The 284,426-nt window shown below is 45.7% G+C and overlaps 18 protein-coding genes across 21 annotated transcripts; 8 read left to right on the top strand and 10 right to left on the bottom strand.

The window, feature by feature from the left end:
* Positions 1-4,967: 4,967 nt before the first annotated feature.
* On the top strand, positions 4,968-25,328 carry SLC25A43 (solute carrier family 25 member 43; the record flags this gene model as incomplete). The annotated part of the gene is made up of 5 exons (XM_082004090.1): positions 4,968-5,239; positions 8,378-8,619; positions 9,618-9,790; positions 23,620-23,754; positions 24,842-25,328. 5 exons carry the CDS (start codon positions 4,968-4,970, stop codon positions 25,043-25,045), a joined length of 1,026 nt encoding a protein of 341 aa, XP_081860216.1. The 3' UTR covers positions 25,046-25,328.
* Positions 25,329-28,225: 2,897 nt separating this feature from the next.
* On the top strand, positions 28,226-29,954 carry SLC25A5 (solute carrier family 25 member 5; the record flags this gene model as incomplete). The annotated part of the gene is made up of 4 exons (XM_082004038.1): positions 28,226-28,336; positions 28,450-28,936; positions 29,053-29,193; positions 29,797-29,954. The coding sequence occupies 4 exons, from the start codon at positions 28,226-28,228 to the stop codon at positions 29,952-29,954; spliced, it is 897 nt and encodes a 298-aa protein (XP_081860164.1).
* A 7,147-nt stretch (positions 29,955-37,101) lies between these two features.
* STEEP1 (STING1 ER exit protein 1) lies at positions 37,102-39,675 on the bottom strand (the record flags this gene model as incomplete). 2 transcript variants are annotated; one of them, XM_082004311.1, is made up of 7 exons in its annotated part: positions 37,102-37,164; positions 37,917-38,009; positions 38,157-38,246; positions 38,801-38,939; positions 39,044-39,085; positions 39,252-39,369; positions 39,552-39,675. In XM_082004311.1, 7 exons carry the CDS (start codon positions 39,673-39,675, stop codon positions 37,102-37,104), a joined length of 669 nt encoding a protein of 222 aa, XP_081860437.1. The 2 variants fall into 2 exon arrangements, with proteins under 2 accessions (XP_081860437.1, XP_081860438.1); XM_082004312.1 differs by lacking the exon at positions 39,044-39,085.
* A 1,863-nt stretch (positions 39,676-41,538) lies between these two features.
* UBE2A (ubiquitin conjugating enzyme E2 A) lies at positions 41,539-49,189 on the top strand (the record flags this gene model as incomplete). 3 transcript variants are annotated; one of them, XM_082004290.1, is made up of 6 exons in its annotated part: positions 41,539-41,582; positions 41,844-41,924; positions 42,043-42,068; positions 47,437-47,526; positions 48,567-48,655; positions 49,061-49,189. In XM_082004290.1, 6 exons carry the CDS (start codon positions 41,539-41,541, stop codon positions 49,187-49,189), a joined length of 459 nt encoding a protein of 152 aa, XP_081860416.1. The 3 variants fall into 3 exon arrangements, with proteins under 3 accessions (XP_081860416.1, XP_081860417.1, XP_081860415.1); XM_082004291.1 differs by lacking the exon at positions 47,437-47,526; XM_082004289.1 differs by having other exon boundaries at positions 41,554-41,924.
* A 4,594-nt stretch (positions 49,190-53,783) lies between these two features.
* NKRF (NFKB repressing factor) lies at positions 53,784-61,680 on the bottom strand (the record flags this gene model as incomplete). Its single annotated transcript, XM_082004119.1, has 3 exons — positions 53,784-55,771; positions 57,916-58,037; positions 61,487-61,680. The coding sequence occupies 3 exons, from the start codon at positions 61,678-61,680 to the stop codon at positions 53,784-53,786; spliced, it is 2,304 nt and encodes a 767-aa protein (XP_081860245.1).
* A 3,362-nt stretch (positions 61,681-65,042) lies between these two features.
* On the bottom strand, positions 65,043-94,636 carry SEPTIN6 (septin 6; the record flags this gene model as incomplete). The annotated part of the gene is made up of 10 exons (XM_082004037.1): positions 65,043-65,067; positions 70,741-70,931; positions 71,610-71,742; positions 72,244-72,412; positions 72,679-72,775; positions 78,534-78,695; positions 78,934-79,120; positions 80,286-80,481; positions 87,746-87,860; positions 94,610-94,636. 10 exons carry the CDS (start codon positions 94,634-94,636, stop codon positions 65,043-65,045), a joined length of 1,302 nt encoding a protein of 433 aa, XP_081860163.1.
* Positions 94,637-97,468: 2,832 nt separating this feature from the next.
* Positions 97,469-98,485, top strand: SOWAHD (sosondowah ankyrin repeat domain family member D; the record flags this gene model as incomplete). Its single annotated transcript, XM_082004226.1, has 1 exon — positions 97,469-98,485. The coding sequence occupies one exon, from the start codon at positions 97,469-97,471 to the stop codon at positions 98,483-98,485; it is 1,017 nt and encodes a 338-aa protein (XP_081860352.1).
* Positions 98,486-104,221: 5,736 nt separating this feature from the next.
* On the bottom strand, positions 104,222-106,699 carry RPL39 (ribosomal protein L39). Its single transcript, XM_082004070.1, has 3 exons — positions 106,674-106,699; positions 106,225-106,328; positions 104,222-104,560 (listed from the first exon to the last, which is right to left on the bottom strand). Exons 1-3 carry the CDS (start codon positions 106,674-106,676, stop codon positions 104,512-104,514), a joined length of 156 nt encoding a protein of 51 aa, XP_081860196.1. The 5' UTR covers positions 106,677-106,699; the 3' UTR covers positions 104,222-104,511.
* Positions 106,700-107,779: 1,080 nt separating this feature from the next.
* Positions 107,780-114,772, bottom strand: UPF3B (UPF3B regulator of nonsense mediated mRNA decay; the record flags this gene model as incomplete). The annotated part of the gene is made up of 10 exons (XM_082004015.1): positions 107,780-107,926; positions 108,786-109,098; positions 109,812-109,963; positions 110,453-110,641; positions 111,279-111,322; positions 112,015-112,125; positions 112,487-112,585; positions 114,075-114,181; positions 114,299-114,405; positions 114,599-114,772. 10 exons carry the CDS (start codon positions 114,770-114,772, stop codon positions 107,780-107,782), a joined length of 1,443 nt encoding a protein of 480 aa, XP_081860141.1.
* Positions 114,773-115,201: 429 nt separating this feature from the next.
* Positions 115,202-115,979, top strand: NDUFA1 (NADH:ubiquinone oxidoreductase subunit A1; the record flags this gene model as incomplete). The annotated part of the gene is made up of 3 exons (XM_082004174.1): positions 115,202-115,335; positions 115,557-115,670; positions 115,959-115,979. The coding sequence occupies exons 1-3, from the start codon at positions 115,234-115,236 to the stop codon at positions 115,977-115,979; spliced, it is 237 nt and encodes a 78-aa protein (XP_081860300.1). The 5' UTR covers positions 115,202-115,233.
* A 5,829-nt stretch (positions 115,980-121,808) lies between these two features.
* NKAP (NFKB activating protein) lies at positions 121,809-126,154 on the bottom strand. Its single transcript, XM_082004225.1, has 9 exons — positions 125,843-126,154; positions 125,395-125,475; positions 124,926-124,999; positions 124,588-124,707; positions 124,083-124,128; positions 123,552-123,667; positions 123,327-123,402; positions 122,681-122,830; positions 121,809-122,048 (listed from the first exon to the last, which is right to left on the bottom strand). Exons 1-9 carry the CDS (start codon positions 126,094-126,096, stop codon positions 121,874-121,876), a joined length of 1,092 nt encoding a protein of 363 aa, XP_081860351.1. The 5' UTR covers positions 126,097-126,154; the 3' UTR covers positions 121,809-121,873.
* A 196-nt stretch (positions 126,155-126,350) lies between these two features.
* Positions 126,351-134,752, top strand: ZBTB33 (zinc finger and BTB domain containing 33; the record flags this gene model as incomplete). Its single annotated transcript, XM_082004326.1, has 2 exons — positions 126,351-126,378; positions 132,711-134,752. The coding sequence occupies 2 exons, from the start codon at positions 126,351-126,353 to the stop codon at positions 134,750-134,752; spliced, it is 2,070 nt and encodes a 689-aa protein (XP_081860452.1).
* Positions 134,753-141,252: 6,500 nt separating this feature from the next.
* TMEM255A (transmembrane protein 255A) lies at positions 141,253-168,372 on the bottom strand (the record flags this gene model as incomplete). The annotated part of the gene is made up of 9 exons (XM_082003995.1): positions 168,185-168,372; positions 163,683-163,825; positions 159,088-159,150; positions 152,893-152,982; positions 150,932-150,994; positions 149,909-149,997; positions 146,968-147,130; positions 145,496-145,639; positions 141,253-141,411 (listed from the first exon to the last, which is right to left on the bottom strand). The coding sequence occupies exons 1-9, from the start codon at positions 168,240-168,242 to the stop codon at positions 141,253-141,255; spliced, it is 972 nt and encodes a 323-aa protein (XP_081860121.1). The 5' UTR covers positions 168,243-168,372.
* A 5,361-nt stretch (positions 168,373-173,733) lies between these two features.
* ATP1B4 (ATPase Na+/K+ transporting family member beta 4) lies at positions 173,734-181,575 on the top strand (the record flags this gene model as incomplete). Its single annotated transcript, XM_082004347.1, has 7 exons — positions 173,734-173,949; positions 177,314-177,442; positions 178,420-178,524; positions 178,797-178,993; positions 179,619-179,675; positions 180,402-180,497; positions 181,414-181,575. Exons 1-7 carry the CDS (start codon positions 173,850-173,852, stop codon positions 181,573-181,575), a joined length of 846 nt encoding a protein of 281 aa, XP_081860473.1. The 5' UTR covers positions 173,734-173,849.
* Positions 181,576-185,776: 4,201 nt separating this feature from the next.
* Positions 185,777-199,511, bottom strand: LAMP2 (lysosomal associated membrane protein 2; the record flags this gene model as incomplete). The annotated part of the gene is made up of 9 exons (XM_082004089.1): positions 185,777-186,179; positions 193,717-193,884; positions 194,689-194,767; positions 195,038-195,157; positions 195,686-195,903; positions 196,661-196,822; positions 197,413-197,626; positions 198,157-198,275; positions 199,373-199,511. 9 exons carry the CDS (start codon positions 199,509-199,511, stop codon positions 186,037-186,039), a joined length of 1,362 nt encoding a protein of 453 aa, XP_081860215.1. The 3' UTR covers positions 185,777-186,036.
* Positions 199,512-212,586: 13,075 nt separating this feature from the next.
* On the bottom strand, positions 212,587-234,748 carry CUL4B (cullin 4B; the record flags this gene model as incomplete). The annotated part of the gene is made up of 20 exons (XM_082004288.1): positions 212,587-212,791; positions 213,994-214,146; positions 214,684-214,856; positions 214,936-215,041; positions 216,006-216,119; positions 216,382-216,489; positions 217,337-217,422; positions 218,155-218,265; positions 218,574-218,678; positions 219,786-219,978; positions 220,815-220,933; positions 222,063-222,130; positions 223,252-223,334; positions 223,610-223,699; positions 223,800-223,962; positions 224,991-225,064; positions 225,553-225,622; positions 226,565-226,668; positions 231,384-231,499; positions 234,217-234,748. The coding sequence occupies 20 exons, from the start codon at positions 234,746-234,748 to the stop codon at positions 212,696-212,698; spliced, it is 2,664 nt and encodes an 887-aa protein (XP_081860414.1). The 3' UTR covers positions 212,587-212,695.
* Positions 234,749-239,118: 4,370 nt separating this feature from the next.
* Positions 239,119-245,952, top strand: MCTS1 (MCTS1 re-initiation and release factor; the record flags this gene model as incomplete). The annotated part of the gene is made up of 6 exons (XM_082004173.1): positions 239,119-239,372; positions 240,357-240,509; positions 241,226-241,323; positions 242,444-242,577; positions 243,629-243,696; positions 245,815-245,952. The coding sequence occupies 6 exons, from the start codon at positions 239,119-239,121 to the stop codon at positions 245,894-245,896; spliced, it is 789 nt and encodes a 262-aa protein (XP_081860299.1). The 3' UTR covers positions 245,897-245,952.
* Positions 245,953-249,322: 3,370 nt separating this feature from the next.
* C1GALT1C1 (C1GALT1 specific chaperone 1) lies at positions 249,323-250,279 on the bottom strand (the record flags this gene model as incomplete). Its single annotated transcript, XM_082004258.1, has 1 exon — positions 249,323-250,279. The coding sequence occupies one exon, from the start codon at positions 250,277-250,279 to the stop codon at positions 249,323-249,325; it is 957 nt and encodes a 318-aa protein (XP_081860384.1).
* Positions 250,280-284,426: the final 34,147 nt, after the last annotated feature.

The raw sequence follows: 284,426 nt of genomic DNA, 5'->3' as shown, positions 1-284,426 counted from the left end.
GCCAGTATTCGCTATCTTCTTTTATGCAAAAGATATAATGTCTGAGATGTTAGAAATCTTGAGTGGTGTAATTATCCCACATCTCCCTCTTGCAGAATAGTTATACTTTTCTCTGCAACCAGCAGTTTTCTTGGTTTTATCCCATCTGTTACCTACCTAGATTGTGCAGACCCTGGGTTTTCTCTACTCTTACAAAAACTTTCTTCTTAAAACTGGACAGGAAGGAAAGGTGAAACCCTGCCTGCACAGGTCATGCGATGTTTTTGAAAATCAGTTTAGGCAAAACTGGTGCAAAGGACTGTGTAGAGCCAGCTCTTTTGTTTATTCTCGGTTTATTCTCATTTAGCTAAAGTGGAGTTGAAGTAAATCAACTTTAATGCACAGGAGTATTTACACAGAGATTGCCGTATCCTAACCTACTACATTTCAAATGGATTTGATTTAAAGCCTGGCAATTAGTGCATGTAGACAAGCTTTCTCTGGGAGCTTCAGGAATAGTCTGGGGAGGAAGATGCTTGGAAGAAGCTTTGGGCATGAAGCATGTTTAAGTACGTGCAAGAAAGAGTCTTGGCTATGGTTTTGCTTGTGGCTTGGTAACGTCATTCCAAGAATTATGTCTGGATGTTGCATACTGCTGAAGTAATTTAAAAGCTAAGATATCTTTCCATGTTGAGACTATATACCTCCCTACCTTTAGGTTGTATGGTCTATGGGAGAAATCAAAACTCTGTCTTGTATTTAATTTTGAAATAGAACATCAAGACCTGTTCCAAAGGACAGTAGGAAACTTAGATAGTTTTGTTTCATAAATAACATGATACAATCTTACTTATGGCAGATGGTTGTCGTTGCAGGTTTGACTCATGAAATTAATTTGTGGATTGCTGAAACATTCTTTCCCTAGATACTGATGTGATCAGTTACTGAGTGAGAAGCAGCTCACCTACACAACCACTTTCTAGCCAGAAACAACCGAATGATGGATTGAAAACTGCCATCCACTGGCTGGCTGCACAGAAAACTTGTTGAACTTAAATTTCTTTAAGGTAATCTTAAAAAGTACCTGGTGGTGTTTTGTTTTGTTTAACACATTTAACTTCCGTGTCAGGACTTTCTAATCAGCCTGTATGATGATGGTCTTAGTCTACAAGAAGTTTACCTCAGAAATATTTTATACAGAAGTGGGTGATTTTGCTTAAAGGCTATTAAAAAAAAAAACAAACCCAGAAAGAAAAAACTTCTTAATCCAACAGATAGCTTTTGGCTGTAAGGTGAATTAGTTTTCCAGAATATAAGCTGTCTAGCCAGAGAAAATACAATAACGTATACAGAAAGTCCAGAATACACAATTCTTCTTAATATAATTCTGTTTTATAACATTTCTGAGCTATGCTTAGAATGCGTGTCAATGGCATTAATTCTAGTGTGAGTTTTTTGTTATAGACACAGAGATTGAAGAAGTTTCTTGTTTGCTTCCTTTTTCTAAAATCTCCTTTACAACCAACAAAGCCAGCTGTCACTCTGAGTCGCTCTTAGTACAGAAAGGCAGGCTTGTTGTGATTAAGTCACAGGAGTGGGAGTGCAAGGTTCTATTTCTGGCTTGTTCACAGACATCCTGGGTTATCATAGACAAATCTACTAATTTTCACTATCGGTCATATGGACAACCCAACCGATGGGGAGGGCTTCTCCTCCCACCACCAATGAAGGAATGGACCGAGAGCATGTTGTGCTCCACGAGTCTCCAGCAAATGTCCTGGAAAGCAGTGGCAACTGAACACCTCAGAGCAGCGCTAAATTTAGAGCTTTTCTAACTCATATATGGGGATGACATGGGAAGAGAAGTGGGTTCTTTGACAGCTTTTTTAATTCTCTCTCCCTGATCTCAGAAGTTTCCTGTGAGACTTTACATATATTCTTGTTAGGTACTGACAGGCCTGAGGAAGACAGTGTCAGAGCAGAATGGAATTTAATTAAGGAAATGACAGCAAGCTCCAACAACACCTTTACTAATAAAACCAGTGTGTGACAGATGTGAGTGTTATGCCTGATTCTGATGTTAGCCACAACTGTATTGTCCTGAAGCAACTCATTGATAGTGACCAAACTATTTGCAGAGTTCAGAGAAGGAAAAAAAAAAAACCAAACACCACCAAAACCAATCCAGAGCTTGATGTTTTCACTGCAAGGATGTCTGAGGCAAATTTCAAAGATGGCATGATTGATTAAGAGGTGTATAGTAATGCAGCATGATGTCAATGTAGGAATGATTAAAGAATTAACTAGTAGCTACTTTAAAGGCAGCATATGTTGTTCTTTATTAACTACAACTATGCAAGACAAAGTATAAAGAAATACACCGCTATCGTCTAGAAAATAAAAGTTATGTTCAGAATAGTTCTTACAAAGGACTCAACTGCATAAAATGTATGTTCAGGAAATTCAGTCTCTGACTGTAATAAAAATGTATTTTTGTATGCATAACAAAAGAGATAAAAGAAAATCAGTTCCCTCAGAGGATTCACTTGCTCTGGTTATTTTTGCAGTGATAGCTTGTGAGATACAGGAAGCTAAGTAGGGCATAAACAATATAAACTTGACTGGGCTGGCAGAAGTAGTGAAAAGAAGGTGCAATTTAAACTGTCAATTTTCAGTAATCTTAGATCCTGCTAGTGACATCCTTTTTTTATTATTATTTATGTGGTTTTTTATGACTGGTTTTATTTTGGCAGGTCCCTTTACACCAGAGAGAAAATAACAGACAAACTCACACCAACAACCATCCTCATAGAATCATAGAATACCAGGTTGGAAGAGACCTCAAGGATCACCTGGTCCAACCTTTCTTGGCAAAAGCACAGTGTAGACAAGACGACCCAGCACCCTGTCCAGCCACATCTTGAAAGTATCCAATATTGAGGAACCCACCACTTCCCTGGGGAGATTATTCCAAGGGCTGATTGTTCTCATTGTGAAAAACTTTCCTCTTGAGTACAGTCGGAATCTCCGCAGGAGTAACTTGTAACCATTACCCCTCATCTGTTCCATGTGACCCCTTGTAAAAAGGGAGTCTCCATCTTCTTTGTAGCCACCCTTCAAATAGTGGAGCATGGTGATAAGGTGTCCCTTAAGCCTTGTTTTCCCAAGGCTGAGCAGACCCCGTTCCCTCAGCCATTCCTCATACAGCTGGCTTCCCAGGCCTCTGATTGTCTTTGTGGCCCTTCTCTGGACCCTCTCCGGCCTGTCCACATCTATTTTGCATAGCGGGGACACAGTATTCCAGGGGTGGCCTGACAAGCGCTGGGTGCGATAATGACTTCTTTATCTCTGCTGATGTCCTTGTTGATGCAACCCAGCACCCAGTTGGCTTGCTTTGCCGCATACTGTTCACTCATATGGAGCTTGTTGTCCGCTGGGACCCCCAGGCCCCTTTCCACAGAGCTGCTCCCCAGCCAGGTAGATCCCAGCCTGTGCTGCTGCACTCCTGGATTGTTGAACTTCTCTGTGGATTAGATTGTGCTGTGGAAGGCTGAGGTCATCTGCTGATTCATTTTATCAGCCAGAACAAGTATGTAAAAACTCATTCAAAAAAGAGTAATGGAAATGGGAAGATTGGATGGAAAAAAACTGTGCCCAGGAAGAATCTTAAGCTGAGGTTTTTCTTGTGCAGATGAGCAAGAAAGGCAAACCTCTAGAAGAAATAACACCCTTTTATGGTTAGAAGTCTTCCATTTCTAAGCAGTGTTAATGTATAGCAAGTTTATATCCATTTATTATTGTTTTGAATTTTTCCATTAAATAGTTGAGTTTTTTCCCCTCCCTGGCGATTAAACACTTCCTTCCCACCAAGGAAGTACGACACCATAAATAGTTGAGTTCCTGGCAACTGGAGAGATGTCTTTTAGCTCTTTTATTGATTTGGGAATACTCTATTGGATCAGCAGCAGAGCATTCTTGCCAAAGGTGGGCTAAGGGGCATCTTACACTCTTTTGTTGAATGCACTGTAAAAAAGGTACTGAATGTAGACTAATTAAGGTTTCAATTTGGGTATTTTTTGGTTTGGGGCTTTTTGTATATTACAAGAAACAGAGCAGACATCCTGTTCTGGAGCAACTCATTGCTACTGCCTGCTTGAGAGCTGTTACCTCCTCACGCCATAGGTCCTGGTCACTACTTCTGTCTCCTTTCCACTTTCTCCTTTCCCCTCCCCATGCCTTTTTCCCCTTTTCTCTGGTCACACAGCAACAAAGCCTGGACTAATTGATCTCGTCAATCTTATTAACGATGTTTACTCAGTTCCTCAGTTTCAGCGTCAACGCCCAGGGCTTCAGAAGCAGAACTCACTATTTAGGCAGCAGCAATTTTGGCTAGTAGTGCAGGAAGTGAACCGTAACCCATGGATGCCTTTGATCACTGTGGAAATATGTTTAAAGACAAAGGGAAGTGTCCTGAATGCACCTAGGTCACTGCTGTGAGGGCTTTTTTTTTTTTTTTTTTAATGTTACATAAATGCAAATAATGTAATACTACGTGAATTTAAGTACAAGGTGGAGCAGCGAGCGCTCTGGGTCCCCCGCCACCCTGGCTGCCCGCGCGTAGGCCCGTCCGGGTCCCAGGCTCGCTGGCCTGCGGCAGTTTGCAGAGGGTGCCGACGGCGGCAGGCGCTCTCCGTGCGCACCAACCCAACGCACACGGGCGGCAGCCGGAGCCGGGCGGCCCAGGTACGCAGCGGCCCGCTCCGCCCGTCCCGCGTTTTCCCTTCCGCCTCATGCAGCGCACCGGGGCCGAGGGCCGGGCCGGGCGGAGCGCCGCCGCACAGCGCCCTCCGGCGGCCGAGGCGGGCGGCACCGCCCCTCGCGCTGGCCGCGCCCCGCCGGGCCGAGCCGGGCCGGGCCGGGCCGGACGGGCCGCCGCGAGCGCCCGCAGTGCCGCCGAGCCGCGCCGCCGGCCGGGGCCGCGCGGGGCCATGGCCACCTGGCGGCGGGACGGCCGGGTGACCGCCCTGCAGCGGCTGGGCTGCGCCGGGCTGGCGGGCGCGCTGAGCCTCAGCCTGACGGCGCCGCTGGAGCTGCTGACGGTGCTGGCGCAGGTGGGCACCTGGCACTGCCGGCGGGGGCTGCGCGGCGCCGGGCAAAGTCTGTGCCGCGCCGAGGGCGTGCGGGCCCTCTGGAAGGGGAACCTCACCGCCTGCCTGCGCCTCTTCCCCTACAGCGCGCTGCAGCTCGCCGCCTCCCGCCGGTAAGCGAGCGGCCCGGGCCGGGGCTCCGCGGGAGGGGCGCGCTCCCTCTACCTTTCGTGTCCGTTACAGAAGAGGAGGCGGTGGAGAGGAGAGCTCCGTCCGCAGGGGCACCTTAACGCCAGCGTCTCAGCTGGGTGGCTGGTCGTGTGTCCCCTTTCCCCAAAGACATGTACCCTGGCTAGCACCTTCACCGCTTCATTTGTTTAGTTTATTTGGCGCGTAGCAGCTCCTGGGGCCCGGTGATGTGCCAGCCACTGCTTAGAAAGTCATCGGGGTTCTTCAAGTGATGAAGGGTTGACAGTCTGTTAAATCTCTTCTGTTCAGCTAGATTCCTTTAGAAATGGAATGCTGCCTACAAATGTGGCTGAGATGTCTGTTCTTTGCAACCAGTTTATTTTATTCATTTATACGCTTCCAAGTATTTATGTTGTTTGTATCAAAGAAAATAACAACAAAATCGTGATTGAAATATTTCTGCGCTCTTTCCTCTCATTCCCTTTTGCTGACAGTTACCTTTCAACCTTTGAAAGGGGTGCCTGACTGTTGGCACGCATCAGTGTTTTGCCACTTCGAGGGTTGAGTGTCTTTTTTTTTTTTTTTTATTAAAGTCAGCTGTTGTGCACAGTATGAACTTGACATTTCTGCCCAGCTGGGTGATGGGTTATTCCAGTTCACGGGCCGTGCTGGGTGGGGAGAAGCATGGGCTCAGCCTGCGCCAGCCAATCCAGCCTGCTGCAGATCTCGCTCGGGCTGACGCTGCACTGGGGCTTGTTACTCATCTGGCTGAGCAAGAGTCATCCTCCCGGCTCTGCCCGCGCCTTTCGGGAAAGGATAGATAAAGCAACGCTGCAACTGGGCAGCTTTGTTGCGTCCTTCGGCTTGTAATGCACATGGTGGTCAAACAAAGGGAGGGATAATGGCAGTGGGAAGGCAGAAACAGTGATGTAAAGGTGATTTAAAGTTCCCGGAAGAGTCACTGTGTTGCATCAGTATAAACTAGTCGATTTTGAGCAAAATGACTAACGTCATTGTTTGTTCATCTTGAAACAGTGTATTCCCTTTGCAAGGCTGTGATTTGTCTCTAGTTTGCACAGGGTGTTTTTTTGAACTACAAGTGGAAGTAGGCTACCATGAAATTAAATAAAAACTGCCTACAGGTATTTCTTGATATGAATTGATTAAAAATCTTTATGGATTTTTAAATGTATTTTCTAGTGGGAGAACAGTGTATATAAAGGCAAGAAACAGAAAAAGAGAAATGTTACACAGTAACTTAAGGAGGTAGTAATGCCAGTTGCAGAAGGACCTGGGCTGAGCAGCGTTGGCAGCCCCAGAACGGGGGGTGCGGGGGAGCTGGCTGGGGAAGGGGGTTTAGCGGACTCTGCACTCCCTCTGCGGTTACTGTGCGCAGACTCTGTCTCTCCGTGGCAGTTTTAAATGTTATCTGGGTAGTGCCTGGGGACACCCCGCCACCCTCCCCACGCATGAGTGCACACACAGGAAAATCAGGCTGTGTTGCTTTAGGGACTGTGCAAGACACATAAGAAAAAAAGTTTATGCCCTTTCGCTGCTGCTTGGCTAGTCCTTCTGCTCTGGGCTCTCTCCAGGGCATGAGACAAGTAGATGCAGGGATCTGTCATGAAGTAGAAAATGCATGCTCACATGAAAAAAACATCAACTGAGCAAGCAGTGACTTGTAAATCTTTGAGAATTTTTGTTCTGGACATGGTAGCACCAAGCACTTTGAATATAAATCTGCTGTTTAGGCAGTTTAGTTATTGCTTCCAAAATAGAATAATAAGTTTCTTTGCCTCCAGCTAAGGTTCTTTCCTCGAGTCTTTTTATTTGTGTCTTGCTGCTTTCACAGCACTTCTCCCTGATGTAGGAGTGCCCTGCGTACATAGAACAGTCCTTCTGTGCATCACAAATGCATGAGCTGTAGGTTAGCCTTTAAAACTCTGTGCTTCAATTTCAAAATTTCAAATTTAGACTTAATCTCCTGAGCATAATAGTGCCTGGACCTAAGTCTTCTCTAGAGAAGTATCCCTGTGGACCTTTCTGTCCCAACATAAGCAACAGAGGATGGTTAAGTTGTTCTCGGAAGGCCTGTGACCATGTTATCTACGTTTTTCTTCTTACATGATAACTTTGACTGGGAGGGATGGACCAATGTCCCTAACTGATGACTAATGATCAGAGAATTTCTTGCAGGCATGTTTTAAGTCATGGTAATTTTCATCCTGTAAGTGGAAATACAAATGAGGATTCGGTGGTCAAAAATTACTTTAAAAGTCTCTTGCAAAGCTAACAAATAAATTGTCCGAACAGTTAGCCTCCATATCTTTGAAGATTTTTTTTGTTGTTGAATTGGTGCTCTGGACCTCCAGCACGGTACCACAACTCAAGCTATGTCAGCTTAGTCTGTGCTGGGAACTGTGGTGCAGGTGGAGCTGTGCAAGCTGCCTTCCAAAAAGCTCTTTCAGGTACTGGAAGTATTTTAGCTCAGTAACACTAAAATCAAAACAAATTGCATTTGCAGAGTTAAATATTCCAGTCCCTGACTTAGTTGTTAACTATAACTTTTGCATTTCTGCACTTCTGTGCAGAGTGGATTTACCCAACATCTCTTTGGGCTCTTAGGCATTTTTTTTTGACTCTGCTCATGTTTGCCCATTCACATGTTCTGATGCTTGGATGGCGTTATACATAGTAATGACGTGGATGAAATACATGATCAAGTTTCAACTCCTGCTGGTGAAGGAGCTCGTGCGCAGAAAAACAATTAAATTGAGAATAATGTGCCTTAATTTTTCATGTGTTTTAGAATTATAGAATCATAGAGTCATAGGACAGTTTGGGTTGGAAGGGACACTTAAAGGTCATCTAGTCCAACCCCCCTGCCATAAGCAGGGACATCTTCAACTAGAGCACATTGCTCAGAGCCCCGTCCAACCTGACCTTGAATGTTTCCAAGGATGGGGCATCTGCCACCTCTCTGGGCAACCTGTGCCGGGGTTTCACAACTCTCATTGTGAAAAATTTCTTCCTTCTATCTAGTCTAAATCTGCCCTCTTTTAGTTTAAAACCATTTTATTCATGCTATCATTAATAGTACCTCTGTTATGTGTTTACTTTAGGCTTGTTATACTTTTCACGGATGAGCTGGGTCATATTTCCCACTGGAGAGCCATCATGGCAGGAAGTCTGGCTGGCATGGTTGCAACCATCGTGACTTACCCCACTGATGTAATTAAAACACGGCTCATTGTGCAGAACCGACTGGAACCATCCTATGAAGGAATTCTTCATGCTTTTTACAAAATTTATCATCAAGAAGGACTCCTTGCACTCTACCGTGGCGTTTCACCAGCTATATTAGGTAAAATAACAATGGGGAAAAACCACCTCATTGCACATTGTTTATTGCAGTGTATTATGCACTATGTAGTGCATTTTCTCACTTGACTTCAAAAGCAAATAGTAATGTTGTTCTGTAGAAGGTACGTAGATTTACAAGGCATGACAATACTGATTACCTCTTCTGCAGCTTTATTGCTTAAAATTATGACCAAGTGCATAGAATTTTATGGATGGTTAAGTGTTCAACAAAATACTCATTTTCCTTCTTTTATAGATGATCCAGTTGTGCTCGGATGCAAGATTTCCACCATTTAACTCTTTAAAAAAATATATATACACGTACACACACAGTGTTCTTAATTCCTACATAGGTGTGAGAGTGTCTCCCTAGCTGTTCAGTGAAGATAGTATGAGCAGTAATGTAAAACTGATGTGAAAAGTGAAGATTAGTGATGTTCTCTCTTTACATGAAATGACTTTCTAATTATTTATTTACTCTCAGTAGCTTTTAAAAATGCCATTTAACTTTCAGTCCACCTTTTTCCAAGATGACATTATAAAAAATGAATAATAATAATAATGTATAATCCCACTATAAAATTGATGAGAACATGAAACAAGCAAAAGAGGACAGAAGTATCCCTCATCAGCTTGACTGAAGAGGCAACTCTGTACAACTGCTAGGGTTGGACTGGAGAAAGAGTTGTCACAGAAGAGAGAACCTGAAGGAAGAGCTGACCTGTCATGGGACTAAAGCAGTTAGCAATTCTGACAATATGCACATTTTAATATGTAAACATATGCCCCTATCAGCGCATCTAGATGCTACAATATGGGTGTTTGGTGGTAAACCAGTGACTAAAAAGTAAAGTTCTTCAAAATATTGATCTGCTTTGAGCAATGTGAAGTGTAAACTGGCAGTGGCTCATCCCATCTTTCTAGGTTATGTGGTGAGCAGCTCTGTTTTCTTAGCGTACAGTGTGTTGATAAAAACCACCTGTCTGGTTTGCTTTCTAGGTGCTGTCCCATTTTCTGCGGGCTCATTTTTTGTTTACATCAATCTGGACAAAATCTGGCAAGAACCCATAGTTCATTTCACTCCCCTTCAGAACTTCATAAATGGCTGTGTAGCAGCTGGTGTGGCACAGACACTTTCCTTCCCCTTTGAGACTGTCAAGAGGAAGATGCAGGTACAGAGCATTCATATTACTAGTAACTTGTTATACGTGCTTGTTGCAGGAGCTTGGGACAAGACTAACCAGATGATCATGAATGCCACTTTGGTTCTCTTACCAGTAAGCTACAGAGGCTTTGTTTTAGGTTGATTGGTTTTGGTGTTTGTTTGATTGGTTGGGTTTTTTGGGTTTTTTTTGTTTAAGTCTGAAAATTATTCTTAGAAGTGTGTTGTTACACTTTTAAGGTGGGTTCAAGTACTATTATGGGATATATGTATACTCTCAGAGTCTGTGTCTTTAGCTTTCTTTCTTTTCTTTTTCATAGGAATTCCATCAGATTCTCACAGTTCAGAATTGGCAAACCTTCTGTCAAATACAGGCATTCAGTCCCTTTGGTGGCAGGCAGGGTGAATGAGATCCATGTCATTTTCAGAGCCTGTGTGTCTGCCATTTATGCCTGACCTATGTACTGGCAACCACAAGAAACTTGCACAGCAGGTATTAAGTCTGAAGGGTCAGGACTATCCTCTTCTTATTTCTGACTCCTCTGGTTAACAAGTGACTTCCCAGTTGCTGGTGCTGCTGCTTTCCTGGAGCATCAGCAACACAAGAGTTGTTATATCAAGTTACTGTATCATTTTGTATTATTTTGCTGATCCTTTCTCCTGAAAGTTTAGTCATAATAATTTTAAAAAACAAAAACCAAAACAAAACAACCATCAACCCACAGCTTCCATCTCACGGACATAATTCATCTGATGATGTCAACTTTTCATTAGAACTTCATCGGTAGAGTGACAGTGAACAGCTGTCGTCATCTGGTGGTTCTCTGGCTGTGGCATATGCGTTTGTTCTTTCAGCCCAGTTCATAGGACAGCAGATTTATGGGAAGCTTTTGTGATCTTACAAAAGCAGCAGTCGTTTGGTGTGGCAGCATTATACAGATCCCCTTCCCCCTCCTCAAGTGATAGTCTGGTTGGTAAGTCACAAGCTAGGAAAAGGTCAGTGAAACTGTGAATTCACCTCTCCTGCTCCCCCGGTTCCCTTTTTCACACAGGGCTCAAATCCAGTGGCACAGAAGCCTTTGTTGCTTCTCTCCATCTTGTAACAGAGAACTTCAGCAGAGGAAGTACTATCTTTTATTAGACCAGCTCATGCATCTGATGTGTCCAGAATTCAAGCTTTAAGCTGAAGCCTTTCATCAAGTATCTTATGTCTCAGGTGGTAAGGAGATTCTGAGCATGAAAACGTGATAATTTTTTCCAGCTGTATCAGTGGGTCTAAGAAAAGCAGTTACTCCTTACAAGTCTTCCTTTTCTTCATATCCTTAGGCTCACAGCAACACTGTTTCCTTAAAGAATAAAGAAAAAAACTCATTTACTCTGCTGTTTCTCCTTTAATATTTTCTATCAATACATCAGTTCCTTGAATGTTCAGTTTTCATAACCTGTTCAGAAGTAACCTTCAGTTGTAACTGGTGCGGTGTTAAGTTCTCTGTCCAGCTTTGTCTTGACGGGCACGTAGAGAAGTGGAACAGGCCGGTCTTTCATTTTCCTGCCACTAGGCTGTACTCTTCCACCAAAGGGATGCTTAGAACATCTGATTGACACTTCTAGAACAAGAGGGGAACTGGATTTATTTGCTAAATACATAGGAAATTGATATGCTAAAACTACTTTGGATGGAAAAAAGGCTCAACAACAGAGAGGGTTTTTTCCTCACAGATGCGTTGCAACACCTGAATAGTGATTTCCCAAGCTTAGAGGGACACCATCTGTTCAGTGATTTATTCTGAAGGCATGGGATAAGGCAAAGGTGTTTCAGAAGTGGCTGCCTAGGTGTGGAAGCCCATAATTTGTTTGGTACTGGAAATGACGTAAGTCACAGTGGCCTGTCCAGAAAAGAGAGCTGTTGAAAATCACACCCAAGCTGATACTAAGAGCTCACTGGAACTCATGTAAGGTCATCCAAGAAGTTTGTTTTTCACAGTTAGCACCAAGGTATGTCCCAGCCTTGCAGGGATTAGGGCTGCTTTGTGCTTACTTGCTGGCCTGTTTGGTTTGCAAGGTGGTTGTCAGAAGAGAGGAATGTCTACGACAGCACCAGAAAAGGCATCATGCAAAGCGACCTAGAAAGGGGGAGAACAAAGAAGGGGAAACCAGAGCTTCAAGACATTTCATTGTTGTGTAGAAAACAGGGGAGCAGATACTGCTGATCACAGTTTTTCTCAGACATCATATTGTGATCAGCCTCCATTCAGTAATTCACCTTTCTAGCTGATAAAAAGAAAAAGAGGGGTTTACCAAAGCCTTCGGCTACCCCAGGGCCTGGTGCGAGTGCTCTGCAGTGCATATAGGAAAATGCTGGCTTTGGTTTGACGCTGTGAACACTGGTAATGCGCACGAAGAGGAACCCAGCACACTGTGGAGGTCAGTATCAAATCCTCTTCTTTTCCTGCCATCCCACTGGTCTGACAGATGGAGGTAGTATATTGCCAAAGACACCTTTTCCAGTGAACCTGTTGGTGATGGGGAACCAGGGACTTGTAAGGCAGTCTCAGGAACTTCAAAAGCTGAGAAGCTAGGACACAAGGCTCTCTTCTCTGATTCTGGGATGGAGTACAAGCCTGAGACCAGAACATCCAGTTCAGGTCTTTTACCTGACACACTAGGCGGTCTTGGAAGAGGTAGCTCCATCCATCTCCTCACCTAGACAATGCTTGAATTGTTTGCACAGACTAGAAAATGAATTCTGCTATGGGAGGAAGGACAAGGTGTTATTTTTAATCTCAGTTGTAACAATTTTGTTTCATCCTTTCTCATTTTACATATCTGAATCCTACACTTTTGACATCGGCAGCTTCTGTCACTGACATCTGTGGGAGTAGGAGCTGACTGTCAGTGAAAAATTCTTCCTCTGTGTTTTGGTGATGATTTATGATGTCAGATTTGCTCTGTAACCATGGCTTCTTCCCCCTCTGCTATTAGAATTATCTTTATCATGTTTACTTTTTTTTTAACAAAGACGCTGTGTTTGCTAAATATACTTGAATGTTTTTTTGAAACCAAATATTAATTAATACGAGTGAGCCTTACTGAACATGTGAGTCGTCTATGTTGTGCTTATCCTAATTTTATTCCTTTGTCTTCCTTTTTTCACTTTGCTCCTGATTGGCATGTTAGAGAATTAAGAGGTACTGTATGCATGTTTCGGCATGGAAATATGGCTTTTGTTGTGCATCTGTAGAAGAGCATTAGTGAAGGAGAGGGTTGTTAAAGGGGTGTTCTATATCAAATGCTTTTCTGACTCACTCTTAATGCTATATCAGTTTCTGAACAAAAACTTACAGATCTTTATATCCTTCCGACTGTTATTCTTGTCTTTCCTTCCTTACCTCACAATATTGTGTTCTTTATTAAATCCAGTGTCTAAGTGATATTCAAGTACTGCACTTTTACCTTGCAGACCTGCATAGAAGAACACTTTTTTTTTTCTATTTTTTTTAACTTAAGCAGGGAAATACCTGCCTATGAATGAGCCTGGGTCTAAAGGAATCGCTGGTAATATGTTTCCACTTCCCCACATCATCTTTTTGCCTATGATGACTTTCATAAGCGCATATTGGACGGAGCTCTGGCATTTCAGTAAGGGAAGATGAATTTAGAGCTGTTATACAGAAGATTATTATTAGAATGACACTGATGCCAGGCTATGTGTAGAACTGAAAATCTACAAACATGCAAATGGTCAGCGTAAACCTAATACCCAAGTCTGGCACTTCCCTCTGTGCACATGACCCTCAGATGTAGGCTCAGATACCCCTGGCTGGCACTTCTCAGCCTTCGTTCCAAATTGACCTGTGACTTCAGTAGTTTTGTTGGGCAAAATGCACAAAGATGACCCTAAGGTTTCACAGATACTCCATCAACTGTACAGTCACTCCTCACCTGTTTATATGGACAAACTTTGCGTAGTTTGCAGAAGCTCAGTCCTGTCCCCATGTTTTTCTGGTATAATTTGTTTTAATTTCTGTGACTAAAACTTGTCTGAAACTCTCCTTTGCCAGTAAATGCTACTTTGGGATAGCTTCACCATCCAACCTTGTAATATAGAATACGCATGCTTGTAGTATACTGCAGGATTCAGCACGTTTTTGGTGTTGACTGCACAGCATCCTCAAGTTTTGAGGACATCTCTCCGGGGAAAGCATTGTTCAGTAGTGATCTTTCTGTTTTAAAATCCAGGCTTTGAATTCCCTCCACTGCCATAAACAAACAGGCTCCCTGTTCTTGGCTAGTGTAGACTGTTGCCATGCACCATCCAAGAAGTGGCCTCTCTTCAGGGACAAAAGTGAATTAGTTAGGCCTGGACTGCCTATAAATCTGCAATGTGTTTTCCTTTTTTTTTTTTGTGGGGGTTTTTTTGATTCTTTGGAACACAAGATGCTCTGCAAGTGTGAAATCTGTTGTAAATGATGTAAATGCTATGAGTTCTTAGTAACCTGGAGAAAACTAAGGAGTCATTCCCTTTGTGAGGTAGCCTGTGTAAAGTAAAGGCAATCTTGTGGCTTGTTGGCACATTTCTAGTCTGAAGTCAGTTAAAGGAGATACTGAAGTCTCTCTTTAAAAGTAGTACTGTTATTTAAGTATTTATGTTAAAATATTACCCTAACTATGTTTCTTGCATGGTAGAAGTCAGTCTACCAAGAACCCAGTGGCTGGGTTATTAACAAAGCTTTTGAAAATAAAATTATACATGTTAGTTAGAAAAGCACCTTCTCCCTGCTGAAGTGAGGAAACAGTGCTCCTGCGTTGCTTAAACATGAGTAACTTGCAAAGACTGCTCTGTCATTGGAGATGGTCACTGGGGCTGGCATGGCAGCTTCTGAAAGCTCTCAAGCTGTGGTCTCCATGCTGTTTGTGAGATCTGTGTTCTTGTCAGCTGGGAATATGAAAGTTATTGGAGTCATGACCCGATTTAAAAATAAGAAATCCTTTTTGGGTCATGTGGTTCACATGACATCTCAAAAGCATACGTGCTCTGAGACTTCGTGCAGGGAGACCCTTTAATAGTGAACGGCATGGGAGCCTGAGCTTTGAAAATTTTCAGAGATGGAGCCATTTGACCACACAGAGTGGCAAACTCCATGCTGTGGAAGCAAATAAGGAAAAATATTACTACTTTTAGTCTAATTTCCTGTGGAAGTAAGACTTAGATGGTTGCTAGTTGTCTGCCCGTGCCCCCAGTAACTTTTGATCCTGCTGTCCAACTTCAGCTAAACTTGACAGAGGGGTGGAGGTTTCACAGGTATTAACTTCTTTCAAGTTTTGTGAAAACAAGTGCACAGATAGAGACGAAACTCCAAAAATATTTCACTTGAGGGGGAGGCTGCAGTGAGAGTTCTTACTTTTCTTACTTCTCTCTATGATCTCACGCTCTCTCCGTCTCCCTGCTGCTGGGGTTCAGGCATCAGCCAGGACCCCATGCCCTGGGTGGTACTTGAGCTTGGGACCAGACTGACTCCTCTGATTATTAGCAAATAGATAATAGATGTCAGATTCTGTTTTTGGTAAGACCCCCTCCTTCCTTCTCTTTTTCCCTAGGTCTAAATGCTTTGAGCTACCAGCATTTTTTGTTGTTTCGTTGATGTTGCTATAGAGATATTTTATACCACTTTCTCTGAGACTGTTGCAGAATACTGCCCTATTGCTTTGGGAAGTACTTGGTCCAGTAAATGGTTGAGACAAGGCGTGAAAAAAGCTTTGGAACGTAACATGGCTTTTGCCTTCTTTAACAGCCTAGATCAGCTTTTGTGCATCTGAACAAACCTCAGAAGCATTTCTCTTTGATCGCCGGACTTCCACAGGAGAGAATCATAAAGACTGCCTGTCTGTGAGGTTGAAACACTGAACAGTACCAGTGGAAAAACTGGATAAAAGGGAAGAATCATAAATCAGGAATCAGAAGCAGGACTTGGCTGATCTAACAGTCAGGTCTGACTTGTGACAGCTCGTGCCAAGTTAAGTGGTCTTTAACCCCGTTCATCCAAGGAGCTGTCGTGTGATGAGTATGTATCACTGGAAGTGTTCAAAAAACGTGTGGACGTGGCACTTCAGGACATGGTTTAGTTGGCATGGTGGTGTTGGGTTGATGGTTGGACTTGATGATCTTAAAGGTCTTTTCCAACCTTAATGATTCTGTGATTCCGTGAATACTCGCTCTGAGGTCGATTAGAGCTGTAGCTTAGCACTGCAGCACGGTGGTCTGCTGAAGAAAAACAGGAAAACTCGCTGTACCCCTTTGAAATGCAGGAAGCCCTGAGGGAGGGCAGAATGCAATTCTCTCCAAATGATTTTCCTAGACGCTGCAGTGGCTGCCACACTCCCAGTCCTAGATCTGGTAGTGCCAGCAGAGCATGGCTGCTGCTCACAGCCTCCACAGTTCTGTGATCAATATGGTATGAGCAGGAGCTCTGTAATCTGCTTCGGACCGAGTCAGATGGGTTAACTCAGCCCACCTGTTTAAACTCAGTAAGGTCACCCAGCTGATGGGGCCTGGCACGGGTTAGGGTATGCTGCTGTGCGCACACAACTATTATAGCCATAATTTTCAGCGGGAAGACAGTAATATCTCCAGCTATCACTGTTACCCCTACATGAGTACTCTTTGTCATTTATACAGGAAAGCCTTGTATCCATTTTTCTGTGCTTAGAATGGTGTGCCTGTGACATGTAAGGTGATTAATTATGCAAAATATGCCATAAACAGGAGCTAAAATATTATGGACACTCTTTTCTTTTATATCTGATTTATTTTTATTTGGTGTAATTCCTGACTTCATCTACGTAAGGCAAATGGAAATATGTCCTCTGTAAAGCCCTAAGCCTGTAAAACCCCAAGCCTGTAAAACATTCATTTTCTCCTCAGTTCCTACACAGACAGCAGGAGATGTGGGAGCTAGCCTTGCTGTTCACTGTGTGAAGTGTGGGACCAGGCTAGTCTTCCTAAGGGTTGGCACCATTAAATAAACTAGTGCTAATGTGCATGAAAATTTATTCCAGGTCAGGCTGGACGATGCTCTGAGCAACCTGATCTAGTGGTAGATGTCCCTGCTCATTGCAGGGGGTTGGACTAGATGACCTTTAAGGGTCCCTTCCAACCCAAAGATTCTATGAAAATGGTGCACAGGATTGAGCTGAACCATCATGAGACATTCGGAAACTACCCAGCGGTGTCCATGCAAGGGTTTGGGCTGCCTTGAGGAAAAAGACCTCTATATTCCATATCAAAGATTTATGCATCCTGCAGGTGTTAAAAGCAGGGAAAGCTTAGGTTCAGTAGCAAAGGAGGGATTCTGCAACAAACCGTGAAGCCCCAGGGTACAAGAGGCCGGGTAGTAATGTATTTAAAGCTAAGAGTCAAACTTTTGAGCAAGCAGTAAACTGTTTTGCTCACTGAGTGCCGTTGATCTCAGAGCGGCGAGATGATTTGGCCCCAGTTCAGGTTACAGAGGAAAGGACAACATGTTCCTAGAGTGCAGGAAGCTGGAGGTCAGCTGCTCTGCTGTGCTGCTCTGGAACCGATTGCCTCCTGATAGCTTGTCACCTTCCTACATGCCTGAGTACCTTTGGTGGACTTTAACCAGGGGTAAGTCAGCATTAACAAACCACTTACGCAGAAAAGACAATGACTACTGAGTAGGGCTGTCCTCCAGGAGCAAGGATTGATTAGCCCAAGAGAATGCATGCTTTTCCCCCCATTATTAATACTTATTTACATTTTAATTCTTTCTTATTTGAATGAGATGAAATACTCTTTCGAGCATGCAGCCTTCTCTTGAGTGAAATTTCTGTTGACTGTAGTGGCATTGGAAAGAAAACTGCAATATTTGTCCTTCAGTCTTCTTTGAACTACAGTTACACTTGCCCATTGCATGTGTCCTTATTAACCCAGACTGCAAAGACTTCTTATTTTAGCTTCCAGATTAACAGCATGAACTCTTGAGCTGTGTTGTAAAGTGCCTGCCTATATTTTTTTTTTAATTGATTAGAAGTGTAGGACACCTGAATCTGTTGAAAATATATAAATAACAAGCAATTTTACTGTGTCTACCATCAAGATAGCATACCACCTATGGCAGCTATTCGCTGTTAGTTGATCTTTCATATTCTGTGCCAACAGTACTACATACTCCAAAAAAACCCCAAAAGAAATAGCAAATCTTTGTACCAACAAACTTTATGAATGGAGGGGAGTGGAGAAGTACATGAATTGAGAGGGAAATATTTCCAAATAGTCTCTGATACATGTAAATTCAGATAGTTGCAAACCAAAATGTCCTAATGTACAAGTGGGAATTTTGTATCTGCACAGGCTCAAGTGGCCAAACCACCACATCTGCCATTTCCTGAACCCGGTGGTCTCTGCTTGCTCTTGGTGTGGCTACTGGGAATCTTGGAAAGATTCAGGTGATTGATCTTTTGATGGGCAGGGTTCCCACTGCAGCTGTGGTGAATTACATCTGTCCCTCAATGCTGAGAGGAGGAGGAGGAGGAGAAGAGGGGCTGCAGAAGGTCATTGAAGGGAAATTCTTTATAAGGGTCTGTGATTTATAAAGAGTCCCCAAAAGGGGACTGTGTTGTTCTCGCAGTCACCTCATGACCCAGACAGTGGGCAAGATGGTGTCTGAAGAGTCTTCAGGTAACAATTAACTTTAACAATTAACTTTAACAATTAACTTGAGTTTTGTCACAACACTTCACCCTTACTTAAATATTTTATTTAAAAAATGTGAGTGCAGGTAGTTGTGTTTTTTTATATATATATATATGTCTGTTTTTTATATATATATATGTCTGTCTCTCTTGGGTTTACACTGTCAAAATAGAACAGAGAGCTAACTTTGGGGATGTATCATGGTGACTTGGTGGCCTCTGGATACTAAAAGATTGTGCTTGTGAGAGAGCAGGTAGAGCCAGTTCTGCATTTGATGTGCTTTAATGATCTAGAGAACCCCTTGTCCGTCAGGGGTAAAAAGATAGCAACTTAGCCCCGCTACTACTACTAACAGCTTGACACTCAATTATCAGCACAGTGGGCTGTACTGTATCTCCAGCCTTGTGCAGCATGAGGCAGCCGTAGCTGGGGGCAAGGAAGTCTTTAAAAACGTTCATAACAAACAGGTTTCCATGCAGCAGCCCGTAGTGCTAAGGGTTATCAAAAGAAAGGAATTTAGGCTGCTTTGAGGTGCATGGTGTGAAACGTCTCTGCCATAAACCTGATCTTTTTGGTATGAGATTAGCTGTTTGGTGTGTATGTCATAGTAGGTTTCTGGAAAAAAAGGAAGAGAAACTAGTTTGATCTGTTTGGTTACTTGCATTTTCTGACTCTGGTGCCATAGGGCGGTTGCGAGGATTGTGGTGTTGTAGATGTGCTTAGATCATGCAGAACCACCCAAAACCCACAGCTATTTTTTTAATTTAAAACAGTGCCAAATGAAATGCCTTCCTAATTTTTTTCTTTTATTAATACGTTTTAACTTTGTTTAGCTGTGTTACAAAATACTGAAGTTTTAGCTACACACTGATCCAATTTTTAGTTTTCCTTTTGCAGTAAGTGATTCTGAGATTCTGTGGACAATTGCTATTTAAATACTGTGTCCCGAGTCCTAGAAACATACTGCTCCTGTAAAGCAGAAAGACTGGCAAAGCATCCCTCACCCTACAGACTGAAATCTTGAAAATGGCTGTAACCGTAGTGAATGTTACTATAAATAATCTTTCAGGAAATCTCTTTAAGAGGTCAATGTCTGTGGGCAAATTAGAAATCTGGGGGTTTGACTTATCTGTTCCTTTTTAACTGTCTTCTGGACGTGTTTACTGCATGCAGAATCTTACTGAAACCTGCAGTGTGCTTATCGATTGTCTTGGTGTTGTAGGCAGGAGTACTGTAATCAAAACCCTTTGATATGTGCCTTTGCAAGGTATACAGTAACCAAGGGGATTAAGTCAATTCTGGCAGGTCATGCCCTGCCTACCACAAAGGGACTTAAAAGGGAAGGGAATCGCATGTTAACAGCATTCCTGCTTTCCTGCAGTGTTTTAGGAAACCTGTCGCTCTTCACTGCTTGGCTGCCTGTAACTTCCTTTACCAAAATAGTTTGTGGAAACTGGCTGACAGTCCAGAAGGCAGAACAGGGTTTTGAATCCAGCTCTCCTTATGACTGCTTTTGCATTTTTAAGGATACTTACATCATTTGGGTGCTCTTCTAAGCATCCCTGGTGGTAATATGCTCACAGGGCATCTGCAGGACAACCAAGGGATCAGGCCCAGCCAGCATGGGTTCATGAAAGGCAGGTCCTGCTTGACCAACCTGATCTCCTTCTATGACCACGTGACCCGCCTAGTGGATGAAGGAAAGGTTGTGGATGTTGTCTACCTGGACTTTAGTAAAGCCTTTGAAGGCATCTCCCACAGCGTTCTCCTGGAGAAACTGGCGGCTTGTGGCTTAGACAGGTTTACTCTTCGCTGGGTGAGGAACTGGCTGGATGGCCAAGCCCAGAGAGTTGTGGTGAATGGCATTAAATCTGGCTGGCAGCCGGTCACAAGCGGTGTTCCCCAGGGCTTGGTCCTGGGGCCGGTCTTGTTCAATATCTTTATAGATGATTGGGATGAGGGAATCAAGTGCTTCCTCATTAAGTTTGCAGATGACACCAAGTTGGGTGGGAGTGTTGATCTGCTGGAGGGTAGGAGGGCTCTGCAGAGGGATCTGGACAGGCTGGATCGATGGGCTGAGGTCAACTGTATGAGGTTTAATAAGGCCAAGTGCAGGGTCCTGCACTTCGGCCACAACAACCCCCATGCAACGCTACAGGCTTGGGGAGGAGTGGCTGGAGAGCTGCCTGGCGGAAAGGGACCTGGGGGTGCTGGTTGACAGCCGGCTGAACATGAGCCGGCAGTGTGCCCAGGTGGCCAAGAAGGCCAACAGCATCCTGGCCTGTATCAGGAATAGTGTGGCCAGCAGAAGTAGGGCAGTGATTGTGCACCTGTACTCGGCACTGGTGAGGCCACACCTTGAATCCTGTGTTCAGTTTTGGGCCCCTCACTACAAGAAGGATGTTGAGGTGCTGGAGTGTGTCCAGAGAAGGGCAACGAAGCTGGTGAGGGGTCTGGAGCACAAGTCTTATGAGGAGTGCCTGAGGGAACTGGGCTTTTTCAGTCTGGAGAAGAGGAGGCTGAGGGGAGACCTTATTGCCCTCTACAACTAACCTGGAAGGGGGTTGTGGCGACGAGGGTGTTGGCCTCTTCTCCCAAGTAACTAGTGATAGGACAAGAGGAAATGGCCTCAAGTTGCGCCAGGGGAGGTTTAGATTGGATATTAGGAAAAATTTCTTCACCGAGAGAGTGGTCAGGCATTGGAACAGGCTGCCCAGGGAGGTGGTGGAGTCGCCATCTCTGGAAGTGTTCAAAAAACGTGTGGATGTGGCACTTCAGGACATGGTATAGGGAACATGGTGGCGCTGGGTTAATGGTTGGTCTTGATGATCTTGAAGGTCCTTTCCAACCTAGTGATTCTGTGAATATCACCATTTTTAGTGGAACTGGTCCCTGAAATCTCAGTTGCAGCACTCAGCATATTCTACAGTACAATTATGAGAGTCTTTGTGCAGGAGTTTAAGTACTGTGGATTAAGGCTTGAAAGGTTATGTCTCTCTTTCTCAGTGTTGGATTTAGCTATTGCTTTTTAAGCCTTACACCCCTCAAGTAACAGAGCCAAGCAGACAGCTGAGCTTCCTTGCAGCAAATGAGTATAAGTGAAGATCTGCATGACCCTTGGCTACCAGACTAGCTCCGTTACCTTGAACTACCTGCAAAGGCAGGGCTGGTAATACTGTAAAATCACAGCAGTTAAATCCCACAATGCCTGCCTCTCTGAGGCCTGAAACAGGAAGATGTGGGAGCTCGCACCACAGTTAAGAATTACAGAAGGAGCTGTAGCCCCGTGGAGTTAGCAAGGCCAATGTGGACACAAAGGGGACAAGCAATGAGAACAGTTGAAATACTTTCTCCCCCACAAATGTGGTCCCTCTCTTACAAATCGGGTACACTGTTGAGAAACTTCAGAGAGAAGGAAATGCTTCTGTTCTCTCCTCCTTAAAGTGTATAAGACCAGGGATTAAATCCTCAGCCCTACTCTTGTCTGGGGCAAAAGAGCCAGGACATGATAAAGGGGATCCAGAAGACAACAAATCAGGATGTGGTGGAAGCCTATTGCCTTCCTTCTCAGTGCAGACAGCTGCTTTCCCAAAACCCCCTCCCAAAGCCCTGTCAAAAGGAAACTGTATGGTTTTACCTGTTACCTGCCATCAGAAGTATTTCACATGCATTTCAATCATGCACAAAAAAAGTGAGGAAAAAAAATCACGATATGTGATTTTTTTTTTTTTTTTTTGGTCGATAAAGAAGACTATGCAGTTAGTGTGTGGGGTGATTAGAGGGTTTTGTTAGCTTCTAAATTTTAGCAGTAGACCTGCCAGTAGCACAAGGGGGTGCAACAGCATTAAAACTATTTGATTAGCAACTTCCCTTATATACCTGGAGCACGAGTTTTGATCTGTTTCCATTTCCAGCATCTAAGTTGCCAAGTATTTGAAATACTATAGCTGAGGCATCTAGAAAATGTCATCACCACTTCTCAGTTTGAGAGGCTTGTCATAGGCTTAGCAGCTCTGAGAAGCTGTAGGTTAGTCTGGCCAATGAGGCAATAAATGCACATGGTGTTTCAAACCAACAAGGGGATAATGATATCCATATTCACCAAGCAGTTAACTGTACAAGTCCCATTTTTATCAAACTTCCGTCCTGTGGTGATCAGCTTGCACGCGCAAGTCATCAACCTGTGTCCTGGGGTCCCCACACGCTCCTGACTGAGAAGCGTCACTTGCCATGTGTTTGAGTGAAACCCTGATTTGCCAATGCAAAATAAACCCATGACTGCATGGGTGCAGATGGATGAGGATGGGATTATTCAAGGTCAGGTTATCCTGTCTGTGCTAACGCAATAGGAGATTAACGAAGGAAGGATTTTGCTGTTAAAAATGACCCACTGCACTTCCTCCATGTGAGCAGACCCTGTCTGTACTGCAGTTGGAAATGTAGCCGCAGTCTGGCAGGATGCTCCCAAGCTAACTTTAACCAACCTGGATCAACTGACCATGTAGCAAAGATACAGGAGTGCAGGCACCAACTGCTGACCTACAGCCCTTGGTGGGCTTGTGCAGCCTGGGCTGAAATCTCTGTTCTTCTGTTTCTGCTGTGCTGGTGCTATTCAACCTGTAGTACTGTCCACCCTTCTCATTGCCATGTGGACACAGCCTCAGCAGCCGGAGCGAAGTCACCACGCTCTTCTTTTTGATCAGAATTACAGGAAGGCAGTGTGGCATCTGGGGCCAGCCCCAAGCTTGCCTCTTGTAGGTGCTCCACTGCCGGTGATGTGAAATACCTCTCCCCAGACCTGAGCAGCTGGCAGACGTGGGGCTGATGCGTTATGTGGCTCTGGTTCGGATGGTGGGATTTATTTCTAGTAGTGACATGACACAAAAGGAAGTGCCGTGTGAAATTACTGCTCTGTTTCGTACCTATGAGAGAGTGAATTCCCTCCCTTTTTAGTTTGTATTTCAAGGCAAAATAGCTGATTCTTTTTGGTTGATGGAAGAATCCAGATCAGTCTGTTGAAACCTGGCATTAAGTGTTCCTCATGTACCAGAATGGAGAAAATAATTGTCTTTAATCACTTTGGTTTTACCTTTGCTTGTTCTAAATCCCCCTGGGTGTCTCTTGAACAGGCTCAGAGTCCTTGGCTTCCCCACTATGGAGCAGTTGATGTCCATTTTACTGGCATGGCTGACTGTTTCCGGCAAACTGTGAAGAACAAAGGTGTGCTTGGACTTTGGAGTGGACTCACACCCAGTCTCCTCAAGGTGAGGTTTTGCTTTCATCCCAATCAAAGACTATTCCGAAGTAATCAAGACACGCTTTTGGACAGTTGGGGTTATAAAGCTTATGGCATGCCTCTGTACTTATAGACAGAGGCTGTGACAGAACAGGTATCACTTCGGGCAGATTATAAACCAGCTTTGGAACTTGGTTTGGTCATACTTCCCAAAATGTAAGTTTGGCTTCTAGATGTCACTACTTTCAAGTTCATTTGAATGTCCTTACAGAAGGGAGTTGCTGCTAACACACAAGCCAGGGTAAGGATGGGGGATTGCAAGTCATCCACTTACGACAGCTAAACAAGTTCTGCTTCTCAGCTGAGCTCCAGGAATTTGACATGTTGTACCCAGCTGTAAAGAAAATTGGGCTTGTATAAGTCACTTCCCCAGAAGTCAAAAGTAGTACTTTTGACCAGCTATTTAACGCATGTGTATCAGTTACTACAGCTCTTGCCAAGTTGAAAGCATGAAATAAAGCACAGTAGTTTAAACAGAGGTAATTAAGTTTACATAAATACGTTTTATAGTGCTGTGGTGGGGACTACCTACATGGATTACTACAGGTCAGCTAATGAGTGGTAATTGAGTGATAACGTGATTGATTGTGATGGCCTGCCTGTGCCTGGCCCTACCTTGGCTGGTATAAAGCCACATGGCACCAGAACTGTTGGTGCTGCATGGGATAAAAGAAGAAAAATTTTCAGTCACTCTGCTGTATGTAGACTAAATCCCACATTTCCTACCAGGATTTGCTGAGGTTGCTTAGGATTTGCTTAGGTATTTGACAAATTGTAATAATCTATAGGCTAGCACAGACCTTGTTTCTCACAATATTGTTATAATTAGTTATGTACCAATAATAAACTCCTGCTTTTAGCATGCTGCAGGTGCTAGCCTAGTTGGAGGTGAGACTCTGGTTTTATATAAATTAGTACAGCTCTATTAGAAGATGAGATCAGATTTGAAGTCCTAGAAGTTTCCTTTTTTAAGAACATCTAAGCTAAGAATGCTAGCAGTGAGTCTACTATTGCTTTTTTATATTGTGTTGCTTTTTTTTTTTTTATTTTGTCAGATTGTCCCATACTTCGGTGTTATGTTTAGCACCTTTGAATTCTGCAAGCGGGTCTGTCTGTACAGAAATGGTTATATCGAATCTCCTTTAAATTACAAGCTAACTCCTGGGGTGGACCAGAGTTTACAGCCACAAGAACTGAGAGAATTAAAACTCCTCCGAAGGGAAAATTTTGAGCCAAGGAAATCAGCTCTTGAAAACTGACATCAGAGTGTCCATTGCACATATACACACTACCTTTTTTAAGGAACTTTGCAAGAAAGACATGCTGAACTACAGGTACCAGCATCTCTGTGTGTTGCGTGGTTTTAGTATTGAGACACCCGTGCCAGGAATGAATAAATCTTGTATCTCGTTTGCTGAATGGATATAAACAATATGAATAGCAAGTGTATACTGAATGGGAGAGGTGCAACTAGTCTGAAAGGACTATGCTATTGGAACTTAAAATTTCATTATTTTAGGTGCTTTTCAATACTGAATAGCCATTTTGAGATAAAACCATTTGCAGAAAGGCAAGAGAACTGAGATGAGAGTTTAAATTGTATCTTCAAAAATATTAAGAAAATTCAAATGCATTTTTTTAAGTAATCTGAGATACTGAGTCAGCCAAAAATGATAAGCAGTCTAGAATACATACAACATGCAAGAATTTCTACTGAAGTATCTTTTTTTTTAGTGATACTGTGTGAATGTGGCATTCTGTGGATGCAGAATTAGTCTCAGTTCAGTCACACTCCAGAATCCAGTCTTCAGTTTTTGAGACTTACTTGAGAATAATAATTTTGTATGAATCTTTGGCGTAAAGATTAAAATATGCTGCTGCAACCGTGCTTTTGCTAAGAGAGAATTGTAATGTGCAAAATGAACTGTAATACACTGGAATGACAATCTTGCAAACTTAAGTGCATACTAGAAAATCTTCCCTCCTTTCTCCTGTGTTGTTACTGCATGTATGTGAATTATTTCAGGCTTTGAAAAATTATTTTCTTGAAGTTCTCTAACTGAAATATTTCTTGAATAATGCAGTTCTTAAATGTGTTAGATATTTCAGAGCCACAAGCCTTGTCATGTTGTTTTGGGTGTTCTTAAAACTATTTTTATATTAAACTACTTTTTAGTTCCTGTGCACAGACCCAGGCCTACTGCGCTGCTCAGAACTTGTCAGCAGAATAGCACTGTGCTCACGACCTGTGAAATTTTTTTATTCCCCCCCCTTTAACTGCTGTGATCCAGGAGCCACAGATAGTTTCTGTAGATAGGAACCTCTCTGCAGACTACTAGGTTATTGCCAGTGCCAATGCAATTTATAGGCCCATGACCAGTCTAGGGAGCTTTTGGACAAAAAAAGATCATCTTGGTATTACACCTGAGGACCTGCAGTATTGCTCTGGTTCCTTTGTAGAAGCACAGCTATGGAACAGCCCCATCCTAGTGCCTTCTAATGGAAAACCTTAAACCCCATGTCTGCGTGGGAAGGCGGCTCTGCCCTCTGCGGCACGTCCCACCAGCCCCGGGCTGTGGCAGTGTGTGAATCGCAGCAGCTCGCTAAGGTGTGTGCACACCAGCTATGCTCCTGCCCCAGCTGCAGCAGCCTGGGCACAGCACAGGATTTGCCTGCTGGTTTACACTGCTTTTTGTGTGTGTTTTCGTACCGTTTATGTCCGTGCTGGGTGGAAATAAGTAAATCTTAGAAACTGCGTGGTTAGGCCAGGTCACAGTGGGATGAGTCAGTGGCAGATCGATGCAGGAACAGTCTGTGACTATGGAGAGAGGTCTGCAGAAAGATTTGGGATAGCTGTAAAGCCTGCCTTGCACCTAGAACTCAGCGTTGATGTACCCTACAGCTGCGGTATCGCTCTTGATCGGGTTGCTCAGCTCTGCTGCAGTGGTGCTTCATACTGGTTTTCTTCTCAGAGAAGAAATGCAAGCGTTGATAGCAAAAGTTAAGATAGTAGAGAGCAGATCCGGTGGCTGGTGCATCACAGTGATGCTGTAAGTGCTTTTGGCTCTCTAATCAACCTGCCTAGTGAACGTTTCTCCGTGCCTCAGTTTCCCCATCTGCACAGTGCAGGTAATAATACTGAGACTTATTTCAGATGTATGTGACCTGTGAGTGTGTTGGGGAGGAACGGATTTCTAAAGAGTGCCCTTACCTTGTCCTGTACACATACCTGTATGGTTTTTACTAATGTTATATTTCTAAATAGATTTTAAAGAGCGAGTGATGGGTGCATATGAATGTCTGATCAGCTTTTCAAACCTGGTAAGAGTCAAGTGAGTCAGAAAGTTACCTCTAACTTGTTTCTGATATGCTAATAACACCTTTGTATTGTAATGTACTCCTACGACCTATAAATCAGTTACTAACCTTTTATCAACCAAGCCTCTACTTTGGGGGATTTCTCATGCATAGACGTGATTACGCAAAAGGTATTTAAGACAGCACTGAAGCAAAGTGGAGCTTTGTGGAGCACTGACGTGGAGAGCGGTGTATGATCAGGGGAACCAGTTAACAGCAAGGATAAATCGCAGAGACAACTCCTCGGTAGGTGAACTGCGCCTGAATGACACTGAGCGATGAGGGTGGGAGGTGGTGGGGTGTACGTCTGTCTGATCTCATCACAGCTGAGTCAGCCGTGTGACTGACGTCGCGAATCCTTACGGTACTTGGAGCTCTGTGACTCCCCGGGCGTCGCGTGGGCGGGGGGATAGGAATGGGAGAGGCCTCTGGGTGGGGTCTCGGCGGAGGCTGGGCGAGGCTGGGCGGTCGGGCTTCAGCCCGGCCACGGCCGGAGGCGAGGCACCAGCTGAGCGTCCCGCGTTCCTGCCCAAGCCAGAGCCGCGCTGTCTGCCCGCTGCCCTCTGCACTGCCCTCATGATGGCACCCGGATGGCGCAGAGGGGCTGGGGGCACGCGGGCACGGGAGGTGCCGTCACCGCCACGCGCGCTGCCGGGAGCCGGACGGGGGGTGGGAAGCGTGTCCGGGCCGGGCAGCTCCGACCCTGTTCCCGACCGCGCGGCGGGGAGCCCCGGATTCCCAGGATGCTGGTTGGATCCCGGGGATGCGGCGGTGTGTGCCCCACGGGGGATGCTTGGCTGCGCGTGATCCCGCGTGTGTGTGTGTGTGTCGTGAGACACCCCCCGCCCCCCCCTCGCCGAGGAACACCGGCCGTGGGCCCCCCGGTGGGTGCCGCGGTGGCCCCGTCCCCCTGCGGCGGCCACGCCCACCTCCCGCAGCCAATGGGCAACCGGGACGCGGCGACGCGCCCCCGCCCACGTGCCCGCCTCCGCCCCTATATAAGGCGGCCATTTCAGGCGCCCACCCCGTTGCCCCCCGCCTCGCCTAAGCCGGCTTCGCGTCGTCCGCCGCCGCCTCCCACCATGACCGATGCGGCCGTGTCCTTCGCCAAGGATTTCCTCGCCGGCGGGGTGGCGGCTGCCATCTCCAAGACCGCCGTCGCCCCAATCGAGCGGGTGAAGCTGCTGCTGCAGGTGAGCGCCGGGGCCGGGGGCCGCCCCAAGGTCGCCGCAAGGAGAGGGGGGGCGGCGGCGGGCCAGGGGGTCGCGGGGTCGCGGCGCTGACGGCGGCGTCTCGGCCCTCGCAGGTTCAGCACGCCAGCAAGCAGATCGCCGCCGACAAGCAGTACAAGGGCATCATCGACTGCGTGGTGCGCATCCCCCGGGAGCAGGGCGTCCTCTCCTTCTGGCGCGGCAACCTGGCCAATGTGATCCGGTACTTCCCCACCCAGGCCCTCAACTTCGCCTTCAAGGATAAATACAAGCAGATCTTCCTGGGCGGCGTGGACAAGCGAACCCAGTTCTGGCGGTACTTTGCCGGTAACCTGGCATCTGGGGGTGCTGCCGGCGCTACCTCCCTGTGCTTCGTCTACCCCCTTGACTTTGCCCGAACCCGCCTGGCAGCAGATGTGGGTAAAGCTGGGGCTGACCGGGAGTTCAGTGGGCTCGGTGACTGCCTGGTCAAAATCTTCCGGTCAGATGGCCTCAGGGGCCTGTACCAGGGCTTCAATGTCTCTGTTCAGGGCATCATCATCTACAGAGCCGCCTACTTTGGCATCTACGACACCGCGAAGGGTAGGTTGACCAAAATGACACTAAAAGGGAGATGCTGGGCTGTGGCAGGCCTGTAGTGCGTTTCAGCAGATGCTGGCAGCTAACCTGCCATTCTCATCAAAACCTCTCTCCTGCAGGCATGCTTCCAGACCCAAAGAACACTCATATCGTTGTCAGCTGGATGATCGCTCAGACCGTCACCGCTGTCGCCGGTTTGACCTCCTATCCTTTTGATACGGTTCGTCGTCGCATGATGATGCAGTCTGGCCGTAAAGGAAGTAAGTTTTTACCTCCTTGTGTAGGAAGTGCCGGGCATCCCTGAACCAGCAGTTGGTGGTGGAGCTGAAGTGAAGGTGGAGTGGCTTGTCTATCACCAAGCCATGTAGCTATCCTCACCTCTTGTAAACAGCAGGGTATGAGAGGGACTGTAGAAGCGGATGTCAGGCAGGGGGCACGGACAGGTCAGTCTCTGCAGCATGCCTGTAAGGTGGCGTGCACGAGTCAGACATGTCAGCAGGTAGGAACTGCAGAACTTGCCGGAGGATGTTGCAAACTAGTGTCTCTGGGCCAAGAAGAGATATCCCTGGTAGCACGCATGGCCTTGGCTCTGTGTGCAATAGCTTTTGGATCCAGAATTGTTGGTGTCAAAGCAAAACAGTAGCTGCCTTCTGCTTGAACCAGTCTTTCTTGTGTGTCCTAATGGTAATGCAGCAGCATGTCTCCTGGGCGGTCTTGTCCTCTGGTGTGCTAATATTGGAGAAAGTCAGTCAAGAACTGGGATGCGCTTGAGGTTGTGAAGCTGGCAGATACATGAGGCCGTTTCTGACCTGGATGTTGGGGATCATGGGCATCCAATTCTTAATGCTGTCTGTCTCCCGCAGCTGACATAATGTACACTGGCACTATTGACTGCTGGCGGAAGATTGCCCGGGACGAGGGCTCCAAGGCGTTTTTCAAAGGTGCATGGTCGAATGTACTCCGAGGAATGGGTGGTGCTTTTGTCTTAGTCCTGTATGATGAAATCAAGAAGTACACATAAGTTGTTTCCTGTTGTGAACTGGCATGTTGTTATATGCAGTCTATGACCGTTCATGGACTTGTTTGAAAACCATCTAGTTACTAAACAGTGACGACTGATGTTTATACAGGTTGGCATGGGGCAGGGACGGCTGCCTGCCCTGCCTTTATCAAGTTATTCCCTCTGATGGGACTCGCCATGGTTTCTATTTCAGTCACTCCTGCTTGAAGAGTACAAAGAAATAAAAATCTGAAACCAACTTTCCTCGTCTCCATGTTTGTTCTTGCAGCAGCTGCAGCATGAGGGGGATGGGGGTGTCTGCAGTGATTGTAGAGAAGGAGGAAGATGAACCACCTTCATCCTGCACACCTTGCTATCTGCTAACTACCCGTGGCCTCTGGCAGGTAAATACAGTGCAGGCTGCCGAGGAAGCTGTGTAGTGTTTCCTCCCCAGTGGAAGCCAGTGGTATAGGCTGGAATGGGGACTAGCAGCTCTGAAGGACTCGCCCAGCTGGTCTCCCCTGAGACCCTGGTCACCAGAGATGATGCACGGGCTGTGTGCCACCAGTCCTGCCTCTGGTCTGTCTTCTCCCTGGAGCTGATGCAACTTTGTTTTGAAAGTGGCAAGTGGCTAAACCTTCTGCAAAGCACAGCCCTCCCCACGGCGCTGAATGCCTGGGCAGCTGGAGAGATGTGTAAGGGGTATTTGCTGCTGTCTGGAGGAGCAGAGCTGGCATCAGATACTCTGGCTTAGAAACTGAGCTACCTGCTTGGGCGTGTTAAAACCCAGCCAGAGAACATAAATGCAGGTAATTGCTGCTCTTCTGTAGAGCCCCTGGGTAGCCTTGCCCTCACATGAGGTGGTGTGCAGTGGGGATGTAGTAGCAGAGCAGAGACAGTTCTTGTGCCAGGGCTGTGCTTGCCAGGCAGGGAGCTGCATCCCCAGGCTCATCCCTTAGCCCTGAAAGTTAAGCTTGTCCCAGCCCCAAATTCTGGGGGAAGGGAGAAATTCCTTCATGCTGCTGGAGGAATTTGGGGAAAACACTGCAAGACTGGGCGATGTGTGTGGCTTGGCCTTTATCCAGATATCTCTGTGGGTCTGTGAGCTGCCTGGTTTCTGCCTGGGGAGCTGGGGTGGTGAATGGATGCACTGCTGGTCCTCTGCCTTTCAGATCAGTGGGTCTTTCCTCATTGCCCCTGTGCCTTTGGTCCTTTCCTGGTTGCCCAGGCCTGCTCGAAGCCGTTGATCTCAATCACTGAAACCAATCTCAACCACTGTCCGAGACAGATAAACAAGGCCTTGTGTTGCACAGGGCGGTAGTTGTTTTTATTGAAATCTAAGTGGGGCAGCTGAGCATGAGAGCGCAGCACCATCCCACCACAGCCAGCATGGGCATGCTTGGGTCCCTGGGAATGGGCATGCTTGGGTCCCTGGGAATGGGCATGTGCGTTTGTGATAGGAGATGGTCTCATGCCATGCTGTTGAGCCAAGAGCCTTTGCTGGTGCTTTTCAGCTGCCCCTGGGCTCCTGTGGTGTGAGATTCCCCCGCTGCCTGCTGTGGAAACAAAATGGGCTGAAAGTTTCCTTGTGAGACAGGGAGCAATGCTGCAAGCAGTGGGCAGCATGGTGGGGCAAGCAGGCAGCAGCCTGGCAGGGGGCTGGGCCTTGGGGCAGCCTTACTGGGGAGCCCTCTCCTCTGCACAAATGCAAGTTAATTAATTAAGGGCTCTTGGCTCTTATTGCCTCCTGCTGCTAAGCTCTCCTGGATTTCAAGGGCTGTTCTGAAATGTTGCCTGTTGCTGAGTGTGGAGCATCCTCTCCTTTCCTCTGCAGGGGATGCGTGGCCAGGCTGTTGGCACAAGGAGGTAAGTGCGTGTATCATTTCTTCCTCTGCATGGTGGTGGGTGATTGAGGTGCCGAGCCGGCTCCAAAGGAGCTGACCTGGGGGACCTGTAAGTCCTTAGACCTACATCATTTTCCACTGGGCTTAGGGTGCAGGGCTGGCAACGAGTGAAAAGCATTGTAGCTATGTGTGCTAGTTACTGCCTTTGGGATTTGGGAAACAAGCATGTGTTTCACAGCTTTTCTTTAACTCTGGTGCATTGGAGATGTGGGGCAGAGCCTGCAGTGGGTTTTCCCTGCACTCTGCCGCTTGGGAGCACAGGCTGGCAGCCCCTGCTGGCCTGGAACCACCTGGGGATTTAACCTCACTCTCCAGGCAGCTCCTTCAGGAGCAGCTTTATCTGGGGAAGCAGGTTGGAGGGTTCAGCTGCTGTTTTTGCCTGCCATGGGAACATGTTCCAGAGGGATTAAGGGCTTTTTTCTTGCAGGGAAACTGAGGCACCAGAAAGGGACTGGGGGCAGGCAGCGGCAAGGCAGTGAGCCGAGTGCGGTCCTTCCGATACAAGCGTTCTGTCCATCAGGCCATCCACAAGGATGGCAGAGGCCGGGGAGGGTTTTCCTTTCAAACACAATTCTTTTGCAGGGAGTACCGAACATCTTGTACATCATAATTTCTTCTGCGGGAGCACTGCCCAACCTGGCGTGTCAGCCCCTTTGCTGGCGGGGAGGGGTGGGCGAGACCTGTAACACCACTTTCATCTTGGCCTCTCGCTCGGCGGCCGTAAATCCCAGGCTTAGGAGCTGTTGACGCAGCCTGGCTGCGCACGGGATCGTATGAAATACTTGTCAGTGGCTGGGTCAGGTGGTGAGCGGTGCTGGATGTTTGGAATGGCTCGGCGCGTGCCAGCCCCCCCAGGCTGGGCTGCCCACAGTGTCGAGGGGCTGCAGGATGGGGCCACTGGCTCTGTGGGTCTGGGACCTTGCTGGCTGGGCTGGAGGTTGCAAGGACCACCCTTTGCCTGGAGGTTTGGGTGCTGGTCAAGGCAAGGCAGGGGCAGCCACCCTCTTCCTAAGGGGATTTGGGAGGTGCTAATGGCTGCAGAGATGGGAGCAGGGCTCTGGGGCTCACCCAGGGTGGCAGGAGGGAGGTGTGATGGCTTCCCTGCTTCTCTCCTCTGCTGAAGATGGGTGCAGGGCCAGGCAGTGACCGGGGAGGACAGCAGTGTCCCCCAGCCCAGAACCAGACCAGGGAATCCGTCAAGTCTTATGAGGAGCAGCTGACGGAACTGGGGGTGTTCAGTCTGGAGAAGAGGAGGCTGAGGGGAGACCTTATCGCTCTCTACAACTACCTGAAAGGGGGTTGTGGCGAGGTGGGTGTTGGTCTCTTCTCCCAAGTAACTAGTGATAGGACGAGAGGAAATGGCCTCAAGTTGCACCAGGGGAGGTTTAGGCTGGATATTAGGAGAAATTTCTTTACTGAGAGAGTGGTCAAACATTGGAACAGGCTGCCCAGGGAGGTGGTGGAGTCACCATCACTGGAAGTGTTCAAAAAACGTGTAGACGTGGCACTTCGGGACATGGTTTAGGGGGCATGGTGGTGTTGGGTTGATGGTTGGACTTGATGATCTTAAAGGTCCTTTCCAACATTAATGATTCTGTGATCTGTATGCCAGTCTAGTGGGTGAAATAGCAGAAACGCAGAGCACAGCCCAAGGAGAGCTGTAATAGCTGACCAGAAACATTTGCCCTCAGGTTTTGAGGCTGAACTCTGTACATGGTCCAGCCACCTGGTCACTGCCGGGCACCATGGTGCCATTGACCCATGGGGCTGCATGTGGAACTGGGGAGCTGAGAGCCTCCCAGCTGGGGCTTGCTGCTGCCATGTCCCGCAGGCAGACCCTCGCTGTGGGGTGGCGGGCGCAGTGCCTCACGTGGTTCCCCACAGCACGTCCCAGGGCACGAGGCACCAGCCGTGGGTGCAAAGCAAGGGAACCATCGGCGCTTGCTCCCTTGAAGGCAGCTTTCTGCCCTGTGCAGCTGTGCTGAGGGGGAACATCTTCCTTGTGCCATGTGCGGGGTTGCGGGGCCAGGACAGCAAGGCTAGGCAGCTCCGCAGGGCCCCCCAAAACACCCTGCAACCCTGCCCTGAGAGACAGCCCTTGCTGGGCTCCCAGGGCCCGGCCCCCTCTGAGCTATTAACCTGCCCAGAGTCCAGGCAGATAAATGCCAATAAAGCTGTATACCGGCTTCTGAACAAGCCTTAGCGTTATCCAGCACCCCAGAGCCTCTTGTGATGGCACCAGCTGTGTGCGGGGAGGACCATGTTGCTCCTCAGGTACAGCTGCGATTAACACCGACAAGGTCAGATTCACCATTACTGCTTCTCTTTGGTGTTTACAAACTGTGTGATTTTTTATGGTTTTTTGGTTTGTTTTTTCTACAGGTTATGAGGAACAAGGCAGCATTGCTACACACAGAGCTATTCTGACATGGTTCTTGCAAAGGTGCTTGGAAACTGGACTGGACTAAGCCATGAAACACACTAAGGTAAGCCTGGCCATGTGTGGCATTATTTTTGGAAAATCCTCTCCTCCATTCTTATTTCACACTCTGCTTTGCTTTGTAATACTTCTGCATCTGGACAAGTTCTTATGTACAACAAAGTGCTCAGTTAAACAAACAAATCTACCACCTACCTATATTTATGGATTTATAAAAAGTAATGCTGACTTTTACATTCACACAAAATCTGACTTTTATTTGGTCTGAACACTGCTGCAGATTACCCAGTTGCTACCAGGGTGTGGGAAACTCTGCAGAATGGCTAGTTTTATCTATTATAATAGGACATTTAATCAAGCATTTGAACTAGGTGCCCCGGCTTCCAGTTCCTAGTCAGCTAACATCTTGTAATTCATTTAGATCTAGAAATGAAAAACCCAACTTGATTTAAATTGTTGTGAACGAGATCTAGCTAGGGTAAGAAATACATACTTAATAATGTATTGGATCAGATTCTCTGTGTTGGACTTGTTTCAGCCATTGACTGTGTAACTAGAGTGTATTAAAAGTATCTCTGGGGACTGCTAGCGCGACAAACTACATACTCCCCTTTCTGACTGGGTCTGTGAGCGAGTCCAGAGCTGAACTAGGCAGATCTCTAATGGCAAGAATGAAAAACACCGACTGAACATGGGCTGGCCTTCTAAAAGCCAGAAAGGGGTGCTTGTGCTAGGAACACTGCCTCAGCGCTCGAGGTGCTCAGCTGAGGCAGTTGATGGTTGTTGGTAACTGATACTTTGGACAACTTGTGCCAAGTTCTGCACTCAAGCAAATGTTCTTTGTGCCTCACCAAACTGCAAAGATGGTCCTAGCCCCACCTGGTAGCCCCTTCACAGCCCCACGTCAGCTGAAGCCCTGTGTTTTGTCACTCCCAACCCAAACCCTAACTGTAAATCACGCTATCCCCGAGTCAGCTTTTGTGCTGGGTGTCATGTGAAGCAGTACCTTACTTCATCCTTTATGACAACTGGACACTAAAAAGTCTGCATCCCATCAGACCTCACCTATTTTCAAATTTCAAAGTCTTTGAGTCCTGCTTGGAAAAAAATTTTTCTAATTTTTATAGAGACCAATCTGCGGTTATTGGGGTCTTGGGTCGCTCCCAGAGGAACCCTTGAGGCCCTTGCCTGGCTGGACTGTGCTACCACACTTGGAAAAGGGGTTTCTGGGGTTTCTGTAACGGAGTTGTACCCACTCATTCCTCCTGCCCTTCACAAGTATTACACACCACCTTACAATTGCCTCTGGACATAAATGTCTGGAAATTGGCTTCAGATTAGCAGTGACCAGCAGCGAACAAGATCAGCACTGCTCGAGTTAACCTGAATACATGCTTACCCAGCCTGGGATTAAACTGTCACACGACTGATGAATACATCCCAGTCTGCCAGCTCGGGGGCAGACTTCACCCCCTCCCTTACACTTATTTTTCCAAAGAAAGGGACGGATACATCCTTAGGTGAAGCACCTGAGTCTTCCCAGTCAGGGTTACATAGCCAGATGGAAAATTTGTAATCTTTATCTTATGATAAAGATAAAATCTTTAAAGATAAAGATGAAATCTTAAGATAAGATAAAATCTTTATCTTCCTATAATCTTTATTGATTATAGGAAGTCTTCCATAATTTTTGGAGCTGAAGCATCTTGTTCGTTCATTGCTCAAGTTATTTTGCAATACTTGGTACAGTAAGAACACCCTAGGAAAAATATTTTAGTTCAAACCTGTAACATTGTATTTAATCTCAAATAGAGCAACAAAGACATGGGCTATAGAGCAATTGCAGGAGACAGAAAATATCATTTCCCGAAGAAGGTACTTTTAACACATCAATTCTTAATGTTGTCTTTATCCAAGTCCTTAGTGGTCAGTGCATTCAAAACAATTTTTCCTTCTCCTTCACATTTTACAACTCCAAATACTGATACTGTTTAGCATAACGGGCTAGTTCAGATGTGCAGTTGCATTCTACTTTAAATGATCACCAATCATATTGGTAGCTTCCAACTACATATTTGTACTCATTAGTGGTATAATATGCAGATAAGTTTATTTTCAGTAGTTTAAAACAGGGCTGGATTTTGTGTTATTGTGTTGGGCAGTATCTGCTGGGATGGTGTAGTTCTGTACAACTGCGGCTTTTCAATGTTCAATAGGAGCTGAGACTCAGACCTGCAGCCAAGCCTGTGCCGGCTACCTTTGACAGCCTGTCTGCTGGTCAGGCTGAGCAGCAGCATGATCCCCAAGCCTTGCATCACAGTCATTCCAGACTGTGTTGGAATGGCATGGGTCTCAGGCTCCCGTATGCTTTGGACACATTTAAAATAACAAAATGAACAACAGGCACAGAGCTTACTTTTGTAACAGTTTTTTTGTTGTGCAGTTAACCTATTGTTCTAATACATTTATGGAAATCTTACACATTTGACAACTAACAAAATAAAAAGACAAGTATCTAAAGGTGCACTGAACTCAGGAAGGCACCCAGGCAGGATTTTCCCAAAAGTAAATATTCTGTCTGGAACAGCTTGCTCATTAACACTGGGTCTGTAGAGCACTGCAGTTTCAGCAAAGTTTCCAGTGCCACTGGAGTTATTAAAATTGGTACCAGAATATCACTTATGACAGAGAGGTACTCGTCCTCCAAGCTGGTTGCAGCACATTGCCCTTGAGCATTGTCTGTTACTTCTGCTTTGCTGACAGATCTGCAATAGCTCCTGGTAGCTTTCTCCTGTCTCCAAATACCCAGCAGATGTGCAGTGTTTCATTTGAACTGGTTATCAATCAGGGTTCCTTTCATCTTGGCTTTCTTGGCTTCCAACTCAGCCTGATTAAGAAAATTAAGACATAGTGAAATGATGTCTGGATATATTTCCTTTCAGTGTTCCAATGAGGTTTGGTCATCTTGTCTGACCACTGCAAGCTTTTCACACCAGGAGCAGGAGTAGCTCAAGTTCTTTGCTGACTCCCTCCTCCCCCGAGGTACAAAACAAGGACCACCTTTAAAATCATAAAAAGTCCAAGACTAACTGCACAGGAGACCATTTCATACTTTCTGTCTTCAGGTGGAAGCTGCACATTTTCCCCTTGTCCCATCTACTACTCTCCTGTCACAGCAGGTAGGATCAGCTGTGATGTTCTTGCTATTAATTCTTCAAGTGACCCTTCTGGTAGTAGCTGCGGTGGCAGGTCCTCCACAAGGGCCTTAGCTTGCCATGAGGCGTCATGGCAAAGGCCTGCTCTGCCAAGCATTAGGGGTGCTCTGGTTGGCAGAGCCATGGCCTGCTTTCCCCTTCCTATGTTCCTTGTCCCACAGGTCATGGAAAGTCTCCCTGCAAAAGCTCTACTGGCTGCTCTTCAGTTAGCTCCATAGGTAACTGCATATAATTTCTAGTTCAGGAGGACTACAAGAACATCTTCTATATAATTGTAAAGGAAAAGTCATCCTCACAAAGCTACAAGTTACCTATGACTGCACCAGGACCTCTCCCTACTTGTAGTCCAATCTGCAAGATAGCTTTTGTGTACAAAGCCAACAGACCTCAGGGACTGGCATTCAACACTGAAGAAAACACTCACCAACTCCTGTAGCCTTCTTTTGCTCATGCCTTTGCGTTCCAGCTGTTTCTCAATCACTTTTGCATTCTGTGCATAGGAGTCCGCAATCTCCCTCTGAAACACATGCAATGTCACTTTGCAACAGCAAACCCTAAACTAACACCACCTCATCCAAATGGTGAGACATCACCAGCTCTGATCAGTGTCAGAGACAGCTGCCCAGTTCACATGTGACTGCCACTAAAGGCAGACAAAACTCACCGCTTCGATCTCCTCCTCCTCTTCATCAATTGTGGAGACTGTGACAGAACTGAACTTGCCCATGTCTTTGGTCCGTTTGGTCATCATCACCTGGGTGAGAAGCAGAGTATTTTGTTAAACCCTGGCAACAGATATGCCACTAGGGATCACCTCCCCCTCCAAAGCTTTTAAGGCTTCTCATGCAAGTCATTAAGATTACCTGAACTCTGTGGGTGGCAAAGGAGAATTATCCCCAGTGATTTCTGGGCTTGGAGCTGTCATTATCAGAACCAAACTCACTGATATATATATATATATATAAAAAAAATAGAGGAGCCAGATTTTGAGAATCACTGTGCAGACTATCAATCTGACCTACTTACAAACTGAAACCTTCTAGTAACTGAGTCTAACTAAACATCAGACACAGCCTAGATTTCAGAGTTTATTTTGCTTTCCTTTAGTGCTAGGACTCCAAGCTGCAGTGACAGCTGTAAAGAAAAACTTAAGGCAGACAGGGAGAAAACACCAAACTGAGTTGCTGTTGTTTAGAGGTCCTTTTCTTTCTTTTTTTTTTCCCCTCTGCCACTGCCATTAAGTGATTTTACTCACCACACCTGTCTGAAAAGCAGAGATAGCTTTTCTACTCCTCCAAAGCTGATTACCTTTTTGGGAGGTTCTTGTTTCTGAGTGTATATGTTTGTTTTCCCAAAACCCTGGCCAAATTTGACCACAGCACCATCAACAATGAATGTCACGGGAGCATTTTTCTGTTGGTGTTGATAAAAGAGCAGCAGTCCACACCTGGAAACAGAAACACACGTAGCTGTGAGGAAACCCAGACTGTGGATCTCTGCAGTTACCTCACAGGTTCTAAAAGTCCCTGCAGAGCCGCTGCGGTCACTCACTTGCCGCACTTCTTCCTGAACTGCCGCTCTATGCCTTCTGGCCTGGGGAGAGAGGGAGAGCTTAAGAGGGGCGGGCACGGCTGCCTGGCTGCTGGGCCCCAGCCGGGTCAGGCGGCAAGGCCGGATCAGGGCAGCCCTCTCCCCGGGCCGCGGAGCGGCTCTCGGAGGGACCGGGGGTGGGCAGAGGCCGAGCCCGGCCGCGTCCCACCTGCGCAGGAAGACGCTCTCCTCCTCCTCCGCGTTGCAAAACTTGTGGGCGTGCTTGGCGGCGTCCATGACCCGGGCGCGGTCCCGCGGCCGCATCGGCAGCTTCTCCAGCTGGCAGTCTGCGGGGCAGCGGCAGGGCTAGGCTGGCGGGGCCTGCCCCCCGCCCGCGGCCTGCCCCCCGCCCGCGGCCTGCCCCCCGCCCGCGGCCTGCCCCCCGCCCGCGGCCTGCCCCCCGCCCGCGGCCTGCCCCCCGCCCGCGGCCTGCCCCCCGCCCGCGGCCTGCCCCCCGCCCGCGGCTCACCCAGAACCAGCACCATCTGCCCGCACAGGCAGTAGTAGACGTGAAGCGGCTTCTCCCCATCGTCGTACTCCTCGCGGTCGCGGGTGTCGGAGCAGACAACGGAGCGAGACACCACCTTCGGCATGGCGGCGCCGGGGCGCGGCCTCGGCAGGCCCGGCCCCCGCCGCAGCGCGGCTCCGCCCGCCCAGCGGCAGCCGCGGTCAGGCTTGCCGAGGAGGAGGGTCTGTCCCCGCTCCCTTCCAGGGTGTTTGGGGGTGGTGGTTTTTTTTCGCACGTTCTCAAGACGCGGTCGTTTCTCCTGAAAGCGGAAGCGGGGGATGTCGGTGGGCACCGGAGAGGCTAAAGGCACCCCGCTTCCAGGCCCAGGGTAGCACTGTATGCATTAAATGCAAATTACAAGGGCAAAATTTAGGCCTGATGTCATTCCTCTTAACAAACGAGCTGGGCAGAACTCTGCGCAGAGGTGCTCGGAACCGTCTCCCTTCACAGGCAGTTTCGGCCAGCTCTGTCGGAGCCTCCCTTGTCGGCTGGCCGGGATTTCTCGTGTTCCTAAAGGCAAGGCACAGGACCAAGTCCCTTCTTGACAAGCACCAGGAACTCATCTGTTTCTTGTTGGCTAGGCCGCGTAAAAGCAGCAAAGGTCAAGAACAGGAGACTTTCAGTGCAGCCATTAAAGCAGCACTTTTATTATTTTCTTTCAGCTTCTGTGAAAAGCAGTGGATTTTCCCCCTGTGCCTTTTTTCTGAAGTCACCTCCACACATGGCTATATTACATGAAGTTACAAGTGAGGATAAGCTAGAAAAATGGGACCTATCCAGTCTAGGCAACAGCGGAGGGGAATTATTTACTCCCAAAGGCTACTAAGAAGGGAGAAAAGAGATTCTTTTCCCTTAGAAAAACTCTCTGTGGAAGCAGAAAGCGCAGCATAGCTGATTGTGCTGGTTTTGACTGAGATACGAGTTAATTTTCCTCACAGTAATTTTCGGCTTGTGCTGAAAACAGTATTGATAACAGGGATGTTTTGTTATTGCTGAGCAGTGCTGACACAAAGTCAAGGCCTTTTCTGCTCCTCACCCCCACTCCACCAGTGAGCAGGCTGGGGGTGCACAAGGAGTTGGGAGGGGACACAGCCGGGACAGCTGACCCCAACTGACCACAGGGATATTCCAGGCCATATGATGTCATGTTCAGCAATACAAAGCTGTGGACGTTTGGCGTGATGGTGTTTGTCTTCCCAAGTCACCATTACACATGATGGAGCTTTCCTGGAGATGGCTGAACGCCTGCCTGCCGATGGGGAGTGGTGAATGAATTCCTTGCTTCGCTTTGCTTGCATGTATGGCTTTGGCTTTACCTATTAAACTCTCTTTGTCTCAGCCCACGAGTTTTATCACTGTTCACGCTTCCGATTCTCTCCCCCGTCCTTCCGAGGGGGAGTGAGCGGCTGCGTGGGGCTTGGTTGCCGGTTGGGGTTAAACCACGACACAGGTGAAGAGGCAAGACGACTCCTGCCGGTACCGAGCGACAGCGACGCCACTGCAGCTGGGCGGCCCCCACATACCGCCATTTCCCCGGAGAGAAACGGGTCCGCCCTCCCGCCGTGACGCCACCGGCCACGTCCCACCCCCGTCCGTCGCAGCCGTTGGTAGAGCCCCCCCTACTTCCCCCGTATTAGGCACCGCCCCTCGCCCCCGCAGCGCAGTGGTAGAGGCTGGGCGGGGGGGGGGAGGGCTCAGCGACATCCGGGCCCGCCCCCCTCTCCCCGCGCTGTTGGTACATCCCGGGATCGCCCGGCAGCCGGCGCAGGAGTCGGTGCAGCCCAGGCTCCCCCCCCCCCCCCCGCGTCCGTCTCAGTGGTAGGGGCCGCGATCGCTCCTGTTCGTCAGCGCTGCCGTTGCCTCAGTCGGAGCTCGCTGCCGCCGCCGTCTTTGGGCGCCCCGTGCTCCCTCTGATAGTGTATGAGTGATCTATAACCCTGAGCCCGCCATGTCCACTCCGGCCCGTAGGCGCCTCATGCGGGACTTCAAGAGGTACCGAGGCCGCCGGCTGAGGGGAGGGGGGAGGGCAGGCGGGAGGAGGACGGTGGGCCCGGCTCTACCGGGGGAGGAGGGGGGCAGCACAACATGGCGGCGGGGTAGGGCGCGCTCCGCTGATTGCGTAGCGCCGGTCGACGCTATCTGCCTGCGGGTTACGCTGTTTGCGCAGGGGCGTGTAGCTACCTGCCTGCCTGGGTTACGCGAAGTGCGCAGGGGCGGCGGGGCCGGCGCCTTAGCCCTCTCTGTGACCCGCAGGCTGCAGGAGGATCCCCCGGCCGGGGTGAGCGGAGCCCCCTCCGAGAACAACATCATGGTGTGGAACGCCGTCATCTTCGGGTGAGTCGGGCGGGGGGCCGGGGGCGGCAGGCCGCGGAGCTGCCGCCGCTCTGCCTCCTGGGGGGCTCAGAGCTGGGCTGCCCGTGGGGTAACGCTGTGCTCTGCTTCTTCCCTCCAGGCCCGAGGGGACCCCTTTCGAGGACGGTAAGTGCGGCTACTTGCGACCCAGGTGTTTGGCTTTCTCGGGGCAAACCGCTGCAGTTTGTCATGGCTGTGGTGTGTCGCTGCCGTGGGCTTGGCAACAGGTGTGGGCTTGGGGATGGAGAAGGGGCATGGGTGCATATTCACATAACCACACATCCGTACGCTGGACTTACGTCTGTGTCTTTTTTTTTTTTTTTTTTTAATGCTACTCTGAGGAAGTGCTGTAGGTTTAGATTATGTTGATTTACAGAAACATACAAATTAGCTTGTAGGGGCTTGCTTGTAATTGCTACATCTGACTATCCTAAGCCTAATTTAACATACCGTTTTAAGGATCTCCAAGCTTTTCTGTTGAACCCTGGATCATGTTTTTAGGGACACTCGGGTTTGGAGAATCGTCAAAAACCTGGTATAGAACAGTTGTAATTTGTTTTGAGTTCTGTTTTTTTTCTGATGCTGGAAGTGTTTTGCAAGTCAGTCCCAACATGCGTCAACTGAATGTTTGAGGAGGTTCAGAACAGATTTTTTGAGTTTTATTCTCAGCATCTACTTCACTCTGCTACAGTCGGTATCATTCAGGGTTAAAGGTTAAAAGGACTTTTTAATTTTAAAGCTGACTAAATAGGCCCTTGTGTCCTAGTAGTTTCAGTCTGGCTTTACTGTCTTTTATAACTTTACTTGATGCTGTGTGAATACTTCAGCATCGTTGTGAAAACTTGTTAGGCATGAAATACTGTCTAACTGAAATCGGTGATGCTTTTTTTTATTTTAATAAGATACTTTCAGTGCAGGCTATAATTAATCCTAGATCTCCATGACTCATGACATAAGCATAGGAAAAATTCCTTAACTCTTATGTTGTTCTTGGCTAACTTCTTTGTCTCTGTTTATCCTCGGAGGTAGCACCTGTGGGTATGCCTGTAAATTGCAGATTGTTTTTTTTTTTCTGTGAAGATTTTAAATATCAGGCCTAAGAAAACTCCAAAGACTCCAGTTACTTTTTAAAATGTATTTGATTAGTTAAGAAACTTGCTATAGTAGCTGCTTCAGGAGTCTAATGTTTAGAACTTGACTATTCTGTAACATAGCATAATACAACAGGTAGATTAAATGTATTCTCTTATCTCATCTTGTAAACCTTAAAGAAGGGCTCCCTTAAACTTCTGTGACGGTTGCTAGAGATCCTTAGGTTCTTGGTGCACTGCCACTAATAGAGGGATTCACTCTTTGGGCCAGAAAGCCGTCTCCTTGCAGTGTTCTGAAATGCAGGTTGTTTCCATGTCCAGGCTCTTATAGCTCAGTGTGGGGTTAGCAGGCTTTTTCCCATATATTTCCATTTAGTTGCAGAAGGTTGGACACTGCTTTTGAGAGCCCTGACATTGATTTTTGTCGGTGCTTTCCACTGTGGCAGCATTGTGTCTTTATCTTAAATACTTAGGACATGTTGCACTCACAGCAGTTTGAAGTTCAAACAGATGCTTGAGTCTGCTACTGCTGTCCTACTGCTTTGGTTGATCTAATAATGCAATCTTGGTTTGTGATGGATTGCTCTTTTCATAGCAAAGTGCGTGTTTTCACAGTATGCGCTCAGGAAAACAGATATGTCCTGTGTTGCAGGATATGCTTATCTCCTTTTCTCTGGGACATATCTTACATTGTGCTAGATAACAAATACTAAGTGGCGCCTAGAGATAAGGGTGTGTTAGTGCCTCAGCTGTGCTTTTCCATTAAGTGAGTAGAGTAGCGCAGTTCAGATAATGGTAGTACAGTTCAGATGCAGTTTAGCTTAATGTGGGTAAAATCAAGGGAATTTTTATTTAACAGTATTGAGCTGTTAGCTTGGGCTTGTTTTGTAACTCTGCAGGCCCTTGTGAGTCAAAGGTACACAGGAGCTCTGTAATCCTTGTCCTGAAGCCTTTGCAGGACAACGTTCTTCAGAAGTTGCTTTGTATTTTCATTTTTTAAGCTCTGTCGCTTCCTAGTGATACTGTAAAACTTCAGGTACCTTAGTTCTTGTGAAAAGTAGCCTGTGAATTTTTGTTGTAGTTGAACTAGAGGTGTAATAATCTCAATATTGTGAGAATTACTGTTCTTTATCCTCATTCTGGTGAAGCCCTTCTCCAGTCTGAGCTTCTGAGGTTTCTTAGCTTTGTCTGAACTGAAAACCTTAAGTTCAAACACGTTTGTTTACTTGCTGTGCAGCATAATAAAGCTAACAACCCTCCCTCCCCTCCGCCCCCAGACTTCAGAGGGTGTTTTCACAACTTGGTGCGCAGGCTGACTTGGCCTAGGAGCAACTACTAATTTAGATCAGCAACATAACTTATGTCTTCTGGTTTAAGAGGATTCGATTGCAGGTGTCTGCAGTAGGACCCGGGGGATATTTATCCTGCCCTTCACCAATATCCCGCCCTTTACCATATTTCTAAGAATCTATACGTGTGCAGCATCTGAAGTGATAGTGCTGTCACAGTGATGGAAACCCAAGCTCTCCCAGTCCTTCAGACCTGTTTCTCTGAAACTGGATGATGATACTGTGGTTGGTGCAGGATTCCTGGCTGGGAGAGGGTTAAAGTAACACAGCTATTGTAGCATCCTGCCTTGCTGTGATTGTGCAGGAGGCTTGAACAGAGAAAGCAAGGCATTTGCCTTCTGTAGGGTTTGTTCCTCGTATATGGAATACGGATTCTGTATCCTCATGCAGGAGAAGAAGAGATCGTCCCTGCTTTATGGATGGTGGAATAGAGGGGGCTGCTCTCACTCCTTACAGCGAGAAGGGCCTGGCAGGAACCTGGGGGTTACTTGGGCCAGCGTACAGGTCGTGGAGAAGCCTCCCTGTTAGCCATGTGAGAGTCTTATGTCCTGAGGTAGAAGCAGATCAGGAAGGTGAGTAAGTACAAGAGAGAAAAGAGCATGTTCTCCTAAGATCAGTGATGATCCTAATATCAATAATGACAGTGAATATGATAATTCATGTTTTGAAATTGGCTGTTCAGGGTAAGTTGCAAGGAACATCACTTGAAAGCTTTTAAATTAGTGACAGAAGAGACTGGACGCTGAAGGCCTCATCCCCAGCAGTGTGTGTTGTGGTACCTGTTTCATTTGTGTGGGCTTTCAGTGTGAGTGGCCCTTCGACTTTGGTTCATCAAATCTCTGGATTTGTCCTTTAATAAACTGCAATAGCAAGGTGTTGCCTCCTGTGGAGCTCTTTCAAAGAGCTGTTGCTGCTCTCAGTCTTGGCTTGGAAATTTGAGTAGGTAGATACTCCAGCTGGAAGCTGTCTAACCACTTGCTCAGATTTGTGTTAAAAGTAATGCTGTTCTGTCCCTGGTGGGACAGATAGCTTCCCTTTCTTTCAGTAGTTTTAAATGGATTCTAAGACCAAACTACCCTTGTTACTGCTTTATTGGCCATCTTCTCTGTCCCCTCTACTCCCACTTCAATCAGTGTTCTGGAATAGCATTCATTTTCTCAAGTATGCTTATTGAACTCTACTGTTTGATGGTTTGTGCTCAGTTTTCAGCCTACTGCTTGCTTAGTCACTCTTCCACAGAAGAACCTACCTCATATGGAGGCTACTGAGACCCAGAACTGGGGCAGGGAGAGGTGGGAGTCTCTTCAGGTTTATAATCAGATCTCTTTTAAGAATTCGATTCTAAAGGTCCAATGTTGCTTGGGATTGTCACCGTGTAGGGAAGGAAAGGTAGTTCTGAGCTGGTGGTTGCAGCTGGTAGAAGTTGTTACTAACTTTCCAGTGCTGGCTTTCAAACTCATCTCCAGTCTGGCTCTGTGCTTCTGGACTAGCAGGAGTAAAGCTTGAAAGCCCCACTGCAGGCTTCTGCTAATTTGAACAATCTTAACTATACTACTGTTGTTCCTCTTGTTTTGCAGTAAGATAGCATGCTGTTGCCTCTCTGCTCTTATGTTGTTAGGCTGCTAATAAAAAACGAACAAGAACAAAATTATTTTTAGGATCTTGAGACTTTCCACTGCTGTACAGAAAGCTCTGAAACATCTGTACTGTGTCTTCATATGCGAACTGGAATGTCAAAGCAATGACCTTTATTTCTTGCAACTCAGTGTTACAGTTTCTCATCTCCTTATAAAGGAAGGAGTCCCTGGGAAATACTGCAGGTCCTTGCTGATCTGAAAAAAAGGAAAAGGGGTTGAAAAATCTGTTCCCTGGCTACCAGTTGTTGGCACATGTTTGCCAGACAAAGGAATACATTAATTATATTGGTGCTGGAAAACTCCCTCACAGTAGGAAGCAAGGATGAGCTTTATATCTGAGCCCCTGAGCTTTAATTTGCACTGAGGTTGGAGGGGAAGAAACCTGGCACTGATATGTAAGAATGTCTTTTCAAAAAAGGTAATATATCTGCCCTGGCAGCTTATTACAGCTGTTACTGTAAGGTACATTCCTTTTACAGGAGAGCTATATATTTATACGAAGGTGCTTTAGATGTTTCTCACCGGGCATACCCAGGGACTCCATAAACTGCCTCCCAGATTGGTTGGTCTGAGGCGATAGCACGGTAAAGAGAAGCTTGCATGTTTTGAAGTGGATGATGTAGAGTTCCTTAGTTAGTGATCTGAATCACTAGCAGTGCTTTGTCCCTTGGACCCATATTTATGCAGTGTAGTTGACAGACTTCTTATTCTTAGATTGTCATAGCCTGAGGAGGAGGGCTAAAATAACTTACGTCAGTGCAGGCTGTCAAAATGATTGGGTTGGGACTTAACTAGAGTTTTTTGGTTTTGCTTAATCAGCCTTTCTCAAAGGAAGAGTAGTTAGTGTGAAATAAATGATCAGACTTTCTGTCCGATTTGGATGCTGCTTTCAATACTACTTTTCTACAATAAGACCAGATTACCTTACAGTTATTGATAAAAATTATTTTTTTGAAATTTAAAGAGGAAAGAAGAGTAAGAAGCTCCTTGTCATGATAGCATATTCTAGTCTTTGTGACTTACTAAATGATAGCCTGTTACACAGATGGTTATACACCCACTTGTGTTGTTTTTACAGTGCACTGGGATCAGGCTTTGTGGAAGAAAAACTCAAGGGCAGATTTATTTCCTTACACAAACCCTTTGACTGGGGTGGTGGTTTTGTCAATAAAAGTAAGTCACAGGAGATACTCTGGTACCAGTACTGTCTAGGACTTCAGGGGTTAATGATTAACTCCAAAGTGAGTAGAAGAAGCATTGTGGGACTGAGCAATCTGTATTCCATAGCCAACATGCATGGATGAGCACGACAGTATCAGTTTGTGCTTGTGGAGGGATGCTGCTTATTCATCCCTTGTGTAAATTCATTCTGAATAAAGGTTACTTCTCTCTCTTTCTCTCTCTCTCTCAACTCCAGGAACTTTCAAACTTACAATAGAATTCACAGAAGAATATCCGAATAAGCCACCTACTGTTAGATTTGTTTCTAAAATGTTTCATCCAAATGGTAAGTACTTACACAATGCTTTTTTTTTTCTTTTTTTAAGTTACAGCTTGCTATAGTGCAGTAGAAAAAGGTCTATTTATTATAAAAGTTTCCACTATCTAATAAGCTAGCAAAATTCCAGTGTGGTTCCATGTAGTTTTGGTAAGGATGAATATGGGAGCAGTGCTCAGACTTGAAATGAAAGGGACAATAAAAGGAGCCTCTTACCTTTAAGGTGTTATGGCGCAGTATTGATGAGACACTCTTCTCTCTCAACTGCCGTTGTAAACCTTACAGAATAATATTTTGTACTTAAATAGCAGTGCCTTGGACTTTTGTCCATACGTATTGCATACATAGTATAATGACACTGCTGAATGTAGTTGTCTTTTATCACTGTTCTTCCCCCAAATGCCTCTAATACCTTGAAATAAAATGATGCACCTTGAAATGTAGTGCTAGTTTCTGACTATAGCCAGTGATAGTAAGATTGTTTAATTAGTCCCCTTCCTTTGTAGTTAAAGGTTAGAGATGTATTCCTTGCCTCCAAACAAATATTAGCTTTGTGAAGAAATACCAGAAACTTTCAAATGTCACAAGTAAGCATGTGTGGGTAAAGTGCACTGAGGGAAGGTTCTTCTAAAGCTGCTGTCAGAAAGGTGACTAGGCACTGACTGTTGTAGATACTTTCTGGGGGAACCTTATGGGTAAACAGCTTGTTGCTTGTGTGCTTTATTTGGTTCGCTTGTGCATAGCTTAGGTTGTTTTTTTGCCTTTAAAATCTATTCATGGTTTTCCATACTGGTAGTTGCAATATCACAGAGAAGCTTGATGTTGAAGAATAAGCAGGGGTCGAGATTAAATACCTCAGGCAGCTGTTGGTGACAAGCTTCACCTCTTCCTACCTACAGGCTTGTTTGCTGGATTTAAGTCTGTCAGACACTATTGACTTTTGTAGTGTTTGTCACTATGTAGGTTTTCAGGATCAGGCAGTGCTGGGGAAAAAAACTGAGTAGCTGTACAACTTCTGTTTTAAGCTGTTCTTCTTGAACCTTTTCTAGTCTATGCAGATGGTAGTATATGTCTGGATATTCTTCAGAATCGTTGGAGTCCTACTTACGATGTCTCCTCCATCTTAACATCCATACAGGTAAAAAGAACTCTGTGTGAAAAAGCAGAATGAAATTAGGATGCTTTGACAAAAATAGCTCAAGGAAGCACATCCCCCCCACCCCCACTAGCCAGCATAGCAGCTATACCTTGATATTGGCTAGACTTCCCAGATGCACATTGACCAGGCAGTGACTGCAGGTGGTCACTGAAGGGACCCATCCAGCGATGGTGCTGCTTGGCTGTCAGCTAAAGAGTCACCTACGCTGTTAAGAGTACGACTGATAGCGAAAGCTTCCAGTAACTTACAACTGGAGTAACGCAATGTAGCTTACCTGTATCTAGATGAACTTCTGTGTTCCTGTTAGTATGGGCAGTTTAAGGAATATGTTGGAAAACTGTGCATACTTTCAAGTGCCTAAGAATCTTTTTTCTCTTTGCACAGTCTCTATTGGATGAGCCAAATCCTAACAGTCCGGCAAACAGCCAGGCAGCTCAGCTATACCAAGAGAATAAGCGGGAATATGAAAAACGGGTCTCTGCAATAGTAGAACAGAGCTGGCGTGACTGTTGACCCAGGATGATGCAAATGAACACTCTGTTGATGAGGAAAATAAACAAAGTGTCTGAGGCATCTTTTTCCTCCTAGCATTTACTTTGAAAGCAGAATAGCTGTTGTGCTGTTGCCACTCTCCCTTGCTGAAGCTTCTTCTCCTTGGACATCAGAAAGCACCCACTTTGAAGTCAAATGTTCTGTACTTGGGTTACTTGCAAAAGAGTTACTGATGCTGAACTCATTTTCTGTTGTCCCTCTCCAGTCTTAGGGCAGTATTGTGCATTTCTGTAGTGTACACTAAGCTTTTAATTGTAATTGTGTTATACACAGTGATGCTTATGTGTAGCTTGATAAAAGGGATGTTTATATACATACACATTTTTTTAACTGATATTAACTAAAGTGCTGATCTGTCCAGGCTGGTCATTTACCTCTACTATTGGTTTAGACCCCACTGCATTTGTGAGTACTGAGTGAAGAACTAACCTCTTCTTTCCCTTTTGTATTGGTTGATCAACCTCTTACTCATGGGGAAAAACCCAACTCTTAAATTGATTCCAATTCAAATATATAGTAAGACTGTGGAATGCTAGTTACTTCTGCACTGCACATGCAAGATTTATGTACAGATATACATAAATCACTACAGTTGTGGTACTTCAATCTTTGCTTAGGGTGAGAAACAACCCCTCCTTTTTTTAAATTATTATTTTAAAGGATGTGCCTACAGAGACTGCTTCAGTAAGTTTCTATAGTCCTGTCACTGAGGCGTTACTGGACAAAACCAGGTAGACCTGTGGTACTCTGAGCAAAAGACCTTCCACATTAAGGGAAGAGGTAAAAGCTGGAGTGTTCCAGTGGTGGAATTACTCTCCTTCAGTGTCTTTCTCCTGCCCCTTATCTTTAGCTGAGAAAGATAAGTTCTTTGGGATCTAACTTTGCCTTGTGGAAAGTTTTAGTAAAGTATGGGGTAGGCACGTGAGACTCTGCAGTTTCTGCTCCTCGTAGATTACTGTGTGGTTTGTGCGAGCTACTGCTGCATGCTTGAGTTAGTTTCCCTTCAGTTTTATGAAAGTAATTTTTCAACACAGAAAAAAAACCCCAAACATTTGTAAGTCCAGACTCACCTTTTTTGTAAGGCTAAGTTTGTACCTTTGGATACAGTACCTTAAGCAGCAGTGTGGGATGAAACCTACAATTGTGTTGTCCACTGTTCCAGTGTCTTTTGTGTGCACATTGGTCTGTTAGTTGAGAAGTTTAACTTTGCACAAGTAACCCATGTAAGAAACTGTACATTTTTCAAAAGTTGTAAATAAAGTGTAACCTTAGTGCTTATTGTATAAATAGGCAAGAGGTGTAGAACTGTGGTTATTTTAACTGTCTGCTGTGGGATCAAGCTCCAGGTAGACTCCTGCAGCAGGACTGGGCAATCCTTCCTGACCTTCCGTGCAGCAGCAGCTGGGCCCATTGTAGCACTGGGATAATAAACCTGGCCCTTCCAGCCAGAAGAAGGAGGAAAGGCAGGCCGGGATCCACTCACTGGTGGAGAAATGGACACAACGCTTTGCAGAAAAAGCATGTGCAGGAAGCTTGGCACCATGTTACACCTGTGAGTGAACTGTTGTTGATGAAAAATGATGATGAGTTAGTTACAGCAACTTAATGAGCTCAGTAATCAATTGATACAGGAATTGTACGTACTTTCCTCCTGTCTTATGAGGGGGGAAAACAGCATTTAAAATGACTGACACATCACAAAAACTGGTGCTGCTGCTCAGCTCTACACAAAAAAGCTACCAGGCTCTTTCAAAAAAATCAATCAGTTGGGATTTTTACCTGCTGTGACAACAGCTCACACCCCCAAACAGGCCCTTTGACATGGAACAGCCTTCTACCACTGAAGTCCTACCCCAAGTATACCTGCTGGTTTTCCTAAAGGAGACAGAGTCTCTTCACTGGGCCCATGTACCAGCTGGGTGCAGCAGCTGCTTAGGTGTGTGTGGAGCAGGCAGAGCAAGCCACTCTGCCTCAGGTAATGGCATTTGTTTCTGAAGCATTCCCTCTGCAAGACTTTCCCAGTTGGAGCCAGTCAAGCAACGAGCGCCTTAGTGGTACCCACTAAGTTACAGACCAGTGCAAAAAAATGCCAACCTCGGCCCTGCATTGAGGGGATGACTGAAGCCAACCACAAGTCTTATCCCTGTACCAGCTGTAACAATTGCTGCCAGCTACTGCAAGCAGAATCTTTCTGAATGGTCCCAGGTCCTCCTTGTGTTGCAGCAGCCCTCATATCAGTCCTTCCATGGTGGTTTGTGTCTTGCTAGTCACTGAAAAAAAAAACCAGGATGGAGTGGGCCCTTAAGGCAGCCAGAAGCAAGAGCAGCACAGAGCTGCACATCATCTTTACACCCCTTAGCTAAGGCCATCATCCACTAACAATTTTAAACCATGTACTGGCTCTCCAGAAAGCTTATGGCTACATAAAGAGAAGGAGATGGAGAGGTTGGCAGCTCTTGAGCTCTCAGGTTAACACCCAAACCTGCAGCCACTAGCAAGACAGGAAGGTGACAGCTGGCAAAGATGGGTGGCCCAGAGCCACAGGTGTTACCCAGGACAGGAACAGCAGCGCCTTGCACAGATGCATGTTGCATGTACCCCTGCCAAGGTACTGTTACGTTTAGCCAGTGCTTCCCCATCCCCAATACTGCAGTGGTGCTCTTGCTGCCTTTCTCAGCATCACCAAGCATTGAAGACCTGGGGCACATCCAAGTTGAGGCTGGAGCTGCACTCCTGCTTGCAGGAATATCTGCCTAGAAAGTACCAGGCTTCTTCCACTCCTACATCACCATCTGCTAGAGCCCAGCGTTCTTGAGAGCAGATTTCAGAAGCAGAGAGAGGAAACTGCACACACAAAGACCAAACAACCAACACACCTTCAGAATTAGATGCCGGATTATTTTTCTACACAGACAGCCGCAGCATGATTTACTTCAGAAGTCCAAGCTAGCAGAAGCTGTACTCCAGCCAGCCAGGCAAAGAGAGGAGGGAATGCTCCTGCTCTTCTTCCTGAGCAGGTCCTACCTGCCAGGGCAGCCTCTTCCTTTGCAGACTGTGGGGATGAAAATGCCTCTTAACTGCGCATCACCAGGATACCCTGCTTCATCAGTAGAGGTCAGCCACCCTCTCCTCAGCACTGAGAGTATTTAAAAAGAAAACAGAACAGGAGGTAGGAAAAACCCTGGAGGATGATGTAAAAAGACGGAAAGGCAAACATAGGCAGCAAAAAACCAAAAGCAATAGGTGAGACACAAGCCAACTGGAGAACACACAAAAAAATACTTCATTAGCACTGGCTTCACACTAAAGAATCATCAGCGGGCCCCACTCGTGACAGAAAAAAAACCCGGCATCTCTAGGGACGTCTCACTCTTGGCTCTTCCAAGGTCAATTCCTAACCTCTACGTTTTCCAGGCAGGAAGCGAGCATTCCTCCCAAGGCTCATAAAGCACTGTCCTGGGGTGCTGCTGGTGGAACGGCACAGGCTGAAGTCCGAGTCCACTTCCTCAGAAAGGAGAGGAGCGCTCCGGCCTCCCGGCAGCATGTGCCAGTCCTGGAGAGACGCCACACTCACACCACACCTCAGAGCAACACTGGAACATTTACTTGTGAATCACCCTTGACATACATAAGCCCAGGTACAGTAATGGAGCAGAGAAACAATTAGGCACAGATTTGATTTCGCTCAGGATTAAAGAACTTATATTCAAAGTAAAAAAATAAGTTATGTAACAGTCCCCCCAAGTGACACAAGCATCTTTGAGCGTGGGCTCTGCATTTACCTCCAGTTTTTACATTTCACACTTTGCTGTGGTACTTGGACACATCACACAGTGCTCCAAGGTAAAAATGCACTGGAGTTACCTCAGTCCGAAACACTGATGATCAAGGTGTATTCAGTAATTCTCAGTATGGGAGATTCAAGGTAGAAATCTATTAATAAAACTGTACTGTTAAACTGGTTAAGGACATCTCTCCACATACATACACAGCAGAGACAAGACCTTGCTATATATACACCTCTCTCTCAAGAATAAATGCAGTTTTCACACTTTTAATACAAAGTGTGACAAATCCTGTTTTTTTCCAGAAATAAAACTTTATTTTTATTGTCATTCATACCAACTTTACATACAGGTTTACTCCCCCAGACTGCATTTCTTTTGCTTTTTATTTTTATTTTTTAAAAAAAAAAAAGCTTTTTTTTTTTTCTCTCCTCCTTCCTTGGTCAAGAATAATAAAGAAACTATGATTTTAAGTGATGTCAAATTCCTTCTCGTTGGACATGTGTTTTTGCTATTACAAAACTATTAAAATGTGGAGGAACAAGTAATATCAAAGACACATACAGTAACAGCACTACTGCTTTTGGGTTGTGCTAATATACTTGAACAGAACTTGGTCGGTTCTAAACGTCTAACAACATTTCAGAAATTATATTAACGAAGTAAAAGACTTTAGCGTTAATATAACCCACAACAAGAAAAATGCAGCATCTCTTTCTTTAATTGAGTATCTAGGAAGCTCAGTCTCTGGTAAAATGGGACACCTGACCTCAGTTTGCTTGAGGCATAATAAGCTCATAATGCCCAACCTGGCCTTCTTGCTTCAGCTGGTCTAACAGATCTTCCTTGCGCCGCTTTCGGCTCACCACCAAGTATCTGTTGTGCCCTTGCCCGTGAGATTTACTTTTAAGACCATATTTTTGGGCGATCTGATGTATCTGTTTCCGCTCATCCATGGTCAGTTCTCTAGAGAAAGTCAAGTCAATGTGACTTTCTGAGCGTGCATAGTTTCGAATGATCTCTTCGATATCTCTTTTAGCTATTTTGTTCACCCTTTCTACATCAAGCCCAAGTCCTTCTCTTTTAAACTGCTCCTTCACTGAAATAGGCTCTCTAATTCCTTCACCATCTTTCCCTAGGCCACCGCCTGTCCAGCCCATCTTTCTTAAAATTTGATTCCCAATGTTGTCTTCTTTGATCTTCTGTTTGAAAGCCTCTTCTGCTGATCGACCCCGAATCTCATTTCTGGAGATGACATCTTCGACGGTGCCTTTCTTCAAGTTATTAACAACAGTCGGCTGAGTCTTTTTGAGGATTTTCACAGCTTCCTCTGCTGCCTCATGTTTGACAGATTTCTTCACTCCGACTGCTTCTGCGATGAATTCATCTTCAAGCAGCACCTTGCATTTCCATCGCATGCCAGTCATCCTTTCAAAGACATACTCCACCGTCATCTTGTTGAACTGGGCAGTGTCGTTCAGCGTACACACTGGATTACTGGAGTTCTCATAAACCACAAGGTCCTTCAGGTCCTTCTTCCTTCCGGAGCCCCGTGACGAGCAGCCCACTTTCTGAACTTGGGTCACTTTGATGGCTGCTATATTTGACTGCATCTTCTGCAGAATTTTCAATGCCTCCTCAGCTGCTGCGTGTTTGCTGGTCTTTTTAGTGCCAAATCCCTCAGCTAGGCAGTGATCTTGTAAATACACTTGACAACGCCACGAGCGGTTGGGCATTAATTCATATTTATATTCAACAGACATTTTGTTATACGAGGCAGAATTGTTAAGTATTCCTATTGCGTCACTAGCATTCTCTGTGAGGACAAAACTAGTCCAGTGTTTGTTGCTGTTAGTGGAACCTTTCACAGATTCAATACCAGGCTGCATCGGGACACAGTCCCTGTTGGCAACTACAAACTCCTCATGAGGTTTGAGAGCAGGAGGGAAATCTGGGCGACTCACGCCTGTCTCGCACACCACCAAGTCTTCGTGATAGGTGTGCCTGAACTTCCGCTGAACAACTCTAACTTCCACAGACTTCTTCAGGAGCTTGACTGCCAGCTCCGCGGCTCGATCCCTGGATCCATTTTTGCTGCCAGCATAACCAGTGGTCAGGTAGACATTCTGACATCGCACTTCACAAGCGAAACCGTCTGTTAGGAGCTTCTTGCTCTTGGGGAGGTCAGCAGGGGCGATTTCTTTCAGAGGAACATAAATATATTCAGGATTTGTCTTGCAGGCCTGAATTGAACGTGTCAGAAGATACGTATAGTTAATTTTATCAGTCCCAGTGTTTGCATCTGGGTTAGCAAGGTTTTTCCAGACAGCTGCTGACAGTTTCTCAATAAAACTCTGCTTCAGCATTATAGCCGATGGAGGGAACGTCTCTGATGCAGACTGGACAGCTGAAGGAGACAGAGAAACCTGCAACATGCTGCTTGTGGTAGAGTCCATACTATTCACAGCCGCCTTGGCTGCTGCTGCCTGGCCTGCAAAGCCAAACCCAGCTGAGTTGGAGAGCTGGGGATCCACCTCCCGTGCACTTGCAAAAGAATCTGTACAACTTTCAGCTGGCTGCACTATGCTGTTTGTGTTTGTCTCCTGGTTCACGTCCTCCATTTGGTTATCCAGGGAATCTTCCTTCTTGTCATCCTTCACAGCACTGGTGACAAAGTGTATGGGTTCAAAACGTGGTCGCAGACGGAACCTGGGGACCATCTTTTTGGGCGGCTCAGGAATCTCTTCCGGCTGCAGACCTATAGGGTGGAAGAAAATGACAAGATTACCAATACGTGCTGTGACAGGGAGACAGTGTTTTCACAGAGGGATCTCCAGGAGGAGCCTGCAGGCTCTGAACACAGGATTCCCACTTCTTAGCCACAAACCAAAAGGTTTCCTTCCAAAGACATTCACAATTGATCAAAGAAGACCATTCGTTCTTGTGCAGGTCACTACAGTGGTATTCCCAGCTCCACAACTACCACACAAAAATCTCTACATATTTAGTTACATGGATTTTAGGTCTGAATCACTTGCTCCGCGCCTCAACATTGCCCACTGAACCCATCCAGTCATTTCTGAAGTTAACCCATTCAGAACTACTAAAATCAGTAAAAACTAGGGCCAGTAAGACAGAACACCAGAGCGGAACTAGAGCCTCAGCTCCGACTCTGCCGCAGGATGATCTCGGATAAACTACTTTATCTTCAGGTCTTCTCACTTGACAGAGAAACACAGCGATACTGAACCCTCCTTTCCAAAACACGCAGGGCTGTTAATGACAGTGTTAATAGAAGCATATTTTCTGTAAATATCACTACCCTTGGCTGAAGGACACCAAACATGGAGAAATCTGCCCGAGCCTCAGGCGACACCTGCAGCCCCATTACACACCACTGGCTGACCTCTTGTTTCTTAAGCAGAAGAAATGCAAATGAGGCAGAATATCCTGATATGCACAGCTACTGCAGAGAATGAGGATCAAATAGCTGATAAGCAAATACATTGTATCTAGAAGATGGTTCTACAAGACTTCTGCTGTGAAAGATTTAGCCCCCACATGCTGAAGTGGTACATGTGTATAATTTCATCAGAGGAGCAAAAGGCCACCTCAGCTCCTTGGAACGAGCTGCCTAATACAATGCGTGCAACTGTAATATAGGTCAGGCAACACATCTGTCTAGACATCACACTACCACAGCGTACTTATCATAGCTTACTTCACTGCAGATGAAAAAAACATTTCGCACACAGCATAAACAGACCTTCATATTAAAATCAGCTGACAAAGCTCTTACACATGCGTTAAATCCTTTGGTTATCAGTTTTAATGAATTATGGCAAGGTTTACATTTCTTGTGCCGTTTGGTATTTTGATGATTGCACTGCAGCAGCATCTAAAGGCTCTCACCAGCAGAACAGCTCTTTATGCTGTCTGTGTAACATGCAATAGAGGAGCCTTCACCTCAGAGCTGCTGCCTGAGAGACAGCCAAAACTTGGCAGAAAAGTAGTATTTTTCTCAGTTTTGCAGCTGGCCCATGGAAGCACAGAAAGATTGCTGGGTGTCAAAGGAAAGAAACTTTGGCAGCGCTAGGGATTATATCCAAGCCTAGGAGTCCTGTGCTGTCTGACCATTTGTGCTTTAAGCAGCCAAACTACTGATTGACGCTGCCTCACAAAGCAGGGGCCTGCCTGCTCACATCCACAACCTCCACCCATGAACAATTCCCCGTCCCTCCCTCCAGAGAGAGGGCAGGGAGCTCTGAAGGCACTGGAGAGGAGCCAGTGGACGGAGCCGCTGAGCTGCCAGCCCTCTCTGCCTGCTGCATTTCCTCCACTGGAAAAGTGACAGCTGGAACATCCATCCCTGAGACCATAGGACTGGGATGACATATGCAAGACTCTTCCAGGCCCAGTAGGGAGGAAAAAAATAAAAGAAATTACACCCCCTCCCCACTCCCCCCGCAATGCTCCAAGCTTGGGTCATAACTCAAAATCAACAGGCTGAACTCCAGATCTCCACGCACATGTACAATCCCTTCTCAGGTCGGAACATCACCCCTCACCACAGTGAAGAAGGGCAGATGATATTTCATTACATAGATTCAATTCCCTAACACTATCACCAGGGAAAACCAATTACCTGGTAATTTCAATGAAAAATGCTATTTTCTTAAGCAAGAGAACTCTGCATGAATTATGTACATCCCACAACACGACAGAAGAGGGGAAACAGCTGCAGTCTAGCAGAGTACATCGTGGTCGCTTCTCTTCAGTTTGCGGTGCTCGCACTCTTGGAGGCAGCTCCGTGGCGCGTTGCTCTCCCCACGCTCCCGGTAATGCCCACCGAACAGCGACAGGGAGGGGTGTCTCCTTTGACACACAGGCAGATGTACTCACTGTCAGATGGAGAGCGGTATCTTTTTAGCTTCCTGCTAGGGACCAACTCGTACGTCCTCACTTCCCCGATATCGATGCCTTCAGCCATCTTGAGAACCTTCTCCATGACCTGCAAGCCATACCTGTGTGGATTCAACAGCAAACCGCTTTAGAACTGGTGCCACAGGGGCAACAGACACACATGCACACACAAGCGTTTATTACGCAAAACAAGAACTAAAGCTGGCTGGGACATAGTAACTCGTGCAAGGGAGACGCTCCTCCCAATTTTGCTGGAGCATTAACACGGGACCTGGATGACCGGCCTCACGCCGTAGCTAGTTCAGTGCTGGCAGGCAGCCTGCACACCAGCTAAGAAGCTACCTGGCTCTAAGTAAGCCCATCTGTGAATAACAAACCATGCATCCACCAAACTGATGGTGTTTTAACCTTAAATTTAAATACATTATCTGTCAAAATATAACATTTGGCAGAGCTGTTAGGAACAAGAAGGAGCACAGGGGTATGGAGAAGAAGGAGTCTCCGTGGGCATCACAGTTTCAGTGAACTAAGCACAGGAGCGACTGACTGGCACTGAAGTCTTGTCTGGGTCAGCAGCCACAGACCGCATGTCATCAATACTGAAATCACGGATGTCAGATGATCAAGGCACTGCTCAGCCTTTATCGACCACTCTTTAAAAAGCCATACTAATTTCTAGCTTAGTAGCTGTAACTGAAACGTTTTAAATCCCTGAGCCACGACAGTGAAGTGAAGTGGCTGTAACTAGCTCTGTGCAAACCCTGACCCTGCTGCAGCACGCTCGCAGTTCCACGCAGGCAGGAAATTAGCCTCTGACAGCTTCGCACTGAGGTTCAGAAAGGAGAAGAAGCAATCTTGCACATGTTCCACGGTGTGCTCACCTTCAAAACTCAAAAAGCATCAGGTCACTGCCCATGGGCAGGAGTCTACAGCTGTCCCAACAGCTAGTGCTGCAATAACTTGCACCAGCTTTTAAATACCACTTTTCCAAGGGCTCTGGAAATGTACTCGCTCTCCACTCAAGAAATGCCCTTCCTGTTCCTGATTTAGAAGGCCAGGCAGAAATTAAATCCATTATATGACCAGGCAAGAGCTCTGAACACACACTACTGCAGTCCCTGCTTCACCTGCAGGTACCCAGCAGAACTCAGCCCCCAGCAGAGGCCGTGGAACCCTGCACGGGAAGAAAATGTCAGAGGGATCAAAGGGAGGCGGACAGTGGTGATACCCTCATCCTCCCGCAGCCAGAAGGGAGAGGGGTGGGACTCTCTATTCCTCTCTCTGGCTTATGGGGAGGAGGGTACATTACCTCTGATGGAAATATGAAGGACGATGCCCTTTTCCAGCAGGGTGCAAGAATAGGCTTAGATTTGACATAAGTGTGTCACTTTTTCACAAAGGATGGAGATGTTTGGGGCTCAGATTTCTGCCCAGAGGAAGATCAACCAGTTGCAACATGTGTTTGTCTAACCTGGCCTTACAAATCTCAAGTTGTAGAGACCGCACATGGAGGCAGAGGAATCCCACGCCTCCAATGCTTGACTAAAGTCTCCCTAGTGTGACTTAAATATGTTACCTCTTATCCTGATCCCAGTAGCTCTGGAGCATAATGCTTTTCTTTCCCTCTCCCCCTGCCATTTTGCAGCCACCTTTAACATATCTGAGAATACATGCATCTTCTCTCATACACCCCTAAACTAAAGAAATCCTATTACTTAACTCCTTCTTCACAAACCACGTTTTCTAAGCCTTCTGGACATTCTCCAGATCATCCCCCTGCAGAACATTCCTTCAGGTTTCATCAGCAAAGACTCTGATTTGTATTTAATCTGACAAACAGGTTGTCTTCAACCTAGAAAGTGAGCAACATTTAAAAAACCACCAACAACAAAACAAACAAAAAAACACCAAACCAAAAACCAACGAACAAACTTAAAGCAACAAAAAACTTTCAAGTTATTCACTTGATACAGCAACAACAGCTCTTCCCAAGCAGCAAAAGGCAGTTCCAGAGAAAGCTGTGGGTCCCCTCCCTTCCCCAGACAGCTCTAAGTAAAGCTGCCAACTGCTCTTTAACAGTGCAGCGTGTTCACTGGGCCCGTGTGGCGTGTTTACGTTTATGCACAACACAATCTTTGGGGAAATATCCTCACTGATAACGGCTCTGCACCGCATCACGCCTAAATCTATTGCTCATGTCTCCCCTGAGAGCTGCAGGTAGAGATGTTCATCATGGAAAGTATGTGCACTTACACGCTTAAGTTGCATCATTTTTTAGGATTTGAGATCTTGCCACATAGTTACTTCTGTTATCAGCACCCTATAACCATATTATTGCATTGAATCCCAAAAGCACTATCACAAAGGCAGCCCTTCATTAAGACAGCACATAAATGCATTAAAGCAAGCGAATGGACCAGAGAGACTATATCTTAAGAGGATATGCTCAATTTTAACATACTATTCAAGCTGTGGAATTTGAAGCTTTTAAAATTTTTAAAATTTTAAAATTTTAAAATTTTAAAACTGTCAATTTTGGTGCTTGCAGAGCAGAATCGTTTAGTACTTGGACAAGAAAGAAATAAGAAAAATGGCTCTGGACAAATGACACAAAATATTCCCAACAGGACTTTGGGATAGTAACATTAATAAAAGTCAAAGGATATGCCCTTCAGTGTTTACAAGCTCCTCTGTCACCGCACAATTTGCTGCAGTTAGTCATTAAGCAGTTGCTTCTGTCTTTAAAGCCTTATGTCCAGTTAAAAATAATCACAACATCAAAAGCGTCACTGAGGACGTAGGTGACGTTCTGCAGATCTCCACAACCTCGCTAGTTACAGTACGGACAGTAATCCTGAAGAAGGGAAACCTTTTCCATTCACCGGGCCTATTTCTCTCAGAAAAACTTAGATTTAAAGGGATTGTCTAAGTTGCTTTACGCTTAGTGGGACACTTTCTTCTCACTTAAATGACAAAGCTCAATACCACACGCTTAACGAGTCCTCAGGGGTGGAACATCAGAACCACTTTCGAAACACATACACTTTTTCAACAGCTTGCTCCCCTCCAGGTACAAATACATGCATATTCGAGCAAAGAAAACTGCCCAGAAACCGAAGTCCTCCTGCACCGGCCCCTTCCCTCCCAGCTGTGCTGCGGCTACTTTTCAGAGGGCAGCTGGGGCCGAGATTCAGCCGAGCAGAGCCGGGCCGGGGCGGCCGAGAGGAGAGGCTGGAGGGAGCCTGAGCCCCCTCTCCTCGCCCGGCGGCGGGGGCTGCGCGGCGCCCCAGCCCTGCCAGCGGGCCGGGCTGCCTCCGCGGCGCCTCGGCCGCCCCGAGACCTCGGCGGGACCCTCCCGAGCCCGGCGGGCACCCGCGCCTGACAGCGAGCGCCAGGCCCGGGCAAGGCAGCGGGGCCGAGCGGCCGGGGCCCGCTACGGCCACCCCAGGCGGCCGCCTCAGGGCCCAGGTCCTCCCCACACCCCCGGGCCCACCTCAAGGGCCCCCCGCTGCCGGCACCTCAGTGCCGGTCATGTCCCGCCGCGTCTCACCGGCAGCCCATGAAGACGTGGTTGGTCCAGAGGACGGAGAGCGAGAGGAGCTGGTCGATAGCGGCACCGGGGTAGCCGTCGAGGTGGCGGAGGATGAAGCGGCGGCGCAGCCCCCATTGCCGCTCGGTCTCGTTGTACTGCCGCCACTGCTCCAGCACCGACTCGGGCACCCGCTCCGGCTCCGGCGGCGGCATGGCGGGCGGCGGCTCGGCGGATGGTCCGGCGTCGCCGGGGGGCCGTCCCGCCGGTGGGCGCCGAGCCGCCGGGCACAGGCGCGCACGGCGGAGGAAGCGGCCCGGGCGTGCTGCGGAGAACCAGGCCCCACGTGCGGACCAGGCCGCGGCTCCCTACGGACCGCCGGGGAGCGCCGGCACGGCACGGCCCGACCTCACCCCGCCGGACCCGGCCTCGGCGTCGGCCCCGGCTCCGGCCCCGCCCCCGCCGGTACCGGTGCCCGTGCCCGTGCCCGTGCCCGTGCCCGTGCCCGTGCCCGTGCCCGTGCGGCGGGAGCTCGCCCCTCCCCTCCCCGACCTCTCCCCTCCCCGATCTCTCCCCTCGCTCGCGCTGAGCGGCCCGGCCGGCGCCGCGTCACGTGGCTGCGCGTCACAAGCGCGCGAGACGTCGCGAGAAACTGCCGCCACTGCCGGCCGGAAGCTTCGGCTCTCTCGCGCCCCCTGGCGGCGGCCGCGGCGGGGCAGGGCGCAGCCCGCCGAGAGTCGGCGGGTGACGGGGCTGCAGCCGAAGCCTCTGGCAAGCCCCAGGGCGGGGAGACCGGCCCGCAGGCACACCCCGCCAGGACGGCCGAGCCCCGGCCTGCCCTGACCAGCGCCGGGCGCCGCCCCCGCAGCTCCTCCCCGCCGGGCACCGGGTTGGAGGATCCCCAGGCCTTTCCCCGCCCTCACCGGGGCCGGGCCCGGCCCCCGCCAAGCCTCCCTCGGGGCGCTTCTGAAAACGGGCAGCGTAGCGCTTGGCGCGGCGCTCCTGTTCCCTGGGTACCGGCTGGCAGGGCGGCGGAGGAAAACCGCCGCCACACCTGCGGCCCCGCCGCGCCTTTTCCTTCCCAGCGACCCCGTCAAGCTCCCGTCACCCTCCGGGCCCCGCCGCGCGCTGAGCGGGCCCGGTGCGCGAGCCCTGCAGCCGCCGCCCCGCGCAGCAAAGACCAGGGCACACACGCCGGCTTTCGGGGTTTTTATTTAAAATGTGCATTAGCGTTAGAAAGGTATCGGGCGGAACGGTGCTGGTTCTCGGACGCTTGTCGTGTAAACGTGTAACTCGGTGCAGTGCTCGCGCCCTTCGCTTTGTAAAAAGGCAACAAAAGCGGGAGCGGGGAAGGAAGATGGCAGCTGGGACAAGCCACGCAGTGAGCGGCCCAGGGCAGGACGAGGACGCCGCACCCTGCTCACGGCGGCGCTGGCTGGAGCACTATTACCGTTACACCAGCCGTCAGCGTCGCCAACTTTTTTCTAACTTCAAAGAACAAGAGAGGTGCGGTTAGTGAACAACAAAAAAGTACCACTCGACCCACCTCCACCAGCCCATGGAGCTTGTTTAATGAGGTGGTGAGACACAGGAGGACGCCAATGAAAACACACAGTTCTTCTCACTTTATTTCTTTGTTAAAATTAAATATTTCATGGCTGCCAATAGAGCAAGTTGCACCATCTTTGTATTTCCTTTGATTCCGAATGCACAGTTTCCAAAACCAATCAAACAACAGCATATTGAAAATATTCCTCAGGCTTCACACCTCATGGAAGCCCAATAACATTTATATTATTAAAGACAAAATTAGAAAAAAAATATGCCCATAACAATGTTTGAAAATGTATTCGCTACATCGTTAGTCCAAACATCACATTTCTGTTGCTCTTCAAAATTCCAGGTAAACAATCGTTTCCCCCGTATTACCCTGTCTTGTCACACGAATTACAAGACACTTCAATTTTAGATACCATGCAAGTCAGTAAAAGAGCTTCTTTCCAAGACACTAACACTGAAGATTTGTTCCCCCCCTCCCCAGACATAAGCCCCTTAAACTCTTCTAGAAGTGGCAGTCTTCTCCCTCAGACCCAGTGCAGCTGGCGAAGACAGATTAAAAAAAGCTAGAGAGAGAAAAGGGGAAAAAAAGAGAAAAAAAACAGAATATTAGCAAAAAAGAGAGAGACATTCAGAAAGCAGGAAAAAAGAGATGCAACATGAAAACAGCTGACAGGAGAGATGGAACCTCCTTGTGGTACCTCAGATACTTGAATGAAATCATACAAGTAAAAGTCTTTTTTCTTTAAAGTCTTTAAAAAGACTTTACATAATTTTAACATTCTAACAAGGCAAAATGGTCAGGAAGAACAGCCAGTGACCTGCAGCATGGTTAAAAAAAGCCACGTTAAATGGTTCTTTTAGCAGATAATCTAGAAATCACTGACAGGCTGATAATGACTGGTTTTGGGAGCAGGCTGACATTCAACAGTAGAAGTAGTAGTAAATACTCAAATTATTTTAACTTGCTTAAAAAAAAAGAAAACAAACCATAAACCACAAACCAGTCGAGGACTTCTATGGGAAATAAAATAGTATTTATGGTGAAACAGAATACCTGAGAAAATACATTGCAATCAAGAATTTTAACTGCCTTGATTGCTGGAAACGGAGGCCAGACCATCATTTCATCTGGGCTACTGCATAAGGTTTGCTGCTGCCGTGCGCAGCTAGCCCGACCAACAGGCTGTATGCAGAAACTCCTCGGGAGGCTTTAGCTTCACCCGCACCACCTTTCTAGTAAAATTCTCAGCAGCGGCTTGCACTAAAACCAGCATTACCTATCGCGGCTAGGTCTGAGGCCTGTTTATCTTCCAAAAACCCAGGATTTGAAGGGTTTTTGTTGAAACTATTTGGCAGCACGCATCCTGATCTTTTAGCAGGGTCAGGACGTGTGGATTTACCCACGTACAGAGAACTTAGCCTGCACACAGTGCGACTGAAGGATCAGGGTCACAATAAGCAAGTCTGAAATGGAAGTGAGGATCATATGCTAGTCTTCAGGTAGCATGAATTAGCAAAACAAAAAATAAAAGCAAATAAAAAGAGATAGATGATGTCATGAAAATGACATCAAGTATGAAGAGAAAAGTGTTTTTTATCTCTAACGATGCGATAATTAAACGAAGGTGGTGGTGTTATTTTAACGTCACCAATAAATACATTTCAACTGCGTTGTTATTTCGCCAGCAAAAATAACTCACAGAACTTATCTCCGCATCCCTTATTTATCTGGGTGGAGAGGGACCAGGAGAAAGGGGAATCCATGAATTGTAGGAGAAAAAAAAATTGCAGGATTTAAATTTGCAGCATCCAAAACCTTGTTAGGACTAATGTTACATTGTTTAATAAAAGCAATAACGACCAGTACATAGTGAAGACAGAATCACAATGAGGATATAGGAGAGAGCAAGGGTAACACCATGGGAAGATCACAGCTGAAATGCTGTCAGGTTTTATTAGACCCTCCGATTTAACAAGTAAATGAAGGTCCATTCCAGCCCATTGTATTCAGGGGTAATTACTCAGTACAGAGCCATGGGTTACTGTAAAAGAAGGGCAAAGAAAACAAAAAACAAAAGTAGTAAATATTAACCAGAATTCACTGTCTGATGAAGTCTTTATTTAATAACAAAACTCATCCAGAAATACACAGAGAAGACATCTGCAACCACACCACAGTTGCACTTGGCCAGATTGAACTCCTGGCCCCAGTGAGCAAAACACCCTCCTTTTTAGTGCAAATCTTGCAGTAAAACAAGGCTTTTGCTGAATAGAAAATATGAGAAGCAACCTGACAGCATCTGTACACTTCTAAACAGATGCCAAATAAAAAAAACATAAAGGTAATACTTTTTGCATTAAAACCAGAAATTGTTGGAATCACTGAGAAGAAAGTCAAAGAAACATCATCATCTTTCTTCACAAACACTGATATGTACAGCAAGGTGACCAGCTTTCCCTGAGATTGGATCCAGGATGTGCATCCAGGCCAGCACACTGAGAGGGAGACAAGGCAAGAGATCCTTCGTGACCCCTGCAGCATTCAGAGAACACTTAGTTGCAAACCGTGGATCCAGGTTTGAGAATCCTCCAAGCCTGGGGACTAGAGGTTTGGACTCAGGCCCATGCCTGTGAGGATGTCAAGTTTTGCAAAAAGTCCTTTAAAATTATTTGAGTCACACATGGGGGGCGGGGGCTAATGAGGGGTTAGATACAGCAACTTAAAAAGGGGAGAGGGCAGCCAGTCTCTTGAGACAGCATGTCTCCCCATGGCAGCATCGGGTTGCCTTCACAACAGTCCCACGACAGGGGCTAAATGCACACCGCCACGCAGCCGTGCTCTCTTACCATGCAGCCCTCGCACAAAATGGAGGGAAGAGACAAAAAGCTGAGCAACTGAAAAGAGGGGACACTAGCTCTACGAGCGCTTGGCAGCCTGCTGCTGGCCAAAGGGGAAGAGGTATCAGCAATGAGCATCTCTTGCCAGTTCCACGCGGGCTATTGCTGAGTTCTTCACAAGAACAATCATAACCCAGAACAGACAAGGGTGCAGACTCTTGCTTAAAACAAAATGATGAGCGCAGGAAGGGAGCAATGAGTAAAGGTGAGCAAACAGGCACAAAATGGCAATAGTTGCATGTTAACCAAATGTGGGGGCATTCGCTTCTGGTGCGAAGGGAAAGGTTCTACAGGAAACCCGAACTGAAAATGAAAGAAAAAGGCAGATTAATGGTTTTATGGATTAATGACAAAAAACAAAATAAGAATATAAATGTTTCCTGACACACACACACACAGAGAAATGTTGCTAAGTGTTAATAAGGTTTAATTTGATTACAAAACATGCTTTATGCAGACGCACATGCATACACGCACACATACTCAGCAGTGGGATGAACCACATTTATCTCCTAAAACAATCCTTTCACAGTTTTGCAAGCTACGCGGCTCATCAACTGTGACTTGTTTGTATCCTTGCAAAACAGTGGAGCCCTGCAATACTTTATGGATCAATATGGAGAGTATTTTTCTGATTTCTGGAAAAGTACCATATATACATATTTCATTTAGAAAGGACAAATGCCCATTCAAAAAGGCACTGTCTGCATTTGTATAGTAGGAACAAAGAACTTCATTTGATACAAAGCCCAGCACACAACAGTGTCCAGTTATGAGGACTGCCAAAAACAATCCAAAACCAACAAAAATCAGTAATGTTCACTCTAGCTGCACTTTAGCCGTGCCTTCGTACTCAGCACCAGAATGAACACTGTTATTCTTTGAGCTTATTTTTCCATAATCAGAGAAGCAGAGAATTGTTCTTTTCATTGTTTTACAGTTACCATTGGCAGCAGAGACATTCATTGAACTGGACTGCTCACGATGACAGCAAACTCCAATTCAAGTCACTGCAAGACCCTTCTGAAGCTCTTCTGTTAAGTGGAACATCCCACTGAAATTAAATTCACATGCCTCTCACTGACAGCGTAATGTTTACTTGCTTTTCCCTTTTCCTTGGTGGAGCTAAGGGGGAAGGAATCCTGGAATCAGCTTTCCCCTATTTTAAGGGCAGACCGTAAGTTTCTTGGGACTGTGTCCCAGAGAGCTTTGTCTGGAGGGAAGGGTGGACTCAAGGCTGAGTTTTTAGGGTGTTTCATAGTTAAGTGCTGCTGTTCCAACAGGTTCCTTCTCCGAGAGACCTGCGCACCTCAGCCTGGGGTGCTGTCACCCTTGCCTTGGATAATAAGTACTGCTGCTCTGTCAAAGCAGCAAGACATTCCTGTGGGAGCTTTCTTCTTCCTCTCACCAGAGAATCAACAGCAAATTAAAAAAGCTCAATTAAACACACTCAACCTAACTATAAGGAGGGCACTGTCATTAGCAGTTTAATAACCCTAATGAGGATGCTGCTCTCCTGGCAGGAGGGTGCGTTTCTTACGCATCTTTGTTTCAATGAGCCTTCATTTTACAATAGATGCTGGCACTTCGCACTGCAGATGCTTGCTTATGGCCGAGTTTGTTAACCCTTTCAGGCAACCATATCTGTTCCACAAGCCTGCCCGTGACTATGTGGCCACCTTATATCCCTGCTCACATGAAGACAGAGACAGTCTGGACTGAGTCACAGCAACCGGAGCAGAGCAGACTCACAGCACACCACCACTGACAGGGCTCTGCTCCAGTGGGAACTCTCCATGCCTTGGCAAAACTCCTCAGAAACTCGGATGCTGGCCTTATTCAGGGGGAAGTTGCTCTGGCAGGCTTTCTGGACACATCCTGAATACAGCCCTCTTCTCCCACTAGCTTTACCCAACCGTGGGCATACTTGGCACGGCTCCCAGGAGTGTGGGTCTGTGTCTGTCTGCTACAACTGAATATCCAATCCATGGGTGACCCATTTGACTATTAAAAATGTCATGAAGTCTCTCAGTCTATCTTCAGAGCTTTCATTATCTACTAAATGCCCAGCCCATCATCTCTTGTGGTTTTGGACAACCAACTATAATAGGTCAGCAGGTGAATATTGGTTTGGTTACTTGGCAGTAACCTCTTTAACACCCCCTCATACATACATACACACACACTCATACACACAGTTTGGTGATTCTCTGGTGCTTTGGGACAAAGGAAAGCTCTAGGTGTGGCAGATTTTACCATCTGTTAGTAAGTGGAGGACAAACTAGTCCCTCCTGGAAAGTAGTTCCAGGTACTTTCACCTGTACTATAACTACAAGTTACCACTACAACTTGGAGGGGTGGGAGGGAAGGAGGAGAAAGGGAAAAGACATTTTCGTGGCTAGCTGGGTTCGATCATCAGCACCACATCTCCATAGCAATTGTTGCCATAGTATCAACATGGCCTACGTGATAATTTATTTCTAAGGAAGACAGAATAAAGAAAATGGAGCCTTTAAACCTTTAAACCTTCCTGCTGGGAAGGTTTAAAACGAAGAAGACCGAATCCTTATTTTTCTAAGTTTCATGTCCTAATACTGAGTCTTTCTGCATTTTGCTTTGCAGAATCTTCGAAGACAATCTTCACTGCATCCTTTTTCTACAGCTGCATACGTAGAGAGGGACTGGTAGAGGAGGTACAGTAAGGGTGACAGAGATAATAGAGGCTCTGGACTTGCACAGGGTCTGCATTTTTAGGAACCGTAACTGATCCCACTGTGAGGTCTATTATTAGTTAATGACGCTTACCAGGACAATGTGCCTCATGCACCATGCAGCCAAACAGCAGCTAACTGTAAAACAGCAGTAAGAGCTGTAAGAGCTAATAATGATGATAATGATGTAACAACAACAATAAAAAAAAAAAAGAAACCAAGTAATGATTAGTGCAAATTACAGAGCTTGGGTTTAAAAGAGTTACCTGTGTAAGAAAAAGGCTAGTGTACTGCCAGCCACGAATAAACAAGATACAATTAAGCTACAGGTTGTGAAGTTCATTCATTGTTAGAGATATTTATGATCTAAATACTGAAATGAATTATTAAGGGCAATTGGAGAAGTTACAGAGTAAAGAAAGCAGCACCATTTCTAACACAACTATTTTACTGGAGGAGAGAGACACTTCCTAGTATCTTCCCAAGCCTTACTCAAGCACTGACCTCTCTCTTTCATGGAGTTTTCCATGCCTTTCTGTCTCCTTATCTGACAGGGACAGTACCAGTGCTTTTCCATATGGATGTGGTTGGTGTCAAGGAGCCCTTCTGAGATCAGAACTGCTTCTAGGAACAAGAGTGTGACTTGGGCCACAGCGACTAATTGCTCGTACTACAGGGCATGTCATCTCCCTTTGCTGCACTCCTGAGCCTGACTGATCTCAGGGCTGAAGTCTGCAGTCCTCAGTGTGCAGATGTCTGAGGGCTCTAAGCATGAAAGAACTCAATTGTGTATTCCTCACACAGTCCAGGCTGGGGAGAGAAGTCTGTCCCCAGTCAGTCTCAGGCTCCTCATTATGAAAAGATATTAAAACCCCCTGAAGGTAATTCAAAAGAGCAAATCAAAATACGCAGTGGAAAAAGGAACGGACAAGAGAGAAAAGGGCAGCACTAATTGCTCATCGCAAAAGAATGTTGACGTTGAAGCAGCTCCAGCTCAAAACTAAAAAGGCTAAACCAGGATCTTACTCTGGTTATTGGGTTTTTCCTCTCCTGTCTCATTTGATTCCAAACTTAACAGTCAAGGGCTATTTTCCCTGACAAACAGTTCTGTCAGCTCTTTGGGCACATGCCATATTGTTCGTATTAACTGCTCTTCTCCACATACTTAAGACTGTGTAGTGCAGGCAAGATTTACTCTGGATTTGCCCCAGGGATGTGCAGAGAGTGGCTTATGGCAGTGGTATAGAAACCAAGCCCTTGTTTATCTGTGCACCACTCTTTGTACACATGCTAAGGAGGCACAGCACTTTGTTTCAGGAAATGTACCACAGTGAGAAGAGCTACTCATTGCTAGGTGAACCGGGAGGACTGTTTCAGCTGTACAACTGGTTGCTCTCGAGCAACTGCAGAGCATTAGGAGCCTGGCATGGGCACTGCAGACGGCCCGGACCACAGGACCCTGACAAGGGGCTGGATCCTGTCACACCAGTCCCTGGCATGGGGAACTCCTGCTAAAGCCATGCAGGATCTCTCACTATTTCTGTGGAGGGCAAAAAGCTGATTTAGAGCTGGAGAAGAGTACTAGCACTAACAAGGAGCTATGACCTGTCCCCTCATTTTGCAGGTTTACATATTGCAGATTCCAGAATCTAAGACTATTAGTCTCCCTGAATAATTTCCACAAGTATAAACTTTTTGCCAGCCTAAACAAAAAAGACCCTGAGACAGGACACACACCTCTCTGGGGGTAACAGGACATCCCTGCTACCGACACCCTAACCTTAACAGCCAATATTGTTCCACTTCATTACAAGCACTGACAGACCGGGGGAGGCGCAGGGAATCTCAAGGAATAAAACCAAGTTCATCCTCTCCCATGCTGTCAGCAAGCAGTGAGGGAGGTTAGTACTGCTCCCTGCTCTTCAAGATGACAGCTAAAGGCAAAATGCTCCCTGCTACTGCTCAGCCTTACTAGGGATTAAACCTGGCTGCAAACTTTCTCCTGATAAGGACTGGCTAGGCTTGGAGAAAGACATGAACATCCAGAAAAATAGTAAAGGAGAACCATTACCAAAAAAATAAAATACCACTCTGTTAGCAACTTACTTTTTTCTTTCCTTATCTCTTTTAAGAGTTTGCGATCCTCCAGCCTGCTGAGCCTGAGATTGGAGCAATTCAGCTGCTGTCTTCCTTTGTTTAAATGCATTTACTTCATCATCCAGTGACTTCTTCTTATCCTCTAGCTTCTTTTTTTCATCCTGATGTAACTTCTTCAGGCGATCAAACTTTTCGTGCAGCTAGAGGGAAAGGAGAGAGGTGAGCAGGACCCAGCACGACCAAATATTCTGTTCACAGGAAAAGAGGAAGATGGAAGGATCCCATGAGATCTAAGCCTGCAAGTCCCCAGTGGTCTCTACATTGTTTCTAGCCCCCTGAGCTGACACTGCATAGACCAAGGGCAGGGAACAGTCTTCTCCCACAACAGCTTACAAACCACGCAGCATCCTAGTGATGCACCATTGCACAGACTAACAACAGACAATGGGGAGGGTACAGTCGTAAAAAAATTTTAGTCCATTTCCAGGGAATTCCTTATTCCAGGTAATGCCTTATTCCTCTTTAAAGGTCAGTAAATTAATGGATTTTTCACAACACTAAGGAAGTTGTATATGTGAATTTTTTATATACAAGCTTGTTTCAGGGGCTGTTTCTCTCCGTGAATTTTGCCACACTGCAACTCTCCATCAGAATCAAGACTATAGCATTTTCATGGTGCAGTAAGTTGTGTACTACAAGCACTGTGATCTAGTTTTGTCCTACAGGGTGAACACCTGAATGACCCCAAGTTAAACTTTAGACTTCTTGATAACAAAGTCTTAAACCACACGCAGCAGAAAGTGCTTAGGCAGCAGCTACCTACTTGGGAGTGGATCTATCACTCACAACCATAAAGAGACAAGTACTGCAGTCTTCACCTCTTTTTCAGCCTCCTTCAGCTCTGCTTCTTTTTCCTTGACCCTCTGGACAAACATTTGCCTCATTGCCTCTTCCTTTTTCTGCAGTTCCCCCAGAAATTCATTTCTTTTGGCTTCATAAGTTTCTTGCAAGCTAAAAAGAAAGGAAAGTCCAGTGATACGACTTGGGACAAACTCTGCTTCCCCCGAGCCTCTGAAATCAGGCCCTTACCATAAATATTGCTTGCCCACAGCACATTTGCTACTCACCCACCCACACGTGCCTAAGGTCTTCTTTATTCAACTGTTTCTGGGGTCTGTAAGCTATTGCACTTTTCTCTATGTTCAATGTTGGGCAATTCAAAGAGACCAGCTGGCAACAAACATTAGTTCAGAGGGACACTGCTGTATCTCTGCAGCACAGACATTTCTACTCCTACACTTCCAGTTTCAGAGTCAATCCTGCGCACACCCTCTGTGTTTTCACCTTCTCTCCTGCAGCCAGCACCTTTGCCGAAGTCTGGATTTATCTGACCTGGCAGGTTTTCTTGCTGCATTGGTTCTTTACGTGCTCTCTCAAGGACACACACACACGTGCACACAGCACATCCAACAATGCCTCTCTCAGTTCTCCTGTCTCCTCCAGGGATCCTACCTGAAGGGTTTGCTGTCTGGATCGGTGTCCTTGAAACCCATCTCTTCCAGTTTACATCGCCGGTACAGCTCATAGTGGCGTGTGTGGGTCTGTTCGCGAAGGTCTTCCATGTTCACACGGATCAGCATCTCCCGCAGCTTCACAAAGTCGCAGTGAGCTTCATTCTCCACTGTAAGAAGACACGATAGGGAGTAAGATGGGGGCAGAAACAAAGGTCTCTTCCCACATTCCCCACCTGTCTACTCCTCCAACAGGCTTAACAGCCCTTCTGAGCAGAGAAAACTGTCTCTATAGGCTTGACAAAAGGATTTTACAAAGGATAATTCCCAGTGAGATATTAAAGTCAAGCAGGCCCTTGCTCCTCTTACGACAGCCCACTGCCTCCTGGCAGAAGTATCACTATTCATGCCATGAAAATCCCAGAGCTCAACTCACCCTGCACTGTGCCCCAGGGGTACTGACGAGCTTTCATCATTTTGTTCCCTATTTTCAGCTCCTCCGTGCTCCCGATCACTGCAAACGGCAAGTGGGCCTGGAACACATTTAATGATAGCCACATTAGTCCCTCTCAACTCTGGCTGACTTGCCAGCACACAGAGATTAGCACAGCCACTGAGCAAGACAGTCGTTATACACACGCTAATCTCAGGGAGTCTAGTCACTGGCCACTAGCCCAAGACAAGGCAGGAGAAGGGAGAGTCCTTTACGGAAACCTTGTTAGTGCTACCACTCTATATCCTCTACCTGGCTGATCCTCCCAGCCACAGGGTCTCAGGTGAGATGAGCCAGTGCAAGACTGGCATCAGAATGACAGCTTGAACAACGTGCTGCGCGTCTCTGACTGCGGTGCTGTCCCGGGGGCTTGCCGTGGCTGAGGAGAACATCTGCACAAGCACAGAAGCAATAAAAGAGGTCTTGGAGCCTTCTTTATTTTATCCCCCCACCACTCCCTCAGCTCACACTAGACCACAAGACAACTTGCTCTATCGGATCATGAGATCGAAGTTCCTCCTTCACCCCCAGAGCTCAGAGCTCTTTCCTCCCCGCTTGCTTCAGCCCTGGTGAGGAAGGGCTGAACACATCCCTGCACTGGGTCAGCCTCTGTGTCCACATGTGCCCCAGGCCAAGCTGGGAAGGACTCTGCATTCCCTGGGGCTGTGCTGAGCTTGCCCCATGCTAAGACTCCATAGTGCCTCATGCTTCCTGCAGCTGTGCTGGGGCTCGCCCTCAGCACCCTCTCTCTCAAATCCAGCAGCACTCCATTAAAACTGGAACTGAGAAACCCAAAGGAGTGCCAATGGCTTTATAAAATCCTCACGATATTGATACTCTGCACAGTCACTGATAGACGGCTGCATAACCAGAGGACAAAGGAGGCCAAATCCAGGGATCACACCCATGAGGAGGGATCCTGGGGACAGCGGAGCAGAGCTGTACCGCTAGCTCAACTGTGCCTTGTTACATTCTTCAAGCGGAGACATACACTCCACAGAGTACAGTTGTTACAAGTACCTGAAGGCTAAGAACAAAAAGGGATTTGCTTTTCAAAAACTCAGAAATAAAAAGGTAGCTTCTTAGTAAAGAAGGTATTTTTTGCCTTCTGCAGAGAGACTAGGAGACTCACCCAGTACAAGCTCAGCAGAGTTGGAACAGAAACACTCCCGACACCTCTCTAGGCTCAGATCTCACCTTACATTCCCCTCATTCCCCAAACTCAGGCAGCCAAGCAAAACCCCCAGACACTGGTATCATACTTTGCTGCATTTCTCTGTTTTGCAATAAGTGAGACCTCTTCCCACCTCTGCTTGCTCCTGGGAACTGTACTGCATTCTGCCAAGCTGCAAAGAAGTCAAGTGCAGGGTTTCAGCACTTAAAAATAAAGTTGCCAGGTCCGTGCATCCACTCCTTCTGCTGAGTTTTGTGCAGTGACATTTGTTAGCTAGAGCTTTCAAAGTGTGCTGAGTTCTGGGCAATTAAAAGGGCCCCAGGAAGCCAACTATATGGAATGCTGGATTGCTCTTAAGAGCAGGTAGTGAAGTTTTAATTCTACAGATTATCTGAAAACTTGGACAAGTTCATGACAGCTGGTACAAGCAAAAGATTATGTTTTCTGCTTTCAGAGTGTGGCTCATACAGTCAAACTGCAAATACAGCAAAAGCGCCTGCAAGCACTCACAGAGATGGGCTCTTCAGCTTTTATTCCTTAGCCTCTCAGCTCTCACATGGGACATGCGCAGAGTAAGCGTGGCTGGCAGTCAGTCTGATGGGGCCGTCCTGGGCCATGCACAGGCTCTGTGCACTGGGGGCTCCTGGGTCACTCTCCATGCCGAGTTACCTTTGCAATCACGCTGACACACCAGCGCCTGGAGGGACACAGGCCAGCACGGAGCTGTGCCTGCTCCACACAGGGTAAGTTCCCTGTGGGAGAGGCCAAGCAGCAGAAAAAGGAAAGCGGTCTGCCAGGTTGAAGGAATCTGATTGTCAGCAGAAGAGTGTCTAATCACAAGGGGCAGGGGATAACAAAACCCTAGAGGGGAAGGAAACAAAGCCGTCTCAACTGAACAGCCTCCATATCGCAACATGAAGGAAACTCCCCTAGCCAGCTTTCAAAGAAATAACTTGCCGCTTCATTTCCACAAGCTGTAGTTTTTCCTGCCTTCAAGACAGACCACACACAAGCAGCAGCACTGTCCACAAACACTTCTGCACATGGGGTCAAGAAGAATCATCAGCGGTCCCTGTGGAGCAGGTCACTGCCTCTCCACCGGCTGCAAACAGGCTTTGCATGTTCCATGGTGTCCTGCTGTGGAGCCACTGTCAGGCAGCCTGACAGGGGAGAGGGCAAGCAGAGACCCCAGGGCCACATGACACCTTCAGCTGCTCTGGGAGGAACCGGAGACATCACACCACAGGGACATGCTAGCTACTGCCAGGCACTGGATGGGCTCTTCACCTACTGCAAGTCAGGCTACTCACTACGGGATGCGCTGGAACTCATCTGTACCTGTGTCCAGCTGCTGGAAACTCTGAAACACCCCAGATACTAAACGCTACAAAGGCTACAGCCTCCACTGCAGGTCTACACAGTGCTATTTCCAGAGGAAAAACCATTGCAGTTCTGTGGTGCCTGAGGTTTCAGGCCAGCCGCTCTCTGCCCAGGATGCGGGATCAGGCAAATATTTGCTAGTGGCAGCGTGCTCCCCATTGGTGACCCTCTTCTCCACAGTCCACCGGAGCTGCCCGCTTCTCTCTTCTTCCCGTCCTGCTGCTTCTGGGTGAGAGCTTCCAGACGTCCCTTCTGGCTTCTTCAGAGTGTCTATCAGGAACATCCCATGGTTGGCTTCTCCCACAGCTGTTAACACTTTTTGTCTGCTTCGTATCCAGGTCTCTGGGAGAGTGAAGTAAGGGGATTTCCAAAGGACAAAGTGACTGATGGAAGCAAAAGGAGCAATCTGAGACAGTGGCAGAAACGCCATGCTATGGCCACACAGGCACAGCCTGAACCTTGGCTGTCCAGGGGACCACCCACCCTCAACAGCAGTCACCTCCTCCACTGGTACCAACTGTTCGGCTGCTGTCTTTGCCAGGGAGAAAGTGTCAGTGATTTCCTTCTTCCATTAGCAAGGCAATTCCAGCTCCCACCATGTGGGACAGCTCATGTAGCTGCATGAGGTTTCATTTAACCTAGCAGGTGCAGGGAGAATATTTTCTTCAGTAATTAGACTAATTCATTCAAAATGGAAAAACCAATAGGGAGTTGAAAGGAGAGCTTGTTTTTATTTGATTTAAGAATAAAATCCAGATAGGAAGAGACCTAAAGAATTTTGGACAATGTTTTCTCTGAACATGTAAATATATGCTTGGTGGGATTATCAAAAAGACCAATCAGTTTCATGGAAAATCAGGCATCTTGTTCTAAAGATTTGTTTAATCTGATTATTTTCTAAATACTTCACTTGATGCCTTTGTTCATGGTTAAATACTTTTGTTTCTGATCATGATGGCACAGATTTTAAATACTTCAATTAATCAACTCCTGCCAGATCAGACAATATTTTCTCTGTTTAGTAAGCCAATTTGGAATGCAAAATACTCTGGAAAAAAATTCCTAATGCATCCAGCACAAGTTGATATAATAAAGTAAAATGCATATGAAACAGTGAGTTTGCATATTTTGAAGCCTAATTTTACTTTTCATGCACAAGACGACTAACACAGGTTACAAGCAAACCATTAAGTAATCAAAAGACCAGCCTCAATTTTCTCTGTAATTAAAAAAGAAAAAAAAAAAAAGTAACTGATCCAGAGAAGTTACTGGTCAGCAAGAAGCACTACTTGAGCATGAAGACTGCATTTACAAACTCTCAGAGATGTTGACCTGTAACAGGCAAAGACAATGAAGCTTTCTGTTGAGAAGTACAAACACAAAGGTTAAGGCAACTGATTTAAATCAAAGTTTCCCATTCCTCAATTTTAAACATGACTAAAATTGGCAATTTAAGTTATAAACCTAAATCAGCCCATCCTGACTACTTTCACTGGTCTCAATCCCTCCACAAGCTTATCTCCTGACCTGAAGCATAAGCAGATGTGTCTTATGTTACTAATAACATCAGTATTGGGATACAAGTTTTGCAGGTCTGCAAAACTGCCTTGATCAGATTCAGATCCTGGCCCGCTTAGTCCCCACAAACCTGCTAATTATGATTTATATCAGTTTAATGGAGAATTTAAAGAGTTGATCTCTGTGCAGCAGCTGACAAGCCAGAACGTCTACAACCCAAGACAGCAATTCCCTCCCAGGAGACATGTAAATGGCTGAAGGACAAGCAGAGGTTTACCTCCACCCTCAGAAGGGCCAAGGGGAGAGGATTTCTCCCTTTGTCATCACACCTCTGGTTCCTTGAGGAGGGAGTGATGTCGCATCTTCATTTCCAGGAGTAACTGTGCTGCACAATGAGAGCACTAAGCACTCAAAGATGCCATCACAAAACTACTCTGACCAGGAAACCACCACTGACAGCTCTTAAGTTAGGACAAACTTTATGTTTCTTTCAGGCCTCTCCGCAAAACTCCACAACTCTTGATATTGATGAAGAGACAACACAAAAGCACATCAGCTAGACCTGTACTTTATCACCAGCAGTTAAGCAGTTAACCCCTACTTGCTTTCCTGTAAAAAGCATTCTGGAAAATGGGAGCATGGTAAGAATGTGCTGCCAGAGGGGCCAAGAGACAGCTTGCTCTGCCTTTAGGGAGCCACAGGCACCCACAATGCTGGGAGCACCAGAGCCAGAACGAGCACTTGTAGGCACCTCAAGACATGTTTAGCCCGAGTTGTGTACTGTTTTTCATATGTTGCTGGTTAAGCTGTGTAACTCCTTGCCACAGGATCCTGGAAGTTCACTGGTGGGGGGCATCAGGTGATGCATGGCACAGAAACCTAGAGAAACGCCTGAGCTAGAAGTTAGATGCTGGGGAAGTTTATGGGAGAAGTGAAGCAACGTACACATTCCCTCTCTTCTTATATACTCCAAAAGTGACCAAAGCAGATCTTTAGGGACGAGAAGGGCCACTGGGCTGGATGGGCCTCTGGTCCCACCGTTGTGTTTTATTTCTCACATGAGCACTTGGATGTAGCTCAAGGGAAGCCACTGCTCTAACCAGCCTTGTTGTATCCCCCTGTCCATCCATTCTGGCCAACAGCACCAGAGCCAAAAGGCCAATCCAAACCAAGAACCCAGCTAAGTAGCTTGATGAATAATAAAACAGAGGAGTCCCAGAGCCAGCTGGCTGAAGGGGCTCTGCTGCAAGGACAGCCACAGGCAAGAGGAGACACCCGTGGAGGCAGGGCTTTCTAGGAAACACCAGCAAAACTGGTGCAAAAAATGCAAGGTGAGGAGCATGTCTGTACACCGCCTGCCCCTCACACCAGACAAATAATACCCACCTGATTAATTCATAACCCAGGACTGTCCTTGCCTTACACAGCCAGGCCTCACCATCTGTCCAGTTTCCTACAAGTCCCCCAACAGATACGCATTAAGGACAAGGAAGGGGTTAAAAGACAGTCTGTTTTCGACTAGAAAAGCCCACCAGAGAGGCAGTAGCCTACCACAAGGCTCTGCTAGCCTAGGGTGACACTACACAGATGAGATCCCTGTGAACTTCTCTGGTTTTAAGACACAAAATAAAAGGGAAAGTGGATTTAAGAAGTACCCCAATATGAGCCACCAACCCCTACAGTGACAGTGCTGTTCTGGGAGAGGAGGAAGAACTGAGTCACTTACATTCATTGTCCCATTTATCTCTGCCACTGATTCATCGTCTGTTGGGAACTGGTAGATCTGAACCCCATTACTGACCAGTTCGCTTGTGATTTTAATTTTAAATTTGGTCAGCTCACTCTTGGAAATGGCATCAGATTTGGCAATGATGGGAATGATGTTCACCTAGAAAAGAACAGAGTGGTAAGAAGTCTTCAGCTTTGTTCCAGGGAGTTTTTCCAAATCTGTAATACAACTTACAAAAACTTAAAAGTGCTCAATAAATCTGCAAGATTTATCTGCCAACCCAATCATCTCCACTAGCACAAGGGCTATTCAAGGTGGGGAGATGTGCCCTGGAAAAGCCGCAGCCTTTCTACCACACGCATGGCAAACCTGCCCAGTAGGAGTTAAAGGTGCCTACCTTGCTGTCAAGCTTCTTCATTGTTACCAAGTCCAAGGATTTCAGCGAGTGGCCTGTCGGAGCAATGAAGTACAAGCAAGCATGGATCCGGGTGTCATGGTAGTTGTGCAAGACCCTTTTTATCTTCAGTTCTTCTTGCAAGTAGGCTTCAAACTGAGCATCAATGAACTCAACGATGGGCTTATAGCTTTGTTAAAAAAAAAAAAAAGTTATACATCTCACAGTCAGGAGAGGTAAACAGTGCTCCTTTGCTTGCTTTTAAGAAACAAGCTGCTTGTCAGATTTCACTTCCCAAGACCAATTCTCTCAATTGCCTTTCCTCCCCACCCGTAAGAAATTTAAAAGTTGCACTACTGACAAGGAGATGTGGTCTTACATCAGAGTCTAGCAGCCTGTTTGACAAACACAGTACCGGAGATTCAGCAGAGGACAGGACACACACCATCCTCTCCAGGCAAAGTGGACTCTCATACTTTGAAGCGTGCGTGTGAGAGACTTTTATAAGGAAGGATAATCATTCAGGATAATGAGTAGACTCATTCGCAGCTGTGCGTAACCCTTGCTTGCACTCAGGGAGTGAATGGTTTGCTGCTCTCACAGCCCCGAGTCCTGCAGGTGGAAGATATGTCTCCATTCAATACTACCTTTGGCCAGTGCTCTGGGGCAGGAAATCTCTGCAACTCCCTTGCAAGGCCATCTGAAATACAGAGCCTGTCAGAGTCACAATGTAAAGGACATCACTGCATCTTAAACAAAACTAAAAAGAAAATCTAACAGACCTGCAGCAAAGCAAATCCCATGTGCAATGCCTCTGTGAAGATGCACCTTGGAGATGGTCTGGTGGAATTGCACGCCCCTTAACCTCCACACTCCAGCCATGCTGGGACACGAGCTGCCAGAGGTACTTCGCTAGCGTATCTCACTGCACGTTTATCATGCTTCCTTTGGCAACACAGAAGAGCCCTGCCAGAAGTGGCTGTTAAGCCAAGCGGTCACTAGACCACACTAAAAGTTTGGTCAGCAGCTTGCGGTCAGAGCAGCACAAGGAAACAAGCACAGATGCCCCGGAGCTCTCTGCTCTCCCCACCAGATGAATTTGGGCAGAAGGCTGCCAGCAGGGCAGCTATTGCTCTGACAGCATGAGAAAAGCTGCTTGGATAGCTGAAGCAGTGCTGACACACCACAGTCTCTGTCCTCTCTTCTACCTGTCCTATCCCAAAGAGATTACAAGGGCAACCCATAAGAAGGAAAGAGGAAAACTTTACAGTGCAGTTTGGCCCAGCCAGGACACAGGGGGAGACGCTGCATAAGAAAACCAGGTCACAAAAGAGCCTCTCTCCCCCTTCACTCACCTGTCCTCTTTGTTGATCTGATCCCCAAAGCCCACCGTGCTCACAATAGTCAGTTTGAGGTTGACATTGCTCTCCTGCAGGTCATATGTATTGGATTTCAGCTGGACCCCAGGCTGTGAGTGAGATGCTGGGTCACCTTCAAACTTGGTGTTGAAAAGTGTGTCCATGAGGGTGGACTTACCGAGGCCAGTTTCCCCTATTGGAGAAAAAGAGTTGAAATGTTCATATGGCTTGGCCTTCCAGCTTCCAAACGTTAACAGGGGTGAAACTGCATCAGATGAAAGCAGATCTCATGCTCCAAAGTGATCGTCTGGCAAGCAGAAACCATGTACAATGGGAGGTCTGTATTCCAGGCAAATTATATTTCACAGTCTAATGGCCATTAATATCATTAGAAAGTAGAGATGAAAAGAAAGAGGTGAAAAGGCAAAGAGAAAAGCATCATTTAGATCCTGCATAAACCCAAAACTACACTACAGAAGATGCTGTTTTCATTAAAAAGTGGGAGGAGGAATGGAGCTCATTGTCATTTAAAAAAAAAAGATGCTCCAGATCAATATGTCTCTAATAAGGAGCCACTGAAACAGCCTCCCGTGCAGAAACACTAAGAGTTGGTTCTAGCCCTACAGCAAGCTGTGCAGTTGGTTTCTTGTACCTACAACAGATTGAGTTGGGGGATCAGCCTTCCAGGCTGGGAGAGGACATGTTCTGTAACGTCTGGTTTCCATACCTTAGGGGCTACACAAGCTCTACAATACTCCAAAACCTACTTCCAAAAGTTCTGCAGCACTAAACTACTATTTGGATTCCATCTATCAACCGGGAACTATTTTCTTGTGTGGAAGGAAGAGACAAATCCAGAACACCAGTCTTAAATTTGCTTTAGATACACCCTAGGAAGAACAAAACAAATCCTTCTGTGCACTCATTCCACAGGGCAGCCTCCCTTACCATGCTCTGACAACCAAGCCAGCTTTCTGAGCTCAAAGGATCTGACTTTGTTTTAAAGGCGTAAGCAGTCTGGTTTGCTGCCCTGTCAGGGCTGTAGCATTTTGGGGAAACAGCAATTTCTGAGTTGCCCAGACGGCTTTTGCTGAAACTTCAGGAGCCAGTTAAACTCCACCCGCTGCAAGGGCTGCTCCTCCAGTGTGCTGCGGGACCACAGGGAGAACGTGTCCGGCTGAAGCGGCCTTCCCCTCCCACCCCAAGCCCTCAGCTCCCAACCAAGAAAAATTCATCACTTTCCTACTTCGTTCAGAAGAAAAGGGCTTCTTATTTTTGTAGGCCGAGAGCTCTGCAACAGATCCAAACTTGCATGAAATACCCAATTCAACAAGGGGAAACTCCTCCCCATCCTCCCCCATCCAAATCTCTGAGCCTCACCCCTGCAAGCAGGCAAATTCCTCGCTCCTGGCCCCAGAAGGGACTTCTCTCACTCAAGGCTGAAGTACATGACAGGCAGGGCAGAGCAAATCTACTGCTCTGGGAACTGAGGAGTCTCTGATTGCCACAATCATGTATGAAGTATCTTTCCAAAAGGCAGCAAGATTCATTAACATTTGAAAGTCAATGTACACCTTGAGCTGCAGAGCTGCCCAGGAGCCAGCTAAGAGCATGTGCTCCATCACCAATTGATGCCAGCTATGGCCAGAACAGCCACAAATCCAGTTGCTCTTTGCACCAATCCTGTTTGCAATCTGAAGGCAGAAGGTTGAGTCAGCACCAGGAGCTGGTGTTGCTGCAATCCCATGATGATGCACCAGCTGTACCTACAACACTGGTGAGCGGCGTGCACTGGCTCAAGGAAGGGAGGGGCACCCAACAAAGCACAAGATTATCTCTGTCGCTGGAGGAACAAGCTGGACCGTCCAGAAGACTCATGGCTGCTCACAGCAAGCCTTTTATTGACTTGGAATCTCATAGTCTGAGCTTTTGGGGTACCATTTGCCCCAAATGGGGAGCAGGTGCACAAAGCACAGCAGACCAGAGCATTGCCATGGTTTGGACAGGGATTTTGAGAGTTAACAGCAGACAGACCACACAACCCCGCCAGGACTTTCTCAAGGATTCCAGGAAAACAGCAGTGTAAAAAAAGAAAAATCTAAACAGCCAGAGAAGGCTGCAGCATTTCCAGAGCCCCTGCCAAGGGACGGGTGGGACAAAGCAGGGAGTCAGCTGCTTGCCTGCGAATGCCAGGATCCCTGATGAGACGTCTCGGGACAGGGGAAGCTCATCCTGCTGGGAAGGCAGCCCTGGGGTGTGGAAGCATCGCCCACACATCAGCCTGCAAACCAAATCCTGTGCTGCTATCCTGCACTCTCTGTCCCACTGCCTGGACAGTCCCGGAGCGAGGTCGGATACAGCAACCCACGCCCCAAGCCTCCAGGGCTGCAGGACAGGGTGACGGGAGCAGCAGTGGTGACCAGAGCAGGGAGCTGCTCCCTGCAGCGGATACACAAGGTCGCGTGTGAATCACGCAGGCTTCCGGGCAGACAAAACACCCTGTAAGCCACCTCTCGTTTCGGCCTCCCTCCTTCTGTAGGGTGAAAGGTATTCACATGAGGCCAAGACTATTGTTTAAACGCATCCTGAACCTGTTAATCATTGCCTACTTTAAATCAATCTAATGTGTTGTTTCCAGCAGGAGTGACTTTAACTGTCAGAGAGGCCAGGAGAAGTGCATAAGAGACGCAGGCAAATTTTTAAGATGGAACATGCTTTTATACTCCACCTCATGCCAGCTACACAGGGCCAGCAAAGGCAACTTTGAATTCACACGTTGAGGTTTTCCTTTTGGAAGGAGACGATCTGAACTGGTAAGGCATATTTCCCCAGGTAGGAGTTGCCCATCCGAACACCTACAACTTCGTGTTTAAAGCACAAAACACCCAGCCACTAACACAGTGTCTCAAACATGAAATCTGCACACCAGAAATGACATTCAGCCAACTGTCCCCGCACTGCGTAACCCCACTGACACAGTATGACATTAAAGCCTGCCAGGGAAGAGGAGGATGGAGGAGAGAGGAATGACTGTCTCAGCTAAAAGAAACACGACCTTAACACTGATGGAGTGACATGAGATGGTAAAAGACTGACGATATTGATAAAGTGCTTTGCTGTGTTAAATATGACGAGAGCTAGGGAGCAGTGCTACTTTGAAGGGAAAAATGACAGAAGAGAGGATTTCTGAATCTCCTGGGAGTTTCTGCCTCACACAAAGGCAACTTTCTGCTGGGTCTAAGACGTAAATGGTGCCAACTGCTTCTTGTAAGGACAGGCGTCCAGATGGAGCAGATGGTCTGATGAAAAGGACAAGTAGTCTGTGCTTGTTCCAGCTGACAGCACTGGAATCTTCTCCAAAAAGCAGAAACGATGAATGGGGATTAAAGGAGGCAGAATTACCGTGGAAAAAGCAGCGGTGTATGCAAACCAAGTGAGAGGCATCCTTGGCAGGGAGATTATTTCCTGATGTCAGGCTTATAGGCACACATGTGATTTGATCTCCAGAACTGTACTTAAGGATTATGCAACTCTGCAGTGGTCTGCTCTCCCAAAGCAGGGCTGACAAAGCGCTGTGGGGAGGACAGGGCAGGGAAGGCGACCTTTACTGTTAGAGTTCTGCACCAGGAAGCTCTTGACAGCTACTGAAAAGCTGTAGCGTTGTGCCTGTCATGGGATGGATGTCTACTGTTAAGTCTGATGATTTTCAGAGATGTGAAAAAAGATGGCAAGAGACACCACACCACTCAGGCTCTGGACACGCAGCAACCCTACACCAGTGCCTGGAAGGCACCATCCACTCAAACCCAACAGCCTGCCAGGCTAGAGACGCTGTGCTGGGCTTCCCACACCTCCCCTCAGGCTCCTGAGACATGCTCCCTGCTCCAACTGCACAAGCACATGGCATCTTCAGTGCTCTACGGAAACGGTTCATCAAATCCCTCACTGACAGAGCAGTGGCACCACCTGCAAAAACACAGCTGGGACAAGTGCCACTCTCCTCCCTTCAGCGAGTCCACAGAGATCCTCTGCTCTGGGAGCAGACCGCCCTCCCTGCGTTGCCTGCGCAGGACATTGCTCAAACTCTCTGGGGCTCTCCAGCTGGTGACCAGGCAGAGCCTGTGCCAAAAGACAGCAAGCACCAGTGCTGCAAGGAGTGATCGTGCCATCGGTATTGCAAAGCGACATGTCACGCTGTGCAGGCAAGCAGCACAAGGGCTACCCAACATCAGTTATGCTGGGCGAGATGGAAATGAGGTGAGGTGAGCAGTGGAGGTGAGGGGCTACCATACCTGTCTCTGACATTGGCCAGCACCTAAGATGAAGAAACAGAAGCAGCTGGGCCCACAGCAAATGCTTCTTCCTTTGGGAAGCTCCCAGCTTCCCAAACCAAAATGGGTTTCTCTGTGCTGAATGCACCTTCATGGCTTCTTCCTTCCACAGAAATTTTGGCATCCTAAGCATCCCGCAGCAGTAAGAAGACTTATACACCACAAAAGCCGCACGTCCTTTTTTGTGCCTGGTAATTTAATTTACTTTTCCCTAGTAGATGTTAAGTGAAAGAACAAACAACTGCTTGCTGGCCCCCTTCTCCACATTACTCAGGATTTAAGAGGTCCCCATTATATCATCCTCAGTCGACTCTGTGGGAGGACAGAGGAGCCCTCGGAGTATTTCCCTGTTCCTTTGAACAGCATGGAGCAGCTTTCACGAGAGCGCCCTTTCATGAGAAAGCAACACCTGTCCTTCACAAGATTAACAACCATGGCTCCATGTATCAAATAATTCAATATTAAATAAAATGTATACGTGTGCACAGCCTTTCATGTGAAGAAATGGGAGCTAATCCAATGTAGCAGGTTTTTGAGAGAAGCCCTGAGGCAGATCAGCCTGATAAGGCCACCTCTCATGGAGAGAGGAGAAAATAGTTCTTTTCATCTGACAGGCGTACGAAGACGCTGCACAATGCACCCCTCGCAAGGCAAAGGCTGGGCTGTGGAGACAAGAGGAGCAACATGGGCTGGCAAAAGATGCTGAAGTGCTTCAGAGGACTACCCAGCCACAAAACAGCCGTTTCTCATTGCACTGAATAGGCTGATTAGAACAAATCCCCTGCAAACCCCGGGAGAGAGGAAGGGAGAAACTCCTGTTTATAATGGGATATTAGTCTAATGCAACTATAATCTACCCTCACCAAAACTGAGGAAGTTTACATGAAAAACTGTAGGCCTATTCTTCCTCTTTCTTTCCCCCATCTCACTGAGAAATGCAGTCAGCACAGAAGGTATCAGCCATTAAATACTTCTCTAGCCTTCGCACTGGACTAAGAGACAAGTAACATTTTATCATGGAAGCTTTAGGAAGAAAATAGTTGTGCTGAGGAATAAAGTATCACAGAAACAAACCGCAAACCCTAACTTCTTATGAGAGGTTTGCTCATTTATTCTATCTTTGGCTCTAGTCTCAAAGGGGAGACAGCTTTCAGCATGAGAAGAGCTAAAAATTGCTCCACTCTGTACATGCTGCTGAGAGTCATTTCTGAAGCTTTCCTTGGCTCCTCCACCAGGAGTTGGAGGAATTGGTGGCTCAGATCCAGTATGGCACAGAGCAAAATTGTCATTGGATTTTTCCTCCAACAGATGCCACACAGAGCTGAAAAATGAGGGGCAATAAAGTGCTTTTCTATCATGCTTAGTGGCCTGACTATAGGATCGTTTCATCTATTTGTTTTTTTGTTGGTTCCAATCCTCATTTGGTCCCTGTTCTTTCAATTTTTCACCCCAAACTCCTGCTGTACAAGTGAGACTCAACAGAATAAATGACAGATGGACTCTGGGACTTTTTGTTTTCTTTCTCCAGGATGTTTAAGAGTTTAACTTTGTTACCACAAGTTAACAAAGGCACCAAACAACTCTTCAAAGACATTTTAAAGCCTGACCTCCTCAACTCAAGATTTGTAGATCTTTTTATAATGAAGCTTCTTAAATTTTTCTATTAAAAAAATTTTATTTAAAATTTTTTTTTTATTTTTTTCTATATTTTTCTTCTTTATTTCAAGATTGAAGTAAAGAATGTATAACTAATTATATTATTAGTTATTAATACTTAATTACTAGTGTGCATTGTTTCTGGTGAGTCCTTGTTACTCAGATCAACAAGCAATTAATGCATTCCATTTCTGTCCTGCAAGAGGAAAGCAGAGGCATTCAACTCCTCTCCACACATCAAAGTGAACATATAACCACAGGAGGCATCCACTGCTACACCTATAACTTGTAGAAAAAATGACAGCAGCTCTGTAAGTGCAAAAGGAAATACTCTAAGACTTCAATCTTTGGGACAAGAGTTTCACTAGGTCATATCACATTCACGCACTGTGGAAATCACCTAGCAACTCAGCCTGACAGTGACCTCCACTTGTCAGCTAAGTTTATCATCTCACAGGAATGCCATTGTCAGGGAGAGTTTTCTTCTCAGCTCCATTTAACAGGGCTAAGCTCCCCTCTCATCTCAGACTTAACTCTGTCCTGGGCAAACACCAGATCCATACTGTGAGCTGGATCTCTCACAGGCAGCGACAGACAACCTTTGTGCAGGCACAGAGCTAACATAAGTCCCCAGGAGGTATCCACAGCTGCAGCTCTCCCCTCTGTCATGCCAGGCACTGCTGGAAGCATCTGCAGACAGGGCTTACTCTGAGCAGCCATGGCCACACAATAACCTCCTGCTCCCAGAGGCAGGGCATCAGTAAACCAAACTAATTGTCCTATCAGACAATTAATTCCCTATTATAAATCTCCTTATCCACCCCACCAAACTACTGTACCAAAGCCATACAAGATTTTACTTCTGTTACCTAGGAGTACTTCTGAGGCAGGCATTTGGGATTCTAACCCTGGGGAAGTCCTGTGAGACAGGCAGACACTGCAGGGACAGACACCAAGTCCTACTGCAGCGCCAGGCCCCAGCTGAGATCCATAACACATGGCAGCTTGGATAATTGTCTGACCAGCTAAGGCTTGGCCAGACACTATTTTAATTCAAGTATGCACAGAAGGGAGGAGAAAAAAAATAGCTTTTAGTGATTTAAGAGGAGCATGACTGGTATTTTGTTAAAAGAATTATAATAATTCAATACCTAACCAAACAAGACCTCAAAACAAAGTTCTCTGGCATGAGTACCTATTGTCTTTTAAAAACATGAAATTCGAACATACTAGGAAAATAAAGACCATAATAAAAGCCTGGGATTTTGGGCATTTCTATGGTTCACCTTGGTAGAAAGCCATACTGCATAACCCAGCAGGGATTTCCCAGGGCACCAGTAAATCTTATGATCGAAAATAGCAACAGTTGGGGAAATTTAAATCAAAGCTACGTTGTTAGTGCTGTCACCTACAAGCTACATCCAGCTGCAGAGAAGCAGCAAGAGAACTTCCCAAAATGGAAATACTCACCCACACACAGGATGTTGAAACAAAACCCATGATTAACTGACTTATTAACCAGCTGGTCAGGCAAACTGTCAAATCCTACGTGTCCGGAAAGTGGGACAGTACGACAGCCTTCACCCTGAAATACAATGAAATAGTTGTGTCATTTTCAAGCAAAATACACTTTTCTATAGAAACCCTTAAGACCTCCCAAGTCGAATCAACTGCACAGTCCAAGCAGAGATTTGCATGTATACAGTAAATTGTGTCAGCATGCTTCCCTCTTCTTCAAAACAAATCCAGACGGCACAGACAGAACATTTCATTTGCCACACATTAGAAGGTAGCCCTGTCAGAAAAATATTAAACTGTGCAAAACACATACCCAAACACAGCTGCTGAAACAAAAAGGCAGCAAAATATTTGTTTCTTGAGGAATTATGTAGACACTCAAGTCTCACCTTATACTGAAAACAAAAAGCATCTCCTGTGCAAACGAATGTATTAATGATGACTCCTCCTATAAGCCTATTACAATTCACTTAATGGGAATTGTAACTCACATGTAATTCACATTCACAGCTGCAATTATAGAAACTAGCTAGAAACGGTTAGGAAAACCGTACCTACACCTAGTAATTGAACAACCCAAACACACTGCCTCTGCAAAGCTCAAGTGCTGCAGTACAGAAACAGCAGAGACTACAGTCTTCAAGCTGTCAAACACAGCAGTATCTTCCACTTTGTTGCGAAGAGGAAAATCCCAGCCTGCAAACAGGAATCTGCCCAAATCTACGAAATGGCCATTAGCACCAGAAAATCAGGGATCACTGAAGGAAGCTGCAGGGAAGATGCCTGCATGAGCAGGTGGCCAGACCATGCAAGGTAGCAGGTCTTCTCCAGTTCCGAGTGTTGCTATCTGAGCTTTGGAGCCTATCTTTCAAAGCTAGCAACTGAACAGGACAAAAAAGCTGAGAAAAAGTGTCCAGAACTGAGCTGCTTATAACCACACAGCCCCGTCAGAAGGAAGCCTGCCCAAGGGCTTGGGAGTGGAGGTACCCAAACCTGTCTGCTGGGGGGCATGGGCCGCTCCCTGCCCAGCCACCCAAATGACTTCACAAGAAGTTGCTCCCGTGCCCTACTCTCTCTTGTGCCCAACACCACAAAACCCAGTCTCCCCGGTCAGGCGTCCTCCTCCTGCCTGGGAAGCTTCAGCTCCTGCTCACGCTGTGCTCCACAGCCAGCACAGCCGCTTGCTTCTGTTCAGAAGTGGTTCAGAAGTTTTCACCTGGCCATTGCACAAACCGGCACAAGCAGACAGTGATAAACTACATGCAGAGGCTCAACCTCAGATATGGCATCATGCAAAATGGAGAGTCAGTGCTAAGCTGGCGTATTTGTGTGTACTAGAAAGTTCCCCTCCGGCCCCCGAGAAAGGAATTTCCTTCTCTGGAGCAAAGGCTTTTCTTAACAATGTATTTTAGTGTCAAATACAGACAATTCCCCTCTGGCCTTTCAGGGACATCATCAGTTTGCAAGAAATACTACAGCCAAAAGGCAAGAGTTTATAGGGCAGAATTTTTAACAACTTCTTTCAGAATCATGTTTTCACATATCTTGAAAGCCTGTTTACAGGGACAGGCATACTGGTTTTCTCTCTTCTGTTAATAGCACTGGTATTTTAGGCTAGTAAAACATCCCCAAGGACTGCAATCACTGCAGTAGCCTGTCAGAGTGTGATTACTTGCCTTGTTACTGTTTGGCTGGTGTGAGTTTTTTTTCCCAAATGTGAGGCTCCAAATACACTTCAGCCATTAACCATATTTACCACTCTGTGATGTGTAAATATGTTTCCCCTTAGCCATATTTTGTGTATTAGTCTGACTCTTCCTGCCAAGATGTTCACCAAATATGGCGCTTCATTAATTCCTGAGCACCTTGCCTCCAAACAACATGTTCATCAGGAAGGCACTCAAGCTCCCCAGCAGATTCTGGTTTTGCCTCGAGGATGCAGCTCTGAGGCCCAATAAGTCACAAACAAACAGCTAAAGCAGAAGACAGGGAGACCATCAGGCACACAGATTTTGTGATGACACACCTAAACTCTCCAAACCTGCTTTCACCAAAACAAAAACCCAGCACTGGGGTATCTCATGGCAGTGTTTGATCTGCAGCGAGAGCACCACGGCCCCAGTGAAGAACAGATAGGTGGACAGAGACCACAAAGGCATGAGGGAAAACCACAGGCAGACTCTTCCTGGGGAAGGAGAAATATCAAGTGGATTTTTAATACTCAGCCTTAAAACTGCACCATTGGAAGACTGTTTGAACACTCCTCTTCCCAGGAAGCGTGGGCGGGAGTGTAGGCTCTCATTAGGAACAAATCTTCTCCTCATCCCTAAATATAAGTGTGATCCAGATGGAACGAAATAAACAGTAGAAGTTAAGCCACTCTCAGCTGAGAGGAGGCATTTACCGTCGCACAGAATTCAGCCTGCAAGTCATTTCCTGTAGCCTCTTTTTCTAGTCACCTGTGGTTTTATAATGCAGTTAAACCACACTTTACATCTGCTGCAGGCCAGGAAACAAGTGCTGCAAAATCTCATTTCCAGTCACAGCAGCTGAGCCTTCACGTGAAGTACACAGCCACGAGGTATACTGTGCTACTCTGGCTAAAAATCCACAGCCTGCTCAGCCAAAGCATCGAGAGACCAGATGTGGTAAAAAAAACTGTAAGTAATAATGTTTTAAGGTCAGACTGGTTTTGACACACATCAGAAAGTTGTCAGCATTTACCAAACCTGCAAAGAGAAAAGAAACATTTTCTATCTGATCCACCAAGAAACCGTGCAAGTCACCAGCCTTCACGCACCAAGTGGTGTCTCTGTATCCAGAACGCTGCTATATATAAACAGCATCATCATAAACAACATATGAACACAGCAATTAGTCACCCTGCCTGTACATTGAACGTAGATTTGGATTACCTTGTTCAAAACTGAAGGAGAGTATGTTAAGCTTATAAGTTTTTTGCTGAAAAAGTGTTCAAGAGCTACCTTCCATTATTTGTCTTCAAAACCAGTATTTCTGGTCAAAGTTAAAATGTATAAAGAGGTACCAACAAGGTAAGCAAGGTTTATTGCCTATTGCCTGTGTGAAGGCTTTTTCCATGAGCATCAGTGCGCACTGGATGGCCGAGAGTCCATCCATACTCTCTATTTTAAAGTCAGCATCTTCTTGGAAGGAAGACAAAGATGGGATCTCTGGGAAGCCAGTGTGAACACTGGCACCACACCAAGATACCAGATGCCTTTTTTTTCCTCGTATACAGAGTGCTGCCTTCTCGCCCCCCCCCGCCCCAGGATAGAATGGTCTGTAGTTGCTTGGGAGGAAGAAAAGTGTGTTTGCCACAAACAAGATTAAAAGAAAAAGAGCAACACACTATCTTGCTGCATTGCCAGGTGGGGCTATTGCAGGGTGAAAATACGGAATAGACACTTGGAGAGGTTATATTTTTTTTTTTTTCCTCTGTCTTTGGAGGATTTACACACCTTTTGTTAGGGCTTCTCCATGCCAAACCAATGTGGGCTATTCTAATTCTTACGGAGAACTATCAGAAATATATGGAAAATACAAAGACGTTATAACAAATGACCCCAAGCCTGAAAGCACTGCACATTAAATATTAGTTTACATAAAATGGGCAAGACTTAGACTCCAGGTGTTTGAATCACTCCAGGGTCCTCGGGATGAAAAAATGATTAGAGGAAAATCTTGCTGAATGTGCATCTCTGCCTTGATCTGCTTTACTTGACAAGTAGGTACAGCGCTGTCAGCTCCCGACGTCCTTGGAGCCCCAACAGGCCATTACTGTGTTGTGGAGATAAAGCAGAGCATCCTCTCCAAGACACGCAATGGTGCTGCTCATTGCAAATGTCAACGCTCCATATTCAAGACAATTTCTGGTGGCCTGGACTAAAAGAACAATGAAAAAGGTCACCATGGCAAAGGAAAAGCCTCCACTTTTTCGATATTCAGGTGATATTCAGGCAGAGCACAGCAAATAAAGAATGCTACAGCTCTTCACCCCAAGGGACCCAGCGTCCAAATGAGGCCCGCACAGCAAGAAAATGCTTCCAAAGACTGCAGTGCTCTTCTGCATCTAATTGAAAAAAGTGTTTCTGTTTAGCACACTGACAGCTGACATTTACTACTTCCGACACAATTTTCCACCTCTCCCCAGATGAGAATCACTTCAAACTCTGAGGCCCCGGAGACTCCCTTCGGAGGATTTCCAAACAGCCACAACAAACACAAGAGCACCATCCCTCAATGAAAACAAATCAAGCAATGCTCACAGAGCTCCACCACCACTGCCGATGCCCACAGCAGCCACTCCCCTGCCCCTCTGCCACCCCATAAAGCCATGACCCAGGGGGTTAACTCCTATACCTGAGACAACTCTTGCAAAGGTCAAATAGCAAAGCAAGGCAGAACGTGAATTCAGGTTTCCACATCCCAATTTTTCAGATCACCTTTAAGCTAGAACAACATCAGATCCCTTGTCATGACCTCAGCGTTATGGCATCCACTTAGCCAGGCTGCGTTTGGCTCTGATTAAACAGCAAATTAGAGCAACACTTGTACCAATTACTTCTCAGTTGTACAAATGTGTAATTCTCTTATGCAATGAGAGAATTATCCAGCAGACAGTATAAACATCCTCCACAAGATAAATGCAAAGCAGGAATGTAAAGTGTAGAAAAAGACTTTGTATTTCTTTTCCTTGCTTGGCTGATAACAAATTGTCAGGACACGTATAAAAGAAAAACAACAGAAAAGAGGGAGAGAAATAGTTCTGAATCAGCCACCACAGAAAGCAAGAAACGTCTCACCAAAGCTCCTGACCACTGACCACCTTCTTCAGGCGCATTGCATCATTCAGCCATTCAACATTCACAAATGGTCAAGTACTTCCGAAATCTCAAATTCTAACAGCTCTTAAGATTACGTTTCTTTATGCCCCTGCCAAACGGCTGCAGAAATGCCATGCTGTTTGGATACGTTCCCAGGAGAAGTCTCCTCCAGCAATTAAAAAATACATATCTGTTTCAGCAGTCTTAATGATTTTTCTGACCTGTCCTGCTGAGACTGAGACCAGCAAGCGGGTCCTCTGCACCCATCCTCCACCCACGGGGAACATGGACACATCCCCTGTGGGTCTCAGTGTTTAAATCCTGCACCCTCCAGCCAGAACAGGAGAGGGGCTTCAGCTCGGTGGTGATGGGGCCGCCCTGTCTGCCCGAGGAGGAGGGGGTTTCACTGACCATCTCCACAATAAATGTGGGTTTAGATCAAAGGTTTGCTGGGACAGAGGCAGGGTGGTGACCCCACATACCCCGCTCCAGCTCTCGCACATGTTTAACCCCATCGGCACACACAGAGCAGCCCTCTGCATCACCAGGACATTACAGCTGACTGCTCCATGAACCATGGTCATGACCGGATGCTCAAGACCTGAGCTGACAAGCTGTCTGTCTGGACAAAGACATTTTCAATTTGCAGCACACTAATTTGATGTTAATTAGACAGGGCTCTGAGCAACCTGAGAGCTTGAAGATGTTAAAAATGTCCCTGCTCGTTGCAGGGGAGTTGGACTAGATGACCTTTAAGGGTCCCTTCCAACCTTCCAATCCAAACTATTCTATGATTCTATGCCCATCTCACAGCTAGCTTCCCCTTTCGCTTCTGAAGAGAGGCTGTGCCATATCATAATTCATTCCAGGCCACTAGCAGATGTATGAAACTCCTGTACATTATCTTAGGAAAGCCCAAAGCTCAATTTTCTTTAACAGAGAGGGGAGCAAGTGAGTCACTTTACATACTTTGGCAGTCACATACAAGGCAATGGGTAGATCCAGGAGGAACTAACATCACAAACTGGCAAGGAACAGCTACATCTACCCGTTCAACAAGACAATGTCCAAGCTAAAACCCACTGCTTTGAAGACGAAAAGGCAAGCGTTCATCTCAAATATTATTTCTGTACTAACGCACAGACACGAAAGTTGGAAGCCCATCCCATCACAGACAAAACGCTTCCTCATGCAAACGCATTACAGATGCCTCCTTAGCACTTCAACAAACGCAGAGGTGGCTCAACTCCCTCTGCTCCTCTTCTGAATAATTCTCCACAGGCACACAGCCAGCTTTGGGCCGCGCCAGGAAGGCAGGCAAGCGGCGGCAGGTGGGCAGCCGGGGACACCGCAGGGGGACCCTCAGGGACAAGGCACAGCGGGGACGTGGGGCCGATGTTTGGCGTGGGCTCCCACGGCTCCTCCACGGCACGCGGTGCCGGACTGATCACCTTCCCCGCATCACACACTCCCGAGCGCGGGATGACAGCGTCTTTGGGAGGAGAATGGCATCCCTGGAGAGAGGGGGATGCCAAGGAGCGCTTCGCCCACCACCCAGGGTAAGGGTGCAGGGTGAGGCCTCCCCACCACGGCAGTCCGGCCAGCCCCGGATTGCACTGCGGGTCCCTCTGCGTTCGCGGCTCAGGGACGGGTAGGGCAGGACCCCCGGGCCCGCCCCGGTGCGGGCAGCCCAAGGTCGTCAGGGAGGGCTGCAGCCCCGTAGCCAGCGCGGGGGACACCCAAACCTTCCCTCCCTCAGGAAACTGCAGCTCCCCTCATAGGGGCTGCCAAACCCCGATGCTCCGGGAGGCCGCCACCGCCCCGGGACGAGCCCCGGAGCCCGCGGGAGGCCCCAGGCCCGTGCCCCCGCAGCCCGTGCCCCATCCGGTGCAACCTGACCCGCCCCGGCCCGCCGCCCCGACCCCACCAGGCGCTCCCGCCCGCCGCCGGCCATGCCCAGCCCCGCACCCACCTGCCGCGCCACTTCGGCCGCCGCCATCGCTGCGAGCCCGCCACAGGGCCCGCCCCACCCGGGCGGGCGGCTCCGGGCGCGCCCACCGCGACGCCGCGCTGGGGAGGGGGGGACGACGCGCCGCGCCCCCAGCCCCGCCCCTCTCCCCCGCGCCTCCGCCCCCTCGCCCCGCCCCGCCGCCACCGCCCTCTCCTCTCACGGGTCGGCCTGGCCGGTCCCGTCACCGCCTCCCCTCCGGGAGGCGCGGAGCTGCCGGTCGCTCTTATGCCCACCCCCCCCGCGGCCGCCTGCGATGGTGCAGCCCGGGCTGCGGGCGGGGCCGCGGCCACAGTGCGGCGGGGCGCGCAGCACGGTGGGCTAAGGGGCCTGGAGTGGCGGGGGCTGGGCGCACGGCTCCCCACCGGCGGCCCCGCAGCCCCCAGGCCCCTACCAGGCGCGGCGGGCCTCTGCCCACCACCGCGGCCTCCCCCGGTCCCGGCCCGCTCCCAGCACGGTGACGGGTTCCCCCGTACTGACTCCCCAGGGCAGGCCCGGTGGCCCCTCCAGTAACACGGGCTGCGCACCTGGCCAAGGCCAGGGCAGAGTAGTGCAGCACTGAGGCTGGACTGGGGTTTATGGTTTGGGTCTAAGGGTCTGAGGGCTCCCAGCCTCATAAATCACTTGCTATTTAAAATAAAATGTCTATGTGCTTTGCGCACTCCTTGAGGTCCGTTGGGACTGTTGGCGCTTGCCTGGAAACCCCAGTGATGGTGGCTGCGCCAGTTTCTCTTCCAGCGGTGGTACAGCCCCTTCACTGGCCCCTCTCAGCCCTTTGGCGCAGCCTCAGCTCCCCAGCCTGGCAGGCAGGGTCTGGGTAAGCCCAGCTGCTGCTTTGAGGGTGTAGCTGGTGCCGCTTGGGCTTCCCTTCATTTGATGCCAGCACATGCATCAAACAAAGGCTGAGAGAAAGGAAGCTCAGTCCTTACCCCAAGCAAATAACTCTCCCAGCCCCTGAAACCCCCAAGTAAAGCCCCCGAGGTTGGTACCCTGTTTTTAGCGTGGTTAGAGCTCACCAGTGCAACCAGTCCGTAATGCAGGCATGACCAGGGCGGCCCTAGATGAGCACTTTGCTTTGCACCACCAGTGCCCTCGTTCCCCCCAAGCGGCACCTTGTTTCCCTCCTTGTTTTCTCCAGCTGCCACTCAACAAGTGTTTTAAACCATCCCCAGGATCCCGTGGCTGTGTGGGCCAAGCCCTCTGCCTCCCTGAGCCCGCAGAAGCCACCAATAGCCAGTGACAAAAACAGGCAGTGCCAGAAAGGGAGCAAGGGGACAATTATGTTTTCACCACCAGTCATTTAGGCTTTATGGGATGACACCGGCTCCCCACGCATCCCAGAAAAACTGGGCCAGGTGGTCGGAGAAAGGCAAAACTTCCCCGAGGGCTGATGAGCTGCACTGGGCAGGTTAGAGCAAGGCTAAAGCTTAGGGAAGGTGAAGAAAAAGCATTGAAAGGGCTGGCATGGCTTTTAGCTGCTGGGCTACCTGCAAAACCACCGAGTGACAGTTCAGCCATGCTATGGGTGTCTGAGGAGTCACAGATAAGAAAGGCCTTGGGAGAAACAGGACTTAGGGCTTTTGGGGCAGAGGAATTTGTCCTGATTACTAACAAATTTAGAGTACAAATTGCTGGTGGCTGCAGCTGCCAACAGTGCAGTCTTGCTGGGAAGTGAAATGCAGCAAGAGGGGAAGGCCAAAATGCCACTGGGCTGAAACTGGATGGCAAAGGATCCAAAACACTGCCCTGGGCTGGGTCTCCCTTACAGCATAGAGACACACTGGCTACCAGGAAAGCAGCCCCGTGGGGCAGTGAGCTCAGCCTTCCTGAGCACAGCACCAAGGAGAAGCATTGCAATGGTGGGGGGCAACTGGGGGTGGGCTGTAAGGCAGATGCCTCAGTGGCACTGGGGAGCCCGGGGGTGCAGCAAGGCACCTGGGGCTTTGGGGTGTCCCCAGGACCACTGTTATGGATTTACGCACACTGGCCACTGTAAGAGGGGCCGACCCTAGGCTCCTGCTGAGAACACCCAGCCCAAGCAAAGGTTTCCAATTAATCTTTTATTAGTTCTTAGGTTACAGCTCGAGCTGGGTGCCTCCAGAGGGGGACCTCTACCCCAATTCACACCTCTCCCTTATACCCGATCCCCAAGTCCGATCCCAAATCCAATCACTTAATTCTGGTCGGCGGCCTCTTGGTTTCTTACCGGGTTTCACTGTCGCTGGGCTGGCCGCCTTCTGAAGTTACTTCATTCTCTTGGAATTGTCTCCTCGGGCCTCCTTCGTTCGGCCCGAACCTGCTGAGTCCAGGGAGTTCGTTGTTAGCGGCGTTAGCTTTATCAAAAGGTTACGCTTGGTCTGCTCCTGCGGCCTAAGGCTGCGGCTGCGAATGCTAGGCCACTAATGCCGAACGAGGCTGTTCAGAGAGAAGAACACCGTCTCTGTAACACCAGCACTGGGATGCCCAGGACCCCTCCGCCTCCACCCGCCCCACGGTGCCGCACGCTCCCTGCAGCCCCAGCACGCGTGCCCGCGCTCCCTCTGTGACGCCGCAGGCGAGCGGGCCCGGGGTGGCAGACAGCCTATGGCTGCGGCTGTGCCTGGAGCCGGCAGCAGCCGCAGCCTGACCAAAGGTCACCTGCACCGCCCCAGCAGTGCGGCAGCGCCACGGATCTGCCGCCATGCCTGGCGTGCCCTCCCGCCGTGCAGAGTTGGTTCCTCCTTTGCCTAACGCCGGGGCAGGAAGCGTGGGGTGAGAGCTGGGGAGTGCGAGCTGCGCCCTGCGGGGAGCAGGCTGCCAGCCAGCCCCGCAGGAGGCACCGCCATGGCCCGTCGGGAGCGGCAGCGGGAGCAGGGCTTGGCGGAGCAGAGGGTAGCTGGCATCACCCAGACGTTTGCCTGCCTGGAAGCCACCCAGCCCCAAGCGGGGAGCCTAGCCCGCAGCTCCCATCTCTGGCCGGCCGCTGCGGGGAGCAGGGAGCGGTTCCACCCGCTGCAGAAGATGGACACCAACAGGAGCATCAGCCGGGGCAGCCAGGGCCTGGGGAGCTGGGGTAGGACTGCGGGCAGGCTCTCCATCGGCCCTGGCAGTACCCGGAGGAAAGAGTTGAAGGAAATCCTCCTGCAGAGCAACAGCCCTGGCAGCACCATGCGGTTTGCCACCGCTCAGAAAACATCCAGCCGCAGCAGTCTCCTTGCAGGGCTGCACCAAGAGCAGAAGCCCGAGCAGAGCCCTGAGGTGCTGTCCCTTGCCCTGGATCCCCTGGAGCACGAGTGGCTGCTGACGGTGGCCCAGGGCGACGCAGACAACATCATCAGGCTGCTGGACCTGGATCCCAGCCTGCTGACCAGGAAAGACTTTGTGACGGGTTTCACCGCTCTCCACTGGCTTGCCAAGCACGGCCACCATGAGAGCTTCATCCAGGTCATCTCCCATGCCCAGAAGAAGGGCTATCCTGTCGATGTGAACATCCCCACGGCCAGTGGTGGGCTCACCCCCTTGCACCTGGCTGCCCTGCAGGGACACGAGCTGCTCATCAAAGTGCTGGTGGGAGCTTACGGGGCGGATGCCAGCTGCAGAGACCACAACGGGCGCAAGGCTTGGCAGTACCTGAGGGCAGACACCTCCAGGGAGCTGAAGGAGCTGGCAGGGGCCTTGGAGGAGGACTTGGTCCAGCTGCGCTCTCACAACACCAACAACAACTGTAAGTCATCCAGAGAGGCCAGGGCAGGGCGGGACTGTGTGGATTCCGGGGCCAAGGGGAAAGCCCAGCACTCCTGGAACCTGTCGACCCTCCGGGACTTTGTCAGACAGGCGTTCACTTTCTTCCAAGAGCGCTGAAGCTCCCCTGGCCCATTTGCCTGCACACACAGGCTGAATAGCAGCCAGACGAGCCTGCAGGGAGCTGGGAAATTGGCAAGGGCCGGCGCTGGAAATTCTGGCCAAGCGGGAATTAACCCCCTCCACAGAGGCACCGCAGGCACCCCGGGTCTCGCGTGGTCTTTTGGGGCTCTGCCGGTGTGAGCTGTGTGGGGCAACGATGGCCATCGGGAGCACTGCCTGGGGACAGCCCTTCCAAAAAACCTCCCATCACCAGTGGGGGTTTTGCTCCCTTGCCCCTGCTGATGGGAACTCCTTGCTGCAGCCCAGCAGAGCCCCACGGTGGGGTCTCACGCGACAGCCCTGCTGTGGGGAGCTGCTTCTCTGACACCCCGTGTGCCTCGGGGGGGATGCTGACCCACCATGGGAGGTGGTATCCCGTGCTAGGTGCTGGGGGTGGATGTTTGGGCTGCCCGTCCTGGGCTGCCAGCAGACTTCGCGTGTGACCGTAGGTTGGTCTCAGTGACTCTGTTCTCCCACCTGTAAAATGAGGCTGTCGGCACTGCCCTGGCTGCCAGCAACGCTGTGAGGTTGGACTAGTCATGGTGCCTCGGCTGCCTGGACAGAGACACTGGCAGAATGTAATTAAATGTTTCACAACCATACTCTGAGATGCCAGAGGCCTGGGACTGGGCTGACAATGGAAAAGCAACTATGGCTTCAGAAACAATCCCCCTCACTTTTTTACATACGCTTCTCTGCCGGCAGGGAGAGCGGGTACAGACAAGCAGACCATGCCACCGAGCTGCAAACGCTTTCCAGCTCCCTGTGAGATCCCTGGATCTCCGCCACATGCGCCTCCTCTGGGTTGCTGTTTGTTCATGTCAGATAAAGCTGTTTCTCAGTAAAGTAAGAGCTGGAGTGCCTGGTTTGCCAGAGGAGGCTGGGTCCAGAGAAGTCTTTCAAAGTGCAGGACAAGTCCCCCTGGCAGCCCTTCCCTGGGGACCCCCATCCAGGCGAGCCTGAGGTGCTCAGCCCCACTGGGGATGGAGGCCAGAGTGGAGGAGGGATGCCCAGCAAGGGCGGCATGCAGTGGCTCCCGCAGGGACTGAAGTCCAGGAGCAGCTCTGGAAAGATGACTCATTGCTCAAAGCCATGGAAAAGGTATGAAGTCTGTGAGATTATCTTTGTTGCTACTGAGGTCACGCTCAAAAATGAAACTCTTGAGAAACATCCCCACAGCAGCATAACCCCACGTGTATGTACTGGTACCTGCATTAAAAGGGCAAAGTTTCTGCTTGCCTGTTTGTGTTTTGTTCACCAAACAGAGCTCCGCCCAGCTGATTTAAATTTGCTTTTCACATCCTCTAAGGCCAGGGCTGCTTCAAAATATCTTCAGAAAAACAACTGCCCCTTCCTCTTTTTCATCAGCACGAAACCATTCCTACCCCTTTAAATAGCAATCCCATTTGAGAAGTGACTCTCAGACAGCAACTGGGGAGTTTCTGTTCCCCATCGCAGAGTGGCAGCCGTCGCTTTGGGGGACAGTCACAGTTTCTTTCCAGCTGCCTTTCTGGAGGTCTGCAGAGGTGACCCAGGGATTCGAGATGATCTCTGGCCTGGCTGTGTGGGTGAATTTGCACCTTACTGCAGAAAAGATACGTGGGTAACTCCCTTGGGGGAAGTTGAGCCTGTGGGTTTCACAGACCCTGAGAAAACCCCATTTATATTCAGATTGTGCTCTGAAATGCTGCTCAGACACTGGAATAACCCAGTCTGCAGTGGATGATACATGGAAGAACAGCCTGCAGATGAGCAGATAGTGATCCAGTGACTGGATAGTACTCAGTTCAGGTGACTGAGTGAACACACAGATGTGTCATCTTTTTAATCACAGACTAATCACACATGTCAGCAGCAGAGACATACAAAACCCACTGGGAATGAATTTTATGCCTGATCTACACTGGTTTTGCAATGCTTTAACTCTAATGGATTAAAGACTATGGCAAGATAGCTCCTTCCAGAGCTTCTCTGGCCACATCCATGCCAAGGGACAGCAGGCTGGCTTCTAACGAGTCTTGTCACACCAGCACAAACTCCATGAACTGATGTCAAAACATCTGCAATCTTTAGTTCTGGTAACCAAAATACTGTTGGTAAGACAGGTGGGTGCATGTCTGACAAAATATTTTTTGACCTTAGTCCTCTGTCACACTTTTGCAGCAGTGTGCTGTTGGGGAGAGGGTGTGGGACCGCTCTTACACCCTCCTCTGAGTAAGGCACAGAGTAAACAGCGGAATTAGTGAGAATTTCCTTGAAGGAGCCGTTTCCTTGGCATTTGTACCTGCAGCTTAGTCACACTCCACCAGGAAACCTGAACTTCAGTGTTCCATTTGAAAGCAAAATTTAACTGCAAATGCTACACTTAATACAACTAAATGATTTTTAGTACTCGCCTCCCCTTGACAGCTAACCAAACTCCCCTAAAGGCAGCTTCCCCCCCCATCTTTTAGTCGTGGGTTTGAAGATGTATTCTGCTCTGAGGCAAATTAGGCAGGCACTTCAGAAGGAGCAAGACCAGAGCCCTGCTTCTCTGGGTGGTTTTACAACACACTCATCAACGCCACCCCCTGCCTTGCCAGCCCTGCAAAGGTTCCTCTCCACAGAGCAAAAAAAGCATCTTCTTCAAATCGCAGCACCCTTTCTGCTGCTGTATGTTGTGTTTGCCCCAAACACCATGCCACCTCCAGTGACCCAGCCCTCTGTCTCACACGGTTTATTTTCATACCTACAGAGGGGCAGTCGGTTTGGAAATACAGACATGTTTAAAAAATATTCCTCAAGTATACAATCAGATCTAACTTTGCTTCTCACTCAGGAAACAAAAGCATATCCACTAAAATTAATGGACTAGAGTATCCAAATTATTTAGATTTTTTCTTTAAAGCTTCTGTTGATGTCTTGGTTATCGTGTGTTAGCCCAGTTCTGCAGAGATCCCTGATCCCCGCTGCAACTCTCACAGGGAAGGAGAGGGCAAAGAGAGCTGCCACAGGGATAACAGAAATCCTTCAAAATCCAGAAGTATTTGCATTGGTTAAGGTTTTGCAGAAGACTGATTTTAATCCAATTTTAATTTGTACTAAATTTACTTTGTGCTATCCCTTAATGTCCAATGTGAAAAGCAGATTGAAATGGGGAAAAATAATAGAAGGAGTTATTTGCCAAAGCAGATCCTTGGTAGAAGCTGCTTCCATCTAATAAAAATAGCATTATGTTCCCACAAATGCCGTGGAGCAAACTGTCTCTTTCTATTCTCAAGTCCATAAAACTACTTTTTTGCTTCTCAGGCAGGTCCTCATAGACAGAATTAAAGAGGAACTCTGCGAGCAGCTTTGCCTGCCAGCAGTGGTGATGGGGAGAGGCAGGGGATGGCTTGCAGGGCTCCAAGGCTGATCTTCGACACTCAGCAGTGCTGTTATTTCCTAAACACTTGCTTCAAAGGGAAGAGCACGTAAGAGATTTAAAAAACATTGGGGTAAAAGCATTTGCAGCACCTGCTGAAACATCTCTGGCAATGCTGTTTGCGGCTTTCCTGTTGCAGTGACTTTACACTTCCCCCTGATAAAGTAGAAACTAGACTCTTACCAGACAGGAAAAGAAGCTAGAAGATACCTCTCAGGTGTCCTGAGGCTGGTAAAAATCCTAGCCTTGCTCTCCTGTGCTCACAGAAACTTCCAGCATACCTTAGGAGGGAGAGACTGTTACGAGCTCTGAGCGAGGCATATATTTGTTATGCATTTACGTGTGCTTGGCATACGCTGCTGCCCAGTACTATTTGCTATAAATTATAATGCGAAGGAGAGAAATCTATTTACGTTCAACATGAAAAACAGCAACAGAGGTGTGGCAGCCTGAAGCTTCCTCAGGAACTGGACCGCAATGGCAGGATGAACCCAGAAAAAAGCACTGGAGCACTTCACAGCCCTCAGCCTCAGGGTGGGCTTTGCTGTGGCCAAATCTGAGAACAGGCTCGCACCTTCAGTTATTTCCTGCTGCCCAGCTAACCTAGCTCTGCACCGCAGAAGGGAAGGGAGCAGCCACCACACAGGACTCAGGGCTGAGCCACAGCCTCCTCCTCCAGTTCCCTGGGGTAAACAGATGATGTTTCACAGACCCCAGCGAATGCCAGCGTTGGGGAGCTGAAGTGCCAACTACTCTGAGTGGTTTAATCCCTTCTTTCCCCCCCCCTTTTTTAAATCGCTGCTAACTCTTCCTTTGAGCAACATCTTGAGTTACTACCCTTCTGCCGAGAATGTTTTAAATTAAGCTGCACCTGTGACTGGCATCAAGACCAATTTCATCAAGCCAACACGCAGCTCCGAACAAAACTCCAAAGGTTATTACATATTCTAGGGAACATGTAGACATTATGTACTACAGTCTGTAACAGAGTACTGCATTTTGTAGGAGATAAATCTATCCACTGCCCTTGCTGTACTCTTCCCTTCCCTCCTCCTTTCCTACCTAAATGAAACTTTCTTTCATCTGATTGTTCCACTGCACCCACTCCCCAGCCAGAATCTTAACACCAGGCTCCAATGGCTGCCCTGCCCCATGTCCTGCTCGAGGGCAGCTCCTGGTGCTGCAGGGGCCAGACCCACACGGGGTAAGGAGCTGCCGTCCTTGGCTGACCGCAGGCATGAATCTCACGAGGAGCCATGTACAGCTAACAAGGGCAGGTTTCAGGGGCAGCCTTGCTGCTACACTGCTCAGGAGCAGGATGGCTAGTCTTGATATTCGAGTACCGCTGATTGTTCTCAGTTCTGCAGTCTCACTCCCTGAGCAAGTATTTGTAAAGTACTTCTGGGCACGTCACATTTCAGCATTTGCCCAGTACCATAGTGCTGTCACTCGCACTGTTCAACACTTGCAGTTCGGACACACTCTACCATTAACTCAAAAATGTTCTCTGACTGACCAACAGGTCTATCTACACTTCACTACATGGTCTCTCCTGGATGTTCAAAAGGATCATGTGGGAGGTAATGGTGGAGTCAGGAAATCTGCAGCTGTGACAGAAGCCAGCCATAGGGATATGCATTCAACGTGAAGCATAATGTAAAAGAAGGTGGTAACTAGAGATTGATGTCTTTTAGCATAAGGTTTTCTTGGTTTGGACCCCCCTCAACTAGCAGAGCACACCTCAAACAGGACGCCACTTTACCCCAGAGGACCATTCTCAGTGCGCTTTGCTTTCCAGGCCCATAAAATGCATCCATTTGCTATACAAGTACATCTTTAGCAAATTCTGACAATGCTACTTTTCTTAGTAAGATTTCATAAATCTACCAGAAATGTAATCCAGAGTCTTCCCCGGGGTTAACTAGTATGAGGCTGACACTCCAGAATTACTGTAGCCATGGTGGCCTATGGATCATAAAGTGAATTCTGCCTTTTTCAAACATGCCTCTGAAAGACTTTTTTTAAAGAACTATTTCAGTTTGCCTAATAAAGTATTTTCTTCAAATTAACTCTTCTAAAATCAGTTCTGATTTTTACCCCTTTTCTTTAAAAAATTTCTTAATGCTTTGCTCCCAAAGGTTTACAGTAAGTGAGAAGGAAGACACAGCCCACTATCGGAAGAAAGCGGTCAAGGTTTCTTACACTAAGTGAGATTATATTCACAGTAATGTTAGTTTTTATTCTCTGTTACTATCCCCCCATGTATATATATGAAATTAATCTCAACCAAGTCATTCAGGTCCACATTTATTAGTAAGCCTGTACACTGTCAATACTCATGATGATGCCTGAAAGAAAGAACGCTAATAGGACAGAGTCTTCATGTTTCAGATGCAAATTAGTTCAAGATTTTCCCAGTTAACATCAATAACCCAAACTAGCTTATAAAAAAAACAAACATTGAGGATTGCAGTCCAACATTACAGAAGGAATCACTTGGGGGTCGCCGAACAGCGTATGGGGCATATCAATCTGACGCAGGAAGACAAGTGTTATTAGAGTTCCCAGGAGACAGTCTCTCTTACAAGCCCAGTTTGGTCCTTCTCCAGTGTCTCCTTTTGGAGTTGTACCTAAGACAAAAGCAGTGTAAATGAGCAAAGTGCAAACACACATTTGAGGATCTAGGAGAACTGAAACCACCTTTAATTAGATCAACAGTAAAGGACAGAAATTATTTTTACGCGCTATAGTGGAAAACTGCCAACAATAACCAGCTGTGTACTTACCTTTTAGAATTTCTATCTCTGTTTACTTTCTTCATTCACTAACCAACTAGCACGTTACTGCAACACAATCTAAACTTCAAAGAAATAGAGACGCCTGCAGAGGTGCATCAGCGCTGGTGTATGAATATCCTACCTCCTCTTTTGGAGACGAGACCCGTGATCTTGTATTGACCGTCCACTGCTAATGAAAACTACCTCTTGAATGTAGTTCACAGTCTAGCACAAAATTTTTGTTCAAAATAAGACAGCAGAGCAGCATATGGAAAAGGCCCTTTTCCAGGAAAGTATATTCATTTATGAGTATGTATTTGTACATGTTAAGAACAAACGGTTTCACCATCACATAGGTGAAACCAAAGACAGCATTAACAGAGTTACTCTCAGCAGGAAAATGGCAGTACTCCCACAGAATGAAGCACTGTAATTGCAGCCTGCTTTAGCACACAGTTTGGATAAAACTGGTGACCAAGGTACTGAAGTGCCACAAAACAAAAAATCATGGTTTTGCCCACAATAAAGTATTCCAAAGTACTGAAATTTAGCTAAAACAGAACCCCTAAGTCAGTATCTGGAAGAATACAGTCTGGGGCACACAACACCCATTTTTCCTAAGAAGAAACAAGTTAGGCGAAGTAACAGGAACAGAACTTGGCAATTCTGTGCCATTACACTGCCTGAGCCAGTGAGTGCTACTGTCACTCTCCTCACTACTTTGGACAAAAAACAACCTGGAAGAAAGAATCCTGTTCTAAATAAGTGAGTGTATGAGATAAAAAGCTAGCTACACAGCATGAGTGACCAAACTATATTGGTTGAAGCTTTTAAACCAGGGGATTCCACTTCTGCTGCGTCACATTTACCTAGTATTCTACAGTACTCTCTCATTGCACTTTCCTAAACAAAATACTTGAAAGCAAACACTACAGGCAAACACAAAGTGTTGCAAATTAATTCTGCAATCATGTGCCAAGAATCTTATACTACCAATTTTATCTCCATACACCAAATGAGCCCTTTGCTCCCTTAAGCACAATCTTCTGTATCTTGGAACACCCACACTCAGTATAGTACTGTTCCTTGAAAATGCAGGAAACCCAGAGGAACAGGTATAAGAGAGGGGAAAAGTGTGGGGAAGGGGAACATCAGAAGTGGAGAAGCTACCAGGATACAGATTCTGGAATAAGTTATCCACATGCACAGTTCACGCTTTCACTTTACACGAGCCATCACTAACACCTGTGGATACTTGCAGACCATTGGAATGAACTGAACTGCTACAGCGGGAAATGGCCTAAAAGCCCTCAAAACACAACGGGCCAACAGTATCCGGTGGAGTTGTCTCTCTGAACTAGCACGCTGGTATGGTACTCACGGCCACAAAACGGCATTTTTGCTTGCACAAACGCTTTTACATAATCAGCTTCTAACTTCAGTCCACACTGAACAGGCAGCCTGATTTAGAGGCTGGAGGCTGCAGTTCCTCACAGGACAACTGCTGGTTTTATTACCTGATCTTATTGCCCGTTTTCATGCGGATCCATTGTGGGATAGGCCGGTTCTGCTTCTGCTTTTTGGCAAGGAAGCGTTTGATCTTGAACGTCTTGTGAGACGACTGGAAGAAAGAGCAGTCGTTAGTGCCACACGACAGCCCCGCGCAGCCCCGGCCTCACAGCCGGCGGAGGGCAGCTCCACCGGGTCGGAGCCGGCCCCACACCACAGGAGCTCAGCCGCGCCAGCACGGGCGGGAGGCCCCGCCGCCCCGCGCGGTGAGGCGGCCGGTGGGCCGCAAGGCCTCGGCTAGCCGGGGACAAAAAAGTCGCACCCGGGGCCCTCCCGCCCCGCCGCCCTGCCCCGCCCCCGCGCGCGGCCTGCCTGCCGGGAATCCCACGCCAGCCCGCGGCGGCAAGCGGGCTCGCGGCGTCGCGGCACAGCGGCGGATGGCGGCCGATGGTCTCACCATGGCGCGGAGCTGTCTGGCGTCCCAGCGATGGCGGCGGCGGAAGAGGAGGAAGGGGCGGGGGGAAGTGACAAAGCGACGACGCCGGCGCAGGCTCCGCCGCCACGGCTCCCCCTTGCGGCCTGGCGGGCCCGCCCCGGCGCAGACGGAGCTCACTGAGGGACGGCAGCAGCACGAGTTTCTGCGAGTTTATTGGTTTTAGTACAAAATCGCTATGGCTAAAATTCGCTAGCTTAGGAGGAGCTGCTACTGGTGAAGTCGCTTTCTGGGCTGTAAAACAATACTTCAAGTTACGAGGGAAGATAAAGCAGTACCAAGAGGCCAGGATTTAGGAAACATTTCAGACTCTGAAGAAGGGAGAATGCTGGAAAAGAACAGGACGCTCAAATCAGCTACATTTGGTGAAAAATAGGCATTTCAAGGTAGGTATAGTTTACATCAGAATGTGTCAAGAAGTATTCCAATATTAAGCCAGCTTATTCATACACTCCAACTTAGTTACTTTATCCAGAGAACCACTGAAGAGGAAGGTCTCTCCCTCCCTCACATCATTACTGCCATGCCAGATGTTCTCCTCTTCACGTGCCAGCAGGCTCCTGTTCACCAGCACCTCAACAACCCCAGCCTGCAGCCCTGTCTCCGTGCTACACTGACGTAATTTAGCTATCACCGCCTCAGGGAGAGGCACCACGCAACACAGCAACACCTGCATTAACTCCGGGCAACCTCAAGCTTGCTCTGCTTAAGCGCATCAAACACTGGCTCTGATTGCTTTAGAGTGAAGTTCTGGCTTTAGATCCAGGTGTCATCTCCTCCTGACCGCATGACTCATTTATTATCATACTTAAGGCCATAAAGTCCTACTTTGCAAAGATTCTCTTCTCTGTTGTAGTTAGATGCTGGGAAAATAAATTCAAATAACTGAAAATACAATGAGAACACATTTCAAATTCCGAATCTACAACTGAGGTTCTTGAACCAGAAACATCCAACAGCACAATGCCCCTTTTCTTCCTTTGTTCCTTCTTCGCGTCGAAGGCACTTCTGGATTGCGTAGTACATGCTCTTTGGCTGCACAGTCAGAACACATAAGGCTTGCATACTAGTCACTCCTCTTCCTTCGTATTACCGGTCTCACTCTCCTGTTTCTTATCCGCTCCCTGATCTGTGGACTTTGCAGCACTGTCTTCATACTGACACAATCTGCTTCGGCTTCGAGCTCCTGGCTGATACAGCTGCATTGCTGGACGATCCTGAAATAAATCAAAACTATTTAGACTCTCATAGCCCCACGCTATCATGGTTATTATGGCATCAATGATATTAGAAATGGCTCAAATTCAAACTTTTCAAGGTGTCCTAAGTTAAATTACTCCACCATGGTGGTAATGTAGCTTCAACTGTCTCAAATCAAGGTTGTCTCTGTTGTAAGGCAACATCCCTGTTCAAGCCATAAAGAACACTGCACATAGCTGAAGTTATTTGTAAGTAGTTTCCTGCTTTGATGAGTTCGGCTCACCCTCTCTCACAACAGAGGCCAACTTCAAAGTTTCTTCAAAACCTCAAGTTTCATTTGTACCCGATAATGCCTTAAGTGACATGGAAAACTTGCATACCGATGCTGCAAAAACAGGTTTGCAGAGTATACAGAACTAAACTCAAGACATTATTTCTTGAGTCTACAGGAGACCTCCTGTCATATTCTGCAAGCAGCAGTCTTGTCCTTGTTTTGGAGGAACCTGTTCAATTACAGTCCCACTTCAAGATGTATTTTCAGGCATGTATAGCAGCAGAGATACAGGCAGGTTACTGATGCTCCACTGACACCTTAAAGATACAGCCTATGGCCTAAGTCAGCAAATGAAAAGGGATCGGTGTCTTTACAATTCAGCCCATGGTATCTTAATTCCTATACAGTGACAAGAAATATCACAGTTTAGCAAAGCTTAGTGGACAAACAGGCAAACTTTCTAGCAATGGCAGAGTTTGTTACCAGAACAGGGAGAAGTTTCAACAGAGAAACCACATGGTTCTTTCCTCAAAGTGCTTTTATCTCAAAAAATACAAACTGTTCCCTATGAATCAACACATGAGTTTAAAGAAATCCAGCACCTTGTTTCTGATACGATCCCTCTTAATTGTATCCTCTTTTTTATCATCTTTGGTTACTTTCTCAGATTTGTCCATGCTGCTGGTAAAGTCTGTAAGATCACTTTTCTTTCCCTTTTCTCTGAGCAAGTCTCTCTCCTTTTTCATCTCTTCCTCTTTTCTTCTAAAAACCTTCTCTTTCTCAAAGCGCTCTTTCTGCCTCCGACGCTCCTCTTCCTGGCGTCTCAGTTTCTCCCTCTGTGCTCTCTCATATTCTCTGTCTCTTTCAAAATCTCTATCTCGGTCCCTGTAGTCCTTTACACACTCATCTTCTGATCTGTATGAAAACAAAACTGAAAATTAAGCTCAAAAGATTCATCAAACAGAGCTGGGAGATCAATGTAATACTGGTGTAAATCTGCAATATGAAGAAGACACACTGGAGGGTTCTAGGGAGCTTCTGGGAAGCTGTAATAAGCTGAGTCATGCATGATAACCAGAGATGACACTGAAAGCTAGTGTTTCCTAGCCTTCTACTCACATAGCTGGCTGAGTCTCCTCTGGCTTTGGACAACACCTGAATTTCTCTGTCTCATCTCTATTTCTCACATGGCAGAGCTGAACCTTGAACAGATCATGGAGCTGTTAAGAATGACAACTTTCCACTTTGACCTTTTACAAGACTTACAGGGACTACTAACTGGAGTACACCTCTCCTCTTGCCATGGTTGTAAGGCGCTCATTGCAAGGACAGTGCTCACAGCCTGTTGCAGGTCACCTACACCTAGGCTTCTTTTGCAGAGTTCCTACTGAGAGTTGCAAAAATATTAAAGTTTGTCCACCAGTGAAGAATTGTCAGGTAATTCAAACAGCTTTCTGTAATCATGGGGATGTGCACTGCTGCAGAGAACACATCCCATGCCTTATAACAGAAAAATAATTTGAAAGGAATTTCAAAACATGGTCACGGCAGAGCAGCCTAAGCCTCAGTACGATCAGGAAACAAGTTATATATACATATATATATATTTATAGCAAGTACTAGAATACTTTTTTGCCTTCTCTTCTTTTGTCTCCCCATCAGATCGTTTGGCAGATGCACTATTCGCATTTTTTTCCTCCCTCAGAGTCTCTTTTTCCAGTTTCTTGGATTTTTCTTTTTTCTCCAAGTCTTTTTCATCTTTTTCAGGCTTCTTAAGTAGCTACAAAGAAAACAGAAGTCTCAACTAAAAAGCTCACTCTATTACATATTGTCTGGCACAACACCGAAATTGCATCAAAGGAACCACAGTCCAGTAAGAAAAACATTAATGTTACTGCAAATCGAGTATTTCTAAAAGCTGGAGTGTATGAGTAAGCATAATCCACACAGCAGACTAGGATTTTTCTCCTAAAACAGGTCATTTTAGAAAGCTTAAAAATAGTCTCCATTCCATAGTGAATTCACAACTCTGTTTACCGCAGCATGTACAACAGTCACATGACAAAAGCTTTAAATACTACTATGAAGCATTACAGCATGTAAACCTTTACAATGCCTAATATTTGAGTATTACAAAAAAAGTGGTCATTTACTAACACCGAACTCATGTGATTCTTCACACAATACTCAAAGCACATTTTGAGAATCTGATATACAAATAATAAGGGAAAGGGAGTATAACAGTTTATAATAAAGAACTGTTCTAGACCTTAATCTTTGGTTCTTCTTTTGATCTGTCTCTTTCTTTTTCTGGGCATCTGTCTACTTTCTTCAGTTTTTCTGCTTCTTTCCTCTTCCTTCTCTCCTCCTCTTTCCATTTTCTTCTTTCTTCTTCTCTTTGTCTTTTTCTTTCCAATTCTCTCCTCCTCCTCTCCTCTCTTTTTTCTTCTCTCAGTCTCTGTGTGTGTAAAAGCAAAGAGAAATAGAAAACATCCTTTTAAGCCTAACAAGATACCCTGCCACAAAGTGATAAAAGTATTTCATCACCAAGTAAGTCACCTCAAAACTGCCCCCATTATAAAAGTCCTGTCATCTCTATTGTTCTGTTGTGAATCTGAACACGTTACAGCAGTGTTTCACTTTCTTGCTCATAAGCCTTGATTTGTACTGTCTTAAAAACCAAACACAACACTAGTCTCAGTCTTTATCATTCTAATTTTAATTAGATCTGCCCCATCTGTGATTTTCTCCATTGCTAAAAGTTAAAATGATCTTATGTGCTGGGAGAAAGATCATCTACAAGGACCTCAGCCATAACTGCATTAAAAATGAAAGCATTAAAATGGAATCTGGTTTGTCAGCACCACAAGAGACATTCAGCTGTGACCAGAATGCACATAAATCACCACCATTCCTCCAAAGTTCTAGTAGTTTAAAATATGTGAACCAGATGTTAACAAGGAAGTTGGGTCAAAAGCTTCCTCAAAAGGAAGGGTAGAAACCTATCAATATACACATTGCAACATAGATACCCATGCTTTAAATGAGCAAATTGTACTTGCAAGCAACAAGAAGATTCCGGAGAGAAGTCTTACCTGTTTATTTTTCAAGAAGTTCAATAAAGGAGTGGTCTTTTTAGCTAGAGAATATATAAAACAAATGTAAACAATTTGCCTTACCCAATACTACAATACTTACAACACCTACAACAAAACTCTATATGAAATACAGAAGCCTTATAGATTATCCAGCCTACTTCCTCTCACATACAGCAGTGAAACAAGTATTCCAATCCTATCCCTGAACAGTGGCAACTATTAGGCTTCTATAAACTTCTTTAGGATACTAATATGACATCCAGTACACCTGTCTAAAAGGATATTCAGTCTGCACTAGGCTTTTCCCAGATTCTCTCACTTTGAAGGAGACACCTGTAACACGCTTAAAAACTGTGGCATTTTACCCAACCACAATCTCTCCTAGCTTATGCCTGCATGGAACATCACTGCTCACAGTATTCTGCATTAAACATCACTGCATCTCACTGAAATGCAGCCACTCCGCAGCCTAGGCTGGCTAACAAACCTCTGACTAGTGGCTTAAAACAGGAAGGAAGGTTATCATATAAAACTTAAACCTAGAGAAGAATTTAGAGCATGGGAGCAAACTAAAATACACTGAACATTATTAGCCTAAAGGCTTAACAAATATCAAGCAAGCACACAAAAGAATTCAGTCTCCTCAAGGTTGAGAAATCACAGCTTCAAATTACACCACACACGTTTCTTTGTGCTCTAGGAAAATGTAACCATAGTACATAGATTTCCATACCTATTAGCTCTTTGTTTCTTGCCTCTATTTCCTCCAACAAAGTTTCAGGAGTAGAGGTTAATTTTTCATCATCTGCACTGTAGCTTTCCAAAAACTTTTTGTACTCTGGATCTACAGGTGAGGGGAAAGGGAAGGGAAGAAAAGAAAAAAGGAAACAAAGATATAACGTAGCATGAAAAGAATTTGTATTGCACACTACTGGAAGTCTGGGTTAGATTTGCATAAGTTGTCCTGTTTATGTGTCACGTTTTCATAAATTGGCAGCTCTCAAATAAGCTGCTGCATTATGTTTGTCCAGGACAAACATATTAATAGATTTGCAGCTGACAAAGCAGTGCTAATAAGCTTCACACATAATTAAGCAAACATTTTATTGATAAAACTACAGGTGCCACAGTAAAAACATTATATTCAAATTACTGCTAGAACTTTCAATTTCACACATGCAAAACAAACTAGCTAGCTGTTATACCATCTTCAATAGTTCCAGTTTTGGCATCCTTTTTCTTACTCTTCTTTTTTGCAGCTTTCTGGAAAGGTGCAAACTCAACTATGGCAGCATATTCCTGACCTGTAAAGAGCAGAGGGAAAAATAGAGATGAAATAGATATAGAGTATATTGTCCATGTCTAAAGCAGGAAGATAAGCCTCACAAGAAATATGCAACACTAAAAGAGACCACTTGGACAGCATAAAAAATTTCTTGTATTTTGAAAGCCATTTAACAACAAAGACATTTTAGAGACAGTAGAATTCATGAACTAAACACCTTCACTATGTTAACAAAACAGTAAATTCACAGACTCACAACAAGAAGGAAACACTAGATGTAAGACTGCCCGTAACTCTCAGTTCAGCCACCTCAGCTACACCACACCACATAATATCCTCATCCTACGAACTACGCATTCATTGTGCAAGTAGAAAAGAATATTTTAAGTTAATGCAACTGAGGCAAATCTCAATTTTTGGCAAAATACAACAGAATGCAACACATTACAGGCAGACTTTAAAGTTTTATCTTCTGACGAGAATGCTACATTTATGGCTGCATAAATCCAATACTGCTGTTGGGTATGGCAAGCATAGTGTACTGCTACACTGCAAACCAGCTTATTTAAGAGAGCTAGGTGTTGTTAGAACCTTGTCATGCAACCCTCCTAAATAAGGAATAATCTTGTGGACAGGGCTTTGTGTCACATAAAACACCTGGCTGGATGAAATGTAAAATACATGTACTTGAAAAAAAGTTCAAGGTGAAATCCTTAGCCTACTAAAGCCTACAGGAAGACTCTTGTTAAAGCTTTTTGCTAAATATGCAAGTTTAAGGTCTATCATTGAGAGACTACAAACTTTTAGTGCTACCCAATGTAACATCTTTAAATGCAAAATTTACACGAGATGTATCGAATACCTAACGTGTGTTGAGAAAAAAGTGGCAACTAAATACCTGCATGTTTAACCAATGAATTAAAATATTTGTTTCCTACAGAGTACTGTCTCCAGAGAGCAGCCACTTTCACAGCTTAAGGCTGCAAGGAAACAAGCTGCTCCTTTTACTGAATCAAGATGACCCAGTTGTAAATTGGGATGAGTACTAAACTGAATTACAAAATGACCAAAAAATAAGTCACTCTCTTAGAAGTATACAGAACAGGTGAGGGGAACAGCAGCAGGTGGCATCATTAACCTCAGCTTTGTTTAGTTTGGACAGCAACACACCTACTCACTTTCACTTTTCAGACTTGATACTCAGGTGTAACAATGCAAGTATTAACCTCAGTAACACAGCAGCTGCTTTTATATTGATACCACTACTGCCTCGACACACGATATACAAAATCGGTTTAGAAATATACAAAATCAATTTAGATTCCTTTCCACAACGCAGAAGGCATTTACTTCGCTCTTTGAAATACTCGTGAAATTCATTTAAGGCAACAAAACCAAACAAATCAGAAGCAGCACGTCTGGCTGCTCACACCCGTCCCTCCAGAACTCAGCCTGCACACCGCGCACACGCCCGCAAGTAAACATACGGCCGAGCGCCGCTCACTTGCCTTTGTGATCGACAAAAACATAGCCGTCAAAGCGATCCCTGAAGAGGACTATGTCTTCCTGGTTTTTAAAGTTGATGTAGGCTCTCGAGAACATGTGAGGGTACAAGCTGCAGAAAAACAAGACCGAGAGAACAAGGCTGACTAGGCGGCGGCGACGCCTCCCTGGCCCGGCCGGCAGCAGCGGCGGCTCTCGGTAGCCGCCCGGGCGGGGCCGGCGGCCGTACCTGGAGTCGTTGGCGAAGAACTCGAAGTAATCGTGCTCGGGCAGGGGCTGGAGGTGCTCCTCCAGCTGCTCCTTCGTCAGGCTGGGCGGCAGCCGGCGGATCACCACCTGCGGTGCGGCGACGGCCGTTAGGGCAGCTTGCAGCAGCGGAGCGCGAGGCGCTGCCGCCCCCTCCCGCCCCCGTTCTTTCGCAGGCGGCCCCAGCTCCCCCCACAGCGGCCGTCACCAACGGCAGCCGCGCGAGGCCCGATACCGCGGGTGGGGGGGGGGGTGCCCACACCGAGCCACGCGCAGGCCCCACCTTGCTGAGCGTCTCCTTCTTATCTTTGGGCCGCTCGAGACGGTCGAGCTCGCCGCCGCCGGCCCTGCCATCCGCACCAGCGGCGGCCGCCGGCCCCGACCCCAGCAGGACCCCCGGCCCGGCGGCGGGCCCGCGCCGCTCCTTGGGCCTGGCGTTCTCCTTGTCCTCCTTCATCCCGGGCCGCGGGTCAGCGCCGCGCGCCGCCACGCGCCCATTGGCCGCCGCACCTCTCGCGCGACTGCGCCTTAAAGGGCCACGAGCCGCGCCCTCGGCCGAGGCCTCCCCGCCGCGGCCCCGCCGGACTACGACTCCCGGCATGCCCCGGGCCCTGCCAGACTGCGGCTCCCGGCATGCCCCCGGAGGGGCCCGCGGATGCCGGTACCGCCAGCAGCCGGCGGAGTCAGCCGCCGGGGCCGGGGTCAGGGCCCCAGTCCGCCCGCGGCGGTCCCGGCCTTATTTCCAGCCCCGGCACTATTGAGGCGCGGCCTCTCAGCAGCGCTGCCGCTACCACCCCTCTTCCGGGCCTGCCTGTGTAGTGACGGAGGCGCGGGGCAGGCCGGGAAGGCGCGCGGGGCAGGGTGGGAGTGTCCGCGGGGAGCCCGGGGCGGCGGTGAGAGCAACGCGGAACCGGCGGGATGTGGTACGAGATCTTGCCCGGCGTGGCCATCATGGGCATCTGCCTCAGCATCCCCGGCTTCTCCACCATCCACATGCACCGCTGGTGCAACGGCGGCAAGGTCAGCGCGGGGCTACCGGGCCGCCTACGCCCCCCCCCCCCCCCCCAGCTCCGGCGGCCCGGGATCCCAGGGCTCCGCTTCCTGCTGGGGCCCCCCTTTCCCCCAGCCCCCTCCCTCCCCCTGGGATTCCTTCCGTCCCGGGACCCTCCTTCCCTCGGGCCCCCTTTCCTCTGAGAGCCCCCGTCCCCGGGGCCGTAACAGGCAGCACTGCATGCTCACAGGAGAAGAGGGTTGCGCGCTATCCCTACCAGTGGACCCTGATGGAAAGAGACAGGCGGCTGTCGGGTGTCAACAAGTACTACGTGTCCAAGGCAGGTGCTCGGGGCATTGGGCAGGTACTGCTGGGAGGGAAGCAGGAGCCGTGCGCTGCTCCCCCCGGGCCCCAGCTCTGGACTGGGGGAAGCCTACGGCCATTGCAGTGGGCACTGGTTGCTCTTGGGGCTTTGGAGTTCGCTCTGTACCTGCAGCTGGCCTGTCTGTGGGGATGTGCATTATAAATTCTTTTTTAATTAGGACATGGGTACTTAAGAAGCATAATTTGGAAAACTGCATTTTCAGCTATGCCCTCTTGCAAGTTGGCGACAAGAATGGTGCAGATACAGCTGTTACTTTTTCTTTTTCAGGGTCTGGAGAACATAGACTAAGGTGGCAGCACTTTGGAGAATCCACATATCTATATAAAATGATTTAGGTCTTTAATAAAGATATACATGTATTCAACCCTTGCATCTGTGTTGCTGTGGTGGGTTGGCCCTGGCTGGACATCAGATGCCCACCAAAGCCGCTCTATCACTCCCCTCCTCAGCTGGACAGGGGAGAGAAGAATATAACAAATATCTTGTGGGTCAAGATAAGGACAGGGAGAGATTGCCCACCAATTACTGTCACTTAGGGAAATTTAACTTATTATCAGTCAAGTCAGAGTAGGATAACGAGAAATAAAACCAAATCATAAAAACACCTTCCCTCCACCCCTCCCTTCTTCCCAGGCTCAACTTCACTCATGATTTCCTCCTCCCCACCAGCAGCACAGGGTGACGGGGAATGGGGGTTATAGTCAGTTCATCACACATCTCTGCTGCTCCTTCCTCCTCAGGGGGAGGATGCCTCACTCTTCCCCTGCTCCAGCGTGGGGTCCCTCCCACTGGTGACAGTCCTCCACAAGCTTCTCCAATGTGGGTCCTTCCCACGGGCTGCAATTCTTCATGAACTGCTCCAGTGTGGGTCCCTCCCACGGGGTGCAGCCCTTCAGGAACAGACTGCTTCAGTGTGGGGTCCCCCATGGGGTCACAAGTCCTGCCAGCAAACCTGCTCCAGCATGGGCTCCTCTTTCCATGGGGCCACAGGTCCTGCCAGGAGCCTGCTCCAGCCTGGGCTTCCCATGGGGTCACGGCCTCCTTCGGGCACCCACTGCTCCGGCATGGGGTCCTCCCCAAGCTGCAGGTGGAGATTTGCTCCAGCGTGGAGCTCCACGGGCTGCAGGGGGACAGCCAGCCTCACCATGGGCTTCAGCAGGGGCTGCAGGGGAATCTCTGCTCCAGCAGCTCCCACCCCTCCTTCTTCACTGACCTTGGTGGCTGCAGAGTTGTTTCTCTCTCATATTCTCACTCCTCTCTCCCAGCTGCTGTTGCACAGGAGTTTTTCCCCTTCTTAACTCTGTTACCCCAGAGGTGCTGCCACTGTCACTGATGGCGAAATGCAGAAAGCCAGCAGGACTGATCTCATTTTTGTGCTCACTTCCGCTGACCTGCAGCCAGGCCAGCAGCAAAACACCTTTTTACTGTTTGGAGCCAGTGAGAGTTGAGGATGCCCAGTTGCACTAGAAGTTGTTTTCTGCTGACTGTAACCAAGTCTCTTTTCCCTACTCTGCACGAGTGTCTCTAATATAATTCCCTCTAGTTGCCTGTAGCCATATTGAAAAAGTAATAATATTGCAGAAAAAGAAAATACACTGACATAAACAGAATTCTTCTGGATTTACATCAGCACGAATAACAGCAAGTTCAGACACAGAAACTTGCATCTGAATTCCTCTGCTGATCAACTGGGTTGGGATGAAGTGTTTCTGATAGTCTCAGCAGTCCTGAACCGTAACTCATAGCCTGTGTGACTGAGCAGGGACGGATAAGTCCGACACTTCTCTGTGGCGCTCTGTGTTCAGGCTCTGAGACAATGTGCTTAAGCTGTCCAGCTGTTTGTGCTTTCTAGATATGGTCAGCTTTGTGTTTGCTTTGTGTTTGGCTCCTGACAAGCTTGCCAAGGTTCCAGTTTTCTGAAGAGCTGAAAAGAGCTTGTGAATCAATGAAATTCCAACCAGCACTGTAGCTGACTAGCTGGTGGTAAGCGCTTTGGGTTGGTGAGACAGAAGAACTAGCAGGAAGGGAAGATCAGGAGGACAAGAAATAAGAGAGGGAAAAAGAGGTGGAGATCAAGACAGGAAGCAGAAGAGGAAACAGGCTTCCAGGGTTCAGACTAGCTTTGAGCACTTCTCCCAAACTACACAGACAGCTGAAAAGCAACCTGGGGCTGCTCGAGGCAGGGTTTGCTGTAATCCTTCCAGATACCAAGGGGCCTTGAACAGCTCTTGCGAGACTTGTCCTGCCTGGGTGAGTGTGTCTCCATGGAGAATTTCTGGGCTCAGAAGAGGCCTTTTCTGTCTGACACCATGCCTTGGGCTGTGCTCACCTTACAGCATGTCCTAAGCTGCAGCTGGAAGAAGCTTCCTTTGTTGCATGAGATGCAATAAATGAGTGGGCCTCATCTGTTACACACACAGAGCTCTTCAGGGGTCTGCATCCCAAGTCTTGCCTCCCCAGCGGTTCCAGCACAAGACCTTCCCATCAGCAGCTAAGCCATTTTCCAACCTGTTGACCAGTTCCCCCTCAGATGCTTCCCCATGTCTTGGCACAACTCCTATGCTAGGGTCCTCAGGGTCCTTTTCTCCCACCTGTCTTTCAAAGCAGACACCTATGCTGCAGTTCTTCCCAATTTTGTTATTGAGGGGATGAAAGCAAATGAGGAAAACTCCCATAAGAAACACAGAACAAAGCGTGCCAATGAGCAAAGGAAAGTTTTGTTTTTAGCAAAAGAAAAGAATGCTCTGTAATATTACCTGTTGATACTCATTCTCCCATCTCGTACAAACCTAAACCAGCTTCCCATTGCTCTCACTACCTCTTTTCACCTTCAAGCAGTAAGCATCTCTATCAGACCGCAAGGATGAGGACCTACACTTTCCTCATTTATTCCTCCAGTAGCTGAATCTTTGTAACAGCCCCTTGTCATCCTGGAAGAGCGGCTGCTGGGAGTTCAGCATGCTGTGTTCTACTAAAACATCTCTGGCCTCTCTCATGTACCGTCTGGGGTCCTTTCCTTCTGAAGGGCTCTGTGTCACAAGTGCTAGTGTTCAGAGCCTACAGCACCTCTGTGCAACAGGCTGGACTGAGTCTTCATTTGGCAGAGCGCAGAGTGGGAGGCTGGTTTAGTTCCCAGATTGTGGACTCTGGCAGAAACAAGACAAACAAAGAATGTGGCAGGATCCCACAACTGCTTTCCTGCTCACACCATCTTCCCCTTCCAAGCAACAGCAATCGCTCTGGGCAGCTTAAGTGAGCGGAGGTGAGTTATGGAATGAGTTATATTCATGCTGTCTCAGAACCCCTTTCCAGGTTGGCCTGAAGTTTGTCATCTGTACAATAATATGTTGCAGCTCAAGAGAAAAAAATAAATAAATTGCTTTGAGTAGAATTTTTAACTCCAGAACCTATGCTTAGTTATACTGAACCTTAGCTCTTCTACTTACTGACTATAGATCCCCAAGTAGCCATCCACAGATGTTGTGGTTTAACCCCAGCTGGCAACTAAGTACCACACAGCTGCTCACTCACTCTCCCCTGCCTTGGTGGGATGGGGGAGAGATTTGGAAGTGTAAAAGTGAGAAAACCCATGGGTTGAGATAAAAACAGCTGAAAAATTAAAAAAAAGAAATAATAATAATAAAGTGTAAGGAAAAAGTAACCATGAGAGAGAAAAATAAAAACTAAGACAAACAAGTGATGCAAATAAAAACAATTTCTCACCACCAACTGACCGATGCCCAGCCCGTCTCTGAGTAGCAGCCCACCCACCCCCTGCCAACCTCCCCCCTAGTTTTATCCCTGAGCATGACATCACATGGTCTGAAATATCCTTTTGGTCAGTTGGGATCAGCTGTCCCAGCTGTGTCCCCTCCCAACTTCTTGTGCACCCCAAGCCTCCTTGCTGGCGGGGTGGGGTGAGGAGCAGAAAAGGCCTTGATTCCATATAAGCACTGCTCAGCCATAACAAAAACACCCCTGTGTTAGGAACTCTGTTTTCAGCACAAATCCAAAACATGGCCCCATACTAGCTACTGTGATGAAAATTAACTCTATCCCCACCAAAACCAGGACAACAGCTCATAGCTACTGTTGAGAAATCCTATATCCTAGCACAAGCTTAAAATTGTAACGAGTCTTGACCTTCACGAGAGAATACTCACAGAGGCTTCAAACTAAAACTATTCTAATCTGTATCAGAAATGTTGTACAAACACACAAGTTATTTCTGATGAAGGAGATGGTAGCTCTCACCTAATGTCTGGTTTTTGAGGTCCTGCATGTGAACTCCATCCTGTCTCTCCTCTTGCAGACTTTGCCTGTGGAGGTACAGCACTTTTTATTTTCAAGAATCTCTGCTGCCAAAACTACCACACAGAGATTTAGGGGAACAAAAAAAGCCCTCTAGAAAACACTTTGTTTTTAAAAACATTTAAGAAGGCTAAGGGGGTGTTGTGGAAAGAGTGGTGCACTTCACTCGCAAGAGAGAAGCAACAACGTATTTTATTGATACGAGACAGAGAGTTAACAAAGTTTGGTAAAAGCAACGGTGATTTAACAAGATTTGATGGCAAGGTACACTTGATTATTTACTGCATAGACGACGGGGTCAGACAAAACTGTCAGGGAGACCCTCCCATTGAGTCGTGAGGTTCAAAGAGGACCCCCTTGTGTTCTAAACTCCTTCTCAGAGAGGAGTCTAGGTGCAGCTGGATCCAGACTTAGTCCCAGACTTGGTCAATGGTTCATGTCTAAAGGATTATATATGGAGAGTCAATCCTTTATATCGCTTAGCTAAGATTACAAAGTTTCAGTGTGCTTACTGCCAATTCACCTACTGAGTATCTGATGCAATAAGGATTCTCTCAACCTTGAGGAGTAACCTTGAAAGGTGTCCCTACTCAAGGGGAGATCCTGGCATGCAGCCCGCTGCCATGCAGGACAGCTCCACAGGCTCTGGGCTGTCCATTATTTATAGAGTAACATGACTAACTTATAGTCATATCTGCATACCAGCTGTATTTTGGTTGGCACATGCTCAAGTAGCCCTCAGCTGTTGAGCATGATTTAGAGCCCTCAGCTATCATGTCATTACCTGTCTCCCCAGAGTCCAACTTAAGCCACATGCAGCCATCACAACCGCCACTGGTGGCTACTGCTTAAGCAGAAGGAGTGGGGTGCACACTGTCACAGGGGGGTATACTTGGAAATGTGTAGTTGAATCGAAAACAACCACCACAGAAGCACTACCTGGAGCAGGCCTCTGAGTACAGTTTAAAGAGAGCCATGTAATACTGCTGAAAACAGACCAAACTAAAATACCAAAGGAGTTAAAACAAGGTTTTAATCTAGAACACTTGCATCGACAAAAAAAATTTCAAATAAATTGAAAGATACAACCTTGTTACCACCTCTGTACATCCAGGGGTTCCAATCACTGCACCCACTGCTCTGATACCTATGTATAACATAGCAGAAAAAGAAGCAAGCAACTTAGTTCTTCACCACAGGCTTTGGTGCTGAAGATCAGACCCTCCTATTACTGTTATTTTATATCCCGGTTGCGATCTGCTTGCCTTAAAAGGAACTGAAGCCCATCTGTATTAAATTAAAAACTCATTTCTATTTACAAGTCTAGTTTGAACCACAAACTAAATGCAACTGTTTTGAGCAAAAAATAAATCTAAAAGACTTATGAAAAAATACCTAAGTGGACAGTCTTGGATCTTAAAGAGGAACTTAGGAGTTCTTTTATTTTTGCTACTGTTACTTGCTTGCTACTGGAAGTAGCTTGCTTCTAATGGCCAGTCTACCCTCATTAATCAAAATAAATGGAAAATTGCACTTATCAGCCTCAGGTAACAAAGCACTCCCATGGACTCCTCCTGCCTGTCCAATTCAAAGTGAGCACAGAACATTGCCACCTCTAATTTTACCTGCCTGTTCCTGCCTTCCCTGCCTTGTAGCCTTTCACTTCACAGGGACTCCTTGTAGGCAGTGAACAAATCATCCAAGAAAACCTGACGAAAGTAACTCTGTTGCCTTGACACAAGCAATCCACTCCTGAGGCTTGGCTCTGTTGGGTGAAAGGCACTGCAGCACTTGCAGCTTTTTTCAAATCATGACTGGAACAGGCTAGCTGCTGCTTGGTAGAATTTATGGTGTACAGTTCAAATAAAGAATTATTTTTCCTCTTTGCCCTTAGTCTTTCTATAGACCATCTCTCGAAAGCTTGCGAGGATCTTATTCTCTCGTTTCCTCCTCTCCTCCTGGTTGAAGGATGCCAGAGCTCTCTTCTCATCTGCGCTGTAAATCTGGTTCTCCTTACGCAGACGCACAGCTTCCATTCGGCGATGTCTGCGGAGGAGAATATTGTGTACATCAGCATGGGCAGAGGGTTGTAATCCCTGTCACAGCTTCCATGAATGTTTTGAGGGGCTTATAAAGATATCTACACTAGAGAATCCAAACTGCACACAAACCTTCCCAGGAAGGAGCATGGCAGAACAAGAAACTGATTTCTGGGGGTGTCAGCTCTTGGGCAGTCATCCAGAAGCCCCATCTACCCCCAGGGTGTCAGCTGCTGGCTCACCAAAATTTAAGTGAAATTCATGTTGGACTCATATAGAAAAAAGTGCAGCCAACCTCTCACACTTTGATTTGTCTCCTCCTGAAGAGCCAGCACATCACCACTGCTGTCCAAACACATCACCTTTGAGCCACCTGACACAAGCATCTCCTCATTTGAAATACAAGATAATTAGAAGTATAATACCTGGAAAGAATTCTTGCTCTTGAGAAGAAAGCGTCCTTAAAAAACTCACCCTCTATCTATAGCAATAGGGAGTTTAGTGTAGATTATTGCAAGCACACGAAGCACCTTCCCTTCCGTGCTTTCAACTAGAGCTTGGAAGCAGTCTTCCAACGGGCCAACAGAGGAAGCAGCTCTTGAAAATTTAACTGAACCATTATCATCATCAAAACTATACCTGCTGCCACTCATGACATAACCAGAGCTCTCAAACGACGCAATCTCTTCACTGGTCAAGCCGATTTCACCTCTCCGGGGTATACGTTTTCCTGCTTTTACATACTCTGCCATTGCTGCACCTTCACCGGGCAAGAGGGCATGTCCGTAGCTTTAAATAACAACAACAACAACAACAAAAAAAAAAGTGTTGATTTCAATCAATCAGTCTCACATAGAGCAAGCCTGAGCTAAACATCCAGCTTCCCTGTTTCCTACTTGCTACTGCTGCATTTTTAAGCACTTTCTTACTCTTTCCCACATATTGGCCTGTTTCTTCCTTATGGCTAACACTAGCGACATCTTAAATTACCAGTTGAATTAAACAGCAATGAAGACACTATAAAGTCAAAATAGTGCAGAGCATTAGAATAAAGGCATTTTACAATTGATTTCCTAGGAGTCAAAGCCAAAAAGCATAAACCACATTTTTCTACCTGAATTCAGGCCAGGGTAAAGGCCTAACACCACTAGCACTTCTGTCTGAGTTTCTGGCACTGAATTTCTCTCCAATGCATGCCATACTGTTATAACAGCCCTTTTGCACAGTAACCTTCAGGCTTAATTTACTTGGTTTGATCAAAGTACCGTTAGAGCTGGCTACTCACTTCAAAGGCCTATCATCCTGCGATGCATGAGTTTTGGGAGCTTCTGGTCCAATCAAGCTATCAGCTTCTGTATTTTCTGCAACAGTCAAATAATGAGGAAGATTAATATTGTGCCCGTTGATCTCTGGTATCAGAAGAGTTACACAGGTCAGCAACATGTAACATGGAATTCACGAAAAGGACACCAAGAAGTTTCAATCCAAGTTTAAAGTCAGGTGAACCTACTTGATCTCTCAATCCAGAGATCTTCCCCTTGAAATGTTTCATCATCAGAATCTTCACTACTTGAATCACTGGATTCCTTCCTGCTCTTCTTATTTTTCTTTTTCTTATACTTCTTCCTGAAAAAAGCCACAGACAGACATACTATTTAACAAAATTTAAGATGAAAGAAAGTGCCTGGAATCATACTCAAGTAATGAGTTTCTCCAGGCAGCTTCCACCCGTGGGAAGACTGGCTGTCTGCATATAGATTGTTGCTGTTTCATAGAAAATGCCTTATAGCAAAACAAAGACAATACATACACTGTTATGCCTTTCATATAGCCTTAGAAAGTGGCTCCCTACATTTGCAGAGAGTCCTCTATGCTGCATGTTTGCGTAGACTTAAAGAAAATCCATCAAATTAAGATTATTTGACAGCATTTATAGCCCCAGTTACAGGAGTGCTCAGCCTTCCTCACTACCTGCAAAGAAAGTGGTGCTGCCCTCTAGTCAAAAGCAGGTAAAATTACGCACAACAACCTGGTAACTCACTTTCTGGTCTTCTTTTTCTTCTTCTTGCTTTTCTTTTTATCTTCATCTGCAAAAAAGAAAGTATATATATTATCAAAAAGAGATGGGTTAGCTATAAGCAAGTAGTTTACTGCACTGTGAACAACTAACTGCCTCCACCAGAATGCCTTAGTACACAGCTGCTCAGACGTGATTTATTTAGGTACTAATACCAAGAAAGTATTAGTAGAAAACTACCTCCAGTATCGTTCGATATGAGACCATATCAAACATATCTCTGGCATGAGATGCCCAATGGATGCTAAATTCAGAAATCCTATTTCCAGAGGCCAGACCGCAAGCACTCAAGGAAAAGGCACTGCCAACCCAGCAAGATGGTGAAAGAAAAGAATACCGGACTAATGCTGCAGCTCTGTCATTTCAGAACACTGCAAGCGTGCAACAAAAGCCAGCAGCATTGCTTCACGTTCAGAGGAGCAGGAGAGCTCTTGTGCCACACATATCAGCTGAAACTCTCTTTTCTTACCACTGGAGTTCTGCTCAGACTCTGACTCACTGTCGCTGTCCTCAGAATGTTTTCTGCGTTTTCTTTTGGATGTCTTCCGCTTTTTCTTCTTTCTTTTCTTCTTCTTTTTCTTTTTTTCCTCTAGAATGTTTTTAAAACATAACATTAGAGGACAGAGATCATCTAGCTCCATATGTATTTCCCAATCTTCCCAAAGCAACACTCTCCTTTGAACTGGGGCCCACCACACTCAATTCCACCTCTCAAAGTCAGTGAATTTCTTGCAAGCAACGACAGCAGATTCTAGACTTCCGAAGCTTCCCATTTTCAAAACAAGCTGTGTAAGCAAAATAAAATACCTTCTGAGCTGGAATCTGAAGAACTGCTCTTAGATTTTGCCTCTTCATCTTCTACTGGTGTATGCTCATCAGAACTGAATAAGAGAGTTTGCTATTTAAAATCTATTTTGTAGTATTCAAGATCAAAGATACACATATGACCAAACACATGCTTGTAGATTTTGAGTCAATACTTGCAACAGAGTAAACTATTAAACAGCTAATTTGCAGCATGGGAACTGCTTTCAGAACCACAACACAAAGGTCACCTGATCTACAATAAATTCTGTCTTGCATAATTGGTGTGTTGGAATTATTTGGGGGGAAAAAAAGAAAAGTAATAATCTCATTATGGTGATTCAGAAATGAACTGACACCACATGAATTGTGGCAAAGGGACTAGCGTAGAGGTAAGACATTTTTGTAAATTAAACTGACATATAACCAACATCATAAATGGGGGAAGGAAAGATGAAAGACTGTGCCTTACTCAGGGTCTGGAACCTTGGGCGACAGTCCCCAGACCTCGGGTGCCCCCAGTTCTCCAATTCTCTCTCTTTCATTGAGTCGCCTGCAACAGAACACACCTTCACCCAGCGTGCCATACCCAGCGCACACACGTTTTGAGCCCAGTACCCGTTATATCGCCTGAAGCGGCGAGAAGGAGAAGAAACAATCTGGGAGGCTCAAAGCAAACCTCCACAGATGGGGAGTGGGCGCCGGCACCCTGACAGCCGCGCCCCGGCCCGCCGCAAGGAACGGCCGGAGGGGCTTAAAGCACCGGGCTGGACGGCAACGCAGCCGCACCAGGCTGCGGACGGGCCGCAGATAAACAGGCCCAGCCACCGTCTCGTCCCCGGGAACTGCGGGCCCGGCACCCCGCCCCCTTGGGCGCCGGTTCCTCTGGGCGGAGGGCACAGCCCGGGGCCGACGCTCGCCTCTGCCGCAGGATCTCCTCCTTCTCCTTCTCGTAGTACTCGGGCCAGGCCTTGCCGTGGTGGTGGCCGTGGTGCGCGGCGGAGCGCGGCCCGCCGGGGGTGCGCTCGCGGGAGCGGGACCAGCTGCGGCTCCGCCGGTGGCTCGGGCGCTTCAGGCCGTTGCGCTCGCGGGAGCGCGACCGGGAGCGAGACCGGCGGCCGCGGCGCTCGGGGCTAGCAGCCGGCGGGCTGCGGGAACGCGACGCCGGCGCCATGGCGGCGGGCGGCCGCTGACGGAGGAGTCACTTCCGGGCGGCGCGCAGCTTCCGGCGCCCTCCCGCTCGGGAGGGGGCGGGCGGCGGGGCGGAAGCGGGGCGGCCCCGCCTGCGGGGCTCACCGCCCCACCCGCCCGTGCGGCAACACGGCGCCGCGGCCGCGGCGTTCCCGGCGGCGGCTCCCTTTGTGCTGCCGGCGGCGGGCCAGCCCCGCGTCGGCCGGGTCGGGTCCTCGCGAGCGGCCGCCCGGCAGCATGGACATGCGGGCAGCGGCGGTGCCAGGTAAGGCGGCGCGGGCGGCGGCGGGGGCCGTGCCCCGGGGGGTAGCGGCCGGCGGCGGCGGCGCAGGCCCGTCCCCGCCCGGCTCCGCGGGCACCGGCGGGCGCGGAGCCGAGCGCGGGGCCGGGAGCTGTCCAGGGCGGCCCGGCAGCAGCACTGCCCGGCGGACAGCTCACGGTCCCCCCCCACCGCCGGCGGGAAGGCGGGGAGCCCCGTTGCTCACCCTGCCCCGGGCCCCGCGGGGCTCTATGCGCCGGGGCTCCCCTTTGCCCGGGCACCGGGGCCCGGCGCCGCCTGGCACCTTCGCGGCCGATTTTTGAAAATTAAAAAAATACGACACCTCCCAGAGTGGCCTGTCGGGGTTCTGGCCGCCGGTCTTGGCGGCAGCATGTGAGGAGCACCTGAAACCGCAGCGGTCTGGGGAGAAAATGGCACAAATTATGTGATATGATAAGACGCTCGCTGTTCTCCTCCTGTGAGCGTCCTTCCCCTTCAGGGTGAGGTTTGAACACCTTGCAGTGGTGCTTTCTTAAAAAAAACCCCAAGTTTCAGCTAAGCCCTGGGAAATGCGGCCTAACCTCGCTAGGCTCCTGTGGGCTCGGCATAAACATGGCCTTCCAGCCAGCTGCTCCATCCTGGAAAGCCTGGGCCAGTTTATGCTGTCTAGTAAAGATGTCTGGGTACATCACTCGCTTTTTCACAAATGAAACACTATTTCAGTTCCCAAACTTATCATAAGCAGCATAAAAAAATCTGTAAGAAGGAGGAAGTTTAATTAAATTGTGTACTGTCTTGCATGCATGTAACCGCATGCAGGATGGGGATGGAAAAGATGTTACCAGAGGTTTGCATAAGTGTATGGTGTTACCGTATCCTGTGTCTGTCCGAGGACAGCCTGGTGTCTCCCTGCTGCTGGGCTTTGTGCATATTTTGAATATCAGGGACTACTGCTTGCCTAATTAAACTAGATAAGGCTGTCTTTTAAAAGGCTGTTGTTTTGACCGGTGGTAGGGTCATTTGAATGAGACAGCTGGAAGTCTGCAGTGGCTGTATTTTTGCCAGCTGAATCCATACTGCATGAATTAAGGCTCAGTGACTTTGTGTCTCTGAGTTTCCAGTCTCAACTTGAAACCTAGAGTCATCCTGGGACTTAGCAGCCCATACCCATGCTCTCCTTGCAGGCTGCCCTGAGTTCATTTACCCCCGTAGTATGTGAAGTCAGATGTCCCCCAGGAAGTCCAGGCCACTGTGTACTCCCAGCACTGGTTACAGGAGGTCATGCCACCAATCCATGAGAGAGATGGAAGCTGCTGGGCCAGACACCTAACGTAGGGACCCATCCACGTAGCAAGTAAATGTACCCCTGAGGCCTTCATAAGGGCACATGGTCCTCCCTAGCTTCCCCCCTGGGATGCCCCATAGCCAGGGCTCAGGGCTGCCCCAGAAAAGGGGTGGAAGGCCCTGAAACGTGGCTGGCGGCAGCTTGCTGCGCACTGGGGCCGGGGTTTACTGCGTGCTGAGGCAGGCTGGCAGGGAGGTGGGCAGCCAGGGGGTTACGGAGGCACTGAGCACCGCAGTGTTCAGCACAGCTGGCTGCCAGCCTTCGGCTGTGCTGAGGCAGCACTCACGACAAGGCCACTCACGTCTGCACCCGAGGGTCTGTCTTGGCAAAATGGTGGCTAAAACATCTACCTCTAGGAGCACTCTGCACCTCTGTTACTTAATATTGTAAAGTGATCTGAAGCATTTTTATACACAGGTTAGATAGCTAAAACAACCACAGAGCTGTTTGTTCACATCCCCTCCTCCCAGTGGGATGGGTGAGAGAATCAGAAGAAAAAGGTAGAATTCGTGGGCTGAGATAAAGACAATTCAGTAGTACAGGAAAAAAGAAGACAATAATAAGAATGATAAAAGAATATACAAAACAAGTGATACACAGCACAAGTGCTCACCACCCTCTGACCGATGCCCAGTTAGTTCCTGAGCCGTGGCGCCTCCCTGGCCAATTCCCCCAGTTTATATACTGGGCACATGACGTCATATGGTCTGGAATATCCCTTTGGCCAGCCTGGGTCAGCTGTCCCGGCTGTGTCCCCTCCCAGCTCCCCGTGCACCCCCAGCCTTCTTGCTGGCAGGCCAGAGCACAGGAAGCTGAACAGTCCTTGACTGCTTAGCAACAACTGAAAACATCAGTATGTTATCAACATTATTTTCATTCCAAATCCGAAACACAGCTATCAGGAAGAAAATTAACTCTATCCCAGCTGAAACCAGAACAACAGTACGTAACAGCATCTACAACTACTAATGTCAGTTATATGAGGCTCTATGTAATGGGATTGACAGGAAAAATACTCTCTGAAAGCTCCTTAAAGCACAAATGGTGGAAATTAGTATTTTAGGGTCGTTCAGAAGCAGTGGTGTTTTATTTGAAATTCCACAATGGAATAATATTTCTGTCCCTAAAAGTAGTCTTAGCTAGGATAACTGTTGAGTTTTTATTTCAGTGAAGGCCCTAAGGGGAAATTCACTGTCCTGTTTATCAAATTTAATTTATTTAATGTAAAATACATTTTCTCATGACAGAGAATGCTTCTTTGTATCTCAGATTTGTCAAATCTTTAAAAGAATTTTCTGTTCCCACAAACTATTTTTAAAAAAGAAGAAAGCTCTTCAAATTACTTAACTGAAAACTTATTACTGAATTGCGTATTTTTTTGTCTTCTCACAAAAGCCTACACATCACTTCTTTAAATTCATATTTTGTATTTTCAGAGCCTTCATCCCAGAGTTTTTCTGGATCACTTCTATGCATCAAAATAAAAGTTGCTATTGTGTCTCTTATCCATTTTTTCAGTTCCAAGAACACCACGTTTAGTTTTATGTCCTAGATGTTTCTTGCTGATATGTTAGATAAAATGGTTCTTTTAATTTGTCACTATATAGGTTTTTTATGTGAGTCAAATCACCAAACACTTTCTAGGCTTATCTAAAAATAAAAGAGGAAAAAGACCCCCCAAAACTAAGAGATGCATCCTAGACACAAAAGTACTCACATTGAAATTCTGCATTCAGGTGCAGGAGGGCTGAGTGGCAGCTTCAGTAAAATTTTTTTAAGCTGGTCTGAGTGTTACCTCTGCCCTGACCATGGCAAGGTGACAGTAGGGTTCAGTTTTTATATCTGGTATAAGAAGTTGCCATAGAGAGAAGCTACTGCAAAAGGGTAAAAGTCATGTGCAACTCTCACAGCTAGACCAGCGTGTTTTAAATTAGCCAGCATTTCTGTGCCTAAGGGTAAGCAGTTCAAACCTGATTTTTGAGAACTGATGATGCTTCAGGAGCAGGGCTCCTTCCAAATCAGTGCTCATCTTTATCTGTAAATTTTTCCTGTTGGTAATTTAGAAATGAGATAGGCAATGAGGAGAAAAAAACTCCTTAAAGCCGAAGGCCGAAAGGCTAAGAAGTGGTTTAATTTGGACCATCAGACATTTTGCAAAGAGACTTATCCATTAAAGATTAAAACAATTATAGTATTATTTTCATTTAATATAACCTCCTGTGTAAAAATTACTAAGAACCTATATCAAAAGAGAAAACTTAATTGAAGGGTTATATGAGGAAGAAAAGCTTACCTTTTCCCCTGATTATTCTTTTCTATTATTTATTCTTCTTCACTCAGCTCTCTGGAAAAACCTATAAATAAACAGAAACTGGCATTGTAACATTTCAGATCTGAAGGCTTGCTTCAAAAAGGCACTTCTGCTACTGGCTATACAAATATAGGGAGCATGGCAGGTGATTTTCTTGCTAGGGCTTATAAATGTAAGCAGGACCGTTTTGTTGCTGATATATGCCGTGAGGAATTGCAGTCATTTGTGCCAGTGACTGTGGTCTGTTAATGTTTTTGGTCAAACTTGATAAAAGGACATTTGCTCTTAGCAAAGTTTTTGAATCTTAAGAGAAATCAAGAACGCCTGTGGTTCAAGTCCACAAAATCCATAGGAAAAAAAAAAAGGAACAGATCAGTAACTGAAGATGAAAAATATCTTTTATGATCTTGGTGCTCTTTCAGCATTCATGAACAGTGACAGTTTCCAAGAGACCGCATTGTGGATATGTCACTTTGATGACCACATGTCGAATGTGCCGAGAACCGCATTTTGTCAAAGGACTTACGTCGGTACAGCTCCTAGCGGAGTCGAACACGTGCCACTGTGGTGCAAAGAATACAAAATAAATGATCCTGCAGCGCGAGCGTGGGTGTTCAGGTTTAGGTTACAGGAGATTTCCTCGCTGTTGGGCGGAGGTGCCCGCTACGTCAGCGGTTGGCAGAGCAGCGCCAGCCTGGGCTCAACCCCCGGGAAGGAAATGAGCTGCCACGGGAAATAACCTGCTGCCATCGCGTCTCCACAGCCTTATCCAACGCGCTCGGGCATAAGGCAGGTGTTGGGGGGCTCACTGCGGGCTTCGCCTGGTGCAAGGCGAGCGGGATAGTTGGAGGCCAGGCAGGAACTGTCAAGGCTGAAGCGACGCCCGTGTGCTCGGCCCTCGGTATCCCAAGGCCTCCGGTGGAGCAGAGCTGGGGACCAGCGAGGTGCGGAGGTCGCCGCCCCCGCCCGTGGCCGACACACCGGGCCTCGGCGCCTGTAACCGGCCTTCGGTGCACCTGAAGGCGCCGGCACGAAGGGACGGGAGACGGCGCGGCGGGGGGGGCGGCGGCCCGGGCGCTGCAGCCCCAGGCGGCCTCCGGGGGCTCCTGGGAGCCGCCAATCACCTCAGCCCGCTACACCGCTTACCAGGCTGGGGGGGGCTCCCGGCGCCACGGGGCGCTCGACAGAGGCCGGGCCGGGGAGCCCCTGGCGGCCCCGCCTGAGGCCCCCGCTTGGGGCGGTGGGAGCACCGCCCCGCCCTGCCCCGCCCTCCGGCCCCGAGCGCGGCCGAAGGTTCCCGAGGCCGTTCGGGTCAGGGAGCCGAAGGGTGACGAGCGCGGTCGGACGGGGAGGGGGGCGGCCCCGCAGGGGAGGGCAGCGCAGTGCCAGCGCCCCCTGGCCGCCGCGCGGCGGGGGCGGCGCCCGGGCCCGAGGAGCGGCGGCGGCTGCCGGTGCCCGTTGTGCGGGAAAGGGCGGTGGGTGCTGGCGGCCGGAGCGCAGGTAACGCGGGCTCTCGCCCCCCCTGCTCCGCGCCGCGGGCTGACTTCCCCCTCCCGCCGCCGGTGGGGGCCGGCTCCGCTCGCCTCGCCTCGAGCAGGAAGCGGCGGCGGGCACGGCCTGGCCGCGCGGAGGCGGCGGAGAGGCCGCCCGTCAGCTCCGACTGCAGTCGCCGGGCCGCTCTTCGGGCCCGCCGCCTGTCAGCGCCGCCGCTCCGTCTCGCTGAGGCGGGGCCGCCCGGCCGCTGTTGCCCCGCCCGAGGAGCCCGCGGCGGGGCCCGGCGCCGTCCGCGAAACACCTCCCGCGACAGTGCCCTCCCCGCGGTGGCGGCGTCTCTGGCTGGAAACGCTCGTTTTCATGGTAAACTTCGCGGGGGCCGCGCGGGGAGCCAAGCGTTTGGCCTTGGAGGGAAGCGGAGATGGAGCGGGGTGGCCGGCACTGGAGGTCTCGGCCTCTTCGGCTCGTCTTGCCCGCCCAGGCGCACGGAAATAAACTTTTCCGAGTAAAATTAAGGACTTTCAGCCTTTAAGTCGCTGTTGGTATATTTTTGATGTTGTTTTTTTGCATCACGTTATGGGGCATCGAATCGGAAGTGCCGATAGATGGACGAGTTCGAGTTTACAAATCTTTTTTGTTACTGTGCTGCCTCAGTAGCTCGGTTTCAAACACAAAGCAACCTGCCCAGTATATGAGGAGGGGTAAAAAAATAAAAAGTTTCTATTTCTGGGCAAGGAAGTGTTTTCATTAACCGCAGTTGACTGGTAATATACAGATGCACAAATTTTGTTGTCTGGCCCATAAATAACCTGGATGTTATTGGGCTTTCTCATAACAATTTATGGAATATTTGCACAATTCAAAAGAAATCTCTAATAACGTTTAAAAGCCCTTTGAGGGACCTGAATCTTGCATCTTCTTGGTTTTCAAATTTACCTTATTTGCATCTCTTCCTCACCTTGTAAGAATAGAGGATATATTGAGCATTGCACATACCTTGTGTAAGAAGGCAAAGGGACAAATAACAATAAGAAACAAACTTGTAGAGTGCTGTAGCATATAAGCTTATGAACACTAGCTCAGATTTGTTTTTTCAAAAGAAGAAATAAATGTGGGAATGTTGTCACACAGTTAAAACCGTAAATCTGTATTTTTACTAATTTGATGCCTTTTACTTTCTCTTTGTAGGAATGGAGGGGAAAAAACTAATTTCTGCAACAGACACACAGTATTCTAGTGTGCTCCTTCAGTCTTTGAATGAACAACGTGGCCACGGACTTTTTTGTGATGTTACTGTCATTGTGGAGGACCGGAAATTTCGAGCTCACAGAAACGTCCTTTCAGCCTCAAGCACATATTTTCACCAGCTTTTCTCAGTGGCTGGGCAAGTGGTTGAACTGAGCTTTGTAAGAGCAGAAATTTTTGCAGAAATTCTTAACTATATTTATAGTTCCAAAATAATCAGCATTCAATCCGATTTACTTGATGAACTGATTAAATCAGGGCAACAGCTGGGTGTTAAATTCATAGCTGATCTGGGCATACCTCCGTCTGAAGGAAAAAACATGCCAAACAATGTCAAAGATGGTGCTTCAGAAACATCAACTTCTAGTCCAGGGCAAAAGGATGCTGAAACACAAGTACCTGTAATAAGGCCAGAGAGTCAAGAGGTAATGGATGGGATGCCAGTTATAACACAGTCATTCTCCTTACATGGCATAGAGTATGAGACTACCAAAATTACAGTGAGTGATTCAGATGATGAGGATGATGATGTAATTTTTTGCTCTGAGATTGTTCCTCCAAAAGAATGTACTAAAGATACAAATGCTGCAACCCAGAACCAGCCTTGCCCAAGTCCAGCTGGAGTGTCTGACCAAAAATCGTGTGGCAGTGGTGGCTCTCCCCATTTGATGAGCACCACAGCAGCTCAAAAACTCACTTCGTCTGCCAGTCAGCTAAGCCTAAACCAAACACAATCAAGTGCCGAATCACTTGTCTCGGCACCACCGCAGCATTTGACTCCTAATATCATTGTGCTAAATAAGCCTCTGCTTAACTCATCACTTGGTGCCAGCTCCTCACATCAAACACATATGACCCCTACAATTAATTTACTTGAGGAGAACCAGCAGCCTTCTAATAATGGCTCCTTAACTGAAGTGGAAACAACTGCTGTTGATGATGAAGAGGCTGTTGAAGATGATGTCGATATCATTAGCTCCTCAAGTCCTGGTTCAGTCAGTAGTAGCTCCTTGGTTCAGCAACCTTCTATACCCAAGGCAGCAATCACTGAAGGATCAGGTGTACAGAAAAAACAGGTTGTTACATTTTCACAAGAGCCATTTTCTAAACCTGGAGAATTTAAAATAAAAATCTCTGATGTCCTTACTGGAAACAACAAGGAATGCAGTTCCGGTGTAGCATCAAAGCATGTGGCAGAAGGGCAGAAAATCATAACGTTAGATACAGCAACTGAAATAGAAGGCTTATCCACAGGCTGTAAGGTTTATGCAAATATCGGTGAGGATACATACGACATAGTCATTCCTGTAAAGGGCGACTCTGAAGAAGGCGAAGCCAAGCTTGATGAAACACCTAGAACATCTGGTGGTGATTCTCCAAACAGGAAACGCATGAAAGTAAAGCATGATGACCATTACGAGCTCATAGTGGATGGAAGAGTCTACTACATTTGTATTGTGTGTAAGAGATCATATGCATGTCTGACGAGTTTACGGAGACATTTTAATGTTCATTCCTGGGAGAAGAAGTATCCATGTCGATACTGTGACAAAGTTTTTCCTCTTGCAGAGTATCGTACAAAGCATGAAATTCACCACACCGGTGAGCGAAGGTACCAGTGCTTGACGTGTGGCAAATCTTTCATCAACTACCAAATTACGGCTTCACACATAAGATCAGTTCATAGCCAAGACCCTTCTGGAGATACCAAGCTTTATCGATTGCATCCTTGCAGGTCTCTGCAGATCAGACAGTACGCGTACATTACTGATCACTCAAGCAGTATACCAGTAATAAATGAGGGTGGAATTGTTTATCGCGTTGGCACAGGGAAGGATGGCACTGAAGGAACAGCGTCTAACCCTCCAGCCAAACAAATCACCTGGGATGACATTTTCATTCCACAGGGAAATGAAGCAATTTTTAAACAAAATCCATCGGAGGGAAGTACTGAATTTGAGTTTGTAATACCAGAATCTTACTGAAGTGCATTAGATGCTGGAAAAAGGATTCAGTGCAGAAATATTTCAGCTGTTTTAAATGAACTGTTAAAATCGCTGTAAAATAAAATGTTAAAGTGAAAACAAGTTAACTTGTTCTACCAAGTCATCAAATGGTAGCACTTGGATCATTAGTAGCTGCAGGTGATTTGTGGAAGTGATTCATCTGAAAGCTTACTTGAATAGAGAATAAGACATTTCCAAGGAGCTGGCAGTGTTTTCTGGTATGTTAATTTGATCAAAACGTGGGGATTTGTAGCTTGAAAAGGTACAATTTCTTCTACAGAGCTGGAGATCTTTCTCCTAAAGTAATTGTGGTATTTCCTGTACCCATACTTACTATGTAAACCTTTCATGTTAGCACTTTAATGCTGAATTCTGTTTAGACGTTAACCAAGAAAACAGTAAGATTTTTCATCGTAGTCTTTTAAATGTGGAACCATTAAAAAAAAAAAAATCCCACAACTCATATTTATTTTTGTGAACAATGCATTACTGCAAGGGTCCAAAATAACTGATCCAGTAGTTTGGAGTAGTGTATTTTTGAACTAGCATCTTAGTTCTGCTTTTATAAGCACCATGAATCATCTGTCTTCATGCAAATAGTCTTGCCAACAAGAGATACTCAGTTAGGGCTGACTTGAACAAACTTCATTTATACTTGGCAGTATGATGAGCAGAGTATTCAGTGTCTGGACCATTGTATTTTACTCTTTTTGCAATGGGGAAAAAAAGAAAAAAAAAAAAAAACACCAAACCAAAACCCACAAAGCTCAATAGTGAAGAAGCTTAGAATGATTTGGAAGGAGGTGATTTCACCTTTTCAAAGATTGAGGAATAATGTTAGGTTTTATTACTACTGGAAAAGATGCCAGTAGTTAGTCTGGAATAAAGTGCTGTTCCTTTTTTTGCTCTTCAAGAAGAAGGGCTTCAGTCTGTTTTTTAAAAAAAGAAGTAATACTTATGATAAAAGTAATACTTTTTTTTTTTTTAGCTGAAGGCTTTGAAATTTACTTCTTAAAACTATGAAATAATGTGAAAGTGCTGTATCAGCTGAGGCTGCTGAGGATCTTGTATGCCTATTTGGCTAGATCTTTAAGTGAAACAGGGATTTGGATCCCCCCCCCCCCCCCCCCCCCTTATCGGGTGTGGTAGCATGAGGACTGAACCAACAATCAAAAAATACCCTCCATCCACCATAATCCAAAGTATAATTTCTCTGCAGTTGTCTAGTTGTCATCTATTTTCAGTTTTGGGTTTATTATATTGTCCTTTTTTAATCCTTGCAATTGGTACATGTTTAGGCACTTAGAAGATAAATTAGATGTTCAACTTGAATAGGGAACAGTAGATCTGAGAAAAACAAACAGCTGTTCCCTCGAGTCATAGTTTAGCATTTCAGATTTAGTGACTTGTTGAATTTTTGTAAATGGTAATATGAAAACTGCTCAAGTTCTAGAGGTGGCTGAGAAAGATTGTCGTGCATAGTGCTAGTTGGTTATCGTAACCTTTCATTGCTTAAATTACAGTTAAAGGTTTTTCTTTTCTTTTTGATGTTTTAAGTAAGCATCCTGATCAAGGTTAAGGTTTTAGACATAAAGTACTGTAGACAGAAAGACATTTAAAAGGTAAATGGTTCAAATACAACTTGAGCTATAAAAAAGGGTACCAGAAATCTGTATGAGTAATGATGGGAGAAAGAGGAGGATTTGTTTACCTTACGCATGTAAGGCTCAGCACTTCTGCTTTGATGTACTTTGTTATTTTCAGATCATATCGCAGACCCCTTTGAATATAATGGGGTATGCTTTCAAATGTTACAGGTTGGATGTTATCTGAGATGGCATTTCAGCAGTCAAACATAATCCTCCCAAGACATAAGTACTGATTGCCTGTATGAGCACAGGTAGCTCTGACGTAGCTGGCTGCGTGCTATATTGAGATTTCCTGAACTTTTTAACAAGAAAAATACAATGTTATTTTTGTTACTGACATGACACATCTGGAATTAAGCATACATTGCAAAGTGTACATTCAGTAATAATTAAACATAATGGCTATCAATATTTGCTGCTGATATATTTAAAACCTTAAATTAAACTGTGCCTACTAAAGGTCTCTTTTTGGAGGAAAACTGGAAAATTAGGGCTTTGTAACTATTTTTGCTAGAAGACTCGTGCTTGCATGTGTCTCAGGGTCTTCAGTTTTCCTTGGAAGTGATTTTTTGATATCCAAAGTCCAGAGGTCATGTAAAGCATTTTTTAATTTCACTTCCAGTATTTATTGGTTTGGAAACATGTTAAATCCATTCTTTTAAAACTTTTTATGGGGCCATGAGCTTTTATATTTAGATTTCTGGCTGTTGCACTTAAATATTTGTTTTTTGTTTGTTTTTGTAAGCACCTAGCTTCCAGTTTAACTTAATGAAAAACCTTATGTAAATATTAAGAAATTGGCTTTGGCGTAATGGAAGAAAAAGATTGAATCTGAAAAAGCATTTATATAAAAATTAAAAATGTCAACAGAGTATGATAGTAAACCTCACAGTCATTTATATGCATATAAAAACATTAACGGATCTGCTGCAAACTATGATAACGGTGGCTGCATCCTCACTGTATGGTTTCTTTGGGGATTCACACCATAGCATTCCAGTATGTGAATCAAACAAATATTGAGGTAACAATGGACTGCTTATTTATTTTGTACTGTTAAGGCATGCAGCTTATAAAAAGGTGCAGAAGCTGATGACTATATACACTGAACATTGAGTTCTACAGCTATCGCCTAGGAACTGTTCCATGTGAAACGTATCATTTTTGCCAGATCTGTAATGTATATAGTTGTACAGTCTTTCCTTAACATCCTTTTTAAAGTTGTGTTCTACTTTTCATTAATCAACCCTTGGTATTAGTTCTTAGAGCTTTCTATGGCAAAAATAAAAAAAGTTTAATTCTAATGATGGGTGTAGCATGTTTCTTTTTAATGACAACTCGGCTACTACAGTCTAACATGTTAGATTACCAACCGTTTGTAGCTTCCTTTCCCAGGTCTTTGGGAATAGCAGGGAACCCCTTGGGGCAGGGGGGAGGTGTTTTTATTTGGGCCCTAGGTTTTTTGATGGGTTTTTTTTGGTTGAGCACTTTCCAAGAAAGTAAATTAGCTGAAAAGCTCCACTGTATATTGTGAGCTGAATGCTGTGATACACACTTAATCTCAGCATAAGCGGAGCTGCTGTGGAAGTCTGTCCAGCTACTACTGTCATTGCAAATGAGCTAGAAATCAAGAACAACATCCACAGTGACCAGTGCAATGCATTTCAGCTAACTCCTGGTCAGGGCTCCTCTTCTCACCAGGTTGCTCACTAGTTAGGATTTGGAAGACTGTTGGTAAACCATGGCCCACATGGAGAAAATTAGTTATTTATGTAAAATTCTTATTACAGGTAAGGAATGCAATTATAAGTAACATATCAAATGGATTTAGATGCCTTTACCTCTTTGGCATAGGGCTTCCACCTGCTTCTACTATTATCAAAGTAGATAAAAGACATCACTTGGACAGAATTGGGCCCAAAGTAATATAGTAAACATGAAAGTAAGTAAAGGAGACACTGACGCTGCACCGGCTCGATTATTTGTCTCTGTGTTAAGCAAAAAATCAGCAGTAATGACTTTACAGTGATGAAGTCAAGGCACCCTGTACGGGGGTAGAACTGCAGAATTATGAAGTGTGGGGGCATCTGGGGCTTATAAAAACAGAACTTAAAAACAGTGTAGAAAAAACAGTTTCCAAAGTAGGAAATACTTTTTTGGGGGTTTTGTTTCGGGTTTTTTGTTTGTGGTTTTTTTTTTGTTTGCTTTCTTTAAATGCACGATGCTATTATACTGGAATTAAAGATGCTTGTAAAACAGGAAAGTTGCTAAAATGTAAAATGCAATTTATAAATGTTTACAAAAGTCACACAATTTTATTTAACTTTGGTAAAGTAATAAAAGGGTACATATGAGTCACAATCTTGACATTCTCATAAGAAATGATGAATACAGTGCTGAATGTTGCATTTACATTAAACGCTTAGTTTTACTCAAGCAGAAGGAAACAGGTAATTCAACAGAAAATCCCACTGGTAATTCTTTAAATGTGAAAATGGACTTGTCCTTTTGTAGTGAATTTAAAGCAGCAATGTAACTTTTGCTTAAATGTTCCTTTTAGTATTTGTCAACTTGAAACCAATGACAGAATCATTTCCTAATCGTTTCTCTGCCACTAAGTTATGTTCCCCTCATGAGTTTCTTAGTCCTGTCCTGTAGTGTCCCCTAGTCCTTCTAGCCCTATTTAGTTGACAGGCACAAATGGTACAGTATGTTTGTTAGAAGTGGGACAGGTCTGTTAGTTTTTATTTCAAAGATGCAGCAATAAAATGCTTTCTGATATTTAATTTATGTCCCCTTCTGATTCTAGTTTTGTGGGGAGTTTTATCAGGGGAAGTACTGTCTATTTTGAAATTGCCCATGGTCTCTTCAGAAAGATTTAATTCAGGAAAAAGTAATATAAAATGCATGACGCCCTAGTACATAAATTTATTTCCAGTACACAAATATATAGGAGTTGCACTTCAACAATCTGTAGTAAAACAAAGTGTCACCAGGATATGTTCTGCATACACTACTGCTTTAAATCCCATAAGTTGTATTCCACTCTCCAGCCATTTATTTTTCTTTGTTACTGGAGAAAAGTTATGCTTGCTTCTGGATAAACAGTGTCATCCTTCAGCTTATTAATATACTGGTTAGTATTTGACAGTGGAAATGATAAGGTTAACACATAGCCTAGCCTAAAGGCTTTGCAAATGCATAGGATTAAAAGCAGCATTATAAAGTGTGGGTGTACTTTGAAAAGTGAGATCAGAGACTTCAGTGTTTGTTTTCCATGTTCACAGTATATTTTTTTTTTTTTTTTAGATTAAAAGTAGAGAGATGCCACAGTTTAAAATGCACCTGGATTGCCCCCTAGCATGTACTCCACTTTTACATTCTGAAATCCAGATTTAGCTTTTAGGTAACTTTTTGTCTGCATCAGTTGAAACTAAAGGTAGACAATTGAGGATTAGGGTCAACAATCTGATGCCAAGGAAATTATATCTTTAGGAAATAAGGAGTAAAATGTCAATACCTTATTTTTTTATCCCTGAAGTAAGAAGTTGAGAATGCTCAGGTTGAGCAGCTCAGATCTGAACGCTGTCATCTGAAATCACTTCCTGGAGTAGAACCACACTTTACAGGACAGTGTGTCACATAACAAAGCTGACCTTCTTTTGTTATGCAGGATGCATGCAAAATCTGTTGGAATCTAGATCAATCAGCAGAGTCATCAGCTGAAGATTAAATGAAAGTCACAACAATAATTGCAAATTCCTATCAGTTTCATCCTATATTACAGGGTGTTGAATTTTATCCGTGTGAGACTTACATCTTGGAGAATTAGTAGTGGATATTCCTTATGTGCAGCCCATAATACAGCTACTAAAGCAGTGCTTATTCAGGGTGCTGATTCAGTCCATTAAAAAAGTTAAAAGTACAAGCTTAAAAAAAAAAAATCCCAATCAAACAGAAGGGAAAAAAATTAGTAACAACGTTTTCACTGCACTGTTTCAGTGACTTGTGGACAGTTCCTGATGCTCTTTATAGGAATACAAGGAAGATTTAGGCAGTGCAACCACCAAAACTGTTTGACTTCAGCATTACTTACAAAGAATTCAGAGAGAGACAACTCCATTTCCCCTTCTATCTTAAGAAGCATCCTGAAATAAAAACAGCTTGCCTGTTAAAGCTTTTTCCCCTCAAAAAAGCAATATTCAGATTGTTTTGCTAGACATACGTCAAAATATCCTATGACCTTATGTATTTCCATTAGCGTTAAAGTGTAAGATACTGTCACAGTTCCCCCTAAGATTCTTCCGGTGCATAGACTGTAACCAACAAGTGATGTGAGCTAAGTTCTGTGGCCCCAAAAAATCCCAGCAACTGGAGCCCCAAGGCCAAACAGAACAAGTGTCAAGTCGAGCTGTCTGCAGGCCTCCTCACCTTAAACAGACTGATACTCTCCAGCAACTATCGATCTTGGCTACCCTTACTTCAGCTTGGCACAAGATGGAGTAAGGCAGACCAGAATCTATCATCTGTGTTGTATCGCTTTATTAAAAACCAAGGACTACATGAACCTTGTGGTAAAACGAGGAGACTGGAATTTAGGTTACTCGCTACTCACCGACACTGCAGAACATCAGCAGTATGTCCCCTTCCTCACACTCCATCGTTAAACCTCTCAAATAAGTCTCGCAAGAAAGAACAGTTCAATCTAATATTGGTATTTACAATTATCTTCTGTATCTATCCTCCTGCTCCCTCCCACAGTGAAATATAAATACAAAATGTTCACAATTATTTCAATGGCAAATATTTTTTTCTTCTTTCTCACATTGTTTACGGTGTATAAGGTGGTGGCTTTTCAAAAGGCGGAAAATACGGTGGTGAGTAACGTGGCGGTGCATTAGAGGACCACATGTAGCTGGGAGATGGCGACACCGACTGAGGGTCATCGGAGAGGCCAGAAGGAGTGGAGGCTGGAAACACGCTGGAATGCTGCAGAGAGACAGCAAGAAGGCTGTAATGTAACCACTTCTTAATGTAAAGGACCCTGGCAAAGCGATACTTCATCACCACACAGTGCAAAATTAACATTTCAAGGCTCACTTCTGCAAAATGTATGTACATACAAATAAATATTCAGATAACTTATTGCATTTGAGGTAAGCACAGCCTGTTAAGTAACAGTTTTGCATAATGAGACTGCTTAGATGTAAAACTGAAGAAGGAATTAAAAAAAACAATAAAAATATTTCTTTCTCATCACTTCTGTGTACCTGCTACATTTCAGAGGCTGGACAACTGAAAACTGATGAGTTTCTCTCAAAACTTGGGTTTCACACATTAGCCAGTAGCAACAATGAACAGGCTGCAGATAATTTCTTTTCACACTACTTCTTCTCTTCATCACAAATACCCCCCTGAAATTAATGATGACAAAGTAATTTATTCCTTCAGTAAGTAAAAAGCTTGAAAAGGCGGAGAGACAAAATTTGTGCATGGCTGAAGATTAATTTCTGCTCTCCAAATACCTATTTTAGCAAAAATACCTTGGGTCTATAGCCTCAAGTCATATGGTGCTGGCGGTGTCAGACCTGCACACAGGCTGTCTTCTATCCAGAAACAGGCCAGACAAATAAGCAATGAAATATGGACACTCGCATGCGCTCCTCTGGCCACTAGTACGCCGTGGGTTTGTCCCCGACAGCCCTGCTGCGCCCTGTGCTGCTGCTGGCCATCTGGCCCACCCGAGCAAGCCACCTGCAGAGCGCGCGGCGTCGGACGGCGTGCGCCGGAGCAGAGCGCCTTTCTGCTCTGGCACTCGGGCACCACGCACCCCTTCACTACCCTTCGGCCGCAGGCATGGGCTGCGAATCCCAGGTGTGCCCGGCCTAAGGCCCCGGCAGAGACGGAGGCATGAGGAGGACCTGCACCGTGCTGCAAGGGAGCGTGTGCCCAGGGACCGGCGTCAGGCGCAGCGAGGCCCAGCTGTACGCAGCGGTGACCATGCACAAGGCTGGAGGCAACCGTGTGATTTTACCTTGGTGAGTGGAGGGACGATGGACTCTGCAGTAATAGCAGGTTGTATTCAAACAGCATCTTTTTTGTGTCCCTCCCCTAACACCACCAACCTGCGACAGTTTATCAAGCGGATATATAGACCACGGAAGCCCAGCCTGCTCATCAAGGACCTCACAGAAAGCCATACAAACCATTCCCGTTTCAAACAACACAACAGCTCCTCCCTCACACCCCAGTTCACCTAAAGCGCAATGGGTGGGAGCCCCCGGACCGCAAAGGCCTTTGGAACGGCGCTGCCGCAGCGCCACGGCGCCGGCACTCGTTAGCAAACACAGCCCTGGCTTTTCACCATTACAAAGCGCCTGCGCCCGGCTGCCTCAGCCACAGCCACGAGTCCTGGAGGAGAGCCGCCGTGGCTGCAAGCAGGCCTGGCTCACACCGCCTGCAGGCAGCAGCCTGGCTTTGTCAACAAAGCCGGACGCTGGGAAGGTGACACTAATTCCTCTTTCAACGGGATGAAAGGCAGAGAAGGCCACCGCTCGCCTGCGCTCTCTCATCAGAGCCAAACGTGGCTCAGGGCCTGCAGAAGTCAAAACGCTGCAGCACTGAGACTTTCTCACCCAATTGCCCCCAACTAAGCACACAGAGCGCGGAGTAAGACACAGGCACTACTTCACCAGGGCCCTTTCCCACCACGACGTACTGCAAAGGGCTGCTGCCTTCCTCACCACGACCAGCTGGGTGGAGTGTCACTAGCCATGGCACAAGCGATGGCCGCTGCAACACCCATCGGCTTGCGCTCCTCCAAAAAACAGAGCGCTGTGTCTGCTGTTTGAGAGTTGTGTGTGAAAGCCAGGCAGGGGCACAGGCTTCCTTAGAAATTCTGGAGTGTTGTGGTTTTGTCCTGTGAAAGATATGTGGGATGAGTGGGAAGCACTGACTTGGCCAATTCTTGCACGAGAGGGAACGCAGTCTTCAAAAGGGATTTGAGAGGTGAGGCTGGGCTTTCTCTGTGTGCTGTGGGATGGCAGGGGAGAAGGTATCAGGGTGGTCCAGACATTGCTCAGGTCAGAGTAGGGCTCAAGGCACGAGAAAGTCTCCACAGCCAGAGGCCTCAGCTAACGCTTTCATGCAGGCCCTCAAGTTCCCTGGAAGATAAGCAAGGCTCAAGCTTGGAACTGCATCTGAAAGAGAGACTTGGCTATTTTAAATTTAGATTACCTCAATTTATGCCCAGCTTTTATGCTCACTCCTAAGCCAACACCTGTGCTCACAGCAGTGAGACACGAGAGAGACTTTCATCCACCAGCTGAGCTGTGGCAGAGCCCCAGCAGTACTTCAAATTGAAAAGCAGGGCAAACCCACCCGTGCTGAGCTCTCTGCTGGTACTGTGGCTGCAGTACAGACGAACCCCGAGTTAAACGGCGCTTGGTACGAGCTGAGCGGCTGAGAAGAGGACTCTGCAGCAGAGCTTGGTTTGGTATGCGCTGAGGTTGGCATTTTTGTAACTGTAAAAAGTTTTGATAGCTGTAAAAAGGTATACAACACTAGTGACTGCCCCAGGTCACGTTAATCTCAAAAATGAGTCACAAATCTGTATAAATAAGTCCTAGAAATTCTGATGTAAGTGTTCAAATATTTCCAGGAAGCCCTGACAACAATGTTGTCTAGTGGCACTAGCGGTAAAACCAGGTTTAGATTCATTTGCCTCTAATGCATGGCTCTGCTGAGGGAAATGGTGGCTATCACAGAGCACGCCTCTTAGCTGATGTCCAAGACCTTACACTCTTGTTAATTGTCCTGGTTTCGGCTAGGATAGAGTTAATTTGCTTCCTGATAGCTGGTATAGTGCTGTGTTTTGGATTTGGGATGAAACTAAAGTTGATAACATACTGATGTTTTCAGTTGTTGCTAAGCAGTCAAGGACTGTTCAGCTTCCTGTGCTCTGGCCTGCCAGCGAGCAGGCTGGGGGTGCGTGAGGAGGGGACACAGCCAGGACAGCTGACCCAGGCTGGGCAAAGGGATGTTCCAGACCATACGATGCCATGTGCCCAGTATATAAACTGGGGGAGTTGGCTGGGGAGGCGCCACGGCTCGGGAACTAACTGGGCATCGGTCAGAGGGTGGTGAGCAATTGTGCTGTGTATCACTTGTTTTACATACTCTTTTATCATTCTTCTTATAATTATTATCATTCTCTTTCCCCCCCGCCCCAGTAAACCACCTTTATCTCAACCCACGAGTTCTACTTTTTTTTCCCTGATTCTGTCCCCCATCCCGCTGGGCAGGGGGTTGTGAGCGAACAGCTGTATGGTTGTTGTAGCTACCTGCCAGGTTAAACCACAACATTAATTAAAAAAAGTCTCCAGCCCTGACGGTTGCAAAGAAAACCTATGATGTGTTACATTAACATCACCACTGTGGTAACAACCACCTGACAGAATAGCTGAGGAGGAAATGTCCTCATCTACTTCAACAACTGAAAGCTGATGTTGACAGCAAGGTTCACGTGAAATCACCGTTTCCAACAGCACAGTTCCATAACTCAGAAGAGGAAGGGAAGCATTACAGCAGAGGTGATGTTTGCAGGGACCATCCTTAGGCCAGTTGAAGCGTGTGGAAAAACACAACACAACAGAAGAGCTTTTCAGTCAGTATGTGTCTTCAGGAGCTTAAAGAGCTTACTTCCAAAAGCTCATCTGCTTCTCTCAGACGCAGCAGTTGGCCTAATAAAAACTAGCACCCGAACACCTTGCTTGGCCTCTATCCTCAGAGCATCACAGGTGCCAGAGGCAATGTCTATTTTTAATATGGCCTCTGCCAGTGAATGACAGGGGAGGCAGGCAGCAGCTTCTGTTGCCTTCTCTTCAAGGACAGCTTTCAGGAAAACACAGCCTTGGTAAAGAGAGCGTTGCCAAGGACCAATGCCTAATAGGAAAGATTTGGTAATCTCTGCAGGAACAGAAAAATTAAACTGTGTGAATGATGGGAAGACAGGCCTTCAGAGTCCTGCGGACCGGCTGGATTTAACCAGAAAACATCCTGTAATTTTCCCTACCTGAAAGTCGTACGCAGAGTAGGGAGGCAGGTGAGGAGTGCTGTGGTAGTAGGTGTTGTAAGATGTCACTTGTGGCCTCGAGTAGTAGGACACCGAAGGGTGTGCGTTTTCAACCGTACAGTTCAGCGTAGGGAGGGAAGGAGTCTGTTAAAACAAAAAGAAGAGAATCTCAGGGTGCTGACCAAATCACAGAAAACTGACAGCTGAATGAAAGCAGAAGTGATTTAAAGGAGCACTGTGTGTATTTAGAGCTCAAGTCTGCCAAATTAGCAACTGGCAATCCGAATTAGCAACTGGCAACCCGGTTCCCTTGTAGGCAGCAGGTAAATCCTAAAGTCATTTCATTCCTCAGCCACTTATTGTTCTGTGGAATCTGAGAGGAAAGCAGCAAGCTAGCAATAGCCCGGTGCATGCCAATACTCAAACAAAACAACTGTTCAGACTGCATCTTCACAAGCAGGAGAAAGAATCCATTAATTTTCATTACTTTATTACTCAGTGCATTATGAGATCAGCATATTTCAACTCCTCTCGTACTGCTGTTCACAGACACTTCTATACATCCTTTTTTGCAGAGGTTCACAGCCTGTCTGGTATGGCTCAAATCTCAAAAGGCCACAATGCACAGCTGGGAACAAGTCTCTTGTCTTATTTGGGAAGATCTCAGTGTCTCCAAAAAGAGTGTAGGAAAGTTCAGAGTTCTGAAATAAGGCACCCTTAGCACAGGACCCAAGATTTGTTTGTAAGAAAAATTTATTGCCAGGACAACAAATGCTCTTTTCTGGGTGTCTCATTTTGTATTATTCCAAATGAGTCACAAAACACTGAAAAAACCACCCAATTTATCTGTTGAATGTTCAGCTCTCCCCATTTATTTGTTCTCTGCAGAACAGAGTGGAAGGTAACAGGCAGCCTGGTTAAGTGAGGGTATTTCAAAGCTCACATCATCAGAACAGCATTTTTTTCATTATGTGACATTTGCAATCTTTCACCTGGTTTTGGTCCCCAGTTTACACTCTCAGATTCTCTCAGATTCTGCACCATGAAGAAACTAGATGGAAAGTTGCAGCCTAACATGGCTGCTTAAAAAGTCTGTAAAGCTCAGAACCCTATTACTACACATTTCCTTGCAGAAGGTCAATGATACGAAAAGGAAGATCAGTTTTTAAGAACGAGCTTATTTTTATTCATCCCAGCATTGCCAACACCTCTGAGAAAGTTCCTTTTGAAAATACTATCTCCCAAGTCTGTTCATCTTTCCTAATTGTGTTCAGGTGGTGACGCCAGATCAGAAAAGTGAATTATTTCCACTTTCTCCTTACAGTTATTTCATGCCCTTCTTCCTAGCCTGACTGCAGTGATGCATAGATCATTTGCATTGAAATACCAATAGCTGTTTTTATTATTATTTTTAAAAGGCAATTTGCCTGATTTGTTTTGCTTAATGCACAGAGAAATTGCTAGCATCTTACCATGTCTTTAAAGCCTCCAAGTATCGCTGCTGTAATGATCCCTAGGAATAGCCCCACTATGTTCAGAATCGTGGCTGACCAAAGCAAGTGGTAAAGGTGGATGATGTCCTGGCAGCTGCTGACATCAATGTATTCATAGTAGCCTCCAGAAATCTCTACTCTGCTAGATTAGGAAAAAAAAACCACAATAATGATTAAGAAATGCACCACACATCATAAAACCTAAGCGCTTCTGCAGGACAGCAAAATGCATTCTGCAATTTAAAGACAGCCTGGACCTAAGTACCGAGGGAGTGGGGATAAGGTCTGCTAGATGCCACGCTTGTGGCATCTGAGATCTCCCTGCGTGACAACGGCGGAAGATGGCTTGATCCGTTGTGAAACAAACAAGTCCTGCAAGGCCCGCAAATACCCAAATGACTTGGAGTCTGAATCCGCCTCTTATTTCTATCATCTGAAATCTCTGCAGAGATCCTGGAGGCTTCCCCAAGGACAAACCGGTCTGGGAATTACCCAGGGAAATCGGTCTGTGCCCCAAGGAGCGGCAGACGCCCCTCAGGGCAGCGCTGGCAGCTCCTCAAGCCACCAGAGCAGCTGGGTGGGATGGGCACAGGACAGCACTGCTGGCCTCCTGGCACCGCAAGGCTTGGCCACAAACCACATCCAACGTGGCCGCCCTGCTCCAGCTGCCTGCCCTTTGCAGCTCTACAGCGGCTCTACAGGGGCCGGCAGGACCCCTGGGACCCTGGCACAGAGACGTCTTTCTGCTCACATTCTTCAGCTTTTCCGCATGCAGAAAAAGAGATGGAGAAAACTCGGTCGAATCCACTTAGGTCATTAGTTTGGAGAGGGGAAGAGCGGCTCCTGCAGCGTGCGGGATGGAGTCTTGCAGGCAGGATTCTTCAGGAACGACTTCTCTCTGACTGCTGCTTGGGGGAACAGGCTGGCCTTTGGTGTTGCGTACCAAATGTAGTGGGCTACAGCTAATTCCCCTTAAGAAAACATATTTATCGGGGACAAACGATACTAAGGGCTTATGAATGACTTCTCTCCCAGCCCACATACGGACTTAGGCTAAAACCGCACAAGGGCTTTGAGGAAATGGGGAAGAACAGGCTCATATTTAAGGCCAAGAAGGAGGAGATCCAGGCTCAGCTCCTCATCAGACTCTGCAAGGCCTGCAGGAACCTGCCCCCTTTCACAAGAGCCACCGTCCTTCCCTCATTACTTCAGTTTGGTTTCTTCTTGTCCTTTTTTCCGTATCTTATCGTAGCAGGCCACTGCAGAAGACACTGCAATGAGGAGACAGGGATTCCAAGCAGAATCGAGGCAGAGCGTATCCACAGGTTGTAAAAACCTATACGTTACCCTGCATGACCTCTATATAACATGAGCACGTACCATGACCGCCTTTAACAATATAACCTGTATGTACTGTTTGCAAGAGCTCGTTCCTATGGAGATGTGTGAGAGCGTAAAGCTCTCAGCGAGCCTCAGGGTGCCACCGAGAACATTCAGCATTGTACAGGTAAGTACAGCATGTACCTATCAACAGGAAGGGGCTCCTTCGATGCTGCCACAGCCGGGGTTCCCAGCATCAGCAGGGATGCAAGATTGTTGTCACTTTTTCTATAATTTCCATCCTTTACATAATATGTGAGCTAACCAGCCTTAAGCGTCCGTGCCTTTCTTCCTGAGATCCCCCAAAAACCAGCACCTCCTCAGTGCAGAACACCTGTGTGGTACTATGCAAGACCGAGATGGTAACAACTGATTATCTTATATCAGAGTGGGGAAAACAGGTCAGGGGCAGGACCCTGAACCAGCCTGACTGGGAAGAAATGAAAAGAAAAAAAAATTCAGAAAAGTTACAAGTTTTTCTATTTCAATCACTTCTCTGTGTATTGCTCTCTTCAGCTAGTGAAGAGGGATCGTGTTCTGTAAACTGTCAAAGGAAAGCATGAGCTTCACCCCTCTGCCGTGGCTTCCACAGAAACAAGAGTCCTACAGAGACCAGGGATTACCCTTCCCAGCACGCGGAACCACCCTCTCCTGACAGCAGCTTTTGGTCTTCCTCCACCACAGTCAGTGATTTAAGTGGGGGCCAGCCCAACTAAGTACTGTGAGAAATGCGAAGCCTGAAACAGCCCTAGGCAAGAGCCAGCACTAAAAAAAAAAAATCAATTTATTAACTGCGTGCTGACACACATTAGGCACTCTAAGTGATATAAGCAGAACATGCTGTAAATTAAGTTGGCTTAGGCACAGTAGCCAGACCTAATGAAGGTGTGAACACTATGTAGTGGTTCTCAATTGGTAACCACCCTTCTGACTCATCTTTGCACAGTGCTGGTACATCTTCCAACCTCTTGTGACCAAGAAAGATATTCACTGGGCAGGGAGCACACTGATTTATGAACACCCAGGTGGCACCAGCCTGCAAACTCTCCTCCCTGTTAGCAGGGTGGGGAATGAACAGTGAGAAGGTGAGGAAGAACAGTGTCCCAGTTTTTACATCTTCTAAAGCAATCTTCTAAAGTTTTTACAATCTTCTAAAACAAAATAAAACCTAGGGAACAAGCAGTGCCAACAGAGAAGGAAGGCATTAGGATAAGGCACACTCAATAGGGTAAAAACTGGGAAAGGCACCAAGAATGGAAGTAATGGCAACTCCCACCCTCTTCATTCTTCCAGCTGGGCCTGGAGCATGCTCACCTGTAGCTGGGATGGCTCCAGTGTATTTCATACACCCTTCTACTTGGTTATCTTTTGCCCGGGAGTCCTTGTAGTTAGCAACCACAGCTTAAGATCCCTTCCCACAACAGCTGTCATTAGCCGATACTTTGCTCCTGCCCTATCCTGGCTCTTCAGACATCTGCAAACCAGCATGACCACTGCTCGCTCTTCCCACGGCCAGGAATGGTATTTTTTGCTTACTCACTTTCCACAGTTGTACAGGTCACAGCAGAAGCAGGTGTTGGTTTTTATTTTCGGCGTGCAGGGTGCACGGCGCTGTGGGTGACAGATTGCCTGCGTGAATACAGAAAAAATACATAAAGTGCATATGGACATAATCACCAAACACGGTTTCTGCTGCTATTTGGCCTGCTCTACATGTAGATTTTGCACTGATCTCCAGATTAGCCCCAGGCAGATTTTTCTTTATCTTGCAGCACAGCCCCTACAAAGTACACAGTTATGCTGGAATGAAGGCGCACTAGACTAGAACAGACCAGCGTTTCCTTTCACCATGGGGAAGTCACAGATAAGCACGTTGCCTGCATAGGAAGGGGGTTGTGCAACTCTTACAAGCAGCCAAGACCTTGCTGAACTAACACTCCTCACCACACAGCAACTCAGAGCAAAGAGTTGTCGATAGGATGGCACAAACTGACAGAGAGATTCTTGTATTGGTGAATAACTGACTAAAGCGGTTAATTGTCTGCCTGTGGGTAGTAACACCCAAGCTCATGTGGATGGTCTTTGGGCTGAAAAGAGAACGGACCCCACCAATGCCACTGGATAGTACTTACTTTGCACCTCAAGCAGGCATTTTAATTTGGAATATAGTGGTTATTCAAAACTACTTGTGAACTTCTGAGGAAATCTCAAGACTGTCGGTATGACAGCAAAGGCAGACAAAGATGTCCACGCACACTATCAATTTGTAGCAGGAACATGTGTCCCCAGTGGGCTTCTCTTTGGAGAAGACAACAGACAGCATTTTGCTAGATTTTGCTATCCTACATCCCACCCTCTCCACCTGCTCCTTCACTAACGTGGCAGTACCAAACATGGAGGAATTCACTCCCGGCACCCCGCTCCTGCCCCAGGCCCAGCCTCCCACCCGCTCCTTGTTTTGCAGACCTCCGGGACATCGGAGCAGCAGCCTGGCAGCAGGTTTCTCCACCTGCACCATGAAGCTGGCCCTTCATGGAAGCAGCACAGCTGAACCTGCTCTCACCTCTGGTGGGGTCGTACTCTTGGAGTAGTACTGACATCGCCCTGCGTACAGCGGCCTCAGATCCTGCCGATGAAAAAACACCAAGCTTAGCATCACAGTGAAATCAAAACCAGCTAGCTGGTCTGGGGAAAGGGGCCACGCTTTGGAGAGACCCTGCTCTCACATCACCTCAACATAGTGGCTGTTCTGCAACATCCCCACCAAAGGCACCCCCCATCCCAGCCCCCCTGAGCCCCAGCTGATGTTTGACCCTGGTCCTTGGAGGGATGTATTTGTTGCAGCTAGCATGGGAGGAACAGGCTCTTAAGCCGGGCTCATTTGGGTGAGGACGGCCACCCCAAACTCAATGATTTGCTCCTCATCCCCCCAGACACATCTCAGGGCTGCCTGACATGTTTCCAAAGGTCCTTCACACTGAAACATAACAATTTCTCATTAAATTGTTGGCAAATTTGTCTTTTTGGGCTTGAGTGACTTGTGGGAATGCTCTGGAGGATTACCAACGGCTCAGCCTCCAAATATGTGTTAACATATCACTTCAGGGCAGCCCGGGCCCCAGGGCAAAACCTCAGGGAACGCAACGCTGGTGTGTATCTGCATCAGCAAGCTCTTCCCAGGAGCAGCTGGACTTGCTCTCTGGGCATCTGATCCAAAGCTCGGGGTGGCAGGACAGCAGGCATCGGGGGAACGTTATGTCCTAGCGTGGCAGAAGCACGCCTCCAGCAAGATGGTGACATTTTTTGACTGCTGAGGGGGAAGCAAGGCCAAAAGCACGTCCGTTCATCAAGAGGCAGAAACCAGAGCCCTCGACATCCCAACTTCTCAGCTCTGGCTGCCTCAGACACACAGACATCCCCAGGGCCAGCCAGGAGGAGATGCCAGCTCATGTCACCACCCGACCCATGAGGTCAGCACCTAAAAATCCTAAAGCAAGTCTTGCGGAACTCAGACCCACGCAGCCAGGATCAGGAGTCAAAGGAGCTTCAGCTTTTTATCAAAGCTAATGTTTCACATGCCCTCGCAAGAGGGTCAGAGGTGGCCACGACTTGCTGGCTGCATCCAGACAGATGGAGACCTATCACGCAGCTGAGCGGAGCTGGCCTTTGCTCTGTCAGCAAATCCTGCCGTCCAGCCGTCTTTCTACCATCGGAACGCGCAGGGGCAGGAAAGGGCAGCCGGCTTTACCAGGAGAATAACGAGCCAGCTGACACGGGGAGTTTCCACTTCATGGTTAATCCTGACCTTCTGGAATTCCTTTCCATTCTGATCACAAATAAACCCCAAATCCATCTTTTTGAAATTTTTGGCAAAATGGGATTAAAAAACCAAACTGCAGAGTTGCAGGACAAAGATCTGTTTGCAGTTATAAATTTCAATTAAACAGTTGAAATGGAATTGTGTTTTTTCATGTCTATACTAATAACTGAAGCTTTTACATGTCCCACTGTACTAGCGATTGGTCATGACAGCAGTAGCCCGTATTTTTTCAAGTCATTGAATGGAAACCGAGAACCTACTGCAAGTGCTTCCCATTTATACTGTAATGCTTTAATGAGCTTCATATCAAATTGCTTTGTTCTACTACAACATCCAGTGGTTCAATCAGCATTAAGAACTATCTCTGCTAACATTTAAAGTACAATAGATATTACTGCTCATGTACTGTCCCTTGGCAATAGCTGTAATTCATATTACATCTTATAGTTTTGAAACTCAGTAAAAACATAAAGCATACACAAAGAAAACTAAAGCAAAGTTTTAAGATCTTAATGCTTGCTGCTAATTTCAAAATATTTTTGAAAAACCGATCCATTTTTCTAAAGTTTATGATTTAAAACAGCATTCAGCACGTGACATATATTTACAGGGTTTGATATGGCCTGATACAGGATTACGGACACCGTCATTTGCTTCCTAGAGTGAAAGCATTGCAGGACCCATGTTTTCCTGGAAGCACTTACTATGTGTCTGGCAGCAAAGACACCATCTACTATGGCACAGCAGAACGCAGCAATGACACCAAAGCTGATGAAGACGATCGATGCAACCAACTGATAAAGGAAAACAAAGAAAAGTATCATCTGCCCCTCCACAACCAAGCGTTTTGTGCCCCCTCCACAAAGATACGTAAACCACAGTCAATAAGCCCTCAAGCAATCAATAACCCAAATGTGTGCCCAGGCTGCACAGACTCGTCTCATTGAAGGCAACAGGATGTGCATCTCAAAGCACAGCGTCTGCTCCTGCAAGGCAGCAGGAGTAGTAGCCATGTGCCAGACTGGTTCTCCAAGGACGTGACATTGTAATGCAAGTTTTTCCACGACTCCGAAGCGTTGAACTTAGGCTGAAGATATACCTCCTCTTCTGGCTGCTGCTGTCCTTAACACTTCACTGGAAAGAGGAGGGGATTTCTTCTCTCCCCAGCCTGGAACACTGTCAGGAGCTGCTCCTGTGAACACCTCTGTCCTAGTTTTGGCTGGGACAGAGTTAATTTTCTTCCTTATAGCTGGTGGGTACAGTGCTGTGTTTTGGATTTAGTATGAGAACAATGTTGATAACACACTGATGTTTTTAGTGTAGTCAGACTAACGCTGAAGTCAAGGACTTTCCGGCTTCCCATGCTCTGCCAGCATGTGGAATCACTGCTCAGGGGCACGGCCAGGACAGCTGACCCTGACTGGCCAAAGGGATATTCCCTGCCATAGAGCGTCGTGCTCGGTGTGTAAAAGCGGAGCTGTCTGCAGGAATCGCTGCTCGGGGACGGGCTATCGATCACCAGCTGGTGAGCAATTGTTGCACTGTGCATCACTTGTGTTTGTGTATTCCTTTATCAGTATTATTATTATTTCTTCCTTTTTCTTTGAGGTTTTTTTTCTGATTCTCTCCTCCATCCCACCTGGGGAGGGGGAGGCAAGCAAGCGGGTGCCTGGTGCTTAGTTGCTGGCTGGGGCTAAACCACAGGAACCTCCTAGGCTGTAGGGACACAGAAGACTGCTGTATGCAAACCTCTCTGGTGGGACTGTGCCTTCAAGGAAACACCACTTTCATACAGGCATGAGCACAAAGCCATGAGACCAGAAGACAGGTGACCAGTCTACACCGTTGATATTGTACACCCTCCCAGCAGCCTGGCAGGGCCCCTCAGCGTGGCGTTGCGGCAAGCACAGCCCATGGGGCCTCCCCATGGAGAGATCTTCACCTTCAGCTCGAGAAGGGAAGTCAGACAGGTCTGATCCTCTTCTACTGGCCCCATCCTGCCCACTCTTAAAATTAGGGCAAAAGCATTCAGAAGGTAAACCAGAAATACTCAAACACCAACCCAGGTATGAGAAACAAGTCTCTACTCCCACTTCACCACTTTAAACACCGTCTCTGCCAGAGTGCCAGTACTCAGCTGGGGGAACCACGCTTGAGTGCCAACACGACCCCTCCTCACTCCCAAGCAGCAGCTCAGCTGCTGCCAGCGGGCTCCCGACCAGCTCATCTCACACAGAGCTCCCAATACCGACCCCAATCCCCCTCGCCAAAGCACATCAGGGTATGGACAGGGCAAGCACAGCATTCAGACAGAGAGGTTCACAAAGACGTAGCTTGGGGAACAGCAGTATTTCCATTTAAAGAACTGAAAGGTTTAGTGGGTTTTTCCCTGGTGGTTTTCCACTGCAGTGATCACAGCCTTCAAGTGTCGGTCACTGTCAGCTGTTAAAAACTGCTTCTCCACAAGCACAAAAGTAACTTTGGTAATCAGGAACTTCGAGCAATACTGAAAAATCACTAATAGGACAAATACAAAAACAATAGCTTGGCCAGAACTGACACATCTCCCTGGTCTCCTGGCAAAGGGGTGTTTGTTTTAAAGCTCCAGGTGCTAAACTGGCTCAAAAATCTTGGTTCCCGCCACTGCACGAGGATCCAGTTCTCAGGAAGACAAGCCAAACCCCTTGACAAACAAGACAGAATGATCCTCTATGTATTTTTAAAGTATGTCAGGATTTTTAGGTTAATCACACTGTTTTTACCGAAACCTCCCTCAGCAAAAACAGACCATCCTCCAGCAACATCCACATGCAGACCAGGTCAGCTTGAGCAATGACTGGAGATGCAGGAGGGCTCATTTGGGACAGTGGAAATGGTCCCCGTACAATTGCTTACTTCAGCTAGCTTCAAAACAAGAGAAAATAAAATGGTTCTCTAGATGACGCAAGTATTCAAGACAGACACTGTCCTACTGCAGTTAAAAACTGCAGCAGTAGATAGAGCAGCCATGTGAAATTCACCCAATGACCATACAAACAAGTCATGGACACCAGTAACAAGCTGTTACTGGATGTTCTTAGATGCTGTGCCACAAAGTACTTGCAGATGGCAGCAGGTGACAAGTTTTCCAGGATCAGGTCCTGCACTGGGACCCTGTTTCTGTCAGCTGTAAACACCAGCGTCTCCTCCCCACTCAGACCCATGCCATCTCCACATCCGGACCACAACTTGCACTGCCCGTTACAGCGGTCGCGCTGTTTCGCTACTACAACCAGTGAAACCACACAAGGGGGGAAAGCACAGCTTCCTACAGTCTCTGTGGAAGAAACAGGTTTTCTGGCTCATGTTATTTTGCAGCAAGTTTGGTTTTTCTCTGTACTGTCCTTTGTTTCACACATACGTGAAGGAGGATATTCTCCCTAAATAGTATGACCCTTGTAGATGGGAAATGAGCCAAAAACTAAATACATACAATGAGGGTATTTGTCGGTCGCCCCTGCTTGTAGAGAGGAGCTGCTAATGTGGTTACTTAAAATAATACACGGTTAATGATGATACTTTCAAAACAGCCTTACTAGGATATAAGGATCTGGTGTTAGAAATGGGTTTGCTCACTTCATTTACACACCGTTTCCTCTGTCTCAATTGGAGAAGGAAAAGCCTGAAAACCAAACACTGAGAATTCATGATAAAGAAAATCAAAGAGCAACTAAAAACATACAAATTCATTTTAAAAATCCCAGAGTTTTCAACTAATCTCATGATTTGCCAGGAAGAGTTTTGATATGGGCTTGACAAAGCTGCAACAGTAACTGCAGCAAGCAGAAGTCCCTCTCAAGAGCTGTGTGACATTAGCGATTGGTCTTCGCTCATCTAATTCCTGACGAAGTCAGCCACACCGAATAGCATTCGGACAAGAAAAGACAAACTGGCTTCGGATACCACAGGAACCATGAAGCAGGAGTGTCCTGGGCTGAGCTCCCCTTCAGGCCACAGTCCAGCGACACATGGGCTGTGAAGCTGTTGGTTATTACTTTTCCACGGCACGGACGACTGTCACAAAGGCATGTAAAACGCTGACTCCTCGCCTGGAAACTGCTGAGTGGGCAGCTCGGGTGTAAGTCAGAGCTGCCCGCAGCGCTGGCAGGCAGGCGGGCAGCGCCGCTGGGCAGCTGGCCCGCCCTGGGGGGACGAAAGCTCTCCCTTACTTTGACAAGTGGGAAGCGCAGACGCAGTTCATGAAAGCCAATACGCTCGGGTGGGAAAAACAAGAGAGGTCTCATCCTGTCAGCAGGCTGCAGAGAAGCGAGGAGTGCTGCTTCAGGTTAGCTCTCCCCATCAGCCACACTGGCTTGCTCGACTCCTCACACTCCCCAGCCAGCTTACGGGCAGAAACACGCAGGAGAACACGGCAGCAGAAGTTGCTTTTAGCTCTTCCTGCCCTCACTGAGGAACAGCTGAGTAACAAGCAGGACCAAGACTGCCTTTCAGCAAACTAGGACACCGGGGAAGTTCACAGAAGATTAAAAAAAAAAAAAATCCTGCACTGCCAGTAGTATTATGGAAACACGTAATGGACAAAGCTGCCGCTGCAAAGTGCTCCTGGGCAAGGAGGAGATGTGACTAAAGCACAGGGACAATGAGTGACAGCTACTGCATGTCCTCTCTGCAGTCAGAGCAGAGCCACGCTAGCTGCCAACCGAGGCAGCACTGACGCAATCCCTGCAAAGCTGGATCATGCGTGCTTTTTAGGACACAAGACGATAGAGAGATGAAAAGAATAAACACAGGGTACCCAGGGCTCTTCAGAATAAACAAACAAGTCAAGTCAGAGCCCTGCTGTCACTCCTGGGCACTGCTGTGAAGAACGCAGGACTGGCATAACACAGTCATTGCTCAACCAGCCCCTGACATGCTGCTAACACTTGATGAGCAAGAGGCTTGGAAACCCTGCTAGGACAAGAAGAACAGCACATACTGCTCTGGCAGAGCCAGGCTGAAAATGACAAAAGATATCAACTGGGAAACCCACCACCCCAGCACCCTGTCTCACTGGGGGAAAGGCAGTTTTCCTCTGCTACAGGGCCTGCCTCTCCCTCCTGCTCTGCAGGGAACACGCTATTTGCACAGCAAAGGGCAAGGCAGCCCAGCCCAGCTTCTGCATTAGGACAAGCAGGAATTTCTTCTGACTCCCTCTGCAGCTTGGTGAATCTGCATTAGCCTTGGTCAGCAACACACCCTGCTAATATGACGCCTGAGCCCCTCCGCAGAGGCAGCTCCATCCCTGCAAAAGCAGGCAGCAGCGCTGGGCCAGCGGGACAGGCTGCAGGGACAGCACGATCCCCCCTTGCCCCTGTGCAACCTCATATGAGGAAGGCTGCAGGGATCTCGCTGCCAGGGAATGGGGCAATGACCAGGGAGGGGGATTGCAGCCGCTCTCCCGGGAGAGCCAAGCGGAGGCAGGAAGCAGGCATGTCCGCAGGGTGCTCCGGGAGCTGGCCTGGACCCCCCCAACATGCTACCTCTAGCCAGCCACATGCGGCAAGCAGAGAAAACAGGCTAGGAAAGATTGAGCTTGACAGCCTGCTGGGACCACATCAGGTACCAGCTTCTCTGGATCTCTCTCTACCCACACCTTTTGCTAAATTCTCCCAAAAGACTTCCCCCACCCTAAGCCCTGTTATTGACAACTCCAAGCACTACAAGCCCCCACCTTCAGGCACAGGCAGGAAGAGAGTGGTTTGTGAAAGCATCCGCAAGGCATGTTTAGGGGCCATCAGAGACGCAGCCAAGACCACACAAGTCTCCTGTGCTTGCCAGTGGGGGTAATTTGGGCCACCTGTGTTCCCACTGTACAAAGAGACCCCCTTCCACCCCAGCACAAGCTCAGCTGCGATCCTACCAGCAGTGCTGGTCTCACCTGGTTTGTGCTATCTGCACATTCACCGCCCACCTGCTCTCTTCGGAATGTTGCTCCCATGGGATGGGACACCAGAGACCTGCCTAGACAGTGGCTGCCCAGCCCCTGCACACAAAAGCCTCCTTGCAGCATGAGGAGGGAATCAGAGCGCGCTGTGGTCCACACATCTGGTCTAGCCAGTGTCTTCTGCGCTTCTCAGGTTCTCAAGTGCTGCTTTAGAGCGTGCAAAGTCTCTCGGTTTTCCTTCCTGCTTAAAGAGGTGTTTGGAAACAAGGACCAGCAACATACATGTTAATTAATCAGCAACACTGGAGAAGCTGCTTGCTTTTCAGTTACACCAGTCTTCATGCTTTTTGTCCTGTCGATATCTCAAGTGATTTATTCTCTAGACATATTGAGAGCAGAGAGCTCTGAGCACTCCTGTCCTCAGGACAGACTTTCTGCTGGGACCTCTAAGGGCTTTCACCTGCAGTCTCTGGGCTGGCTGTTACACCACCTGCTTGATCTTATTCTCTATCCTTTGCTCAGAATAGAAAGTGTTCAGAAGCAATTTTTGCAGAACCCCAAGCCTCTAGGAATTTATTTGAAAAGATTTAAAACAAATGTATCATATTAATGTTATTTACTGTATTATGTACCACATACTGTGTCAGCTCAACTTAAAAAGCACTGGGCATGAGTCTGAAGTACTGACTAACCTGAAAACTCCAAACACTCAATTTCAAGTCCTTGAAAAAAATCCCACTGAGTTCAATGAGACTGTATAGTCACTTCGTGCTTCCTGGCGCTATTTTTTTTTTTTTTTAATTAAAAAATAGCAGGGTTAACAGCTTTGTTCTCCTGGGCTGCCAGAAATGACCTCTAGTTCTCAAGAGGTATACAACGCTACCCTGGAAGGGTTAGGAAACCAAGTAACGCTCTTTACATACAAAATCTGAGTTACTGTCTGTTTTAAAAAAAGTTTTTATAATGAACTTACCATTTGCCTTTTGTTTTCTATCAAGTTTGATCCAATTATTCCAAGAAACGACCCAAAACCAAGCTGAAAAACAACATATTGTTAGCACTTAGATCAGGACAATATCCAACGTATTTTACATACAGACAGAACACAATTAAATCCAGAAGCAGCAAAAGAACATATTACAGATGTGTGAGCACTCTTCCTTCAGCAAGGAATCAGTGGAGTCTCTCACTAGCAGAAACTATCAAGTGTAGCCCTTAATGGTACTAAAAGCATGTGTAGAAACCAAAAGGACAAAAGGATGAATTCTGAATTCCTTCCCCTCCCCAGTGATGCTAAGAAATGGCTGGTGGATGAGGATATGCGTTGCTGTCTTGGAACAACCCTATGAACACTCAGGAGCCTCCAGATGCAAACCTAGGAGGACCACATCACTAGCATCTGCAGGACCAGGCTTTCATAGCCTCACCAAGGGTGTGAGCAGTCACCTAAGTTTTCAACTTGGAGAGTTTCTTGATGTGACGTATGAAACAAGGGAGACTTATACTGGGGAAGATTTAGCAGTTTTCTGCCTTCTTCTACTCCTCCCTCATTTCCAGGGGTGAGGATGCATCAACCAGGGTCTTCTACCAGAAAAGCTCACGCCAGGCCAGCCAACAGAATGAGCTACTCCAGCAAAAGCTGTTACTACCGTAACTGACACCATTGCTCCTATTTCAGCTCAGTGAAGTCAGCCAGGAGTGTGATTTCCCACCTCCCTTCTCCATAGCCTTAAGCTACACTAAATAGAAGTTTTATGCCAGAGCACACCTTAGCCAGGCCAGAAACAGGGGCTTCAATCTGGAACCACGGACTAGGAAGGCGAGATGCAGAAGTACTTCTCTGTCACACTGAGAAAGGTCTTTGATCAGTGTAGGGCGTATGCAACTCCAGTTCGGAGTCGGCAAAATGAGAAATGCCAGAAAAGTCCTACAGTTGGACTGGTCATACTAAGCAGCTACAAACCCAGTCAATAGACTATGGGGGCGGTGAAGACCTGGGCGAGAATGCCAAATAACTGGCCAACTCCTCAGGAAGCAGAATAAAGCATGAGACAAGCTGCAGTGATGCAAGAATGAGTCAACTAACTTGGAATCGATATTTCAAGATCTGGAAACTGAAAACAAAGGTTTAATAAATCCGATACTACCAAGCGGAGGCACGTGCAGAGATTAGCAGACACAAACGTGACGAAAAGTTGGGCTTAAATCTTCCCCCGCTCTGCTTAAGCCCAGTAACATTTGGTGCAGTGCCGCGGGCAGCAAGGGCTGTTGGCTCAAACACAGGGATTAAAGCTGAGCAGCTGAGCAGGCTGCTGCTTCCCAGCTGCCTGCCTTGCACTCCGAGCCCTCGGAGAACTCTGCCCCATCAGGGACAAACTACCATGGTGGGAAGCACGGCGGCGAAGCCAGGTGCCGCCTAACACCGGGGCAGCAGACAGGCAGGGCAGAGCGCCAGGGCCACATCTGAACTGCTTCTGGGCTTGTTATTTTGGTCAGCTCGGGCAAGCAACCACTCCCGCCTTCCCCAAGTAACAGAGGTTTTATAGCTCAATTCCAAGCCCAAAACCTGGGAGATCCTGGCGTTATTTTCAGCCTGGTGATGTTTAGCAGCAAGGAAGTTGTGTGGCAACACACACCTAAGGCAAACGCTCAAGAAAAACATTTTTTGCCCTTTGAGCTTGATCCAACATGTTTAAGAGAAATGTCCACACGGTGTTTCAGAGCAGCCTCAAACCAAAAGGTGAAATACTTCAGATAATTTAAGATAATTCAAAAAGAAGAAGTTAGATAAAGTCTGTACATCCAACAGCTGAGGACCAAATATATCAGTGGATTCTCATTAATTAATGGGAATTCTCATTGCATAATGGGAAAAACACTCATTCTTCTACGGATGGGACAAAGAGATCTTAGTATTCTGCATCAACTGCATCACTCATTTGCTGGTGGATATGATCCCCTGGGATGTCTGTCCAAAAGGAGGACAGGACACAAAACTAATGTGCTTTTCCAGCGTAAAGCCCCAGGCCAACATGCTTGACAAGGAACTATCACAGAAGAGGTTTGCCAGTCAAAGCCTAAGAAAGGTCAGTCATTTACACAGACGCTGGAAGCTGGTATACCTTGGAAACAACACACGTCTCACAGAGCCCCACTTCCATAAGGGCGCTTGCCCTCTGCACCTGATCGTTACTGTCTGCTGAGCATCACTGCTACACCCTGGGCTTCCCAGGCCGGGTCAGTCACCCAGCCACAGATGAGGATACTTCCCACAGAGGCACAGATGGGGTGTTCACAGTAGTAGTCGTGAAGGTGTCGGTGGTCATAGAGGAGGGTGAAGGCAGCCTGGCTACAGGACATGTCATTGCACCCTCTGCTTAAGCTCCTCCAGTTGTGCCAGTGAGGAACTGCACTGTTTGGGGCGGGGGGGGGGGGGGGGGGAACACAACACCAAAAAACCCAACCAAACAAAATCCCACTGATGCGTAGAAGGTCTCCAGCACCCGGTTCTGTCCTTCCTCAGGAGCAGAGGCCTGGGAAGGTAATTCCCCACATCAGACAGCCACTTCTTTGCATGTTTCCTCCTTGCACATGAGGTGTTTGCCCAAGACATACAAGTTAAAGGAGGAAAGAGCGGTGCATTAGGCAGGGCAGCAATGAGACATCTGATATCCCATGAAGACGATCCCATCCACAGATCTGGTCCACACACGGGGAAGTCACCCAGCACACGAAGAGACTTCTGGCTCCATCTTTTCCTTACTAACGCGGCGTACTCAGGGTATGACTAACAGTGGTGCACCACTCACAGTGCACAGAAACCCCTGATGGAGATGCACGCAGGCCTAACCTTCGTGTGAAGTTCTGGATGACAAGACCTGCAAGGAACTGTTTCTTCAGGGCTGCAGAAGCCACCTGCTCAGGGACAACTCACCAAGTACTCATGTACCACAGCAAGCCCTTTTTCCACAGTAAAGGGAGAAATCCCAGCTTGTTATGAAACATCAGTTATTTTAAGCACCTGCTGAAGCATCCAGTAGCACACTAAATGTTTTCCTGTGCAGGGAGACAGGCGAGGTCATCACACATTTCCACAGAGCAGATTAGTGAACTGAGAGGGGGAATTTGGTGACAAACAGAAACTGTCAGGGTGCCTCTGAATAAGTAACTCAACACTCTTCCCAAGTCAAGGAATTCATTAATTCCTTGATTAGACGGAGTCTTACAAAAGCATAAGCGATGCTGACGTTCCTGGAGCATAAATAGCACAGGAGATGTCAAGGGGACGTGAACAACAGGCTCTACCCATCTGCATCAGTCTGCAGGACCTGCTCTGAAGCACGAGGTTCAACTCAGGCTGACAGAGCGTAGGCTAAGCGCAGACAGTTTGAAGCCAGCCTGTCACCTTTGTCAACACCTTCCTTCTATACTTCTCTCTAAAAGACATCAAGCCTCAATGCAGGAGTTACTGAGACAAGCCAGAAAAAGCAATCCTAAACCAAAGAGGCCCAACACAGTCCGTAACAATGTTCCACACTAATGGCTGTAAGGGGCCTTTCTTCAGTCATAGAAGAGCTTGTCCACAGAGAAGTATAAACCTCCCTGAGATCAGTAATGTGTGGCAAATAAATCAAACTGCAGTAAGGCAAGAACAAGTCTCCACCTAGTTATCTGGACTGCCTTTAAGCCTCCAACGTCAAGGCTCCCAACCCAAATGCACAGCACTCCATAGCCATTACACCCGGAGCCTCTAGCCAGGAGGCCACAGTTACGCTCATCCTGCTGACACCCCGGCTGCAGCTCAGCCCTTTCCGTGCTTCTTTTTGAGCATGTCTCAGACACGCACAGGAACAGAACAGGACTTGCTTTCCAGCTCGTGTTAGACCTCTGCTCATGCCGCGAGGCACGTGATGTACTTGCCCCTTATGCTGCCACAGGTTATACATCTACCAGCAAGAAGGCTGGGCACCAGCGTTCTTCTCTAAATTAAGCCACTTGAAGCTACAAGATTGTCCATTCCTGTTTTCATCTGTTGATAGCAAAAAAGAAGAACTGGATGTGCAAGCTGCTTTGATGTACATGCTCCCCTGGCAAGCTGCCACAGCTGTTGCTAACATGCTTCTCCTCATTCAGGGACTCCAAGTCGTTAAACACTTCTGCAAGTGAACTTTAAGACCGCGAGTTCACGTGAACAGTACTTCAAGACCTGGTCTCTCAACAGTTCTTGGCACCTATGGTCCTTCTTCGCCTTCCTTCTGCCTGGGGTTAATGTGATGTACGCAAACAAGTAAGTTCTAAGGTTGATTTGACTGACATAAGACCTATTCATCTGTCTCACCGTTAGCTCAAAAGCATGTTATTACCTAAGCTCAAAGGAAGCTGCCACTTGGATGGGATTTTTGCATGGGAATGAGCAGCAGGTGCAAAATAATAATAAAACAAATAAATGGCAATGAAGTAGCTGAGCATAATGTTCAGGACAAGATCACCCTTTATAACATTTGCAGCATTACAAGGGACTTTGTAGGCAATAAGTTTTCTAGACCTACCTAGGAGTTCTATACTTACAATAACCCCTGGGTAATAACCTCCAACAGTCACATTTTGGGTTCTTGTTGTAGCAGCTAGGCCCACCGTTAGAATTAATACTGACACAATGAGGAGAGTCACAGTTACGTAGAGGGAATTTCTTTTTCTTCTATTGAACGACCCTAAAAACACACATACACAACAGAATTTGCTGATTCCGTCTGGGGACAGTCACGGTACCGCCATTTTCTCCTCCCACCGCCAACCACATTGTGGTGAATTTTCTTTCTTCTCACTTGAGAACGTTTTTGGGTTTGGCTGTCACTTTTCACCTTCACTAACATGCTTTATAAAGCGTTACTAGGGCATCTGAATTCACATTTACTTATCATTGCTCTGACGTAGACGGAGAGCCTTAAGAACTGTAACTTTGCAAAGCTCATTTGGACATATTGGAGCCTCCCAGCCCTTCTGGCCCGGGGCAATTGAGATAATGAGAAATATTACTAGCAGGCATTTATAGATTTTCTCATCTGCCTACTTACATCAAGCTAAATAACCACACTGGATGCCACTTGTTCTGAGGCGGGAAACCTTGGCTGCAATCACATCAGAAGGCATACACAATTTTCCATGTAAATGAGACATCACCAGTAACAACCACTTCTCCTCTCCTCCTGTAGTATCATCCTCTACTTTCAGCAAGGACCAGGTATTTTTAGATGATTGAATAATGAATTCGTGCATTAGTAAAACCCATCTACAGCTGCCTGATTATGTTTTTTTCTTTTACATATTTATAGATCTCCCAAATGAGCATAAATATAAAATAGTGATTCCATCAGCCAAGAGGAAAGCTGGCTGCAATGTTACACTCAGCAACACCTTCAGGCGTGTTTGTTCAACGTGTGCTCTGCCACCTTTACATCACTTTATGGAACAATCCTTTTGATTATATTTCATACATTATGTAGACATAACCCAGCACCCGCAAGAACAGCTGGTGGGACAACAGATGGTAATGGTCCCTTGCCAGGCTCTCTGTGGGCTGCTGGGGCCACCCTGAATCCCACCCCCACAGCCTGGGACTCACCAACACATCCCAAGAGCGGGCAAAGGTATCTCCCACCCCAGCGGCTCCAAGCCATGCGCGCTACCAGCGCTTCTCAGGGTGTTTCAGAGTAGGGCAGGGATGTGGCCCAAGAGCAAGGAGCTGCTTCCACCATTGAGCATATTCTCTCAAGCAAACCACGCTGGGAGCCCCCATCTGTGGTGTTCAGGGGCTTCCCAACAGCCTGTACGTGGCGAGATAAAACACCCCCAAGCCAAGCATAACGTCCTTGTCCACATTCTCCAGAGAGAGGAGCTCACCAGGCCTTGCTGGACAGCCTTCTGTCTTGGAAACATACGCCCCAGGTGCCCACAGGCCCTTCTTTAGGGTCTGCGCGTATTTGCAGCACAGCTAGAGAGATCTTTCCACCCTACCAGCTATACCGCTGCAGCCATACGGACACGCACCGGTACAAATTATCTCCCTTCCTCCACAGGGACAGCTCTCCTCCGGGGAAAAGCGCAGCAGCTCCCCGCTGCTCCTGCACGCCCGCTCCGACCAGCCAGCCGTGCTGCTGGCAGGAGCGCTCCCTCTCCGAAATGCTCCCTCTTCGGAGCGCTCCCTCTCCGAAATGCTCCCTCTTCGGAGCGCTCCCTCTCCGTGCCAGCCCACGCTCTGGGCTGCCACGGGCACGGGGCTGGATCGCTTCACCCACACCAACCAGATGAGCTCGAAACCACAGACAAGTCCTAAACTTGGGGCTTAAAACCTCAACAGCCCAACACAAGGAGATGAAAGGCAAGAGGTTTATAAAGAAAAGCAACATCCTTTTCAAATGACCAGTGTCTCTGGAAGGAAAGCTTTCTGCTTCTGCTCCTGTCCCGGAGCACAGCTGTGACTGCACCACTGGGACACCACTGGGTCTAAGAGCAAGGAGCCTGAAAACTAATTAGTCCCTAGCTGGAATGAATAGCTAGACAGTTACTAATTTCAAACAAAATAAAATTAAATAACTGCTAGAGCACCCTAAGATCCAGGCTGGATCTTTTATCAGTGATCCTTAGTTTTCCATGCCATTTTTTACAGGATAGAGATAAAGGTTCTCAACTGTTTGCTGCAGGTTGCATTTGGGGTTAATCTTTTTATTCTAAATCTGCCAAATAAGTTAATAATGTAAAATGTACCTCTAAAGCATTCAAAATTCATCAAGATATTACGCCATTCTGTATGTATTGCCTCCCAAATACTGTTGCTTGTGCCATGCTCCAGTTCCAGCGTAATCATTTAAGTGCAAGTGTCACATAAACATCTTAAATTTCCAAAGTACTGGGACCAAAGGTTTAGCTGAACAAAACTTCAGAATCTGGAGAAAAAATTGCTACTTCTTACATAGATTAGTTCTGAAAGGAAAGAACAAACCTGTCTTGCTTACGCACATGATAAATTTCCAAACTTCTGATTACTGCTACAGTTTGGCTGGCAAATGAGCAGAAGATAAGTAAAACTAGCAATATGCTCCTTGCACAGCTTAAGCTCTTTACGGTTAGGCTGTGTGGGTGTGCAGATGTCTGCACGCCACGCAAAACCACCCTGCAGAGCACGGCTGAGTAAGTGTCGTGGGTACACGAGCACGGCGTTGACACACACAAACAAGTATTCCTGCATTTCCATTGGAGATGCTTCAAAAAGTTACAACAAAAAAAGCTGCAAAATGTGCTATTTTCCTCAAAACCAGAGTATTTTGTAATAGCATTTCTGCAGTAAAGCACTCTAACAGCAGCAGCGTGAAACACTGTTTATGGATTCTGAGCTTGTTTCAGAACCACCATGTTTTCCACTCTTACATTTCTACATTGCTTCCCAGCTCACAACTGGGACGCACCAACACGCAATACAGAAGTGAAGCAAAATGTTCCCAACTGGAAAATTTCTGAAAGCTTTTCAATATTCCTCATAAGATTTAAAAACAAAAAAAACCCAAACAAAACCGAAATACTTCTATTCCAAGTCCTGACAAAACCAATAATAATCCTTTAAATTGATATTGGAGAGAGATGCAAAATTGAAGAGATAATGTGATTACCTCCACTTCAGCTCTGTACTGGGATACCAATTCCATTTTTTCTTTCACTGAAAACATGTTTTGCTATGCATATACCGCAAAAGTGGTTTTGTACTTCTTTAGGGGTGCCTGCAGCTGCTTCAGCATACGTGGACTCGTACTCAGTATCTCCACCAATAGCTGCTGAAAGGCTGCCCTGGCAAAATGCTCTCTCTCAACATTAATTTTTGCTGAAAGTATTCCCTGTTAGATTGCTTTCCTCTTTGCAACTGAGCTTGGTACAGCTTTACAGACAGAAGTGGAGCTATGACAGCTTTGCTATTCTCTGCTTTTAAAAGACAGTAATAGCCTTTTCTCTGCAATTTATCCAAATTTGATACCTCAAAACTTGTAGTGCTTACCTCAGCGTAAGCATACAAGGTGGTCTGAAACACTGTGCTTAACTCTGTGAGCAAGATGTAAGGAAATTAATGCTATGTGTAGCCTCGCTATGTCTTTTGCCAAAACGGCACTCAGAAGGTGGACGGGCTTCAGAAAGATCATTTTTATTTGAAGCCTCAGAACCATCCTCTTAATATCGTTGCCTTATATAAGCCCACTCTAAAAACAAGGTTGTAGCAGGTTTTTTCCAGATGCCTTTAAAATTCTGCAATAATACGCATCTTTCTACTGCCCTTAAGGTTTTTCTCCTAATTATCAGAAAAAAATAGACAAGATGGCACAGAAACAGCACCGGCTTCTCCATCTTGTTCTTCGGGAGCGGGGGGGGCGGGGGAAGCCACAAGCGAAGAACAAGCGCGAAGCAGTCCAAGGAAGCAGCTTTAACTTCTACCCCGGAGACGCGGGGGCAGGCGGCCCCGAGCCCTTCTCCGTCCTTTCGTTCCGCTGCTCTGCTCCCCACGCGTCCGTGTGCGAGCGGCGACCCAAACCGCACTCGAATTACGGGCCCTGCTGGCAGGGCAGGCCCGGGGGGGCGGCAGCCCCACGGCAGGGCGGCTCGTCTCCTGCTCGGATGGTGCAGGGGTGGGGAAGCGGCAACGAGCAGCTGGCGCGGAGCGGTGCGAGGGGCTCTCCGACCTCACTAGGGAGGTGCGGGAGCGCTGCCGTCCCCGGTCCAAAGGATGCTGCGCGACCCGGTGGGCTGTGTGGCGCCGGCGGCCACGCCGTCTCGGGCAGCCCGCCCGCCCCAGCGGGGTCTCTTTGCCGCAGCCCCTCAGCAGGACGGGGCGGCCCCGGGACGCAGACTGACTGTCCCGCGGCGGCGGGGCGGGTAGCGAGCGCGCGGCCGGGGCCGGCAGCCAGCGGCTCGGCCCCTGCAGCCCCTGGCCGCGGCGCGGGGGGACCGGGCCGCTGCGCCCCCCGGGACCCACCGCCCAAAATGGCCGCGTGCCCCCGGGCCCCCGCGGCCTCCCTCCCCGCGGCACTTACCCACGGAGTCGGGCAGGGCCACGCCGCCCGGGCGCTGCTGAGTCAGGGACTGCCGCATGCTGATGCTGATGCTGCTGCCGCCGCCGGCAGCCCCGCGCCCCGCCGCAGCCCGCCGGGCCACGGCGGCGGACAGAGCCCCGGCAGCGGCTCCGCCGCGCCTGCGTGCTGGGGCAGGAGCAGCGGGGCCGGACCGGACCGGGCCGCACCGCCCCGCACCGCCCGGCGGCGGGGCCGGGGCCGGGGGCGGGCCCGCGGCGCTGCCTCCGGCTCTCACCGGGAGCCGTGCCTTCCAAAATGACCGCTTACCCCCCCTGGATGGGGAGGTCTGGGTCCGCACGCGTGGCCGGTACGGTTCTGCTGGAAACGAGAGGAGTGACGGTGCCCAAAGGGGGGCTTTGGGGAGGATTAGCGGTCCTGCCCCACCCCCGGTGGATCCCGGCCGGAGGGGCTCAGCGCCTCGCTGCTGTTGGGTCTCCCCAGCCCCTTGGCACCCCGCAGCTCCCGCCCCACCGCCAGCACCGCTACTCCAGGCCGTGCTGCCCTTCGCCAACCCCCTCCCTGGCACCTCTGGCCCCCGCACCCTCCCCATCTCCCTCCTCCCCACAGCACCGAGCCCCGGAGCGGTGCTGGTGGCACATCCTGAGCAGCCACCCCACCATGGCCACTGTGGCCCAGTCTTTTACTTCTCGGTGCCCGGAGGTCTCTGCTCCGATGCCCGTTGCTGCCCGTGCCATGGGCAGTACTCCCAGGAGACCCCGCAAGCTCCCCACACCTCAGGCCCAGGAGCCAAGGCAGGCCCTCAACCTCTGTTTTCCATATCCTATCTGTAAAATGGGGATAAAAGCATCTTCCCAGCAGGCTTCCTAATTGCTTGTAAATCACTTTAATGCCCTGGGCTGAGAGGTGCTAAGTGCAAATCATGTAATTATTTCAAGCCAAAGCATATTTCATCAAGTTAAGGGAAACTCTGCTTCAAAAAACCCCATGCTTTTATTGGATAAGAGCCTAATTACCAGCTTCTCCCAGGAGAAAAGAGAAAGTGTACACTGACAGCAGTGCAAGAGGCAAGTTACAAATGCCCAGATCAATTAATGGCAGAGAATGCGTCATCTCTAGAGAAAACAGTGGTTATTTACCTCGGATGAACTAGAGGAGCCCTGTGCTCACTGCCTGTGCCCCCTCCTGCTCAGTCACCCCCAGCCCATGCCAGCGGTGGAGGGGACGGGTCTCAGCTCCCTCCGCCACCCTGAGCCAGGGCCGGGCTGTGAGGCGGCACAACCGCTGTGACGGGGCGCCTGTGCCCCCAGGGAGCTGCTGGTGCCCCACAATTGCCCAGGCCAAATTAAATCCCCGCGCCCCATGCCAGCTCACGAGCTTTGGGCTGGCAACTCTTTTGCCCTGAGGCCCCAGCCTGGCTGGGGAGCGCCAGCTGTGAGCATGGCTGCCTGTGTGCCCTCCTGCCGGCAGGCCTGGCCGCGGGCAGGCACCAGTACCGAGCCAGCCCTGCCTGTGTACCTGGCAGCAGGCGTGCGGCAGCCCCGGCCAACTCAGCAGAGGTCGGGGCAGCTGCCAGACCTCTTTCTTTCCCACTGCGCCCATTTATTAGCACAGCCGGAGAGCGGCTTTCAGCCACACTCAGAGGAGGAAAAGGAGAAACGGTGCTTTGCCGGCTCGGACGGCATGGTGCAGCCCTGTTGGCCCAGGACAGACATCCCTATGCCTCTGGGCAAAGCCCCAGCCTGGGGCACGGCAGCATTTCCCCCCTGTTGAACAGGGCCTGGCTCTCCCACGACGGGAAGGGTCACCAGCCCCCCTGGAAACGTGCTGAGGGGGTGAGCTGGTGGATGGTGCCGAGCTCCTGCTGTGACAGCCAGTGTAAAACAAGCCACGCTGTTCTTCAAGAGCTGCATGGGGCACAGCCAGGGACGGCAGCCCTCGCGTGCTGCCATCACACCGCTGAAGCCGTTTTAGGCACTGCTGCACGTGCAGCTGCAGGCAGGGTTTTGGGAGGCTGGCCCGACACCAGTGCCCTCTCCCCCCGCTGCCCCCCAGCACTCCCACCACGCCGGCCCCTCGCAGCAGTGAAACTCCAGCACGCATCCCCCGTGCCCCTAATGCACCATCTTGTGCCTGTAATTCACTGATGGGGGAGAATCTGGTACTCCCCAGCCCTGGTCTGTGGGGTGTCACACAAAGCGTCCCTCTGGATTTTGCCTCGGTGGCTGTGGCCAGCTCTGACAGCCGGGTCCGGGAAGCTGACGCTGCGCGCTCCTAGCTGCTGTCTCAATTCCAAGGGATAAATATAGACCTGCCCCTTGCACTACCCCTTCACTCCAGAAGAGATTTTACAAGCATTAAACACGGCCCCACCGTGACTGACAGGCACATATTGACGGACACATGCGGCCATCGAAAGCCCTAGTGATTTGCTAATGTTTATTAACAGCTACATGGTCTCCCTGGGGCGGAGAGCCCGGCTTCCCCATGTAGGGCGCTGGCCGGCCTTGGTGGGGACTCGGGCACGAGGCAGGATGCTGCGAGGGTGCTGCAAAGGGCACCAGATGCCAGGGGGCTCGGGGTGGGATCCTGTTGCGTTGAGCTCACCCCTCTTAGGAAAGCAAGTTATTTTTTGATCCGTTCCCAAACGCTGAAGTCCCGCAGGGTGGGGAGGGAAAGCAGCGTGATTCCCCGCAGACAGGCAAAGGTCTCGGCACAGCCACACTCGTGCAGCCTTTTTGGGGGGTGCCAGGGGGCTGTGCTGGGGAGGGGACTGCACGGGGGTGACATGGCACCCACGATGGGGCTGGTGCTGCTGGGCTCAGCCTCAGTCTCCTGCATTGCTAATGCTCACATTTCTCTGTGTTTCCCACCCAGGGATGGACGGGAACGCCAGCGCCGGGGACACAGAGGACCATCACAGGAGCCCCCACCGGAAGGTGGTGAGTCTTTTGGGGGCTGCTGGCCACCCTCTGAGAGGCGAGGCGGGGGCTGCTGCCAAGGAACTGCTTCGTGGCTGATAAATATAGTTACTTTGCTTTAGGAAATGCTGCTTCATCCCTTAGGCAAAGTGTAAGTGCTTTGCGCAGGGACGGGAAGGGGCAGCAAGGGGTCTGGCTGGTGGTCTTGGGCAGCGAGGGGGGTTAGGAGGGATGGGGACACTTGGGCATGGACCACGCTCTGCACATCTGGCTTTCAGCAGGAGGAACCCGCAGTTAAGAGATGATCTGGTCCAGAGTGAGGATGGGGGAAAGACCCTGGCCTCCCTCAGGGCACCCACGACTGTCAGCACAGCGGGATCCTGCCAGGGATGAACCCCGGCTTTGCTTCTCTGCCCGGAGTCACTCCAGCTGCCACGGTGGGCAGCAGCCTGGGGCTGTCCAGTGTCCCAACAGCTCCCACCGTGGCTGTGCCCCTCCCTGCCCCTGCACGCTCCTACCCCAGCCCGCCCCGCTCCTCCTGCCCCTTGTCCAGGTGCAAGGGACTGCTCTGGGATCATCTTTGGTCCTGGGCTGCAAAGGTAAAACACTTGTGAGGTGTTGCAATCCAGACCTAACCCAGGTCCCTGGCTCAGGAACCTCCAGCAAGGACCTGGCAGTGGGGTCATCCCGTCCTGTCCGGCTGCCTCACACAGACCTCCCTCAGCCTTCCCACGCTGCCACGGAGCGCCCGTGGCCTCTCCCCGCCGGCAGGATGGGACACTTCAGCAAGTGCTGGGTTTGCAGCATGGAGCCAGGAGAGCTGGAAACCCTTCCTTCCTTCCGAAAGCCTTCTGCGGGTTCCCCGGGTGAGAGCCCATGGGGGGCTGTCCTTGTGTCCTGCCACATCTCTAAGCAGCAGCTTCCGAGCCAGGGCCCTGCATACAGCCCATGCGCTGCCCTCACTGCCTCTGAGCCGCAGCTGGCGTGAAATCCAAAGGGCTTTTCCCAAAGCAGCACTAAGCGTCGGTGCAGAGCCCCTCCGAGCAGTCCCCACTACTCTGGCAGTCCAAAAAAATGTTTTCAGAACAGCTGCCAGTAGCATTTCTATTTAATGGGGAGGAGAGCGGGAGGAAGGAGAACTCCTCCTCCTCCTCTTCTTCCATCACTTGCTCCTCCATGGGTGTCCAGGCAGCCCCCACATCTCCTCTCCCATGTCCCTGCCGGCAACTCATGCTGGGGCTGCTGCTTCCCTGCTCCAAAACCCTCTGGTTTCATCAGCCCTGCATGGTACAGGGCTGTGGCCATGCAGGGCCCGGCTCAGGAAGGGCTCCAGCCTGGGGTGCGGGACCTGGGCCAAGCATTGCCTTTGCTGTACGGGCGGCCGCGGGCATTTTGCCGGCAGCAGCGCTCTGATGCAGGCGTGCTCCCAGAAAAGCACCACTGTGGCTTTAACCAGGTCCGACTGGGGCAATCAGTGGGATGGTGATGGTTCACAGCCCCCCTGGGTCTGGCCCAGGCTCTCCAAGGCATGAATTTGGGCGTTGGAGTCAGTACTTTCCCTCCATTTGCACTGTTTTGCAGTATTTATGCATCTGAGCTGAGTTTAATCCCCCCTGATTCGAAAGTGTTTCCAAGCCAGACTTTCTGCCAAGCTGTCGGCCGCTTCCCGGCTCCCCTGGGGCACCCGCGGGGTGTAAATATCTCACTTGTCGGCCCTGGCTCCAATGGGTGCCCGTGGCCGGCGGGTTTCCATGGCCTCAGCACAGACACGGGGCGATCCTGCTGGTGCCACTGCTGCACGGCTGCGCTCACAGCGGACACGGCAGCCTCGGGGAGACGTGGCCGGGGCGGGCAAGTGTGGCCCTGACACAGCCGGGAGCGGCTGAGCCATGCAGCAGCGTTTGCATTAAAGCACAGGGAGGTGATGAACCCATCCAGATCTCAGCATCAGCCCTTCTCCCCAGCGGTACCTGGCTCAGCCCTGCCCCGAGCTCAAAGCGAGGTCTGCACCCTCTCCCACCTCACTGCCTGCTTTTGGAGGTGTAGAGCCTCCAAGCGGTGTAGGCATGGCCACCATGTCTCGTCTCAAGTGACTCTTGGCCAGGTGCAGGTACAGAGAGATTTGTGTTCCCGAGCTCTGGACAAATGAGTTTTCACCATTGAGGCAAAACGCAAGTTCTCGCTGCCTGGGGAGATGCTTTTCCCTGGAACTTACTGTAATTAAAATATAACAACACAGGGATTTCTCCAAAGACTACACACTTGCTCACATGCCAAGAAAAACAAACTGGATGACCTCTTTAAATAATGCCACCTGCTGTCATCTGTGGTAGCACTTGAGCTCAGAGACATTGCAGAAGCGTGGGAACAACCCTGGCCCCCCCAGATTACAGGTTTTCTTTGGTCATGTTCACACAGGTGGAAAAAGATGAGTTTCTGTAAATGCCAGGACAAGGAGACAGTACCCGACGTGACGGCAGTGATGTACGTGTCATGGAAAAATGGATGCTGGGATCTAAGCGATCTTAAGTCAGAACAGCCAAAACTGCCTCTCTTTAACTCAAGAGTGATGATGGGAAAATGGAAATTTGAAACATTTCCAGCTATTAAGTGCTTTTGCATTTATTTTTGGCCAATGAGATGTTCAGCTTGCATGTGGGGGTTGTGTTCTGTAACTCTTCCAGGAAAATAAGCATGAGGAGAAGGTCCAGGATCCTGACAGAGGGGAGGACGAGACCAGGGCAGAGATGGGGAGCAAAACCTGGGCAGACCTGGCTGGGGAGATGAAGATGTTCCTATGGAACCCAGAGGAGAGAACGTGCCTGGGGAGAACGGCCAAGAGCTGGGGTAGGTCCTTGCTCAAGCCCCGCTTTCGGGGATCATTGCCTTTTCTGCTTCATGATGGATGCACTTGCCTGTGAATGTCCTCGATAGCTTGGACTGACCACTCCCGTCCCACGTTTTCAGGGTAGATGTTTCTAACCAGGGCAATAAAGAACTAGTGAGGAGGACAAGCAGAAAACCTTGGGCAAGTTACCCTTGGTCTGGATGTGAATGTTTACTGAGAATGTGAAAGCAAAGATTTCAGGCTGCCCAGACCACGTACTGGGAAGAAATTAAGAGCCCGACCAAGCACAGGGGCTGCAGGTCGGTCTGCCGCAGCCACGCAGCCCTGCTGCCGCCAGTGAGCCGGCTCCTGCCTGTGTAAGTCAGGAGCCCGTGGGGAGGTGGCTTCGGGGTCGTCCGTGTCGGTGGGGGAAGAGTGCCCGAGTCGCGGGGCAGGCGTTTTGGGGAGGGTGTACACCGCGGGGCTGAGCAGCCCTCCTTGCCTGCGTGCGCCTTGGCTCTGGGGCGGGAAGGACTGGTCATCGCTGCCACCCCGCAGCCTCCCGGGGCGTGACATGGTGCCCACAGCAGAGCCCACATGTGCTACCGGGGCTGGTGAGCTGGGATGTGCCAGTGAGGGTTGGGAGCGCCCTGACTATTTTATCCATATCCACACGGCCTTCAAAAATTCTCGCTGCGCCTGGAGGTGTCCCGGGTGGTTCAGAGCAGCCCACGGCTGCAGGGCGAGCACTGCTGCAGGCTCAGTTCAAGGCCAAGGTGCCACGGCACAGGCGACGCCGTCCACCTTTGCAGCTCTGTGCTGCTGACAGCACACAGCCCCCGCAGCGGGGTGAAAACGCTACAGGCGTTGGGGGAAGAGTGGCTGGAGAGCTGCCTGGCAGAAAAGGACCTGGGGGTGCTGGTTGACAGCCGGCTGAACATGAGCCGGCAGTGTGCCCAGGTGGCCAAGAAGGCCAACAGCATCCTGGCCTCTATCAGCAATAGTGTGGCCAGCAGGAGTAGGGAAGTGATTGTGCTCCTGTACTCGGCACTGGTGAGGCTGCACCTCAAACACTGTTCAGTTTTGGGCCCCTCACTACAAGGAGGACATTGAGTTGCTGGAGCATGTCCAGAGAAGGGCAACGAAGCTGGTGAGGGGTCTGGAGCACAAGTCTTATGAGGAGCGGCTGAGGGAACTGGGGTTGTTCAGTCTGGAGAAGAGGAGGCTGAGGGGAGACCTTATCACTCTCTACAACTACCTGAAAGGGGGTTGTGGTGAGGTGGGTGTGGGTCTCTTCTCCCAAGTAACTAGTGATAGGACAAGAGGAAATGGCCTCAAGTTGCGCTAGGGGAGGTTTAGGCTGGATATTAGGAAAAATTTCTTTACTGAGAGGGTGGTCAAGCATTGGAACAGGCTGCCCAGGGAGGTGGTGGAGTGACCATCTCCGGAAATGTTCAAAAAACCTGTGGATGTGGCGCTTCAGGACATGGCTTAGGGGACACGGTGGCGCTGGATTAATGGTTGGACTTGATGATCTTGAAGGTCCTTTCTAACCTAGTGATTCTGTGAAAATCCCCAACCTTAGCCCAGCGCCACGTGCATGTCCGCAGCAGTGCGAGGCTGTGAATTGCCGGGGGCTGCTGCTTAGCGCTTGCAGCCATCGGCAGCTGGCACTGGCAATGCGCTCGCAAGCCCTGCGGCCTGCCCGTGCCCCCTCCAAGCGCTCTGGGGTCTCCTGCCAAGCCTGTGGGGACAGCCAGGAGAAACAAAGGAAACTACCCACAAGCACCGAAGGAGCCTGAAAACCCGCAAGCGTGAGCCTGGGGCAGGCCTTGACACCCACGTTTGCTCCCCCCGTGCCTTTTGCTGGCTGCGGATGCAGCTGGTTTTGCTGCTCCTTTGCTGGATGGGAGGGCGCAGACCGGCGTGGGGAGCAGTGTGGGGGTGACCCACTTAGGGTTTGGATTTCTGGAGGCTCTGCCAGGCGCTGAGGAAAGCCCTGTGAAAGGGCTTGCTCAGGCTGGAGTGCGTGTGGCCTCAGCTGGCTACTGCTGGAAGTTATATATACCCTCCTCAGGGAGGGTATAGCGTGGTGTGCTATACGGCCCTGCTGCCCTATGGATGCACAAATACCCCCCGCTGCATACCTGTGTGCTCACAGGCGTGTACAGGGAGACAGGAGAGAAGCATTGAAGCTGCTGTGAAAAATCAAATTTTCTTTTAAAATGAGAGCATCTGGAGGTGAACGGAGCTGAACTTTCCCGCTCTCATCTCACGGGTGAGGAGGAGAAAGTTTGCCCAGCCTGGGGCTGCTCCCCCGTGATGGCCCTGACGGTGTTCCCCAGGGATGGGGGGCTCAGGGGACTCATGCTGCTAAAATGCAGGGAGCCAGCTGGCCACAGGGTCAGCACTGGGGGCTGCAGCCCCTGGGGAAGGCTGTGCCTCCTGCTGCACTGCAGGAAACATGTGAACGGGAACGGTAGCAGCACCAAGTCCCAGGAAGCGGCGGCTCGGCACCCCAGTGGCATCTCCAGCCCCGCCAGGCTGGTGCAGAGGCACCGTCCCAGCATCATTGTGGCAGGGCTGGACAGTGTCCCTGCTGTGCCACCAGCAGTGGTGACAGACCCATCTGCCCCAGCTCGGCCCGCAGCAGTACATGGCTCCGCAGTGGTTCCCAGCACCGCGGCCCCAGCAGAAGCACACATCTGCGTTCCCAGGGCTCTCTCCGAGCTGCCGGCACGTTTCTTCTGGGAAATGTTTGGGTTAGGGCTTCACTTTGCTTTCTGAGCCACTGAGTTTTATTCATAGGCCGTGGCCTCTTGAGACATCCTCAGCCATCAGCCTGGTCCAGAGGAAAAACAACCCGTTCCCTGGACATCAGGACTATGGAACAGCCAGCAGTGCCGCAGCTCCCAAGCGACACTGCTCGCTTCAGCCCCAGCGCCGGGGTCCCTGCCGCGCAGGCGACAGGAGTCGGGGCAGGAGCGTCGCCCCACAGCCCCCACCAGGAATTCAGCTGCTGCAGCCACTGCTGCGTACCCCCGCGCGTCACCATGCCGAGGTTGGGTCTGTCTGTCGGAGAGAGCCGAGGCAGGTGGACTTATGGACTTGGACCCACCCCAGCTCTGGGAAGGGCCATGCGGCAAAAGGGGTGTGGAGCCAAACGGCATCTGCCCCGGCCCCGGGGCTGGGCAGGGAGTTTGTCTGGCTGACAGTCCTGCACGCAAAAATGCCGGGATCTGCGTGCAGAGGGGTGCTGCGAGCTTCCACCTCTGGCTTCAGAACTGCGGAGGACACCATGCTGAGCATGGCTGCGTATCCCTGCGGGACACAGCCCATGGGACGTGTTCTGGTTAACAGCCGCATACCCTCTCTCTTTTGCAGGCTTGATCTTACTGTTTTACTTCATTTTCTACATGTTCCTGGTGGGAATGTTTGCCTTCTGCATGTACGTGATGCTGCTCACGCTGAGCCCCTACACACCCACGTACCGGGACCGCGTGTCTCCGCCAGGTACGTACCCCAGCCAGCCTGGCCTCGGGCACTCACCCAGCAAAGCGCTATCAAAATGGCAGGCAGGGACCTCGGGTAAAGCCGTGCTGGAGCTGTACGTGCCTATGGAAAACTAGCCCTGCATAACAAGGGGTGTTATCACTCACCTCAGAGCACTGACAGTGCTGCAGGTTCTCTGCAGAGGATCAAGCATCCTAAACAGCCCCATGTGAAACATTAATTCTAATTATACTAATTTTTATTCTAATTGTGCTAATTAATAGGCTAATTATTCTCAAGGTAAATGAGCAAGTTTAGGCATTTCATAGGTGATGCTCCTTCGTTTTGGTTGCTGCCCCTTTATACCGCATATCTTCAAAATAGAATGCAAACCAAGAGCAGCTTTTGTGCATTATTATTTGGGGGAGTCCTGGCAAGATAATGTTCAAAAACTCATTTTCCTGCTGTTGTTTAAGAACTGACCTGGTCTAGGGTGAGGATGGGGGAAAGACCCTGGTCCCCTCAGGGCCCCCACTGCACAGCGGGATCCTGCCAGGGATGAACCCCAGCTTTGCTTCGCCGCCTGGAGTCACCCCAGCTGTCACGGCACAAAAACACGTTTTCGTGTCAGTGGGGAATGCGAGGGCCCCTCGCCCGGCTCCCTGCCCGGAGCTGGCTGCGTGGCTGGGAGCATGGGGGACCCCTCGGCCTCCGCGTGCAGCCCCAAGCCCATCTCTTCCCTGCAGTGCTGCTGAGATCCTCCAGGTCTCCCGTGTTTCCCAGGATATTTTGATGTGCGTGGTGTTCTCTGGGTGTGAAATGGAGGTGAGGGATCAGCGGGTTGAGGAGAGAGTTTATCTGTGAGCTGGGGCTGCCGCTCTCGTGCCTGTGCCCAGCCCCAAGCCCAGTCACAGCGCAACCAGCCCCTGCAACACGCGCCCCAAGCCTGTGGCCAGTCCACCCACGTCTGCTCTAACAGGGTCCGTTTCCTTCTCCAGGAGTAATGATCAGACCATACCTCAATGGGTTCACCATTGCCTTCAACGTCTCTCAGCCCAGCACGTGGCAACCCTACGTGGACAGCATGCACCACTTCCTAGCAGGTAAGCTCTTCGGCACCCCAGCAGCCGTGTCGGCAAGTTGTTTGCATCCATGCACATGCACACACAGGGCAAGGGTCTCCTCCTGGGGCGCAGATCAGCTCTCGGCATCTTGCAACTCCCCTCTAGAAAGGGAGGCCCATAAGGCGGTCACGGGAGCTTCTGTGAGAGGGAGCCTTGCCTTTCCAGGTGGGACTTGACACGCAGATGTGCTCTGAGAGCATGGGTCTGTGCGGGTCTCGAGAAACATTAACGAGCCTCTTGGTCCCCACTAGCTTATGATGACAAGGTTCAAGAGGAGAAGAATATCGAGTGCGTCTCAGGACAGTACTTCATCCAAGGGGGCAACGAAAGCGAGGAGAAGAAGGCCTGCCAGTTCAAGCGCTCACTGCTGCAGAACTGCTCTGGCATTGAGGACCCAACATTTGGCTACTCTAAAGGCCAGCCCTGCATCCTGCTGAAGATGAACCGGGTACAGAGAAAGCCAGTCGTCTTAGTTCCTTCTTTCAGTGCATCCCAGTGTGACAAAGACCATGCAGGGACCAAAACTCCTCCACTTCTCAGGCCCAGGGGAAGAGGGGACTAGAATCCCAAAACCTGCTGGTTCATACCCACTAGAAAACATAAAAAAGAAATGCTACAAATCTTGCTCGATTTGATTTGCTGAGGCCCGAGTGCTTGGAGGGTTTTGTGCCAGGCCCCTGTGTGGGAGGAACTGAGCTTTAAAGGCTACACCTCGGATCCCAGTCTCTTCTTAATGGGGATTTTTGTAGAATCGAGTTTATTTGAAATCTTCTAATAGCATGGTGGCTCAGTGCACACTGCTGGGAAAATAAACATGGGGGGTGCGTGAGCTGCGTGGGGAAGCGGCTGTACTGCTCCAGGGAGTCTGGGCTCTCTGGATGCTCTGCTCTGCCTCTGCGCCCAGGCACGGGCGAGCTGCACTGCACGGGGCAACAGACCCTGCTTCTAGGGGCACGTAACTCCTGTCCTGGGCAACGTGACTGGCACGTAGAAGAGCTTAAGCCCTGGAGAAGGGAGGCAGCACGTGCTTGGCACTGCGTTTCATACGAGCATGGGTGTCTTGTTTTTTTCAGATCATAGGCTACCGCCCTGGTGCTGGGGTCCCCGTGAGCGTGGACTGCAAAGTGCAGGTACTGCTTTCATTCGTGCTCAGCAGTGTGGTGCGTAGAAGGCCAAATGTCTCCCTCTGGTAGACCCCACCCATATCTGTCCTCATTTGAGCCCCAAACACTCACAGAACCCACCACTGCCGATGCCTCTGGGCGCAAGCGGGGGCCGGTCTGCTGAGAACGATGGAGGCCACCGGTCTTCTGCTTCCCACTCTGGCCCTCGCCCTCCGAGCACTGCCGGCTCCTGCCAGCCTCACCGGCCGCGCTCTGCTCAGCCCCCGAGGGCAGGGCTGGGTGCTGGGGTGCCAGCTAGAGCCTGGAGCTGCGGGGGAAGTGGCAGCAGCTGCTCACGTCCATCCCCACCCTGTCCACAGGACCCTCGGTCCAGGGGAGCACCCTGCAAGCCAACAGCCAGAGGGTGAAGGAAGGGCCCCCACTGCCCAGGCAGCAGCTGGGTCATACCCTTAGAGAGCGATAAAGCAGCAGGCAAGCACGGGGAGGGACCGACAAGCAGCAAATTCCGTAACCCTCGCCTGTGCCTTCACAGCACCGTTGCGCTCTGGCCCGCTGCAGCAGCGGCTGGCTCTCGCCGCAAACGCGCTGTGTGCAGGCAGGCAGGTGCAGCTGAGCCCTGACGTGGATTTGCGAGAGGTCTGTACGAAAGTTCCTTCGCCATACTCTGAAGGGAGCTATATTTTGTGTCACACGTGTTACGTGTGTACCTTTATTTTTTTTTGCCAATCACAGAAAGGCAATGAGAGCGATCTCAGGTCGGTGGACTTCTACCCTGGAAACGGGACATTTGATCTCATGTATTATCCCTACTACGGCAAGATCACTCACGTAAGTAAGGACCCTGGCATCTTTGGCATGTCTCCTTGGGAAGGAGCTGCTGCAGAGGGTACAGATGTGCTTTCTGGCTATTTTGGGCAGATGCAGGCAGGAGGGAGGCCATGGGCACTGGGATTATAGCACTCTATTTCTGTCTCTAACAAACTGCAGGAAATCCTTGGGTACTCCGGTTCCCCCTTGCCAGTGATGGAAATGATTAAATTTATCTGGAGACTAAGACTGGCTTTGTTAACTCCCAGAGAAGGTCTAAACACCAGCATTTTCCCAGGGCGTTAGGGAAGTTGGGGTGACACAAGGGAAGAAGGCTGGGGCTTCTGTCAAAGCTCTGACAAAACCACTTCAGGGTGGCTCAGAACAGAGCAGACCAACATTGGTGGCTATTTCTGACCACGCTGGCCAGCGCTGCTTTGTCTGTGCTGGGCTGTACGGTGTTAGGAGGTAACACACCTTCACAACAGAAGCTGAAATGGAAGAGGCGGCAGGCACTAGACTCCTATTGCCAATACTACCGCTGGCTGAGGATGAGTAACAGCCCCAGGCGCCGGGTCTACGTGTCCTTCGAGCACACAGGTCCGAGGAACACCACCGATTTCTTAGTACAGGTCATAGGTTGGTTTTTAGAACTGCAGAAAGTATTTGGGAGTCCCATTATCCGGTGCTACTTGTCCTGGCCTGGCTAATCAATCCAAGGGGCACGGTGCAGTGCAAAACTCTGACGTGATCCCGTCTCTCTGAGGCACAGGCAGGCTCAGCTTCAGCATCCCCAGGGACCATGATGGACATCAGGCAAACGCACTCAGACACCTGGTAACCATGAACCCATCGCTAATGATTTTTACTGGACAGGAAAGCACTGCCTGCTTTTCTGCTCCTTCAAAAATTACACTTCCATCTCCCTTCTTTTCAGGTCAACTATACATCCCCACTGGTGGCTATGCACTTCACAGACGTGAAGAAGAATTATTTGGTCCCTATTCAGTGCAGCCTGAATGGGAAAGGTATTATCAACGATGTTAACAGTGACCGCTTCCTGGGCCGAATCATCTTCACACTCAGCATTGGAAAGTAGCCACCACAAACACTGGCCACTTGGGTTAAGTCAATCAGAGGCTTTTTCCTTTTTAAAGCATAAAGCCAGCATTTTTTTTCTGCTAGGAAAAACAGGCACATGGAGATTTTTATTAATTTATTTTTTGTTCATAGTTAGAAAACAAATGAGATATAATGGAGTGTGGAACTACATTTTTCATAATCTGATGTAAATCATTATTAGTAAAAATTAAAACTTATCTCCTGGGCAGAGCGCCTGCAAAAGCATCTCAGTTTTGATTAAAAAAACCCCTCTGGTACCTGAACACTATTTTCTTAAGGTCTTTTACAAGCAACCCCTGTGGAATGCATTTTTCCTGGCTTTAAAATTTAATCTTTACCATAGTTTTATATGCATTTCTCAGGCAAAAACTAACAAGAGAGTAGTTTATTAGCACTATTCTTGTCAAAATAATAACAAAAATTCTCAACTATGCCTGCAATGACACAGTTAAAAAGTGAAAATGGCAGATCTCAAAACACCTCCTAGGATCTTCAGCACCAGGAGCATCTCGACTGCAGCATTTTACAGAGCTCGTTCAGCACACCCAAGGTGTTGGAGCAAAGGCCACATAGAAAATCATTTGCCCTTGAACCTTTGCAGCTGTTCCTTTCTGAAGTGGGAAGATGAATGCATTTCTCCCCCCTCCTCACGCCAGTACTTCTCTCTGCCCCAGGCATCCTCATCAAGTCTATGAGGCAGGTTGGAGGGCAAGGACCTCGTCGCTCCCTGTCACGGTTGGGAGGCTGACGGCTCCTTCCCCTCTTCGTGCACGGAAGTGCCAGTGAAATGTGTTAGACCCCCTCAAATATTTCAGGCCCGTTCTTCCCTGTTCCAGAGAGGTGACAGCTAGAATGCTACAGAAAACCAGAGGGAAAAGCTTATTGGTTTAATCGTTAAAGGGGTCAGCACTGGTATTAGTGAAATCATCAATTTCTCATCCTGAAAGACCGATGAAGCACACCCGCCCTCGTCAGAGCAGAGTGCTGCTAACCTGCAACCTCTGCTGCCCGCGCCCGTACAGCCTTCGTACTGAACGGAGACGCGCTAGTCTGCATGTTACAAGCTACAAGACCCGAGCGGGAGAGGACACCTTAGGATAATGTGCTAGTTGGAAAGCACACTTACTAAAATTACTGACTGAACAAGAGCATTATGGTATGTTCGTCCTACATCCTAGTCCAGGTACTTAATTTGCCATCGGTTCCTGATCTATATAAGTCTTTAAGAAGTAATTTTTTGTATTAGAAATAAAGTGTCTATAGTAAAATTAACTCTACGGTACCATTCCTTAAACACTGGTGTAAGAGATGCAGTTTGTGACTTTAGCTCCCTGTGCCAGCCTGTTAGGGACTGAATTTCAAAGCAGCATGTAATGTGATCCTTGAATTTTGAGCACTTTATTAACCTTCTAGGGCCAAAGAGTTCAGAAGCCCAGTACAGTAAGGCTCATTATACGCTGAAGTATCACAACCAGCCATCAGGGAAAAAACTATTTATTAAGAACTGTTAAAAGGTTGAACCAGAGGTAGTTTAGGAACTAATGTTGCTTAGATGCGGTTGTCCATATGACGCTGATAGAGCTAGGGCAACATAATCATTCTGCCAACACAACTTACCTGAAAGGGCATGCTCTCATCAATCAGCTTCTGCCAACACTGCTGGGGTAGCAGCTCTTCCTTTGACATTAGAAATAACTTAAACCCACAATTGTTTCCCTACCTGCCAATTGCTTTAGCACTTTTAAAACATTTATATTTCTGGAGGATGCTGAAAGGAAGCCAACCCCGCCACGCTTCAGGCCACAAAATTTAACAGCTCTCCAGCTAGCAACAGGGCAGAACTGTATTTGTATCTTTTATATATATTCCCTACCTGCCAAGTGGAAGGATTCATGAAGCAGCTGGTACTTCAGCAGATGCTGGACTCATGCTTCGACCCAATCAACAAAGAAAGATCAACTAATTGGGATGTAAATACATGAACAGCTTCGAAGCAGAAGTTTGTTTCCTCACCAACACCCAGATCCAGGCATGCTGACAATCCCATTGGAAAACCTCTCAGAAATGGCACGCGTGTCTACTTACGCTAAGAGCTTTATAAACACCATAGTTAACTTTATTTTCCATACACATATTCTGCTTTCAGCATACTTGTACAGTCATTTCAAGATTTGGAGAATTGTATACCCCACTCTTCATGCTACAACAACCTTAAAGTGCTGGGTCCATTTCTGACTTCTATTGAAGCCCAAAATAATATTTTTTATGTATATATAAAATGTGTATATACATGCATCTAGGAAATTGCCACATTTTACTAAAATAACCTAGCAAAAGTGATGCAAAATACTTAGATCTGCAATCTGAGCATGAAACCATGGCTGGAACCCATCTGCTGGCAGCAGAGAAGGAACACATTCTGCTAAGCAGGTGTTACTCGGAAATTGCCAGGCTCAAAATAATTCACCATTTACCCCTCTGGCAGGGAAATCAAGTATTGCCAGAGCAAAGGTACAATGCAAAAGACCAAGACAACCAAAACACACAGTCCAACTCAGCAGCATTAAATTACACTCCCCAAAAAACCTGACAACTTGGTCAAAGAGTCCATATGCGGTACAAAAAGCAGGTTTGTCAGATTCAGGTAAAGCTCCTCTTTGGTCACAGTGAGGATGAGAATAATTGAACATCCAGGTATTTCTCAAACATCAAAACTAACTCTTTAGAAATCTTCCTTCCCTGAATACATAGCTATTGAGAGTTACTTAAACATCACTGTTGACTATGTCCTTTGTGCATGTGAAATAGCAAAGCTGCTTTCTCTACAACACAGACAGGCTCAATGCACAAAGAGATTAAAGTAGCTTTAGTAAACACTTGCTGCAGGGGACAGAAACTTTGTGCGCTGTCAGTAGCTCTCTGCAGACCTGGCAGCTCTTCAGCTGTCCCACAGTGGGAAATCGGGGTTCACTAGCTGCAAAAGGCTTTTACCAAGATGGACCAAAGAGGCTGAAAGAGCAAGAGGCTTCTTTCATCCTATCAACATGAACCTGATGGGAACGAAGCAGAATGCGACGACAGATGACTAGCTTCTATTTTGGTACAGTTTAGATGTGGAACATAGAATTGCAAAAGGTATGGCTTTAATAACAAAGAAAGCATCTTTAAACAAGTCAGATGCTCTTATTCCTTTGGAAGTCACTTTCTTCACTCTCTATATATATTAGTTTCTGCTTTATGATCAGCATTCCTCATACTAGAAATTTTGTGCTTTTACACTATTCAATGTTTTTGTTTGAGAGCGCAATAATTAGGTTAAAAGCAGATTAATCCTATCAAAGCAGACTGGTTTTATATCTTCACTTGCATTCCTAGATCATAACTTTACAGTGATCCTGTTAACCCATGAAAGCTGTCCAAAGGAATTGCAGGAATCTCTGAACAACCTGCGTTCTTAGCCAGTCTTTGAGATCTCTCAAAACACTCTTGAGCCTCACACGGACCAGCGCTGAAATGCTGTGTAGTTTCTTTTATGTGCACAGAACCAAAGCTGAGACAAAACTGCAGGCAGTGAAATTCCAGCCTCCCGCCCTCGTTTCACAATTGAGCTCAGAACAAAAGGGAAAACACAGTCAAACAGAAGAGCACAAGACACGTTTCCTTCAGCAGACTGTTGGTTTTTCCAAGTAGTGAAAGTTCTCCAGGACTGAGCCTTGTCTTAGCAAATGAAGACATTAAAGACATCATGCTAGTGCAAAGCTATTTAACATACATTAGCAGTCAACTTCTCCATATTGATGTTAAACAAATTAGTTTACTAGAAGAATCAAGTGTTCTTCTCGTATTGTGTTAGTTTATTAGTGAGATCAGGTCCTACTTTTACATTCAGAAGGAACAGGAAATCCAGAGTGATTCACAAGGACAAGCTGCTAATGAGAAGAGACAACAGCCATATGCCAAGTTCCCAACAGAAATCTGTTAAGAGCTTGGTATTCCTTTTCCCGTAGCATGTACAGTCCCTTTCAACATAGCATTCACACCTTTAATTATGGTTTTAGCATTATCTGAGATAAGCCATATGCTACTAGAAATTTTCTTGTATAAAAATATTAAACAACAGAAATGAAGTTTCACAGACGTCTTCTTTACTCAAAACAATCATGTTTCTCACGTGGACACACACCAACCCCACTCAATTCTATGGTCGTCAGAACACTTACTTTCTCCAAAATCATACAGTAGCTTCAAGTAATTCTGCAACTCATCTTCAGGCTCATGGCATGTTATTCTGCTGTGAAGTGCTTTAATTTAATTTTATTTTTTTTTAAATAAAGAAACTATGAATTAATTTGTTTTTCTTGTTTTTAAAGGGGCAGGTAAGGGAGTCTGGGAAAAGGAGAAGATCAGGGAAGGTGGCAACTGAGACAGAATTAAGATATTATACAGACTGATAGCCAGTACGACTTTTTCTTCTTCCAATGATATAAGATACAAAGACAAGAATGATAAGGAAGCCAAGTGCCATGCCCACTGCGATGGGAATAAGAAAGTTCAGGTCAGAATCAGCAAAGCATTCTTCAGCTGCAGAAAGAAAAAAAAAGCAAGGGAGAATAAATTAGTAAAGGAAATCAAGCATTAGAAACCAAAGCAAGTAAGGAGCAAACAGGCGTTTCTGAGAACTTACACTGTATTAGATACAATAATACATCTAAAGTAAAATCAGTATTGAATAAAGAATTGATGGAAAGATTGATTTCTTTAAACATATACATTACGCACATCATTTGTATCAGTAATGTACCACTTCTGATTTGTACATTTAGTTTCCTCTAGCAAGCAGTCCACACCAATTAGAAACACGAGGACAAAACAGCAGTCTGAGCATGCATTAGCCGATCACACCTCAGAGTTAACAGCACCACAGCAACAAAACCAGACAGAATGGTATATTACTGCCTTGTCCAAGTGACTTCCCAAACCCTCGAGTCACCAGCACTTCTCTACGTTCTAGACAGGCAGAGAAATAACAGACAGCAAACCAAGTAACAGAGTAGGAACTTACTCAAAACTGCAAGAGACAGCCAAGACACATATGCTGAAAGCACCGAATGGAAAACACGGAAAGCCTCTCTCTTTGGGTAAGCAACTTTATTTTCAATTCAAATACAAGAAAAGGGTTATCAGTTTCAGCTGAGAACTATGCAGACCTTACTGAAATCAACATCGGAGGAAAAAAAAAAAAGACAGCTGTAATGCTACAGTGTTTTTTTAATATACAGGTTGTAAAATATGCAGTGAACTCCTTGCTGATACAAACACTCATGCAAGGATTAGCAAACACCACCAGGAACGGATTTCAAACTCGGTGATACACCTTAGACACGGAGGCAGGGCTTGGCGTTCTTCCCCCGCTTGGAAAGAGAGCAGAGCTCCACCTGCCTGGTGCCGGGATGTTTCGTAAGATATGATACAATGTCCGCGTACTGCTTCAACGCTGTGAGGGTGCTTGGCTTAATTAAGCTTTTAATAAAGCAGAGCTGCTTGTAAAACTTTTTTGCTTGTGTTTAGTTTAGAGCAGAGTAAGCGTCATGCACACATTCAATGCTTTATCAGAAGTTAGCTATTGTTTTAAGCAAATATTTAAACCATTTGAGCCTCTAACAGAATCAGCCTTACTTATGGGAAATGATTTAGCTCACTACAGCCCACTACACACCTGCCACTACCCCTTCACAACAGGCTATACAAAGCTTTTGGCCAAGAGGAAAGAAAACAACACACGAAGGTTCAACACCTGAAAATACTGAATGCTGACAACCTGAAGGCACCTACTGCCAAATAGAGAAGCACTTGGAAGGGGAAAAAAAAAGAGAAAAGGAAGTATGTACCTTATACAGTAAGCTATATTCTGACTCCTCAGAAAGTATTTAAGCATCTTAAGAAGGGAACTGCATTTGATGTTTAGTCATCTTTGTTCACTGAAGATCAACATACACAGTTTGCTACTACATGCTGGATAACGGGTTGTTAAACACTAAACATGACTGAATTTGCTAAGAATGAAAGGTGCCTAGCAGGCAGCGACAGAAATTCCCTCTCTTGTTTAGAGGAAGGAGATCGCCACAATACGCATCACGCTATAGCACTGTTACAAGGAATTCCCAGGATAAACAGGGTTTAAAGTTTCATACCAGCAACATTCCATCCTTTACCGCTCTCCAGTTTGTCACTGTTGTTGGCACACATCTATCCATGTACTGTTACTGTACAACAGTTACAAGCTTCACGGAAGTGTCTTCAAATGCAGAACCTGGCAGCTGTACACCACGACAAGCAGACTCCACATTCAGGCCAGGAGAAATAGCTTTTTCAACATACCTGGTTGAATGTGTCTCCATTCAAAATCATCAGAAATTTGGGCCCCAAACATTTTTAGACCCTTGTAATTCCAATCGTGAGATGCAACTGAGAGCCCAGAATTTTGAGGTTTTATTGGTATATGCTATACAATAGAGAACACTCTGGTAAATTTAGAAATTAAAAAAAAGCCTTTATTGGCTGGAAAAGCTTCTTTTGAGGACTACTAGATGGTTATCTTTAAGCTAAGTGATCAGAAATCTTGGTATCTTAGAGCACCATTTTAATATTTAGTCAACTGTATATAAGGCACAGGCAATAGTAATCAAAACAAACTGCAGTCTGTGACAGAGTGTACACATCCACAAGTGCACACAAGTTAAATGCTGTTTTTACAGCCCACAACAAAACTATTTTTATTCACATAATGCCACTGCCTGTCTTTTCATTTCAGAATATTGTGCAGTATTTTGGAAGAACTGAAATCGATTCATCAATTAGGAACCAGAACATATTCTGTCTAAGTTGTTAGGTTCAAATAAACCATGACAACATATTCCACATAGTTTCTTAGCCAATTTTTAACAAACCATCTGCCTGACTGAACAAGCTGGCTGTCTTTTGAGGTCAGTGGGGTTTTTTGTGTGTTGTTGGTGTGTTTTTTTTTTTTTTTTAAAGTTAAACTTTCCCATTTTAAAACTACTTGTATCCAGGACTACAGCATGTTTTTTATAACCAACAAAGTAAGCCAGTAAGTACTAGGATAACTAATCCTCCTGAAGCTACTCCTACTGCTATGAGCACTATCAAGCTGACCACATCTGGGCTGCAGTCTTCAGCTAAACAGAAAAAGGGTAACTGTGAAAAAGAAATGCATTTAAATAGAAGTATTTAACACTATAATCTCCCTCTAATTATTTAAAACAGTTATGCCTTTCTTCAACAGGACATCAGTCATTCACAAAGCCCTGACCTCCTTCTCTTCTCCAACACACAATAGCAATAGTTCTCTTTCCCAAACATAACTAACAGGCTCATAATTCCATGATCTACTTTCTTGAAAAGCATGTATCCGCACAATACTGTAGATTTATCATTATTGTACACCACGAAGTCCAGTCTTCCAGGGTCTAGATCTTCACTGCAAGTCTCCATGAGAGACAACACTGGAGACAGGATTACAGTAAAAAACAGCAATGCTTTGACAAAAGAGTCTTTACACTTATTACAGGACAGCAGTAACTCCTGCCTGTTCCTTTTTGTCAGAGACTCTTTCAGACTGACTTGTACTGCTAAGTTGACAGAAATTTGATGCCTGCATTCCCATTGTAGTTTAAATTCACTTTGACTGATTCGCATCCTTAGGAACACCACTGTTAAGATCTTTAACAAGAGCCTTAAAAATACTTGTGTTTTCCTTCACATTAAAAAAGCTTCAGCCAACTTCAGCTTACACTTCAGAAAGGGGTAGCATTATTTTGACTTTGTGCAGCAGGTAAGAAGGTAGCTTTAACATAATGATCATATAAGCAGCACGGACTAGAATCAAGAATAAAGAGCATAGGATTAGATCACACTTTTTTCATCATATGAGCATACAGTTCACAAGATAGGCCAGAAAAAGGTACGGTAAAGGGAAGACTTGATACAGCAAAAACTACATAGTAGTGGTGTTACCAGAAGAACTGGCAGCACAGACAGGATCAACACAGCTCCTGTTGTAGAGGATTAAGCTACTAACTGATTCTGAGAAGGCTCCCTAACACTCTCCCACTTTTGCTGAACGCAGACCAATTTCATTTTCCAGGATGAATGCAAGAAGCAACTGAACTGTTCACAGCTGCACATCTGTTAAAGATAGCTAGCAAAACCAATCATATAAAAACATCTTGTCTGGATGGAGCTACAATTGACCAAAAACGTTTACAGGCAAATTTCTACTGACAAACCAGATGTACAGTGTCTCAACTAGTTCCCAAGCTGTCTTCAGCTACTGGATTGTACCCAAGCACATTTCAGAATGTGTTACAAAGCACAGCATTACACACAGGCTACAGCGGACTCCGAGGAGCCCCTTCACCAGCTATACAACAGAATCCCAGATATAGACTGATGGAAGTTGACCTCACTCATTTAGTTTATTTTCTTTAAAAAAAAGACAGTACAAGATGTCTGTTTTCAAATCAGTTAAAAAATGTGAACAACTTTCCTTAAGAAATAGGACAATCTTTATTATTTAGAGCACATGTTGAACAGGTTGACAGTTCCCTACGGAGCAATACATACAGGAAAACTAGTGGTTTTATAACAACAGGCAGTCAGGTGAAACTTAGATGTTTTTTGAACCAGTTATCTGCACATCAGTCTAGGAGTACTTTAATCTGAGCCAATATACTTGCAAATGAAGATTAAGTTGCAGGTTTTTGCAAAGATACTTCTAGTATTGTTGGATTTTGGGAGCAGTTTGCACTAATCTTCTATATTGTCACTTGGAAATCATGCACAGTTCAAAAGTTTGCACACTCAGATGAAAATAATGTGGTAACTACTCCTTAACAGAAATGCATGTGTAACTGGTGCCACTGAACATCCATCACAAAAATACTAAAAATCTATATGAACTTCTGCCTTTGAAGATATATTAATATGAAAGTCATTAGATCCACTTTTTTTTTTTTAATTAAAATGGAAAGTCTCGAAGCCCATTTCAGGATTAAACTTACAGTAGTTCCCCCACTTTCATTAAAGTGAATTTCAGTAACTGATGCAAAAATTCAAGCCGCAGACTACAGGCTATAGTAAGCGTTATCCACTCATACTTGCTTCCTTGGCTAGTGTCAAGAGTAAACGGCTTTTACAAGAAAAAAAAATTACTGGAAGAAGTGTATTTTATGATTTGTATACAAACATGCCACAGACATCTCTACAACCCTAGAAAACACTAATGAAACACTAAGCCAGCTTTGACGCAGGCTGAACTCATTCTAAAGGTAGAGACAATGTTATGTTCATTAAATAACTGGTTTAGGCAGCTCATGTTATGACATATGCAAAAAAGCCACACTTATCTGAAAGTCTAAAAGACTTTTTTTTTTCCCATGCAGTAAAAACTATGTGTTACAGCACAAGGAGGCCAGAGAAAAGTTGTGCAGCAAAGGTTAGTGTCTACAGAGCTGCAGTTGCACTGCATTTTTTTAGTTATCCTTTCCATACAGCAAAGAAAAACAGGTGTTGTGGGTCCATCTCAGACTTGTTTGGCTTTTATTAATGTTAAGAACGCAAATGTTACACAGCAAACAATCAAACACAAAGTACATCAAACATTCAGAATGCCAGTGGCGGGCAGTTATAATGTGAATTTTGATTGGCAGAGAACCATTCAAGATGAAGATTTAAAGATGGCTCAAGCTGCAACAACAGATACTGGCTCATTAAATGAAAGCATCTTTAAACAATGGTCAAAGCAACAAGACAGACCAGTTCTGTGCAGAGTATGATATAAAGTTAAGTGCACTTTAAAGTTCTGGAATATTTAGAAAGGTAATTCCCTTTAAACAGATGCCAGCAAAAAAAGCTTGCTTAATTTATCAGAACTCTGCCTTAGTCGAGTGTTTTAAATGATTGCCAAGGTATAATAAGTGATGAAGAATTCAGTGCCTAACAGTAATTTTTTTGTTGTTTTTGAAAGCATTTGGAAACAGCACTGAAGTCTTCCTATATATCCACCATTTGGCAAGTATAGGTTACCCATTTTGTTTGTACAGCCAGGATATAGGAATGATTCCTGAAACTACACCAAGGCAGGAGCAAACTACTCAAATTCCGTCAACGTTAAGTAAATTACTGCTGCCACTTCAAAAGATCACTTAATGACCAGCCTAAATTTCAATTCTATGAAAACGAAGTTGTTACTGGGCATCGTATAATCCTTGTTAAATACTATACAAGTCAACATAGTGACTAATGCTGACAGCTTAACCCACAATTATGACAACAACTAAGGAACGCAGAGGAGAGAAGCAAGTACAAATTCTATGCTATTCTGGGAGTTGCCCAATGCACATCACTTTAGAACGTGTTCTTGTTTCAGGCTGCAACTTGTAAAAAGCAGAAATAAGTCCTAAACACTTTGAAATAAATCCTAAACACTTTAGAGTTTTTGCAAGATCAAATCCTTAGCCTTGCAATTCATCCAATATTTGACATCTTCAAAAGAGCTATGAAACCCACGTCGTCTTCTTAGAGCAGGAAAGCTAAAAACGTAGTTCTGCTTCATCCGAGACAAACATTCTCTCTGTTTCTCAACTCCAATTAGTTGTGGCTAGTAATTACTCCTAAGTTTTGGGTCTTTTTTAGACTTCAGAACTTGCACTTGCTTTGTTTAGAATGAAATTAGAACAGGAATCACATTTAGATTCACAAAGTTTGATACCCAGCATAACTTTTTCTTCTGCCAATTATGTAAGCAACCACTATAATAGCAATCAAGCCAGCAAGTGCAGCACCAACTACAATTGGGATTAGAATGCTGTCATCATCCAGTGTACACTCCTGGGCTGTAGATGAGAAAAAGGTTGCAACAAGGAATAAATAAAGACAGAATACTTGCCGAGTGTGGTATAAAAACCCGTTTTCCTTAATACAAAGTGCTAAAAAAAATTCAAGTATTATTACATCTTTAAACTAAGAGAGAAAGAACAGGAGAGGTCTCATGGGTACATCTAGTATATATTAAGCATTATAATCACTTGGAACATTGGATAAACTATAGCAAGCTAACAGAAGTGCCCCCAGTGTATGAGTTTTCATGTGCACAAGATCTGTACTAGACAAGAGAGTAGCCATTATTCTACTTTTGAGACAGAACCAAGGTTATCTATTTCATGCTTAAGGCAAGCCTAGTGCTTTCACTCATCAAGAATAAAGTGACCTAGATTTGGTATGGAGACATGTTACAGACAAAGTAACTATGATTAGGAGAAAGAGGAAGCTAGCTGCAACTTTAACTACAGAGTGAAATGGGACCCTAACTCTTCAGAACATGTTATGATATCCCCAAATGTATACAGGGTAAATGGTGTTTAACTTACTTCTGCCTAAAAAAAGAAGTTCAAAAATCTGCAGCCAGTTTATTTGTCTACAGATTAGTCTAGCCTAACAAGATCGTGCTGCAAATATTATCATCTAGCACAGAGACCAGGTTACACTAAAGATTAAGAAAGAGGTCATTTAAGTCATTCCAGTTTTTCCCAGACAAGACCAGGATAATGCAGAAAAAACCCCATTGTAGAATCTTTCTTTAGTTCTGGATAGTCATGACTGCTTCTGAAAAACTCTGTCAGTTCATTTTTATCCCCCAACACTCCTATTCCTTAGGATAACAGGTAAAAAGAAACAAGAGACCTACGGTATTACCAAAGTCCACAAAAAGCTGTATGTCAAGATGATGTTGAATAGGAAGTACCTTGCATAACAGATTAGAAGTTAAGTCTCTCTTCAGTGTCTCTAGCTCCTTCAAGTTTTATGAAGGAGAACCAACATACCTAGCAGTCATTTTTTGAGAGAACAAAACTCTTTGACATTCATGTTCATCTCAGAACTTCTCTTCATTCCATGTGTAAAAAAAAAAGCCAAAACAGGAAAAAACCCTCACAGTGGAACAAGAGCTTCAAAAATAATGTGCTTTTGCCCAATGCTGATGCTTTTTAGCAAGTAAGAATTTTGCAAGCATTCCAAGAATTAACAAAAAAGGAACTCTTACCTGTAGAGAACGTATTTGCCTTCACAAGGAATGGCTGAATCCATAGATTAAAAGTATGTATTTGAACATCTTCAGTAATCTCAAGAGTTTGCTCTTTTTGGCACATATAAGAGCTACCAAGGAAAGCATCCCACTTGCTGAAATTGTTGTTATCTGCATTTGAAATGACTAAACAAAGGGAAAAGAGAAGGAAATTTGCAGGCCCGCATTAAATGCAAGGGTGTTGCTAACACAATCATAAGACTAAGGAGCCAAACCTAGAAGGGGCAACTTTTCAACACTGACTACTCTGAAAAACAAGGTAGTCTGAAGTGCGATTGATCTACTTAACCAAAAGTAGTCAGGCACTGAAGTTACTACAGTGCTTAGCAGTAACCTATCCTCCACACAGATATGACATTACGCTTTCCTTGTACTTCCACTCATCTCAGCATTGCAGATTTGCAAGCATTTTAGCTCTAGTACCGTTTTAACTGCAGTAGCAGTGACAACCAACTTTAAAAAGCCATCAACATACTTTTTGAAGAAAGTATGCTTTAGTTTTTGAAGGACTGGTCTCTTTTCCCAGCAAGAGTTAAGTAGAAGTGGCTAGAAGATAGAACAGCACCTTCAAAAGATGACAACAGCTGGTTTAGAAAAAACAAAAAGCTTCAGAGTTGGCACAACTGTATTTCACACCTCAAAGAATTATGTTACTGAGAATAGTCATAAAGAAGCCCTCTTAGTTTATATATGTTTATCACAAAGTAAGAGACCCCATTAGCAGAAGTTTCAGGAAAAGAGAATGATCTCACACTCCTGTTTAAAGTAACTCTTATAGCCATTTCTGCTTGTTACTTTTGTTCCCATCAACTTAAAGCAAGCAATAACAGTAAGCACAGACAGCATTAAAAAAAAAGTCAGAAGCATTTATCAAAATACAGATACTGAATAAAAGCTTACACTTGCTTTAAGACAGATACTATTCCTTACCAGAACCATTCAGACTGTTGAGCAGTGTAACATTCACCTCCTTCAGATAAAATTTTTGTACACTTGCACTTGTATTTTTCTGTTTAAGAAGCAAGAACCAACCGTCAGTGTGCAATTCTGCATTTTTAACTTTAAGAACATATGCTTTACAAAGGCTAACACATCTAAAACAGTCTTACATTTTCTACAACTTTAACCCAATTCTCCATTTGTCTTGAGGCAGTCAGCTAGCCAGTTCCACTTCCTGTATGGGAACCACCAGCAAGTGACAGGAGGAGTTTACTATGAGTGATCATCATGCAGTGCTGTTAAAGTGGAAACTTAGTTTAAAATAAAAGAAGTTACTTACAACAACAAATGTGAAACCAATCAATGTGCTATTTCCATCATTCAATTTCAGAGTAGCTGTTGTGTTACCACATGTACCATCTGCGGTAGTTGTCTTTGGATTGATGTTGATCAGGAGAGGCTGAAATACAGACATGCCATGTCAAACACATTCAGCTGCCATTAGGAATACATTGTTTCAGTCAGTAGCAGTCTTAGGCTAGAAGAGCTTGTCATGAAGATGACAGCAGGAAGACTGAGCCTGGCTACTATTGAACCAAGGCTACTTAAGTTTACATGCTGGTAATACTGAAGCAAACAAATTGCCCAGGGAAGTCTTATTTTGTTGACCTAATGTAACAGGTTAGCTTTGGCTCCCTCTGTGGGGAAAGACAGTATCTGCAGGGATCAACATCCTTCAGAGCTAAGAAATTTCCAGCCTTTAATGATGTTGGAGTCACTCTCAGTAACAAGATACCTTGAATCCACATAAGGTTTTGAAGCTAGATATTATGCCACAAAACTATTCTCATGTCAGAGAGGTGCTACGTACAATACTTAGAAGCAGTTCTGGACAGCCATCAGTGTACAATGCAAATACCCTGCACTCACATTTCATACCAAAGAACTACAGCAACCTTTCTACTCTTCTAAAATAGAAGAGAAGCACCTTGTCTTGGGAAACATTCAGCTGCAGCCCCACAGTAGCCAGAAGACAAGTTTTATTTCCACTTTTAAGAGAATAGTTTCCTGTGTCTGGATTCTCCACAGGTTTGGGAGCAGTGGTTGGAGCAGGTGATAAAGTGGTGGTAGATGCAGTAGTTACATTGGCAATAGTAGGCGGAACAGTAGGTGCAGAAGTAGGTGTATCAGCACGACATCTAGACTCTGAAAAGAGATTTTAACCACCATTTCAGTGCCGAAATTTTATTGAAGTCTTATGACTCACAGGTCAGTTCAATACCAATACCAATTTCTCTGCTGAAAACTAGGCTCGTTGGGACTCTGCTAATCACCAAGTCAGAAGTCTCAAACTCGGCACTACGGCATGGTATTCCAAACAATTTACAGCTACCATTTATTCTCAGAAATTCTGTAATGCCCCCAGTGTTAAATACATGTAGCAAATGCAGTACTACAAGCCTCTGACACATGACAGCGAAATACACTGGCAAGACAGCTAAAAGTGGTTATAATAGTGTCTTATGTATTCGCTGTAGACAAAGTAAGCAACCGTATTAAGCTGTATGTAGCAGGATGATGTGCTCATCTCTTTTGAGCAGTTGACATATGAGATGAGACAACAGGCTCTGGACTATTTAAATGAAAAAGCAGAGACCACCACTAAAAATGGAAGGCAGTCAGTTAAAAACCTTGAAGCTCAAATGATCCAGTCAGCAACAGCAGTTCTGAAGTGCTTATTTTTAATACCACAATTAGACTACCACCTTGGCATGGGAACAATCTACATTACTATATACTACAAAATCTATTAATCTATTTTTCCAGGCACAAGGAAAGACATACTAAAGGATATTTACATGACTATCCTTCAACACAGCACATGTCAGAACTGGTGGATTTTTTATTACGGGACTTTGCTCCCTGCAATACAGAAAAGCTCATTCACAAATTGAATGCTCACCTTTTTTACTGATTGTGCCATTCTGAACAAAAGCCTGCACAGTAACATTCCAGAAAATCTGTGTTACGTTTTCTGCTTCGAAAAAGTCAGTACTATGACACACGAAGACGTTATTCAGTTGAACTGGACGCATAATATCCTTTACAACAATAGTAATTGGTCCTACAAATAAGCACAAATATTTTAAAGCCTTATGAACTACTACAACATTTATAGGTAGTGTTATGTTTCATGTAATTCCGTAAGAGACAAGTTTAACAATCCTAGCCTCTCCTGAATGTTTTACCCATCTGTCCTAACCTGAAGTGCTAAGTTAATGCAGAGAAGTAACCCAGCTTCCAGAACTAGACAAGCCATGAGAAAGGTGAACCCTTTTACTTGAGATTTTATTTAAGGAAAAAAAAAAATCCTGTTAGTAGTAGGTATTAGTAGACATAAAGCCTAACTAAAATGAATCTTCCATATGCCTATTGTCTACTAGCAGCACCTCATTGATCAAGGCTGTTCAAACTGTAAACCTTCCCGTTTCGTTCCAGTTAAAGGAATTACACATTCAGTGAAGGTAACTAGTCTGTATCCTTACCCAGTAGGCAGGTACGATGAACAACAGTTAGGCAGTATATGGTATAGAAGTCATTAAATACATTATTAGTCCTTCTAACTTTGAAAAAGCCAACCAAAGGCAGGTACACAAGACCTGACACTTGTGACTGAGACTGGTTTAGTAAGTAGGATTCTGCACCAAACATTACCTTTCCTTTTAGCATCAGGAAACACAGCAGTATCATTGGTGTTGTAAGTAAATGCGATAGAGTCCCCCTGGTAAGTTTCATTGGTTTTTGTAAAGTTAATGCTCCAAGAGTGACCTTCTCCAAACTGGACTGCCAGAAGTGCAGCTTGTGTGTCATTGCCACAGACGCTTCCATCGTCTGTCACACTGGATGACAAATTCAAGGTCGCATTTTTCTAGGAGAAAAGGGTAATTTAAAATGTTTTCACAGATGACAGTTCTTCCCCATGACATTATAATGCTGCTGGAGTTAGATGGAACCTTGCTCAAGATTAGCAACATTATTTTAGGTTATTACAAAAAATTATGAAAAAGGCTCCCTGACATTTAGCTCCCTGACATCTAACTTAGAAAGGAGCCATATCAGACGCAAGTACAAAAGTTCAAATCTAACTTGGCTGTAAATCTTGACCATGCTGAGCTGCAATTTACATTTACTATTTGGGCTAAATTACTACACTGACACACAAAACCCACCAGGTTTGACCAGTATGCCATTTAAGTAAATGCAATAAGGCACTTTCAGTTATTTGTATTCTTGAGAACTTATGCTTTGTTTTAAAATTAATATTTAAGAAAACTCTTAAAAACTGACTTGGTTAAAAAAAAAAAGTAAAGAACCCAAACACCCTAGGTAAAAGGTGTACTTAAACTTTTACCCAGGACAAAATACAGCTCTCAACAAAAGTTACCTCCAAATACTTACATAATCACTACTGTTTGTTTCATATTTTATCAAGAATTTCATCATCCATTTTGCATACAGGCATGTAGTGTTAGAGGCATCCTTCACATCTACTTCCACTGCACAGGACTGGAAAAAACCTGTAAGATATGATTATCAGCTATTAAGACATTGCTTTTAGTTTTCTAGAACAACTTAAGAGGACAGATCATTACAAAGTAGTAAATTATTTCAGGACTGGATTGAATCTGCCAGACACTGGCAGAGTAGCTAGATTTCTAAAAAGTATTAAAACTAGGAAGCACGCCATAAAGCTAACAAAACTAGACAAAAATTTGAGAAATGTTTTATAGTCTATTTACCTGACAAAGACTAATAATCTAAAAGGGGACAAACTGAGTAAACTGAAATGCATGAATGCAGCACTTAAACAATGTACTGTTTGTAGACCAGGGTCTTCCTATTATCTGATCTGTTTCATCAGTGGTATGACTCAAGTCGATCTCTTAAGAGCTGAGATCGAGTTGCCTTCATTTGTGTTTCCACAGTTTTGGCTCAAAGCACACAGATGTCCCATTCCCTTTACAATTTTTAAGGAACTTTTCACAGCCGTTGGATTTTTAACCCACTGAATCTCAGAGGCACTCGCCCCTAGCCAGGTTTGAGCCGCACTGTTGTGACCGTTGACCCCCCCAGCCCAGCGCTGGCCGCTGTTGAGGAAGGCTGGCCAGGCCCACAGGGGCAGGTAGCCCGTGGCCTGGACGCGCCGCTCGGGCGGTCCGGCGGCAAGCAGGCAGGCTGCCCCGCCCGGCGGGCCCTCACGTGAAACGCCGGCGTTAGCCGCCCGGCTCGCACCCCGGCCTGGGAAGGGCGCCGGGCCAGACCCGCGCTCCCTCACGCCGCTAGGCCGGTGCGGCGCGCCTCGGCCCCCGCTCCCCTTCTGCGGGTGACAGCGCGGCGGGGAGGCCGCTTGCCCCCGCCTCCGCACCGGGGCCGAGTGCGGAGCCGCCCCGCGTAAGCCGCCGCCGGGCTGAGGCGGCCCCAGGCCTGCGAGGGCCTCGGCAGCCCGCCGCACCCCCGCGCGCGCTCGACGCCGCGTCACGTGCGCGACGGGGCGGGGGGGGGGAGCGGCACGCGGCCGCGGGGACACCTGCCACACTCTCCCTCCCCTCCCCCCCCCCCCCCCCGGCCCCGGCCGCCCGCCCGCAGCCCCAGCGCACGCCGCCGCCCCGCTCACCGGAGGTGCCGAGCAGCAGCAGGAAGAAGAGGCGGGCGGCGCAGCACGGCTCCATGCTGACAGCCACAGGCGCAGAAACGCCGCAAGACAGCGAGTGGCGAGAGAGAGAGGCGAGCGGGCGCGATAAAAACCTCGCCATCGGTCATGTGAGGGGAGGGGCGGTGCCGCCCGCGCGCCGCCAATCGCCGCGTCTCGATTCGATGGCTCGCGGACGGGGCGCTCTCCGTGAGCTGCCTCGGGCGGGCAGCGGGGCCGCGCGCGGCCGCCCCTGCCTGCTCAGGAGCCCCGGCGGGGCGGCGGCACCGTGCCCCTGCTCCTGACCCGCGCGGCCGCTGTGGCCTCTGCAGAAGCAGGTTACTGGCGGCTCGCTTTGGCCCTCGGCAGCTTTTGCTGGCTCCACTGGGGCTGCTGTAGGTTGAGAAGAGAAAGCTGAGGGGACACTACGTTCAAAGAATTTTAATATAGAGGCTTTCACTGCAAAAAATAAAGAGTTAAGATATTTTCCATGTTTACAGTAAATAAAAAGGGGGAGAAATGGGCTAAATTGACCTAAATATTTAAGCCAGTGGTGCAGGAGCCACAGAGCGCCGCACTCGGTCACCAGGCGGGTGCTGGGGCCAGGCAGGCCTGCCCTGAGAGAGGCCCTGAGGTGGTCTCGCCCGTCCCTCCGGCTGACACGACTGGCATCGCTCTCCGTCCTCCCTCGTCACCCAGGGCCCACCAGAGATGGTCTCAGGCTGTCTGGGGGCCTGTGCCTCCACCGTGACAGAAACGGTAATTGCCAGTAATGGCCTCTCAAGCAGGGAGGGAGTTGGCACCAGCACCGAGAACTGGGATGCTTTGCTGCGTTTCACTGATGCTGAAATGCCAAACTTGGGGCAGAAAGTACGTGAGAGATGGCAGCTGCCTGGTGCAAATGTGAGAGAAAAGAGCCAGTGGGGTTGTCAGGGGGAAAAGACAGGAGTGGACAAGTGTGGTGGGTTGACCCTGGCTGGATGCTAGGTGCCCATCAAGCTGCTCTATCACTGCCCTCCTCAGCGGGGCAGGGGAGAGAAAATATGAGAAAATATAAAAAAAGGCTCGTGGGTTGAGATAAGGACAGGGAGATCACTCACCCACTTACCATCATGGGCAAAACAGAGTCAATTTGGGGAAATTAGTTTAATTTATTACCAATCAAATCAGAGTAGGGTAATGAGAAAACGAAATCTGCAAACACCTTCCCCGCACCCCTCCTGTCTTCCCAGGCTCAACTTTGCACCCGAAGTTTTTTCTTCCTCCTCCCCAGAGCAGCGCAGGGGGATGGAGAATGGGACTTGCAGTCAGTTCATCACACCTTGTCTCTGCTGCTCCTTCCTCCTCAGAGGGAGGACTCCTCACCCTCTGCCCCTGGTCCAGCCTGGGGTCCCTCCCACGGGAGACAATCTTCCATGGACTTCTCTAACGTGGGTCATTCCCAGGGGCTGCAGTTCTTTATGAACTTCTCCAGCCTGGGCCCCCCACGGGTGCCGTCCTTCAGGAACAAGCTGCTCCAGCCCGGGCGCCCGTGGGGTCTCAGGTCCTGCCAGCAAACCTGCTCCAGCCGGGGCTCCTCTCTCTCCCCACAGGGCCTCTGCCAGGAGCCGGCTCCAGCGCGGGCTGCCCACGGGGTCACGGCCTCCTTCGGGCATCCGCCTGCTGCGGCGTGGGGCCCTCCCCGGGTGCGGATGGAGATCTGCTCCCCCGTGGGGCTCCATGGCCGCAGGGGCACAGCCGGCTTCCCCGTGGGCTTCCCCAGGGGCTGCCGGGGAACCTCTGCTCCAGCGCCTGGAGCCCCTCCTGCCCCTCCTGCTGCTCTGACCTGGGGGTCTGCAGGGTTGTTGCTCTCACATAGTCTCACTCCTCTCTCTGGCTGCTGTTGCACAGGACTTTTCCCTATGTTGTCCCAGAGGTGCTGCCACCATCGCTTATGGGCTGGGCCTTGGCCAGCGGTGGGTCCGTCTTGGAGCTGGAGGACGGACATGGCTGGCTCTATCGGACATGGGAGAAGCTTCTGGCATTTTCTCACAGAAGCCGCCCCTGTGGCTCCTTCACTACCAAAACCTCGCCACGCAAACACAATAGGATAAGAAACCTGGTGGATTTGAGACTGGAAGGAGGTATAAAAAGTGATGGACGTTGGATTGCAGCCTGGAGAGTATTGATTAGGGGAGGGAAAAAAAAAAGAGGCTGGCTTGGCAAAGAAAGGGGAGACTGGGAAGAAGAGGTGGAGACTGGGAAACAGCAAGGAAAATGGCAGGAAGATGCTCAGCTGCCTGAGACTCAACGAGGAGGGGCTCTCCTGGAATAACATATTCCTGTTTCTGATACTGTGGGAGAACTGCAAATAGTATTTTGAGTACTTTTTGTACTTTGAGTACAGTAAGAGACTTGCCCAGTCATGGCGGAAGAAAATGAAAGCTCTTTAAGAAGACAAGGAAACACATTGACCTGATACAGTGAGGTAGTAGTAGTACAGTACACAGTAGAAGTGTAGACAGTGTTGATAGGAAAGAAGTTATGAAGTCTTGAGGAAGTTGAAATAATGCAATTTGTGATTAACCGTCAGTTAAGTACTCTCAGTTGTATACTTACAAGACCGCACTTTTCCAAAGAGTATCACAAAACCAAACCTGGCAAGTCAGGACCACCACCGAAACCCCTGCATCACACAAACGGGGGTTCCAGGCACAAATGCTTGCGTGGTCAGACACGTTCGCTGCTGCTTTGTGTTTCTTTTTGTGCTTAATAACTGAACTGAGAACCAACTAACCATGCGTATTGCATACCTGCACATGCATGTCTAAGGATCATTGCATGTCAAGATCGAATTACATGTAATTTCAAAGTAATTTTTTATTCAGCCTTTGGGCTTGATTTACTGAAAACTTATCTGAAGAAATAAACTTTGTGTTTAGTAACTGAGCCAGCACTTGCTGTAGGCTGTGGGGGAGTGTCCAGTAGCAGCAGAACAGACGAAACAAGGAATTCTGAAAGCAGTAAGTCTTTCGTTTTTCTCAGCTCCACTGCAAAGAACAGGGCATTCCAAAGGCTGGGGAGAATCCTGCTGCTGGGGCTTTTACATTTCCTCAGGCTTCACTGTTTCAGTGTTTAAAAAGTGATCGCTTAGGGAGTTAGGAGCAATTACATTACGAGGATTTGACTATTAGGAGAGAGACTTTGAATTAGGCTTTAATTAATTGGAGGAGGAGAAAATGATTGATATGTTCCTGGCAGTTTGTGTGGTGAAATGTCACCTTTTGTATCAGCTGGAACATTTACTTCAGGACATGTAGCTTTATGTATAAACACTTGTATGTTCAAACACCCCCTTGCTCTGAGTGAAGAATCCTGAATATTTTGATCTCTTGCTTGCACGTAGGAAATAGACTGTAAAATGACTGGATGTTCTACAGACATAAAAGGAAGACTGACTACCTTGTTTCCTTTATGACAATTTAGTGAAGCTTGAAATGAAATCAAATGGTAGCTATCATAACAAGCAAGTCTGGTTCTGTTTAATAACACAGAATGGAAGTAGCAACTGGTGTGGGATTAAAAGAACAGTATAGTTTATATAATTTAGCATAATGAAAAATACATCGTTTTGCACCAGAAATATCATCATTAATATCAGAACACAGATTATTCTCTTTGTCTGTTTGCACCTGGTTGCTTTGCCCTCCCTGTATCTCCACCCCTGCCGTATAACTGCATTCCGCAGGCACTTGGTGGTATTACGTCATTTTACTGTGATCTTAGCAGGTGCACTTTTAATTCAGAGGCTTACTTCTTGCTTGCTGTATCAGTTCAGATAAATGAGAGGATAGTTCCTTCCTCGGAGCTATGGAAAAACAATGTACGGGCTAATCCTGCTTTCAGTTAAGTCAATGCCAAACTGGCTATAGGAGTGGCTGAATAGAAAGGTGAAGTTGTATGAATTCAGAGACTGTGAACTGGTGGTGTAGTTCCATTGTCACAGAATATCACAGGGGAGACTGACGTGCCGGTGGTGCGTCTACGTCAAGGCTGACCCTAGCGACAATGCGGGAAGGGATGAGGCAGCCACAAAGGCTGCCCAAAGGGTTTCTGTCCTTGCTGGAGTCCTTGGGGAGACCTCCAGTTTTCCCTAGGAAAAAATAATGATTGGGATCAGATGTTGTCCGATTCCTCTTAAATTCCATGGAAAGCTGTTATATTCAGTATTTGTAGAATTCAGCCTCTACAGATATCCACTGCATCTTATTTATCATAAGTAAATTCTTTGTTGATTGTGGCAGTTGTAAAGAACGGTAGGATTTATGCAATAGTCAGACTTCAGTAACATAAGATCAAACTCTATCATCAGCTGTTTTCCTTTAACGATAGAAGTGTGAATGACTGTTACAATGATGCAGAGAAAATGCCTTACCCTTTTGCTTGCCAGAGAGAAATGATTTTGCATTTGGCATGATTTTGGGAGCCACTGATAGATGGCAAGCTGATCCTGGTTTTCTAAGACATTCCTTATACTTATTGTTTGATGTGAAAACGAGGACTGTAATGTTTCTGTACAGCATTACATTCTTACTGCATGTTATACTTAGTCTGATGTCGGCAGTTTTAAGAAGGTATTGACATGTACTGAGAACAAATATGCAAAACCTCATGATTTCTTTTTAAAGCTTTGATTCATCAAGGAATATAAATTCATGCCAATTTCAAATGTATAGGCTGTTCTGTGACTTTCATTCACATCATATTCTTGATGTCCAACGTATGCTTAATCCTTTGTGAATCCTTTAGCAGTTTCAGCTGGTTAGATAATTATATCTGGAATCAAACTTTTCTCAACCCTGGGACTTGCAAAAATTGATGGATGTGTGTGGTCAGAAGCAAAGTGTCCAGTGTTTAATGAAGCACTGAGTAACTTAATGTTTCTGATCCCTGGTGCAGAAGAATACAGCTTGTAATAAAAAGAGGAAAGAAATAATACCTAGGACGTGCAGTAGTCACTACTTTATTCTAATGCATTTTTATTCATTCTTTTAGATGTCTCTTTAAACAACAGGGCATTTTCTGTATTTTTTCCAGGGACAAGATTGAGGCAGAACCAATTATCCCTTTCCAGGAGGCAGAGGAAGGATTTGGTACCATTTCACATGGGAAGGATGGAAAGAGGACGAGGTTAATGCTGGCCAGAGCCGTCACAGATTCACTTGCCAGAAGGGGATGAACCACAGGGACCTTCTTGGGACTGTGCCAGCAACTGTGAGGGTTACAGCTATTCAGCGAAGTTTTCCTTGTCACGCAGCCCCAGTTTGTAGCCTGGGGAATAAGGATTTGCTGTGATCTTGTCACCATAAAGAAGACCATACTTTGCCCAGCACAGTGTGACATCCTGCAGTACTTCAGCCGCGTATGCTAGCCTGCTCGGTGGTAGAAAAGGGATGACTCCCCATAGCTCTACTGTGCTAGCGCTGAAAAAATTGCTTATTATCTAAAGGTGTGAAAGCTGTGGTTCACTATTGCTCCGAGCAGATGGCAGTGTTTCTGAGCTGTCGGGTTTCTGGAGGAGGTGGTGGTAGGAAACCAAACCATTAAATGCCTCTGCAGGAAACTGCTGAGTCAAGACTGGGACAATCACGTGAAATGCCAGAAAAAGAAACCTTGGTGGGGAGGTGAAGAGATCAGAGAGCAGTTTGCAGCAGACAGCTGCAAAACTTCCTGCAAAAGCACTCTGAAAACTCGTGTTGTGACACAGCTGGAGAAACACATTCCCAGCTTAGCAGGAAGAAGCAAAGGCATAGGCGGTGGTATTTCGTCACAAGCCTCTTACACAAACATAACTCATCTACGGTTTAATCATACGCTGGCTGCCCGGGGCGGTGAAAGCGAGGCAGGAGCTGTGCTTTGCCGTGGTGCTGGTACCACAGGCGCTCCTTAGCTGGCCCACTGCGGGCATCCTCGATGCTGCGGGATGCAGGGCGAGGCGGTGCCATTGGTGTTGGGGCACCCTGTATTTCCAGAAGCATTGCCAGCTGCTGCTGGACGTGATGTGTACTAGAGCACTCAGCAGCTGGGTTAACATGTGGCAGCAGGTGAGATTTACGGATTTTGTGAGTCACACCAAATTACTCCTAGATGAAGATATGTTTAATGTGAAAAAAACTTGCTTGACAACTCAACATATTCTTTGGGCTTGTAACAGCAAAGTAGAAGAATGTCAATACTCTCAATTTTGTGTTTTTATTGACATAACATTGCTAACTTGCTGGAGATACATGTGTCAGCTTCAGAGCAGAAATTATTTTGTGAAAATGACTGGCTCTGCACACGAGGCACCTCCCACCTCCAACTCTTACAAAAGATGTGTTGACTGTAACTTTTTCTGAGAAATTTCAGCAGGAAATTTCAAACTTCAGCAGAAGTTATATCTAAAATACAGGGTTGGAAGGGAGACTATGTATTACGCAGTCATTTTCATATCTGGGTATTTTAACTGCAGGACTTCGGTGCTACAGGATCCCTTGTGACCTAGAAGATCATTACATCCCTTTTACAGAGAGCAGATCAGGGCAGATGATATATGTAATAATGATATATGTAATTAGTCTACGGTTTCCAGCTCTGACAGAGGTAAGAAACGAGGTCTGGCAAACCCTGAGCTAACGCCTGTTCAGTGCATTGTCCTGAGCAACGAAACTCTTCCAGGGAACGATCTCTCTCCAGCTTGAGGTTGCGTGTCTGCTCTGTCCTTTTGCAGCTAGGATTGGAAGCAGCAGCCGCTACTGTCGGAATGAAAAGGAAGAAGCTGAAGGGATATGCAGATGGTGCCAGTTCTGCAAGTGGCAGAATTGCAGCCCTTTGGTTGCAAAACCAGTTCGGAGGAGCGAGCCTGACCTACGCCATGGCTGTAGCCTACAAGCGAGCTTTACCTGCATGGTGACAAGGTTCCAGCTCACCTCTGCAGAGGCTGTATTTTGTAATCTTTGCTCCCATCTCAAGCCCAAAAGCTGTGCCTCCACCCCAGCACGCACCTGCCAGAACTTGGTCTGCACAGTGGCTTGCCCAGCCTTTAGTGAAAATTAGTAGAGCAGCCTTGCTTTGAGCCTCAAACTAGCACCAGCTGAAAGATTTTCTTGCTATAGTTAAGGGACTGCTATTGAAAAAGGTATCTGTTTTTGACCGTGGTAACAAATTGTTCCTAGATATACTTCAAGCTTCAGAGACTACACAAGGGTAAAACAGAACACACATTGTGATAATTTCATATGAGGTTTGGGAGGGGGAAAAAAGCTACATAGTAAGTGAACATCTTGCTAATAATCCAGCACTGATATTTCATGCTGTGTTAAAACTACTTAGCACTTGAAATGGTAAAAAATATCAATTCCATATAATCTTAGATGCAATTTGCTTGCATACTAGCCACTCTCTACTTGCAAAGTCATAGTGACTAAGCTGTGCAAAGAAGCACTGCACCCCTTGAGCCCTGCAATGGCCTGGGCATTATCAGAGGCCGATGCCTGACCCTCCGCGTGCCTTAATTGCATAAAGCACTTAAATGTTGGATCTACTGGAAAAGCAGTTACTGCAGCTTCCTTCTTACTGAAAAGGTCATTAGATGGAGCAGAACCTCTAGACTTACACTTTTTTGAACGGACAAAATTTCGTAGCAAAAGCAAGTTAAGATTACTTAGGCATTTTAACACAGAAGTACCTAGTAACATCCCTGTTTTCCTCCAGCTCTAAAATACAGGTGCTTCAAGCTGGCAAACAACTTTTTTTTTTTTTAAGGAATGAGCTGAAGAACCATCATCAGCATTCGAGAAGAAGTTTGATTGACTGTGTTCTTCTCTCTGAACAGCCTCGTTTGGCATTAGTGGCCTAGCATTCGCAGCTGCAGCAGCCGACCAAGCGTAACCTTTTGATAAAGCTAACGCCACTAACAACGAACTCCCTGGACTCAGCAGGTTCGGGCCGAACGAAGGAGGCCCGAGGAGACAATTCCAAGAGAATGAAGTAACTTCAGAAGGCGGCCAGCCCAGCTACAGTGAAACCCGGTAAGAAACCAAGAGACCGCCGACCAGAATTAAGTGATTGGATTTGGGATCGGACTTGGGCATCGGGTATAAGGGAGAGGTGTGAATTGGGGTAGAGGTCCCTCTCTGGAGGCACCCAGCTCGAGCTGTAACCTAAGAACTAATAAAAGATTAATTGGAAACCTTCGCTCGGGCTGGGTGTTCTCAGCAGGAGCCTAGGGTCGGCCCCTCTTACAGTGGCCAGTGTGCGTAAATCCGTAACAATCAATACAAATTTAGTATTTGCTGGATGTGAACTACTTTTCTTAAGCTTAAGAAAAGGGGCTTATCTACAGGGCTGCAACGTCTTACTGATTTTAGAAAATTAACTTTCAAAGTTTTCTTCTTTTGTTTACATCTTAATGCTTATTTCCCATAAGCAGCAGCAAGAAAAGTCATAAGAGTCATTTTAAAGGTGACCTTGTATGAGGAAGCAGTTACTTAATCAGAAGAAAAACCTGCTTTATTGTAGGTTGATGAACATCCATGGCTCCTTTTCCCAGTTAACTCCATATTTTACAAGATACCCTCTGCATGAGGTCCAATGTCTCTCAACCCCACTACGTTTTGAGGTGTTCATTTTCTAAATGCCACAGTATGTCCACAAGCCCCTACCTCTTTAAGAGGTGCAAGGAAGATAAATCCAAAGCTACTGCCTTAAGTCTGATTTGGCATCAGTTTCTCACAAAATCAGTAGAAAGTACAGTAACATATATTGCACTTTATACAGTGACAGAAATCAAAAGTATTTACTGCGCTCTGCTTTTTTTCTCAGAGTAAATAGAAATCCGTCAATCTTCCAAATATCCATCTGCTTCTGTCGGATTTATTTTTAAAATTTTTTTTAACAACAAAATTCTGTAGGGTTGTGGACAATATAGGAAGCAGGAAACATTTTTCTTTAAGGAGAAATTGTTAGTGGAAGAACCATCCCATGCATTTAGATGCCTCCAAGCAGAGAAAGCAAGCACCTGAGCAGTATGAGCGGAAGACATTTACCGTACCAATTTAAAACGCACGAGGAACATTTTGTGACTACAGCAGTGCTGTGCAAGGCCAGCCTCCCTGCAGGACATGCAAGCCTTCAACAGAAATCAGAAATTAAAATTAAATCACTCCACCTCCCCTCTCCGCCAAGTCCTCAGAGCACCTGCACCAGGAAAGGCCAGGCTGAAAGATACTCTTGGTAAATTCTGCTCAGATTTAGTCCAGCGGTTGCAAGTGGCTGAAAAAAAATTAAGAAATGGCCCAGTTGGCCATCATCAACAATAGAAGCAAGTTCCCTGTCCAGCCCCATCCTTTGTACTTTAGGAATTGTACCAGAGCCATTAAAACTTGTACTGGGAGACAAGCAATAATTGTACAGCAGGAGAGTAGCCTCCTCCAGTAGCAACAAGCCACCACCTTTAGTATTTTTGTACCATTTCTGGCACTTCTACACATTCTAATCCCGATTCAGAGTTTGCCAGGATGCCTATTTCCTTCCCCTCCAATAACTTCGTAGAAGACTTTGTTAAAAAAAAAAATTCAGGAATGGAAACCACTTAGAAAACTCAAGGGATTTTAATGACTGAATGAAGAAGGAACTACTTACTACTATACTTCAGTAGCAAACAGGTATTTTGCTATCAAAGCACAAGCTAAAGAATTTAAAGAAGCCACAAACATTAGTAAGCCCAACATACAGAACTTTAAGTAAGAAGGCATTTTACACACGAGTTTATCAACACAAAACTGTTTAATATTTATTAAATGACACAAAATACCTAGATAACAGACTCACTCTCTGAAAGGACATGTATTTACATTATTTACCAACTTAAGAAAGACTCTCTGTACCCATATCAGACTTATGAAACATAAAAAAGGTTTTGCTGCTTTTTGCATCGAAGGATGCAACGGGTGATACATGCCCTGTTTGCAAGTCTGCATAAACTGTAACTTTTTGATGCAGTGAAAAAGCACAATTTTATATTCTGGTAGCCGAGTGAAGAGGCTTCTGAAAAGTAACAGGGTTAGTTTTTTCCCCCCTCCAGACGTATGCTGAAGAAGAACTGTTATACAAAAAGTATATTACATTTTTGAATGCTGCTGTACTCTTACAATTTTAGTGTAATGTTTCAAAGAAAATATTCTTCCTACTATATGAAATCACTAAAAAAAAGTGGTATTTGAACATTTCTTTAGATGCACACTTTTTTTTAAGAAAGCATTAGGGCAAATGATATGTCTAGGAAAAAATGAAAGACTGACAAAAAAAAAGTAGAGACCAAAATATGAAGAACAGCTAAAGCAACTTAACAATTTGCTAGGGTTTGTTTTTTTTTTTTATTAACTATTTACTTTGGCACCTTTGTGTAAACTATAGAACAAAACAACGTTTACAACACATTTGCAATTACAGCATTTAAACAAAATGGTCACTTTTTAAACCAGCCAAGACAAAAAAATAGTCCATTTATGGGTATAAAGATTAAAAAACCTAAAATATATATTTCTAAGAATAAACTGCAATTTCTTATGAACAAGGTGCTATAAACTGCATGCAAGAGTCAAGATTAAAAATGTGTGGCCAAACAGACAAGCTGTGTTACAGCCAGATGAGCTGTGGTCCTAGCCCACTTTAATTTTTTTCTTACAGAGATATATATGGCTCAATAGGCAGGCACATGATCCCAGCAAGAAGTTGCAGAGTTGTACGGCTGGACAATAGATCTTGGCTGCAGCTTTGTCATTAACCAGGAACGAACGAGACCTTAGCAGAAGAGATGAACAAGTTCTTGGGGAAAACCCATCAAGATACAAGAAGGAGAAGCCTTCTCCCCTCCGCTCTCTCGGCCTAGCCAGGGTTCTCACAGTCCTTCTTTGGGTTGCTTTAACTAGATTGCCACTTAGGGTCTAGATGGTGGAAGTCTGATGAGATTTGAGGACATTTTCTAGATAGTATTTTCTGCATTTAAGTTACTGAAATGGATGGGATAAAAATTAAATAAATATTCAGACCTTTCCCGTTAGTTTGACTGAATGCAACACACTTGTCTAATGAGGGAGGATTTTATCAGAATAGGTATTTTATACATGTGGTGTTAGATTTATATGCTACAACAGACTGAATGGAACCACTTCAATACTGATACTCATCGTCTCCTGTCTCCCAAAGAGTTAAGTTTTATGCTCCTTCTCCAAAACACCTTTTTAAAGGGAATCTTTTATTGGCTGAAGATACAAAACACATACAAGAAAAAGGAACATTGAATGCAAAATACAGAATTTGTTTGGTTTGGGGTTTCTTTTTGAGTTTGTGTGTGGTGGCGTTTTTCTTTTTTTTTTTTTTTGGCTGGGGGTGCATTCTTTCCTCCCCAGTTGATCTCTGTTTGAGCTAATAACTTAAAAGATTTGCAGGAGCAGTCTTCAAGTTTCTTACCAGATAACTCTACTATTAGTATTTTGCTTAGAGGCAAGGGTGGTCCTGGACATCTACCAGTGCTTATGTTGCAAGACTGTCAAAGGATAAGGTAGATATTTAGCAGATCAGAGAGCTGTATGACAGTTAGTAGAGGGTGACAGCAAATAATTTAGTAGGAGAAGAACCCCCATCTGCTTCACCTGTCAGCTGAGGACTGCATATAAAAGAGCTTGACAGAAAACACAGCTGGAGAAAATAGGGAATTAAACAGTAGATCAAAAAAAGCAGTAAGGATGGGATGTGTCAGATAGAAAACACACACATACACACACTCTCCCTCCCTCACACATGCACGCCCCTGAATGCGGGATCACAGTGATAGAAGTTATAGATCATAGAGAGCTAAGTTACGCTGCCACTGAACAAAAGTAAAATCTTACTTTCAAGAAATATCTGGTATTCCCCAGGACTATCAGTGCCTGAAAGAGGATGAGGTTTTTCACTGTGCTCTGCAACACAGCTGATCGTAGGTCTAAAGCCTGCCTGGATAAGGAAGAACTGGTATGTGGAGGAGTTACCTTTTCTGCTGACACTTTTTTTTTTCCCATATATTCCTGGCACATGCTGCTATGGCAATAAAAAAAATGCATTTTGTTGAAACAAAGCTCTACATTCAAGTGACTTATTCTCCCATGTCTTATAAAGATGCAAAGAATGCTCTCTGGTCATCTAAGAAAATATATTTTAGATGCCTTGAAGCAATACTTAACGTTCTATATGAGAGGTAGGCTTCTGGGTTCTAGGAGGCCTGCCACATCTAGGGCTGAGTTCTTAAAGCTTTAAGTTAAAGCAGTCCAAAGCAGGCCAGTCTTAGAAGAGCTGCCCTGTCTAAACCTTGAGGTTAGTTCAAGTTTAGAATGTTGCAAAGCAAAACAAGTATTAAAATCCATTTGCAATTTTTGTTCTTACAGCTTTACCACAAGCATGGTGTGGCTTTTCATAGGTATCTGTAAATAGATTCTTTCCTAGAGTATTGCTGCCAAGAGGTGAAGGCCTCCTACCCATGACTAGTAAAAACTGTCACTTTTTCCATTATGGCTGTTTTAGGCTTAAAATTCCCAAAGGTGAACACTAAGTCTTATAGGCAAGCCATATAAATCTAATCTGAACTTGTTTTGTTGTAGCAGTAGTTGTTTAAGAATGGTGTTTGTATATACAGTACATATGCCCACACTGCAAACTTTATACATTGTTTGATATTGGTACCATTTTCTCTTAATTGTGACAAAGAATATTTTCCATTAAATCAGCAATAAGCATAGCTTGGCTTATTCCCCATTTTCCCTCCCTCAAGGGAAAAAATCCAAGTGTGGGCATCAACCAAACCAATGGTATGTTACTAACTGAAATGCATTCTGTACAGTAAATTAAAAGTTTGCATGCAGTTTAAGCATTTTAAAGGCTATTTTCTTATATTAACCAACCTTCCGTTTCCATTTAAAGGTGTGAAAGACATCTGTCATATCAAGGGACTCCTCTTCAGACCCAGAGACAAATGGAATCACAAAGACCAGGTACTTTCTTTCAGCTTTCTGCACATCTTACTAAATAACATGCAAAGAGTTCAACAGCATTCTTCTTAAAATGTAAATAGTACTCTTTAAATGGGCATGTTAACCACTGAAAGAAGTCCACTCTACTATACTTTTCCATTACACTGCTTTCATTCAATCATCGGTAGTATAAAAAGTCAATTAACGGGATCAACAGGCTAGTTTATCCACTGGCAACTGTGTATGACACCAAGTGTGCAGTAAAACAAAGGCCAACATATGTTTATGCAATATAGTTGTACTGATTTGGGTTTTCTTTATCTCTTTCCATGTAGTCCCTGTCAATTAAGGATTCTATTCTCTTCTTAAGGTCAGCAGGCTGTAAAATAAAGCAGATGTCAGCATTATTACTTTGCAGTCAATGTTTCTCAGTTCGTTCTTTCTACTTAAGGCAAATATCCATACTGTTTAAGATGGCTGAGGAAAAAGAAATCCCAGGTTAAAAAAAAAAAAATCCCTTAAGGCGTTAAAGCTTCTAAAGTCTGCGATGTATAATTGATTGAAGAGAAAGTTACAAAATTAGCTTGTCACCTGCAGCTAAGCATAGACTTTTTACAGCAGGGAAGGATATTTGCTGCTGTCCAAACTCTAAAAGAACTGCAATTCATGCATTACGTACCAAAGTGTTTCTATTTCTGACTTACCTGGTAAAATATGGTACAAGTTTCATTCTACCTTGATGCAAGTAAGCTTTAAAATAGTTTGGGTGCCCTATGATTTTCTTGGGTGAAAGACTTCATAAAAGTGTCTCATGATAAAGAGTGGGGAAAAGCATGTAAATCATCTACTATAACTGTGCAAAGCCCAACTGCAGTTTATGCAACACTTACAGGCCTGCAGGAACTTAACATGGTAACAAAACAGAACGAGATGGCAGTACCTTTTATTTTACATTTCTATTAATAGAAAGCACTGTACATTTGAACTCAGATGCATCCGTGTCTATTTGAAAATCCATTTCCATTTGCATACAAGAAGCTATTCATTTTATATGGCAACTGTGGGCTGCTTTAGCTTTGCGACATTCACCAATATCTAATTTTCATTCATATACGTGTGTGTGTGTATATGTATGTATCTATATTAATCAATACAATCTGCCTGGAAGGAACAATGTACATTTATTGGTTACTAATTTATTAAAAAAGTATCAACAAAATTAAGAATCAAAACCAATTCTGCATTACATATCTGAATAATTTTTCCCTTGTCCCCAAGAATACATTGCCAGAACACTTAATGGCAAGAAGAACAGCGTACAAGGAGAGAGCTAGCTTCACAGTTACTGCTAACAGACTCTGGTTGTGAAAGCCTTTGGTAATAGGTTTTAGCTTACTAAGAGCCTGAGGTACTATTCAGATAAATGAATGCAACTGGCAGTTTAAAAATTCCTGAAAGTGAGTATTTTTCCTTCCTAATAGTAAAAAGATGCATGTTTTAGACAGAAGCACTGTTTAACTGAGGACAGGGAATATAAAAAGAAGTAGTGAAGTTTTAAAAGAAGAAAAATCAGTACTACACCTTTACTGGGAATTTAAGCTGGTTGTAGACCTCTGACACAAGCAGGTTGTGACTCAGTGTCTTGCGCATCTTCATGATTCGTACAATTGCAGCGTCAATCTGGTATTGCCGGTCCTGGAATACTCTCTCCGTAGTGCTTGCCTGTTCCTCTACCTGAGGGATCCATTTAGAAAAAATTTAATGAGAACACTATGACTGTAAAAACAATTCCTCTCTGTATCTCCAAGAAAATTCTCAGTGTAAGACAGTAAAATGTCTGTTGTCAAATATCGGACATAAATCCTTTACAAATATGAAGACTGATTATTAAAAAAAACACCACTTGTACATGGAATTAAAAATATTTGCACAGATTTTACATTGGATGGCTGTCAGGGAAAATTCACTGTGAACTTACTTCTATGTTCACAAACCAGTAAGGCTCCAGGGTCTGATCAAGGGTGAACATTCACTAAATGGAACTTCTCTTAAACAACCTTATTTAGAGGCATCTAGCATCACGAGTGTCTAAGTATGGAGGCATGCATTTAAGTCTGCATTGTTACATATATTCTATCATCCAAATTATATGTGCAACTTTTACAAAGGTATCAGTATGTACGTTACAACCAAGAGGAAAAAAGCTTGTAAATGTGCAGACAAGATACTTAGTCCAAGGATCTGAACTCCATAGTATTAAAAAGAATATACCGTTTCTTTCATCTGAATTTGGTTGATCTTTATCCTGAAGAGCTTATGTCTGAAATCATCATTACATGTGAATTTATCACCATCTTCGACATCCTTGCCTTTGGGGCTTTTAGTCAGTACTCTGGCTTTGCCACAAGCCAGAGATTGAAGTGTCCTTCTCAGCTCTCCGTCCTCTAAAGCAGAAACAAGTTGTTTAGTTTTTTTTTTTTTAGTAAGAACACTTGGAAATTGTCAGCTGTTTTCAATACCAACCTATCCCAGTGGCTTGCTTTATCTCCTCTAAACTGAACTCCTCTCCTTCATTAAACATGAGCAGCACCAGTGTCTGGAACAAGGAGACCTGAAGTTCTTTTCTGCCCTGTCACAAGGGAAATTACAAGACATCACTAGGCTGTTTGTTTTTGGTTTGTTTGGGGTTTTTGGAGGGGGAGTCACTCTTGTATGACAATTATTTCACTTAAAGGATGCAACTGTTGTTTTATTCGTTTGGGAATATGGAAGAATAAAAGTTACTGGTCACCTTATGTTTACTATCAAATGCAGAAGAAACTAGAGGTCAGAAGGTTAGACTATTATATCCAATGACAAAACTCACCCAAGATATGCATCAACTTACTCAAGACAAATCTCAAAGCAATGAGTGCTTAAAATTACAACTTGAAAGACCTCTAAGTCAAAGTGTAACACAAACATTAGTTTAAGAAACACAGTATTAGGAACTATAGGATCTTTGAAATAAACAAGTTTGGTAATACTTGTTTTAGCATCAACATTTTTCTGAAAAAGAGAACGGGTAAGCATTCCTATTCCAACATAAATCTTCTTGAAATATATTTGTGCCCATGAAAAAATACTGAAGGGGAATAACTGGAAGCCCTTGAAAAACAGTTGTTTTCTTGTACAATCCAAAACTCTTCTTCATTTCAGTAGTGAAAAGCTTACCTTAATGATGCTTAATGCTGTCAGATGAAGTAAGGTCACCCGTGGAATATGGCCCCCTTTTTTTTCCTCCCCAGTATAAAAATTAGTTCAATTTTTAATATGCAACTAAACTCACTGTATATTTTCCCCAACCAGTAACCAACAATTTTTTTTTTTCTTCACAAATACAGAAATCAGATGCATCTTTTTAAGACCTTAATACATTTATTTCAGAAACTACCCATTCTGGAATTGATAGCAAGAGGTCAAAAGTTAAAAGTAATTGCAAAAGCAGTGCTAAGTTTTCCGTCACAGCACAAAAAAACTTCCCGATACATCCATAAAGTACAACCCAGACTTGTAATCGGCAAAGCAACAGCAATAAGAAACAACACACTCACCTCTTTAAATTCTGCTTTTAGTACACAGTGTCCCAGTGTTGACTGCCACTGAAGTTTCCTACCACTGTGTTTTCCTAAATAAAAGGTCTTGAAAATCTCTTGCAGTTTTACCATCTAAAAAAAGAAGAAACCCAAAACACTAAAACACAATTTCTACTTTAAAAGCATCCTTCCCTCCTCCACAGTCAAATAAGCCTTAAATAAAGGTTTAGAAAAATGAAGGTAATTGCAAGAAAAGGAAACAAACTTTTATTAAAAAAAGACATTTCTGCATTTCTTTCTAAAGATTATATGCATATTTAAACCAAGTTCCAGTTGATATCAAGATACGTTACTGATAGGCTGCTACTTGGTGTAAGGCGTCAATATTCATTACCTCTGGGGGCAAATGGACCTCCATAGGCACGTAGGTTGGCCAATAACCCATAGTCAGAATATTCACTGTTAGTTCAATGTTGCCAGGTACATTCTGATTTTGCATATACTGCAGAAAGAAACAAAGTAAATTGAAATAAAGCAATGTTTATTGAATATATTTCAGGTAGAATTGAAAAGTTGGTTAGAACAGGCATTACGAGAGCACAGAAGACAAGTGACCTTATGATGTCTTTGCTATATAAACTGCAAGTTACATACAAGAAAATTAGGATAAGAAAATGCACTTTTTTAAAGTTCTAAAGGCACTTCCATACAGGAAGAAAATGGAAAAAGAAGTGTTTTAGCAGGCTGATGTGAAGATGTACCTAATTAGGCGTGAATGGAGGAAAGAATGATAAAATTTGCTTTTAATCACAACATTACAGAACCACCGGAACTAATCGGCAAAACCTTACAAGCCACTCAATCAGAATATAGTGGTGTCAAAAGTGTTTTGTAACTGGTGTTAAAATGTTTTCTAAGTTTACAATTCTCCTTTTATTACTGCAGGTGGTTTTGGTTTTTGTTTGGTTGTGTGTTTTTTTTTTTTTAAAGCAGCTTCTTGTTTCACGTTTTTTGCTTTGTTGCTCAGGGAAACGATTAATAAATTCAGCAAAATTTTCAAAAGCACAGACAGCACAGAATTAAGAAATTGATTCCAACTGATTTTCAGTAGACACTTTTCCCAGTTGGGCTTTCGTCCACTCCTTTTGAAAGCAATCACCTACAAAGTTCTTTTCTCTGTAGTGAAGGAACATTACAGACAACTGGAATAATTCAAAAGGAGTTTAACTCAATTACAATAGAAACGTTGACAACTGAAGACATCCTGCACACTCTCATTGGGCTTTCTGAAAATAACTCATTCAAAAAGCATGTAAATGAAGGAGCCATGGCAGGCTTTCCTGCAGTACCTGTTTAAATTGTATCATTATGTCTTTTGAAAGCTCCATATCTTTAAACATTCCTTCAAGTTTGCTGGTGAAAGCAGCTCCACATTCTATAAAAGAGAAAATTTACATCTTAAAAATTAATCTTGTTTATTTTCAACACCATAGAGTAGTTACCCTAAATATCAGAATGTACTTTGAAGCAAGATGACTTATTTCAGCATACATTCTTATATAAAGACTTGGATTCTAATTAAGATACAGAATAAGGTTATAAGCAAGAAGGGGGAAAATGTTTTACTGTGGCAGCTATTTTGCAACCCAACTGTTTTCCCATGTGGACATGACTGTTCATCCTAGGACCCCACTGGCAACCTGTCCCTCAGATAACACTTCTAATCCCTATCAGCTGCCTGACAAACTGTCTCTTGATGATAGAACAAGACCAAGTTCTCACTCAAAGACTCCATCCTATGAAACAATGAAGACCAGACTAGAAGACTGCTAGCTGGCAGCTTCACATTTCAGACCTTATATGGAGGGAATAAAAAGGAGAAGTCATCCTCAAGTTCCCTAAGCACATCACTGATTTGTTCAGAAGGTGACCTCAACTCTATCCCACAGGCCAAGATGCACAGTGTACTTTAAGCTTCTATTTTTTGGCTATTACTGCTGTAATTACAAAACTAAAAGCAAATGAGTCCCCTCAACACCCACTGGTCATTCAAGACTTGCACATGAGGTTTTTACTCCCTCATGTAAAAGGGAAATACAAACAGCACTTCTGGGAAGGCCTGTTAAAATGGCTATTTTTAAAAGAAAGCAAGCAGATAGACATTTACCATGTTTGAGTTTGGAAAGCATAGATTTTTCAGCATCTACTGATGCACTCTTCCCAACCAATAGTCTCTTTGCTAGATCTTTTTTATAAAAGGCCTCAAAGACATCTTTTCCTGTAAGAGGTGAGATTTGACAGTGATCACAAATCATTGTTTCTTTTAAACAAACACTACTTACAAGAGGCCCAATTCAAAGCTCAGTAAAGCTAACAAGGGCCTTCATGCTAAGATTTCCACAGATTTCAAGTCATGTCTTGGTATCAGCATTTTAATGCACAAACTAGTTAAACAGCACTACACCAGCAAACAGCATCTAGAGAGAATGAACACTTGAAAACGCAGACAAACTGCAAAAAATATTTCAAAGTACATATATGTTCCTGATTAAACAAATTTATCCCCACAAAAAAGGCAATACTTACCATATATGAATCTAAATATTATCATAATTTTATCCAGCATTTTTTCAAGTTCTTCATCAGTAGCTTCTTTGTTGCCTGCACGAAGCTTTGAATCTACATATTTAGCTAAAAGAGTGTTAGGGAATAAAAAGTTTAGCACATGCTTAGTATCACAATGAAACAGTAATTTAATTTGTTTTTTAAATCCAATATTGTGAAATCTTTCAGAAATATAAAAGATCCTGAAATTACCGTCAAATCAGTTTCATCGCATCTGTCTTGATATATTTTCATAGAGGCTATAAAGTTATAAAAACATTATAGCCTAATCTCTTTTTTCAGATAAGCAGTTACGGCATCTTAACTTTATTCGCAAACAGAATGTTAAAAATTATTTTTGTGTATGTAAAAAATCCTCATCCATATTATGATTTCAAAGTAAAAAGTCACTATTGCTCTATATGGCTGACTGCGTCTGACTGACGTGGCTATAATGCCATGTAAAAAAGAAAAATACATAAACTGGTTATTTAAATGTCTTGAGTATACTGTTGAACTTCTCTAGCAGATTACTGTTTGTTTTAATTTCAAATCGTTTGGTAAGCACGCTACAGTTAGTGAATTAATTTTAAAAAAGGAGGGCAGAAAGCATTTCTCCACAAGCCTAGCAGCACAACAGATTGCAAAGCAGGTATTATTCACTGTGTGGGGAAATGATTAAGGTATTCAAAAGTGCAGGGAGCCGGGCTTGTAATGCACAAATCTGTAAACAATGTTCTTTGCAAACTACAGAGACTCTGTCCCCCTAACATGAGAGGTACAGTGCATCCTCATCACTCTTCACTTTCATATATTAAAACATAGGTATCTATGTAGCTCTGTGCACATGCGTTGGTGGCACAGTTCTCTAAGCTTCTGAAAAAGTCAAATTATTAACAGTATTCTCGCATCTGGACACCTGTCAATTGTTGGAACGCTCAAGTTCTGATGTTCTTCACTTTTCTATAGCCTAGGCAGTGAACTGATGAACAGAACTTGTTCTTAATGTTTAATGTTATCCTACCAAGTAATTAACTTGCATAATAAGGCACAGTAGATCCCTAGTTTGACAATGCACTGTACATAATGTCTTTTAACACACAGTTCCAGCATATGCCATCTGTAAGCTGCATCAGCAACTCCCTCTTGTCCCCCAGCCAAATTTTCACAACGGAAGAAAATGAAGAAAAATACCTATGAGTTCAGCTGGCTTATTTGGTCTTTTGTTAATGAATGTTTCAAAGGCTTCTTTCATGGCATTTACAAACTTCTCATTCTTGAGAAAGCAAACATCAATAATATGGTCAACTTTGTCTTTAAAATCAAGTAGTTCTTGGACCATGGTTTTGTCTTTTTCTGGATTAATTACTATGGTGCTACCAAATGCCTGCAAAATAAAACACATCTTTCAATTAGCCCGAATAATTAATTTAAATGACAAGACTTCTAAAAGCCCAAGTTATCTTTGTAATGTCTTGTTTATGGTATTCATATTAGTTCCACTAACACAACAGATGTAATAACATTATGAAGGATTTACCACATAGTCATTCCTAGACCTTGTATGTTGATTCAAAACCAATTTATGAATAAGTAAACAGATTCAGAACTTTTGTCTGAAGAACTAAACTTAAGCACGACAAAATGAACACACCCCTTTTAAACATCTATATCCTCAGGTTTTACACAACTGAAGCTCTCACTAAACTGAATTTTATTTAACAGTACTCCCGTGATGTTACAAAGCCTTCCTTCAAAACAACCATACTTTCTGTGACAACATTTTCGCCAAGTATAAGACAAAACATCTTAAGTGATATTAAAAGTGCTTTGTGAACTTCAATTCGTTGGTAACTTAAGCTACCACTTATTCTGACAAGAAATTTTAGCAGGGAGAAGACAAACATTCTGCCATTACCAAAAAATGTCTATTGGAGAAATATAGTTGTCCCTCACAACTGACTATAAGCAAGAGAAAAACCCCAAATTTATTTGGAGTTTGATAATTCAACTGAACATTCAATATTTTCCTTGATAGGGCAAGAACAGGTACTGTACTTTTCCTAGCACAGTTTCAAAAGCTGCTCATTAAATATATGTTTATAAGCAAGTAGTCTTTAAGTCTTAGAAAATCACAATAGTTTAGAAAGATGACTCAAATATCTGTGTATAAACTCCATCGATAAAATAGTGGTATCTGTTCCAGAGTTCTAGAAGCAGTACCTTTATGTACTCGATCCAGTGTTGCAAGAGAACCTGTACTCCGCCTCTCACACGACTGAACAACTGATACAGAAGAGACAGATCTTGAATTCTGTTTTCATCAAGAAGGTGGTTTAAACCTGCAAATGAGAGAACGTCAATAGAAATTAAAACCAGAGTGATCCAAAGAAAGCACAGCATATTATTACAGTAAGCGACCTCTTCAAAACTAGTATTTTTTTATCAGGCAATCAGTGGTTGTTTGTTTTTTGGTTTTTTTTTCGGGGTTTTGTTTTTTTTAAAGCTACATAATTTAACAGTGAAACCCAGAATGGCTACCTGAACTGACTTAAACCTTAAAAACTTTGCTATTGCTCTGGATATCTTAGGCTACGTGTACTTACGACAACACCTTTGCTTACTTCTGTTTTACTATTCCCTAAAGATTTTAAAGATCTGTAAAGATCACTCTACTGATCTGTAGGAAAGTTTCCTTGGCAAGACAGAGCTCTGAGTCTCAATTCGAGCTGTAAAATAAATTTTACAGATGTCTGAAGGCAAGCAGCTTCAGGAAATATCTTCACCTTTCACTTTTTAACTTTTTGGCAGAGAAGGCCTGATGCTCTGCAGCAGGTTTCTAAGTAGATGGGTAAATATTGCAAATTTGATATTCCTTGCAATAAAGAGTCTGTGACAGATGTGCAGAAGATGCTCACATACCTGTTTCATCCAGAATCTGTCTAGTAAGGACTTTGATCATTATATTACTCAACTCTCGCTGCACCCATATCCATTTCCAGACTATCCCACAGAGCAACTTGATGCCACAGAGACTACTGCAGAACTGAGGCAACGTACATCATTGCTCAAATTGCACTAAATTTTTAAAACAAGCTGCTTTTTCTGAGCGGCAAGTAATCAGTGTTTTCCCTTTCTTATACAGCCATAATTCGAAGGCTACTCCTTTATCTCTGGGTCTTCAAAATGCTGTTTAACACACTCAACTCAAGAGCCCCCTATTCTAGTTCTTTTGCTTTGCTATGTATCTGCAGACAGCGCTGTGTTTCCTTACCTCTGACAAGGAGAATGGTACTTGCCCTCTTGCAAAATGGTCAATGCTATTTCATGAACTGAGTAGCAAAGGGCATTACAGAATGATGTAGCTTGTGCCCTCCCCCAGCACCTGAATCTGTCACTTCCTTTTTCAGCACAGAAATTGAAAGCCCCGAAGCAGTAATTAGAAACATTTCTATAAAGAAGAAAGATTACCTTTCTGAAGGATGGCTGTTAAATGTTCACCTAGAAGTTGCTTTTCTACAGTAGCAATTAGTGGCTTCCTATAGAAAAAACGTTTAGAATTACTTATCCTTTTTTCCATTATTGACAGTTTTTAATTCTTGAGATTCTATTATCTACACTTGTCAATGGGAGTACTCTAATTATCTGTGGCCAAGAACCTAAAATAATTATACACATATTTATCCTTTTTCCTCCCCAGTAAGCAATCTTTTTTCTGTTTGCTGACTGAGGACTGAATTCACACAATAAGTCTGTTGTGCGTGACCTCTAGGCAGCTGGACAATGATTCCATCAGTGAAGAAATTGAGCAAAAGTTTGTCAAAGAATATACCTTCTCCTGCTCTGTGGGAGGGGATTCAAGTCTTGGGAGACAAACCAAGGAGAAGAAAAAACACACCTCATGAGTCAAGAGGTATTAAAACAAAATAGGGAGTTGGCCACTAATAATGGTTTGGAAGAAGGAAGCCACTAAACAAGCTAAATGTTTTTAACAGATGAAGGAGGAAGGAAATAAAAATGTGTGACGGTAGCAAAAAACCGCCGCCTTCTCAGAGAGATCCTCTGTACCTGCTCTTTAAGAAGTTGCTACCACTTGCTCGAAGAGTTTCATTGTATTAGTGACCTACATTTTCTCTCAGACATGACAGCTGTGGCTTTATGTTACAAGAACATTTCTCCTGTCCTACCAGTCATGACCTCCACCTGACTGTATTTGAGGAAAGCCTGCCTCTAAGTAGAAAAGATCGAAGAGTAACATTATTCAGTAATTTCCCAGACTCCACAAAGAATACAGAAATATTTTTATGTAAATATTCAGAGCCTTTAGCTTAAGAATTCTCTGTCCTGGTCCTTATCATTTTCAGGTAGGATGACAGCTGATTAATTGCATCTCAGCAAGAAAGAGACTTTTGGACTGGGGATGGCAGCCTATTTTTCTCCAACCAAATGCCCAGCAGCATTTATGTCAAAATAACTAGTGGCTTAGAAGAGAATATTAGCTGTGTTAGCCAAGACAGTGCTTTATTGTAAACAAGGAATTGTGGGGAGCAAGAAGCATTTGATGGTCAGTCAATAACTGAAATAAATTGTAGCTATTAGATGGCCCTCAACAGAAGAGCCAAACAGCTAACAATACCAAGCAAAGCGAGATTGCACTTACTGTGTGCTCTGATCTAAATAGGTGATAATCCTGTCCGCTTCTTCTTCCAAGCGCTTGTTGACATGATGAAGATATTCTGGAACCTGAAAGTGCCAGAGTAGTTTTGTGTGTTTTAAAAAAAATCAAGAGGAAAAAAAAGATAATACTGGTCTAACAGCAGCAGAAGCTCCAGTTTTAAGCAGAAATCATTAGCACCGTGACTGAAGGCATATGCATGTGAATTTGCTTTTTCAGAGTACTACAAAATATAAGGATCACATTACTTCCCTGTACACTGGCTAAGGCAGCACAATAGTTCCTCTCCCTGACAAATGCTTTGTCATTAGGCATAACAAATATCATTAAACACTCAAAATACCTCTCGTTCCTGCATAAGCCTCTGTCCCTCTGCTGCATACAGGCGGTTAGTCTCTTCCAAGAATCTATGTTCGAAAGAGTCTTGATAAATCTAGGGCGACAACACGATAGCAATCCAGGGTAAAGCTTACTGAGCACTAAAGAAGAATCTGAGCTGCTTACTGGTTTAAAGGTGAAACAAGTTTACTTACCTGCAAGTCAGAAAGCATGCTTAGAAGGCTTCGCAGTAAACTCCTATCGATAGCCTCACCATTTCTTTCCCTCTCAATCAGCAGAAGAATGCCATCAATAGTTTTGTTCTGAACCTTCTGATCACTGATTATATGAGTTCTGAACAATTCTAGCCCCATATCCCTAAAAAGAAAGAGTCTGTTCAAGAAACTGCGCAAGAATCAACCCCAAATATCCTCTATTAATGTAATTTGATCTAGATCAAATGGAGAGGCCAATAAATATTAGCATTCTTCAAATTCCTCATTCCTCTGTCCTCAAATCACTGACGACAAACAACCACATAAACACTAAAATAAACCACAACAAGGCATCAACAGCATGCTACATATTCTGAAGACCAAAGCACATATTTTTTCCTAAATAACCACCTAACTTTTGCAGTGTCTTTCTTTTTGACTTGGTTGGCAGGATGATGGAAACTGAATGAACAGCAGCCTTAACGAGAAAAGGATAATGTCATCCTGGGTCCCAATTCCATGGTTAAGCTGTTGGACAGTATTCTTTTTTGTCCATCGCTTTTTAATCTCTAAGTCTTAGGCAGAGCTTAGAAAAACTAGGTGGTGTGAAAAGACAAGGATCTCTGCTCTGGGCATCCCAGTTAAAACTTTCCATGAATTTGAAACTGTGGGTCTGGACTCTTTTAGGGAAAGCCAGGCTCTCCATCCACAACTCCTTTAATCTCTGGCAAAGTAATTCAGGTAGTGCCAAAGGCACTGTTGGACATTTGCCAATTATTAAAATATTGGAGGGGGTCAGAGGTTGAAGTCCAAAAGAGAGCTTTTATTTTAGGTAACCTTTTCCTTCAAAAAAACACTCACAGAACTTTGAGTACTATGCATATTAGAGCCAGCACCTGAGCAACCCAAACCCTCGCTTTTCAGTTGTTGAACAGGCCCTTTCCTTTAACTGTGCATACTGGAAGTTGGTATCTACTTAGCTGAAATTTGCTATCACAGCTATTACAGAAGAATCCTGTAATTCATGGCAAATAAATTAAAAGTGAAATCTCCCTTTGCAACAAACATGTATGCATTCACCACCTAATTTACAGGTCACTATAAAGCTTATATTAACCCCTCCCCAAAATCAGCAGGATAGGTCTGATAACTTAAATATACCTCCCATAATTTTATTATTTGTGCCCTTACCAAATAGATGGCAGCATTGAATTCTGAAGTACGTAAGTTCGATCCAAGAACAAAAAGATACTTCTAATCATAATCTGTTATGAGAAGGAATAAAAAAGCCACAAACATTTTACTCTTGAAATTGAAGAGCAACACAAATTATGCTCAACAATAACAAAAAAAATCCCACTGACAGGTTTCAGGCAGTGCTTGCTTAGACAGTGTTGATTTCTTTAGAATACTCTGCCAATCTCAGCGAGATGATCAATGCAACATTTAGCATCTTTCTATATAAAAGGATAGCTTCTTTTATAATAGGTATAAAAGGAGAAAGGTCTGCATAGAAACAAGTTAGGACTTGAGTGGGAATGCTGAAGATCAGACCAATGTGTCAAGAAATACACTACAAAGTATTTTCAAAGCTTGATTTCTAACAAACTAGACACAGTTGTATTTCCTGAAGAAGCCTTATATAAATTTAAAACATTTCAGAAGCACAGTACGTTTGTAAAGGAACAAAGTTAAGCAAAACATCGGCTGACTAGGCAACTGGTTTTCTTTAAAAAGATTTAAAAAACCTTACCATTTGTCTGCAGTGATCTTGCCAACATTTATCTATTTTCTTTAGAAAAAGGACACTATCCAATGAATCCATGAAGAAATCATTAAGAAAATTATTATTAATAGGTAGTGTTAGCAGTGAAATGAACCAACATTGTTTTTTTAAAAAACACTTAACAGAGAGCACAAACTCACCTACTCCCAAAAAGATCCACTTAACTTCTTGCAACATGTTTATTTTTATTTTCAATGAGGGTTCTTGTGTTAATAATGAGAGATCAAAATTATTTTAACAATTTTTAAAAAAGAGGATCTAAATACTTTTGAATGGTTTGTCTAATCCTCCATCCCTGGAGGGGATATATCCCCATACCTCAAAAACATACATATCCCCATACCTCAAAAACCAACAATCCACAATACATGTAAGAGCCCACCACTACACATAGTATCATTCCAGCTCATGTTAAGAGATAATCTCAAAAGATAAATTTTGTCCTTAAAAGTTAACTTTTATTCAGCTCACTACATAGTTCTGGTACTAATTAATATCCACTCAACAGGATCTCAATCTAATACAACTCAAAACTTTTGAAAATAAAAACATTTTGATTCGCAGAACCACTAACATTATATGCTGCCAGACCACTAGCACTTTTCAAAAGGAAAACAAGAACTACTTGTCAGAAGACTTTTCTGTTTACCTGAGCATGGCAAGTTCAGCATATAAAAAAGCCTGAAGTGATGCAGCGAATACAGCCTTGCTGTAAGTCTAATATGAGCTTTTGTAAGATGTCAAAGTGTTTCATAAATACCAATGAAACTTTCTCACAAACTTTTCAAATGGTTACAGACATAAAGGAACTAGTCGTGTTCTCTGAGGTCCTACAAAAAATGAAAACAGACCCAATTATGCAAAAGCTAGGAATTCAGATTACCATGGCCTAGTGTCATGAATTAGTCAAAAGAAATCCATCACTACATACTGGCAGGTAAAAATGTTTTTGCTTGTCAACAGCTAAAAAAAAGGATATTCTCTGAATTGGTGAATTTGTGCTTTAATGTGGTCTTCACAGATCTGTCTCAATTGTTTGTACAAGTTTGCAGAAATCTTGTAGGAGCAGAGATTTTCAACAGCCTGAAGAAAAAAGAAACAGATACTAAGAAATCTGTTTAAATTCTTAAATGTGGTTTTACAAGGAAAGGAAAAAACCCCAAACAACAGAACAACCATGGAATTCTTCCGCTTCTCACTCAAAAATCTACCAGCTTTTAATTGTAACATAGTTAACAGCTGTAGGCAAAACACCAGAGAGACATGGCACTATATATGGCACTATACTGGTAATAAGAGAGAAAAGCAGGCCATGCCCTGAACATCTTACAGTTTATTTCAGTTGGAATACCAATATCTCACAAGGAACTGCAGAACTTGCATCTCTGAGAACAAGGATGTTAGTTTAATATGTTCCAGCAGCTTGCTGGATTTCATACTTCAAAGCAGACACTTAAGGTCTTAATAAAATTAACTGCCATGCTCTGCAAGTCACACTAATGTTAGTAGAAAAGCACCGCTAGCGTTATTTCCTTTGCAGTCTTTCCTTGATTAAGCTTCCCTCATCCCCCAAAATAAACACATATACATAAAGAATGTGTATCTCTATCCATCAACCCCTTGCCTGAATAGTTATAGTCCTGAACAATTTTTAGTAGTATGACTACATTCCAGATGTTTACCATGACAAATCTCAGATTTCTAGATCATAATCAAGTGTTAGAAGAATGGTTGCTGTGCTTCACAACGAGAAGCAAAAAAAAGTTTAATGGGGACATGTCTTGGAGATTGATCAAGCAAACAAGCATTCTTAAGTCTGTAAGCATAACTCAAGACTTTTCCGAAATTTATACCAATTCCCCAGATTTGGAAAGCAACTGAGCAACTTCAACTCTTTGCAGGTTGGTAAAAGACACAGTATGTGATTATTCTGTAAAACATCTGTAGAAGCTAGAGAGGAGAGGTACGTATGATGTTCAACTAATGCCTTTTTTTTTTTTTAAATGGAAAATACTTCAGTTGCCAGAACCACCAACTCATACGAAAAAAAAGACTGGAAGGTGCAGTTTCTTCTCCAGCAACCACAGGCAACCATGCAGGGACAGCATAGTTCAAAAGTATACAGAGCAGATCTACTCCATCACACTGAAGTCCCCCAGAACACTTCCCAACAGACCAAATAGAAGCCACCAGAAAACAGTAAGCAGCCACCACTAAAAGCACAGCAACAACGAAAACAGCTAAACAAAGAGTTCCTCAGTTTATCCTAGGATATCAACAGTAATCACTCTCAGTACCAACAGTAAACAACTCTCTAGAGCAAGTGCACTACAGCTAGGAGTTAAAAAAACCACTGCCACCACACAAACCACAAAAAACCACCCCCAAAACAAAAGCATCCCAACACAACAATAACAAAAAAAGGAAAACCAAACCTGCATGAGCTTACTGTCAGAAACAAACAGGTATAGCAAGAGAGTGAGTGTGCCAATTAAGATTAAAACAGGTCTGAATGATGATTATTAGGAAAGCCAGAATTATCACTTAAGCGTACGTATCTGAGTATTTGGAAATAGCAACAAATTCAATGCTCAGCCTTAACACTTAAGAAACCCCAAACGAATACAATGATGTGATAGGAAAACATACTGTACAGTTCACTGTTCAGAGTAGGTTATGGACACTGCTCAGCCCTATTCTGCTATTGTACCCACAGTGTCAGGCTCTAAATGAAGTAGCAGCAAAACAGGAAATAACTGCTGCTTTGATTTCAGAAGAAAAAGGGAATGGAAAACACTAAGCTTGAAGACCCTAATTAGATCTTCAACAAGTGCAATAAACAGGTTTCTTCTTTTCTCCCACTTACTTTGGAGACGCCAGCTGCGAGCTCGGAAGATGCACGTTTTAGATAGAACTTACGAGTTACCTGCGTAACCACAGTTAGTCTCGCTTCTACCTACCAGCCTAGGACACCAGCAGCCATTTTGCTCTACTTCTGTCAGTTCATCTGTCTCACCTACCAACATTTTCATAACTGCTGCCTAACAGAACAAGTAGTATTTGACAATGCTGCTCCCAATCCTGAAAAGAAATAGCCTCTGCACTGTAGATGAACAACCAACCACTAACTCTTAGTGAAATAAGCTAACATATATAAATATACTTACTTTTATGTAGCATTCATATAAAGCTATGCTTTTGCATTTGTGTATCAGAAATTCCAAAATGTTAAACACATGTCTGCTAGTACTGGGTGTTTGAACATCAAGTGCAAAACTTCTGCATCTTCACTGATAACATCCACAGAAATGTTTTAATTTGTGAATTCTGTTCAGTTGGCACCTTTTTTTTTTTTTTTTTAAGAGATTACACTTTCTAAGCACACAAATACAAAACCTTTTACTAAGACTTGCTCTGTGGAGCATAACATCACTACTGAATATTATGCTTTGTAAGTTTAATTCCCAGAGTTACACAAAAACAACTGTAACATATCAAAAATTCCCAACAACTTTAGGGGGTCTAGTTCACAAAATTATCTTGTTCCAAATTAGTCGAATAAAGCTTTCTGATTAGGGAATCTGTGCCCTGAAGATGGTCAGAACATCCAAAGGCAAAGCATCATACTTTGTGTAACATATATTCTGTTGTTTGCATTTTTTTGTTTGTTTTAATCACAGCATCCACAGCTGGGTTTGTGAACTGGGGAAAGTAAGAAAAAGAACTGAACACAGCCCTGATGAGAGAAAATTGTAATTTTCCAGAAGTACTTAACTCTGCGATTGATTAAAAAAAATTAACTAGGGACCTGGTACCAAATATCTAGATCTCTATTTTCTGGTACTAATCTAAGGAAAATCATGCTAATAAAGAAGCTTTCAATTCTGTAGCACTTTAGCTACTCAAAGATGTGTATCATTTCTCTTGCTGGGGAGAAACAAAGCAAGTACAAAGCTAGTGTCCCACAAAGAAATAAAGCCTCAAAACATTTGCTCAGTGGGATTTTCCAACACAGACATGAGTTAAACCAAACTCGAGAAATTAAAAAAAGTAGTATCTTATTTTGAGGGATGCAGCAGAACTTCTGCACTCTTTTGCAATTCCCCTCTATGCTTGGATAATGGTGTCTGCCAAGGCATATTTGGCAACAGATTCATTTACCAGGCAGCTGTTCAGAAATGACATTAGTTTAGCATTTAAAAACACTAGTGATTCCTATTACTAATTTTAAACCAAGACATTTATTTTTAGATTTATATAAAAAAAGAAAAATTTCATACTTGATTGCACTCTATTTCACTGAAAAATATCTAAGTTATTACAATGTTAAAACAGAGATTTAAAAAGAAAAAAAGTATATTTTTGCTTTTCTGAGCACAAGCAACATTAAATTAAGCCTGTGGTAAAAGTGAGCAGAAATTTAAGCGGTAACTGTGAAGCAAAAGCAAGGCTTTCAAAAGGACTTTGTATTTTAAAACAATTTTGGATAACCTTCAAGTATTTAATTAACAGTTAGTTGCTCTGTAATTTACAATACCAGCCAATAGAGTGCATTGTAATTGGCTATTAGTTTCACCAAGTTTTGCGAGAGTAACAATACTATTGTTAGAGTAACAATACTATGTATTATCCTGACAAACTGCTAAAAAACCTATTTTTAGATTAATTGAACATTATAAAAATATTATAATGAGCTTAAAAACGCACCGGACTGAGGAATCTGGCCCATAAGGTTCTCTGTTCCATGATGAATGGCAATTTATCCTTCCCTAAATCTATACCCAAACCTTGTGCAAACAGGATTTTTCTCCCCAACTTTTCACAGAAATCAGTCATATCCAAATGCATCTTTTATTGAAAAGGGGAGGACAGGGGAAGAAGAGGTACTAAAAACAGATGGAGGGAAGGCTACATACACACACTGAGGAACAAATCAAACAACTAACGAGGTAATAAAGGCTTTAAAAGTAGAGCAAAAAGTATAAATGCTTCTTAATATGTAGCTAAAGCAGTACTGTTGCTAGGCCACTGAAACTGCAAGTACCGCAGTGTTAGCAGGAAAAAGGGTGAGGAGGGGGAGAAATCTTCCTAACACATTCAGCTGAAAAAGCAGAAGTGAAGCTTATTAAAAAAGTTAGGAAATGCAGTTCCAGTCTGATCACTTCCTAAAACATTCAGGGCAAAACAATCAGAGCTGCTGCTGGGAATAAATTTTGATTTTCAGTTGTCAGAACAGAAAGAATGCTCAATAATCAAAAATTACAATCAAACAAAAATAATACAATTCATGAAGAAAAATGGTATTCTATTTACTTTTAAGAAGTCAAATAAAAAGTTTCAGTTTTTAAATGATTTATGATCCTCAATCATGAACAGATACTGTCTTCAGAAAAAGTATTCTATTTTAATATAATTTGTCTATTTCTTACCTAAACACCAATGTTTTAGGATTTCACATTTCTCCGTTAACAGCTACACAACATAAACCCCAAAACAGTAAAGGGAATACAGCTCCTTGCCTTATTTAATTCTTGTTAAGTGTTGCAAGGGAAACCATACCTTAGATCATGTTGTAGCAAGTAAAAAAATTTCCAAGTTCAATGTTAGGTCTTTTGAAACTTTTACTGACTATTTTAAAATTTGAGAAACTATTTAATGAAAAGTTTTCAGTGACAAAAGCAGCTATCAAGCAAAATGTCATGTTCTTACCACTGTATCAAAAGTGTTTTAAGCAAAAAAAAAAAATCCACCAACAAAACAAAAAACCGTACCACACCACTTTTACTTAAACCACTTACCTGATAGAGTTCCTCTAAATTGTACTTAATTGAAGTACTGTTCTGGATAGCTTCTACAGCTTCCTTCAGTTTTTGCCAGGTTTCATCTGTGTAGTTTTCAGGCAATTTGGGTTTATCTTTAAGAGAAATTATTATATAGAGTTTAAAAAGTATTTAGCAAAAGCAGAATATTTTACCTTCTACAGAAATGAAAAATGTAGTTTTGAGAAGAAAGAGGTATGGGCAGATACTCTAGATCTTAATTTATACTTGCATGAAAAGAACACATTAGTGTAAAAACAGTATCTTATTTACATTTGAAATAGTAATGCACTGTAAAAATTCAGCATTGCTCTTCACCTACACATCACAGCATCCGTAACCCAAACAGTATGTGCGATTTTTATAAATCACAATACTGCGTCTGAGCACCTGAAGACAGAGTAAAAGGCTAACAACTAGCAAGAATGTCCTACATCTTCATTACACTCCTCTTCACTACCAGGACAGTACAGCTAAAAGAAACTGAACATAAAACCTGAAAATGATGGATTAAAAGATACAGAGTTGTGTTAGCTTATTTTTTTTAACCCACTGCTCATTAATTCTGCTCTGTATTAACAGTTGGAAAGAAGCCCTCCAGAAACATGCATGGAAATACTGTAATTATAATAATACAGGCTTTATGGTTGCAAGGAAAACCTTCCTATTTTAGAGTAATCCATTTACATCTGTCTTGGGTTGGGACAGTGGGTATTTGTTAGCGTTAAGACCTCTTTTAACATTCAAATAGCTCAAGCTTTGCAGACTTGACTCTTTCTGTTATTTTTTTCAGCCTTCTAGAAATGCCCCTGCTATACAGCATCTTCAACAAGACTAAGGCATTTACAGCGGGCTAACAGAGATTCCCCAAGTCACATCCTCAGAATACCATGACTATTTTAAAAGTCTGTGTGTTCTCATTAACTAGCTAAAATGACTGTTTTTGTTCTAATAAGCACGTTCACAAATGGAGAAGGAAGGAGAAAATTTCGGAAGTCACATGCATATCCACGCCACCAACAGGTGAGATTGGCTCAGAGTTTATAGTCTATTAAAATCGACTTTTACATACCTAAAGGTAAAAAACAAATAGTAAATCTTTATGATTTCTCTAAGAATAACAGAGAGAAGTAATTTTTTTGTCCTCCCACGCATTTCCCTACAATATTGGCAATATCACAACATTAGCTGTATCACAAGAATCGAGAGAGAGAAAGACACAACTAACTACAAGCAAGGCTTGCCTGTTTTCACTAGCAACTAATGAGTACGCTACTTAGCAGTAAATACCAAGATTCTGATTTTAGGAAGTTACTTAAGTTGTAAAGGATGTTATTGCTATCACACTAAGATAAAGACAATAATCTCAAGATTATTACTCAGTTCAGCATCTGAGAGTAAATAAAGAGTAAATCTGGCAGATTCCTGAGATATCCTTTTTAGGCAAGTGATTCAAATAATTCATAAGCAATGATGATCACAGCACCATGCAATCCGTGACATTTAACAAATATTTTAAACATGAAAAGTTGACTTCCCTTAAAGATAACAGCGTACAAGCAACACAAGAATGGCATTTATTTCCCACTATCATGCATCGTAAGTATAAATACTAAAACAATCAGTCAAATTAAATGATGATGATGATGAGATGGGCAGAGAACATTCCTAAGAATTAGGAGGACCTTAAAGCAAAGTGTTACACTGTGATCATGAACTGCTCTAAAACATTACAGTGGCTAAAATAATCCCAATTCTTACCTTCTGCAATACCTCTACAGAACCTTTTTATCAACTGTTTAGAAAGTAATTATAATGTTAATAATGTATTTTACCCTCAACCCCAAAAACATACAGAAAAAGAAACCCAAGAAAGCAAGCTGTCGGAGTATTTTAGAAGACAGCAAGAGGCTGAAAATGAGAAAAGCCCACGATTTCCCCATCTTTATGGGGGAAAAAAAATTACAGAACTCCAAGCTTTCTGCCTACACCTATTTGTATTTCTGTTTACTAGAAAATGAAGCAGCATCACAGCAGAAAAGTTTCATTTCTCTGCTTCAGTTGGTCTCTAGTAACAATACTCGAGAATCTCAAACACATCTTTTGATAAAATTGATAAAATAATGTAAGCTTGTAAAGTGAGAGTATGTTAAGACAGAGAAAAGACATGAAAGAGTTAAATAATAAAAATTACAGCAAGGATATTGCAAGGAAAACACTCAGCAAAAATCTGAACTGCCTACTTTAAAGGCAAGTGGGGAAACCAGAAAGGAAATCCACCATAATAGCCTGATAATCACCTTAGTTTCAACATATAAAACTCAGCACAGGCAGATTAACCTATAAACAGACAACATGGATAGAGGCAAGACATAAAGATTCAGGCCCAATTTAAGAAAATGCATTCTGTGCAAAGACTTATAATAAACTGGGCTAAAATATATACTAAGCCCTGAATCAGGATTACTAGAAAAGAAATAGCAAACATTAAAAGCTTGAAGAAAGGCGATTTACGCACTTATGTAATAAAACCTTTTGCCTAACATACAAGTTAAGGCCTTCTCAACAGAGTGGAAGGAGTCTGAAAAACAATCCCAAGCAGCAAAATGTAGCTCAGGATGTGTACATGACTGGGCAAGTATGCACCATAAAACATTATTCCCCCTTTACATAAGTACAGAAACATTCACTACAGAAAAGCATTTCCTGTAAAACTTGGGAGTTACTTGAATGCCAACCAGTTCTCAAGTTGGAAACAAACCAAAGTTGAGCGCCAGCTCCCCATAGGTTGTGACAAATTATGGCCTGTTACCTTTAAAGTTCTTGATCACTAATTTCTTTGCAGAGCCAGGTTTACTGTTGGCAAAACTGGAAACAGTAGAGGAGGCAGCTTTGGTCAGGCCATTTGCATGGTGCCCCACAGCCACTGACGAAATTAAAAGGCTTTTATTTTTGAGCTGTTGTTGGTGCTGCTGTTGAGAAGAGGCAGCAGGAGAGGAGGAGGAAGAAGACTCTTCAGCCATCTTCACATCGAGTCCAATAAAATCCACGGAGTCCTCAAAGCGCAGCTTCTTCTGGAGGTGATGGTTAGAGGAGGCAACCCCTGAGGAGGAGCACGAGGAAGTGGTGATGATGGAGGAAGATGATGAGGAGGTGTTTTTGGAAGGAGAAGAGGCGCAGGAAGAAATGGAATCAAATTCTTCTCTTTCAGAATTGCTGTTGCTGCTGTTATTTAACTTTCTCTTCTTGCAGGAGGAGCTGCTGCTGGTATTACCATCAGTGGCAGGTCTGACCTCCTGGGCTGCAGCTGGGGGGTTGGGGGAAGAGAAACCTGTGGGAAACATGAACACACAGAAGTGAACAGGCTGAGGGGCATCAAATCCTTGTGGTGTGACAAAGAGAGAGAGAGTTTTAGTCAGTCTCTGTTTGGTGTCTCTCGGGAGGGGGGGGGTGTCTTTCAACTTCTCTCTCTCATCAGCAGAGTCCTTCCGTATTCCCTCTCCTTCGCTTTCTTCTTTCTCGGAAGAATCACTTTATCGTCTCTCTTCCCCTTCTCTTTTATTACTTTGTTTCTTCTCGTAGTTTGTCTCTGCTTTCCTGCTTTTACTCCTTTCTCAGCAGAGCGTCTCCGTTCCTGCCTCTCGCCACCCACTAATTTCTTTCAATTCTTCTCTCCAACACCAGTATTTCCCCACGGCTGCCCGCTCCCCCAGCTTTTCCGTCCGCTCCCCTCCTGCTCCGGCCACCTCGTCTCCGCCAAGCACCAGTGGGGAGGGCTGAGCTCGGCTCCCTCACGCCTCGGCTCCAGCCCCTCGCCCCTCGCGCCTCCCGCTCCCTCGCCGCCGCCCGCCCGCTCTCCCCCCGCAGCCCGCTCTCTTCGGGCTCTCGCCTCCCCCCTCTCTGCCTCCTGCTCGCGCTTCCTGAGGGGGGACGGCCCGGCCCGGGGCTTGTTATTGTCAATACACGGCAGAGAGGGAGCCTAAAGATGGCGGCACATCCGGTCGCCGTGCATGCTGGGGCGCGGCCGGCCGGAAGCGCGGCTGGGCAGCCCGGCTAGGCGGCGGGCCCCACCTCCGGCCCGGCGGCCCTGCCTGCCCGCCCTGCTCCCGCCGGCGCCCCCCCTGCTCCTTTCCGCTGCCCTCTGACCTACCGGAAGTGATCATGGTCGCCGGCCGCTCGTAACGGGCGCGCTCGTTACCCCCTCGCGCGCCGGCGCAGGTTGCGTCGTACGGGAAGGGGGCGTGTCCGCCGCCCTCCGCGTGGCGGGAGCGCGGAAGGGGGCGGGGCTCGGCAGGCGGGCGGACGGCTCGGGACTTGTCCCCCGTCGCGCCCCGTACCTGGGGGGCGGGCGCGGCCCCGGCCCCGCCCCGCCCTCAGCAGCCGTGGGGCGGTGCGCCGTCCCCTCAGCCCGGCCTGCCCCGGGCGGCCCCGGCTGCTGGAGCTGGTCGGTGCCGACCTCGCAGGGAGCCGGAGTCCTGCTTTTCGCTTGCCGCACGGACTTCCGGCTGAGGTAAAGGTGGCACAAAGTTGTGCCTAAATAGGCTCGGGCGCTCCACTCTGAACCTGCGGTCGGGTTGAAGGCTTCGGCCGCGTAGCTTCTTTTGGAAATGTTTTTTGTTACATTTATGTATAACCGATCATTTAGTGTCAGCTTTTTCGTACGATTTTAATAGATGTGGATTTGCATTGGGCTAAAGCCTGGGGTTGTTTGTTTTTGGTTTTGTTTTTTTTTAAACGTTTGGAAGTCAAAATAGATATCGTGGACCTTCAGTGGCTCTTGTTTGATGCTGGTGTATCTATTACCAAAGGAAACGTGAACTCCCCAAGAGCCGTGTTAGGATTCAATCACTGTTAGAAATAGCTGCAGAAAAAGTAGCCAAACAAGCGATGAGGTTTTGTTCCAGAAGGGATTCTCCAAGGGCTTCAGCAGAGAGCTTACACCTGCCTTCCTGACAGCAGAGCTCCTGGGGGGAAGGCTGTTGGCAGTTCTCTCTTTGATAGAAAAAGATACACTAACTTGTCTTGACAGAAACTGTGGTACAGAGAGCTATGAATGTAATTTTTCTGAGGTTTTTCTGGAGCGTGTTTTCTATCTGAGTAACTGCCAGGCAGCTCCTGAGGCCTGAAGCCTAATGCTAGTGATGTGTAGAAAAGTCCTTTTTCCAGATTTGAAAAACAAAAAACGAAAAACGAAAGAAGCTTCAATTTGTTTTTGACTGGCTTTAGAACAGGTTGTATAGTTCCCAAGCACTAATAATTTACATTCCCAGTCAGATGTAACAGAAATAAACAGGTTTGCTAAGTAAATAAAACTTACATGATTATGCTGTCAAGTTTTCCTCTGTTCCCAGTAACTGTCATGTTCACTTAAGCCAATTAGGTAAGAGGTCTAGAGATGTAAGATGTCTTAAATTTCTACAGTTTCTTGATTTGTGAAAACGATTTGGTTTATAAAAGAGGAGACATGAGTAAAAGTCCCTTTTCCTGGAGAAGCAGGAGAGTTAACCTGTCCATGCAGTCATTCAGGTGGGAGTCTGAGACTGTCCCATCAGTCAGAATACGCAGCTCCTGACCAGTCATGGTCAGGAGGGAGCCGGGTGCAATGGATTTTGCCCTTTTGCCACTGAAACATACTGGGGGAAGAGGTTCTAAATCTTTTCTATTTAGCATATGACCCTGAAAAGTAGGTTCTCTAGGAGTTGGAGGGGCTATAATGCCATTTGCTGGATGTGCTTCTTGCTTTATCAGTCTTATACAGGTACCATGCTTTTAAAATTCTGTTACTTAAAAGTGACACTGCAAACAGAGCAAAGTTTGCAAAAAAAAAGGAGCACAAAAAATGTATGGAATAGTTTGTTAGTGTGATAAACTCCTGTTCTCACCACCAGCTTTCTGGCAGTGAGGCTGAACCAGAATAATGAGAGCTGTATTATGAAATTCCAGTCTAGATACTCAGAGCCTTTTTCAAAAATCCTTAGTACAAGCAAATTTAGATTGAGCAAGGAGTTTGCTGGCCTTGCAGCTACACCAACAAAAAGCGTTGGGAAGAGAAGACGGAGGAGTTGAAACCAAACTCAAAGTTAGCTCAGGCCTGAAGGGAGCCAGTGGTCCAGGTGCTTCAAAGTAGCAGAATAATGGAGATAAGAGCTTCCTGTTAACAAAAAGCCATTTTTGAAAATTAGGAATGAATCTTGCTCTCTTAGGCTAGCATGAAACCAGCGGTTCAGATGGTTTCAGCGAGATGGGCCATATTTATTGGGGGTCATTGAGGGTAAAAGTTTACCTTGTGTTTCTAACATTCAAGGTGGGAGTATAGTGAATTTTTCACTACAGTTTTATAAATGTGAGCACAGCTGCAAGGATTGTTTACTTGGCAAAGTATTATTTAATAAAAGCTATTCTGAGGAGCACAAAAAATGTATGGAATAGTTTGTTGGTATGATAAGCTCCTGTTCTCACTCTCTAATCTGGGCCTGAGCTATATTGCTGTGTTTCAGTTAAAATTGAATTCTTGATTACAGCTTAGTATTTTTAGTGATGCTACAAAGTAGATGGAGGCGGTGTCAATTAGTTAAATGCCTGCATATTGATGTAATGCCATGGTTCATTCCTGTCCATTTTAAAAGTTACTGGTGTGTTGCTGACTCTGTATTTCACTATTTGAATAAATGATACCATGTATAAAGGCTTGATTTTACTTTGTATGACTGATGTAACTCTTTAGTATTAGGTTTTAAGTAGTTGTTTTAGTATCAAAGCTGATTAAGTTCTTTTGTATAGAAAAAAGAACTTGATAGTTAGCATAAATGATGACCTGGTCTTTTATGTCCTCTCCCTTCTCCCCTTTATGCCAGTGGTAACATTTCCATTACTCTAAAAAGAAATTCCATTACTCTCAGAAGCATACATACAGGCAAGAGCAGTCACCTGTATGTATACTTCTATAGCAGCTGCCTGCCTAAAGAACAAAAACGTGCATGTCTGCTCTTCAAAGAGTTAAAAAGCAGTATGGTAAATTCCCTCTATCTATGTTTTTCTGTTAATATTCACAATTACTGTAGCCATCACCAAGAAAGACCGAACTTGATCCTAATAAACACTATGTAGCATGATCATCTTCACCAGAACCCATCTCTCTGGCACTTGAGATCATTGCTGGAAGCCAGGTTTCTTCTGCTCCTTCTCCACCTTGAAGGATGTGGCAGCGTCACCTCTGACCAATTCCCTGGCCAGCACCAGTATCTGCTGTTTGACAAGAAAAGCCTTTTTTTCAGCCCCCCTCAGAATGCTGTGGACAGGATCTTGCGTCCTGTTCTGATGCTGGCGGGAGGATAGCTTCTGCTTTGCTAATTTGAAGGTGGCTGCTGCTGTTAAACACATTTTGCATTTAAATGAAGTTAGCAGTTATTAGCACTTTGCTTTTCTCTCCAAAGGTTTATTTTAATGAAAAGTGACATATTACCTGGGAACACAGCACCAACTCTGCAAGTAGCAAGCACCTAGTTCGTGTGAAAGCCTTGATGAAGCCGCCTCTGTGCAAAGGGCTGCGGTTTGGCAGAAGAACCTGCCAAAGGCCTTAGAATGAGGTAACTTCCCAGCCCCGTCTGAACGTGTGCTCTGACAAACGTGGGTTTACAGGCATCCTTAGAAAACTACAGCCAGAGCACCTTCCCTCAGGTTGAATGCTTTAACCGGGTGTGCTGGTTTGTAGGAAATGACCCGTGTAAAGGTGGACTTTGTCCTTCCCGGCAGGGCTGTGGTTGAGAAGGAGGCCACGCCGTTCCGAGTCAGGAGCACAGGAATGGCAGTACTGGATCGCACTGGCTCCCACCGCAGGGAGTCAGAGGGCAGCCACAGGAAGGGCCGTCCCGCGGCGCGGTGGCTCTTACCGGCACAGAGCGGCGGGCCTCGGGAGCGGCCCGGCTACCGCCCTGGCCAGCAGGCGCTGCGCGCCGCCCCCTGGGAACTGTAGTCCCCGCCCGCCCCGGTGACGCTGTGCGCGCGTTCCGTTGTTATGGAGTGGCGCGACAGGCCGTAAAGCGCGCGGCGCTTCCGGCTGGCGCGGAGGGGTGGGCTGGCAGCCTCGTGTGAAGGAGCGCGGAGGCTGTGGGTGCCCGCGCCGCCGCCCGCCGGCCTCACGCCCGGCCCTCCGCCCCCGCCCGCCGGCCGGCCCCCACCTGCCTCGCTCGCCCGGCGCCCACCGCCCCCAGGATGTTCAAGAAGTGAGTGGGGCCCGACCCGCCGCCCCCACCAGGCCGGGGCTCGGGGGCGGTGGGAGGGGGGAGTGAGGGCCGGGGCTCGGCGCTGCGCCCGCGGGAGCGGCGTGGCCGCGTCCCGCTCGGGGGCTGGGGCTGGGGCCGGGGCAGCGTGGGAGCGGCTGGTCCTGCTCCCCGCCAGCCCCTGCGGCCTCCTCGGGGCGCAGGGCGCGTTCTCAGCCGCCAGCTTCGCCTTCGGGTGTGCTGGCCGGGGCTGCTTGGGGGTTTGCTGGTTAAAAGAGAAAAAACTAAAAAGTAAGCTGAGTCATCAAGTTGTCTGAACTTTAGGGTTGTGCAAAGCGCAGTTTGTATGTCTGTGGTCAGGGTGGAGGACGCTTACAAGTACATCTGAACAGGGCTATAGGTGTTAGTGTTACCAGCAAAGTCTACTCTACGAGCTAGATGAAATAATGCTGCGTGCCAAGGTGTATTTTTGAGACTAAAAACATGTTTCATGGATGTACACAAAGTTTAGGGACTAAGGCAGACTACTAGTGGGAACTTCCCTGCCTTCCTCAATCTCAGTGTTCCCAGGGAACAAATTAAAGCCTCGTGAAATTCTAGATTTGAGAGTTGGACAGATGTGGTACTGCGAAGGTGTTGCAGAGAATTTATAAACGTTTCTGAAGAATGCTGCTGAGGTACGGCATTTTTGAGGCAGCAAGCTGAGCATCTCTGAAACACTTTTGCTTGACAGGTTTGATGAAAAGGAGAATGTATCAAACTGCATCCAGCTGAAGACTTCAGTTATTAAAGGTATTAAGAATCAGCTGATAGACCAGTTTCCTGTTATTGAACCATGGCTAAACCAAATTATGCCAAAGAAAGACCCAGTCAAAATAGTAAGATGGTAAGTTTCTTTTTTCTTAACCCTTGCTTACAAGGTGTTAGGATTGCTTCCTATATATGTTTATTTTTGTATAGTAGATGAACCTAGTGGTTTTGAAAGGCTTCTCATTTCATATAGATAATAGTCTGTGTTATGGCCGAAGCAGAAAGCTTGCATGTGCTCATCTCGCTCTTGATGGCATGCTAGCGGGACACTTGAGGAAAACAAAAATGCTTCCTAGGAGTGAATGTGCAGCATATTTGGGGGCTCTCCAGGGATCAGCCTGTTACTGAAGAGAAGCATTCAGCTTTAGGGATAGGGAAGCTCAAACTTGTTTGGATAGCTTCCAGTAGCTTTTTTTTTTTTTACTATTTTTGGGCTTCCATATATTATCTGAATTATTTTCTTTTTTTTTATATAGAGGGTAGTATATTTTTGCTGATTCCTTCTCCTTGTCCGCTCTTTGTATTGCATTTGAAAAAAACCCACAGAACTGCAGTTTGTGAACAGCTGGATGTTTGTGGATTTCTTTCTTTTTTTTAAAGGGGAAGGAAGTGTGCAGGAAGCTAGTGCTGAAGAACAAGCCATAAAAAAAGAGAATTTTTTTAGTTTTCTTGCTAACTGACTGTCTTAATTCTCAGATGCCAAGATAGACCAGACTCTGTGAAGTGAAATATTTCATTTAAAGTATAAAAGTGTTAAGTAGCTATTGGAATATTTTTGTTTTAATCTTGCAGTCATGAACATATAGAAATCCTCACTGTGAATGGGGAGCTGCTGTTCTTCAGACAAAGAGAAGGGATTTTTTACCCAACACTAAGGCTGCTTCACAAATGTAAGTTTCCTGAAGATGGTGGTGATGGGGAGAGAGGAGTGAGCGCATGATTCCACAGGACTTCTGTACAAACAAAAAGAACTTACTGCTTACATGCATATATATATATATTTTTTTATATATATATATTCTCCAGAGTAGATCTTAAAGATATAGTATGCCTTCTCAACTGTAATTTATTGCTTTGCTATTTGAGGTGCCTATATAGATTGCTTCCCCCTTAATTATTGTAATGCTATATGTTAAGCAATCTAAACATTGATTTCTAAGAATTAAATGTGCAAAGCTCTGCAAAAAATCTTGAGCAAGGTTTCCCTAGGACAGAAATCTAAATTTCCTGTTGTTAGTCCTTATCTTTGTTCTTGCAAGTCTTCCTTTAAACCCTTTTTGCTTCCTTCCAAATACTTGTAGGTTCTTACTAGAAAAATATTCTTTAATCATGAGTTTAATAATAATTAACTTCGTATATAACATAGCAAGTATGTTTGTTTCCTGTAAGAATTTATGCTGCGTACCATTTACAGTTTACTCTCTTGCATTATTTTTCTTGTTGTTCTCACTCTTATGCTTGATTGTATTATGCTGATGTGGATGAGCGTAGGTGTCCCTAAAAACGTTACTCAGTCAAATCTCAGTCTTTGAAATACTTCAAGAAGGTGCTTGCACTTGAAGGATGGCTTGGAGAGCTGACAGCCTTCATGAATTTTGTGCATCTTTGTCTTTTTTGTCCTGTTAACATTAAACTGCTTCTTTTTCATGTAAGTGGTTATACATGTAACTTGAGGGATTTAAGACCCCTTGGTTTTACGATCTCTCGGTATGTGGGCACTCACATGATTGTTTTCATTGGGGGGATTTGTTAAACGTATGCAGGAGGCATAGGCCTAGTGGTGGATTGTCCTTTGGATCTCAGATAAAAGATGCGGTCTGGGAGAACATCACTTGTAATACCCTTTCGGGACAGTATAGCCCAGTAGGGGCTCCGGTAATTATTTCTCAAACTTCCTACCCTTGCAGCACACTATCTATCTAATTGCCTCATCTAAACTGATTTGATAATGAGTTATTAATGTTGTCATCTTACTGTATTAATTGTAATGCTGTATCTTTCCCCTCCTAGACCCATTTATTCTACCACATCAGCAAGTTGATAAAGGCGCCATTAAATTTGTACTAAGTGGAGCTAATATAATGTGCCCTGGCCTGACATCTCCTGGAGCAAAACTTTACCCTGCTGCCGTTGATACTGTTGTTGTATCCTTCTTTAACTATGAGTTACTGCTTGTTGTGTGATGAGTCAAATTTCTGTTCTTGTGTTCTCAGCTGATCTTAATCTGAATTACTTTGGGTTTTTGATGGTATTTCATGGAATAACTAGTAATCTGAAAAGAGCTGCAGGGTTCAGATGTTATTTGGCTGGGTTAAAATGGTTCTTAACTTTTTTTTTACTTACTGTGATGTTTGAAACCAAATAATTATTCCTGCTGTGCTGTTGGGTGGGATGCTGTTCCATTAATCTAATTGATGCGTGGAGCTCCTTTGTGATTTTATGCAAAACTTTAAAAATAGGTGAGGTGCAGTGTAATTTGTCCCCCACCTCCTTAATCAATCTTGTATCTCCTTCAATTCTAGAAGAATTTGCTTCTGTTCCTAGGGAATTTGGAAAGATGTTTAGGATCAGCTTTACTGTAGTCAGGACTTGCTCTATGTGTCTGATGAAATTAGCATATGTAAAATTAGGAAAGTATGCTAATTCACTCCTGCTTATGATATTACTGAGAAAGGAACCCTGAGCAAATACAGCATTAGTAATACCAAGCTTTTGTTGTTTGTTAGATGCTAGAGGAAAAGATCAGTGGTTGGTATCCCATGTTGTGAAGCTTTGAAAAGAACACATCTGATTTCAGTACTTACATGTTTTTTTTAGATTTGTATCTCAATTCTTCTGTACCTGGGAATCTAAAATGGCCCCACAAACATGCAGTTTTGTTCCAGAAAGGGTGAGACTTTTATCTCTGTGTTAGGCAGAAAGGAAGAAATGGAGTGTAGTGCTGGGAGATCTTTTTCTGTAATTGCTGTTTGAAGTTCATAAATACATGCTTTGTTCTACACACTGTGATTCAGTTGTTAAATGCAGTGCATTGTTTTGCTTATCTTTAAGAGCTAGAGCTCTAGAATTACTGAAGGGGTAAAAGTTTAACAAGGGATTTTGAAACTTTGGAAAGTTGTTTCCTCATACTGCTTTTACTTTTCTGAAATAGTTTAAAAAAAAAAAAAATCTGTTTTCCTTAGCGGTAATTTGTAGGCAATAATGGCAGAGGGAAAACAACATGCATTATGTGTGGGAGTAATGAAGATGTCAGCTGAGGACATGTAAGTGCTTTAAAAATTGAAATATAATCAGTCCCACGTCATTATTCCTATGTTTGGAATATAAGCACCACTGTCAAGGTTACTGCATCACTGTTCCAGTGTATGTTGTTCAAGTACAGAATTTATTTAAGGTTTCATTTTGTTGATTAATATTTGGGTAAGGAAGAGGAGAAAGGGAATATCTTCCCTACTTATTTCTTTACCAAGCGGAATCAAAGTAGTTCCTTCATGTGAATATGGATTTTAAGACACACAACATTAATATTACCTCTGAATGTTAGTATTTCTTGCCCTCTGATCATACTTCTCAAAGATCTTGCTGAACAAAAACATAATCTGTATAGAATACTTACTACCTGGTCTGGGCAAGAGATGTAATGTGGATTTGAGGTGGTTGAAAATGTGGATGTGTTTGTGGGTTGGTTTTTTTTTCCCTTGTCTGCAGGGACAGCAGAGACTAGTCCTGCTGGTACTTGGTTGACCACCTGGGCTTTCGTCCGTGGCCTTCTTTTTTTCTTTGCGTTGTATCCACATGCAGCATTCCTGCCTGATGTGCTTATTAGTTTAGCTAAGCTTTTTGTGGAATGTAGAGGTCTGTCTGGGGCATAAACATGAACTGAAAACTATTTGAGAAGGAAAAGAGACAGAAAATGGAAACGGATGATGGTTGTTCTTAGCATTCAGATAGTGCTAAGTTATAAGGAGCTAAACCACATTGTCATTTTAAGTTCTATGATGTCTTCCAGCAGGATGTAATAAGATGCACCCAGCAGGTTTGGGCTGTGTTGGTTCCAGCTCTGTCTAGCACTTGTGTGGGTGAGGAAGGTGGTTTTGATGAGAACGAGTCACTGTTTCTTGTGGGGATAATTCTCAGTGAAATAATCTTCTGTCCTGGGTCACTCTGTGGTACTAAGTTGTAATGGTGGCACAAGGGAGAGAGGTGGGAGCATGTTACAGAGGGATAGAGTGGGACTGCAGCAACCTGGATTTGGACCTGCTGTAGCTGTTGGGGAATTACATTCCTCAGGATTCTTTGTAGTGCCTTCAAAAGACTCCAAGAGTAGGAAAGAATAGCTGCTTTTGTCCCAGTCCTACTGGACTGATCTGCTGTGACCACTGCAAACCAAGATTGTCTGTATTCCTAACTTCAAATTCAGCAGCATTGCAGCCTGTGAGAAGCCACATACACTGGAGAGGAAAATGAAATGATCCTGATCTATGCAGCCTGTTAGCCTGCCTTTTTGTGATACTGTTTAAAGCAGAAAATTGTGAAACAGTATGATTTCAGTCACTTGGTGTGCTTATGATGCATGATGTGTTCATGGAATTAACATAGCAGCGTTTTCCTTCCCGATTACTTTTGTGTAAGTAATGGAACACTTAGGGTAAATATGGTAAATGATACTCTTCAGGGGAATGAAAGTTGTTCTCAGTCCTAGAATAATTAGATTTGTTTATTGTGACAAAACTAGATTTTTTCCATGGAATAATATACTGGATGAAAGATGAACACAAATCCAATGCAGATGCACAAAATAACCATAAGTTGACGTGATTCAAAAGATACAGAAGGATGGTATGTCTGTGACATGCTGGAAGTCCTTGGCACAGAAATTTAGCATTTGTAATGCTTTGAATGGGTAGATGTCTTGTAACTAGCAGTGAAGCAGCTCACCTGTCTTTGACTGTGTCAGTGGCACACATGGAACCAGAACTTGTCAAATTCCACAGTCCAGCCATGTTGCACCACCTGCTCTGCTAGGAGGGGGGACTCACATAAAACTGCTGTGTTACTTTGGTAGAGAAGTGCTAAAATCAAGAAAAATAGCAAGTGTTGTCTGAAGAACTGCCTCCCACAAAGAAGTAGTTAAAAATATTGTGGAAGGTTGTTGACAAAATGTGGAAGACAAATATTGTCATCTTATCATTCAGCAATGTGGGTGCATGTAATAACAAATACTGTTTGTTGTCCACCTGCTGGTCAAGTTTTTTTACTTTGTGATAGCTTCTCCCCTTCCAATTCATAAATATTGCATTTTCTACTTTAAATATTGTATTTTGTACTGCTCTAATATTTAACTTAGCTAATACTTCTGTACCTTTTTCCTTCTTCTACAGTGAGAAGGTCAACAAAGGGATTGGTATTGAAAATATCCACTATTTAAATGATGGCCTTTGGCATATGAAGACATACAAGTGAAACAAAAGGAACTGTGTTGCTCCAAAGGAATGCACTTAGATTAAATGTGGACTGCTTTGTAATTCCTTGTTTTTAATGTGACTGAATGTACAAATTATTTTGTTCTGTGGCTATGCTAAATAAATCAAGTGAATGCGAAAAGTACTGTTAGGCTACAATAGTTTTCTAGATTTCTTTTTATTACAGTTCTTTTGTTTTGTCTTAAACCCAAGTCTTCAGTGACTGAAGATACCTGATGGGAAGATCCTGCATGGACTGTGAGTAGACTATTTCAAACAAAAAGGAGGAAAAAGCCAAGAAATGTTTACATTTTTATGCTCTTCTAAAAGAGTAATATAAAGCCTATGTGAAATACAATTAATATGGTTTATAAAACCTCTGAAATATTTCAGATTATTTTCTTCTGATTAACATCTTGTTAGTCTACCTGTTTCTTGAATGTGGAGAAATCAGGTTTTTGGACACTTATTTTTTAACTTAATTTATTAACAGCATTAACTATTAACTTCAGTATTTTACTTAGGGATTTTCTCTTTTTAATATGCATTTATCTGTATAGAATTTATGAACTTAAACTGGTATGTGGACTAGAAATTCCTTTTATGCTGGTTCATACCTGAAGAATATATAGATGTTCCAATTTCTACCTGCCAACACTGTTTGATATCGCTCTCCTTATAGTGGAGTTTATAGTAATGGTGGGCATACTCCAGATGGAGTGTGTGCCAACTTGGTGCCTGATGCTCTACCCCCTGTTTGCCGGCTTATTTTAGGAGCAGAAACAAAATCGCTGTTTAAGAAAGGCATGATAGCAAAACATGGTTATCAGTGTAGCCAGGAGCAGCTTCTTCAGGTAGAACTTCAAAAGAGGTCTCAGCTTGTGCGCACTGCCACATGTATGTACACCTACACAGCGGGTTAAAGAGCACCGTGTATTTGTCTGAATAATCCAACTCTGTTCAGCAACTGCATACGCAAAGCTATGCCTATGGAAAACAGCCTGTGCCATGGAATCATTCAATAAACTAAGGAAACTTTTAAGGTCTAGCACTCATCACTCTGTCTCTGGAAGCATTTATTAATATTTCAAGTCTCTCTTCTAACACTTGTGTGTTATAATGGCAGAATGTAATTGTCTATGCAGGTGCCTTCTCTTGGTGCTGTTCTGCATGTTTGTTTCCTCACTCTGTTACTGTTACAGAAGATAGTGGCACAGATACTGTCCATCTGGTTTTAAAGTCAAATTAAGACATGGGAGATGGAATGTGTTACCTACTATGTGCTACTTTTAAGTTTCTCCTGTAAAATTATTTACAAGATCGTACTTTTGAAAATGACAGGATAAATCTGAAGCTATTTATTAACGTAGGAAAACAAAAATTAGGGTGATTATTACAGCAGTGTTGCAGAAAAAAGTGGTCAAACCTCAGACCTTCCCTTCAGAATGCCAATGGACATTTTTATGCATCTTAAAGACTGCTATAAATGTACCAATTTCTTATTAGTGCTATGGGGAATTAGTTTGTACTGCAGTGGCTCTTTTTTGCATAAAATGAGCTAGTCTTGTGTTCTGTGGCTTTCTTTTTCCCCTTCCATCTTGTTTTCTGTTGTGTTACCTTACCTCAAATCTGTGATACATGAGGTTCATTCTGGTTTGAATTGTTAATGCCCCTTTTTTTCCTTGACTTGCCCTATGACTGCTGTTGTTGCAGTGGGGTCAGAACTGTCTTTGATATCAGAAACACCACTGAAATCAAAATTTTACTTTCTTCATCTGGCTTTGTGAGAGTATTCCCAACTGTGGATCTAACCTTTGGAAAAAAAAAAAAAAGATTTTGTAAGAAGATACAAGTTAAATTGTGCTTAAATTAAATTGTATACCAATTTAGCAAAATGTTTTCAGAAATACTAACTTAAGTTTTACCTCGGTTTTGGCAGCTGTCATATACACTTTTGTCTTGCTATGTCAGCTGAACTCGGACTGATGTGGAGGAGGGGAATGTGCAAAAGGTGAGACAAGGTGCACCTTCTGCAACAGCTGAGCTGTGGTACTTGCCTGGGGATCTGAGCAGTTGTCTTGCTATTCTTGTTAAAAATGAAGGCCCTGATGCTTAAAACAAAAAAGATGTGGATATTCTCAGCTCTGAAGCAGCCGATTTACTTCTCCATCTGCCCCCTTGCAGCTTAGGATAGGATGAGGTATTACAAAGTTAAAGAAAGGTGAGATAAAAGACCTGAGAAGAGAGTATGTTATGGATATTGCAGTACCAATAAAGCCTGTGGTAGTCTGAGGTGCAGTACCTTCCTTAAGTCTTGAAACATCCAGGTCAGGTCAGTGAATTCTAAATGGAATAAATATTGAAGTGCTGTTTATTCCCATTGGCAGTGACTGGAAGGGAGTGTGACCTGGTAACTTGCAGAAAACTGATTTCAAGTGCACTCAATTGTAAACGCCACCCTACTCCCCCAGCCCAACCAAAGAAAAGCCTACCCCACAAAACCACAACAAAAAAACAGCTGGCAATCCCCCTCCAACCACTGTTGGGGAGTTCTGAATATTGCTTTGTTGTGCATGTAACCTGTTTTGTGTAATATTCAAATAAAGGCTGGGAGTGCACTTCCTGCATCTTGGAATTAAAATATCTACCCTACATTTGTATTGACAGGTAATAGTATTTACAAGGAAGAAGTTGGGTAGCACCACTAACTGGATGCTTACATATAAAGTGAAATTTTAAATGAGCAATTACCCTTGTGCTAACAGGCCATGTTAATGCTTTTTCAGATATAGTTATCTCTTTTGTCTGCTTAAAAACAGCAGTCCAAAGGTCACTTAATACTACTGTGCTGCAACTTCCTAACAGATCGCATCAGCTTGCTTCCTGCCAATTCCTTCCTGGGTTAGGAGGCTATCCATAAAGGTGCTAATTAAACAGCATAGCTCAAGCTATTGTGTAGTTTAGTGTAAAGGAAATAACTTAAAGTTAGTCTTTGAGACTGAATCTGTAGTCAGTTTTATTGGTACATCTTAGAAAGATATAAAGACATTCTAGAAATGCCTGGAAGAATGGAAAGAATCAAAGTCTTGCAAAAATATATTTGTACCAGTAGACTAAGGTTCACTTGAGTTTTCATTAATAAATATTTACATATAAACCCCCCCATATAAATTTAATTTCCTTTTATCATAAACATTAACAACTTCATCATTTAATTCCAGCACTGTCAAAAGCCAGAAGCATTTCTGTATAAAAGATTTAGAAAAAAAGTTCTCCTTCCACTTTTAAAATTAAGAGTTTTACCAAACCTTGATGTGCAAAAAAAATTGTACACTAGTACCACCAGATACAAAAGTCACATCTGTCAGTACAAACGTGTGTCATGAAGAGCTGCCTCCATGGTTCCAGGTTTTTCTCTGAAGGGACATCAGTCATTGTCCGAGCCTGCAGGTGGAAGGAAGACAAGCGCATCATTGTATGTGTGGCCATAGGGCCTCAGCCTGTAAACACCGTACATCATCACGTGCATGTGGTTCGGGGCCAGTCCGCTGAACGTGATGGCTGTGTCGGAGCAGCAGCCATCCACCACCTGCTGAGGGTGCGTGGACATTGCTTCCTTAATCAGAGCACCGACTGATTTAGTGTTAAAGACATCTTTTCCTTCTGAATCTTCTGCGTTTTCGGCAAACACTCCAGTATACTTCAGGCAGATGGCTAGTTGTTTATCCTCAGCAAGTTTCCAAATCATACCGCCCTGCTCTGGACACTTGTCAAAGTCTTCAAGAACATGGGAGAGTCGTCTTAGCGATTCAATGCTTAAGACTATTCCTCCCTCACCATCTACATACTCAAGGTCACCGGATTTCACAGTATGGCCTATATAAAAAGGCTGAGAGGGGTCTTTTTTCAGTAAGAAATACTTGAGATTTTCAATAATAGCAAATGTTGTTGGATATGCCAGGAAGAACCAGTTGAATTCATCCTTGTAGTGTTCGTATGTTATCTTGTAAGCTTTTCTCATCATCACCCACATATCATTTGTGTTGAGGGCTACAGAATCAAACACTTTGACGTTTTCAGAGCTGTAGAATTCCACCTTGTCACAGTGCTTGCTCCATGTTTCTTTTACTGCAGCCCAGTGCCCCAGATCTTTAGGTTTCACAAGGATGATACAGTAAACACGGATACTTTTACTAAGCTCCACGCGTTCACCCTCCGAAAGGTTTAAGACATCTTCTTTGTTGGGAGCCTGGATGTGATGATGCTCGTGGTGGTGTGCTTTAGTGCCGTGGCCCACCTTGATGTGGCCGAGGAGGGTAACCAGCATGCAGAAGGCTCCTCCTAGCACCACGCCCTTCACAAAGGAGCTGCCTTCAGAAATCATTTTTCCTAGAAAGGAGACATAGTGTAAGAACTTATAGGACTTGGTTTATGGCTGCCGGTTCTGTGCTGTTTTAATACGTTCTTCAATTCCTGTCTCCAGCTGCACTTCCCTTAACTGACGTACCAGGGCAGGAGGCAGTTCCCAGTCCCGGCTCTCGTTACCGCTAACGGGACAACAGATCCCCGCGGGAAGGGTCTCGTACCCCGGACCTGCTCTACCGCCCCGCCGCCGGTCCCACCGCCTCCCCACCCGCCGCGCCGAGACGCCGCGGCCCTGGCTCGGGCGCTGCCGCCGCCAGCTCACGGCCCGTGCGCAGCGGCGCTGCCCGAAGGGGAGCCCTCGCGGAGGCAGAGTCCCGGCGGTCCCGCTCCCAGCCCGCGACCCCCGCTAAAGTGGGCCGGCCCGCCCGTCGCAGTCCCCCGAGACACCCGGAGCGCGGGGGTGCCTTTACAACCGCTGAGGCCGGTGCCGGGACCCGCAGCGCGGCAAGGCCCGCTCCCACCTCCCCTTCCCCCGTGCGGCCCCGCTGACAGGGGCCGCCCGCCCGCCGCTCACCGGTGCCGCCGGGACCGCCCGCGCCCCGCCCCGGAAGCGCGACGAGCCGCCCTCCGCCCCTTCCTTCTCCCCGCCGGAAGCGCCGCGTGCCGCCCTTCTAGGCGCCGCCCGCTCGCTGGTGCGGAGGCGCCTCCTGTCGGCGCGGACGCCATCTCGCGGTGCCCGCCCCGGTCGGTGCCCGGGCCCGCGGCCCTGCGCCTTGGCGCGCGGGACAGTGAGCCCCGTTGCCCGCCTGGCCCGCCCTGCCCTCACGGTATCCTGTCCCCGTCCCGCCCCGCGCGTTGCCATCGCGGCGGCGGCCCCTCAGGGCCGGCGGGGCAGGAGAGCGCGGAGGGTCCTGTCGGGGAGGCTGGCTGGCCGAACGGGTGAGGACAGAAGCCTCGGCAAGGGCGAGGCTGCCTCAGCGCTCATGGGCTTCGCAGGAGCGGGGCCGGGCGCTGCCGGCTCGCCTTCAGGCAGAGGCAGGGCGGCCTTTCTCGGCGGGCGGCGGCCGAGCGGGCGGTGCGGCGGGGCAGCCCCGCCATCTTGCGGGGAAGGGCCGCCTGCAGCCCTGGGGTCACGGAGGGGCCTGCGGGGTGCCGCTGCCCCGCTGCTGCTGCTGCGCCGTGCCAGCGCCGGAGGGGGCTGGGTAGCGTCGTCTCTCCATATTCGTCCGCGTCTCTCGCTTTCTGGCCGTATTTACGTGACTAGCGGGGAAAGCAGTTTAAGTTTCAAGCACAAACTCGCCGCTTTTAGATTAGATGGTATATGAGTGGGGCAAGATGGCGAAGGAAAGGCAGAACTGGCCTAAACCATATCCGGGATTAAATCAGCAGACGCCAAGTGGATGTACAGCCTTAAATTTCTAAACCAATACAATAAACTGTGCTGGAAGCGTAGTATGTATCACTTGTTTTCCTTTCCTCTGGCATAGAGCATAACACACACACATGATAGTTAATATCTGAAGCAAGAGCATTTGTCTAACAATAACATTTTCTTTCCTTTAGTGATAATTATTCCTGAGTTCCAGATTGATAGAAGTATGTCAGAATCACTTTCTACACATCATCTCCCAAGAACTTAGAATTGACACCTGTCTTGAAGCAGCATCGCTGAATGATAGTTTGCTCCCTTTTTCCACCAGCCTCTTGGTGGAAAAAAAAGGTTTTACATGTTTTATGTCTTTATTAGCTGATTGTAGTGTATCCTTAGGCCAACATAATGGTTAGAATGAAGTCCTACATAGGTTTTCCCTATATTGTAAGGTATGTCCTGGCTGGCTGAACTTAGTGGGTTTTAAGTCAATTTACAGCTGAGCTGCTCTGGAGTCTCTGTCATCTGTCTGTGTTCCCCAGATGCTTCAGTTATTCGGGTAAGTATTTTTTTTAGGCTTGTGGCTGTATGGTAGACATTAAAGCTTAACAATGTTATCTTTGGCAAAACGATCTGTTAGAACCTTGGTTACTTGACTCTTCTGGGCCTGGCGATCTCTTGCTTGTGATTCAGGTAAAACTGTTACAAAATTGTGATTTTGGCTGGATCAGTGTATGTCCAGAATGGCTCCATTCAGTGGAACTAAACCCCAGTTACACAGTGCAATAGGAAAATATTCCGTTTCTATGTTGGGTAGTTCTATTACTACACTAAGGGAACATCACTCGTCCTATTTTTTCCCATCTCGCTGCTTTTAAGGTACAAATAGGTGGGACAGTCAGGTTGTTATCGCATACCAGAGATTGGAGGTCAGTTTAAAGTTGGTGTTACGTATCTCCTATTTGCAGAATCAATTGTGGCTTTCAGAGCTTCCCCAGTTGCTTGATCATGTGCTGTAAAGAGATTTGAATGAGTTGCTACTCATTGCTTCAGTTGATGCTTCAACAAATTGTTTTCCTGTTTGAATTCAGTGAGCTTCTTTCCAAGACTCTGACAGAATGACTAATGTAGCTACAGATCTTCACCGTGACTTTAATATATTTTCAACATTGCTTTTATCCAGCAGCAGATCAGTGAAGAGAAGTTTAAGCGGCATGTAAAGCATGTTATGAACCTGAAGAGACTCTTCTAGCTTCTGTGTTGCTTGAAATTGTTGCTTGGTGTTAAAAGTACTAAAATGGCATAGTAATGCATAAGATCTCACAACAGCCATTGTTAAGTATTCTGGAGCTATATTAGAGCTCATTTAGACACACATGTAGTCCTGTAAACTATCGACCTCAAATTACTACAAGAAACTGTTTTAAGAACTGCAGGAGATATGTGGTTGAATTAATTCTGCCATGAGCTGGGAGCCAGTCAAATGTAATGACTAAGGAAGGGCCAGCCCTAAGATGGAAGTTAAATGAGGAAAGCCAATGGAGATGCTGAGTCACACAGTAGGAATGAACCAGAAGAGCTGGCACCCCTAAGATCACTGCAAATGGCTGTGGCCTTAGTTTCGTATTAAAACATGTAGTCACTTATGCACACAGAATATTGGCCAGATTTCAGCTGTGAGTACTGACTTGCTGTCTGTTGAGATGTTCTTTAGCTGCAGCTTCACCCCTTACTTGCTACTGATGATTTGTAGTATCTCTAACACACTCTTAAACAACAGCAGCTTTTGAAACCTACAGACCTGTGCCAGGATCTAAACTGCTGACGGAGCTGAAGAGCTCCACAGCTCATTGCTTGTCTTGACAGACAGCTGATCGCCTGCTGTGTTCTGTTTGTCTTTCCTGGCTGGCTGCGGCTGCCTTTGCCTTCTGATGCTCTTTCTTGCCTCCAAGGAAAGACTTCAAACATTATGTTCTCATTGTGTGGTCCAAAATGTCCATGAGAGATTGGCTATTATCAAAACATATTTGATAGGAACTTTGTTCCAATTAATGTGAAATGTTTCAGCTGACACATGAGTTGTCATCTTTTACAATGACTGCTTGTTAATGATCACAAATGACTGTCCACTCTGTTGGAAACAGACTCATCTGTCTCTCTGTTATGTAAGTGTGCAGCAGAAAGGCTGGGCTAGAGCAGTGCAGTAACAGTCAGAATGGGTTACCGAAGCTAGAGGTGAGCTGTTGCAGTTGTTTCTGGGCAGTTAAAACACCAGTTACGCTATTTGCCCAATAGAAAGAACCCCTGATCAGAGGATACTGTTGAAATTATGGGAAATGCAGAGGTATGGTTGAACTGGGACAGCTGACTTTGTTGTCACATCACCTGTATATTTATAATGCTGAAGCTACTGGAAAACACATCCATCTGACTCCACCAGAATAGGGGATCAAGTGTGGTTATGGTCTGAAAGTTACAAACTCTCATCCTGAATAGCTGAACTCCCATCGAAGCCAAGCGAGACAGTGGAGGAGAAGGGCTTTTATGAAGAGGCCAGCTATTACTGTTCTGTTATATCCCTTATACCTTGTTTCATTCAGCCCCTAAAGAGCATAGTTGAACAAACATGCTGCAGAGGTCCTCAATCCTGTTGTTGGAAAAAGTTGAGGAATCCCTGTTCTAAAGTCATAAAATCCTGAGGTGGAGATTCTAGTTTCCAGGTAGGTAAAGCCAGATTTCTTCATTCACTTCACAGGGAGCTGCTCAGCTCAGCATTTCTTTCCGAGGAGGATGGATTCTGGAGCCAGACTTTAGCCCGCTCTTTCCAAAATTTTACCCTGCGTCCCCTTCTTCAGTTTCACATTCAAAATCTGGAATCTGGAAATACATGGACTCTTTGTAGGTTGTGTGCAAGTGTGCACAGCCACATACGACACCGAGACCTTGTCACAGGGGTAGGCACTGGACAAAGGAAGAAAGTTTTAAAGCCAACAAGAGAGACAGTGTTACATTTTTAATACTAGTTTCAAAGTATTTACCTCTGAAAAAGTGTTCTCTTCCCTTGTTGGACAAAGTGCTGGAATTACAGGATGAAATTGTATAGCCTACATTTTATAGGAGAAAATGCATAATATGATCTTTTACCCTTGAAATCTGTTAAATTGATTAACTATGTTAAACAATAGTTTTAAATCACTTTTCTCTCCTTTTTCATCCATGAGCGCTGTCAAGAAAGGGCTTGGCATTGAAATAGCCATTATTTAAATGGTGCCCTCAAGCACAGGGAGATATATGAGAAGCAAAAGATGTGTGACTCCAAAAGAACTTACCAAGTTTGGACTGCTTTATAATTTCTTCAGTTTTTAATGTGTGTAGCTGAATGCAAAACCCATCTTATTCACTGGGTACGCTAAATCAATCAAGTGAATGCTAATGTCCTGTTAGCGCCAGCAATTCAGCTGGAATTGAACTAGCAGAGACAATGCCCAGAGCTGAGCTGACATCATTGTGAATGGCTCCGATGCACAAATACAACAGGAAGAGAATAGGAACTAGACATTTTAATGTCAACTCTCTTAGAAGCACAGGAAAAAAAGAATCATCATTGATCAAATAGAAACAGACAGAAAAAAAAAAAAGGCAGAGAGAAATCTTATTTTTCAAGCTCCCAAAGGAGAAGAAAAAAAAAAAGTGGAGATGGAAATAGAATTCTATCAGAAAGAATGGGTTCTTAATAGTCCTTTAAAATAAAATGCATGAAACAGTGATGAAGTGATTTTGCTGTGTCTTTAAGGAGCTTGCTTTTGTCAATCTGAGGTTATTTGAAAAAAGGGCCTCTGCAGAAAATTATGGTTTCAAATTATGGTTTTTCAGGCTCAGATGGCATAGGTAAGAAGCACCATTGTGAGCAGCAGTGACAAAGGCAGCCCCGTGGCACACAGAGAAGCCAGAAGGGAAACCTCGCTCTTTGGGCACTGCTTTGACATGATTTATAGACAGTTTGTGGAGCCTGAGCGCAGGACTAGGTTTGTGTTTTAGTTTACAGGAGTTCTGGTCCAGTGCCTGAGAAAATCTTTAGACATTGCCAGGGTTTGGTTACCTGCAACCTGGAGATACACAAAAGCTTCTGGCATGGTATTTATTGTAAAAGGGGTTATGGTGAGTAAATAGTTATTGTTATGAGATGGAAATATCTGTGAGGTTCTGTTGATGTTAACCCACCAGGGGAAGAGGGGGAAGAGGAAGGATGGAAATAGCAGAGCATTTGACAGGCCCGATTGTCAGTAGCGTCCATGAGATGCTTTCTTGTACCAAATGTTGACATCCCATCTTTTTTCCAAGGAAACTGAGGTTTTGAAGTATCGGATTCTCCAAGCAGACATTTGCTTTCCTATTACTGATGTTGAAATAGGAGACTCCTGAGCTGTGTGTGCAGAGGCAAGACAAAAATGTCTGCTAGATACGTGTTTGCAACAAACTGGAGTTATTAATGATGTTAGAGCAGCGACTCGGAGCCCTGTGCTGCAACTGTAAATCTGTGATTTAGCAGAGAGATATACCATGAACATTATATGCCTGGTCCTGGGGCGGGGAAAGAACTGCCTTGTCTTTACCTGCTGGCTGGGGAGCCATGAAAGAGAGAGCTTGCCTGCGTGGGAGGGGATGCTGTCACTCTGGCACTGCGGTCAGGCGTAGCGGCTCTGCGCTTTCGGGTGAAGCAGGCATGTAAGCAGCGCTGGCAGCCTGCGCCTGTGAGCCGGGAGTAGCACAGACTGCAGGCAACGGAGGAGAGCGCGTAGGGTCTGGGATCGCCGCGTCTGACATCAGTCCGTGTGTCAGATTTTAGCCTCTCTCTCTTTCGAACAGATGTTGACAGTGTTGTATCGTCTCACAGGGGCTCAGCTTGGCCGGTCCTAGCGTGCTGCTGGGTTTCTTGCGGTTGGGTTTGTGAACAGTGGGCTGAGTTTAGAGCCCCGACTTGCACAGCCTTCTGTTACCGCAGCGGCCGCGCTGCAGCCTTCCGCAGGGGCTCCAACCCACGGCGCTCCTCCGCTCTGCCTGCCCTGGGCCTGGATGGATCCCTCTAACGTACGCAAAAACGCAAAGGTGCCACCGCTCCCGAGCGCTGTGGTAGTATATACAGTGTGCCAGAGGCTTAATCGTGGGGGGGGGCACCGGGAGAAAGGCGCCTGGGGGATGCCCGACCCCACAACGCTGTGTTGCTCCTGGCTGCCTGCGGCGCCGGCGTCCGGGATGGCGGTGGTGCGAAGTGAATGGTGGTTCTGCTCTCGCCAGCTGCACCTCCCAGCGCTCCTCTGACGGCGGGGAGCAAGCCGCCGCCACCGCTGCGTGGGGCAGCGGCTCCAGATAAGACGTCCCACTTCCTAATTCCCAAGGGAAAGAGGCCCCAGGCGGTAAATACAGTGGGGTCTGTTGAGGGGCAAGGGAGGGGATGCTACGTGCTGTGTAATTTTCTCTGGTCTCCCCTCATTTCTATAGAGCTTCCATGTACTTTACACTCTCTGTGTGGGACTTTTATTTTTTTAAAAATGTGCAATATCTAACGTGCTCATAATTCTGAGACTACACTCATAGTTTCAACTGTTGATATGCTGATATATGGATAGTGGTGCCCTAGTTCCCACTCATATCTGAGCATCTACCTTAAGGTAAGAATAAAGCAGGAGCCGATTGTTACATCCTCTTTCATTTGGGCTTAATTTTGCTATCTCATTGTTCCGAGGAATTTTTCTTGAGAAAAAAATTAAACATGTTTGGGTGAGTTATATCAGTGCAAGAGGCTGTGAAGCTGCTTTGAAGGAATAGAAAAATCTCTTTAGGAGTGTGAATTGTCAGTGATGTACAATATCTATTCACACTCTAAAAGATTGAATTAAAAGTGATAATTATGTGCTGTTTTTGCTGCTTAAGTGGTTTAATGCCATTATGACTGTGCTACTTAATGGAAAAGCTTAGAATCAGACTAGCATGGGAATACTAAAAATTTTAATGGATTTCTGCTCAAGTCATTCTTCCTATTAGGAAACAAACCCACCAAAATGTATAACTAGGTCTTTGGATTCAATTATTAATCCTCTCTCCTAATTTGAAGAGCAAAATTATCACTTAACAGCAGTTCTCTGAAATAGAATTTTAATGATACTAGTCATCTCATAGTTGAACACGACTTTTCCTGATCAGAACAAAGTTAGAAGATTCTCAGTGCTGAATCAGTTTTAATTATTAATCCTAAGCAGTTAAAAAATATACTGTCAACAGCGTGTCTTGAACATCTGTCAGAGAAGCTGTCAAAAATGTTTTCAGTGGGTTCTCGTGTGTTACCTGGCTTCTCTGCATGAGGAAAAGGCTTTGGAACATGGAAATTGGAATGGGATTGTAGAAAGAATATGTAGGAAGAGAACTACACCTTACACTTGGAAGGATTCTTATGAGCTGATCCTGACATTTTATTGTTCTGAAGCAAATCTGATGGGCTTCATCATAACGTGATCCTGTTTCCCCAAGGGAATTTGCAGTAGCTTGTTTTGACCATGGAATGAGAAAAGGAAGCAGGTAGAAGGCTGAACAGTTATGGGTCATCCTTTTATAGATTGGTGCTGAAGCAAATGGATTGAGGTATTGAGGAGGTGTAATTCACACTCCTTGAACGTGGATGGAGATGTTAATGGCTTATAGGGAGGTGCTGTTGCTTACAACTGCTATTGCAAATTCCGAATCAGAAATAATCCCTTGTAGAAGCTCTCCAAAACTTCTCTAAGAGCAATACAGATAAAGGTGGGAAGACCCAGTTCAAAAAACCCTTTTCTCTTTTCATCATTAGCCACGTATTTCCAGCTGTTCATGCATCTGATTATTCCCTGGGATTTTTTACATCCCCTCTGAAGACTATATAAACTCAGGGAAGAATTTTCCTCTGGGGTATCAACTGCCGAAGCTGCTTTGTTCCCAGTGTCTTGTGGCAACTGTTTGTGCTTTTTGATTTCTATCCTAGAACACTAAAGTTAGCAATTATTCTACAGAATGGATGTTATTTGGGACAACGGTAATTTGCCAGGAGCAACTTCCTGACAAATTTGAAAATCAAGTCACCTCTTTAGGCCAGCAACGTGTCAGTCATCTCTCACTGCTACTTTTTTGGTGTTCTATACAACATGAGTCAAGTCGATACTGACCAAGAGGCTTGTTTGGCCTGTTAGTAGTAGTAAACTTCTGGGCATTCATGACAAAATGCTCAGTGTTACAGCTTGCCAATCTGTTTTGATTATTCCATATTTTTGCTTTTCCATCTATTTGTATTTTGTTTTGCCTCTCTCCATGCTTTAATGACAAGTAAAAATGTGTAATAGACTCGTATTGTATGTTCCCAAGGTCTTTCTGATGGAAGTATTGGGACTTCTTTACAGCTGTACTCAGTTTTCCTGACTTACAGCAGGACAACAGAGCAGAAAACTGCAACAAAGCAGCAGTTTTACAACTATGAACAAATACTGTGAGGTTTAATTTCTTTCCCTTTGAAATTGAGAAAGCGATACAAGTTGGAAAAAATGCTCATATGCAAACGAATGTCTTGAAAGGCTGAGTCTGGGTGAGGTTCACAGATGCTGTTGGGATCAATGGAAATATTGCTGCTTCATTTTCTGCTATGATCCCAAATTGTGTGTCAGCAGTAGCTAGGCTAATTGTGGGAGTTTTCTCTGGTGATTTTTCTGGTTGGAAGTCCATCAGGAATACCACCATGATCAGCATTAATATAGGTCTTAATACCAGTCCCCCTCCTCAATTTGAAGTGAAAGGGAAGTTGGAGTGCAGGATCAAGCCCTTAATTTGTTACTTACATTTGATTTGAAGCTTAGTGTCCAAGGTCGAGCTGAAAGGGTAACGGAATAACTCAGGCCTGTGAACAGCTCATCACGTTAGACAGAAAGCAATTTGCTCCAAGGCGCAGCATCTTGGAAGATTGCCACTTCCTTTCTCTTTCAGTACTGTTCTGCATTCTCACTCCTGTAAAGAGTCTCTTCATCCCTTTCTGTGGGTAACTGGGCTTCCTTCCTGAAACCTTCCCAAATTCAAACTGCATTTGGCAATAATTTTGTATTTGTGTTTGATACAAAAGTTTTCAAAGGAGCTTCACAGACACTCATCAGGGTAAAAAGGCAAATCTAAAATCTGTCTTATTCTAATGTTTCCTTTGGAAACCATTTTAATTTCTTACAAGCGCAGTTTGGCAGATGATGTGGCCCTTATAGTAGTAAATCACAGGAACATAAGACACTTCACTGCAGCTGCAACATGGCTAGTTAGGATCCTATTCAAGAAAAAGGCTTAGACAGTGTATTTTCTTTCCTATACTCTGCTGTACCATTTCTCCCCCTTATAGATCAAGTGAAAAGACTCTCAGAATGCTCTTATAATTGTCTCCTTAGAGTTATAATCTGCAAATGCTTTTTTTCTAAAAGATAAAAATACCCAAATCTTAATGGAGCCTTTTTAAATGGCACATCGTTAACTCTCCAGCCTCCTTCACGGTTTTGTAAATCTCTTTAATAAGGGTGAGAAGAAGCTTAAAGAAGTCTCTCTGATTAAAGGTTTGACCTGGAATTACTTTGAATTTGTATTATGGAGTCAGCAGGTTTACTGTGGTACTCATAACAGGGAATCTTTTGAAGTACTTCGCAGGTAGAACTGTAAAGAGAGTAAGTATTATATAAAAATTGCTAAAAACACAGCAGAACCAGTTAAGCATCAGGGCACTATGTTGAAAAGCCATATCCATAGAGCACTGTGAACAAGCTAGTTTAAAGCCAGAATTTGCAAGTCTTGTGAGTGGGATTATACGGCAGAATTTCAAGAAAAGGAGGCTGGATTCAGTGATCCATGAGGTTGCCTCAGCCCTATGCTCAGGGTTCCTGCAAGTTTGTAAACACTAAAAAATAACATTTTTAAGAAATTACTCAAATCAGCAAGAAATATAGCCAGGGCATTGAGTTTCTTGGAACTTAAGTTGCTCAGTGCTTCATCACCATTGCATGACTTGGCTCAAAGGGAGTGACCAAGGACACGTAAGCCTGCGAGGCCTTTTAACCCCACTGATTTTGAGTCTTACAGGTACAAGTTTCTTAGAAGTTGATGTTCCCCTCAAGGCCACCTAACTCTCCGCTAACAGATTTTCTGTATTTGTCAATGGTGGTCCTATAATTCTGATTAATGGAAATGCTTCTCTGTAGGATGGCTGGTCTCGCTTCTCCCTGCTATAACTTTTTGTAGGATCTCTAAAGCTTAGGCAAAACTTTCAGTATGGGGCAGCGAGTCTACACTGGATTTATTGTACAATATTTAATGGCTGACTTCAGGAGTATTTAGGAGCAGAACCATCCAACATCTACAGTACTCATGATATGTCAGTGTCTCAGAAAGGTCAGATTTTCTTTGGCAATATAATTTTCTTTAGTTTTCGCTTTCGTGGTTGGACTTTGTGGCATGAATATACTGACAACATTCCTGTAACTGCCAACTAAGGACAGAAAATTCCAGCTCACAGAAATCAGCACTGGAGTATAGGTAGCCTTTGCTTTGGAGAGTCTGTTTGCTAGGCCCATATGTCAAACGTTGGCATGATGGAGCAAGCCTTTACATGTATGTAGCCAAATTTGCAAGACCCGTCGCAGAGCCAGAATGTTGACAATACCATTATGAAATCAACAGGGGAGGCCAGTCATAATTTCCCTTGCTTGCCCGTTCTTCCTGGTTTTTCATACTCCAGAAATGCAAACAGTCTGTGTAGAGCAACAAGTGTGTGTGCATTTGAGCTACCTGTTCACTCTATGGTGACAGGTGATGTCAGCTGAACTTCCCACAAAAGCAACACCATCTCACTGGCAGTGATGATATTTTTCAACATTCCAGGCAGGGTGGAATTCCCTCCTAGCTGCACCCAGCCCCTGCTGCTCTGTTTTTGCCGAGGTGTGAGGATGTGTTCTTGGAGACGTGCCTTGTGCCGGAGGTAGGCGTGTGAAGCAGCCCGAGGGAGCGCTGGTGCTCCTGTTGTCTCTCCCACCTCCCCTAGGTTCTGGATGTGCTGTCCGGAGCAGCTCTTCCCCAGGCTCCGCAGGGCAGCTCCACGCGGGCAATTTGCTGGGCAGAGAGGGAAGCGCTGCCGGTGGGCAAGGGGAAGGGATAAGAAGAGGGGAATGTGCTTTTCCTCTCCCAACAGAAAGGCTGTTCAAAGAGGACTCAGATCTGGAGAATGGAAGCAAGGAGGACCCCCAGAAGGAGTGGGCAGAGCAGAGATGGTGAAAAATAGGACATGAAAGTGGCACTGCAGAAAGCTCTTTCAGCCTTAAAGAAAAGTGAAAGGTCTTTGCGGCTCCTGAAGGAAAGCCTTTTCAGTGGCTGTGGGTAGGGTTTTTGTCAGTTTTCAGGCAATGTTAAAAAAAGAGGCTTCTGTTGCTCTGATAAAATGTTCTTTCCCCCCTGCAATGATAGCATTAAAGACATTGCAAGTGAATTATTAGGCTCTTGTGTACGACACGTGCGCACCTACCCTGGAACTTGGTGGCTGAATGTAGACATATATCTCTGCAAGATGTTCAATGCTTTTAATCCCTCCTTAGGTTGATGACAGAAGTCCTTAGCATTCTCTTAGAATAAGCCCCATTTCTACAGACTCTGGGGAAACTGAGTGCTGATCTGCTGTTGAGGGAAGAATTGCTGCAGAGTTGCTTGAACAAAACAAATACCTAAGGTGATCCCAGAAGTAGCTGGTATTCAAAGCACAGCTCAGGTGAGTATGCTCAGCACATCTGATGGGACAGGGAAGAGGACACGGTAGAGCACTAGCATTGCTGCATTCAGAGACCAGCGCCAGATGCGCTGTAGGCTTCCTGAATGCCTCAGAGTTTTTGCGTATTTGATGTTTTTTTACTGCTCCTTTTGAGGAAAGATGGTAGATATAAATGCCTTCAAAAGCAGTAGCATAGTACCTGTCTCCATATGTGGCCAAATAGGACAGTTCAACAGCAAGTTGAACAAAGTAAAGCAAAGCGTTTCACTGGTTTTGCTCTAGTTCTGGGATGCGTTTCCTTTATGATGCCCCAGCAATTTGCATACATCCTCCTGGAGAGAGAGAAGTGATTATTCCTGCCTGTGACAGCCTATCCTCCTTTGGAAATGCTACTGCAGTATTTAAGTCTACTCAAATGCTGGATGACAGGGGCTAGGACAAAAGCGTGGTCTCTGTGCGGTGCTGGTGTAACTGGTGGGATGGTCTGATGGTAATGAGATGAAAGGGCTCCAGGTCACTGTTGCCCTTTGTCTCTAGTGGGGAATGCTGTCCTTCATCCTGGGTTTGATCCAGCTCCAATTAATATGATGCTAAAATGCCCACAAAATCTTCCATTGCAATACGTATTTCTCTAATGAAAGGTCAGATGCTTAGTGTTTGGTGCTGAAGCATGCAGTGCTGTCTATGCATGGTCTGCACAGACATCAGCAAGAGCAGAAGAGGATCACATCTCCTTAGGAAAAATTCAATGTCTGGAGAAATCTATGTTCTGTGACTTACGCCCCACAGCCCTAAGATACTTCTTGTGTTGGCCCCTGAAGGCTGCTTGAGCCATCCTGCAGTCCCAGCTGCCTGTGAGATCAGGCCTTTGTGAGAAGAAATACGTGGACCCATGAATGTGACATTGCTACAGGGCTTTAGCAGCGTATGGTGACAGATCGGGGCTAAGCACGCGCTGCTTGTGCCGTGCTGCACATAGCGGGGTTCGCCTGTACTAAGCTTTCTCTCATGTTTGTGATGGAGTTTCAAAACAGTAGCCAAGTAGCTGAAGGGCTAGTGCTGAGGTGGGTCCAGCTGCTTTCCAGGTGAGGGGATTGTTCACCCCTTCCCTGTTTTAGGCACGTAATCTTTTGGTCCTCTGAGTCACTACCTCTGTTGGAAACACCCCCCCCTTTCACCTTCTGTTCTCCTGGGGGGAATACAAGCTCCTATCTGTGGATACCATGTTGAAAACCAAAGTGGGCTCTGTGTGTGCCCCTTCGTGCACACAAAGCTGGAGTGGGAAAAATAAAAATTTTACCTTCGATTCCTTGGAGCTCTAACATCTGTCTCCTATTCTCTGATTTTCATACTATACTATTTCCTCATCTATTTTACTGGGTGCGTAGGAGCCTTTATTGCTTCCAGTATTTAGCTAGAATGAAAACTATTGCTTAAATGAATAGCTCCTGAAATTGTTTCCTTGCTGGGAATCGTTAATATGCCATATGGATTCAACTCGTGTATCTGAGCTAATATTGCACCCAGAATTGCTAAAACTATTTCTTTTAAACCCTTAACCCTTTATTGGGTAGGAGAGGATGATTTTTTTTTTAGTAGCTAAGATTTCAAATATATATATATGCTGCAGTCATTCAAGATGTCACACCTGGGCATCTCCTTCTCCCAGAGTGTTATATATCTTATTCTCTCACCAAGGATCTCAGGATGTTTTGCAAAGTTATTCTTAATTCAGATGTGAGGAAAAGGAGGCATAAGAAATGTCAAAATGTCTCTTGCAGAGCTTAGAATAGAGCTGCCCTCTGGCTTCCTAGGACACCAGGCAAGCCTCTTCACTTCCCTGTGCTGGTGGTCCAGAAACCTGTAGTGCTCAGGAATAGGGCTCTCTCCAGCACTCAGACGTCAGTGGGAAATTCAGCAGGAACTGGTGGGAGTAGCCAGTGTTGGGAGAGCTGGAAAAGGCTGAAGTGCAAATGGAGTAAGGACATGAGATTGCAGTCGACGGAGGTTTGAAGGCAAGTGGCTGTAAGTGGTTGACAGTGCCCTCTCAGCCTACTGCAAATGCAGAATTAAACATACTGACTTTAAGCACCTTCCTCAAGCCTTTCTGATATTTACCTGCCACATGCAAGGCAACAGTCACTCTGGTGTAGCTGACAAATGGTAGTTCATTAGGATATGGTAATACGATTGCTTGTGATTGTCTTTCTCCACTCTTAGTATCTGAGAAAGGGGAGTATTCTGAATTGTAAGGGAAATAATCTGTCCTGATTTATGCCACCAAAAAAAAAATCTCATAGGAAGATTAATTCCAAGAAACAAAAGTGTCTATTAGCATAAATGACTGTTAGCTATAGTGAGCATTAAACTTAAGCGTATCTGTTCTCTCCATGTGGTGCCACAGTTTTTAGCGTAGAGGCTTGAGTGCTACATTAAGCTGAATGAAGGGTAGTGGAAGCTTTATAGCTCAGCTACGCATTGAAATGGTACCGGTTCAGAAAGCTTGACAGATGAGACGTGCTTGGGAAAAATAGGTGAATCAAAGCTGTAGTTAGACAACTAACTCAGCCCCAATGCGCCCATTTCTCCTATGGCTTAGTAACGATACTTCCGTTGATTTACTCGTCTCACCTTGTCTCGGGAGAAGAGATCTATAACAACGATAGAGAGCTCCCTTTTGAACTTACGTGAACTCACTCAACACAGGGATTAAAATTGGATTTCGGCTTAGTAGCTCTCATGTTGTCTGGCACCAGGAAGCGTGTTGCTGGCAGGATAGATATCTTGCCTGGGGTGTCCTGGGTGTCCTTGAGTATTAATGCACTACATAGACGCCTGCCATTTTTAGGGCAGGGCTGCTCAGGCTGCAGCTTGAAGGCCTGTTGTGGCTGAGACTACCCCTCCGTGAGCTGTTCTCGGGCCAGGTGGGTTGTGCTGGTACCAGCCCGCTCCTGCTCTCTGCCTTCGCCGTGTAACTCGGCCACCTTGGCCGTGGGAGCACGGTGCTGTGCGCTTGCCGTCGCCGCTCTGCAGGCAGCCGCGGAGTCTGCGCCTGTCTGCGCCACTTCAGCTCTGCGGGAAGCCCAGCGGGTTTTCCTCGGCTGAGGAAGGCACTCTTCGGCACCCGCAGAGCAAGGCGCGTTTGCTTAGGAGACGTCAGGTCTGCGCGTACTTACGGTCAGCCCAGCGCGGCAGCGAAGACGTCGCTGCGATCTCCGGCCCTCCTCGGGCTGAAGCGGGGGAACTGGCCCAGCTAGCCAAGGACGGGGCAGTTGTGCCCATGCTGCAAGGTGGAGCAGTCTTGCAAGGGCGCTTTGCCCGCTGAGCTCTGTTCCCTCCATCGACGTTGCTCCGGCACGATGTGCTCGCGCTGGGTTGATGAGCCGGGTACGGCCAGTTGCGCTACTGTCAGTAGCGTTAAAAGAAACGGGAACAGCAGCAAAAATACTTGAGGTAAGCAGATGCAATAATGCCACGCTAATCTAGACAATGCCAAAGGAAGTAGTGACTTCCACCATTATCTAATCTCCATTTCTAAGGGGGAGGGAGTCAAAATGTTTTGCAGATCTGTTCTGAAAAGGATGCTGGCGAGGCAGGAGACAAAGGTGTCTGTACTGGGAAGTTACGGCCTGGTAGAAAAATCTGGAGCTTACTGCAGCTGTTTAACAGGCAGCTGTTGGAGGAAACTGAGAGCGGGGGACTGTTTCTGATCTGATGGAATAGATCCTTCCTTCAGGATTAGCGTTGTGGAGGCAAGCTGGGAAGTGACTGCTTCCTCCTCTGGCTGCTACAAAATCTTCAGCTAGATGGACCATGCAAGAGGCCTGATTTTTTTTTTTTTTTTTTTTTTTTTTTTTTACCTGAAGTGTTCTTTGTCTTCATATAAAATAAACGTGAGAATAGCCCTTGAAGTATTATCTTAGAAGGTAACTATTTCTAAGTCTTGCCAGTAAAAGACCTTGTAGTAAGCCATTTCCTTCTGACGGCTTGATACCTGCTGCTGAAAGACTGGTGATAAAATCCCATGCGTTAAATGACACTGGAAAACTAGCAGCATGGTACAGAATAAACTGCAGCGTTGTGTGCGTATGGCTCAATATTAATCTTGGTCTGTGAGGAGGATTCTCACAAAGTAAATGAAAAAAACGCACACAATTTGCCCTGTCCAAAGCATTGATGCTACCTCTGTCAGCCCTGCAGCGCTTTCTAAAAGGCCCCAAACCAGATCTGTACATGGCACAGCTGAACAAAATCAAATGGGGGGAGACCTCTTGCTGTGTTAAGCTTTTGCTTTAGTGCTTGACCGCAGAATGGATAAAAGGTTTGGGAGTAAAAGGAGAAATGATGTTTTCCCATTTGTCTGCTTTTTCCTGTGTTTTCCTCGCTAGAGGCAGAGGTGCGTGCCAGATCCACCCTTCAGCCTGGTGAGGCACACACAGGTAAGTGCTAGCTCCCAGCTAGTGCTTCTGTCCCTTCTGAAGGAGAAGACGACTACGCTGCTGTAGTGCAGGAAGGGAAGGACTCCTCCTGCTCTGCAGGACTGGTGCTACTCCTCCCATTTCCTAATCATGCAATTAGAAAGAGCTCGCGTTGGCCTACGGTCCCTGAGCCTGGCTTCTTCTACATCTTGAAATGATGGCTTGGAAGTGGGAAGGACCAGAAAGGTTTTCTTGCTCTAAGACATTTCTCTTAACTCTAGAGGCCGAGTTGCAAGTTGCACGGGTAGAGGGGCTGTGGGTGACAGAGGACGAGTGTATTGGTGGGGCTGTTCAGGAGTTTGGCAAGCAGCTCCGACAGCAATAAATCCAGGGCTCTGCTGGCTCCCACTGGCCTGGTTTGCTCTGGGTGGGTTGGGGTGGGTGGTGGAAATTATCGCCCCTCACAAGACACAGTGGAACACAGTATCCTATTTTAAGAACAAAAGTCAAATTTTTTTAAGTACAGCTAATGGACTGAAAGTTTGATGTGGAGCCCACACAGCTCACCTAGTGAAGCTGAAATAACACCGTGAGCCTTAACCCTTAACAGCCTCCAGTAGTGGCCCTGGAAATAAAAATCTGTCTTTTTGAGTTCCCGTGGGTGCCAGGCTGCTTGCTGTGTGCTCTCAGAGCACGCCAGTGCTAGAACAAGTGCTCTTTGGCAACGGGATGCGGTATTAGTGAAAAGGATGGGTAGGAAACCTCTACCTCTCTTGGCCCTTGCTTCTTTTCTTCTTGCCGGATCAAATAAGTGGCCCTGAGGCTTGGGAACACTGTACACAAAATAGCAGGTGTGTATGGGTCAAGCCTAACTATTGCAGATGGAGTAGGGACTGTCATATTTAACCCTTTCCTTCCTTTCCTTCCCTTTCTTCCTTTCCTTCCCTTCCTTCCCTCCCTTCATCCCTTCCTCCCTTCCTCTCTCTCTCTCTTTCTCTTTCTCTCTCTCTTTCTTTCTCTCTCTTTCTCTCTTTCTCTCTTTCTTTCTCTCTTTCTCTCTTTCTTTCTTGTACAGATGGGTTATTTTGTTTCGACTCCAGTTATAGTCACATCTGTTTCTGAACAGAGGTGTTTATTTTTGTAGATGGGAGCTGAGGCTTTTTGTAGAAGATGAGTTATAAAGTGCTTAATTAGGAGGGTGGAGAGCAGCTTGAAATGTACCCTACACCTTCCCGGTGAGATTGACATTGTGCTTCTCAGCTGTAGAGGCTGTATTGATTAATTCACGCTGCCTTGAAATGCTGTTGTGCTAGTTGCCTTAGCTCTAGCAAAGGGTGTTTTTATAATGAAGAGGAAAGAGTTTGAAATAATGAGACACGAAAATAGTCATTGCTGTGGTGGAGCAATAGGAAACTCCATCTTCTTAAAAGATGTACAAAGCGTCTTTCCCTGTGTGATTGGTCAGCGCAATGGTAGGGTGGTACATCAGAGTGACGGCTCTGCTTTCTTCCACCCGAGACAATGGGGAGAAGGCAATCTCTGAAATGAAAATGAGAACACAATGAGGGTACTTAAACTAATTTTTAATTTTTTTAAATTGATCCAGGCTCCTTGATCAATGTGATGAGTAAACTTAGACAACGAGCAGCGTATCAGAAAAGCATACAGATTATGCTTTGCTTGAAGAGGGGTGAGAAGGGAGCCCTTGGTTACGCTCCCAAAAAGCCATGCCAAAACCAAGCCTCAAAAACCTGTTGGGCTTTGTCATGGCTATCGTGAAAGCAAGCAATCTAGCATGCGTCTAGCTCTAATAGGCTGTTTTCTAAGAGGAAGGAAATCAAATCTCTTAATATTAGTGGAATAGTACCATGGGCATCTCTGTCTTGTGGCATATTCATTGTAGGAAGAAGCTGGGGGGAAGAGGGGAAGCAGGAAGGAGATTTTTGTCCTTGACAATATTCAGGTTGTCTATATAAAATAAGTTTGTGATTGAAAATATTTATTTGAACTGAATGCAAGAGATGATCAAAACTATTGTATCATAGCCTGTGAATAAAGGGGGTGAAGGAAAGGTGTTTAGGTACAAAGATTTCATTGCTCTTTCATTGAAAATCAATAAATACAGCATTTCCTATAGCAGCAGAAATTGTCAACTGCTAGCCAGAATTCTTGCTTGCTTTTATATGAAACAGACAAAAAAAAAACTCTACCACTTTAATGATTCTCAACATTTATGTATCATCCTCCATTTCATACCCAACAAGTACTTCTACAAGCTCCGAGTAACTTCAGCTGGCAAAACACCAAAAAGTAGTTAATAATATTTGCTCCTTACAAATAGCATGGTTTCAAGCCCAGTTAATTTTGAATTTGAATCCTCGGAGTTGTTGCCTTCTTACAGTTCCAGTTGAACTACCTACCAGGGTAGCTGGAGGAGCTTCTTGTAGGAGAGGGTACAGCTGGCTTAGGTTGTGTATGGTGCTGTGCTGACACAGGTACAGCCTTCGGCAGTGGACTTACTGAGCTGAGAGCAGGGGTAGGAGACTTTGCCTCTGTCTGCACCTGCATTTTCCAGAAAACCCTAAATGACTTGCCAGAAATAGAACCAGGTCTGCACTGTGGTAATGATCTTTCTGCTCTCTCCATGTATTTTTGAGATGAATACATGTTAAAACTAATATAGTAGCTGTAAAAATCAGTAAAAATTACCTTGCTTGAAATAAAAATGTCAGACCCACTTGTGATTATTTGAGAGGGAAAAGTCATCGTGTGCTGCATTAGAGATGAGGTCTGTGTGGAAGAGGTTTTTAGGAGACTCTCTGTGTTCTTTCTCAGTGCAGCAGTGATGGCTACTCTGGTGCACGGCTACTTAAAATAATAGTTTGATGACTTAATCAAACTTAAGTTTCTCCAATACAAAGTATAGTCCAGAGAGAAGTTTTTTTTACTACACTCTAAGTCAACAAGTCTACCTCTTCCTGATGTATACCCTTGACTGGGGGAACAAATAGTGCTGCAACTAGTCTGAGTCCCATCCTTGTTCAGAGGCAAAGTACTTCTCTAATTAAAAAAAAAATGGGATTATTTGTCTAAACTTTTCTGCGTAACCTGAATTAGAGAACTGTGGATTTGGATCCCAAAGTAATATGGATGCAATTGCAAAAATCAATGCATAAAACAGAGCCCAGAAGAGAATTATATTTAACAGGAGACAGAAAATCAAAACAGATTCCAAGCAAATTACAAATTAAGACTGCAGCAGCTTGAGCTGAGTTTGCCTTTTGGGGAAAGCTTATTAATGTAACTAAGATTTTTTTTCTGCCAGAACTTCCAATCAGTAGTATTTGCCCATGTCACGTCTCTGTTCTGTGACTTAATACAGTGATACAGGTAGCAGATCAACAATGGTAAAATGGCAAGAAGATAATTAAAACTTTACTTTACAACAGGTTGAAACTTTAAAGGTACTGGAAGGTGCTGATACAAATTCTGAGCACCTGAGCTGTAGCAATATCACAGAACAGAAGAAATATAGCTTTTAGTCTAGAGAAATATCCTGCATTTCCCAGATCTAATAAAGTATATTGTATCCTTAATTTATTCTAGAAAAAGATCCAAGTGCTTTGCATTCGTTTAACCTAATCCAATCTTAACCATTGCTAAAATGAAAGGGCTCCATCTTGCACGTCACACAGAGAAGGATCTACCAGATATGTAGTTTTTGGAAGAGAATGGTCACTTGTGTTTATAATAGTAAGCAAAACAATAAGAAGACCACCCTCTTTCATAGAGGTTCATGTAGTTTAAAAAGCACTGGAAGTCTTGTAACTATTCACTAGCTAAAATATTTGTAGGAAGAGAAGGTTCAGGGGAGACCTTATTGCTGCCTGCAACCGCCTGGTTGGAGAATACGGAGGAGACAGAACCAACTCTTCTCACAGGTGCACAGGGACGGCACAAGAGGCAACGGGTGCAAGGTGGAACATAGGAAATTCCGGTTAATTATAAGGAAAATCTTTTTTAGCGCTATGGTGCCTAGAGGGGTTGGAGGACCTCTCTCCTTGGAGGTGTTCAAGCCTCAGCTGGATGGGTCCCTGAGCAACCTGCTCTAATTGACCCTGCTCTGAGCACAACCTCAGGAGGACCCTTCCAACTCAAATTATTCGTGTCAATATGATTTTTGAGACTGGAACTGGGCCTTTAACTCTTGAACTAATGTTTATGATCTCTAGTAGTACTAATATAGATATAATCTCTTGACTGTCTGTAGCAGCTGAAATGACTTGAAGGCATTTGGCTTGAAAGTATGTATAGCAAGATCGCTTGCACCTGGCTCAGTATGTATCAGGCTGCTTTTCATGGAGTCTGGAATGGGATTGTTTCTGTATTTCCCAACGTCAACATAGTTGAAAATAATGGGGGTTAGAATGCTGACTTGTGGTGCTGAAAAATTATAATTGGAAAGATAAATCTGTTCTAATTAAAAAAAAAGAAAAGAAGAAGAAAAAAAGAAGCTAATTCAGGATATGGCAGCATGATATGCAGTTATGTGTCAATGTAAGAGTAAGAACAACTTTTATGCTACAAATTGACAGAGGAATATATTTTACCCTGACTTTACATTGGGTTCCAACACAGATCCGGGTGTTTCCCCGGTGCTTTCCTTCAGGTAACCTGTGTTGTAATGGCAAGTATTTTATGGACTGCGCTGTTCTTATGCCCAGTTCTTCTGCTCACCTTCCTGATCCTATACCATTTCTGGGTGCTGGCATCGGTTATTGAGGAGCTTGTGCTTTTTTATCTGTACTGGCTGAGATACTTTTCTGCCTGAAGCAGGTGAAGGAGCTCGTACAAGATCAGATGGTTATTTACAGCTGTCCAGCAGTCCGTTAAATGTCTGCTCTGGGTACCTGAGGTCCACGGATCCATGGATGAATAGTTTAGAATGTATTTAGGACACTTAAGCACCACTGTCCCTTTTCTCCCTTGAGTTACTGCAGCATTCTTTAAGCCTCCTCTTTGTTTCATTCATCTTGCAAAAGAAAATGTTTAATGAGCCCCACTCGTGATTTTCCAATTGTTTGTCTGGCTGCAAACCGTCATTTCCAAGAGGATATATTAATGGTGCTGTTATCTCTTGATCGTGGCAATGTTAATGCTTCTATGTGCTGTTTCTGCCTCGTTCCCACATAATTACAAGGGAAATGATGATATGTTTGCTTTCTTGATGAAGAAGGTTCTAAGGAGTTTTTGCATGCTTGGCAGGACATCAGTTATGAAAGGAGCTAGTTTAGAAGAGAAGCCCAGCAATAAACATTCTTAGCATTTCCCTAATACTTTCCTCTGCTGGGCAGAAAGCAGTTTGTGAATGCTAACGAAATCAGCTTTGCATTACCCCGGTGAAGTAGCTGTGCGTTATTCCTAAGAGAAGATGGAGGCACAGCATGATTAAGTGACCTGTCTGGATTCATATGGCTGCTGGGATTCCAGCATTTGCTCAGGTGTTGACTTTCAGCGCTAGACCCAAGGGCCAAACTGGGATACAGTACAATGGCTTGGTAAAGTGGTATTTTTTTCTTCTGGAAACTGCTATTTAGTGTCCTAAAAGCTAAACTCTTGTTTAAACTGGGAAGTTAATATTCAAAACATGAACTGCATGTAATCAATGCCTTATTCCTGCAGGCAGCCTGAAATAATAAATATTAGAGAGAAATGGACTGCAGGTGTTTCTCCCATGGTGAATTAGTTGAAAAGTTCGTCATGAAGACTCGGATGATGTCAATGAACTGTTTCTCCTCCAGTCAAATGAGACAAGAAAGGAGCAGGGTGGGTGCGTTACTGTGCTAGAAGAGACTGCACACATCACAACTTACCACGTCAGAGGGAGTGGACGCTGGGTTGTACGCGAATCCTCATTTCTTTCCACCCTGATCCTTGTCTGGGTCTCAAAGGCAGGAGCTGTCCCTTAGAGCTGATCAGTGGTGCCCCATCATTCAAATTCACCTGGTGGAGGCCATCTTTTAATGTTTGGGTTTTTTCTGACGAGCCTTCCGATGTCCCTTCATAGCTCTGGCATTGTCAGGACTAGCTTCTTCTACTGTAGCGTTTAAAGGGAGCCATCTTAGTATATTCTGTCTTATTGTGTACTGCTGATTATTTTTTACTAAAGTTCTTTTAGTAGCTATTGTAGTTTTCAGTATCTTATAATAATATTATAATAATGTTGCCCCTATAGTATTATAATATAATAATATATTATAATAATATTAAACAGGATAATAATATTGCATCTAAAATATTATTATAATATATAATATTGTAATAATATTGTCTCTATAATATAACAATATAACATTATAATAATGTAATAATACAATATATAATACAATATAATAATAAAATAAAGACCAAATATGAATTATGGTCTTCAGAATTTTTAAGCTTCTCTAGAGGAACCGGGAAGGTTGGAAAGAGTTGGCTATAGAGGCCCCAAGCCCTTTCGTGATGTACTCATGCACTCCAATATTTAAACTGAAATAAAATCAGTGAATCTGGTCAGGCAGCTTTGTTGACAGGTGGGGATGGGAATATGTAAAGGGATCTGCTGACTAGGTCCATGTTCAGCTCAGGAAAGCTGCTGAGATCATTCACCAGGTGAAACGAAGCCGCTCGCTTGGAACCAGTGGTGCTGCAGCTGCTTTACCCGTGCCAGGTCCCAGCCAGCTTCAGAGCCGATACCCATGCGGAGTGTGGCGTAAATCAGAGCCTGTGCAAGGAGGCCAACAAACAGTTTAATTTAGTGGTTGGTAAGTAGTCCCGATTCCCGTGATCCTTCCAGGGTCTCATTCTCTAAATACTTGTGCCAGTGAAATGACTGCTGACCCTCAGTTCACCGGCAGCGTTGCTGTACCTAGTAACTCGCGGCTGTCGCAGCAGAGAGGTACTTGTGACCTCAGATATTTTTGGGTGGCCAGAAGCCATCAGCTGGATGAGAGGCTGGAGTGTCATGCAGTGATGGTCTGTCATGTGCTAAGCCCGGTGTGAGAAACGAAAGCACACGTAAAAGACCCAGCACGCCCGCAAGCAGCAGTGTGTCCCATGCGGGGTGGCCGCTGCGGGACGAGGAGAGACAGCGGACGGTCTCTTTCATCTGGTGCTGATGGCAGGGTCCCTGCAACCAAAGTCTGAACTTGAGGTCATTCCCGGTGCTTTGGGCGGGATTTCTCCTTACCCAGACAAGGGGAAAGTGAGCAACGTTTGCAGAGTTAGTGAAGTAGCTGCCTGCGATGGTGGAGCGGAGCTGACGGGGTTACTGGGGCAGTGCTTGGCGGTTCCCTGGCTCGGGGTGGGAGTGCAGGTGGTGAGCAGAGCCTGTGGCCCCGTGGCTGGCATGACATCTTCATCCATCCTGGACCCTGGCTTTCCAGGCGGCTGCACACTACTCCTCTGCCCTTCCAGCTCACGGGGCCCCGGAGCTTTTGCAGGAAAACGAGCCCGGAGCAGTCTAGCAATTGCTGTTCATCTGAAATGGTATTAACGGGCAAGCGTGTGCTTGTGTGTGCTGGGAACTGGAGAGTAAAGTCCAACGCCAGCTTTTGATTTAGGCTTTGGGGACGCACAAGCCTCCACAGAATGTGCTTTTCGTGACGGATAAGCGGTGAGATGCGTTTATGTGGCAGCTATTATGGTGCGTGATAGAGACTGGGGACAGTACTAAATTTTTTCCTTAGAAGGCAGCAAGCTCTAAGTTGCACAGAAAGAGCTGGGAAACTTACAGGTAATTTCTACAGATGTGAGGTTTTTTTGTGGCGTAAACCTCTCCTCTCGCCTGGTCTACTGACCTTAAAATTTTAGGTCAGGTTCTGAAGCCTCAACTAATGAGGATACGTGCACCCACAAGCATTTGACAGAACTTGAGAAATGTCAGTCGTCTTACTATTGTAAAAAAACCCCACCTTTGTAGTATTAGTGAAAATTGCTTTTTTTGTGTGTGGCAGAAGGGAGGCAAAGAGTACTTTGCTGCTTTAACAGCCTCACCCCTGGAAGAATCCAGTAACATGGAAAGTTATTGCAGCACGAAGATCAGAGCAAAGACTCTGACAGTGCAGCTGGTTCAAATCAGCCGTGATTAATCCATCATCTATGATTGAAAATTGGTGGTACAAAGTTGTCACGGTCACTGCATAGAGGACAAGGCTGGTGGTCGTTATTCTTTGAGGGGCTGGGCTTTCACCCACATTTACACCAAGTCCTAAAGGAGTAATACGTAACAGTGAAGGGAGACAGTGGTGCCTTGCAAAGGCTTATTCCCTTCTTTCTGAATTTACTTGGGCTTAAATCCTCAAGAAGGCAGATATGGCACAAGCTATTACTCTTGGGACCTGCAAGTCCAAAGCTAGAATCCTTATAACTGTATTAACCCTGGAGGAGCCCATGGCTTCAGGTGTACTTGGTTTTTGTTCCTGAAGTGCCACAGGTGCCTTAAATTCTGCGGCTTGGCTCAGGGGGAGATAAATCACACCTGTGCTGGGGGCTTGGGCTTTATTTGGGGCTGCAGTCTTTCTGGTTTGCTGAAAGGGAGGTTTCTCTGTGCTTGTCTGGAGTGTGACTGCTGAGCTGGTAGGTATTTGTTAGGGCCTGTGTAGGAGAGTAGGTTCTCTGCTGCCCTTAGAAGGGGGAAGTGCTATTATGGGAGGACTTGTATTGTTTCCTTCCTCTATTTGGGAAGATTTGATCCATCTCCTGGGTGAGTGCTCTGACTGCTAGACTAAATGTCCTTTTGGAGGGGGGACCAGCTGGCTGCTGGGAGAGGAAGGAGTGAGTATGATGTTTTTGCTTTGGGATTTGGGTATATTGGGAGAGGGATGAGCTGGGAATCCTAAATTATATAAAATAGCAAAAATCTGGGGGATGTGATGGGGGAAGGACTGCAGTCCAAGTCATTTTCCTCTGCTAGTATACCTTGGGGACTGTGCTTCTCTCTGGTCAGTGATTGTGTAACTATTCAACGTGGAGTAAATCAGCCTTTGTTTGTGTAAGTGTGAGCATTGCTTCCTCTGCGTTGTCCAAAGTGGTCTGTGCCAGAGGGTCCTCCTTAGAGCAGCGTGCTTGAGTTTCCTCGGACAAAGGGGGAGCTGACCCCGGCGCTTTCTGTGTGCTTGATCCTGGGGTTAGATAGGTCTTTATACCAGAGCTTAAAGATGGCACATGGCTGGTGAATCTGTAATTGCTATTTGCTGGCAAGGTCAACAGTTTTTGTGTGTCAGTGGAAAATGTATTGCAGGTAACAATGGTAGCTGGGAGGAAAGGTAATGGCTAGCACGGAGAAGAAAAAAAGCAGGGATGCTGGCTCAAAGAGACTTCATTTTTGTTCAAAAAGTTCATGAGACTTTTCAAGGTATGTGGGGAGGTGCATCTCTGCAGCTGGAAGAGAAATGGGCTTTCTGTGCTCTCAGCACTTCCCACGACAACCTTAAGAGGCTTCTGTTGTGTTCTTGGGAATTCCCATTAATTACCACTGGAGTCAGGCTCATAACAACAGAGAACTCTGAACATCACAGGTAACTAATAAACTGCAGCGGGAAGAACGTAGGAGGGAGTGGTGGTGTCATTTTTCTTCCGGGCACCACGTGGAGTCAGGACGCTGGTCCTGGCGTGTCTTACAGCAGTCGGGTTCTTTTTCGGCCAAAGCCTTATCGAAGGCTCTGTGTTTAGTGAAGGGGCCTTTGTGGTTCCCTTTCTGCAGGGCACCGCAGTGTTTGTGGGGGTGCATGGGGACTCTGGGAGCATAATTCAGACGCTACACGCTCCTTCACGAGATGAAACGACACTAAAACTTGGGGAGCTAAAAAACTCTGCTGAGGAATTTTGTGGCCGTGGCTTTCATTTCTTTCAAATTGGTACACTTCAATACTGTGGTGAAAGAACCCAGGATTGTAATTGGTTGAGCCCTATTTTTCTGATAACTGCTTAAACTTTAATGTCCTGAGAAGCATGGTATTTTTCTATCAGAAAGGAAGGTTTATGGTCCGTGTTGTTCATAGAACCTCATCCTTAAGAAATGGTCCATTACATAGAATAAATTTCCTGACTGTTTTCCAAGTACTTATTTGCTTTAATAGAATAATTAGTATCACAATTATTTATAAAGAAAAATGCCAACTAACCAGAAAAATGCTTTACAGGTCTAGGGCTGTTCATCTGTATAATGCTGCTACGTACTTTATAAGCAAGGAGATCCTTCTGTATTTATTTTGAAAGCTGGTATCATGTTAAGCTGAAGGCTTCCTTAAAGCAAGGCTTTAGGACAACCAGATCCTACTGAACTTGTAATTGCTATTTGCTCGCAGGGTCAACAGCTTTCAGACTTCAACAGAATACTGAATGGTTGCAAAACTACGCTATCCAAATACAGCTGCGAATAGATCACCCTCTACCTCTGCTCCACCTGCACATCGTAAATAGCTCAGGGAGGAAAACATCTACTGCTGAACAAGGAGGTTCCTAAATGAGAGACATCAATAATTTAACCAATTATAACTTCTTAATTCCTTCATTACTTATTGCACTATGGCTAGAATTAATGTTTTTGTGTTTTGTTCTTTTCTAGCAGTATTACTGTAAGGAGAGGTTCCTTTTCTCATTCCTGCAGATTCAGTGTATCTACAGGCAACAATTTATCACAGCGGAATGAACTAGCGCAGGCAAAGAATGGCAGGCTGAGAATGGGTCTGCTTCCAAAAACCATGGGCAGATGATCTCTAGAGCGTTCAGCACATGGGGGAAAATGTGCTTCTAGTTAGATAAATTGTTACTCACGCTGGCCATTGGGGGTTTTATTGTGTTATTTTTCTTTTTAATCTATAAAATAGCTGACCTAAGGTTTGTACCTAGTTCTGAGGACAACCTATATAGTTTGCATAATTTGCCTTGAAAGTGGCTACTGAGCTCAAAACGTGTCACTGTAACAGTCGCCATCAAGGAGAGGCAACGTGATGTGAGGAAGCTTCTGTACTTACTGGTAAGTCTGCCTGTTGCAGTTTAATATTGAGTAAAATCTAATTTAGCTTGTGTCAGAAGATAAATACTTTTAACAAAAAAGAAACTTGAAGTCAGGTGGTGTTCCGGCTGTTCAGGCTTCCATAACCCATTCTAGTAATACTGCACAGAGGGTATACAAAAGCACAGGCCCTGCTGTTGATATGTTAATTAATGCTGTTGTGAAATAACTTATGTTGGGAAGAACCTCTGGGGGTTGTCTGTTCAGATATGCCCTGCTCAAAGCTGGGCCAGCTTGGATCAGGCTGCTCCGAGTTTTGTCCAGTTGAGTTTTAAATATCTTCAAGGATAAAGCTTCTCCACCCACCTGGCCCCTGTTTTGGTGTTTGATCACCTGCACGGCTAAAAAAAAGAAAATCCTGCAAATACCTAATCAGAATTTAAAACACTGGCCTCAATTTAGTGATGTCTGCAAACTTGCAGAGAACGTTGTCTAGGTCATTTAAGAAAGACTTTAAATAGCTTTGACTCTAATATCTGTCTCTGAGGGGTGTTACTAGTGGCACCAGTTGGACTTGGTGCTGTTGATCACAAGATTGGTGTTTTTAACTTAAGCCAGTTACGCTGTGTTTATAGGATTAGGGTAGTAGCTGATGACTTACAAGTTTCACCATGTTGTGCGTAGTGTGCCTGGATGCGTTTCCTCTCCTGTTGGCCAACATCCCCCATTCCCTCCTATTTAAAAAAAAAAAAAAAAATAATGAAGTGTTGCAACGAGGGTGCTACTTATGAGCTGCACAACCATAACTGACATTGCTATATGTCGGAGAGCAGCCTCTGGAGTTCATCTGTGCGTTTTGTGGCTTCAGGAGCAGCAGATCCTCAGTGTGTCCAGCCTTTGTGCGTGTGGGAGTGGAGCGTCACTAGGCTGCTGCTTTGTGTGTGTGCAGCACCCGTGGGACGTGTGGGAGGCAGGCAGCCTGCCCAGAATATCCGCAGGAATATCCACCATAGCTCTTGTTGTTTTGACTTGTTGCCTTGACTGTCTCCTGCCCAAGTTCAACCACTAATGACGGGAAAGTGTTGGTTACAGGGCGAGGTTTGGGAATAGTTTGTATCGGCAATAATGCACTTTAATTACAAACGCGTGGTGGTTACTTCGCTCCTGTTCATGCAAAACGTTAACGGTGAATGCCAGGCGCCCTACCCCGGCGGTGGGCAAGCAAGTCGGATGTCAGGCAGCACCAAGGGCAGGTGAGCTGAGTACTGGGGGTGATGCTGAGCCAGGCAGAGCAGTGACCTCCCTGAGCTTACAGACCCCTCTGGAACCACGGGCGAGAGGCACCAGGCAAGACCTCTCCTGTGGCTCTTCCCAGCGGCTGGTTACCCTGGTGCCAGGTCAGAGCAGACCTGGGGCGGTTGCAGAGCGTCTTGGTGCGCTTGGACCCTTACACTGCAGCAGGGGATAGGAATCTCTTTACTTTGTACATCTGATAGCTTGTAGGTGCTACTGAAGAGTAGCAGTAAGGCTTGTTATTTTATAGTGTAGAGTGTTTCTTTATAGTTGATAAAGGGAATTGGGACCCTAAGTTCCTAGATAAGCCATGTGCAGTTTCATTGCCTGTGAGACTGGCTGTGCAAAAGCGATCGTAGGCTGTTAACGAAGATTCCTCTGCTATGTGTGAGACCTGAGGTGTGTTGACAACGGACGGAAATGAAAGGAAAATTTGTGTATTTCTGCTACAGACTTGACAGGTGAATTAGCAGTAAAGTCGGCCTGGGTGTGATGTCTAGACCGTATTGTATTACGGAAACCTTATTTCCAGATTAATACAACGCAAAAGTAAAGGGGTTAATATTTTCAAATGAAAAGACTCAAATCCATAGCCTTGTCTGCCTGACTGAGAGCAGGACCATCTGTTTCTTGCTAGCATTTGCAAGTGTCAGCTTTTATTGAATTCCACCTTCCTTGCTGCTCAGAGATGATCACTTGCTAATTTAACGAGGAAAACCTCCCAGGAGGTAATAAATATAGGGATCTTTCTTTAAACCTTTTTTGGCTTTACTGAGATCTGGCTAGTCTTCTGATGGCCAGCTCTTACCAAATGATGGTACGTTTCACGAATAGCTGTCATGTCCCCTGTGATCTGATCTTATCTACTTTGCTCAGGAGAATGGCAACTTGTTTGGAAAACAGACGGCTAGCCAAATGGCCAGTCATCTCTCTTGCTTTTATGGCTTTACCACTATTTTTCTTGCTGTGATATTTTCCTACCAGTAAAAATGGGTTTTCTGCATTGCAAGTGGTTACATGGTCATACTTTCAATTCCAACCGGCTCCTCTTTGTTCTATGCAATTACTATTCACAAATTTAATGTGCTACTTATTTGCTCTTCCAGGTGCTTCAGTAGAAATGTTATGTAAAACAGAGTCTAATGTTAATCTCTGTGGAAGCACACTTATAAATGTCTGTCTTGTTCAAAACACTGCTGCCCAACATTGCTCTCAGCTTATGATTTCCAGTTAACTTTCAAACCATCTGACAGTGCTTCTGTCCAAACCAATTTGATTCAAACATTTTGGTGATTTTTGTGAGGCGCTGTAGTGGATGTTTGATGCAAGTGGAGAAATTGCGTCTCCTGCGTTCCCTTCAGCTGCTGTTTGTTGCAATTTCATCAAAGCAAGCAATCAATCTTCCTTGGCCCAATTTGTTTTATTGGCTATAGTGCCACTGCAAGCAATAGCGCACAGTGTCGGATTTTCATCCTGGGTTGAAGCGGGAATGTTTTGGTGACAGTTACCAGGGTTGCTATCATTTCTGCCTGGACAGACAGGCATTACCATGCAGGTGATGAAAATAGAAAAGACACGTAGATGATGGAAATGCAGCACTCTGTCAGGAGGAAAAATGCTGCGTTGATTGTGTTCCAGAGTAGGATGAGAGGAAATGGCCTCAGGTCGCGCCAGGGGAGGTTTAGGCTGGATATTAGGGAAAACTTCTTTACTGAAATAGTGGCCAAACATTGGAACAGGCTGCCCAGGGCGGTGGTGGAGTTGCCATCACTGCAAGTGTTGAAAAGACGTGTAGACGTGGCACTTCGGGACATGGTTTAGTGGGCATGGTGGTGCTGGGTTGATGGTTAGACTTGATCTTAAAGGTCTTTTCCAACCTTAATGATTCTATGAAAGTAGCCATGCAGATGCTAAGGTGGTGGTAATGATGCTGTAGCTCAGCATGTGTCCTCCATCCCCTCTGTGTTGGACTTGCCTGTATAGGCTCTTTATGCCTGTTTCTCTGGGCATTTCATATACCAGTTTCGGGTCTCTGACTCCATCTCTAGGTGCCACAGTGATGCATGTATTAAAGCACCTTTCCTAGGCAAAGGGGCTCTTCAGAGGTGTCTTAACGAGCTGCGCTTCTCCAGGACTAACAGGAATTGGTCTGGCTGAAAACTAACAGCATAATGAACTAGGGACTAAAATTCAAGATGCGGCAACTTTGCAAAACCTCGTCAAGGGAGCTTGACCTCCCTGGTTGGAATACGGTCAGAATTCTGCCAAAGCTTGGCAAACAAACTCTCCAGTGCTGCTGCTCCCTGCCAGCACAGTAACGCGCTGCAGCCGGCTCTGTACGGCAGTAATTGGCTCTGTCGCTGCCTGTGTAGCTTGGTCTCTCCCCAGCTAGCCTGTCAGCCATTTTTCAGAGAAACCTGTAGCTCTGCAAGTGCCCCTTAGACCTGCTACCCTGCTACGTCTCCGTCGCTTCTGCGTGCTTCAGTGTTCGCGCGAGGCAAACGGAGAAAACGGGGTTATAGTTAGCTAAACACTCAAAGCTAGGAAAAGCTTTCCCGTGTGGAAACGGCCCGGGGAGGAAGCGAGGACCCGCGTCGCGTGCGGGGTTCGCGACTGCGGTTCGGGGGGGTGTTGATTTTTGTGTGCTGTACTGCTCTTCCTCTCTCTGGGCGTCGGGATCATTACAGCTGTGCCGAGACCTCCTGATTTTTTCTCCCGAAAGAAAATAACCTAATATGCACTGTTTTCTGTGAAATTAGGAAATAGTGTGTGTGGGGAGGGGGGAGAAAAATAGCATGCGCTCAGAAGCGTGTCACCCGAATAAATGAAATGGGTAATGTTGCCCTGAGCAAATAAGATTTATAGCAATTTCAATGTGTGGGTGTGGGGAAAAAATACAGACAAGTATAATAAAAGAAATATTGGTTGTTTTTTTCAAGCAATTGCTGTGTAAAATATTGTCCTTGGGACAGAAAAGTTACCTTGATGCTGAAATAATGCACTCAGCCTCTGCCTGTCAGTGTTATATCAAAGCCTCAGTAAATTTTTCATTCCCCCAGGCATTATTTTACTGCTATTGTCCTCCATACCAAACTCCATTCATAACATGTATTTATAGCTGGAGTGATCTTTGAGATTCTTCATAATATATAAAAATGAGGAAGCTGCCACAAAATGGCTTTTGGTTTCCTCTGAGACTTACAAAATAGATGTTAAAAGCAAATGATTTAAACCAGCAATTTTATTAAAAATGTATTATTGCCATTTGTAGCTTTCACAGCTATTCTCCAGAACTACCCTGGGCTTCCAAGGATGAAGTGTGACGCTTTGAATCTGCAGCTTTGTTTTTAGTTTATTTCAGGCTTTGAGGCAACAAATCTGCTGGATGAAGTTTATGCCAAATAAATGGGTGCCAGGCTTATGCCAATAGAGCTTCTGGTTTGGTCTGTCTCAAAAAAAAAAAACCAAAAAAACCAAAAAAACCCCACAACCTTCAGCTTTTGTTTGGTTTCAATGGGAGACAGTCAAGACAGAGGAAAAACTAAGGACTAGCTATATTCAGATAGTTATGCAGATCGATACTCGGGTGAATTTAGAAATGTCTAAGGAGGTTTTGTGTTTCCTTGCCACTGGCTTTGGGAGTGAGCATCCTACTTAAGCTTGCCTGAAAGCTCTAGTAGATACCTAGGTACTATTTGGGGAAAACGTCCATGGGCCAAATGTATTTTTCGAAATCGTGCAGGAGCTGGGGTGGAGCAGGAATTTCCACTTAGATTTCCATGTTCCAGCTGGTGCTTTCCTCTGGAGGCCAGGCTTTTCAGGTCTGCTTTGCTGATCTGGGGTCAGAATTTGCATATCGATCCAGGTTTCGGTTAGCCTGTTATTTCCTCCCAAAAGAGCAGCACGTACCAGGCTGTGTTTCACTGGTCAGTCTGTTAAAAGTGGTAAAAGTGTTGGTGTCTAATGAAGGCTGGTTAAATAGGCCAGACAACGCTGTTGGCAATTAAGATTCATGATTCAATACGAAGATCATGAATCGCTGAAAGAAGTAGGAATCTACCCAATGTTATCGGTAAGAGGAACAGTCAGCGCTTGCGCTGGTAAGTTCCCAAAGCGGCAGGAGAAGACTGACTCTTAGCACAGTACACCTCCATTTGAGGTGTAGGATACTTGGCAAATGGGGAACACATTGGGAAAGATGGATAATAGTTTTGGAAATTTTAAGATTTCAGTGTTTTCTATGTACCTGTGCTGGTACGTATGAATTATTTCATGCAGAGAGAGCTCTTGAGCCAGAGATGAAACAGGCCTTTGTCAGTGGCAGAGAAAGGGTTTTCGTAGTGCAGAAGAACTGCAAGGGATCACGTTGTGTCTTACCTCTGCTGGAAGCATGTGGGGTTGGGGTGAAAGCGTTGCTTCCTGCACGCTTTCCTTTGCATACCAGCCTGAAGAGCAGCTGGGAGTGAGGTTCATCGCTGCAGGAGAAAGGTTTCATGCAGTGTTTGGCTTTAGGTTGGCTTGGATAGCTCGTTGTTCCTTCCTCTCTAACTATTGAAGAGCAAGATAAAATGCAAGTGTAGGGAAGACTTTGACAGTTGAGTATAACCTATTGACTAAGCTGACATTTATGTCAGCAGTAGTGGAAGAAATTCAGCTCAAGTCAGAGGGTAATGCTGTGCTGCAAACCCTGTTTTGTGAACCTATTTAGTGAGAGAAAACGTTTTATCTCTCAAAACAAAGATGATCTTCACTGCTACATTATGGCATCAAGAAGTTATATCATAAATTGCTATTTTTGTTGTTAAAACTTGTTGTGTTTTTTAAACCTAAGCCTTCATAAAGAAAACAAAATAGAGACATTAAAGCAGACTGGATATACTTCAAGGTACTGACTAGATCACTGTTTTTTCCACCTCCTGTTTTTATTATTCTTTGCTTCTGATAATAGTTTCTTCAGAGTCGTTTTTAAAAATAGATTGTCCATGATGTTCTTCAGTGTCAGATATAAATAAAGGAAAACTGCTGTATGTTATTTTGTTGAAAGCTTCTTGTAGAGCTATGTAATCAGGGCAATTATAACTTCGCCTGTAGTTTGTCTTGTGGGCTTGCTGTGCATACCGATTAAATCAGTCAAGAATTGAACATAATAGCCTGGCCTCCTTGTACATCTGGAAACTTTGGAACAGAGCGTAGTGGTTTCTAAGGCTGACTCCCCTGGATCCTGTGTTATTTCTGATAGCAGTTTTTCTTATCCCTTCAAATGTATTTTGAGGATGTGTTGCTTTT

Source organism: Phaethon aethereus, assembly GCF_964289735.1.
Source record: "Phaethon aethereus genome assembly, chromosome: 10".
In the NCBI taxonomy this organism is placed as follows: Eukaryota; Metazoa; Chordata; class Aves; order Phaethontiformes; family Phaethontidae; genus Phaethon; species Phaethon aethereus.
This window is presented reverse-complemented; position numbering and strand designations above follow the sequence as displayed.

What these genes read in the sequence shown, in the direction of transcription:
- RPL39 (XM_082004070.1), bottom strand. An exon ending in AAAACGGGCAATAAGATCAG is followed by an intron (nt 104,561 to 106,224) that starts GTAATAAAACCA and finishes CTTTTGTCTTAG; the next exon opens with GTACAACTCCAAAAGGAGAC.
- NKAP (XM_082004225.1), bottom strand. Translation starts at nt 126,096, where the DNA reads ATGGCGCCGGCGTCGCGTTCCCGCAGCCCGCCGGCTGCTAGCCCCGAG. An exon ending in GAGGAGATCCTGCGGCAGAG is followed by an intron (nt 125,476 to 125,842) that starts GCGAGCGTCGGC and finishes GTTCTGTTGCAG; the next exon opens with GCGACTCAATGAAAGAGAGA. An exon ending in CCCAAGGTTCCAGACCCTGA is followed by an intron (nt 125,000 to 125,394) that starts GTAAGGCACAGT and finishes TCTCTTATTCAG; the next exon opens with TTCTGATGAGCATACACCAG.